Source organism: Spea bombifrons, chromosome 7, assembly GCF_027358695.1.
Source record: "Spea bombifrons isolate aSpeBom1 chromosome 7, aSpeBom1.2.pri, whole genome shotgun sequence".
Classification (NCBI taxonomy): Eukaryota; Metazoa; Chordata; class Amphibia; order Anura; family Pelobatidae; genus Spea; species Spea bombifrons.
Window position 1 is genome coordinate 45,699,403 of NC_071093.1, and position 275,525 is coordinate 45,974,927.

Sequence of the window (275,525 nt, forward strand, 5' to 3'; positions counted from 1 at the left end):
ACAGAAACCCCAACTTACCGGCCTATTGGGAAATTAATTGTGCGATTTGGTGAAATAACTAGAAACATAACCCAGAACCTGCCGGCAGATCGGCCCCATCCGGCCCCCGTCTAGTCGCCCGTTTCTCCTGCTGTAAAGACTCAAACCTTAATCAGTCGTTGGTCTCGTCTTAGATTCAGGAGCCGTATGTCTATCCCATGCATGTTTAATACCCTCGCTGTATTACCCTCTACCACCTCTGCTGTGAGGCTGCTCCACTTATCCACCACCCTCTCAGTAAAGTAAAAAGACAGTAGCCAGATTTGTGAGATTTGTTTAAAGCTCCGACACGGGAAACACCAATTAAAAAAACCCCGCGGTTCTGCCGAGTTACACAAACTTTTATCTGGATTCTGTGAGTTGTAAATAAATATTGCTTTTTATTGAGCAGAAACGTGCATTTTATGGGGAATTCCCTCGGAACGTTATGGAGGATGCCGCGTGTATAATCTTACAGCAGTCACTCAAGTCAATCAGTGGGATTTTACCCCAAATGCCCTTGATGTTGATAACTTGTTTGGAGGCAGTTTAACCCTTTGAGTGTCAGCCCCATTAAATCGTTAATGGATCCAGTTTGGGCTCTGGTTTCTGGCAGTAGCTGTAGCCGGGGGGGGGGTAGTAGATGTATCCGGGGCGGGTAACGGGACAGCCCTGTGTTACATGGCGATTGTTTAGTGTATTATCACAGTGATAGGATCCGTTCTTATATATTCTTATTTACAAAGGTCTTTATACTGATTGTCTGTTCCAGGGCCGGACTGGGGGCGACTAAGTGGCCAGAAGTTGTATTTGCATCCAGCCGGACATCGCATGACCCGATCTGCCCCCGTACAAGTAGGTATCTTGCCTGGACCGGCCACGTGGCACCCAGACCCAATGCCCGGTGGGCCTTCGGCTGACGAGAGCTCAATGTATGGTCCTCAATGGGGTTTTTCTAGGACCCAAAATAGCATTTACCCCGTGACGTTGGGTTCTGAGCTGTCTGTGGCTCTTTTGGACAGGTTGGGGATCTAATGGTCTATGTAGAGTTGGTGCTCAGAGGACCTCACGCTAAGCCACGATAAACAGGCCTTCCTTGGGACTTTGTGAAAGCTCGGTGGCTGGAAGTGACTTCAAAGACCGTGTGGACACCAGAGAGGCAGACCCACACCGGCAGGAGCAGTGTGGACAAAGGGTTAATTTATTTTTATTTCTTGTCCCTGAAGCTCCAAAGTCCTTTTGCTCAAATGGCTGAAAATCAGGAGGACACCGAAAACTGTACAGTCATCGCCAATGATGGGACTCAACCAGCGCTGCCTCAAAGAGACGCGGCCAAGTGGCCGATCCAGAGACTCACCTGTCTCTTGGGATTTCCCTCTGGCTATTAAACAGCTACGTCCTCCACGCTGCTGCCAAACCCAACTCGCCAACCCTCCCGAACAGAGACCATTGGCCGTATTCCTTGGGCTGAAAAGATTGAATTATGGTAATTTTTTTAATATATTCAAAGCATGGTGAGGGACAGCACAAGATCGTTCTATAGACAGGACTCTCCTAAAAGAAGAAGAGACTATGGCAAAAGGACGGGATGATAGAGACATGCCAGAAAGGACTCAATATATGCCGAGACAGACTGTGCAGAAGAAAGTGATGGAGAGGGAGAGAGAGAGAGAGAGAGAGCGAGAGAGAGAGAGAGAGAGCGAGAGAGAGTGAGAGCGAGAGAGAGAGAGCGAGAGAGAGAGAGGGGGACGGAGAGAGAGAGAGAGAGAGAGGGACGGAGAGAGAGAGAGAGAGGGACGGAGAGAGAGAGAGAGAGAGGGATGGAGAGAGAGAGAGAGAGAGGGATGGAGAGAGAGAGAGAGAGAGAGAGGGACGAAGAGAGAGAGAGAGAGAGAGAGGGACGGAGAGAGAGAGAGAGAGAGAGAGGGACGGAGAGAGAGAGAGAGAGAGAGAGAGGGGGACGGAGAGAGAGAGAGAGGGGGACGGAGAGAGAGAGAGAGAGGGACGGAGAGAGAGAGGGACGGAGAGAGAGAGAGAGAGGGACGGAGAGAGAGATAGCGTGGCTATATAAATAGTATATACTAGTAAATTAAAAAAATAAAAATTGGAGATAAAATGAAATTGATGACTTAGACCGGAAGCTTCCTCAATAATAATAATAATAAATTATGAAGAAAGAGAGATCCAGTGTTTTAGTTACACAGTGAGACAAAAGCCGAGACGATGAGACGGGGTTAATCAGATCGTAACGGGACCCCCGGACCATGGGTTTACTATCTCGGGAAGCAGAGAATGTAACAGAAATCACATGGCTTCTTGCATACGCTGGGCAGGGATGGATGAAGACGCGGAGCCTCCATCATCTCTCCCCGACGGAAGCTGAGATTCAAGCAGGGGCAGTTATTTACAGGCACTGGGGCAAGCCGGGAAGATGTGGGAGAGAGGAGGGACAGCTCTCTCTCTATCCAAGCAAAGGTTTGTACAAGGCATTAGCTGCCTGACGTCATTCCGGTCAATAAACCTACACCGTGTCCGCGTCTCTACCCTTCTTATGTGTCCGATGGCTACTGTATCCAACACAGCTCGACACATCTCCTTCTAGAGGTCAGGAACCCGTCAAAACCTGGATGTTCTCCAACCGGTGCTTGCTTGATGTTGCCTTCAAAACTCTACTGTCCAGTTCCTTCAGAACTTGACCCACCGCATGTGTCGAGCGAGCTGCTGGAAAACGTTCCTTCTTGTGATCCGGGAACGACTGACCTTGTTAGCAATTACAAAGGGGAAGCCACGAGTGTTAAAATGTACAAGCCACGTAGAAATCAGGTCGACAAGGATGAGATGTAAACCGTCAACCAAGGACGCAACGTGGATTTCCAGGAGCAAGGCGACTTTTCTATCCTAAGGTAGGTAAAAGAAATTTGCCAACGAGCGCGCAGATCCTTCTCCTGGACTTTCTATATACCTCGCGATCCACCAACACCTAAAGCAACCTCTTCCTCTCGCCATAGGCCTCCATAATGTACGTCAGATTCCAAAAGATCCAGGAGTACTGTGACTCTTGGACCCAACTAAAAATAATCATCTCAGGAACCAAAGTATGGAGGACCACCATGGTCATAACGGCGTCTGACACTCCAACCACGTGCTGCACGCAACCTCACGCCATAGGATTCTTCTACAGAATGCTGATGGGGGTTTCGGATGGGAGCCGGCTCTACGCGTGAGTTTCAGAACAGTCCACCACAGAGAAGACAAGAGATGATGCGTGGGAAATATACAACCCTTTTCTTCGGGACATGAAATGAGGTCTTCACAAACCGGAGTGTGAAATATCTCCCAGGATCTTGCGCTCCTTGTGTGTCAGCCAGTCAACGGCCGGTGGGGTATTGTCCCCCCCTCCATGCCAAAGTCTCCGATTGAATGGTCGGTGCTGGGAATGAGTCGGAGGAGAAGGCTTCAAAAGTCGGGGCTGTCAGCTTTCTGGTTCTTACTCGATGACCACACACCGAGGAAGGTGCTGGGAGAAATACTTAAAGAGCTCCGGAGTAGCACCAGGACAGTTGGTTAGTTCGAGTTCTTCTAGGTCCTGTAGCTGGACAATGCCTGACAGGCCGGTCGTAGTGAGCAAAGGGCAGCCTGAAACAGAACAGAGCAAAATGTTCTTATATATTTGGAACCATAAGGAAGAATTCTCGCTATACAATGTTTCCAAGAGGAAGACCTTTTGTATCAATTAATGGAACCGGTTTATGGAAACGAAGCGAATGATTTATGACGGGCGCGGGGGAAAGTAATGAATGAATTATATCTGATAACAGACTGGACTCACCAGCCAAGGATAGGAGGCGCAAACTCTTCATCACCAATAAATGCTTCAGTCCGAAATCCTGCACCTGAAACACAGAGACGTCATATTTATTTATTTATTTTTTGCCTAATTTTACTAGAATTGACCTCACCCGCCAGTGAGAGGAACAAATCCCACACCGAAGAAGCGGGTTTTGGTTTATTGCGTAAAATAAAACGTATTATTATACGTTGGTTTTGAAGAGGAACCTGTTTTTATCCTGCCCCCTAGTGGTAAATCTGTGTGCTGCTACAGTTGTGACATTGGTGAGACTCTGGCGCCCTCTAGTGGTAAATAACTCTAAAATCACCTGGAACCGGAAGTGCCGTTCAGCGCTTTTTATAACTAAAGGCGGCGTAAGAATCATCATTCCTGGTAGTGATTAATTCCCCAAATCCTTCCCAGAAACAATTCTTTAATCAGGGAGAAAAAATGATTATTCATTACTTTTACCAGGAACACTTAAATGTCATGTGACAAAAAAACAGGCACCGATAGGTCGGTTTTTTTTTCCATGTGGGTTTTTAACCGTTACTGTAAATGTTTACTAATAACTAATCATGGAATGGATGATCACCGTCTAAATTTACCCCACCCCGGGGTTATTTACTTTAAAAGATGCCCAGCCCCTTCCTAATTCCTTTACCTGGCAGCACCAGCGGAGGTACAGGCTGCGCAGCGATGTCATTGTAGACAAGTAGCTGAGTCCCGTGTCTGTGATCCGTACGCACCTGTGGGGAGAGACGTAACGGCGGCATAAGGAACGCTTGCTAAAGATATTAGAGAGCGCACGTGCATCCTTGGATGAGGGAAGCATTTCTTTGCCGCACGCAGAGACATTTCCTGCTGTGATCAGCAACATCATCCTGCTCAGGGAGTGCTCAAGGGAGAGTGCTTCGAAAAAATGGATCCCCCGATCTGGTAAAACCAGCGCATGCTACTACAGGTACCTTTTTGGGAGCGGTGAAATTTCCCTAAATGTTCTAAAATGCTCCTTAATTTGTATCCGTTGTCAGGAACATATAATTAAAATCAACTTAATTTTAAATAACTTTTCACTTAAACAAACCTAGTCACTAGATAAAGGGGTAGTCTCCCCAACTTGGCCACCATTTTCTTAGTCGCCGACCATTTTTCTTAATATAAATAAGAGCCACCTGAGAATTTCATTAATTTTTGGGGTTTTTTTGGCCAATGCTCATCACCCTCGTTTAGTCCCCACACACCTATCCAACACCAGTTCCTCCAGCTTGTGCAGGTCACACGCGATGTACTCCAGCGCCGTGTCTGTGATTCGTGGGCACCACGACAGATCGAGACCACGCAACCTCCGCAGGTTCTCTGCCACCAGTTCCACCCCGTCGTCTGTCACTTTGGAGCAGCCGGAGAGGCTGAGCACGGTGAGGTTGGGCAAGCTGTGGACCACGTTGACCACTCCGTGGTTGGTGATCTCCCAGCAGGAGTGGAGGCGCAGCGTGTGTGTGGCTCGCCCTTGCTTGGCGGTAAAGTAAGCCAGCGCGGTGTCCGTTACGTGGTAGGCCTGAAGGTTCAGCTCGCCCAAGTTGGGCAGGAGTTGCGAGATGGCAGCCACGGCGTCGTCGGCCACATTAATGCAGTCGCTGACGCTCAGGGAGGTGATTCGGCCGTGGAGGCTCGACCACAGCCCGGCCTCCGTGAAGTCGTTACAACCGGATAGCTCCAGACGGACCACTCCTTGCATCTGCTCCAACATGACCTGAAGAGGAGGAAGAGAGGAGAAGCTACAGCAGTTACCCCAGACACGGCTGCGGGGGGCAATAACCCTAACGGCAACTCAAACCTTCCAGGGCTATGAGGTCATCTAGAATGGCCACGGGGGGGCAAATGGATCTCCAGAAATGATCATCTTAAGAATGCAGATTCAATTTTTTTCCCTATTTCTTCAAATAATAATTAAAAATATGAAATAAGCAAATTCCTGCAATTATTCTAATTAATCGTGATTCACATAGCGCCACCATATACCGCAGCGCCGCGCGATGAGGAATTAAAGCTTTGAGATTGGATTTTGGTGGCCAGCGGAGACTTTAGAGTCCTCTCGGAACCATGCGCTTCGTGTACGGTAAAATATTCTGTATATAACCTTTTACGTAGCGGAACCTAATCGTTTGCACCGGCCCCCGGGGGGCCTGCCGCTCCGCGCCGCTTACCTCCAAACCGGCATCGGTGATGGTCGACCGTTTTAGGCTGACGGATTTGACGCCCTTCTTGGACAGCGGGTAGTTGTCGATGAACTCGCAGATGTCCAGGTCGGACACCCCGACGAGGCAGAAGGAGTCAAAGCCCCGGACGGCGAAGCCCTGCAGGCTGACGAACTCCTTCTCCCCCGTGGGGAGGCCGTTGTAAAGTTCCTTGGCGTGCAGCACCGGCATCAGCCCGACCCAGAACCTGGGCTGGTACAGAACCCGTCTCCACGCCTTGCACACCTGCGCCAGGACGCACTTCTCGCAAGCCGAAAAGTACGAGAAGAGCCGGTTGAGGATCTTCTCGTCCAGGGCCAGCTGGCAGTCCATCCCCGGCCCCTGGAAGCGATCCGTAGAAGGGAGGCAGGGGTTCGGCGGGGTCTCCTCCCCGGGGCTGAGCCCCAGCGGGATGCTGTGGGTGGGAGGTGGCGGCAGGACGGGTAACGCAGTGGGGCCGACATGTTCTTGGTGTTTGGGGAAGGCCTGGCTGAGGATGGAGGGGACGGAGGGCGGTTGGCATATGCGGTTCTTGACGGCGGGGGTTCCTTTGGTGATGCTGGCGGAGCCCAGGCCGTTGGTGGGGCCGGGGATCTTCACCAGTCCGTTGCGCGGTAAGCACTGGCCCTTGGTGTCTCCGGTACTCGTGGTAGACATGTTTTAATCTCACTGGGGAGGTAAAGAAGCACAAAGTGTTAAAACACCACGAAAAATACAAGATCCACCCTAAGATCACCACTGAGACAAGAGATGCCCCGGACACCAACCTCTCGGCTCTATCGCATCTACCAAGTAACTCGTTACCTCTCCCCGGCTCTCCCCAGCTCTCCCCGGCTCTCCCCAGCTCTCTCCAGCTCTCCCCGGCTCTCTCCAGCTCTCCACAGCTGATTGTCAAACTACTATTAGTCAAACTTCTAGATAATATTTACCATCAAAATGACTCAACAACAACAGTTACTCGATGGAGGTGACCCACTTCCCTGCTGCCGTAAATGCACCCACCCTCAGCAAGGGTATATCGAGTATTTGGCACCTGGGGCAGATCCTATATTTGGCCCCCACCACACTCTCTCTCAAGCATGTCGGGAGTAGATAAGTGGAACAGCCTCCCAGCAGAGGTGGTAGAGGCTAATACAGTGAGGGGAATAAACATGCATGGGATAGACATACGGCTCCCGAATCTAAGACGAGACCAACGACTGATTAAGGTTTGATTCGTTACAGCAGGAGAAGCGGGCGACCGGGGGCCAGATGGGGCCGATCTGCCGGCAGGTTCTGGTTGATGAGGCTGTCGTTCTGTGATCCCTCGCGTCCCGGAGCCGCTTTGTGCTGCTGTTAGAGGCAGATCATGGGACCCAGTGGGGGGCCCTTCGCTCGGCTCTGAGACCCCCCGCCGCTCTCTAACAATGACCCCACCTGGAACATTACTCGGTGTAGCATGGTTCCCGGCAACATGAGGATCAGCGTATGGAGGGGGCAATGAGGTGGGGGAGAATAGTGGGGCAGTAAAGACAGGCGGGGTGGGGAGGAAAAGACAATGCATTACAATGCATCATGGGATGAATCGGACACTTACATCGACAATGGCCTAATTGTTTTGTAATAGAAACTCCCAAGTGTCTAAGTGGAACAGCCTCCCAGCAGAAGTGGTAAAGTGGATCTTTATAAAGGCTGCCGGAACCAATCAGAAACAGAGGAGCAATGGGGAGGAATAATCCTGCAGATCCTGAGAACATAAAGTTAAGATGGCTGCCCCGTGGCACACACATACAGTATATATATATAGTTTTAATGCAAAGCGTAATGATTGGACAGAGGGGACGGCTACGTGACGCGCGGAATGCAATATTATTATTATTATATTATTATATTATTATTATTATTATTATTATTATTATTATTATTATTATTATTATTATTTTTATATTATTATTATATTATTATTATTATTATATTATTATTATTATTATTATTATTATTATTATTTGGTGCGGGACGGACGTCTCCCACGCGCTGTGATTTGTGAATAAAGGATCCCCGGTTACAGCGTTACCGGCCTATCGAACGCCGATCGATCGTAAAATAAAAATCCCGAGCGATGAATTCATTAAAACGGAACGATCTGCGAGGATTATGGAGAAAGATGAGACGTCCGGGACGCGGGGCGGCCGAAGTGGGCTAACCGGGGGGGGGGCAGGGAGGGGGTGAACCCCAACCAGGGGCAGACAGGGGGTGATCCCCAACCGGGGGCAGACAGGGGGTGATCCCCAACCGGGGGGCAGACAGGGGGTGATCCAGAACAGGGGGCAGAGAGGGGGTGATCCCCAACAGGGGGCAGACAGGGGGTGATCCCCAAGCGGGGGCAGACAGGGGGTGATCCACAACCTGGGGGCAGACAGGGGCTGATCCCCAACAGGGGGCAGAGAGGGGGTGATCCCCAAGCGGGGGCAGACAGGGGCTGATCCTCAACCGGGGGCAGACAGGGGGTGATGGATGGCAAGAAGTTAACTCCTCCTCTATTGCTAAGTTGCTGATTGCTGTTGATTGGTTCAGGCAGCCTTTCTAAGGGTTTTGGGGGGGGGACAGATGATGCTGGCTCTGCCACAGGCTGCCTCCGAAATCCCTGAGTAAAATAATCCTTTACATTTAAACCAAATGAAATAAATAAAATAAATTGGTTTAAAAAAAAAAAAAAAAACAACCAAAAAGTTGTAATAAAAGCTTTTCGTTCGGCTAAAAGACCCGCAGGTAACGTTTCCACTTTAAGGCTTTGTCTGGAGGCTGCTGAGAGCCGGTGAAAGGACCCGCAGCGGGCGTCCAGAACATCAAATTCACATAAAAGACAAAATAGGTGGCAGAAAACACACGTTTTGTAGAACTAATTAAGTCTGACCTATATCGCCGTCTCTTTCCCTCTTTCCTCTTTCTATCTTTTTTCGCATAATACATTTTCACAGTTTTTTTTTGTTCTGTCTGCTCGGAAAGTGTAAAAGTGACATCATTTTATGTAACAGAAGTTTCCAGACTGAATTTAAACAGCAGGGAAAAAAAAAGGTGCAATGACAAATAATTAGCCAATAAAGTTTTTAACGTTTAAAAAAACTTTTGGATGATGTGATGTCCAGACTCTCCAAAATCTGACAAAATCTATTAAACGGGCGAGCTGAGGAGTGGCTGGGTTTTTTTGTGATGTTATTTTAACATCAAACAGCTGTTTACTTCATTTTTATATACATGAGATATTTTATTTTTTTAAATATTTGGATTTTTAGAACATATTGTTTGTGTTATGAAAATAATGTTTATATTACGAATGTAGAAATAAGTAGTTAGTTAAAAAAATGTGTTACCACATTTAAAGGCTCCCCGGAATTTGTATTTTTTGCCTCCTTTCTTGTATTTTATATTTTTTTCAACCAAATTTAAAGGAACACAACAGTCCTGTTTTGAAAATACATGTTAGAGTCGATTTTGTGCGGTCTCCGATGCTTTTTACTGCATGTAAATCGGTGCAGGCATTCTTTAGTTATTGGAGTTAGAAAACAAGACCTCCGTCTCATTTAGCTCCTCCCCTGACTGCCTCAGTGCAAACAGGAAGCATTCATCAGTACACTTCCTGCACATGCTCGGTAGAACGTCCATTCTAGTCAATAGAAGCTGACCTTCCTCTGAAATCAGCAGCCAATCACATGAAAGCATCAGTAGCCAATCCCACCTATTCTATGCTGACACATGTCTTACTAGCATGCGTGTGATTGGCTGCGGCTATATGTTTATTTCAGTAAAAAAACAAACATTTTTTTGTTTAAAAAATACTGTAGAATCTAAAGCAGGACATGGTTTACGTTGCGCTTGGCTTTAAGAGCACTTCCTGGAATGGAAACCAGTATAAGACGGAACAGGAAGTGAGTGGTGCCACTGTTAAATTCTTCCCCCGTCTCTTACTTTATAGATAAAATATATTTTTCCATTCTGTAAATTGGGTTTAAATGCTAGTCGATACCTTTTAGCTGTTATTGGTCGTCGGGTTAAAGGTTACCCATTAATTGGCCCATTCACCAAACACCGATGACTTTAAGGCTCTCTGTGCGGATGAATTTTTAATGGAATATTGAACTGATTTTTTTTTTCCATAACTCGGATTCTTTTAACTTGTATTTGGCAAAAGTCGGAATTATCCGCGTTTTCTGGTGTAAATGAATGAACTCGTTTCTCCTCCGTGGAATCCCGGTAATGTGGCTTTTAGCAAAGAAAAGAATGACGTTGTAAAGGTGCATTAATGACATGAAGTTCATCTGTTTTCCCAGCCATTTTTTTTTTTTTTACTGAAGTTTTTTACTGAAGTTGAAAATTAGAGCCCTTATTTATTAACAGAGATTGTGGGGCAATGGCCCAAATATGGAGCAATCGCCATGGGAACCACGGGAATCTTCCTGCTGATTGATCCAGATTCAGAACTTTTTATGTTAATTCACTTCTAAATTCCATGATCTCCGTCCTTCCAAAAGACTACTGACTACAAGGCCCATCATGCAAACTAAACCATGTTGGTGTGATTCATTGATGTTGCTCAGCTGCATGCAGGTGCCACCAATCAGAGCTCAGCTGCATGCAGGTGCCACCAATCAGAGCTCAGCTGCATGCAGGTGCCACCAATCAGAGCTCAGCTGCATGCAGGTGCCACCAATCAGAGCTCAGCTGCATGCAGGTGTCACCAATCGGAGCTCAGCTGCATGCAGGTGTCACCAATCAGAGTTCAGCTGCATGCAGGTGCCACCAATCAGAGCTCAGCTGCATGCAGGTGCCACCAATAGGGTAGAAGGAGACCTCCGAGGTTTGTCTCCTAGGGCTGTAGCTGCGTAGTAATGGAGCGTTTCTAGTTAAAAATCCACCTCCCAGATACCGATAAGTACAAAATCGTTAAAATTGATTCCGTATCAGATGGATCGGGTGAAGCCGTTCCTTCCTTCTCCTCCTCCCCAGAGAGACCGCAAACTAAACCCGGGGAGCCCGCTGCGTAATTACTCGTTTTAAATGAGGAAGTTGTGACGGCCGTAGACTTCACGGTAATGATCCGCTTCCTGCGGAGGGCTGCGTGGAGACAGCCCATGAATGAAAGGGAAGATGGGGTCATGGCGGCCATCCCAACCCGGTGTAAGATCTGATAACCGGGTGCTCGGCTGCCGTGGCAGGACCTCCCGGGAGGAGCAGGGAGAGGGTCTATAGAGAGCGTTTTATTCCTCCCCCTGTATCCAGAGCCAAACTTTAAACAGTAAATCAACGTATATACTGGAGATAAAAATGATACAGGCGGGGAGGCTGGCGCTCCACCAACATGGATGTTCCGCCAACACAACAGATTCTTGGAGTTATTATGATTGACTACAAAATATTTCACACTCACGGGCCTTGGGGGGGCAATTAGGTCACAACGTCCGATGTGCAGTGAGATGCGGGAGGGCAACAATCCCTCGTTGCGGGTAGTACTGGGGTCTTTGTTTCTACAGCTCTGGACTGTTGGGTTGGTGGAACTGGGTGCAGTTATGTGAGGTGTCTGGGGGGGTCTCTCTGGAGCAATGAGGTCAACCTTGTCCATCGGCTGATGGTCCTCACAGTATCCTGCCAGTCCCAGGACATCTATCTGCCTGACACGGCTCATACACCGGCTCTGCCCAACACGGCTGCCTTCATGGTTTGCGAGGCTGAGGGAAGGAGAATTTTCGGGTCCCATTTGCCCTTACGAAAAGGAAAGCGAGGCTCCCGCTCTCCCGCACGCTTGTGGCCTCTGCAGGTCCGAGAAGAACACTGTGATGACATCATATCTCCGCTCTCCTCCTCACTCATCGCCTGAAAGACCACGAGCGTGAGGGAGAGCAGTAAGCAGCAGCACTTCAGGGGCCTCCTAGGTGCGGGGTCCGGGGCAGGAGCCCTGCTATCTCCTGCCAAAGGGCAGCCCTGTGGCCAGAAGGCTCAGACTCTTTGGCTTGGCTCGCCTTCAGTTTTCTCCACATCGACCCTTTATTTAAATTATTGGCCACTTTTATCATCAAGCACCAAGAGTTTAATAAACAAACCCATGTGACCGGGAACCATGGCCTCCCTTTGGTGAAGCCCTTCGGGTCTAGATAACTCTACGGGCGACATTTATCAAGAGAGAGAAAGTTACTGATTCTCCCCCGTTTCATATGGAGTAACACGTCACCAATGCACTGAGGCGATCGGCCCCCTTATCACTTATCGCATAGACTTCATAGAAGGACCCGGGATCGGCAGGACGTTCTCGGCAGAGACGCCTCGTAACTCATACGATTTATACCAAGAGTGTGACAGGTTGCTTCGTGAAGCAGATGATGCCCCAGAGGTTATTTGGGACGGTCCCGGGGGATCCGACCCCTGCCGGGTTCAGCAATCATTCCTGGGCGCTCAGGTGGTTCGGCACCGGCTAGAAGGAGGTTGAGTATGGGCCAAGTGACACTCGAATTACTTTACAAATACAAATGGTGCCGGAAAAATGAGTAACAGCTTCATGGCGTCTAAACAGAAAACAGCAGAGAAGCTCAACACCTATCACCCTTATACACGAAAGAATGAATGAAGATATATGTGATGAGGACAAGGAGAAGTTAAGAGGCACAAATGTGGTGTCTGTGTATTAGGAGGGGGCCGTGTCCCGGTGTCTGTGTATTAGGAGGGGTGAGAGGTCCCGGTGTCTGTGTATTAGGAGGGGGTCCGCGTCCCGGTGTCTGTGTATTAGGAGGGGTGAGAGGTCCCGGTGTCTGTGTATTAGGAGGGGGCGCATGTCCCGGTGTATTAGGAGGGGGTGAGAGGTCCGTGTCTCGGTGTCTGTGTATTAGGAGGGGTGAGAGGCGCGTGTCCCGGTGTCTGTGTATTAGGAGGGGGCGCGTGTCCCGGTGTCTGTGTATTAGGAGGGGGCGCGTGTCCCGGTGTCTGTGTATTAAGAGGGGGCGCGTGTCCCGGTGTCTGTGTATTAGGAGGGGTGAGAGGTGGGTGTCTGGGGGTCTCTGTGTATTAGAAGGGGGTCTGTGTCCCGGTGTCTGTGTATTAGGAGGGGGTGAGAGGCCCGTATGCCGGGTGTCTGGGGGTCTCTGTGTATTAGGAGGGGTGAGAGGCCCGTATGCTGGGGGTCTCTGTGTATTAGGAGGGGTGAGAGGTGGGTGTCTGGGGGTCTCTGTGTATTAGAAGGGGGTCTGTGTCCCGGTGTCTGTGTATTAGGAGGGGTGAGAGGCCCGTGTGCCGGGGGTCTCTGTGTATTAGGAGGGGTGAGAGGTGGGTGTCTGGGGGTCTCTGTGTATTAGGAGGGGTGAGAGGTGGGTGTCTGGGGGTCTCTGTGTATTAGAAGGGGGTCTGTGTCCCGGTGTCTGTGTATTAGGAGAGGTGAGAGGCCCGTGTGCCGGGGGTCTCTGTGTATTAGGAGGGGTGAAAGGTGGGTGTCTGGGGGTCTCTGTGTATTAGAAGGGGGTCTGTGTCCCCGTTTCTGTGTATTAGGAGGGGGTGAGAGGCCCGTATGCCGGGTGTCTGGGGGTCTCTGTGTATTAGGAGGGGTGAGAGGTGGGTGTCTGGGGGTCTCTGTGTATTAGAAGGGGGTCTGTGTCCCGGTGTCTGTGTATTAGGAGGGGGTGAGAGGCCCGTATGCCGGGGGTCTGGGGGTCTCTCTGTATTAGGAGGGGGTCCCTGTTATAATATACAGTTCAGCACCCCGTAGCCGGACAGTCCCGCAGGTCTCCTACCTTTCCGTCAGGCTCCGGGGCTCATGCCATTCCGCCTGGGGGGTGATGAAGGACGGCGCCGGTTAGATGGCAAAGTTCACCTCCTCGATTACCCCAACCGGGGCTGCCGGGGCGACGATCGCCGTATAAATCCGCCCTAAAAAAATAACCACCGCCAGCCAAAATAGGTCACGGCAGCATCTCATATCCCAGAACGCCCCACATCCACAGGGGCCGCCCGATGCCCCCCCAGATTCACCCCGGCGACGGACGGTGTGGCAGTCGGCGGCAGCGGCGGGGAGGGGGCAGCTGATGTCACTCGCAGGTGCGAAGGAGAGAAAAATGGAGGAAAACAAAAATAAATAATAAACAAATAAATAAACAAACAAGGAGCCTACGACGAGAAGCCCGCGCCGTCACATTCTACAAGGGAGAAGCCACAAGGCATCCGTTCCCCAGCGGCAGCGGCTGCTTTCGGAGGATCCCCCACCCTCGGTGACACACGCACCGTCTCGCTCGCTATTCCGCACACACACTCCGTGTCACAATGTATCCCCGGTTAAAGGGCCCTCAGCATCATTATCAATAATTCATGACTCCGGACAAGCCTCCTCCCTCCCGCTCGCTCTCTCGCTCTCCCTCTCTCCCTGCCCGCTCCACCTCCTCCCTCTCGCCTGTCTCCGTTCCCTCCTCCCCTGCAATACAGGAATTGTTTGTGGGTTTAAGGTACCCGTCACATGACTGTCGCTCGCAAACGCTTTTCCCTTGGACGAGAAGGGGTTAATCCGTGCAGCATGCGGACGCGTGATACATTGTCGCGTTGGGTTGTGTTTGTTGTAGCACACGGGGTCCGTTTGGAAGGATGCTGTCAATACGCAGGCAGATGGGGGACCCTGTGCCGAAGAGCTTACAATCTACTCTACTCATGCTAAGGAACCCACTGACCCGCTTTACATACAATTTCATATAAAAGCTATAAAAAAAGATATATTATTATAATTAAAATTCAGTTTTTGGGTTAAAAAGAACGATTTCCATAAGGGCTGGAAATCAAGTCGCTTGGCTGGGGGCGGCTCTCAGCCGGATGGTAGCGACGGGACTGGCCGTGGGGAAGCAGGGATGGCGGTTGGACCGCTTGGGCATGTGATGGTGCCCGAGACAAGTTCCTGGCACGTCCGGACCCCCGATCAGTCACTTCCTCATTCTCCTGCTTTCATCTTAAGGGGCTTTAAAAGGCGTGGAACCCCCCCCCGACCAAGGGGGCAGACAGCGAATAAATTGCCCAAAAAGGGTTAAAAAGGGAAAATGATCCACTCTGCTCACCTCGACTCAAACCTTAATCAGTCGTTGGTCTCGTCTTAGATTCAGGAGCCGTATGTCTATCCCATGCATGTTTAATACCCTCACTGTATTACCCTCTACCACTTCTGCTGGGAGGCTGTTCCACTCATCCACCACCCTCTCAGTGAAATAAAACATCCTTCCTTTCCATCTCATCCTATGACCCTCTAGTGTTAGATTCTGGCGTCTTGTTCTTACACTAATCCTCCCGCACCAGGGGCCGATAGGGCCACATACTAACTGACACTGCTGATGGACGCATGCGTGTCATTTGGTTGCCCTGGCCTTAAACTGCCAGGACTCCTCGCCCCCCAGTCCGGCCCCCGGAGTCCTGGAACGTTTATTAATTTATATTAATAAAAAATATTATATATATAATTCAAAGCCTTCCTGCCCCCAGAAGATCCCACCTCAGGGGCCGGGGTCCTCGAGGAAGGGTTCGGCAGGCACACCTGCTAGATCCGGGCAAATATTAAAGTGATGCAAGCATTTAAATACCTCTCAGCGACAGGGGTGGGGTTAATGGAGCAGTTAGGGGAGGAGCTATCAAAGAAGTTAAAGGAGGAGTTATTGGAGCAGTTGGGGGGAAGGGCTATAAGAGCAGTTAGGGAGGAGTTACAGGGAGCAGTTATTGGGGCAGTTAGGGGAGGAGTTTCAGTGTACACTGCCGTAGGAGCTTACCTGGGGTACGCTACCTTGAGCTCCTCCTCTTCTGGGGGACCGGCTTTGTGAAGGGGCAGCCAAAGGCTTTAGTGGGTGGTGTATGGGCAGGAAGTGGGCAGGGCAGTGGGTGTGTCCTGAGAGTTCCCAGGTATGCGTAAGACATGGCGGACCGGGTCGGCCTCACGGCCAGTCCCCAGAAACCCTCTAAAGTCCAATTCTATTTATACAAAATAAACTTTTTTCTGCTTTAAATATATTTTAAATAGTTCCCATAGTAACCGGAATTATAAAATCCTCCCCAAACAATGTAATTTAATGAATACGACCCTCAAAAATAACCCCAGTGATACTCGGCACTAGTTTATATTCTAGTTTATATCTCCGTTCCCCCGGATACATCGCATCCTTCCTGTAAATGTAAATAATGTTTAAAAACATGAGGTTATCGACAGTTAAATCATACAGTAAACAATTTTGAATGGATTTTTTTTAGGAATTTTTTAAGAATTTAATCTTTTTAATTTTTTTTTTTAATCGACACACATTACTTTTCTTTTAAGTATTGCTAAAAAAATAGGTTAGAATTAAAGGTAAAATTATACATTTTTTAAGTATTCCCCCCCCCCGCTGGGTATATAAACAAATATAACGATCTCCTGTCATAGGTCGCCCGGCTATAATTTGCCGATGGCAAAGCGTTAAACTCGCCAGCTGCGATTATTTCAAAGATATTTCACGCGGGTCTTAAAATGTAATAAAAACTTTAAAATCATAAAAAAAATATTTTTTTTTTAAACTCAATATCATTCGATTAATAATTAATATTATTATTAGTACGATATTGGGGTTCAGTAACCCCTGTAGTGCCTGAGGGGTGAAACAGTGAAGGGTTAAGGGCAGGAAGAAGACTTTATTCTTTTTTTTTTTTTCCTTAAAAGCCTTTTATTATCCCAGAAACCCTTTTTTTTTTGTCCCCTGCCGCCCGGCGGTCCCCGTCGCGGCCTCTGATAGGCTGTCGGGACCCCGGCAGCATCTGTTTTTCCTGCCCCAGAGACACCTTTTAACAGCAGGATGCTGCGAGCGAGCGCGTCCGCCTGCGCCTCTCTCCCCCTGCTCGATTATTTAAGAGTCTCATCAGGTTTCTTTGGTGAAGGCGATGGAAGGGGGGGTTGTGGGGGGGGGCTTTTCCTAAAATAGAAACAAACTCACACGGCATCCCTCCCTCCTCACCCGCTCTCGTTATGCATGCGCTGCTCTCCTCCCTATTGTTATTGTTGCGGTGCATGCGCGGAGCGCTTATGCATTGCGTGATGTATCAATATCAATTCGAAGCGGCTCGGAGCTAAAAAAAAATATATATATATATTTTTCTATATATCGGCCCCCAAAAAAGATCCCCCCTCCCCCGGCACGAATCCGACAAGCGAGCGTTTATTGCAGAAATAAAATCCTTTTTTTTTTGCTGATTTTGGATATTTTTGCAGGCAATGAGTGTTTTTTTTTATTTCTCCCACACGTTGTGCGTTGTCCCGTTTGTACCTCGCTGCGGTATATGTTGGTGCTGATCCTGACGAGTGATATCTCCCCCCCCTCCGTTCTCATGTATCAAAGCGTGTGAAACGCGCCTCGCTGGAGTGTAAACGTGTTGCAGGTACATCGAGCGGCGTACAGGGAGATATCGCAACGGAGCCTCAAACCCGTGTGCCTTTGCACCAAGCCGTTGAGACTGAAAGGGTGGTAGATGAGTGGAACAGCCGCCCATCAGAGGTGGTAGAGGCTAATCCAGCGAGGGAATTCAACCAAAAGATGGGCAGAGAATGGCTCGAGTACCGGGCACGGGGAGAATAATCTCGTGGTTCACCTTTAATCTGCTTCCCGGAGTCCTAATTCCTGCGCCGCTGCATTCCACGCGCACCTCCGCGCAGCCCTCGGGATAAACGGCCCGCATGGTTTCTGGCTGAAGGGAAATTTTTTACCCAAATTTAAACCAAACTAACAGGAAGTATTTCAAGAATCGGCCCAGAGCATCGGGGATGTCTTTGGTTTGGAACTTTGCTCCAGTAGGAGCGCCCCCTTTGGTGCTTTAATATGGCGCCAGCAGTGGTGATGGCGGAGCTGAGGCCTCGCTAATCGGGTTCTCCGCGTTGGTTGGGTTTTATATGAATATACAGAGCGCGGTTATAACGGTTCGGATGCTACGTTGTGTTACATGATGTTTCCCGCAGCGCTCCATTATAGGTGATCATGTGATCTTTAGGCTCCGCCTTTGATTGTCCGCCACATGCTGCGGATCGCTTTATGGCAGACCGGTCTATATTTGAAAACTGCTGAAAGTTATGGGAATCGGGTCGACGGCCGCCATCGCTGGACTCCTCCATTGGGGAAAAACGGGGCTTTTATTGGGTACAAAAACAATAAACATAGAAAGGAAGTGGAATTGCCCCCCGGTAGCTTCCGCCGTTAAGCGTTGAGTACGAGGAGCGCGGTGACCAATCAGGTCAAACTCACGGTGAAGAACGACATCCAATAGAAACAGTGCAGCATTTTGAATGTTACGGCCTGGGAGAGACCGGAACCCGGGGATAATGTTATCTGCGTCGCTACGGTAACAGTATAAGAGCATGGCGTCCTAACACGCGGTATAAGAGCATGGCGTCCTAACACGCGGTATAAGAGCATGGCGTCCTAACACGCGGTATAAGAGCATGGCGTCCTAACACGCGGTATAAGAGCATGGCGTCCTCAGCCCTTAAAGGGACAGTGCGATCCTACAAACTGCCCACGTGAGTTGCCATGGCGTTAGGTTCATTAAAGTTAGCAATGAAGTTAGCAAGTTTAGGGGGTCTAATGGAGAGGAGATAGACAGCTAATAGATAAATAATATATAGATAGATAATATATAGATAATATATAGATAGATAATATATAGATAATATATAGATAGATAATATATAGATAATATATAGATAGATAATAGATAGATAATAGATAAATAATATATAGATAGATAATAGATAAATAATATATAGATAGATGATATATATGATAGATAAATATGTTAGAAAATAGATACATAATAGATGATAGAATGACAGACAGATAGATAATTTATACATAGATAACAGATAGATAAATAACAGGTAGATAATGTATAGATAGATAATTGATACATAATAGATGATAAATAGATATAGATGGATATATAATATATACATAGATGATAGATAGATAATATATATAATAAATAATAAACATGTAGAAGAAAACCACGGGTGGAAAATGCCTTTAAGAGAAAGAGCCACCTGGGGACATCATTCTTTATTCCACCCGTAGATACACACTCGGTCCGACTGCACTGCGGATGAGTCAGGCCCCCGCTGTCGCCTAGGCAACCGCCGTCGCCTAGCAATGGCTGTCTCCCCCAGTAACGGCTGTTGCCTGGCAACGGGATATTTTTCACAGTTCCCTGGATGGAGAGAGAGAGGGTTGGGGGGGGGGAGTGTCCATCTATTTTTAGAAATTAGCAGGGGGGGCTCTCGGGGGAGGAAGCGAGCGGCGGCGGTAAATAAAATGTGTACATAACATCCCGTTAATAACAATAACGCCAATATACAGTAACACCGAGACGCGGAGGACCGGCCCCGGCGGGTAAGCGGTGCGTCGCGTGTGCCCCGTGAAACAGCTTGCGAATCTGAGCGCCGTTCCTCCGCGTGACATTAAATAAACATCACGCGTGACACAGACGTGTCCTTCCTTCGTGGCGATCCGCGGCACGCGTTGGAAACAATCCACTCGGCTTTTAATCAGTGTCATAAAACATTCACGGGAAGGGAGTTTGAACGGCTTCGCTGAACGCGCCGGAGACACTTAACAGCCGAGCCGTTTACCTGTAAGGATGGAGGACGGAAACGGCCCGGAGACCGACAGCAAATCAACACGCCGGCCACGGATCCTCTGCACGGCATACGGTTATACACGATAACAATGTATCAACGTAACAAAGCTGCCGGCATTGTGTTCCCGTAACAACGCGGTATATTTCTGGCCTCCTGCGTACTGTGCATGCGCAGCGACCTGGGCTCTCCTGATTAAATGGAGACAACTGGCAAACCATGAATATGGAGATCCATGGGTGGCTAAAGGGGAAAAATATATACCCCCAACGCTGTATACATTAATAACCTCCAGAGCCGTATACAGTAATATAACCCCCAGCGCTGTATACATTAATAACCTCCAGAGCCGTATACAGTAATATAACCCCCAGCGCTGTATACAGTAATATAACCCCCCCAGCACTGTATACAGTAATATAACCCCCCAGCGCTGTATACAGTAATATAACCCCCCAGCGCTGTATACAGTAATATAACCCCAGCGCTGTATACAGTAATATAACCCCCAGCGCTGTATACAGTAATATAACCCCCCAGCGCTGTATACAGTAATATATCCCCAGCGCTGTATACAGTAATATAACCCCCAGCGCTGTATACAGTAATATAACCCCCAGCGCCGTATACAGTAATATAACCCCCAGCGCTGTATACGGTAATATAACCCCCAGCGCTGTATACAGTAATATAACCCCCAGCGCTGTATACAGTAATATAACCCCCAGTGCTGTATACAGTAATATAACCTCCCTGCTGTATACAGTAATATAACCCCAGCGCTGTATACAGTAACCCCCAGCGCTGTATACAGTAATATAACCCCCCAGCGCTGTATACAGTAATATAACCCCCAGCACTGTATACAGTAATATAACCCCAGCACTGTATACAGTAATATAACCCCCAGCGCTGTATACAGTAATATAACCCCCAGCGCTGTATCCAGTAATATAACCCCCAGCGCTGTATACAGTAATATAACCCCCAGCGCTGTATACAGTAATATAACCCCCCAGCGCTGTATACAGTAATATAACCCTCCAGCGCTGTATACAGTAATATAACCTCCAGCGCTGTATACAGTAAAATAACCCCCAGCGCTGTATACAGTAATATAACCCCCCAGCGCTGTATACAGTAATATAACCCCCAGCGCTGTATACAGTAATATAACCCCCTGTGCTGTATACAGTAATGTAACCCCCAGCGCTGTATACAGTAATATAACCCCCAGCGCTGTATACAGTAATATAACCCCCTGTGCTGTATACAGTAATATAACCCCCAGCGCTGTATACAGTAATATAACCCCCCAGCGCTGTATACAGTAATATCGGTCGGTGACAAAAAATGGGTTTCATCTCAATTTTGTTCCAATAAACCCCGTTATCTGCAGATCTGGAGCCGCCGTTGCTGTCAGTCATGTGATATTTTGCTTTATGGTAATGCTAATGAAGTCCGTTCCTCCATAGACTTTCATTAGTCAGAGAGTCCGGACGTGTGCAATTTGTCTAACTTTGGGGTAGATGATCTAACTGCAGATACAGAAACCCCTTCTGACCCCTACGGGGGGGGGGGATACACGGACCTCCGATCTTTACTGGACGGTATCCGCCGGTAACCTCTCTCGTGGAATTGCTGCGTTTTCCTTGTAGCTGTCAAAGGTTTCCTTCCTAAGCCCTTATGACATTACAATCCAGCGGCGTATTAACTACATGCGCGGCAGACTCCTGGAAGGCACCGCTAATGGGTTTGGCTCGTCAGGCTTCCCACAAACGACTCTGTAGTTATTACATTTCGGTCTTCTGCAGAAATAACCACTTAAAGCGATCTGCAACGTAACTACCAGACGCTTTTTTTTTACACTCACCGGCCCCTTATAGGTGAGCCCTCCGCACGCCGCAGCCGGAAACCCCACCCCCCGCTATCCTTCCAAACCAGGACCCCCGTAACCACTGATCTAAGGGAACATCTACACTTAATCAACAGGATACAAAGGGTTAACGATGAATTGTGTAAGAATAGTGATGTTTCAGTTGGCTCCAGAACGGCTAATTTTGATGTCACCTGCTTGGTACGAGGTGGTATGTCGACTAAGCAGCATGCGCCATCACCCGCTTGGTTCTCAGGAGGCAACGTCTGGTCCTAGAAGAGACCCCCGACCTACATACCCCGGTATAATGATCACAACTCTAATAAGGAATGATGTCATCTCCTTTCTTTCCTTCAACCCCCAGCCCAGCATTTTCCTGCCCTTCTCTCCTTTCGGTTTTCTGTTTTTATCGGAAACGCAGTAAATATTTTCCTTTTAGAAGAGACTTTTCTGCGATTCTAGAACCTGCGCCGCTCTGGAGTAATAAACCTCCAGGTATAATAACTATTCCAGGCGCCGTCGGCTAATATCGGTATAACACGCTCAGTCTGCTCCTCAGTGCCCTGTAACTAATATCCGCTGGGTACCCCGGGGGGGGGGTCAGTAATTACCCCTAGAGAGGTCGGTCGGTCGGTCACCAGAGGAGCGGGTGATGGGCTGACCGGCCAGCCGTGTATTATTCCGCTGCTTAATCATTTATAACATTAATCCGGGGTGATTTGATGCCCGGCCCCTCGGGGCCGTGTTAATATTCCTGCCCCGTGTCGGCACAGTGTGTTCCGCAACCTCTATTATGCCGCGGCGACGGAGGCAATAGTGTCGCTTTCTAAAGGCTCGGTTCCATTATATTCCCTTTCAGCGCGAGCCCTCGGCCCCGATCTCCCGGAATCTCTGTTTAGGTAGAAAGCCTGTTTATTTTAACCAGTTAAGTGCTGGGGTGAGTGCTAGACTGTTGCCCCAATAATGCAGCACCCCCCCCCCATCCAGAACCCTCCCGTAAAATTCATACCCCCCGACGCACGGAGGCAAAGCCCGGTCCTTGTTATTTGCCAGGAGATCGTGACCTTGTAGCGCAGCCAAGGACTGAACCCCGCAGCGCATGGAGACTTCCTGACGGCCAGACTCGCCAGGCGAGACGCGTTCTGGGATCAGATTCCTTTTAATCGGAGTTACTCGATCTCACAATTTGCTGGGTAAATAACCCGATAATTACCGCAGGGCAGTTTAGGGTCTAATAATCAATGGCCCTGCAGGAGGCAAAGGGGGGGAAATATTCACATACTGTCTGCAACCTTTATAGTCCCTGTAAATAAACTCTATCCCTATATCTATCTATCTATCTATCTATCTATCTATCTATCCATCTATCTATCTATCTATCTATCTATCTATCTATCTATCTATCTCTCTATCCATCCCTCCATCTATCTATCTATATATATCCATCCATCCATCCCTCCCTCTATCTATCTATCTATCTATCTATCTATCTATCTATCTATCTATCTATCTATCTATCTATCTATCTATCTATCTATCTATCTATCTATCTATCCATCTATCCCTCCATCCCTGCTGGGTGGGGGTGGGGTACCTAGCTTGGGGCTGGAAAAGAAGCCCCTTCCTCCGCCCCCAGTCCCTGCAGCACACTATCTGACCCTGCTATGAAAAGAATAAGACCTCTGACGTCATGGTGACGCACAAAACCAGCGGGAGCGCGCGCACCTCTGAATTACAACAGCATCTGAGCAGCCTCCTCCCCGGCTCTTCCGGGTGGCGCGCGCACCGCTGCACGCCGACGGCGCGTGACATGTCGCGTGCCGGCCGATGAGCCGGCACCTCCTTCTCCTAATATGGGCAATTCCGGCAATACATCAGTGTCGGCCAATGGAAAGGGGCAACGTCACGAAGCGACTGACGCCCGGCGCAGCCATCTTTACTTCTGGCAGAACTGTACCAAAGAAAGGGAACTAGATATCCGTCCCATTCCAGAATTTATGGCGACAACTAATGTACGGTTTCAGATCTACATCACCGATTATATTAGTGACGTCATATGTGGATCTTTGGTACATTTTATATACATTTGGATAAAATGAAAGAATAGAAGACATTTTCTTGGAGGATCCAGCTCAGAACCCCATTTTTAGTTACCATGAAATGTGATGCAAAAATTACAATTATTTTAATGCATATTTTAAAATGTTATGCATGTAAACAAAATAAAGAACTAAGTAAAATAAAACCTTTAGCTATGAATTGCATAGATACCCTGCAGTGCTGTATCACAGAGAGGGTGGTGAATAAATGGAACAGCCTCCCAGCAGAAGTGGTAGAGGGTAACACAGTGAGATTATTAAACATGCATGGGATAGACATACGGCTCCTGAATCTAAGACGAGACCAACGACTGATTAAGGTTTGAGTCTTTACAGCAGGAGAAACCAGCGACTAGATGGGCCGACGGGGGCCGCTCTGCCGGCGGGTTCTGGGTTTGCATGGAACGGAGTATTTAGTTGAAGTTTTTTCTATGTTGGGCCAATGACTTTGACCAAAGACTCCATTTTTTCTCGGGCTACTACATTGTGCTGTACCGGTGAGGGAATGGCCCGGTAGTTGGCCCTGAGAATCTCGTGAGGTACCGGCCGAGCCCCAACTGCCCCGAAACCCCTTATAACATGGGGGGCAGAAGCGCCAAAGCATTTATTGGCTGTACTCTGCCGCCACCTAGTGGACTGGTGCCGGTACGTTTTGCACAGTAAGCAAATTTGAGTTCCAAACAGGGACTGACCCGCTACAGAGGGACACTTGGAAGGTATGACATAGTCTCATAGTCATTACCTTTTAACATGAAATATAACAAAACCGTGTCACGTGACCAGAAATACACAGTATTATATTATTAATTATATATATTTACATTTTTGTGGTAATATGCGATATTATATAATATTAGTTAATATACAGCTCCCGGGGTATTGCAGTGTCTGTCCTAGAATACCATCCCTTCCACCATCTGCCCGGAACCATGTAACTGCGGAACGCTTACGCACGGAAAGGATGCTGCGCCCGGAAGAGATTGAATGACGGACTATTTGGATTCTCACTATTCTCAGCGCGTTTCCGGTTTGTACTTAGAACCGGGGTGTCCTACTGGTGGGAGAGGTGAGTCTGGACTGGGAGTAAACACTACTGCCTCTAAGGGTGTCCTTCAGGGGTAAATTAGGGCAGGGAGAGAATGTACTCCGGATACCCGTCCTTATGCCCAAGGCTATTGAGATACCCCTCGATATTCACATCTCAGGGTAAAGCTGTTTGTCTCTGTGTGTCAGACCAGGAGGCTGCCTGTCTCTGCCTGCCTGTCTATCTCTGCCTGCCTGTCTGTCTCTGCCTGCCTGTCTCTGCCTGCCTGTCTGTCTCTGCCTGCCTGTCTGCCTGTCTGCCTGTCTGCCTGTCTGCCTGTCTGCCTGTCTGCCTGTCTGCCTGTCTGCCTGCCTGTCTGTCTGCCTGTCTGTCTGCCTGTCTATCTCTGCCTGGCTGCCTGCCTGTCTGTCTGTCTATCTCTGCCTGCCTGCCTGTCTGTCTGTCTGTCCATCTCTGCCTGCCTGTCTGTCTGTCCATCTCTGCCTGCCTGTCTCTCTGTGTTATGAGTGTATCCGACCAGGAGGCTGGCTGTCTGGCTGTCTGTCTGTCTGGCTGGCTGTCTGTCTGTCTGTCTGTCTGTCTGGCTGGCTGTCTGTCTGTCTGTCTGTCTGTCTGTCTGTCCGTCTGTCCGTCTGTCTGTCCGTCTGTCTGTCTGTCTGTCTGTCTGTTTCTGTTATGAGTGTACCAAGCAAGGAGTCCGTCCGTCTGTCTGTCTGTCTGGCCTGTTTCATCTCATCTAACTCCCAATGCATGTAAATCTCTGTTATTTTGAAATTTGCCCCAATATATTCAGCAGCCGGTTAGAATAGATATTCTCCGGTGCATTTATAATAAATGAAATATAATAAAATGAAATAATTTAATAATAAAATAATCATATAAATATAATAATAACCTAGGTGCTGTGGGACCGCGCAATACCCGGTGACGCTTGTGGAACGTACAGCTGTGGGGTAGTTTGGGACTGTATGATACAATTTTATATAATCACGGTTAAGTTATATATAAATGTCATTCATGGTTGTTTAGACCTTTGCCACGCTCCTGACTAATAATAATTCACTTACAACAGGGCAATAGAAACAATGAGTGCGTAAAACCATGCGCAAGCTTGGCAGGAGTGTCAGAGGGTGAGGGTTAAACTGAGCGTTTTACGTACAGGAGTACGACGTGTCGTGTCTATTTGAAGGGTATTTGGGTTACTGAGATCAAATTTATTCAAACCGCATATCTTGCATGATTTGCCATTAAAAAGACGACAACAAATAACCCTTGGATTTGTCTTTGTTTTGTCGCAGGATCTGTTATCTGTCGGGATCCGCTGCGTGTTTCCCGTCGGCATTCGTTTATCGGTCACTCCGACGGCTGTTACAGGACTGGGCGAGCGTTGGCTTTGCGGATAGAGCGATTCACCAGCATGCTGTTCTTCTTCTTCAATAAATAGCCCGAGAACCGCTCTTGTGGAGGCCCTCAGCGGAGTCTGGAAGGGGTCCAGTGGCCGGGGACTCACCATGGAGAAAATGGCCAGAGTTACCACGGCCCTGGGGGGCAACACCCTTACAGGCCGGACAATGTTCTGCCACCTGGATGCCCCCGCCAATGCCATCAGCGTGTGCCGAGACGCGGCGCAGGTGGTGGTCGCCGGACGCAACATCTTTAAGATTTACTCCATGGAGGAGGATCACTTCGCGGAAAAGTTGAATCTGAGGGTCGGCCGGAAGCCTTCGCTCAACTTCAGCTGCGCCGATGTGGTGTGGCACCAGGTGGATGAGAATCTCCTTGCCACGGCTGCCACCAATGGCGTGGTTGTGACGTGGAACTTGGGCAAGCCGTCCAGAAACAAACAGGACCAGCTCTTCACGGAGCACAAGAGAACTGTGAATAAAGTCTGTTTCCACCCCACCGAGGTCTACATGCTGCTCAGCGGCTCACAGGACGGTTACATGAAATGCTTCGACCTGCGCAAAAAGGACTCGGTCAGCACCTTCTCAGGTGATTCGAGATAGTATTAGAAGTATAAATGTTGTATGGTTAACCCCTTCACGACCTTATGACGAGTTAATGATGTTAATGATGGTGGTCGGTGTTTCCTGAGTTGCTGGATCTGATCATCGGCTTTGGGCTCAGCTGATCTCTGTGACTTAACCAATCACAGCGATCGGCAACGCTCACATGACAAAGTGACAATGTTTTCCTGAGAAACAGAGAGTGACAGGCAGTGTTTCAATCGTACAATTTATTCATTATAGATAAATTAATTTACATATTAAAAGTAACCATTTGCATCCCTTGCTGATCACAGTAATAGCCTCTGATCAGCGTTCTTTTTACTTTGAGGTGCTCAGCTATCACTCACTGAGCGTGTAGGTTATAACTTCTGCTTAATCACAGAATATTTATTTATTAGAAATGTCCTTGTTTGTGAAAGAAAAAGTTATAAAAATGAGATGAAATGGATGAGAAATCCAGCGCAGACGGGGTTAATGCTGTAAATGATTATTGTAGCTGGAAACGGCAGATTTTTAATGGAATCTCTTCATAGGCGTACAGAGACCCTTTATCACTCCCATCACTCCTGTGTTCCAATGGCCCTTTATCACTCCCATCACTCCTGTGTTCCAATGGCCCTTTATCACTCCCATCACTCCTGTGTTCCAATGGCCCTTTATCACTCCCATCACTCTATATATCATTAAACACGGGATGATGGGTTAGATGGTCCGTACATTATCGTAATAAACATCTCCGCTTCCCAGGTCAGTCGGAGAGCGTCAGAGACGTGCAGTTCAGCATCCGGGACTACTTTACTTTTGCGGCTACGTTTGAGAATGGAAATGTTCAGCTCTGGGACATTCGGAGGCCGGACAGATGCGAGCGCATGTTCACAGCCCACAACGGGCCCGTCTTTTGTTGCGACTGGCATCCCGAGGAAAGGTAAAAAAAATAAATAATCATGTCCCACAACAAGTATTGCTGATCTTACTGTTTTGTTTCTGACGGATTTTCTCTCCGCTCCTGCAGAGGGTGGTTGGCCACCGGTGGCCGGGATAAGATGGTGAAAGTCTGGGATATGAGTACGAATCGCGCCAAAGAAATCCACTGCGTTCAGACAATCGCTTCAGTCGCTCGGGTGAAATGGCGCCCTGAGCGAAAGTACCACATCGGGACCTGCTCTATGATGGTGGATCACAACATCTACGTGTGGGACGTGCGTCGGCCGTTTATCCCCTTTGCCACTTTTGAGGAACACAAGGACGTCACCACGGGCATAGTATGGCGTCACCTCCACGACCCGTACTTCCTGCTCTCCGGCTCCAAAGACAGCACCCTTTACCAACATATCTTCCGAGACGCCAGGAGGCCCATCGACCGCGCCAATCCCGAGGGCCTATGCTACGGCCTGTTCGGCGATCTGGCTTTCGCAGCCAAGGAGAGCCTCATCTCTTCGTCGTCTTCTACGCACGACTCCAACCGAAAGCCCTACGATCGCCGGCACCCCATCTTCTTCCTCAGGAAGCCGGACCCGGCCGAGCAGTTTGAAAACATCTCCAGCTGGCTCAGCGTTTTCGAGGCTAGCGGGGATGACATGGGTTGGTTCGTGGCCACGGCTGAGAGGTACGCTCTGGCAGGCCGACCTTTGGCAGAGCTCTGTGACCATAATGCCAAAGTGGCTCGGGAGCTGAATAGGTGGCAGGTGAGTCACGGGGGGGGGGGATTATTGGGTGGTCTGCGGCCAGTGGTTTTGAGTTGGGGACGTATTGCTGAAGAGGTTTGGAAGAAGGTGATGCGGTATATGGGGACAGATTGGTTTCATCGGGCAGTTTCTTGTCTCCTTTCCAGGTGGCCCAAACATGGACCATGCTTGGCATCATCTACAGCTGCCCTGGTACTGTGCCGGCCACCAATCTGAATCACAGTATGGGGAAAGGGGGCGCAGCTCTGCCGCTACTCAACAGGCGAGTGCCCGCTCATCACCCCCTTTATTGCCCGAATGAGTGCGATGTTCCCTTTAACCCTGTCCATCCCGTGTTACAGCTTCAGCATTAAAGAGATGCCGTCCGGCATGGGCAGCGAGGCTCGCCTCGAACACAGCAAAGGAGACAGCCGCGCAGACAGCATCCTGATGGATCCCGCAGTGATGAACAATGAAGGTAAAAGCGCGGCAGCCAGGATCCAGGGTGTATGCGGCAGCGCCTGGTGATCGGGGTACCGAGGGAGCTGTATATCTCTATGCTTTCTGATGCTTTCCCTTTTTACGATCTCCATCTCTGGGCAGATAACGAGGAGACAGAAGGCAGCGACGTCCCTGCTGACTACCTGCTGGGAGACGTTGAGGGAGACGAAGATGAGTTTTATATGATCGACCCCGAGCACCCGCACAGTGAGTCCCGTGGTAGAGCGCGTGGCGGTCTTCTCAGCGTTTTGCCTCCCGTTCCTTGGCGTTGTCACGTTGTTGGAAGTGACGGTTAATGTACTGGAAGCTGTCGGGGGCAAACCCTGTGCTGTATGGGAGAAATGAACCGGCCCTTTGGCTTTGACTGCTTTCAGCGTAAGCGCTTGCTGGTAGTTAGAAGCAACCGCTTTATGTTTAGTGAAATTGTAATCTTCCTCCTCCAGCGGAGGAACAGGAATACGTTCTTCCCCAAGAAGGCTTCCACCTGCGCCACGAGATCACAGACAATCCTTCGGCTCTGGACCACCTACAGGACAAGGCTGATTCCCCCCACGTGAGCGGCAACGAAGCGGAGACCGTGTCGCTGACCCCAGTGGAGTCCTTCTCTCTCATCTCCATCTCGCATGCCTTGTATGAGAACAGACTCTCCCCCGACTTCTTCAACCGCACCGTGCGCGACATGCTGCACTTCTACGCCGAGCAGGGAGACGTCCAGATGGCCGCTTCCGTCCTCATCGTGCTTGGGGACCGGATCCGAAAAGAGATTGACGAGCAAACGCAGGTAACCGCGGGGGCAGCGGACAACTTCTACATCGTTTTATGCTGTGCTGAAATGCCGTAGTTAAGTGGATAGCATCTGCTGTGTTATAAATGTGACTTTCTGGGCTCACATGATGTAAGTGTGTAAGCTTGTGTGTCCTGTTTATATCAGGAGACATCTTGGCCTCAGGCGTTGGTGCAGAATCTCCGTGGAGATGCTGATATCCTTTAAATACCAAAGAACTTTCCATGTCTTCCAGCGCGACCGTTGAGATAAAGCGATATGTGTCTCTTCTCCTCAGGAGCATTGGTTCACGTCGTACATCGACCTTCTCCAGCGTTTCAAGCTGTGGAACGTTTCCAACCAAGTGATCAAGCTGAGCACCTGCAGCGCCATCAACTGCCTGAACCAGGCGTCCACCTCTCTACACATCAACTGCAGCAACTGCAAAAGACCCATGAATAACAAGGGCTGGATCTGTGACCGGTGAGGGCTGCTCGGGGGGAGGCAGGGGACATATAGGTATCGATACGCACCAACTGCCTGCGCTTTCGTAAAGCAAGACGAAAGCAGCCCCTGTGTCGGGGAAAGGGCTCGGTAGGGGAGATTTATGTCGCATTAACTTGTTTTCGCTGATACAGTTTGTTTATCGCGGTGTACTTTCTTCTCGCGCAGGTGCCGGCAGTGCGCCAGCATGTGCGCCGTATGCCACCACGTGGTGAAGGGGCTGTTTGTCTGGTGCCAGGGCTGCGGTCACGGAGGGCACCTCCAGCACATCATGAACTGGATGCAGTCGAACTCTCATTGCCCTGCCGGCTGCGGCCACCCCTGTGAATACAGCTGAGCCGCCTGTGGACAGTCCCCCCGCGTTTTCTATAGCAGTCACCCCCACATTGTAAGCCCAAGGTTAGCGTCCTCGTAAAACGGGCCGGGGGGGAGGATTTCTTTGTAAATAGGTTTGTTTTTCTTGTATATACTTAGAGAGAGATCTTTATCCGCTGCTGCGCCCTCTGGCTTCCCTTCTTCACAGTGGCCTTGGGTAACTATGACATGAAACCATGTGTGCTCCCGTGCCCTATGGTTGATCATTCAAAGAGCCCCTGCCCCATATTTATATATATATATATATATATAAGCCCCCCTCCCCCCCTGGGGAAAATCACTGCCGGGGGGGTGCAGTGTCCGGTGCCGGCAGCCGGAACGGTGAGTAACCAGGTATCTGTCCGGCTCCTTAGCTAAGCCGCTTGTGTTCTGGTCCCCCCTGCGTTACTTGCCGCTTTAGGCAGTTGGGCCTCCTGTGCCATGAAAGGCTAGACCTTTAAAAACTGCCCTGTTGGGGTTATTAATACATGTTATCAACCCCCCCCGCGTGCCCCCTTTCCCAATCCCAGTGTAAAAGTCTGAACTCCTTATATTTTTTACCCCACGTAGAGGCAAAGTAGGGCAGCAGGCTCTGAATAAACACCCCACCTGTACCCACAGGGTTAAACGCAGCGAGGCACGGGGTACTTTGGGTTACCATTAAACCGTATGGCTGGCTGGGTTGTGCTCACCGGCTGTCGCTTACCTCACGGTAACTCAACTCCTGCCGTTCTCCGTAGGAAGCGAGGGCATTTTTATACGGGACGTATATTTATTTTGTCTGCGGCCTTGTTTGACTTAACCCTTCTGCTGCCGGGTATCATGCGTCCCGGCTATTAACGCGCTTCCCGTAAACGTCTGTGAACAGTAAAGAGCTTCGTGCGTCTCCTTTCTCATGTCTGGAATTATTATTATTATAAGGATTATGATCAAAACCTCCACGTGTCATCTGTTTTTATGGAGATATTGGTGGGTAAAATTATATTATGACAGAAGTGAAGAAAAGCCACGTATCCATCCCAAAATAAATCTGTGTGTTACTGGGGCCGAGCGGGGCCGGGGCACATGGTTTGTTTGATGTTACACCACTTGATGGTAGTAATACTCTCCTAGCATCCTGGTTTGTGCGCCGGGGCAGAGACACGCCGGAATAGATGACTTTCCCCTCAAAGCATTGTACGAAATGTCCTGGTCCTCTTCCCCGCACCGAGCCCCGACCTCAACCCCATCGCACGGCTTTGGGATGAACCGGAATGGAGATCGCGAGCCGGGCGTCTCGTCTGACATCAGCGCCTGACCTCACAAACGCTCCACTGGACGAATGGGCAAAAAATCCCGCAGAAACTCCCCAAAATCCTGTGGAAATCCTATAAGCGGAAGCCGTTGTATCCGCAAAGAGGGGAACAACTTCATAATAATGGATTTAGAGTGTGATGTCATCAGAGCCCCTGTTGGTGTAACGGTCAGGCGTCCCAATACTTTTGTCCATTGAGTGTGTATGTGAGTGCAGTCTAGAATGGCACCAATTATTGAAACGTTACAATATCACTCTATATAATATTTTTTATTTTCACGCAGTCTTCAAATTTCGACGTTTGATTGCATTTCCGACAAAATAATCCACAGATTTGTAGGGATATCAATATTGTGCCTTGTTGTTATTTAGTTTTGCTGTGCAGCTGATGTCGGGTTGCGTGCCGAGTATCTTTGCCCAACGCACATTCATACTCACACACACACACACCCTTATACATACGCATTCATACTCACTCACACACACGCACATTCATACTCACTCACACCCTTATACATATGCATTCATACTCACTCACACGCACATTCATACTCACTCACACACCCTTATACATGCACATTCATACTCACTCACACACACGCACATTCATACTCACTCACACCCTTATACATGCGCATTCATACTCACTCACACACTCACACTCAGATTCTGTCGGACGTATTAAAATAATTAGATTTCATAAGCAATATATATTGTATATATGTTTAATAAAATGTGCTTTCCATACATGATATATATGATTATAAGACAGCCCAGTCACTAATTTATTTTAAGTCATTAAAAAGAACGTTCGGAATACTTACTGTGATTAAATAATAATTATAATAATTATATTTATATTTATATTCAGACAAAATAAATTTGGCGCGTTTCTTTTGCGTACCAGATATGTCACCATATTTAATTTACTAAATCCGATCATATCTGCGTTATTAATGTTTATTTATATGGCACCATCGTGTTCTGCAGTGACGTACAATGGGATTAACCCACAATTGGTGGCCTTCGGTTACAGGACGTCGGGGGAGGGGGGGGGCAGTTTATAAAATACAGTATATAATAGTATAAATTAAAATAATTCCACAAAATAATAACATAAGTGAGGAAAATGTGCACATTAACCCCTTAAGGACAATGGGCGGTCCCTAAACCTATTGAAAACAATGCATTTTGAGCCCGTACATGTATGGGCTTTGTCATTAAGGGGCTAAATAAATCTAATCCCAGGTAAATCGCAAAGGGCGGATATTAACGGGACGTGCTGGGAGTTTCGGGAGTCATGCGGGAGTCTAATTGTTTTATGCACCAGGTAGTAAAAGATACACTTTGCTAAAGTTTTTGAGAAGGTGACACTCGGCAGGTAACCGAACAAAGTCAGAACAATATAAAGAACAAATAAGTAATTATTACGCCAGCGGGTTTCAGTCTAACGGAAGCTGTCCTCTGTATCTGTCCGTTTCTTTTTGCTTTAGTAATTAATGGCAATAGAAACATAGAATCTGCCGGCAGATCGGCCCCATCCGGCCCCCGTCTAGTCTGCCCCTTTTTCATGCTGTAAAGACTCAAACCTTAATCAGTTCTTGGGCTCGTCTCAGATTCAGGAGCAAACTGTGAAACTAAACCAGTATCTGGCTGATAGGCTTCAACGTATATAAATGTAAGGTTATGCATTTTAGGATCAAAACTCACTTAATTTCTACATCTTTCGCATTATCTTCTGTGAGACTAACCTTGAATTGCTTGATGTGTACTTGGTTGTATAAAAAACGTGATCGATCCAAACCCTTATTTTTTGAACCCCCTTAAGGACAATGGGCGGTCCCTAAACCCATTGAAAACAATGCATTTTGAGCCCATGCATGTACGGGCTTTGTCATTAAGGGGTTAATGTCTGATACGTATGCGGCTGTTGTCAAATATGTAGAACGCCGCGTAGAGAGGCTCGGTGAAGGTGGCAGTGAATGTGTGTAAATGCAGCATCTGCTCTCCCAGCTGATAGAAGGAGAGCTGACCCGCCTCGTAATCCAGGAAGACCCCGACGGTCCGCACCGGGGACCCCGAGACCACGGCTTGCTGGATGTTGTTGTGAGAGATTCCGAGATAATTCTGGAAGAATAGACCCCACGACTTGTCGTTGTATCCGATAAAGGATTTGTTTCCGGCGCCTTTCCTTTCTATGCTTTGGTAAGCGACCCCGATGATCCAACTCGCCGCCTCGCTGACGTCGACTTCGTAGTAATGCCTCCCCGACGTGAACGCCGACGTGTTGAGCACCTGGCGCGCTTTGAACCTCTCTGGTCCGTCTGGATACTTCTGCGATACGGCGGAATAAGTGGCGGACTTCAGGTCGCCGGACACGATTATTTTTTTGTGAGCTGTCTTCACGTCCAGGGAAACGTCTGAGGGCTCCAGCTCAGGAAAGTGCTGCTCGGCCTTCAGCGGGAGAAGCTGGCCGGCGAGGCTCTGAAGGCCCACGTGTAAGACGAGCGAGACTGGAACCTCATTCAGACAGCAAGTCAAGTTGGCTTCTCTATCTCTTCTACTGTTCTTCCGGGACCCGGTGGGTTTCTCCTCCACGTTAAAGCTTTTCTTCAGGGCTGCTAACGGATCTTTGATGTTCCTCAGCTCCTCCATGAGGTTCGTCTTCTTGGACAGCTCTTCTTTCCTTATTTCGAGCTGCCTGGTCAAGACGGTGACCGGAAGCGTTGACCGTTCCTCCTGTCTGGAGATCTCGCCGAAGGCTTGTTTCTCCAGCTCATCCAGACGTTCTCTGATGGCGCTGAACAGGGCAGCGACTCTCTCTGTAACCCCAGCTGCTTTTTCCTGGACTTCTCTCTTTTTTCTTTGCAGATTTTCAAGCCTTTTCTCAGATTCTTCGCCGGCGGAGTTCAGATTGTCCACCATCTCTTTAAGCGCCGCCTTCCTCTTCTCAAGAGCGTCCTTCAGGGGGTCCATTGCATGACCCCTGTGGTCTCCAATGATACAGCAAGATACGCAGATATAAGCTCCATCCTTGTTACAGTAAAACTCAATGAGTTTGTGGTGGGTAGAGCATTTCCAGTCCTGTACGGAGGCGGTGGGTTCGATTAGGACATGGTCGGTGGACTTACTGTGTATCTTCAGATGCTCCTCACACAAGGAAGCCTCGCAGTGGAGACACGTTTTAAGGGCGATCACCTCAGTTTGGACGCAGTAAGAACAGAAAACCATTTTGGGCCAAACGGCGTCCCGATAGTGTCCTAAAAAAAACCTCCAACGTCTTTGTCTCCTGGTCCTGTCTTTGTTGAGCTGGACAGGCAGAACCCGAAGAAGAAGTCGAGTTCCTCCTCCTTCTTCTTCCGCATTCGAGAGATGAAATGTATTTTATGTGGCGGCGGTTATGTTTTTACACTTATAGAATGCTGCGTGAAGGGCAGAGTCCACCTTGCACAGATAAACAAACGTTATTCCCCTAACCTGCGGAATCCTGAAAAGGAAATAACCGGCAATAGATTCCGCACGACCCCCGTATGCAAATGAGCTGTAACAACGGGGTGCGCGTGGGGTCACGTTATAACGCCACGTACGGCGCAGGGCCGTGTAACACGCACACCTCTAGAGTTTGGAGGGATTCATGTACCCCGATCCGGAATATCGCGTTGGGGATACCGTTCTGTCACTTGGGGGGGCACTTGAAGGTACATAGGCAGTCGGCTGCTGCTCGGACCCCCGTATCTCATTTTAAAACATGAGATTTTTCGTCTCTACCAAACAGGAAGGGTTTTCTTTAGGATCTTTGCTGATTGACGTCAGGTGCCGTGAGAAGCCGCTGTAAATATCTTGGTGGAATTCTCTTTCGGCGGAGTGTTTGGAGACGCGCATAGCAACCATTGTTGTGAAGTTACATTTATTGCTATGAGAATTACTCTAAAGCGCAGTTAATGTTTATAAACTTCACGCCCTCACCCAGACTTCAAGTTTTGGGTTTTTTTTGCTCCATTTTCTACTTTTTTGTTGTTTTTTTTTTTCTACATCAACAGCTGTAGGGTTTAGGATACACACTGTTGGTGAGCAGATAAAGACCCATTAAAAGCATATTATACCCCGACAAACAAATAAAAAAACTGTACCCAAAAATAAAGAGAGGCGTTTCCAGCCCCCGACCGTCTACATAATAAATAAACCGGAATATCAGGTCCACCCACGATCACACGGAGCTGACTTTCAGAAAGACACGCGGGCAGCGGCACCCATCCAGCGTATGAATAATAATTCTTTATTCCACACAATCCCCTCTTTTACTCAGCAGATCCCTTATAATGACTATTTTCGCCAAGTGCGTAACCTTATATTTGTCCGTGTTGTTGTTTTTATTTATTTATTTATTTATTTTTGTCTGTCGCTCACAACTTTTTTTGAGATCGATGCGTGGATCTTGTCTGCCCCCTAGTGGCAGGACGTGGTATCTACATGTCCGTCAATCACTCAAAAGGACCAAAAATAACCGGTCCTAATTTCTCAAACAGTAAGGGGAAAAAACAAAATCATCTTTTTGAGCTATTAATATATTTTAATGCATAAAAAATAGCAACAAAAGAATGTGGAGGTTGCGGTGCTGTAGTAGATATATTAATGCTCCCTAAAAATCTCCTGCTGGGGAGGAACGCCTTTTACCTTTATCATTTATCATCAGGGCCGGGTCAGCAGAATTTATGTAACGTACTGCGGAGACCACAGCGGTCTGGATTTTAATAACTAGAGTGGATTTATATTTTCTCACATAGAATTTAATTAAATCTGGCAAATATCACCAAAAAAAGAAAAATACGTGCATATTTTCCCCCAACAATTATATTTTTAATTTTTTTTATCGCCATATTATATCTATCTATCTCCATACATATCGTATATGGATTAAAAACGTGTATTTCACAGATATATATCGATTCCGTTAAAAAAACCCACCAAAATTATAGAATTGCATGAAAGCAAAAGTTGAGATTTTAGTATGAAACCATAAAAAAAAACAGTTTTCGCAGACTTTTTAGAGAAATCTTATTCACGGGATAATTTAATGGTCAATATCGATACTTAATCGATTTATATTCCAGAAAAGGGTTATTTACAGAAATTTGACCTCTATTGCTAGCTACAGATTCGGAGCCAGCCATCCATATAAACATGGAATGCTGCGTAAAGAGGTTCGGTGAATTTGGCCGTGAAGGTGTGTAAGTGTCTGATGGGGTCACAAAGCTGGTAAAAGGAGAGCTGGCCGGCCTCGTAATCCAGGAATATCCCGTACCTGTGCGTGGAGGGCTCCAGGTGAACGTATTTTTGTTCTGCATTGTGTCTTAAGGAAGAAAACCTATTCCACTTCCACAGGCACCACGACTTATCATTTGACCCGATTCGGTAATAAAGCCCTTGCATTTTGTCACCAATGTAAGCCACACCGATTCTCCAGTTGCCCCATTCGCTGGTCTCTAGTTCCCAGTAATGCTGTCCGGATGAAAAGCTCTTATTACTTAGAACCTGGCTCATTGCGTACTTGTCGGATTCCTCCTGGCCATGCCAATGTCTCCTGCAGGTGGTGAGAATCTTCAGGTTATCTGACACGGCTACATCAGTGACTGCCGTGTCTACATCCAACAAAATGTCCGACGCTTCTTCCACCGAAAACCCTCTCCTCGCCCGTAAAATAGGCAGATTATCAGCCAGGTTGTGAAGGCCTCTTTCCAATATGATGGAAATCAAAATCTCGTCAATGTGTTTTGGCGCAGAAGCTTCTTTATCTGCACGTCCATTGGACGAACCACCGGCCGCCTCGTGGTCACAGATCGTTGAGCTGGGTTGTTGTCCTTCTAAGACGTCTAACGGGTTTTCTGAGTTTAGCAGCTCCTCCGTCTGACGCATTTTCTTGGACAGTTCCTCGTTCCCGAGCTGCAGCTGCAGGATGAGATCTGAGATCTGGGTAAAAGCCATCTCTTTTTGCCGGGAGATCTCACTCAAGACTCGGCTCTCTAGGGTTCCCACCTGCTCCTTGATGTCCAGGATCAGGGCAGTGACTCGGTCCGTTACGCCGTCTGCCTTTTCTTGTATTTCCTTCCTGCAAACTTCCAAACTTTGAACATTTTTCTCACTTCCTTCTCTCTCGGACTTCAGATTTTCCAAAAAACCTCTCAGTTCCTCCTTCTTCTTCTCAGCGGCCATTTCAGACGTCTCCACCTGATGTCCTCTGTGCTCTCCGATCAGGCAGCAAGACACACAGACACAGACGGCATCCTGTAAGCAATAATACTCCAGGATCTTATCATGGATTAAACATTTTCTGTCCGGATAGGTGGGTGCAATCGAGACGGGTTTCCCAGGAGTGACGTTAGAACAGAGCCTCTCAGAACCTTCCGGTTCCGGGCACATAACATGGAAACGCTCCGCGATATTTCGGAGTTTTCTGTTGTTCTGCAGAGCCGGACGCTCCAGATGCTCTGCTCTGCATTCGGGGCAGCTAAAAACTCCAGATCTCTCCTGGGAATCCAGAACGTTCTCCAGACAGACCCTGCAGAAGTTATGTCCGCAGGGCAGGGTTACCGGATCCGTATAAATATTCAGACAGACGGAGCAGCTGAGCTCGTCTTGCAGATCTGAAGCTGCCATTACGGATCGCATCGACAGGAAAACGAAACTGAAACTTACTTCGTCTGCTTGTCAGGAAGACCCTGAGGCCAAAACCTCCCCCGGACGTCCCATCTTCCCAAACCTACTCCAGACATAGGAACATCTGCCGGCAGATCTGCCCCATTTCAGCCCGGCCAAGTCTTCCCGTTTTTCTCCCGTTTAGGTTATAATATATGGCCAGAGAATCGGCTTTATTCCCACACTAGTGCTTTTCGGCGTAACAGGGTAACAGTAATTGCCCCTCACGCCGTTGCATGTATGAAAATGTTGGAAAACAGTAGGTTTGGAGTGATGGGTTACAAATGGCGGGAGCTCAGGAGAACCCAGAGACGGCCTGGAGAGCTTTAGGACTTGCAGGGGGTCTCGACCATGGCTAAAAGAAATGACTAAGATGTCACTGAAAGGTGAGGTTTCCAATATGGGGGACTTTAATCCCCCCTGATGTAGACGGAAGGAACCAAAAGGTTGGGTCAGCCGGGGGGGGCAGAGACGTCATAAATCCAGGCTGTGTCTGGTGGAGGAACCAACGAGGAAGGCGGCTGCGCTGGATTTACAAATGGAGACTTGATTTGGGATGTCGCCGTAGGAGAGCGTTTGGTCTCCGGTGGTCATCAATTAAAATCAGAGGTCGCGCTGCACCTGACCTTAAACTGAGGTTTAGATTTTAGAAGATGCTTCCCCGCAGATGCCGTAGCAGACTTTCTCGACCAGTCCGTCTCAAAGGAACAGAGGATTGGAAGTTAGCAATTACAGTATTTTTTTACAATATTAGTTGAGAAATTAATAGAAACTAGAGTTGTGCTTTCGAACTTCTACAAATTTGCAATGAAATTTGCAAATTTTATTAATTTGTATGAATGTACAAAAAATGACCCCTGCAAAGAAACTAAAAGGAAGCATAGAGCTCGTAATGTTCATTTTTCAATTATTTTTTTTGTTTTTTTTCACTCTGTCTTTCGCTCTCTCACGCGTTCTCTCTCTCTCTCTCTCTCTCTCTCAGTCTCTCCCTACCTTCTCCACCAACCGCTTCCGTATCCCCGTTTCTCGTCCCTGTGGGGCGCGCCGTGACTCTGTCCTCCAAAAGGCCAGAACCATGCAGATGGAAAGAGAAGTTCAGAAGTTCTTCATGGATCCACCTGCATTATTCAGGACTATTGGACAAAAATTGGCAAATATATGAATATGAGTATTTTTTACATCAGGCAGAATAGATGGGGCCGGATGGTTCTTATCTGCCATCAAATTCTCTGTCTTGTCTTAGATTCAGGAGCCGTATGCCCATCCTAAGTGTGTTTAAATCCCCTCAACTGTATTACCCTCTACCACCTCTGCTGGGAGGCTGCTGTGTGGAAATACAAGAAGAGAGATAAAGAGAGAAAATAAAGACAAGTGAAGAAAAAAGTAAGAGGAGAGAGAATAAGGAAAAGAACAAATTACAAAAAGAAAAGAGATGGATGAAGAGCAAGAAAAAAGAGACCGCAAAGTGAAAAAGAGAGAAAGGAGAGGTGCGAAATGACAGAGAAGAGATGAGAGAGAAAGGGAGAGTAAAGGGAGAAAGGAGAGGAGAAAAAATTATAATTAAATAATTATGTATAAAAATAGGTGCCCTTCTTACTTCTGCCTGGGGCAGTAATGATGCCCTCTCTGTAATATGGTCGGAGTTATAACAGACGCTACAATCAGCATTATGTTCATTTTATATTTATTACCCAACGCCACATTTTGTTTGTTATTTTGTGACCCCCCCCATAAAACAAACATAGCGACATTTATCCACCTAGACGACATACATTTCAGATCTCCCACATAGTCAAGCAAGGCCAGTAACTGGATGTCTACAAGGCCGGGACCCCTCGAGCTTTGATGGGACCCTATTCTATAGATTGCTAGCTCCTAATCCTCACCCATCCATTCTTCCATACAATAAACGCAGCGTGAAGCGGCTCGGTGAACCTGGCCGTGAAGGTGTGTAAGTGTCTGATGGGGTCACCGAGCTGGTAAAAGGACAGCCGTCCGGCCTCGTAATCCAGGTAGACCCCCAATCTCTGCAGCGGGGACTCGGTGGTGAGCATCTCCTCCTTGGAGTGATGTATCACCGAGTAATCTCTCTTACATATGCGCAGACACCAGGATTTGCTGTTGTATCCGATGCAGGAATTGTCTCCTTTCCGTTCCATACTGGGATACGCTACACCTACTCTCCAGTTACCCAACTGGCTGGTCTCCACTTCCCAGTAATGTTGACCAGAGGAAAACGTTCTGCTACTTAGAACCTGGCAAAACGTTATGAACCTCTTGGGCGTCTTCGGCCGGTTCTGGTTCCCCTCCGACCAGGAGGCTGTTTTCAGATCACCAGAGATAACAACGCTATTAGCAGCCGTGTTTCCATCCAGGAAAAGGTCGGACGCCTCCGGCACAGGAGACCTTCTCCTCATACCCGTCACAATCTCAGCTAAGGCTGTGTGAAGAGTCATCGAGATGAGAACTTCATCCAAATCACCGACAACTGGAACCTTTTCGCCACAGGCCTTCCGATCTTCACCCGCCATGGCAGCTTCATCGCGGGTTCTGTTGGACGGCCAACCTTGTAAAAGCGTTAGAGGGTCCGTGATGTGGCACAGCTCCTCGATATGACGGATTTTCCTGGACAGCTCTTCCTTCTTTAATTCCAGCTGCTGGATTAGATCTGAGATCTGCAGAGAAATCTTCTCTTCCTCTCGGGAGACGTCACCGAGGACTCGTCTCTCCAGAACCTCCAGCTGCTCCCGGACGTCCTTAAAGAGCTTGGTGACTCGTTCTGTGACGCCTTCGGCTTTTTCTTGAACTTCTCTCCTCCGTTCTTGAAGACCCTGGACTTTTTTCTCAGTTTCTTCTTGGTTTGATGTTAGTTTCTCCAGAACTTTCCTCAGGTTCTCCTTCTTCTTCTCGAAGGCTTCGGTGACCAGCTCCACCTGGTGTCCCCTGTGCTCCCCGAACACGCAGCAGGACACGCATATGCAGGCGACGTCCTGAGTGCAGTAATACTTCAGAACCTCCCTGTGGACGGGGCACTTCGCGTTGTCCGTGAAAGACGTGGGCTCGGTTAAGACGTGTTCGGCTGACGTGCTGTGGACGTTGAGGTGGGTGTCACAGAGCGAAGCCTCACAGTGCAGGCATGTTCTGGCAGCGGGTACCGGCGCATGCACGCAGTATGTACAGAAGATTCCGGAGACCTCCTGTTGAGGGTGCGTGGATAAAAACCGCTCTGCTATGCTGCACAGCTTCATGTTTCGGTGTAGAACGGGTCGCTCACGGAATTCGGCTCTGCATTCGGGACACGTGTAAACTCCAGAGCCTTCCTGGGTGAAAAGAACCTTCCGGATGCACAGTCGGCAGAAATTGTGTCCGCAGCTCAGGGTTACGGGGTCGGCGTAGACGCTGAGGCAGATGGAGCAGTTTAACTCATCTCGCAGCTCGGCTGAAGCCATCGGGAACTCGTCCTTCGCTCCACGTCTAACGCTGACTGCTACAGAGCGCGGCACTCTCGCCGAGACGGATCCGGTGACTCCAGTGACATCCCTCGTAAGATGATATCTCGTCCCAGGACTGGGCGGGAGTTACCCCCCCCAACTCACCCGAGCTTTTATTTTTCTCGTGGGGTTGATAATTAACGTCTCTTGATAAAAAACTATATTTAAAACATTTAAAAAATAAACTATCCGATACATCAAAAGAAATGCGATTGGTTATGTGTGTGTCGGATCCATAATATTGCTAAGATCTGCCCTCTGACATTCTCCGTCTGGGGTAACGCGAGATGACTTGGCTGCTGCCGCTCCCTGCTTCGGTAACGAGATCCGGACGCTCAAACGAACCAAAATAACTTTCCCTTCTGATACAAAAATCACATTCACTGAAGCCTTTGGGGACCCCTATCATACATTTTAATGCCAGTGATGTCACAATGACATCACTTGGGTTCCAATATTTTGTTTATTTTATTTATAGTTTTTTTTATAGTTCTATCGATGCTGATCACCTTGTTTTTCCACACTGACTGGGTCACTCTTGTGCTCTAGCGACCTTCCAGTGGGTGTCCGCATTGAAACTACCGGAAGGGTATATAACGGTGCACCGGCCCCCGCGCAGAGTGAGTTATACACAGCAACGCTGGCTTCTGCCGACAAGCAGGCTGTCGATAGATCCGATCTCCCGTGTAGCAGAAAGATGTCCCTGCCGCTGCAGTCAAGATGTTCCGGTACGTCTTAAGGGGTGTCATGGCACAGCTTTTAAGGACTTACTGGTATGTCCTAAGAGGTACATTGGGGCTATTTAAGAATTTTGGGGTAAAATACCTGACTCATTTTATGGAATGCCCAACAAAGGGGCCTAAGGAAGCCAATCCTGCAGCTCTTTAGAGAACACGCTGGCCGGGCCCCATGCATTCATCATTTTTATTACAAACGGTAACAGCTATGTTTAGTTAACAGAATTAAAAAACACAACAGAGACAAATAACCATTCAATTAGAATGCAATTTATTTGACATTAATTATATCAGAAAAGCTGGATAGTCCAATGGGCCTCAGAGCTGGACATGGTGACAGCTACCGAAGCGTCATTCTTCAGCACTCAGGAGAGAAAAACACCTGAGGAGGGGAAACTCTTTGGGGACAGTGGCTTGAAGGATTGCGCTTCCTTTAGGATAACCATGTAGCTCTCCATCGTGTAGCAGCGCCTGCCTACAGCTCTCCATTTGGCACCAGTGCCTGCCCACAGCTCTCCATCATGTAGCAATGTATGAATTTTCCTGTTCTTTTATTTAATTATAGCTGGAATCCCTGCTTGAATAAAGGTGAAAAAAAATCATAAACTCTTACACCATTCTAAATCAGAGTCATCTGGCTCCTAATTCTTAACCATCCACCCACGTGGACCCGGAAGGCAGCATGAAGCGGCTTGGTGAACGTGGCCATGAAGGTGTGTAAGTGTCTGATAGGGTCACAGATTTGATAGAAGGAGAGCCGGCCGGCCTCGTAATCCAGGTACATCCCCAATCTCGTTACAGGAGAGTCGGGGTGCAAAGGTTTTTGCTTTGAATTGTGTATCACCGAGTAATCCTTATCAAACATGTACAAACACCAGGACTTCTTGTCATCACCGAGGTTGGACTGGTCATCCTCATTATCCAGATTGGGATAGGTCAACCCAATTCTCCAAATGCCCGTCTCGCTGGCCTCCACCTCCCAGTATTGTTGTCCTGATGAAACAGAGATAAGTTTCTCACCTCCTGCCACATTGCCCGATACGTCTGAGACCTCGGCCACACAAGGCCCTTTCTTCGTCTTGGTGACGATATCAACTAAAGCGGTGTGTATGGTCGCAGAGAGAAGACCTTCGTCCAGGTCACCGGCAGCACATATGTTTTGGTGGAGGCTCTCCTGATCTTCATTATCTTCTTCTTCTTCAGCCTTGAGGTAGTCGCCGCTGTAGAGTTTCCATCCTTGTAAGACAGTAAATGGGTCAGAAGATCTGCAAAGCTCCTCGATGTGCTGGATCTTCTTGACCAGCTCCTCCTTGTTTGCCTCTAGTTTCTGTAATAAGTCAAAGATTTGGAGTGAACCCTCCTTCTCCCGCATGGAGATCTCACCACGGACCTTCCTCTCAAGGTCTTCAAGTTGCTTTCTGAGGTCTTCGAACAGGTCGGAGACTCGTTGAGTTAGACGAGTTGACTTTTGTTGGAGTTTTTTCTGATGTCCCTGCAGACTCTGACATTCGTTCTCGGTCTTCTCTCTCTTGGAGGTCAGCGTCTCCAGGACAAGCCTCAGTTTATCCTTCCTCTTCGAAACGGTCTCGTTCAGCGGTTCCACCACGTGCCCCCTGTGCTCTTTGGCCAGACTACAAGACGCACAAATGGGGGTAGAATCTTCAGCACAGTAATATTTCAGAACCTCTTTGTGGGCAGAACATTTCATGTCCTTCAAGGAAGCGGTGGGTTCCACCAAGACGTGTTCCACAGACTTATTGTGTAAGTCGAGGTGGACGTCGCAGAGAGAGGTCTCGCACTGCAGGCAGGTTTTGGAGGCAGGTACAGAAGCGTGAACGCAGTAAGTACAGAAGACCGTCGCCTGTTCCCGACCCGGCCGCGTGAAGAGGAAACGTTCCGCGATGTTACCGAGCGTTCGGTTCCTCTGCAGAGCCGGCCGCTCCGGGTATTCCGTCCTGCACTCGGGGCAGCTATAAAGCCCACATCTCTCCTGGGAATCCAGCACAGTCCTGATACAGCCCCGGCAGAAGTTATGTCCGCAGGTCAGCATTACGGGATCGGTGTAAACGTCCAGGCAGACGGGGCAGTTCAGCTCGTCTCGCAGACCGGCGGACTCCATGGCGGGGAAACGAAACTAAAAGGAACTCTTTCTGAGTCGTAAGGGATGACGTCAGAGGGTGTTTTTTTAGGTTGTTAACCCTATCAGCTGCGGGGTGTATAATCTGTCCGATGCTGGTCCGTGAGCCCTTTACTGTTTGCTGATCACATGCGAGGCCACGGTAAAGCCCTGCCCCCGACGCAAGTATCCTCACACTGATAATATATATATATATATGGGAATGTAGCATCTGTAAGACAGACACGCTAAATGCATGTCTACACCTGCACAGTAATAGGGCCCATGTATGAATTCCCTCACTGTTATTAGCCTACCACATCTGCTGGGAGGCTGTTCCACCTATCTACCACCCTCTCCGTACAGTAAATATTCCTTACATTGATGTTATATGTAGTAAATGCCCCATCACATTGTACTCGCAGAGTACTTTAATATGCGTTCTTCTCCAGAAAGGGGGGCAGGGACACCCCTTAATAAAATAAAATAAAAATAGAAACATGGCCGCCACTTTAATAGTTAATGAGAAAGCCGTCTGAGTCTCCGACCCGCAAGAACGGCTCAGAGAAGAAGCCTCTCATCCAATATATTAAGAAAATCCACAAATTAGGTAGAAATAGAAGAATTCAATACCATCCGAGTCCAGGAACTTAACATCAAAATCATAATAATAATAATAATAATTATAATAATTATAATAATACTTCTGAGCGGCCGCCGCCGGCGCGTTACGGAGTTCAGGAGCGAGGAAGCTGAAATCCATTCGGGGTCCGGGACGCGCCGCGCATTCCACTCCCTCCGCCGGGCTGCCGCGTTTAACATTAAATCGCACCGTTTACATTAATTTAAAAAAAAATAAAAAAAAGAGGGGGGGTATTTTATTACTAAGCCGTACATTAACACAACCTCTATGTAACCTACGCAGCAGAGGCAGCTTTAACCCTCAATGTGGCGAGGAGTAGTGAGCAGTTCCCTTTTTAATAAACATAAAGCAGGTGTAGTGTACGGTGCAAAAAAACACCATTTTTGTATTTCCTGTAACCCTTATAGTTTATACCCCCCCCTTCTGCCTGCCATCCTCGGGGGGGGGGGGGGGTGTCGCGTATCATTGCGGGACGGGACGCAGGAGCGGGGATTTATCAGAATAAACTCCGGATTTGTATTGCTTGTCCGGGTCGGATCCGCCGCCGAGATGAAGCAAAAACTGACGAGAGCGGGCGATTTAAAGAAGGGGGGGGTGGGGGGGACTCAAGTTTGTTTGAGCCGCTGCCGGGACTTTAAATGTTACGTGCGGCTTTAATAACACAGCGGTAACGGCCGCGTCTCCGGGGGGCTGAGGGTTTAACACCGAGAACCGAGTCATACTGAATGGTATTAGGTTGCCAGAGGAATACATCGCTGGGGGGGCGCAGGGCATATGGTGGGGTGGGGTTATCGTATTACGGGACTCGGCCCCGGGGAGATACTTCGGGGGGAGAAGGTCTTCAAATCACAAAATATTTACAATTCTACGAGTTTAAAAAGTCTCTTCAGCACCAGGAGGCAACATGCTTAAAATCAGCGAGGACCTGTCCGCCGGGGGCCGCTCCGTGCCTAAAACAATCCTTTCAACGGTGACCCTTTCTGCAGCCGCTTAGATCAGGACGCTGGAGACCGGGACCTTAGTCGACCGTCCGCGTTTGGGGACAACGATCCGATCTTCATCACTGCTCTCCACCGCCAGCACACCTGAGCGAAAGCAGGCGCTGGTTAAACAAACAAGCAGCAGGGGCCGAAGTATGTTAATCCATAGAAAACCCACGTTAAGCGGCGCCCAGACCCCAGGGGAGTCCCGGTTATACGAGCGCCGGACCGGGGGGGCTCACCTTGAGAGTAAAGCTGAGCCTTCCTGCGATCTTTCTCTATGAAGAGAGCCGTCGCCAGGAAGAAGCCGCCGCCGATCACCCCAACAAACGCGCAGAGCATCAGCGCGTACCCCAAACTGCGGAACTGCAGCAGGAAGGAATCCGGCTTCCCTTTGCGGACCTGGTCAGAGATCTACGGGCGAGAGAAACGCGGCGGGAGGTAAGAAAGGGGACAGAACTGCGATATAAAGAAATAAAGCCAATGATTTCACAGAAAGCCGCGGCTCGTATGAAATCATTGAGGATGAATTAGTATATAAACCCCCCCCCACTGATAAACGTATAGCGGGCGCTTACCACCCCGATGAGGTACGGACTTCCAGCATCGCCCAGTAGATGCGACATCACGATCTGCAGCGCCTCGGCCGTGGAACGCCTCGTAGGGATGACCACGTACTAAAAAAAGAAGAAAACGGCGGATCGGTGAGGACTCGGCGGCCGCGCTCACGCAAATTTACAACCGATGGGACCGGGAAGCTAACAACAAGGTGAAATCCCGCCAACAAGAGACCGCCGAGGTCCTGAAAGCTTATGTGACAGCTTATTCTATTCCTGCTATTATTCAGGTTATAAGCTCTGTGGGCTAACCACTTCGGGGGGGGCACAGACCAGTCACTCATATGCATTCAACTATACGACTGATAACGTAAGGGGATGATAAAGTGCCAGCTCCGCAGCCCACTAATCCCACCGAATGCATTACCAGCAATATGTCGGCCACTATCGCCCAGTTCAAGGACAGCAGAGTCTCACCGATGAAGATAAAAACCTGGGGAGAGATAAACAGACGCGTTAAAGCAACAACAGCCCCCCCCCCGGCACAGACAAGGGGGGGAAAGGGCAGAGGTTGTTTAAACAGCAATAATCCCCCAAAACCCATCAACAGGTGCGGCAGTTACACCGAGACTGGATCCTGTATCCACGGGACATATTCTGTAAACATTTCCCGAAGGTTATGTAGCTTAATGGATAAATTCATATTTATACGGAACCGAACCCAAAAGTGATGATATCGGCATAGATCTCGGGTTTAGCCCCGCCGCGACCTCACGAGGACCCCCTTCACACCCCACTCACGTAGGTGGCAACGAGGCTTTTGTCAGCAAAGACAACGGACAGGAACAGGAAGGGCGACGAGCAGAGGAGGCCGGCGGCGCAGACTAACGGGTCGGCTCGAGGATTCACTTTCCGGTAACGCCTGCTGATCTCCACGCCGGCTCCGACCCCCAAGAGACCGGTCACACAGGTGATCACCCCAAAAATCATACTGGAAGGGGGCGGGGGGAAAAAGACACACAGAACAGTGAACTTGGAACATAGTATTATTACGCTCTAAATACGTGCCGTGAGGCTGGGAAGCGAGGGCCGCAGGGGCCGGGGGACGTACCTGTCATCGGAGTCACACATGGCGGTCTGACACGGCTCGTGGCTGTACAAGACCCTCCGCGAGCGAATCAAGAACGTCGGCGCCCAGAGGGCCAGGGACCCCGTGACGAACGCTACGGTGGTGAAGCCGAAGGTGGAGAGGACAAAGCTGCGGCTGCGGAGCGAGAGGCGATGATCAGAAGGGGTTACACGGCGCGGACGGACAGACGGACGGCAACGTCACCACCCGAGACCACTCACTTGCCGAGCAGAGCCTTGATATCGGCCCACCAGGAGGTGTACGGGAGCGGGCTGTCCGTCTTCCTCTCCACGGCCCCCCTGGGGGGCTCTTTAACGACCAGCAGCAGCAGAATGACAGCGAGGAGCCCCATTGCTGGAGTTACCTGCAACCCACGAGCAGCCGGTCATTCAAGGTGCCGTCCCACTAACACACAAAAAAACCCGACGCCGCGGAGACGCGCCACAAAAACCTTTTATCAGGGGGTTTCATCGCGTATAAAACGGGAAGCTTTGCCATGGCGGCTTTTGTGTCACATGACCGTTACGTGTTCCCGGCCATGATAAGAATGACGAAAAATATTACAAGAGTAAAAAAAAAGTTCTGGGAAGGATTATTAAAAAAAAAAAAAAAAAAATTCACCGAGTAGTGGAACGGCATCTTTAACACTACTTACACTCCCAATAGACGGGGTTTTATGCCCCCCCTCCCCTCGTTTCACTGGGTGGGTACGGGGGGGGTGCGTTTTTGGCTTACCCGCAAAGCCCAGTGCCAATTATCGTTGGCAGCCACGGCCACCTTGGATCCAGCGATGTACCCGAGGCCGCTGGAACAGAAAAAGGTCAGAGTAAGAGACCCCGTAACCCCCAAAAAACCTGAATTACCCCAAAATGGTTCATCTACAAGACAGCCAATCGCCGGCGACAACCAAAAAGTGTTTACTTGTCATAAAATCTATAGAGGAGAGACACAGAATCGACGCGTCGGCACTTATTTTATGAGCTCCGAGTTAATAAACGCACAGTCCGCCCTGTCGGATGTTGTGGTCTGGCTCAACATACAGCCTGTGGTGTGACTGGTGCGTAAACAGATCACTCTGGAGCGCTACTCACCGGCAGATGTAATAATCAAACGCGTACTCCGCGGAGCGAGGATACTCACCAGCCGACAGGCGTCGCTAAATAGAAGAAGGAGAGCATGCGGCTGCGCTGGTCGGCGACAAAGAGGTCAGCGATGAGCGTGGGGGCGATGGTGGAGTAACTCGCCTCCCCGACTCCCACCAGCCCCCGGGTCAGGAGGAACAGCCAGAAGTGCTGGAGAGAGGAGGAAGAATAGGAATATATTCCACGGACATTGATCCCGCGCCAAGCGAGTGGGGAGCGCGCATGTTCAGGGCCGGGAGACAAAAAGGCTAATCTCATTTCCTGTAATTTGGTGAAAATCGCCCAAAGCGGGGAATTTACCTCTTTTGGGACGAAGGAGCTGCTCAGGGTGACGACCGACCAGAAGGAGATGCCGACGCACATGATGTATTTCCTGTTGTACCGATCGCCTAGGTAACCGAACACCGGCGCCAACACCATGTAACTGCAGATAAATACTGGGTAGGGGGGGGGGGACACACGGTCAAAATGATGATTGGGGGATAAGAGGTTTAAAAAAACAGACGAAGCCCCCCCAGGGGTAATTTTCTATATATTATTTATTATTCATCTGCCAGGACGCGTGGGGCCGGTACCTGTCTGGACTAATCCCGAGTCGCTGTCCCGGATGCCGAAGTCGCTGGCGATATCAGGGAGTACACCTGAGAACAAGAAGAATGATACGCTGTCAGCCCCACCGGCTTCCTGACCCCCCCCCCCGGCAGCTGCCGAGCATGCGCCGCCACAAAGGACGTTTGTAAGATTCAGACCCCAGCTGCAGCTTCTCGCGTCTCTGGGCCGTTACCGGGGGGAGTGGGGGCCGTTACCGGGGAGCGGGGGCCGTTACCGGGGAGCGGGGGCCGTTACCTGCCACGGTGAATCGGTCCATGTAATTGAGGAGGTTGATGTAGACGAGGACGCAGACGATGAGGACGGAGTGCCGGTACGTGATCCCCGTCACCAGGTGCGTCTCCCCCCCTCCCCCCTCATCCTCGTCCTCCTCGCTCGACTCGCGCCTCTCGCTCTCCTTCACAGACTCGTCCTCCGTATTGTCCGCTTGGGTGAGGAAGGGGGCTGCATCCGGAGCGTGTCTCGCCGCCATGACGCCTTCTTAATGGAAACCGCCGCCTCTGGGGAGAAACAGAACACGATTAGAACGTGGTCGCTGTATCAGCCTCTACCGCTTCTACTGGGAGGCTGTTCCACTTATCTACCACCCTCCTGTCATTCCATCTAAACCTCTGTTCCTCTATAGAAAGGAAAACAAAAGCCCCATAACTAAAAAAAAAAGCCAAAAACGCCCCAAACCGGGAGACGACGGTTATGGCCGCTCCTTCATCTCCGAGGATCCTGGGAAAAATGTATTTTTTATTTGATTTCCACTAAATTAGAATCAGCCCCGACGCCGTATCACGCGATCACGAGACGCAGACACTGCCTCACCCCACGGAGTCACGAGAACCGAGGAACACTAAACGATCGGATCAGGTCATCACTGAAAAAAAACAAATCCTGGCTGGCATCTTGTCACATGACCCCGAACCGCGGCTTCCTATTGGGTGAAGACGCTGAGAAAGGACTTGGCTGGAAATAAATTCCAAACGCGTTTGGCAACTTCTTAAGATCTGCGGATAAGACGAGCAAACACTCGGGGGGCACTCAGGATTATAAACACGGGAACGTTTCCTCCCGGACATCGCGCAGGAATGAGCTTTACGGTTTAGATGCAATGTCAGGGCGGGAGATAAGTGGAACAGCCTCCCAGCAGAAGTGGTAGAGGGTAATACAGTGAGGGGATTAAACATGCATGGGATAGACATACGGCTCCTGACGAGATGAGACCAACGACTGATTAAGGTTTAAGTCAGCTAGAAGGGGGCCGGATGGGACCAATCTGCCGGCAGGCTCAGTGTTTCTATGGTAACGTTGCATGTTATTAGGACACGCGTGTGTTAGGCAGGGAGTACTGTATCCAAATAAGGATGGTGTTAAATAAGACCAGCGCTCCGGTATATGTGAGCGATCGCTCGGCTGCTTTCTCTCCGTCCTATGCGATCGATACGCGTCGCTGCCGAGGCTTCTTCCAAAGCCCCGAAAATGAGGACAGAGCCCCCCCCCCCCGAAGCGGAAGAAAACGAAGCAAAAAGCTCTGAGTTTACTCTCAGTCTCACTCACTCTCATTCTCACTACCTTCTCTGCCGACCACTTCCACATCTTCATCTTCCACCAAAACGCTGCCACTTAGGACACCCGGGGCGCACTATAACCCCCTCCCACGCTCACTCATACTCATACTCCCCGCGTGTCCGGCAGGCCCAGTACCGGCCCAGTACCGGCCCAGTACCGGCCCAGTACCGGCCCAGTACCGGCCCAGTACCGGCCCAGTACCGGCCCAGTACCGGCCCAGTACCGGCCCAGTACCGGCCCAGTACCGGCCCAGTACCGGCCCAGTACCGGCCCAGTACCGGCCCAGTACCGGCCCACCCTCACGCGGAGGAGCCGTCTCTTTCAGAGCTCCTCAAGCAGAATAGACTCCCAGACACCTTCACAGTATATATATATGTATATATAAACATACACACACACATATATATATATACATACATACATACATAAATACATACAGTGCACACATATATACCGGTATATTACACACACACATATATATATACATACATACATACATAAATACATAGAGTGCACACATATATACCGGTATATTACACACACATATATATATATATATATACTGTCCGGGTGAATTCACGTTCTCTCTACACCCTGCACGTAAAGCCGTCTCTGGATTGGGAAATCTCGCAGTATTCTTCCTGATAAAACACTCTAAATAATAATAATAATAATAATAACATGAAGCTCACCGACAGACTGCGTGCAGCGCTCTCCTGCGTGTTTACACGCCTGTCTCCCTGCCAGCTGCGGGGTCTCTGAGATGAGATCTCTGTGAAGTAGACGAGGATCCTCTCTGGCGCTCGCTCATTCCGGGTAGTTCTGCGGAGCACAGAAAGGTTGTTATTAATCAGAGCGGTCTCTTGGCATGATGCACTCTGTCTAGCCGTGGAGCTGTCTCTTAGCGTGTTGTGGAGCGGTCTCTTAGCGTGATGTTGAGCGGTCCCTTAGCGTGATGTGGCGCGGTCTCTTAGCGTGATGTGGCGCGGTCTCTTAGCGTGATGTGGCGCGGTCTCTTAGCGTGATGTGGCGCGGTCTCTTAGCGTGATGTGGCGCGGTCTCTTAGCGTGATGTGGCGCGGTCTCTTAGCGTGATGTGGCGCGGTCTCTTAGCGTGATGTGGCGCGGTCTCTTAGCGTGATGTGGCGCGGTCTCTTAGCGTGATGTGGCGCGGTCTCTTAGCGTGATGTCGAGCGGTCTCTTAGCGTGATGTCGAGCGGTCTCTTAGCGTGATGTCGAGCGGTCTCTTAGCGTGATGTCGAGCGGGCTCTTAGCGTGATGTGGTTTGCTTTGCCATGGAGTTGACCCTCTGCCTGGTGCAAACGGTCTCTATGTGACAGTTCCTTGCCGACACGGTCTGTCTCTTTTTAAAAGCAGTCTCTTTGGGACGCCGCTTGTCTCTATCAGTCCCTGACCCAGTCTCTCCCCGTCTGTCTCCCTACCTGCTGTCCAGCTGTCTCTCCCGATCACCCGGCTCTCCTTATTGTCTCTGCGTCTCTCACTTCCTGTTTCTCCGTTGCCATCATGCCTTGATTAGGTCATGTGACCTCCGCGTGACTCCCTGACCTGCCCGCCATTACGTCACGTACACAGCTCCACCCCCTGGCCCCATAACGGCGGCTGCCAGGCAGCAGCTGGGTGGCGGAGGATTCCCATCCCCACAACTCTGATCCACACTGATCCCTATGAGGATAGATAGGGTGTATAAATTGTATGCTTTATACATTCTGCGGGGTTTGTATGAATAATAATAATAATAATATAAGTATAATAATAATAATAGAATAATAATAATGATAATAAAATATTATACATAAAATATATAATAATAGTATTAATAGTAACAATAATAATAATATATATAAAATATAACAATAATAGTAATAATAATAATAATATGATAATAATAATCACTATTCTGACTTTTTTTCTCTGCTCGCCGTGTTTTGCGCTTGTTGCCCCCGGCAGCCGGCGGCGTAATAATCCTATCTGATCTAACAATGATGTATCGCATGCGAGTGAATGGCGGTCACATAAGTCTCTCTCTCAATGCGACACTAATACAAAGAGGGCCACGCGCGTCGCTGCGAGATACGGCTTATCACACAGACACAGCCGGTATCTCAGGACAATGGTCCAGGAGGGCCGGCGGTGGGCTGGAGGTATGGAGGCTGCTCTATAAATGCTGAGAGCTGACGGGGGTTAAAAACATTAAGACGGGATGCGCAATCGGAAGGGGAGAGCGGAAACGGGGGCCAAGAACGGACGTCCGGGATGGGACAGGTGGGAGGTAAGTGCGTGAGGTATCAGGGGAGGAAAGAGGTGTACTAGGGAAAGAAAGAGGGGCATCGAGGGAAGAAAGGGGGCACAGTGGAGGAAAGAGCAGTATCGGGAAGAAAGAGCGGCACAGGGGTATGAGGCACAGAAAGGGACTGGCTAAACTAAATAGGGAGGCTTGGGAGCTATGGCATAGGCCCTTTATTAAGGGGTATCAGGTTAGCTGACCCCGGGTGGCACGCTCGCCCCGTTCTGATTCTGCCCTCCTCTCCCCCCCCAGCTCCTGGCTCTTTGCTGCTCCGTCTTCCTGATTTTCTACATATGGATTTATTACGAGAATTTCCACTTCCGCGTCGCCCACTTCTACGCCCACCTGGGGTATCCGGGCGCCCAGCGGCTGGTGGGGCAGAGATACCTGAGAGGTGCGAGACCCCTGCATGTTATTATCGTATATATAAAGGGCACGGATAGATGCTATCACCAGGACGTATGTTACCCAAATGTACCCCAAACAGTAGGGGTGGCCTTCAGGAAGCTCTGTGACCGAGCTGGGAATGCCTTCTATATACAGAGTAACTTCTTTCATTCCATGATCTGTAACAGATAACATATATATCCTATATAATAAAGTCACTATAGAGAAGCGACATTATAAGATACATTATCTATCCGAGAGCCTAGAACTCACACATTGTGCCAACAGGAGCCTCTGTCTTCTCTTTCGATGCAGGGGTTGGAGTTCGTAGGGATGCAGAAATGGCTGCCCATTGGTTCAGGTGAGTTGGGCTCTGCTGAGTGCAGTCCACCTGAGAAGCAAAGGACCAGTGCTGGGGGGGGTTATATTACTGTATACAGCGCCGGGGGTTATTACTGTATACAGTGCTGGGGTTATATTACTGTATACAGCGCTGGGGGTTATATTACTGTATACAGAGCTGGGGGGTTATATTACTGTATACAGCGCTGGGGGTTATATTACTGTATACAGCGCTGGGGGTTATATTACTGTATACAGCGCTGGGGGTTGTATTACTGTATACAGCGCTGGGGGGTTATATTACTGTATACAGCGCTGGGGGTTATATTACTGTATACAGTGCTGGGGGTTATATTACTGTATACAGCGCTGGGGGTTATATTACTGTATACAGCGCTGGGGGTTATATTACTGTATACAGCGCTGGGGGGTTATATTACTGTATACAGCGCTGGGGGGGTATATTACTGTATACAGCGCTGGGGGTTCTCCTGTTCTGTTATTTGAATGGTTTCTCCCGTCTCCGCAGCCGCGCAGCACAGAGCTCACTATTAGTTGGCGCCAAATTCAACCGAACGGGCGAGATATAAGGTGAGTAATTAATGCTTTTTTTTAAACCTCTAAAACATTTTAGGGACAGAAATAAAACATTGAGTATATTTTTCAGGCTCATTCTTCGCATCAGGAAGAGGCTGAGATTCCCGGCTCCGAGGGCCACGATCTGCAAACCTAAAACCTGCCGGCAGATCGGCCCCATCCGGCCCCCGTCTAGTCGCCCGTTTCTCCTGCTGTAAAGACTCAAACCTTAATCAGTCGTTGGTCTCGTCTTAGATTCAGGAGCCGTATGTCTATCCCATGCATGTTTAATACCCTCACTGTATTACCCTCTACCACCTCTGCTGGGAGGCTGTTCCACTTATCTCATATATCAAGACCCTTCTGCCTTTCTTGCTTATTCTTATCTGTTGTTCAGAATGTTCCCTGTGATCTGTGTAATAAAGTTTAAACGGTTTTGTATCCAGACGCGCTCCTCAGTGATAAATTATATGAACTTTGCACAAAGGGATAAAATCCATAGTTGTGTGCGCAGGGATCAGCTTCCTAGAAGGTAAGGTGGTGGTTGGGGGGGGGTGTCTCCACATATTGGGCCCCCATCTAATTAGATTCAGGAGCCGTATGTCTATCCCATGCATGTTTAATACCCTCACTGTATTACCCTCTACCACTTCTGCTGGGAGGCTGTTCCACTTATTTACCACCATTCCATCGCAGCCTCTGACTCTCTAGTGATTCTCCTGCTGTAACTACTGAATACAGCGCTGTGGCGTATGGTGGCGCTATATAACACAGTATGTAATAATAATGTATATGGTATGTATGTTCCTCCCCGCCTTCCTGCGTCTCATGTTACAGAGTCCAGCTGGGTCACGTGACTCCTCGCTGGCTTCCTGGTTCAGGCTGGAAGGTAGGTGGCCAAAGCTGTCTGTCGGCGGATTATATCTGAACCCGAACCGCCGGCCGCTCTGTTAACCCTTTAAGGCCAGGGCAGAAGCAATGCACCTCCCCGTTAATTGCACCTTTTTAACCCTTTCAGCGATTGTTGGGCCGACTGCGGTTCTTTATTAAACTCCCAAAAGCCCTTTAACTGCAAACATTCTGGTGATTTATATATCGCCGGCAGAGTCCGTAGCGCTGTTACAATCGTGGGGGGAGAGAAAAAGTCCAATAATATCAAAACTGACACAGTGGCACATAAAGGGTCTCGATATGTCTGGGAGAGGAGAGAGAGATGGGGAGAGAAGGGAAGGGAGAGACGGGGAGAGAAGGGAAGGGAGAGACGGGGATAGAAGAGAGAGAAGGGATGGTGGAGAGACAGGGAGGGACGTGATAGGAGTGCGCATCAGGGAGAGAAGAGTGAGAAGGGATGGGAGAGAGAGACAAGGAGAGAAGGGATGGGGGAGAGAGAGAGGGAGGGACGTGATAGGAGAGCGCATCAGGGAGAGAAGAGTGAGAAGGGATGGGGGAGAGTTATGGGGAGAGAAGGGAGACATGATGAGGGAGAGACATTTCAAAATCAAGGGATCTAATAAGGCGGAGGAGGGAATTTATTTCAAAGGAGGAGAAAAGTTACAAGAAGAGAGCGGAATCCAACACTAGAGAGTCAGAGACTGAGATGGAACGGAAGGGAGTTTTACTTTACTGAGAGGGTGGTAGATAAGTGGAACAGCCTCCCAGCAGAAGTGGTAGAGGGTAATACAGTGAGGGAATTTAAAGACTAAAGGTTTTTTGGGCACCGCATAACTTTAATAGCGATAATAAAAATATTTGAACACCAATCATCTGTTTTTCTCTGTCCATTAACGACACCAGATCTACCAATCAAGTCTTTTTATCGAGAATTTTTACTCACCATCCTTGCGGCCAACAAATAACAAGAAAGAGACATCTGAGGTCTGCGAAGATTAAGTAACTTTGTATCTTTTTTTCTTTGTTGACCAAATAAAATGTATCAACTCCATCATTTTTCTCGTGGGATAATCTGTTTTCTTATCACCCAATTTTACAGAAAAAAATAAATGAAAATGATGTCAAAAGCAGGAAATTCTTAAGAGTTTTATTTTGTAGGAATGGATATAAACGCCTATCTTGAGCGGATCGGGGTTCCGGCCACCAGCCCTGCGCCGTCTCTCGCCGCCTTGCGCCAACTACATCGCCAGCACGTCCTCTCCGTCCCGTTCGAGAGCCTCAGCATCCACAGCGGGGAGAAAATCCTCCTGGACCCGGCTCTCCTCTATGAAAAGATCGTAGAGCGGCGGCGCGGGGGCTTCTGCTGCGAGAACAACGGCCTCTTCCTCTGGGTGCTTCGAGTTTTGGGGTACAAACCCCGGATCCTCTCTGCCCGGGTCCAAAACAAGACCACCGGAGCGTACGGCCCACCCTACGACCACATGGTCCTGACGGTGGAGCTGGAGGGCCGGCGGTGGCTTTGCGACGTCGGGTTTGGCGAGGGCATCAGGACGCCGTTCCCGCTGGAGTCGGGGTGGGAAGAGGAGCAGGACGGCTGTCGGCTCCGGCTGCGGGTGGAGAAGGACGAGTGGTTCTTGGAGAAGAAGGAAGGCGATGGCTGGAGGAGCCTTTATAAGTTCACCCTCCAGGAGCGCCGCTTCGAGGAGTTCCAGGGGATGTGCGATTATCATCAGACCTCACCCAGCTCCCTGTTCTTCTGCAAGTCCCTCTGCTCTTTGCAGCTGCCCCGCGGGCGGGTGACGTACCTGGGGCGCAGGCTCATCACCACCCACATCCAAGCCGACGGAAGCGCCGTCAAGACCACCCGGGAGCTGACGGACGAGGAGATCCCCGCCGTTCTCAGAGACACGTTCGGAGTCGTCCTGAGCGGAAAGCTGGTTCCGAAGGATGACGACATTCTGCCGCCGCCGCTCTCCGCGTAAATATGTTTGGGGGTATTTACAATGAATAAAAAGGCACTTATACTTAAAAAAACAGCTTCCTAAGGCTTCTGGGAATTGTAGTCACCCAGAAACCGCAATGAGACCCCCTCCAGCTCTATGGAGAACTGTCCTAATCGCCGATACGCCCGGTATCGCCCTAACCCTGAATCTGTATAGAGAAACACTCCCTCAATACAGATACTGTTCCTCCAAACACATAAAAATATATATACATGGTCTGAGCCCCGTTCCTAACGCTCCCCGGCCTTCCCATCTCGTGCTTCGCTTCGGGGACCCAAATCTACTAAAGGAACATGGACTCAGACGATGAAAAATAACCGTTTAAATGATATGTTTTGGTTTTTGCATTATTGTTGCAATCTATTAAATCCTCGCACCTTTCTTTACCCCCCTGTCTGATCTGTGGCTTGGGGTAGGTAGGCTTGGGTAGGTGTGGGGAGGGGTGCATCTCCTGTCTCTGAACAAGTCCACATGGTACATGTGAGGGCAATTAGCAATAGGGCCATAGGCCTTGGCGTCAGCCATGACAGTAGTCATTTAGCCTCAACTAAAAGGACAGACTTTTACAACCTACCAAAAATAACACGCTACCGCAAACCCCCCCAAAACATACAAACGCAACCAGACGGGAGCTGGAACAGCTCAATAGCAGCCTTTTTATTATTAATACAAAATTATACAGATTATGGAATAAGTCTGTATGGGGGGGGTTGGACTCTTATAGAGAGCAGCATGTTTAAAGCAGATAACAAAAATATAAATTTATAGAAAGTGGGTAAAACGGCAGCGCTGCGGAGTCCATGCCCGACCGGTCAATAAATAGAGCGTTATTACACGAGGCGTTATCTGCCACCGGCTCATAAACAGAAGGCGCAGAAGGCTAGCGTGTTTAGTCCTGAGGATTTTCTGAAGAGGCCCGTAGCGGTGGAAGAAGTCTCCTCACACCTGGCCTTGCATTTGCTCTGTGTATAGCCTGAGGTGGTGCCCGGGGCCGACTCTGGCCTCAGATAGACCAGCTGTCCGCCAGCAAGAGAGTCTTTGGAAACAACGTATGCTCTCATAACCAAACCTCTATGATGTCATCAGTCTCTAGCTCGAGCTCCTCGGCTGTGCTCTTCCCTTTCAGCTTCTGGCCTTCAAAGATGAAGGAGATCTTGGTTTTCTTAGGGAGACCCATGGCAGCCATGTACTGATCCATTAAGGACTGGAGGGGTTCAGTCTACAAAAAAGGATAAAATCATTCAGTAACACTGCTGACAACACAAGCATCAATCGCTGGGGTCTGCAGCCCACCAAACCAGACGGGAGCAAGCCTAACGTAACCAGATCAAGGAGGCGGTGTTAATACTTTTACTTCATATACTCTGGTTTCTCTTCAGACCGAATAAATAATAAAGGTTTTTTGGTTTTTTTTTTTCTTTTAGTCCCCCCCCCCAATGCATCTTTAAGTATCTCACCTTCTCAACAAAGACACTAAGGTGGGACTCCTTCTCCTTGCCCTGAACCTTGAGGCAGATCTTGCCATCCTGATCAGGATCTTGCCCATCAGAAGCTGAGAGCACCATGCAGTCTGGAGACAAAGAGGTCGACAGCTTCAGATTTAAGAAGTCCTGGTAAAAGCTCACAGCCTGGAGCTATGGAACGTTTAGGGAACGTCCGTCATTCTCTTACCAATGATGTCGGCCACCGTCAGGTGGAGCGATTGAGGGGTCTTGGTCGTATCAAGTTCCTCATCTCTCAGCAGGAGGAGGATCTGAGATGGCGCGACCTTCAGCTGAGAGGCCATCGCCTCCACGAGCCTCTGCAGCGGCTCTCGCTTAAATAATGAAGTTAATGCGTAAGCCTTCATGCCAAAACAAGACCCTCAATATACAATTCTTTAAAGGGGGAATAAAACCCCACATTGTCTAATCTGCGTTTATCAAGTACAAGAAATAAAAGGTAAAATCTCGGCTCCTATAGATTACTTTATGACCCATTCTAAGCCCAACCGGCCCACCAGCTCACCGTTCGCATGTTAATCCTGAAGACTTCTCCTCTCCTGCGCACTTTCAGGGTGATCTCTGGAGCGGGGCTGCTGTCCACCAGGATCACGTCCGTCTCTTCAGCCAGAGACTTGCGTGACGGAGACAGGACGGTTCCCAAGTCTTTCAGCTGGGCATCGACCTCCCTGTAGAAAATAAACCACGAGCTCCGCATCACAGAACCGAGACGCAACCATTAAAGTTACCGCGAGAGTTCGCCTTCAAATAGAGTCTGCGCGACCCCCAAACATTCACAACGTTCACCCGACAGCCACCAAGTCAAAATAAAAGAAACTAATGCCCATTGAGCAATCTGGACCACAGCTTGTAAAGGAACTCTGGATAGATATTGGGTTCTTCTATTACGAGCCGACCTTCCAGCGAAAGTATCACTAGAAGCTGTAATTATTTGAAGGCTGCTGCCACAGACAGAAGAGCCCACATCTAAAAACAGACAGAAGAGCCCACATCTAAAAACATTCAATACTTATATCCAGTATTACCGTATTTGCTCGATTATAAGACGAGGTTTTTTCCAGAGCAAATGCTCTGAAAAATACCCCTCGTCTTATAATCGGGGTCGTCTTCTCAGACCCCCCAAAAAATGTCTGCTGGCGCCATGCTGCTTACCGGTCGCGTGCAGCGTCTCTTCCGTTAGAAGCAGGAGGACAGGAAGCTTGCAGCGTCCTCACAGAGCTCTATCTCCCCCTCCCTCCTCTGGGGGCGGGGCCAGAGAAGTTGCTCTACAGCCGGTCCCCTGCAGAAGTCTTCGAGTGAGAGATCTGCAGTTCAGGTAAGGGGGTGGGGGAGGGTTTTTGGGTAAGTATGTGTGATTAATGTGTGTTTAATGTGTGAAGTATGTGTGATTAATGGAATGAATGAGTATTTAAATGTGTTTGTGTGTGATAGCATGGATGTGTAAGGGGGGTGGGGGTTGTAGCATGGCATAGGGAGGCTGTAATCCCACTACTATCATCCCCAGGTTCCAGCATGTACTGGCTGCCTTGGCTTGATAGGAGTGTGATTGCTGTTAGCAGTTTGATATATATCTATATCAAACTGCTAACAGCAATCACACTCCTATCAAGCCAAGGCAGCCAGTACATGCTGGGTTAAAAGGCATATCATGGGGCTGAGTGGCATATAGGGGGTTAAAATGCATTTCTGGACCTCCAGAAATGCATTTTAACCCCCTATATGCCACTCAGCCCCATGATATGCCTATATACCTCCAGAAATGCATTTTAACCCCCTATATGCCACTCAGCCCCATGATATGCCTTTTAACCCCCTATATGCCAGAGTGGCATATAGGGGTATAAGGCATATCATGGGGCAGAGTGGCAAATAGGGGGGTATAAAGCATTTCTGGGGGCAGAGTGGCATAACTGGGGGGGGCAGGTTGGCAAATAAAAGGAAATTTAAAAAATATATTTTTCTCAATCATAGCTTTTATTAAACATGAAAAAATAATTTACATGAATTAATATTTACTGGTAAAACTTTTTTCCTATAGGGTCGTCTTATATTCAGGCTTTTTGTTTTTTTCCTAAATTAATATTTTGATTTTGGGGGGTCGTCTTATAATCGGGGTCGTCTTATAATCGAGCAAATACGGTATATATTATATAGGCGCGACGACCTGATAAGTGGCCTGTATCAGCTTATTAGAGAATGTTCAAAAGCATAGAGATTCCCACCTACACCTTAATGCTTCCTACCCTCCTTTACTTTCATGGTGGATCTCATAGCCACCCCCTAATACCATATGCCCTGTTTCACCCCAACCCCCCAGGGGGGCAATTTGCAGAGCTGCTGTGAATAAAGGGTAGATAAGCAATACCCTTACATCTCAGTTTAAAGCAGCAGAACCACAAACATCCACAACACCTCTCTACAAGCATCCACGGCTGGGGTTTGTGGTGTTTTAATGAGAACGGGACAGGATGCAGACGTCGCCGGCCGTACCTTATCTTGTGATACGCACGACCTCGTCGGTGAGCCGCGACTTCCGGTGTGGGGGGCGGCGAGGGAGACGCATCACGGATTCTACGAAACAAACATACGGGAACTTTAATAGAGTTTTCTTTTTTTACTGCAGCCAAAACGCTATCGTAAGAAGTATTACCTTTGACATTCTAAGCCGGCTCGCTCGGTGTTAGTCTTGGCTTCATCTTCAGAGTCACTAAAACTGTAGACGGGAGACTTTTGGGCCGCGGGTTGGGGCTCGGGAATTACCTCGCTCTCCAGATCTGAAGAGATACACAAGATTGGGGGGGGGGGGCATTTAACAGGGCACAGAGAGAAAGGGGAGAGTGTGATTTCAAGTGGGAAAGAGCCGTGACCCTGCGCCATATTGTTCGGTTATCCTCACCTTCAGAGCCCTGTATCCTCTGCAGCTCTTTCTCCATGTGCGTCAAAGCGCTGGTGTCATTGGGAAGCAGCTTCAGACAGCTGATCACCTGCGGCGAGAGAGACGATCAGCTCCCAAATCCGACAGCACAGACCGCCGAACCCACCGGCCCTACGCGGCTTCAGAAGATCCCCTGAAGATCATTTAGGAAGTGCGTCCCCCGTTTTTGTAACGTTAGCGACGGTACCTTTTTGGAGTAGACAGGCACAGAGGCTGATAAGTTGCCGGGCAGTATCCGCCGGCGTTTCACGTTCCGCGGTCGCACCAGCGCTACATCACTGTCGCTGCTCTCAGGACTCTGCAAGTACAGAACGGGTTAAAGGACGGAAACTGAAGATCCTCAGAACGACCGGCACGGGCAAAAGACCAGGGTGCTTATTCACTAAAGCCGGAGTCCACATCATTGTTACCTACATTAGCGAGACCCCCCTCTCTACCATTCTGTGAGACAGCAAGAGACCCTCAGCGGACACGGCATTGTTTACTCCTCAGCAGATATTCCGAGACTCTCACAGACGGTCTATTTGCTCCCCCCCCGGAGCCCGTCTGAATGCTACATGATCTCTGTAGACTGTCTCCTGGATTACGACACCAGAGGAAAAATAACTTTGGCTTCTACCAGAGACGACAGGGGTTATTCCGACCAATAGCGTGCCAGGTACACCGTGAAGTGGACCTGTACCGCGTCACTGATCGCAGGGTCCCCTTCCGTATATGTGATCAGTCAGACAGCCAATCACACGCGCAGGTGCAGTCAGGCACCAAAGCATCACTTTTAAGTGCCGGCTCTCCTTACATTTCATGAGTCTAAACCCCCCCAACCCCCCCAACCCCCCCCGGAGCCACAAAAATACATTTTAAAAAATTTTTTTAAGTCACCATTTGTCCCAAAAAAATCATTGTGGTGTCGCTAAATACAGAGAAATGACAGTTGAAGCAACAGCAACACCTGAGGGGGCAAAAGCTGGGTGGTAAAAACCACACATTAAGGAATCAGACTGGGCAGTTATCAGGGCACTAGGGCAGGGGGCAGAGACCGAATGGGGCAGATTTGATAAGCCAGCAGGAGAAGTTAGATAGGAATGGGTTAAGTTTCAAGACAGGTGGTAAAGAAGAGGAAAGGGCAAACGGCAAACCAGGAGTTAAACAGAGAGCTGGTCAGAGGCAGAACTGGAGCGTGAGGGGCAATTATAAGCCTGAAGCCCCTGGCGCGGGTACCACTCCGCTTAATATACCCTCACTAACCTCATTTCCTCTTTCCGCCATGTTTCACATAACCCCGCCCTGTCTACGACTATTGGAGAGTCAGCTGCCCCTCACTAAGACCCCGCCCCTTTCTTGTTCTTGCCGTTACCAAGGCGGCCTCCCCTAAGCAGAGTGTCGCGGGGGCTGCTGGGAAATGTAGTTCTCGGGACAGGAAGCAGCATGTACCGGGAGCCCTGCAGTTCTGCCTGTAGGGGGTCTCAGTGTGGGGGCTGTTATTGCCCCAGGCAGTTTGGGACTTGGGTATTAAACGAACCCCATTAGTTTCTTTACATTTTATATTCACATAAACATTTAGAAGTAGATTTACGGCAATGCTAATGAAGTCCGTTCCTCCATAGACTTTCATTAGTCAGAGAGTCTGTCTGAGTGATTAAGACCGAGTCATTCTCTTGTCTCCCACAGGCAGTATGATAAGGAGTTCAGATAACAGCGCAAGAACAAATGGCTGTTATGCAGCTGCCTGAAAACATAATGGGGCAAAAACTGGGGTAGCGGAAACAGTGAAATATTTTTGGCTCTTTGTTTTTAAAATAAGCGCGCTGAAAACCAGAGGGATTAAGCCTTTGAGGGACAGGCTGCGGTTGGTCAGGATTGTCCAGCGAGAGACTCGTGTGCTGGACGGAAGCCCACCTTGGCCTCACAGGCTGGGGCCGCGAGTCTCCTGTAGAAGGCTGGTTGCTCTGCGGTTGCCGTGACGATTATGAAAGCGGAAATACGTTAAGAGCGTTAGGGCTTCGTTATCTAAACCATCGCTGGGCCGTCGCATGAGGACCCAGTAAAGAGACGGCATCTCGATTTTACAGTCAGCCCGACGGCTTAATACGTTTTCGGGACAGGTTTACCTACCGCCTCGTACCTGTGTGGGTTGCTGGACAGAACCTCCGTACCGGTGCCGGACTCGGCCAGCAGCTCGACGTCTTCTATGGGGCTCAGGGACTTGGGTCTGCACCTCACAGGCGTCTCACTCACTCCATCGACCTCTTGAGGGCCGGCCTGTGATGTAGAGGGAAGCATTACATCATCAACGATGACGTATTCCGCTTGGTCAGACTTCTTCACCGCCTCTGTGCCAGGAGGGGGCTTTCTCCTGGTTATCTGCAAGGGGGGCAAACACATTGTTAATGTAAAGTTCTATAGGGTAAGAGGATCTTGGGGCATTTAAACTTATTGAACAAACCCCTAGCCCGGACCCCTCCTTTGTAGCCTCTACCACTTCTGCTGGGATGCTGCTCCACTTGTCTCCTACCCTCTCAGTAAAGTAAAAATTCCTTCCATTACATTTTGGAATTAAATGACCCAAAGATTATATATTATTATAGCCAACTATAGGAGCAGAGTCCTGATGTTTCACAGCCAGGACTACAATTCCCATCAGGCTCAGCCTCCCCATTGAAGTCGGGCCTCTAGCAGTCTCCTGGTTAATTTCAGCAGATAAATGACTCGCCATCCGGGGAATTCAGTAGCCAAATAAACTCATGCTGGATTTATATGACAGAATTGCCTTAAAATCTTAATTTTCATTAAATGCCCCACCTGAGGCACTCACTCGGCACTCACTCGGCACTCACTCGGCACTCACTCGGCACTCACTCGGCACTCACTCGGCACTCACTCGGCACTCACCTTCCGCCTTCTCTTCGTCATCTTCCCCTCTCATCTGCCCTTTTTTTTTCCTCAATCAGCAGCCCTTATAAACGCTCAAGGATCAGGGGCAACTAATGGGCCGCACCTGTTGTGCTGGGAGTCCATCTGCCGGTGGGTTCCGGTCCGGCGGGGCCGGATGGGCGTATTTACTAAACGGCCTGTTGTAGGAGAGGCTCGTCTTGCATCGTTAGCCGTGACGTATGCAGGGTTTCTAGAGATAAAAGTCCTCCCTCTGGGATCCGTCATTTTTGGGGCCAATTTTTCAGTGGCTATGGCAACAGCCTATCAGGCCTTGGGTTTTGTGTCACATGACAATTAAGCATTCCCTGAGGAAAAAAAATATGAACGAGGCAAATTTTGGCATTGGTTACCGAAGTGGTTCTGGGAAGGGTTTGGACGTTCAGCGGGACCAGGAATTCAGGTGATGAGCATCTTATTGCCCTCTCTCAGGGGGTAAATAATATCATAGCCTTACTTTGGGTTCTGATCCAAGGCTCGGCTGGTCCTGATCCGACCTGCTTACTAGCATTCATTCTGTGTATTTACCCTCTACGAGGTCACTATACACAGAATATGTCATTTAAAGGGGCAGTTCCACCTGGACAATACATTAATTGCCCCCTCTGCCACATTACAGACCTCGGCAGATCATGCCACTGGATTCTTTCCTATGGAGGTTTAATCCCAAACAGAGAAGCTTTTTTTAGTTTCTACGGCAACAGCCTATCCATGACTGCTTTGGTGTCATGTGATAATGAAGTGCTCCCCCCCCCACCGGCAGCAAAAAATAATAATAAGACCAGATTTTACGCGATGAAAGAATTATTTCTGAGATAGTATGGGAAATAAACGCTAAATAGAAGAAAGTAAATAAAATGTTGTTTCGAGCTCGCGTTTGACCAGAAATGATGTAATTTCCGGTGTTTTGTGCAGTCGGGGGGGTAGAAGGAACCTTTTTTCAGGTGATTAATAGGATGCGCTCGGAGCTCACGCAGATCGGGGGCTTTCGGTTCCTTCTGAGGGGAGCGAGGCAGAAGTGAGATTTCTCAGCTTAGTCTTTGTTTTAAGAACCTTTTACATCCTGGAGAAGACTGCCGGTTTATCAAGATGGCTAAAGCCGCCGCCGTCGCTCTACTTGCCCTGTTGGTACACCTGTTAACAGGTAAGATAGACCCCCGGTGCCCCCCCAAGGATTGAACGTACCTATCGGGAGCTTTTAAACTGCAAATTAATTTATAAACCCAGAACCCGCCGGCAGATCGGCCCCATCCGGCCCCCCGGCTAATCGCCCGTTTCTCCGGCTGCAAAGACCTTAATCAGTCGTTGGTCTCGTCTTAGATTCAGGAGCCGTCTGTCCCATGCATGTTTAATCCCCTCACTGTATTACCCTCTACCACTTCTGCTGGGAGGCTGCTCCACTTATCTACCACCCTCTCAGTAAAGTAAAACTTCCTTCCATTCCATCTAAGCCGCCGACCCTCTAGTGTTGCCGGATCTTATATGGATCTCCACCATCTTTAAAGTTTTAAGACATATTTCTTGAGTTCCTCCGCCGGTCATCCGGAAATGTCCGCTCTTAGTCCTTGGCGTCCTCTCTGTCTCTCTCTCTCTCCCCAGGATCTCTCTCGGCCAATACGTTGGTTTGGCAAACCTCCGAAGTCACCGTGAGACGCAGAGACTCGGTTAAATTGAATTGCACCTTTTCATCGAGACTGCGCCACCTGAAACCCTTCCTCACTTGGGTGAAACAAGAGCAGAACGGCAGGGAAGCAATAATTTACCCCAAGAACGTGTCCCTGGGGCAGGTCCAGGTCTACGTGGACTCTGACGTCTTCAAAAGCCAGGGAGATGCGGGGATCTCGCTGATGAATCTGAGGGTTCAAGACTCGGGGGTCTACGTCTGCTGCATCACCCTCATGGAGAACGGGGTGTCCACGGAATACAGGGGGCCGGGAACCCGTCTCACAGTCACAGGTAACGGCCCCACGGACCCGAGGAACGTCTCGCGGATACAGTATCTCATGGCGTTCCACGTGGTGACCGCCCTACGCGTGGCCCTGAGCTTCTGGAGCTCTGTAATCAACCCCACCACACGAGGGCAATTTATAAATATTATTTTATTGCGGGGCGTTATGTGGGCATCAGTTTTATTGGTCCGGGGCACCCATATCTGCGTTTGGCGAGGCGTTACCTGTAAGAGAACAGCTAGGTCGTTATGACATCACTAGATGACATCACTAGGGGACTCTAGATTCTAGATTTCCAAACCATGCGGCCGCAGAACGGCTGATCGGCTTCCCTCGGCTTATGCAGAGTTTTGGCAACACCCAAAAAGTCAATTTTAGCAATTCTATAGCTACCGACTGTCCTGTGCTTTCAAACCTCTCACTGTGGCAAGAATAAAGGGAGTGACGGACGCCCCAACACACCCCGATTTTTATTTTAGCTTTGGTTGCCCCTGCCCAGGTGAGTCACGTACCTGGAACGTTACATTTAAATATTTGGCAGCTGCTTAGTTCACTGACATGGCCTGAGTTATGGCGGTGGCCCCCACCATCCGCCGCTGCCATCTTCACTACGGGGCAGTGGGTTGTGATGTCATACTGAGAGGCACGATAGGGCAGATATGAGGAGAGGGAGACCCCCCTCACTCTTGTCTGGCCCCATCGCAAAATTGGGAGACCACCAATTAGACGACAATTGCCTGTTTGCCCCCCCCGGCGCTGATGAATTAGTGAATATCCCAAACCAGGACAAACCAGTCAGACCAGACCGGGTTCTATGCAAAGCAGTCAAAACTCCCTGAAATCCCTGCCAGCGAGCGGCTCGCTCCTCGGGGTCAGAAGGTATTTCATTGGGAATAAACCCCTCGCGTCCGGCAAGGGAGCCAATGGGAGAGGGAATCTTTGCCCCGCTTGCTTCCCATTGGCTGTTCTAATTTAGAACGCTGAAATAATATAACGTGTAAGCAGAGATCAGATTTAACACATCAATTCCCATCATCCACGGCCCGAAGAAGGCGACAGGGTTTGTAGGATTTTAAGGGGTTTTGTTGGACTTTTTGGATGTAATTATTCAGCCATTAACCCCTTCTCTCCCCCCCCAGCCACGGTGTATGATAAGCTGATCCCGTACTGCCTCCTCGGCGTTATCACCGCCGCCCTGGTGCTTCTGCATTACCTGGTGTACCGGAAATGGAGAGAATACAAGACTCAGAGACGGCAGAACGAATGCGTCGGACGCTAAGACGCCGAGGGTTAAAGCGAGAGCCCCCGAGTACTCGCTGAACCCCCAAACAAACCCACCTGAACGGAACAATAGCCACCCCCACCCGCTGCACACCTGGCGGCCCTTATAGTTGCCCTTTTACCCCCTGTTTTACAGGACTTTTGCAAACTGCCTTCATGTTGGAAATAATCATCAGTCTCCTCCTAGCATTTGCCCCGATGATTTACCCCGTCTTCTGCGCCCCATGCGGTTATAGAGTATTCACCACCGGCCCCTCGGTGGGTCACGCGGCCCCTGGAGCAGCGCGTCCTATCTAGCCGTAGCCCAGCCAAAAATATATAGTCTGGTTAAATTGAATTATATTGAATTCCATTGAATTAAAGCACGCGTGTTCGGTTACACGTATGTTATGTGGACTCCGTGCTGTGATTTTTGGAGGCCAGACAGTGGTTAATGCCGTGAAACGCGTGTGGTCTGTAGGACGGTAATAATGTATCGAGCTGAGTGTTCAGAGTGGGAATGAAATACTGGGTAGTGTGCGACGTGCGTGCGCGACACGGGGAGAGCCGCCGACAACATAAAAGGAACTTGGAAGTATGTGTGTGCTGGGGGGTTATATTACTGTATACAGCGCTGGGGGGTTATATTACTGTATACAGCGCTGGGGGGTTATATTACTGTATACAGCGCCGGGGGTTATATTACTGTATACAGCGCTGGGGGTTATATTACTGTATACAGCGCTGGGGGTTATATTACTGTATACAGCGCTGGGGGTTATATTACTGTATACAGCGCTGGGGGGTTATATTACTGTATACAGCGCTGGGGGTTATATTACTGTATACAGCGCTGGGGGGTTATATTACTGTATACAGCGCTGGGGGGTTATATTACTGTATACAGCGCTGGGGGGTTATATTACTGTATACAGCGCTGGGGGGTTATATTACTGTATACAGCGCCGGGGGTTATATTACTGTATACAGCGCTGGGGGGTTATATTACTGTATACAGCGCTGGGGGGTTATATTACTGTATACAGCGCTGGGGGTTATATTACTGTATACAGCGCTGGGGGTTATATTACTGTATACAGCGCTGGGGGTTATATTACTGTATACAGTGCTGGGGGGGTTATATTACTGTATACAGCGCTGGGGGTTATATTACTGTATACAGCGCTGGGGGGTTATATTACTGTATACAGCGCTGGGGGGTTATATTACTGTATACAGTGCTGGGGGGTTATATTACTGTATACAGCGCTGGGGGTTATATTACTGTATACAGCGCTGGGGGTTATATTACTGTATACAGTGCTGGGGGGGTTATATTACTGTATACAGCGCTGGGGGTTATATTACTGTATACAGCGTTGGGGGTTATATTACTGTATACAGCGTTGGGGGTTATATTACTGTATACAGCGTTGGGGGTTATATTACTGTATACAGCGCTGGGGGGTTATATTACTGTATACAGCGCTGGGGGTTATATTACTGTATACAGCGCTGGGGGGTATATTACTGTATACAGTGCTGGGGGTTATATTACTGTATGCAGCGCTGGGGGGTTATATTACTGTATACAGCGCTGGGGGTATATTACTCTATACAGTGCTGGGGGTTATATTACTGTATACAGCGCTGGGGGTTATATTACTGTATACAGCGCTGGGGGTTATATTACTGTATACAGCGCTGGGGGGTTATATTACTGTATACAGCGCTGGGGGTTATATTACTGTATACAGTGCTGGGGGTTATATTACTGTATACAGCGCTGGGGGGTTATATTACTGTATACAGCGCTGGGGGTTATATTACTGTATACAGCGCTGGGGGTTATATTACTGTATACAGCGCTGGGGGTTATATTACTGTATACAGCGCTGGGGGTTATATTACTGTATACAGTGCTGGGGGGTTATATTACTGTATACAGCGCTGGGGGTTATATTACTGTATACAACGCTGGGGGGTTATATTACTGTATACAGTGCTGGGGGGTTATTACTGTATACAGCGCTGGGGGTTATATTACTGTATACAGCGCTGGGGGTTATATTACTGTATACAGCGCTGGGGGTTATATTACTGTATACAGCGCTGGGGGTTATATTACTGTATACAGTGCTGGGGGTTATATTACTGTATACAGCGCTGGGGGGTATATTACTCTATACAGTTTCCATGACACTTCTCTTTATTTATAACATTTCCATGGTTTACAGAAAATATATATTTCACTCGGTAAATAAATATATTGATTCCATGGTTTCATGGGGGGGGGACCAATTTCCCATTACCAGTCTTTGTATGAAATTCTCCCCGGGGCGGCCATCCCAGGCCCATCGGCCCCTAACGAGCAACAGCCTGATGTTCATATGCAGAGGATAAATCCTGTGACATCACTGGGGAATGGATGATGACGTTTGCCAAACAGCAGCTTGGCTCGAGGTCACCAATGGCTGAGAATGACCTTTGTTGCATTTTTGTGACGGGGAGGAGGCTCCATTCTCTAATAAACCGGTTTGATTTTTTTAGATGACTCAACCGCTGAAGACACCTCATTAATATTCTCAGAGAAAAATATGCAAATGACGCTTTTCCCCTTGTTATGTAATAATCTGCGTCTATAAATCAAAGAGCGAAAGCAAACTAATGGAGCGGTGAGACTTCTGAGGACCTTAGGAAAATCAGTGTCATCTATGACCTCTGCAGCTCTGATCCACCATCTCCTGCTCCTCATCCTCTGCTGGCACAAAACAAGTGAGTTAACCCCTGATAAACCCGGGGAGTTCAGCCGCGTCTTTGGTTTATCCTCCTCCCGGCGGAATACTAACTTATTATTTTTTAATTATCGTTCTTAAAAAGTAAGGTCCTACTGCACGCTTACGAGAGAACCTTCTTGGGTTTAGATCTCCGGCCCCTCTTGAGGTCTTTGTCTGAAGACGTCTTGGATTGGATTCCGGTAGCGATGAGAAATCCAGTAACTAAGTAACATTTACTGCTGTCGGGAATTTAAGATGAACTCCTCTAGATACATTGTTTCTCATGTAATAGAATCTAAGCCGATGTCTTCTCTGTTTCTCCAGCTGAGGAGTCATCCATGGCTTCCAGGTCTAGGACCTCTTGGTGTGACGCCACATAGACCCCTTCTACAGTTCTTATTATGTTCCAAGGGCGTAGAACGCTTTTAGTATCTGATGATACTTTATATCCGAGATAACCGGAATTTGTGACCTTCTACAGGAGGAACGCCCCGAGATGTTCTCACCATGAAGGACTCTGACGTCCTCCTCCCTCACACGTTTCACGTGGATAAACCGCCCGCGGACCCCTATTTCTTGGCCGTTTATTGGTATTTCCAGGGAAACGAGGTTTTACGCTACGATAACACGTATCACGTCTCCCGAGCTGGACTGTCCTTAGATCTGGAAGCGACGAGTAGAGGAGATGCTTCTCTGACCATCTCCAAAGTGAAGATAGGCGATAGAGGAGTCTACAGGGGTTTAGTCATCTACAGCCCAAACAGGTACCAAAAGGAGATCACGCTAGACGTGCAAGGTAAGTGACATCCGACATGCATGTTATGCACAGATTGTAAGGCCAGATAACGTGTAACACCGGGGGGGGGGTCACAGATGGGGGAGCTCTGTGGGGCATCTGTGAGGGTATAACTCCAGGGGGGAGCTCTGTGGGGTATCTGTGAAGGTGTAGGGGAAGCCCTATTGGGCATCTGTAAATAGTAAAATGGTAGGGAAGCTCTGGCAGAGATCTTAGAGGGTATAATACTAGGGAGCGATCTGTGAAGGATCTGTAAAGGGGGTAACATTAGGGGGAGCTCTGTGAGAGGACATCTTCCAAGTAAATGAAGTCTCCAAGTTACGGAGATGTCTCATCCTTGTTGTTGTTCTGTTGTTCAGCTTCCCCCGCGGTTTCCGTTAGTAAGAAATATGTTATGAAGGACGAAGAAGCCACCCTGCGCTGTTCAGCCGTTGGCTTTTACCCGGCAGACATCGCCATCACATGGCTCATGGAGTCAAAGGTCATGGATGAAAATTCTGTAACACACGAGCCTACAAAAAACACGGATGGCACATACAGCGTGATCAGCACATTGATCATAATACCCACGGAGAAACACGCAAACTACACCTTCACCTGCCGGGTCCACCACGCGTCTCTCGCAGAACCTCTCGAAGTGGACTTTCAGCTGGAATTCCATGTAGGTTTCCCCCATGTTGTGTACAGAACATACGAAAGGCCGGGGGTCTCGATACGTATTATAAGGAAAGGCCGGGGGTCTCGATACGTATTATAAGGAAAGGCCGGGGGTCTCGCTACGTATTATAAGGAAAGGCCGGGGGTCTCACTGCGTATTATAAGGAAAGGGCCGGGGGTCTCGATACGTATTATAAGGAAAGGCCTGGGGGTCTCGCTACGTATTATAAGGAAAGGCCGGGGGTCTCGATACGTATTATAAGGAAAGGCCTGGGGGTCTCGCTACGTATTATAAGGAAAGGCCGGGGGTCTCGATACGTATTATAAGGAAAGGCCATGGGGAGTGTGTGTTGGTATTATATATTGTTTTATATAGCGCCATCTAGGCGTCTCTGTATAGTTTCATTGTATAAATTTCGTCTCCGTGCTGTAGATTCGTCTCGTTAATTACACTTTAATAAGTTGCTGTGCTTTTAATTCATTCTCTTTGTTCCTGAAGCGTTGTTGGCCCTCAGCGGAAGCCACGTTTACTTACTGGTCCCGTTGGTCGTCTTGCTGTTGCTCGCGTTGGTTGGCGTGGGAGCCTTGATCCTCTGCTGCGTCAAGAAATGCGAGCGTGAGTTAAATAACAAAATATTTATACTTAATTTTTGTGAGATTTACCAATTTGAATAAAACAAAGGTCCGTGCCGACGCTTCAGGTGTAAAGATTTAAAAAAATAAAATTTTAAAAAAATAAGTCGGAAGGCCAGACACCGACACGCAGGAACCTGGTATGCGTCTACACACACTTACCCTGACCATGCGGGTTAATCTTTGTAAAGCGCATTTTTCCCCCAAAAAAACCTTACTTTTTTTTAGATCGTGACCAAAACGGACAGAATCAGAATAGCCAGCCACTGCGGAACTCAGATCAAGGTATATTTATCACAGTCCCTGTTTTTATTGTATATAGCAGGTCCAGACTGGCCATCTGGCACGCGGGGTGGATGCCCAGACGTCTGGTGGGCAACAATGCTCCATAGTTACCCCGTCCGCCTCTCCAGCGGGAGACCGGGTGCTGCAGCCAGTGGTGGATAACACTTAGCCGCATTCGGCTGCACTGAGGTCTTGTGGTAGAGAATTTGGTTTAGATTGCAAGCTTTTGAGACGACTTAGATCTCTGCAGGATATGAAAGTTCCCGGAAACCGCCTATTTTAAGGAAATGCGGCTTAAGTCATTATTAGATTATTTATTATAATATAAATATCCGAATGAAGAAAATGGGGCAGTTGTTACAATTGTTGGAAGAACCTGTGGGAAATCGACTGCCTTACTCAGAGCCTCTGGGGGAAACTCCATAACGTTCCCAGGTCTGATAACGGGATGTACGGGACGGAGGACCCGACGCGTTTTATGTGTTCCAATACCCTGTGTGTGGTCGGCAGAGACTCCCGATGACCCTGAGGAAGATGTATTACCTGTGAAAAAACGTTTACTGGAAGACGATCAACCTCAGCCTCCTACAGGTACGAGAAATATATTTACACGCATTTTTAATGCTTTTTTTTTTTTTTTTTTTAGAAAGGTTGGGCTAATTTATTTTTGTGAGATTTACAAATTTGAATAAAACAAGAGTTGAAAATAAATACTCCTTCTAGGTGTAAGGAAGTTTTACTTTACTTGGTGGCGGTGGATAAGTGGAGCAGCCTCCCGGCAGAGGTGGTAGAGGGTAATACAGTGAGGGGATTAAACATGCATGGGATAGACATACGGCTCCTGAATCCAAGCTGTAGGTGTACAGAGACGCGATACATCAAGCAGCGAGGCCTCCGCAGAGACCAAGGACTGAATTAACGTTAATATTAAGTGTATAAAAACTGCTGAATCCTGAATTTTTGTGTGTTTAGGTGAATGTCACCGCGACCCCTCGGATACAGAAACGAATAATCAAGGTATCTTTCTCACAAATAATTATTTTCCGGGGCGAGGTAAATGGGTGCTTTTAATGCTTTTAGATTTTTTTGGTGCCGGCGATGGTTAAATTTGTTTAAAGCGAGGCCGGCTGAAGCTCTTCCTCACATTGAAGTATTTTGAGTCCCAGAGGGTGGGAGAGATGACCCCAAAGAGGGCAGGTGGGGGTAAAATCCATAACGTTGGGTATAATAATGGGCTGTATGAGACGGAAGCCCCCGTCGTGTTATAACACCCTGTGTGTGGTCGGCAGAGACTCCCGATGATGTCAGGGAATGAGATAGAAACGTTTCCGGATGACCATCACCCTCAGTATCCACGTGAGTTTCTTATTGGTGAGAGAAATATCTGTACTTCCTGTCATCATCCGTCTGTTACGTTCCGTCTGTCCGGTCGGTCTGATTACCGGGATGTCACCGGACGACCCTCCGTTCCCTTCACTAATTCTCTATCCTCTTCACAGATGGATCATCGGTAAAGCACCTGTCTTTGAGACACCTGACCAAAGGTGAGTCGTCACATGGATCACCGTGGTAACAGTAACGCCTCCGTACTGGGGTTTAGGTGTGAAGGCCTCGGTTTATGAGAGGCCACCATCTGGTTGCCCTTTAGATGATTCGTCCACTTGTAGCCGCGGCCATTACAAGGCAACGATACAAGCGGTTTTGCATGTGCCTAACGTCTGCCAGTGTCTCCCTGCCCAGACCCAGTGCCCTGCTACTACTACTACTCCTGCTGCATCTCTTTGACCGTCCTTACTCTGGGGGACCTTTTTTTAAAAAAATTCTATAATAAAAGGTGAGTCCAGAAGGTGTCCGGGACGGCCCCCCGAATGTCATTCTGCATCAAAAAAGGCCTCCAAAATCCATTGCCCGGCAAAAACGAATGCGCAAAAAAAACCCTAAATTTTGTCTGAAGCCATTTTGCTCGCCGTGCGCGTAGTCAGCATAATGCAGTAACCGATGGCGGGGGGGGGGGTTTAGAATATTCCACACAAAAAAAATCCCCCATGCTTTAATGCTGTATGTGACGTGTATTAGCGGCCGGCGTGAGAATGTGGCGGTCGGAGCGCGGCTCGTTACCCAGCTCAGCGGCGCCACATTCAGGGAAACGATCACGGGACGCACGCGGTCTGAACGCGTCAATCACCGGCTAACGTTCTACCGCAATTATATGTTTTTTAGCTAAAAGCGAGTTGAATCTGAAGATCCAGCCACCCGACGGAAACAGCGGAACCTTTCACTCGATGCAGGTAACTAAACCTACTAGGGGGGGTGTTTGCACCAAAATCCCCCCCCCGGGCAATCACCAAAAATCCCCCCCCCGGGCAATCACCAAAAAAACTTTTTTTTAATTGCTGATTTTTCCTAATCGGGTGATCTGGAGCCTTTTGTTCCGTTAAAGTCTTTGCTATCGCAGCAGTAGAGGGTATGAAAGACCTGACATCGCCGGGGAACCAGCCTCACGCGGGACGTTATACGGTATTCATGTTCTTGGTTACTGTCTCTTTAAATTATATATATCGTTTGAAAATGATTTTTTCCTCCCCTGTGATGTTTTTGCAGAACTTACCTAAACCACTCGATGCCGAGGCCAAAAGAGGAGGACGACGGGAATCCTATTCATCCAATAAAACCTTCATTTCTTCAAGTTCCTTATTATACCAAAAAAGATGGAGCCCGACAATCACCGGCCATGCGCCAGAGGGAAAGGAATGATAAATGCCCGTTGGAATTATAATTATGATGACCCATTTTTATTTGTTTAGAAAACATTGCAAATGTTTTTTTATTGTTTTTGGTGGAATTAGTAAAAAAAAATATATATATACCGGTAATATTTACTAGTAAAACTTTTTTTCCTATAGGGTAGTCTTATATTCAGGCTTTTTGTTTTTTTCCTAAATTAATATTTAGATTTTGGGGGGGTCATCTTATAATCGAGCAAATACGGTGAAATATCCGATGCTCTCTACTTTTTCAAATATATACATTTACCGGTCTAACGTACCCCCAAAAATGCGCTGTATACAGTAATAACCCCAAGCGCTGTATACAGTAATATAACCCCCAGCGCTGTATACAGTAATATAACCCCAGCACTGTATACAGTAATATAACCCCCAGCGCTATATACAGTAATATAACCCCCCGCGCTGTATACAGTAATATAACCCCCAGCGCTGTATACAGTAATATAACCCCCAGCGCTGTATACAGTAATATAACCCCCAGCGCTGTATACAGTAATATAACCCCCAGCGCTGTATACAGTAATATAACCCCCAGCACTGTATACAGTAATATAACCCCCAGCACTGTATACAGTAATATAACCCCCAGCGCTGTATACAGTAATATAACCCCAGCGCTGTATACAGTAATATAACCCCAGCGCTGTATACAGTAATATAACCCCCAGCGCTGTATACAGTAATATAACTCCCAGCGCTGTATACAGTAATATAACCCCCAGCACTGTATACAGTAATATAACCCCCAGCGCTGTATATAGTAATATAACCCCCAAGCGCTGTATACAGTAATATAACCCCCAGCGCTGTACATAGTAATATAACCCCCCAGTGCTGTATACAGTAATATAACCCCCAGCGCTGTATACAGTAATATACTCCAAGCTGTATACAGTAATATAACCCCCAGCGCTGTATATAGTAATATAACCCCCCAGCGCTGTATACAGTAATATAGCCCCCCAGCGCTGTATACAGTAATATAACCCCCCAGCGCTGTATACAGTAATATAACCCCCAGCGCTGTATACAGTAATATAACCCCCCAGCGCTGTATACAGTAATATAACTCCCCAGCGCTGTATACAGTAATATACTCCCAGCGCTGTATACGGTAATATAACCCCCAGCGCTGTATATAGTAATATAACCCCCCAGCGCTGTATACAGTAATATAACCCCCCAGCGCTGTATATAGTAATATAACCCCCCAGCACTGTATACAGTAATATAACCCCAGCGCTGTATATAGTAATATAACCCCAGCGCTGTATACAGTAATATAACCCCCAGCGCTGTATACAGTAATATAACCCCCCAGCGCTGTATACAGTAATATAACCCCCAGCGCTGTATACAGTAATATAACCCCCCAGCGCTGTATACAGTAAGATAACCCCCAGCGCTGTATACAGTAATATAACCCCCAGCGCTGTATATAGTAATATAACCCCCCAGTGCTGTATACAGTAATATAACCCCCAGCGCTGTATACAGTAATATACTCCAAGCTGTATACAGTAATATAACCCCCAGCGCTGTATATAGTAATATAACCCCCCAGCGCTGTATACAGTAATATAACCCCCAGCGCTGTATACAGTAATATAACCCCCCAGCGCTGTATATAGTAATATAACCCCCCAGCGCTGTATACAGTAATATAACCCCCCAGCGCTGTATATAGTAATATAACCCCCCAGCACTGTATACAGTAATATAACCCCAGCGCTGTATATAGTAATATAACCCCCCAGCGCTGTATACAGTAATATAACCCCCAGCGCTGTATATAGTAATATAACCCCCCAGTGCTGTATACAGTAATATAACCCCCAGCGCTGTATACAGTAATATACTCCAAGCTGTATACAGTAATATAACCCCCAGCGCTGTATATAGTAATATAACCCCCCAGCGCTGTATACAGTAATATAACCCCCCAGCGCTGTATACAGTAATATAACCCCCCAGCGCTGTATACAGTAATATAACCCCCAGCGCTGTATACAGTAATATAACCCCCCAGCACTGTATACAGTAATATAACCCCAGCGCTGTATATAGTAATATAACCCCCCAGCGCTGTATACAGTAATATAACCCCCAGCGCTGTATATAGTAACATAACCCCCCAGTGCTGTATACAGTAATATAACCCCCAGCGCTGTATACAGTAATATAACCCCCAGCGCTGTATACAGTAATATAACCCCCCAGCGCTGTATATAGTAATATAACCCCCCAGCGCTGTATACAGTAATATAACCCCCCAGCGCTGTATACAGTAATATAGCCCCCCAGCGCTGTATACAGTAATATAACCCCCCAGCGCTGTATACAGTAATATAACCCCCAGCGCTGTGTACAGTAATATAACCCCCCAGCGCTGTATACAGTAATATAACTCCCCAGCGCTGTATACAGTAATATACTCCCAGCGCTGTATACAGTAATATAACCCCCAGCGCTGTATATAGTAATATAACCCCCAGCGCTGTATACAGTAATATAACCCCCCAGCGCTGTATATAGTAATATAACCCCCAGCACTGTATACAGTAATATAACCCCCAGCACTGTATACAGTAATATAACCCCCAGTGCTGTATACAGTAATATAACCCCCAGCGCTGTATACAGTAATATAACCCCAGCGCTGTATACAGTAATATAACCCCAGCGCTGTATACAGTAATATAACCCCCAGCGCTGTATACAGTAATATAACTCCCAGCGCTGTATACAGTAATATAACCCCCAGCACTGTATACAGTAATATAACCCCCAGCGCTGTATATAGTAATATAACCCCCCAGCGCTGTATACAGTAATATAACCCCAAGCGCTGTACATAGTAATATAACCCCCCAGTGCTGTATACAGTAATATAACCCCCAGCGCTGTATACAGTAATATACTCCAAGCTGTATACAGTAATATAACCCCCAGCGCTGTATATAGTAATATAACCCCCCAGCGCTGTATACAGTAATATAGCCCCCCAGCGCTGTATACAGTAATATAACCCCCCAGCGCTTTATACAGTAATATAACCCCCAGCGCTGTATACAGTAATATAACCCCCCAGCGCTGTATACAGTAATATAACTCCCCAGCGCTGTATACAGTAATATAACCCCCCAGTGCTGTATACAGTAATATAACCCCCGGTGCTGTATACAGTAATATAACTCCCAGCGCTGTATACGGTAATATAACCCCCAGCGCTGTATATAGTAATATAACCCCCCAGCGCTGTATACAGTAATATAACCCCAGCGCTGTATACAGTAATATAACCCCCAGCACTGTATACAGTAATATAACCCCAGCGCTGTATATAGTAATATAACCCCCCAGCGCTGTATACAGTAATATAACCCCCAGCGCTGTATATAGTAACATAACCCCCCAGTGCTGTATACAGTAATATAACCCCCAGCGCTGTATACAGTAATATAACCCCCAGCGCTGTATACAGTAATATAACCCCCCAGCGCTGTATATAGTAATATAACCCCCCAGCGCTGTGTACAGTAATATAGCCCCCCAGCGCTGTATACAGTAATATAGCCCCCCAGCGCTGTATACAGTAATATAACCCCCCAGCGCTGTATACAGTAATATAACCCCCAGCGCTGTGTACAGTAATATAACCCCCCAGCGCTGTATAAAGTAATATAACTCCCCAGCGCTGTATACAGTAATATACTCCCAGCGCTGTATACAGTAATATAACCCCCAGCGCTGTATATAGTAATATAACCCCCAGCGCTGTATACAGTAATATAACCCCCCAGCGCTGTATATAGTAATATAACCCCCAGCACTGTATACAGTAATATAACCCCCAGCACTGTATACAGTAATATAACCCCCAGTGCTGTATACAGTAATATAACCCCCAGCGCTGTATACAGTAATATAACCCCAGCGCTGTATACAGTAATATAACCCCAGCGCTGTATACAGTAATATAACCCCCAGCGCTGTATACAGTAATATAACTCCCAGCGCTGTATACAGTAATATAACCCCCAGCACTGTATACAGTAATATAACCCCCAGCGCTGTATATAGTAATATAACCCCCCAGCGCTGTATACAGTAATATAACCCCCAGCGCTGTACATAGTAATATAACCCCCCAGTGCTGTATACAGTAATATAACCCCCAGCGCTGTATACAGTAATATACTCCAAGCTGTATACAGTAATATAACCCCCAGCGCTGTATATAGTAATATAACCCCCCAGTGCTGTATACAGTAATATAACCCCCAGCGCTGTATACAGTAATATAACCCCCAGCGCTGTATACAGTAATATAACCCCCCAGCGCTGTATATAGTAATATAACCCCCCAGCGCTGTATACAGTAATATAACCCCCCAGCGCTGTATACAGTAATATAGCCCCCCAGCGCTGTATACAGTAATATAACCCCCCAGCGCTGTATACAGTAATATAACCCCCAGCGCTGTATACAGTAATATAACCCCCAGCGCTGTGTACAGTAATATAACCCCCCAGCGCTGTATACAGTAATATAACTCCCCAGCGCTGTATACAGTAATATAACCCCCAGCGCTGTATATAGTAATATAACCCCCAGCGCTGTATACAGTAATATAACCCCCCAGCGCTGTATATAGTAATATAACCCCCCAGCACTGTATACAGTAATATAACCCCAGCGCTGTATATAGTAATATAACCCCCCAGCGCTGTATACAGTAATATAACTCCTAGCGCTGTATATAGTAATATAACCCCCCAGTGCTGTATACAGTAATATAACCCCCAGCGCTGTATACAGTAATATACTCCAAGCTGTATACAGTAATATAACCCCCAGCGCTGTATATAGTAATATAACCCCCCAGCGCTGTATACAGTAATATAACCCCCCAGCGCTGTATACAGTAATATAACCCCCCAGCGCTGTATATAGTAATATAACCCCCCAGCGCTGTATACAGTAATATAACCCCCCAGCGCTGTATATAGTAATATAACCCCCCAGCACTGTATACAGTAACACGGGCGTAGGAACCGGGGGGGACGGGGGGGACAGATCCCCCCCAGGAAATCATAAGGGGGGGACCGATAATATAGAAATCCCCCCCAGGGCTGTACGTGAGGCGAGTACACTCGGGTGCAGCTGTGAGGGTGCTCACAGCTGCCCGATCAGCAGCTGCAGCCTGCAGGACTGGTTAGGGAAATCCGTGATCTCCCCAACCAGTCCTGCAGGCTGCAACTTCATTAAGGTCACACTCACCAGCGTGCTGTCTGTAACTGAGCGCCGGGGCGACGGGATATGACGTTTATATCCAGCCCCGGCGCTCAGCATAAACAGCTGTGCGCAGCCGCACTGCACAGACTGTGAGCGGCAAAAAGGAAAGTTGGAAGAGAAAGCAGAAAGGAGGAAGAGAAAGCAGAAAGGAGGAAGAGAAAGCAGAAAGGAGGAAGAGAAAGCAGAAAGGAGGAAGAGAAAGCAGAAAGGAGGAAGAGAAAGGTAAGAGATGTGGAAAACGAAGGTGGGTGGGTATGATGTGGAAAACGAAGGTAGGTAGGTAGGTAGGTAGGTAGGTAGGTAGGTAGGTGGGTATGATGTGGAAAACGAAGGTGGGTGGGTGGGTATGATGTGGAAAACGAAGGTAGGTAGGTAGGTAGGTAGGTGGGTATGATGTGGAAAACGAAGGTGGGTGGGTGGGGGGTCTGATGTGGAAAACGAAGGTGGGGGGGTCTGATGTGGAGAACAAAGGTTGTGGAGGGGGGTCTGATGTGGAGAACAAAGGTTGTGGAGGGGGGGTCTGATGTGGAGAACAAAGGTTTGGGGGGGTCTGATGTGGAGAACGAAGGTGGGGGGGTCTGATGGTAGATTTGTGTGTGCATATACATATGGTGAGGCATGTGTATGGGTACTTGGGCAGGCATATGTGTTTGTGTATAGGGCAGCTGTGTATATGTGCATGTATGTGCATACGTGTGTATATGTGTACGTCTGTATGGGCAGTGCATATGTGTACGTCTGTATGGGCAGTGTATATGTGTACGTCTGTATGGGCAGTGCATATGTGTACGTCTGTATGGGCATTGTATACGTGTGTATATAAGGAGTGTATTTGTCTTATAGCGTATACGTCTGTGTAAGTATGCGCAAGGGCAGTGTATATTTATGGGGAGGCGTGTGTGTGCGAGCAGTTTATGTATGTTTGGGCAGGCGTGTATAAGGGTAGTGCATATGTGTGAGTACTGGCAAGTGTGTATCTGCAGGCAATTGCAGCGTATATGTGTGTTTTTGTGGGCAGGCATCCGTAAGAGCAGTGCATATGTGTGTGTATGAGCAGGCATGTCGTACTTAAAGGAAAGAGAATGATTCCCTGTAACACATGTTTAACCCATTGTGTGTGTGTGTGTGTGTGTGCATGCGTGTGTATGTTATTCAAGTGTTTAAGCGTGTGGATATGTTCCTGTGTGCATGACGTGTTAGGAGTCTTAGATGGTTCCTTCAGTACATCATATTAGTCTCTGTGGCCGTGTCCAGTGGGGTCCATCTGTGGTTGTAAGATTTTTCTTTTTTTGTGAGTTTCTGTGGGAATTTTCTCCCATTCATCCAGTAGAACGTTTTATGAGCTGAAGGCGATAAACCAAGACATTGTGGACAACACTATGCTTCTAACTTTGTGGGAACAGTTTTGGGGAGGGTCCTTTTCTATTCCATCATGACTGCGCCCCAGTGTACAAAACAAGGTCCATAAAGGCATGGTTGCAAAAATTCCCCACAGAAACTCTCCAAAATCTTGTGGAAATCGTTCCCAGAAGAGTGGAAGCCGTTATAGCTGCAAAGGGGGACCAACGTCATATTAATCTCTATGTATTTATAATGCAATGTCATAAAAGTCCCTGTTGGTGAAATGGTCAGGTATACCCTACCAGTAAAAATGCTATCCCCCCCAGATTTTTAGGGGTTCCTACGCCCATGTACAGTAATATAACCCCAGCGCTGTATATAGTAATATAACCCCCCAGCGCTGTATACAGTAATATAACCCCCAGCGCTGTATACAGTAATATAACCCCCAGCGCTGTATACAGTAATATAACCCCCAGCGCTGTATATAGTAATATAACCCCCCAGTGCTGTATACAGTAATATAACCCCCAGCGCTGTATACAGTATTATACTCCAAGCTGTATACAGTAATATAACCCCCAGCGCTGTATATAGTAATATAACCCCCCAGCGCTGTATACAGTAATATAACCCCCCAGCGAGGTATACAGTAATATAACCCCCCCAGCGCTGTATACAGTAATATAACCCCCAGCGCTGTATACAGTAATATAACCCCCCAGCGCTGTATACAGTAATATAACCCCCCAGCGCTGTATACAGTAATATAACCCCAGCGCTGTATATAGTAATATAACCCCCCAGCACTGTATACAGTAACATAACCCCCAGCGCTGTATATAGTAATATAACCCCCCAGTGCTGTATACAGTAATATAACCCCCAGCGCTGTATACAGTAATATAACCCCCAGCGCTGTATACAGTAATATAACCCCCCAGCGCTGTATACAGTAATATAACCCCCCAGCGCTGTATACAGTAATATAACCCCCAGCGCTGTATACAGTAATATAACCCCCCAGCGCTGTATACAGTAATATAACCCCAGCGCTGTATATAGTAATATAACCCCCCAGCGCTGTATACAGTAATATAACCCCCAGCGCTGTATATAGTAATATAACCCCCCAGTGCTGTATACAGTAATATAACCCCCAGCGCTGTATACAGTAATATAACCCCCAGCGCTGTATACAGTAATATAACCCCCCAGCGCTGTATATAGTAATATAACCCCCCAGCGCTGTATACAGTAATATAACCCCCCAGCGCTGTATACAGTAATACAACCCCCAGCGCTGTATACAGTAATAACCCCCAGCGCTGTATATAGTAATATAACCCCCCAGCGCTGTATACAGTAATATAACCCCCCAGCGCTGTATACAGTAATATAACCCCCCAGCGCTGTATACAGTAATATAACCCCCAGCGCTGTATACAGTAATATAACCCCCCAGCGCTGTATATAGTAATATAACCCCCCAGCGCTGTATACAGTAATATAACCCCCCAGCGCTGTATACAGTAATACAACCCCCAGCGCTGTATACAGTAATAACCCCCAGCGCTGTATATAGTAATATAACCCCCCAGCGCTGTATACAGTAATATAACCCCCCAGCGCTGTATACAGTAATATAACCCCCCAGCGCTGTATACAGTAATATACCCCCCAGCGCTGTATATAGTAATATAACCCCCCAGCGCTGTATACAGTAATATAACCCCCCAGCGCTGTATACAGTAATACAACCCCCAGCGCTGTATACAGTAATAACCCCCAGCGCTGTATATAGTAATGTCGGTTGGTGACAAAAAACATTTTTTTTTCTCATTTTGCTCCAATAAACTCTTTATCTGCAGACCTGGAGCCGCCGTTGCTGTCAGTCATGTGATATTTTGGGTGACTTTCCCGGCTCAAACACCACACTGAGCTGATGCTTTATGGCGATGCTAATGAAGTCCCTTCCTCCATAGAATGTCAGAGTCCGACATTGTGATTGAGACTGAGCCATTCTATTGCTCCCCACAGGCAGTATGATAAGGAGTTGGGGTGTTTAGTAGATCGGGGATCAGATGCGAGAATCATACAAACGGCTGATATGCAGCTGCCTGAAAACATTATATTATGGGGCAAAAACTGAGGTAAGAAAGAAAACAGCATAATGTTTATAAAAATGTATTTTTAATCAGAGTAAAAAAAAGAGATCACCTTTAAAGTGACAGTTAAGTGAATGAATGATTATCAGTAAGGGTTTCACAGTTAGTAAAAGTTGTAGATAATGGGGTTTTGCCCCACGTGCCGGATGCCGGTCAGGGCTTGTCCTGCATTCACTACTTTATAAACCTTTTCGAGTCTCTTCACTTTCCAGGTTCACGATTACATCGCTTTGCTCCTTTTCACCATTTTGCTCCTTTTCACCGTTTTGCTCCTTTTCTTCGTTTTGCTCCTTTTCACCATTTTGCTCCTTTTCACCGTTTTGCTCCTTTTCTTCGTTTTGCTCCTTTTCTTCATTTTGCTCCTTTTCATCTTTTTGCTCCTTTTCATTTATCTCAGGCACCATTCCTGCACAAAGAAAAAAAAATGTATTCTGCATTTTAACCCCCGGTAGCGATTTCTCTGCTTTTTTTTTTTTTTTTAGTATTTTTGTAATTTGCTATTTGAATCTGTAATTTGTAAGTAATTTTTATTCTCATTATATGATGAAAGCCGTATTACTCTATACCGGGCTCTATAGGTTATCTTTTCAGCTCCGGGAATCAGACGTCTAATCCTAGAGGTGCTGGATTTTATACCCCTGCGGCAGTGGGTCTGATTAATAGGTGTCCCGATACTTTTGTCCATATAGTGTGTGTATATGTGTGTGTGTGTGTGTGATTGTATATATGTGTGTGTGTATATATGTGTATGTGTGTATATGTGTGTATATATGTATGTGTGTATATATACCGTATATCATTTTGTCTCTTTCAGTTATTCTCCCCTAAATCAGAAGCTCACCGGTGTCTGTATTTCCGGGTCCTTCGGCTGGAGGAGGCGTCTCAGGACAGTTGGCAGCTGTTGAATGCATGGCGTCTGTACGAGGCGAATGCTGATCAGTATTTATATTTGACCCCGGATACGTAACGTAATTACACTAATAAAGCCCATTAACCCCTGGAAGCCCAGCCGATAACTGTCTAAATGTTGAGTTACGTAGATCAGGAACCCACCTGCACCGGGACCCCCCGGATCTCCACGTCGGACGGCGCTCGATGGTGGAATCAGTTCAGTCCTCTCGTTGGTGCTATTATTTATTAAATAAACATGGCGGCTGCTCTCCGTGGCCCCTGCAGCGGGTTGAAAACAAGATTTAAAAAATATACAAACTAAGCAGCCAAACCGAACACAACCCCCGGAAATATCTGGGCAATTGGCTGCCATTTCTTTCATTGAGTGCGGGGGGAGCTCAGCTGTCATTAAGTTTAAAGGGCGTACTCTCAAGCAGTTGCAGGAAGTGTACTTAAGTATGCTTCCTGTTTACAGTAGAGGCAGCCGGGGAGGAGGAAAATGAGACAAAATTATTCTGATTTCAATAACCGATAAATGTGATAAAAACATCTTTGGTGAAAAGCCTCCTTCAATTACTGAGGAATATTTTTTTCATGCTTTATTTATAAAAAATTTCACTGTATGCAATAAACTATAATGGAAACATAGAACCTACAGGCAGATCGGCCCCCATCCGGCCTCCGTCTAGTCGCCCGTTTCTCCTGCTGTAACGACTCAAACCTTAATCAGTCGTTGGTCTCGTCTTAGATTCAGGAGTCGTATGTCTATCCCGCACATGTTTAATCCCCTCACTGTATTACCCTCTACCACTTCTGCTGGGAGGCTGTTCCACTTATCTACCATCCTCTTAGCCTAGCACTTTGCACGTTCTAGCTGTGGGAATGCATCCTACGGCATGGCTTTACCGTTCTCAAATAAGATGAACTTCTTCACTGGAGACCCAAGAGAACGATGTGCCACCTCAACCGTTATATGCGTATTTTTTAGGACTGACTTCCAGAAAGGTTGCTTATTTTTTACTGGCTTCGGGAGAGGAAGTTTGCTCACGAGTCGGAAGGTTCCGTCGCTGTTTTCTGACAGCTCATTGGTTATCTCGGAGTCAGGGTAATTCTCATAATTCTTGTTCTTCTTAGTCCGACTCCACGTGACTTTAATGTCTTTGGGGTAAAAACGGTCAACCTCAGCCGCCAGGTGATCTTTTAAATGTTTAATATTCACAGATTCCATTCCTGACGATACAAAAACCATGAACAAAAAGCAAGAAAAACACAAAACATGGCAGCCTAAACCCCCCCAAACCTCATATATATCATAACATATATTATCACGCGATAAACCCATTCCATACGATCCATTTAACTCTTTCATACGTGGAGAGCGCCCCCCATTAACTGGACCCACCTGTCACTCTCAGCTCCCCGGTTCTTTTCTCCAGCCGCCCCCCCACACTGGGATGCCCCACCTGGCAGACGAATTCCGTCCCGAAGTCTGTTTTTATCGAGACCTTGGCAATCAGAACGGCCGTGCAGGTAAAAGTCCGATCGCCCGTCTGGGTGACTTCCCGTATCGGAATCTTGTAGGTTTCGTTGGGAAGCAGCGGGAATAAATCTGGCTTCCCGCGCTCCTTTTTATGTGTGTGTATGTGTGTGTATATGTGTGTATACTATATATATATATATATATATGTGTGTATATCTGTATATGTATATATGTGTGTTTATATGTGTGTGTATCTGTGTGTGTATATCTGTATATGTATATATGTGTGTGTGTATATATACCGTATATAATTTTGTCTCTTTCAGTTATTCTCCCCTAAATCAGAAGCTCACCGGTGTCCGTATTTCCGGGTCCTTCGGCTGGAGGAGACGTCTCAGGACAGTTGGCGGCTGTTGAATGCATGGCGTCTGTACGAGGCGAATGCTGATTAGTATTTATATTTGACCCCGGATACGTAACGTAATTACACTAATAAAGCCCATTAACCCCTGGAACCCCAGCTGATAATTGTCTATATGTTGAGTTACATGGATCAGGAACCCACCTGCACCGGGACCCCCCGGATCTCCACGTCGGACGGCGCTCGATGGTGGAATCAGTTCAGTCCTCTCATTGGTGCTATTATTTATTAAATAAACATGGTGGCTGCTCTCCATGGCCCCTGCAGCAGGTTGAAAATAAGATTTAAAAATATAAAAAACTAAGCAACCAAACCGAACACAACCCCCCGGAAATATCATGTGACGGGGAGGTCTGTATTCTATAGATTAATGGTCGGCTTCAGCCCTATTTTCGTGTAAAATGTATATTAAAGGACGTAGTTCATGGACTCCGACGCGTTTTACTGCTTGTGATGGCTCCATGCCTTCTTCAGTTATTGAAATTGTAAAATTCTCATTTTCCTCCCCCGGCTGCCTCTGTAGAAAACAGGAAGCGTACTGACACACACTTCCTGTGCGTGTGCTTTTGCACTCCCCTTGAATCATGGATGCTCACCTAGGATACATGCGATTGGCTGCCATTTCTTTCATGGAGTCCCGGGGGAGCTCAGCTGTCATTGAGTTTAAAGGGCGTACTCTCAAGCAGTTGCAGGAAGTGTACTTAAGTATGCTTCCTGTTTACAGTAGAGGCAGGTGGGGGGAGGAGGAAAACGAGACATAATTATTCTGATTTCAATAACCGATAAATGTGATCCATGGATCAGTTTACACGCAGTTAAATATATTTTTCATGCAAAATGAATTCCAACATGCTTTGAAAATCCAACCATTTTGGGTGCTGGAGAGTGCCTTTAACAGAAAGACATTTTTAGGTGAAAAGCCTCCTCTCATTTCTGAGGAATATTTTTTTCATGTTTTATTTATAAAAATTTCACTGTATGCAATAAACAGTAATTGGAAACATAGACTATGTCGGAAGATCAGCCCCATTCCGCCCCCGTCTCGTCTTAGATTCAGGAGCCGTATGTCTATCCCATGCATGTTTAATACCCTCACTGCTGGGAGGCTGTTCCACTTATTTTTGCACTAGCTGTGGGAATGCATTCTACGGCATGGCTTTACCTTTCTCACAGACGATGAACTTCTCCACCGGGGACCCAAGGGAGCGATGTTCCACCTCAACCTTTATATGCTTTTTGTTTTGTGTTGTCTTCTGGAGAGGAAGTTTGCTCACGAGTCGGAAGGTTCCGTCGCTGTTTTCTGACAGCTCATTGGTTATCTCATCATAATTCTCATAATTCTTGTTCTTAGTCCGACTCCACGTGACTTTAATGTCTTTGGGGTAAAAACGGTCAACCTCAGCCGCCAGGTGATCTTTTAAATGTTTAATATTCACAGATTCCATTCCTGAGGATACAAAAACCATGAACAAAAAGCAAGAAAAACACAAAACATGGCAGCCTAACCCCCCCCAAACCTCATATATATCATAACATATATTATCACGCGATAAACCCATTCCATACGATCCATTTAACTCTTTCATGGGGGGAGAGCGCCCCCCATGAACTGGACCCACCTGTCACTCTCAGCTCCCCGGTTCTTTTCTCCAGCCGCCCCCCCACACTGGGATGCCCCACCTGGCAGACGAATTCCGTCCCGAAGTCTGTTTTTATCGAGACCTTGGCAATCAGAACGGCCGTGCAGGTAAAAGTCCGATCGCCTGTCTGGGTGACTTCCCGTATTGGAATCTTGTAGGTTTCGTTGGGAAGCAGCGGGAATAAATCCGGCTTCCCGCGCTCCTTCTTTAACCATTTCACATCCAGAGCGTCGGGGAAATACCCAGAGATGGTACACTGCAGTTTGGCCTCGGTGCCGTCTATAATATCCGGTACGATGATCTCTCCCATCCGCGGGTGCCAGGGAATGTCTGGAACAGGGGAGGAAAAAACAATAATCCTGAATCAGTCATCGGTAACGGTGCAAAATCATGAGAATTCCCGTTACCTGCTGCGGTCACCTCCCGGGACTCGGACTCATTCAGGGCTTCATGTTCCCAGGTTACACGGACTTTAAACCCAGGCTCTCTAAACAGATGCCCGGGGACTCGGCATTCGCTTTCCGCGTCAAACTTCAGCTGCTTGTTTCTTGTAACCGTATTTCTAACGGTGTCCAGATCCAGGTAACGTCCGGCTCCAGAGCTCCATGCGATCCGGATACTTTTTGGGTAAAAATCCTTCAGAGCAGCGGAGCAGAGGACTTCTCCGGAGTCACACAGGGACAGGCGGATCTTCTCCGGCATCCGAGGCTTTGCTGTGAAATAAAGAGTGTGTGTTAGTGTGTTAAGCTTTCTTCTAGCCCTTATAATTACCCCACTGCATCATACGGTCTCCATACCCAGTACGTAGCTCCATTGGATTTTCTTCTCTTTGCTTTTTCCATCACACGATATCTCGCAGGCTATCCGCATGTCGCTGTGCTGCTTCTCTCGCGGGGTGAAGCTTAGTATGGCGATGGCGCTGTGCAGTCCGTCGACCTCAGAACGGCAGGTTCTCACCGCATAATTATCACAGCCGAGTAACTTCTCCTCCTCGCCGTTCTCTGGATCATCTGATAATTTCAGGGCTCGCCTTTCTGTGTCGGTCACCGTCCAGGAAACCCGAACTTCCTTTGGACAATTTAAAGCCGCGCAATAAAAAGACACCGTCCTCTCTTCACTCGACACTTGCGGCTGATGTATGTCGCTGACCACGAACTTAGGGATCCCTGTGAGAAAAAAAGAAAAACCTTTTAATGTCTTATTGCCAGATAAACGCTCTGCGAAGGTCCCGGATCGGGAGATGTTTGGTTACCGGGCGCGATGCTCTTTCTCTGTTTTGGGACTCAAATTATTGTTCACTTACTTTTACTGAATAGAAATCCGATGACGAGGATCAGCAGGAGCAGAGCGGGGAATAAGCCGAAGTGATAGGACTGGCCATCTGTAACAAACACAGAACCATTCATATAAAATGCCTTATATAATAAAATAAAAATAATAAAAATATATATTCATATACACAGAAACCCAAAAAGATTGGTCCCCGTCTAGTCACCCGTTTCTACGCCATGCGCCTATCCCATGCATGTTTGAGTTCCCTCACTGCGTTACCACTTCTGCTGGGAGGCTGTTCCACTTATCTACCACCCTCTCAGTATAATATAACTTTCATTCCATCTCAGTCTCTGACCCTCTAGTGTTAGATTCGGGTTTCTTGTTGTAACTTTTCCCTCCTGTACTTTGTTAAATCACTTTATGTATTTAAATGTCTCTCTCTCTCACCCCCCGTCTCTCAGTTCTAGTGTTCTCTGCAGTCTCTTTTTGATACAGTCTTTATATGATAATGTCGGCGATCTTGTTGCCGAATGTTATGATTGAATTAACTGGGTCTCATTAATTGGGTCTTAACTGCTTAGAGCTGCGTTCATTTCCAAGGGTTTCTATGCGGTACTCACAGTCGCTTTTAATTTCCTGGGTCTTAGTAACCGGATTGAGGAGGGTCTCGTGGTCCACCTCGCAGGAGATTTCCTTTGTTTGGTTACTGGATGAATGGGGTACGTGGTAGAAACTTTTTTTATTAAATTTTCCGTCCTCGTTTCTGCTGGACGCCTCGACCCTTCTTCCATCCAGCAGCCAGTTTATTGCCACCGGCTCGGGGTAAAATCCTCTGACATCGCAGACAAAGATCTGGTCCTGGTCTGCGTCTGACTTAGCCGAGAAGACCCTGACGGTGGGAGCCGCTGGGGAGAAAGGCAGAGGTTACAGTCGAGGAGGCCAGGACTGGCTCTCTGGCGCTCCGGACACATGCCTGCTGGGCCGCTGGCTGACAGCACCCTATACAACCTAGACCAGGCGCTGCGTTGTGGCTACTGGCCGGATATGCCTGGCATGAAAACATAACCTGCAGCCTTTCATATCCAGCCGCCGGTCGCACTTACATCATTAGGTGGCCATTGGACTTAATGTGTCGGGGGCCACCACATCATCGCCGGTCCAGCCCTGGAGTCGATTCACACAATATATCTACAGACTGGTAGAACACCAGAACACGGCTCTCACCTCCATATCCCGCCATGAATTCGTCCTTAACGGGGGCCACTAGAGACGCGTGTTCCACCTGGCACTCAATGAGATGGTTCTCCTGGCTCCCATTTGGGACGATGAGCGCAGAGCTGTTGACGCTGAAGGTCCTGTCTGCGTTTATCCGGGGTTCATGCAGATTTGCATCACTTACAATCCGCCCGTTCAACAGCCAAGTCACCGTAACATCTTGCGGGTAAAAGTCGCTGACCGAACAGAGTATCCGGTTTTTCTTATTGGGCAGAAGAGCTTTTTTAGTGATTTTGACAGTTGGGGCAGCTGAAAAAAATAAATAAAAGACGTCCATTAAATAATAATAATTGCTTGTGATACCCCGATAATGTCTGTACTGCACTCCGGGACGCACAGATGCCAAACATCCACCTTAGCTTAATGTAACTTGTATTCCAACAAGCTTTACTGCGATGGGTTAAAAGACTTGACAAAATGAGTCATTCCTAATGAAAAAAAATCTAGAAAATATAATTTATGAATGAAACGGTTTAAAGCAGGGGCATCCAACATCTAGCCAAAAACGTCAATGTCTGTCTCAGTATATAGTGATTGGAGTCATGCTGTACCACTCTCAATGTCTGTCTCAGTATATAGTGATTGGAGTCAAGCTGTACCACTATCTATGTCTGGCTAACTATATAATAATAGGAGTCATGCTGTAAATTTTCTCTCAAGGAACAATGTGTGCTGCCCAGGCACGCATATATTTCTGATGAAGTGGCCCACTGCAGAAAAAAAACTCGGGACACCCCTGGTTTAAAGGCTCATGGACAGTAATTAAAAAATAGCAAAACCACCAAAAGTGTAAATTACATACTAATCAGAACATAGCAATATACAGATTCAGTGACATTATCCCAAATGAGACTATTAAAAAAAATAAAAAAACAGATCACCCGGGAAAGCGATTCAACCCGGGAACAAAAACAATACAGCTCAGTGTCAAGTACAAAGTCCGCGCATGTATCTCATAATCACTCCTGAGTCAAAGTCTAAACAACTGTCACTCTTTTAAGGTGAAAGCAGACCTCCCCGTCCCCCAATAAAGATAAAATTAAATGGCGCCAACTTAATGAACCGGCCAAAAAAATCCTCGCTAATTTAGTCTTGTGATAAAAATCTGTTGGGATCTTTTAAAAAACAGATTCCCGCTTGTTAAATCAGTAAAAACAACAATTTCATCATTGTAGCAGCACTAAAAGGGTTAAATTCAAAACCCCTTTTGACTGCATTTTGAATGGGCCATTCATAGAGTTAATAGATTGAATTTCTGGCCTTTATACCAGAAAAAAAATTATTATTGTTCAATTGAAATCACCATTTAATTATTCAATTGAACTGCCTGCTACAAATGTAACAATTCTGCCAAGACCCTTACAGTTCTTACATTTGCAAATCTAATTTAAAATTAAATACAAAGTCTTTTAATTCACAAAGGCTACGTTTTTACCATTTCCTGCGTGTTTACCCTTATTTTGATTTCACTCGAAGGGTGACCCCCCCCCCTTGTGTCTCAGGCCCCCCTTTCATTAGCTGATGACCGGCAGACAAACCCCTATGTATTCTTTGATACCTTGAACATGTAGTTGGATGGCCTTTTCCTGCTTATCCGGGCTGTAGATCACTAAGCACTCGTAGAGACCCTCGTCGGAGATGGTCACGTTGTGTACGGACAGCGAGACGTCCCCGTTCACGAACCCCTTTTCATCTATTGTCATCCTTCGGTGGGAAATCATTCCTTTGCTGTCATATTTCAGGACTTCTCTGCCATTAACTTTCCAGAATATGGCAAGAAAATTCAGGTTCACAGAGGGGTCGTCTACACGGAAGCGACAGGGGAGAAGAACACGAGAGCCAACCAACGCATTTTGAGAGGAATTGGCAACCGATACTTGGAGCCCCGAACCTGCAGAGACAAAAAAAATCATCTTTATTTACTATTCCATGGATCCCATGCATGTTTAATCCCCTTACTGTATTAGCCTCTACCATGTCTGCGTGGACGCTGTTCCACTTATCTACCACCCTTTCAGCAAAAGAAAACTACCTTCTATTCTATCTCAGCCTCTGACCCTCTAGTGTTAGATTCCGGTCTCTTATTGTAACTTTTCTCCTTCTTTGTTAAATCCCTTTATGTATTTAAATGTCTCTCTCCCCTCAAGCCTGACATATCGAGACCCCAGCCTTTCTTTATAATACGTAGCGAGACCACCGGCCTTTCCTTATAATACGTATCGAGACCCCCGGCCTTTCCTTATAATACGCAGCGAGACCCCCGGCCTTTCCTTATAATACGCAGCGAGACCCCCGGCCTTTCCTTATAATATGTAGCGAGACCACCGGCCTTTCCTTATAATACGTATCGAGACCCCCGGCCTTTCCTTATAATACGCAGCGAGACCCCCGGCCTTTCCTTATAATACGCAGCGAGACCCCCGGCCTTTCCTTATAATACGTAGCGAGACCACCGGCCTTTCCTTATAATACGTATCGAGACCCCCGGCCTTTCCTTATAATACGCAGCGAGACCACCGGCCTTTCCTTATAATACGTATCGAGACCCCCGGCCTTTCCTTATAATACGCAGCGAGACCCCCGGCCTTTCCTTATAATACGCAGCGAGACCCCCGGCCTTTCCTTATAATACGTAGCGAGACCACCGGCCTTTCCTTATAATACGTATCGAGACCCCTGGCCTTTCCTTATAATACGTATCGAGACCCCCAGCCTTTCCTTATAATACGTAGCGAGACCCCCGGCCTTTCCTTATAATACGTATCGAGACCCCCAGCCTTTCCTTATAATACGTATCGAGACCCCCGGCCTTTCCTTATAATACGCAGCGAGACCCCCGGCCTTTCCTTATAATACGTATCAGAAAGTTGTATATGGCACAGTAGCAATCGCTGTGCACATGAGCCTGAATGTCCCAAAGTCCACAAACGTCCAAATTAGTCCGGATAAAATCTTTAAAACGATCCAATCTCTTGTTCTCAACACGTTTCACATTTATGGAATTATATCGAATGATGCGCTGCTGACTAGTTACCCCGGAGGGGGCTTTCATAGCGGGGGGGGTGGGTGCTGCGTTGCCGGGGAGGCAGTGATGGGAGTTGTCAGGTTGGACACAGTCCGCTGCCGCTGACCCCCTGTCCTTGCCCCGGGGAAAAACAGGAAATTCCTCGCTTAACTCTTTCTGCGCCTCAGGACTGCGCAACGCAGACTACGAACTTGACCCTTTCATGGCTAGAGTGAGCGATAAAACGCTTAACTCTTCCAATGCTGGGAGCAACGCAATTTAGCCGTTTAGCGTGAGGGAACGTGAAAGGCGGTGGGGGGCGAGAGGGCAGCTGGGTTCAGAATCAGCCCCGCATTTACCCCCTGACAGGGTAAATATTCCAGTTACTCACATATCCGCTGCATTAACAGAATAAGACCCAAAACACGGAGATCCATGGTTATCCTCCGACCGGTTATCTCCGGAACGTTCTCTGCACGGAGTCCGCTGAGAGTGGAAGTGAAAGTGGAGGATTTGTGGTGGTGGGGGGGAGTGGAATTCCTCCGGTCGCGAAGGTCGGGAGGGACCGAGTTTCGCTCGGGGTGGAGATCCCTGAGATCCGGATTAATATATGGAGAACCGGTCTGATCAGCGGGCCGGAGATCTCCCATAGGAGCCGCGTTACAGACAGCCCTGGATAACAAGGGGTTAACGTGGACCCTTTAACGCCAATGCTAACTCCATCACATACCCCCCAACAACAGGATGCTCAGCCATATCCCTGAGTGCCACTCCCAGGATGCTCAGCCATATGCCTGAGTACCACTCCCAGGATGCTCAGCCAGCTCCCTGAGTGCCACTCCCAGGATGCTCAGCCATTCCCCTGAGTGCCACTCCCAGGATGCTCAGCCATATTCCTGAGTGCCACTCCCAGGACGCCATTAATGCAGCTGCAGGAAATATCCCGCAAAGCAGAAAGTGAAAGTAACTCGGACTTTCGGACCTCAAGATGGCCGCCTGGAGACGGGGGATCCTGCTGATCCTGCACAGCCATGCCTGTGAGTACTGAGAGTGGGGCACTGGCTGTGAGTACTGAGTGTGGGGCACTGGCTGTGAGTACTGAGTGTGGACGTTGGCTGTGAGTGATGGGCGTGGGGCACTGGCTGTGGGATGCTGTCACTTGTTAACCCTGTCAGTGCCAAGCAGTGTGTGCATCTTTTCCTCAGAAAGTGGGGAATTATCATTATTATTACTATTATCATTATATTTTCATCATTATTATTATTATTACTACTATTGCTATTAGTATTATTACCATTATTAAGCCATTAAAGAATGAAATAGTAGAATGTCAGACATTATTAAAATGACATATAATTACAGTAATCCATAATGATATCAAAACAACCACATTTTCTTTATGCCGCCCGAAATAATAATAATAATAATAATAATACAATTTGATATTAATATTTGACATTTAATGCTTAATTTTCCACCAATATTCTGAAAACTATCGATTTATTCCTTATTTTTTTTAGTGGTCTGTCTTGTGAGTGCGGGGCTGGAGCTCGCGGCTCCGACGTCCCAGGCGTTCCGCTTAGGAGACGAGGCCCGCGTGCCGTGCACGGCCAAGGTCGACAAACCTCCCATAAACCTGCTGAACTTCGTGCTGTTCTGGGCCTTCCGAGGGCAAAATATTCTGAGGTTCGACAGCAAAGGGGTGGACGACATGTCGGAGCCGCGGAGGTTTTTTAAGGCCGAGGACGCCCGGACGGGAGACGTCTCTCTGCACATCCGTAACGTAACGTTGAGCGATGCCGGGACGTACAGGTGTACGGTCATCTACACCCCCGACAGACACGACAGGGACGTCCGCGTCACCGTCTATGGTAAGTGCCTAGGTCACTGATTTATATAGCACCATCATATTCCGCGGCGCTGTACAGAAACCTGTATTTCCATTAATTTGCCAAATTGGCCACCTGAAACCTGTCAGAGTGGAACAGCCTCCTAGCAGAGGTGGTAGAGGGTAATACAGTGAGGGGATTAAACATGCATGGGATAGACATACGGCTTCTGAATCTAAGACGAGACCACCGACTGATTAAGGTTTGAGTCTTTACAACGGGAGAAACGGGCGGACTCGACAGGGGCCGGATGAGGGCCGATCTGCCAAAAGGGGCTTCTACAAACAGCCCATGTAAAACAGCTTCAAGCATTGGAGGGCTGCACTAGTACCTTGAAGGCAGCAGGGTAGAAGGGGCAATTATTGGATAATTATTCCTGCAACCTGATATAGAAGGTGTGTGACCTACGAGGGGTGGGATACGAGACACATGACAGGTCATACTTAGTACTAATATGTTTGAAGACCCCCCTCCCACAGCATTCTGACTTCTGGTAGGTAAATCGTTATGGCAGATAATTGTTACCCCTCATTGGTTAATTGCCTCGGGGTAGCGCTTGTATTCAATGCGTGTGACGCCATCATGGATCGTGTTTCTGATGCCCCGCAGCTCTTCCAACCATCAAGACGCTGCAGACCCTGGAAAAGGGCGACGACACAACCACCGTGCTCTGCGAAGTCACCGGATTTTACCCCAAAGCCATCAGCGTGACTTTACTAAGCGATGGAAATGCCCTGAACGACACTGTTCTGACCCCGTTCGCGACCAACAGCGATGGCACCTTCAACGTCAACATTACCAAGACTTTCCGGAAGGACGAGAAGCCCAGGAGCTCATCGTGCGAAGTGAGACAGGAGTTCCTCACGCTGCCACTTACTAGAGAACTTACCCTGTTATACAAAGGTAAGGAGAACGACTTCTTAAGGCCCCTTCTCCCCAAATCTTCCTTACTCAAAGGCTCCTTTGTGGTTGTCCATCTTGGTGTAAAGCTGTTGCCCAGCAGAGGTGATTCCGTGCCAATTTCTCCTGGTCCCCAGTTGGCTTAATGACCATCGCTTGGCCATAAACCATTCCCAATATCCACCAACGCACTTCTGTAAAGTCACACACATGGTCCCAAGACAAATGGCCCCCATTACCCCATTGGGACACTCAAGGTCAACTCTTGATTCTCAACTCTTCCTTCTCGGAGACCGAAGGGGTGACCATCATCCAGCTTTCTTTCCCATTGACTCATCTCACAAATACCCTCACCTCCTTTGTGCCATGGTGGTTGTGTAAGGAGTCTCATCTGAATGCCTGGCTTGGGTCCAGCTTGGCCGGTAGCTTGCCCTGAGTCCACAGACCCGGGAGGGGGTATCATTAGTCAAATGGAGCCTTTCTTGAGCTTTAATAAGCTTTAATGTCAGGGTCGGTCCTCAAATAGCACCACAGGCAAGGAGCCTCTTTGTTGCCCCACACGCCGCCATGTCGTGGCTTTTTTTTTACACATTTATAACGCCTGAGTAGACATGGGAGTCTTGCGCTTGCCCTCAACGCATTGTGAGGGCTTCTACACATTGGCGGGTGGCTTGCTGGTGCCCCCTGGTCCAGTAACCCCAGGCAGTCTAAGACCGTGTGTCTATTAGAGGGTCGGTGGGATAACTTAGACCGGATCTATGGGTTCTATAATAAACCACATGGGGCGATAACCTCTCAATTTATTTTATTACCCCCCAGAGAAGGAGAGCTACACGACGGCTCTGGCGCTCGGGGTTGTCGCTGTTCTGGTTCTACTTGGAGTCGTCGCGTTTGTCTTCTGGCACAGAAAGAAAAGAGGTAAGAAGAAGATCCAAGAGCGCCTCCAAATGTCTGTTTCATGTGACGTTCTCCGGTCTTCACAATTTCTTTATCTTAAAAAATTAAAGGGTTTGGCGCCATATTTAAAATTAAATTAATTAACTAAAATTAATAAAAAATTAAATAGTTTAATAATAATAACAAATTTAAATTTAATCTTGAGAAGTAGAGATTTTATTTAACCATTAAATTAAACAATAGCTCAATCTGCTTTTGCTCAATGGTCCATTCCGTTGGTTTCTATGGCGATAAGACCATTTTAAATACTTTGCACCAATTTATTAGAATTTTTTTTAATTTAGCAGATAATGGCACATTCAGTGTTTTTGGTGAATATTGAGAATTGTTCGCGTCTCTGTGCTTTGCAGGCGGGAAGACGTTTGCCGTCGGCGATATCCAGGGGCCACCGACGTGGACTGCTGGAGAAAAGATGTCTCTCTGGTGCTCAGTGTCTGACTGCGCTCAGGACCCCGGGGTAAAATGGATTGTGACGGGGAAAGATGGGAGGCGCTTAGCGTTGATGGAGATGCCCTCGCTGGAGGCAGAAGACAAGGAGCCCCTCCTGTCCTCGGAGTATGCGGTGACCGGCGAGAAAAAGGAGAAACGCGGGAAAAAGGGAGTCTTTGATTTTATCAGCTCTCTGAACTTCATCCCGTCCGTATCGAGGCATTTGGGGTCGACCGTGGAATGCGTCGTCACCTGCGCCGGCAAAACCGAGGAGAGGACCTTTACCTGCATATCAGTTTATGGTAAAAAAAATACATTTTTAGATCCTAGAAACACGTCACATCTTTTAAAATTTCTGCCATCTTAAAATTACCCTGCTGGTAGGTCGGCCCCATCCGGCCCCCGTCTAGTCGCCCGTTTCTCCTGCTGTAAAGACTCAAACCTTAATCAGTCCTTGGTCTCGTCTTAGATTCAGGAGCCGTATGTCTATCCCGCGCATGTTTAATACCTTCACTGTATTGCCCTCTACCACCTCTGCTGGGAGGCTGTTCCACTTATCTACCACCCTCTCAGTAATATAAACCTTCCTTACACCACGTCTAAGCCTCTGCCCCTTTGGTTTTAGACCCGAAAATTCATCTCCCGTCAGGCTGTACCTGCCTGGGGTCAAAGTCTGGGTATTAATGCATACAGTGCCCTGATATTTACCCCAGTGGTACCAAAAACCACCTTAAATACCCTTCTTAATTACAAAACCCACTCTATTGTCTTTCAGCGAAGCCGCAATTCAGTGATCCGATCAACCTCAGGGCCAGCGACGCAGGAGATGTCCAGCTCTGCCTGAACCTGCGGGGATTTTACCCCCAAGGTATCGACGTCACCTGGAGCTGCGACGGGGAGCAGTCTCAAGACAAATTCACGACCAATCACGACGGCACTTTTAACCTTAAGAGCAAACGAAAGATTCCCGCCGATCGCTTCAAAGACCCCGCTTTCAAAGCCTCTGTAACGTGGGATCACGTGTCAATGGCCGCGCCGGAAGCCAGGGAGATCTCTGCGAGAGGTAACGGTCTAAATCTTATCAGACGGGTTCTAATGTTCCGAGACTTCCTCCCCAGCGCGCTGGGCACGTTCTCCTGAGTGCTGGGCACGGTCTCCTGACTGCTGGGCACGGTCTCCTGACTGCTGGGCGCTGTCTCCTGACTGCTGGGCACGGTCTCCTGACTGCTGGGCACGGTCTCCTGACTGCTGGGCACGGTCTCCTGACTTGGGCTCTCCGTATCCTTTCAGACCTCCATTGGCGTCCGGAAATTGAAGGCGTCTCCGTCCAAAAGACTCCCGGCGGCGACCGCGTGGAACTGAGCTGTAAAATCTCCAACGTCTTCCCCGACGTCCTCGCCGTCAAGTGGTTTGAGAAGAGGAACGGCGGCCGCGAGATCCCCGTGACGGACGGCGAGAAGTTCACGTTTCTGGAGGTCACGAAGGAGAGAGGCCCCGATCGCACCTTCACCTACGGCTCGGTGGTGGTTTGCGATAAATCTCAGATTCTGGATCGGGAGTTTATCTGTCGCGTGGAACATCCCAGTCTGCAAAAGCCAATTCAGGCCAGTACAGGACCACTACAACTAACTGGTATGTAAGCTTTTACTGGTAGCTGGGGCCGGAGAGATATTGTTGAAGGTCCTGCTATCTCCGTCCTCCACAGAGCGGAGAGGTGTCCAGCTGCCTATTGGTCTTTTTACCAATTATTTTATTTTTTTCACAGATTTGATGACCTTCGTTATCAATAACATCCAGGGGCCGCCGGTTTTGTACGTTGGAGAAAAAGTCACTCTGTATTGTGCTGCTTCTTACTGCACCAAGGACGTCGTGGTGACTTGGCTCGTGGCCGAAGCCGATGGCCCAGCGCAGGAGATCTCAGAGGTTCGGTTAGGAGAGGACAACCGACGAGGTCTTCTCGCGTCCGGCGTGTACGCGGCGGTCAGGGAGAGGACGGATCCGTCGGACAAAGATGGACTCCATGATGTTACCACCTCTCTAAGCTTCACGCCGTCCATTTCCAAACACAAGAACGTATCGCTGACCTGCAGGGTGGTCTGCAGCGGGAAGTCCAAAGAAAAAACATTTCACCCTAAAATACTATATGGTACGTTTATAATGTTTGTGGAAGAATAAGCGCCCGTTACTGATGACCAATGAGGTAACAAAAACATTAATTCATTAATAAAGATTAATATTATTAATTACCAAATTTAGCCAAAACTCTTTAATCTATATTCCATGTCATGAATATATTATTTTATATTTTTATATATTTATTATTATTATATATTTATGAATAATTAATAATTACAATAGAATTAGGAATTATGTATAATAAAAAAAAATAATATTCAAAAAGGCTAATGAAGTCCGTTCCTCCATAGACTTTCATTAGTCAGAGAGTCTGTCTGGGTGATTAAGACTGAGCCATTCTATTGTTGCCCACAGGCAGTGCGATAAGGAGTCGGGGTGTTTGTCTAGTAGATCGGGGCTCAGATAACAGAGCGAGAACAAATGTTTTTAACCTGATGTTGTTGATTAAGTGGAGGGAGTTCTGATTGCTATGGCAACGGATCGTAACCGTCGATCATTATTTTTCAGCCAGACCAAAAGCCCCGGGTCCTGTGGGGTTCCGTCTTTGCGGCAGCCGGGAGGTGATCTGCTCCTTGGACATTCAAGGATTTTACCCACAAAATATCGAGGTAAAGTGGGGGGAGAATTTTGATTCAGCGGAACATTTGAGACCCAACGGGCTGACCTACGACCTCCGCAGCGAATGTAAAGTCGCCGGCGATCTCTTCACGGATCCCAATTTCAAGGTGAAGGTGTCTTGGAAGCACGATTCCATGAGCGGCTGGGAAAGCAAACAGCTGTCGGCGAGAGATGAAGGTAACGGCGGCCCGGCACCGGAATAGTTTTTTTTCTGACCTTTTTTTGTATCGGAAATGATATATTTCTCCATTTTAATTTATTTTCATTTTTAGGTTTTCCTTGGCGACCTCAAATCGAAGACATTCTCGTCCCGAACGTGTTTAATAAGCGCTCGGCCGCCCTGACGTGCGCGATTTCACGCTTTTTCCCCAGTAATCTGCAAGTGAATTGGTTGAGAAAGGAGAAAGATCACGAATTCCTTGTGACCCACGGTGAAAAATACAGAATCTCCAACGTTACCACGGAGAGGGCGGCCGATCACACCTACTCGTGCACATCGTGTTTAATGTTCACGCCGTCCGTGAAAACAGAGCAGGGGGCCGAGTTTGTCTGCGTCGTGGATCATCCGAGTTTAGAAAAGTCCGTACGTAAGAGCACCGGGGCCCTGCGCATGCAAGGTGAGTATTTCGGGGTGACATTATTAGTGAATTAATTCCATATTTACAATAAAAAGATCATAAAAATGTAACATGCGGGCTCTCCTATCCAGCTGTCGGCTGCTCTGTCGTCATGGGCTACCGTCGGTCTTAAAGTGCCATTTATTCCGTCATTTATACCCCTGGATGTTCTGCTTTTACCCCTTTTGGAGGCATCCGGTGTATCTGATAGACCCCCCCCTCTCTGTAATAGATCCCCTCCTGTGCTGTGAATGAAATCTCCGCTCAGCGGACGGCCTGTTATATCAGCCCCGCACATATTTATGCACCCATTGTACAGCGTTGTGGAATATGATGGCGCTATATGAAACAATCAATAATAATTTAGATGGCGTTACAGTATCGAGTCTTTTGGAGAACGCTGACAGTGTCGGATTATTCTGATTGGCCGTTATATAAATTCTTTTAAGGTTTCCCAGACGTGAAGAACATTCTGTATTCCGGAGACAGAGCCGCTTTGGACGTGGAGGGCTTTTACCCGCGGGAAATCGTCATTTCTTGGAAAGTGGATTCCGGAGACGAGAGCCGGGCGGTCCCCTCATCCAGTGAGTTCGAAAAAAACGAAGACGGGACTTTTAAGGTCTCGAGTACCTGCGACTTGAAGACGGTGGATCTGAGTGGAGACGGGCCACATACTCTGACAGCCACGGTGGAGCATGAAACGGTGGAGAGTCCCATCCGCAAGAGCATCAGTTTGGCGAGAAACGGTAAAGAGAAAAAACATTTGTATGATTCTCGCTCTGTTATCTGATCCCCGATCTACTAAACACCCCGACTCCTTATCATACTGCCTGTGGGGGACAATAGAATGACTTAGTCTTAATCACTGGCCAACATTACTGTATACAGCGCTGGGGGTTATATTATTGTATACAGTGCTGGGGGGTTATATTACTGTATACAGCACTGGGGGTTATTACTATATACAGCGCTGGGGGTTATATTACTGTATACAGCGCTGGGGGTTATATTACTGTATACAGCGCTGGGGGGTTATATTACTGTATACAGTGCTGGGGGGGTTATATTACTGTATACAGTGCTGGGGGTTATATTACTGTATACAGCACTGGGGGTTATTACTATATACAGCGCTGGGGGTTATATTACTGTATACAGCACTGGGGGTTATATTACTGTATACAGTGCTGGGGGGTTATATTACTGTATACAGCGCTGGGGGTTATATTACTGTATACAGCGCTGGGGGGTTATATTACTGTATACAGCCAGGTTATTATATTACTGTATACAGCGCTGTGGGTTATATTACTGTATACAGCGCTGGGGGTTATATTACTGTATACAGCGCTGGGGGGTTATATTACTGTATACAGCGCTGTGGGTTATATTACTGTATACAGCGCTGGGGGTTATATTACTGTATACAGCGCTGTGGGTTATATTACTGTATACAGCGCTGTGGGTTATATTACTGTATACAGCGCTGGGGGGGTTATATTACTGTATACAGCGCTGGGGGTTATATTACTGTATACAGCGCTGGGGGTTATATTACTGTATACAGCGCTGGGGGTTATATTACTGTATACAGCGCTGGGGGTTATATTACTGTATACAGTGCTGGGGGTTATATTACTGTATACAGCGCTGGGGGTTATATTACTGTATACATCGCTGGGGGTTATATTACTGTATACAGCGCTGGGGGTTATATTACTGTATACAGTGCTGGGGTTATTACTGTATACAGTGCTGGGGTTATTACTGTATACAGCGCTGGGGTTATATTACTGTATACAGTGCTGGGGGTTATATTACTGTATACAGCGCTGGGGGTTATATTACTGTATACAGCGCTGGGGGTTATATTACTGTATACAGGGCTGAGGGGTTTTATTACTGTATACAGTGCTGGGGGTTATATTACTGTATACAGCGCTGGGGGGTTATATTACTGTATACAGCGCTGGGGGTTATATTACTGTATACAGGGCTGAGGGGTTTTATTACTGTATACATTGTTGGGGGTTATATTACTGTATACAGTGCTGGGGGGTTATATTACTGTATACAGCGCTGGGGGGTTATATTACTGTATACAGTGCTGGGGGTTATATTACTGTATACAGCGCTGGGGGTTATATTACTGTATACAGCGCTGGGGGTTATATTACTGTATACAGCGCTGGGGGTTATATTACTGTATACAGCGCTGGGGGTTATATTACTGTATACAGTGCTGGGGGTTATATTACTGTATACAGTGCTGGGGGTTATATTACTGTATACAGCGCTGGGGGTTATATTACTGTATACAGTGCTGGGGGGTTATATTACTGTATACAGCGCTGGGGGGTTATATTACTGTATACAGCACTGGGGGTTATATTACTGTATACAGTGCTGGGGGTTATATTACTGTATACAGCGCTGGGGGGTTATATTACTGTATACAGCGCTGGGGGGTTATATTACTGTATACAGTGCTGGGGGTTATATTACTGTATACAGTGCTGGGGGGTTATATTACTGTATACAGCGCTGGGGGTTATATTACTGTATACAGTGCTGGGGGTTATATTACTGTATACAGCGCTGGGGGTTATATTACTGTATACAGCGCTGGGGGTTATATTACTGTATACAGTGCTGGGGGTTATATTACTGTATACAGTGCTGGGGGTTATATTACTGTATACAGTGCTGGGGGTTATATTACTGTATACAGCACTGGGGGTTATATTACTGTATACAGCGCTGGGGGTTATATTACTGTATACAGTGCTGGGGGTTATATTACTGTATACAGCGCTGGGGGGTTATATTACTGTATACAGTGCTGGGGGTTATATTACTGTATACAGCGCTGGGGGTTATATTACTGTATACAGCGCTGGGGGTTATATTACTGTATACAGCGCTGGGGGTTATATTACTGTACACAGCGCTGGGGGTTATATTACTGTATACAGTGCTGGGGGGTTATATTACTGTATACAGTGCTGGGGGTTATATTACTGTATACAGCGCTGGGGGTTATATTACTGTATACAGCGCTGGGGGTTATATTACTGTATACAGTGCTGGGGGTTATATTACTGTATACAGTGCTGGGGGTTATATTACTGTATACAGCGCTGGGGGGTTATATTACTGTATACAGTGCTGGGGGTTATATTACTGTATACAGCGCTGGGGGTTATATTACTGTATACAGCGCTGGGGGTTATTACTGTATACAGCGCTGGGGGTTATTACTGTATACAGCGCTGGGGGGTTATATTACTGTATACAGCGCTGGGGGTTATATTACTGTATACAGCGCTGGGGGGTTATATTACTGTATACAGTGCTGGGGGTTATATTACTGTATACAGCGCTGGGGGGTTATATTACTGTATACAGCGCTGGGGGGTTATATTACTGTATACAGCACTGGGGGTTATATTACTGTATACAGCGCTGGGGGTTATATTACTGTATATAGCGCTGGGGGGTTATATTACTGTATACAGCACTGGGGGTTATATTACTGTATACAGCGCTGGGGGTTATTACTGTATACAGCGCTGGGGTTATATTACTGTATACAGTGCTGGGGGTTATATTACTGTATACAGCGCTGGGGTTATATTACTGTATACAGCGCTGGGGGGTTATATTACTGTATACAGCGCTGGGGGGTTATATTACTGTATACAGTGCTGGGGGGTTATATTACTGTATACAGTGCTGGGGGTTATATTACTGTATACAGCGCTGGGGGTTATATTACTGTATACAGTGCTGGGGGTTATATTACTGTATACAGCGCTGGGGTTATATTACTGTATACAGCGCTGGGGGGTTATATTACTGTATACAGCGCTGGGGGGTTATATTACTGTATACAGTGCTGGGGGGTTATATTACTGTATATAGCGCTGGGGGGTTATATTACTGTATACAGCGCTGGGGGTTATATTACTGTATACAGCGCTGGGGGTTATATTACTGTATACAGCGCTGGGGGTTATATTACTGTATACAGCGCTGGGGGGTTATATTACTGTATACAGTGCTGGGGGTTATATTACTGTATACAGCGCTGGGGGTTATATTACTGTATACAGCGCTGGGGGTTATATTACTGTATACAGCGCTGGGGGGTTATATTACTGTATACAGCGCTGGGGGTTATTACTGGATTCTGGTATTTTAACTATTTTTTTGTTGTATTTTTTAAGCAGAGAAAAAGGCCGAAGCTCCGTTGTTGATTGGTCTGCAGGACGTAACAATTATTTCCGAGCTTCCAAAGGAAAATTCCGTTCTTGAGTCTCATCTTGCGAACCAACAGACAGGTTTGTCCGGTGATGAAAAAATTATTCTATTTTTCTAGGCTTTGTTTTGGGGGGGGGGATCCTGTACTCAGATGATAAACGATATTTGCTTTGCAGAACAGCACATGCGGTTTATCGTGAACGCAATTCAGGGGCCGGCTAGCTGGACGCACGGGGAAAAGGTCTTTCTATACTGCACGGCTTCCTATTGCCCCAAGGACGTCGCGGTTTCCTGGGCCATAACGGGGGGCGACGGAGGGTCTCGGAAACCGGAACCTATGCCGTCCACGGAACATACTGAGCCTTCGGACGTAGAGGGTCTCTTTAATGTAAGCAGCTCCCTGACGCTGATCCCATCTGTCCAAAAACACGCGGAGGCCGCCGTCAGCTGCCGGTTTGTGGGTGACAAAAAAACGAAGGAAAAAACATTCCGGCCAAAGTCTATTCACGGTAGGTGAAACGCAACGGGAATCATTTAAGTCTGGAGCAAACATAACGAGCGACTTTGATTGTCACCAATTATTCTCACCACTGATTGGCTGCTTAAGGCAGCCAATCAGTGGCAACAAAACTCTCCATTCAAACTCAGTGAGAGCTCTTTCTGCACATGGGCAAGGAGGTCTCTTATTAGACCCCCTATAGATGCGACCGGCGGTAAGAACCGTGTGTCGGTATTTGTGTTCGGCCAAATACATTTCTTGAATGGGTAATAGCGGTGTGGGGGGGGGCAAATGCATATATGGGGGGGCAGGTAAATCTTTAGCTTTAAGGTATATATATATATGATGGCTGGAGTGTACTTTGTACTTTGTACACTTTTTTTGCCAGGGTTTACGGTTTAATATTTGACATTTGAGACATTTGTTAAAGATGTTCATGTAACGCTATTGTAATGGGTTAAAAAGGATAGAATGTACTAATATCCCTATTTTCTTCTAGCAAAACCAACAGCGACCAAGCCGATAAACGTGAGCCTCAGTAAATCAGGAGATGTTACCTACCTGCTGGGCCTGGAGCATTTTTACCCAAAAGATATCAAGATTGGGTGGACTTGCGGAGTAGGAGAGCCGCAGGAGAACGTTATATCCCAAGAGGAATTCCACGAAAACAGCGATTCCACATACAGCGTTCAGACTAAATTAACCATTTCTGGTGACAGGTTCAGGAATTCAGAATTTAAAGTGTGTGTTTCCTGGCGCCACGACTCCATGGAGAGCTGGGAATCCATGGAAACGGACGCAAAGGATCCCGGTAAGGTTTCTAATCGTTTTCGTTCCAGACTAAAATTCCTAGTTTTAACACCCAAAACAAAATAATAATTATTATAAAAAAATTATAATAATAATTACAATAAGACCAAAAAATAATATTTTTTATTTTATAATAATAATAATAATAATAATTATTATTATTATTATGATGAAAAATCACAATTTAGAGAAAATTCTCTATCTCTTCCACCTTTTACATTTGTGGTAAAATCATTACTGAAGAACCGAACGGTTCCATTAACTTGCTTGCAAATAAACAGAATCAACAATCATTTGTCTGGAATTTAACCCTGAGGCATATTTTTGAGATTTTATTAGAAAAATGAAAAATAAAGAATGCATCATTTACGGAGATTTATTTTATTGAGATTTCATTTAAGTAAATAATGCAATTTATTTTATTAAACAGGTAACACTTACAGAATTTGTCTTTTTTTCATATAGAATTTAAATGGAGACCAGAAATCCAAGAAATCCCTGTTTCCGGCATATTTTTATTCAAAAGTGTCACTTTCCAGTACAATATCTCGAAGTATTTCCCTGATATCCTTACGGTGAACTGGTTTAAGAAGGAGAACGGAAAAGACGACTTGGTTCCTGTTACCAACCTTGATAAGTACCGGATCCCGGCGCTCAGCCCCCGGCAGCAGCCCGACGGCTCGTACAGCTGTGAGGCATGCCTGATATACACCCCATCCCTGATCTCGGAGCAAGGAATAGAATTCATCTGCAGAGTGGAACATCCCAGCCTGACTGGACCAACAGAGAAGAGGACTGGACCATTACAAGTCAGAGGTGGGTGCTTTATGGATAGGCAGGTAGACACGAGATCGGAACGGGGGGGGGGGTCAGCCAAACATCTAAAGAGGAAATTGGAAAGGGCGTCTTATGGAAAAGGTTTAAAGGCGCCCAATAAAGCTTTCCTAAAATTGGTATTAAAATGATGCGTCCAGAAGATAAAAGATCATAAATATAATAAATGATAACCCGTCGCTAACTGAATAATCCCAGAGAAGCCGCCGGTATCGAGCGTCGGGCTGAGCAGGAAGTCGCGTTACAATGTATCACATCCGCGGAATCTTTCCATGACATAGACCAACGATGATCGATAATAAAGCGTCATCTCTCCATGATGAAGAAGCTCAATAAGTGATTTAAAATAGCATTAAAACTTCTGGAACGTTCTACGGTATGCAGCCCCCACGCTGTCGTTAAACGTCACACCATGACAAATAATCCTTTTTTTTTCTTTTTCTGAGACAGAAATATTATTAGTATTAATAAATTATTATTATTATTAATATTTTAAATGTTAATTTTAACCCTATTTTTTCATTCTATCGGTTAATGCAAAGTTAGTTGTTTTTTTTTGGTGACAGAAACTTCTTATTCAGTAATGTTATCTTATTATATTTATATTTTTTTTTCAGCCGTTCCTAAAATCCAGCCATTAAAAGTCATTGTTGATGACGCGGGGGAGATCCAGTTATCCCTGGAGATGCAGAGTTTTTATCCTAAAGACGTCCAGATCGAGTGGTCTGTCCAAGCCCACCATTCTCATCACGCGCTGGAGTCGCGGGAGCAGTTTGTGGATAATTCAGATTTAACCTGCGGTCTCATAAGTCGATGTAACGTCTCCGGGGGCTTCTTCACGGACCCCGACGTTAGCGTATTGGTGAACTGGAAACGGAATTCAAGTCAGGATTCTGAAACCCACCACTTATTTTGGAAATATCCAGGTAAGGAGGAGAGTTTGAGTAACGACTCAAACCAAGCGGGTAGTTTGATAACAACCTGGAGCTGAATGGATCCAGGTGGGGGAACCGAAATATTAGAAATCTGCCAACCAATGGCTGCACAGAAGATTCTGGAGTCGCATTCCCTTTCTCCAGAAGGTCCATGGGGTCTTCATTATGAAGAAACAACCCGTCAGCTTGGCCTTCAAGGAGGTCTGAGTGGACCCAGTGGTTAACACGGGAAAGGTCTTTTTGACCGGTTTCTTGGACCCCCCCCGGAGGAGATCGCTATTTAAGACAATACTTTGCTTTTCTCCATTTCATAGATTTTCCGTGGCGCCCGCAGATAGGAGAGATCGCGGTTCCAAACCTTTGGGTCGGCCGGGAAGTGGCACTGAGCTGCACAATCTCTCGCTGTCTCCCAAGTACCGTCTCAGCCGAATGGTTCTCGAAGCCCCGGGGTCTCGATGATTTGTTTCCAGTGAGGGACGATACGATGCACGCGATTCCGGGAATGAAGATCGAGAGGGAGAGCGAGAGTTCTTTCTCCTGTACGGCGTTTCTAACTTTCCTGCCCACTTCAGACGCCACCGACGGACACGAGTTCATCTGCCGTGTCCATCACCCAGGACTTCAGAAGCCAATCGAGAGGACGACCGGAGCACTGCGGCTAATGCGTGAGTCTCCATCGGCCGAGCGCTACAGCAACCAAAATATTGCAGAGTTTGTAGCTGCATCGCTTTCAAGAACCCAGAAGTCTCTTCTTGAGACGTCACGGTGAATTTAGGTGCAGCCGGTACCTGGGATCAGGTGGATCAGCTCAAAACCTCTCTCATTTAATAATTTCATTACGAATCCGGGATCAGTGACATTATTCCCAGTATCCTTCATCGCCCGCACCCTGCCCAGGATTAAATTATTGAATCCTACAAAAATGTATCATTTTTTCAGGGAATGCTTTATTGTCATGTGACACATACGCAGTCACTGATTGGTCGGTGGCCAATCAGTTTATCCTTTAAAAGAATACAATTAACATATATTGTTCATTTAGTTCCTGATATAGAAATTTACACGAGAATTTGATGCCATTTTGTTCCGTTATCCGTGGAATTTTTGTCGTCGCACATTGTAGCAAAATTGTTTCCAAAAATGTAACTTTTTTTTAAAGGAATCCATTCATAGAATTTAATATTTTTTTACTTATAATTTTAGATAGAAAGTCTGATTTATTTTTCTCTACTGCTTGTTCCTTTTAGAAACAGAAGCAGCCAATATGGTGACCGAGACAGATGGTGTTAAGTGTCTACCAGCCGTGACCACTGAGAAGGTGGTAGATAAGTGGAACAGCGTCCCAGCAGAAGTGGCAGAGGGTAATACAGTGAGGGTATTAAACATGCATGGGATAGACATACGGCTCCTGAATCTAAGACGAGACCAACGACTGATTAAGGTTTGAGTCTTTACAGCAGGAGAAAGGGGCGACTAGACGGGGGCCGGATGGGGCCGATCTGCCGAAAGAGGCTTCCTCTTTAAACGTTCTGGCTGTTAAAAAAAGGGATATGTCAGTGTCCAGGAGGATAGATAAAGAGTAGACTGAGATGAACTTGATGGGGAACGGATTCTGATCGGGGGAGGGGGGGTTGTTGGGTTTTTTTGTTTTTTTTCTGTAAAGATCACGAAGATTCCGCCGGAAGCTGCATTAAATCAACACAATTCTCCGCAGGTATGGAGTGCGACGCGGAAACCCCTCGTTCCAAGCCTTTCCGGAAAAACGCCTCCTCCGCGCGCAGGAATTCAGGTCAGCTGCGTAATATTAATGAATAGAACATGCGCGGCGATGTATTTTCACGTATTACACAATCCGGTGACATCACCTCCCGTGCGCTAAACAGAGATTGATGAACGAAAAGTACAATCGACAGAGTGCGTTCATCAATTGGTTTAAAAGCTACGATGTAACCCTCGCTCTGCCTGCCGTCTCTGTTAAAGCAGGGAGGTTGGCGGGCGGTCGAGGGGGATCTCGGGTCGCGCCAGGAGTCAGGGGTAGAGCCAAAGGGAGAGCGGGCGACATCTGCGCAACCTGATAACTTATGTTTCATTTTCATCTTAAATAGAGCCACAAAAAGTGAAAACTGAGCGAGTTTTGCCCAAACCTCAGAAGAGGAAGAGATCAGACGAGGCGGACGCAGGTGAGAGATTTCTGCCCACGCCAGCCTCAGACACTCCAACAAGCGCCACGGGGGCAGTGGGAGGAATAACCAACAACCCATGATGGCATCGGAAGGGATCTGCGCCACCATCTACCCCCATATCCTTCAGAACGCCCAAACGTATCATTATTATTAACTGATTAAATTTTTGTGAAGGATGTATTTTGGGGGAAACTGTAGTTTTTTCGCTTCAGTGTTGGATTCTGCTGATCTGGCGCTAATGCCAGAAGTGTGAAGACAGTAAATGGGAGGAACAGGTATGCTAGGTGTAAAGCGACACGGCCGTTCAGAAGTGTGGGGTCACTGAGAAATGTTCTTGTTTTTGAAAGAAAAGCACAAATCCAGCACGGACGGGGTTAATGTTGTAAATGACTATTGTAGCTGGAAACGGCTGTTTTTTATGGAATCTCTTCATAGGCATCCAGAGGCCCTTTATCACTCCCATCACTCCTGTGTTCTAATGGCCCATTATCACTCCCATCACTCCTGTGTTCCAGTGGCCCTTTATCACTCCCATCACTCCTGCACTCCAATGGCCCTTTATCACTCCCATCACTCCTGTGTTCCAGTGGCCCTTTATCACTCCCATCACTCCTGCGCTCCAATGGCCCTTTATCACTCCCATCACTCCTGCACTCCAATGGCCCTTTATCACTCCCATCACTCCTGTGTTCCAATGGCCCTTTATCACTCCCATCACTCCTGTGCTCCGACGGCCCTTTATCACTCCCATCACTCCTGTGCTCCGACGGCCCTTTATCACTCCCATCACTCCTGTGCTCCGACGGCCCTTTATCACTCCCATCACTCCTGTGCTCCGACGGCCCTTTATCACTCCCATCACTCCTGTGTCCCAATGGCACGTTGTGTTCGCTGAGCCAAGTTTAAGTTTAAAAGGCTAATTAACCCTTTTGTAATTACGTTACAGCCAGAAATGTCCTTGTTTTCCATAAAAACAGCCGAGTGACCCCAAACTTTTAAACGGTTGCGTACGTCTAAATTTCACAGCTTTAGGGTGGGGGTGGGGGTGAAGGAGTCAGTCGTTTGGATAAGAGGTAGTGGAGACAGGTTCCCAGTGTCCCAAAAGTGGGAAGCGGTGGACGGGGTGCTTCATGGGTTGTTCCCCTGCTTGGAAAGACGGAAAAGCCACTTTTCCCTTTTTTTGTTTACGTTTTCAGAATCCTTGACTGAGAAACGGAAGAAAGACTGCGAGGAAGACTCGCCACTGAGCGACGACAACGAAGACGATCAAGCCGAAGACGATATGGACACAAACTGAGGCAGAAGCAAGAATCTACTAAATTGTGATTCTCTGAAAGGACGTTCCGTGTATAACAGCCTGAGATGACCACCTTTTTCAAACGAAATTCAGAAAAGTTCCAGCCGGAGGAGCCGGAAGAACCCTCAGTATCTCATGACGTATTTTTCATTATATTATGTATTTTTGATCACTCTGTTCCGTTGGAGATACTGAAGTCTCAATCAGAGGACCGAAAATGAGGACGCCTGGTCGTTTGAGCTCCTCGGGGGCTCGTTAACGGACGCTTGTTCATTTTATCCTCCTTCATCTCTCATTTAGTGGTTTCTATTCCCTGTAAGACGTACCCCCCCATTCCCTCCCGTTCTAATTCCCGTCCATCGGATATGTTCCACTTAATTCAAGCTTTTCACACCTGCATCATGAGTTGGGGAATGTCGGTTTATACACTGGGGGGGGGATTCGGGGAGTAACGGGGGGGACGCTGGTCACGTTTCACAGGATCACGTTCTGTACAGAAGATGATGGCGAGAAACGTATTTAATTCCTACTTTTCCACAAAAAAATAAAATATAGTAAAATAGAAGAACTGGACATTTAGTGAAAGGAACGCCTCGGTTAGAGAGACGGTGAGCTCCGCAGGGGAGGGAAGGCGGTGGAGCGCGAGCAGTCGATTGGATTTTAGTATTTAAGCCTCTGGGGTCCTCTGCTTGCTCACAGTTCTTGTTACCCATTCCTGTCCTTCCATGCCTGGTTCCTGCCCCGCTGGTCACCTTGGCTGGCTGGTCCTGGCCACGTCGGTCTCTTCAGTCCTTCCGCCTACTGACCTTGGCCAGTCCTGTCCGCACTCCGGTCCCTTTCGCTTCTGACCATAACCCCCTTGACTGACCTCAGCTTTCCCAAGCCTCCTTCCTGCTTCTTACCGCTCGTTATAAGCCTTGCGGGGCCACGGCCTCCTCGCAAAGGGTTCCAGCTCCCAGTTCTTAAAGCCGACTCCTTAACATACTGCCTGTGGGAAACAATAGAATGGCTCAGTCTTAATCACCCAAATAGAACCTGTCAAGGTCAGGACTACTTGCCAAGCCGTGACTGTGTGGAGGGCGTGGGCATGAAGGGGTTAATAGCACCAGGCCTCTGGATTTACCAGGCCTCTGGATCAACCCACCCCGGGCAACCAACATATATATATATATATCCTGTAAAACTTAATAACAATACGGTAACGTGTTATCCTCTCTTCGGGTTTGTGGATATCGATACTAGAGCCCAAAGACAGACTTGGATTATGAATATTTTAATAACAAAAAGACAAAGATTACACAGTGCCAGAATTACAAAAAACAAGACATACAAAAGAAAAATAAAACAGCAAACATTTCTTAAAAACAATGGGACTTAAACACAGGACCCTCACTCACGAGTTTCTCCAATACGCAGGACCCTCACTCACGAGTTTCTCCAATACGCAGGACCCTCACTCACGAGTTTCTCCAATACGCAGGACCCTCACTCACGAGTTTCTCCAATACGCAGGACCCTCACTCACGAGTTTCTCCAATACGCAGGAGCCTCACTCACGAGTTTCTCCAATACGCAGGACCCTCACTCACGAGTTTCTCCAATACGCAGGACCCTCACTCACGAGTTTCTCCAATACGCAGGACCCTCACTCACGAGTTTCTCCAATACGCAGGACCCTCACTCACGAGTTTCTCCAATAAGCAGGACCCTCACTCACGAGTTTCTCCAATACGCAGGACCCTCACTCACGAGTTTCTCCAATACGCAGGACCCTCACTCACGAGTTTCTCCAATAAGCAGGCCTGTGGGAACTCCTTAAGTCCAGACGGTTCTTACGATGTTGTTCCGATCAGAGTATATCATGGAGTTCTGCTTTGAGGTCGCTGCATTGTCCCTAAATCAGACTTTTGCAAGCAAACGCCCCTCTGACCACATGACTGATTATATGACACCATCCCCAAGAATCGGGTCCCATCTTTGATGTGCCAATAAGTTATGGTGGGGTAAAGGTGATGGAAACCCCCCCACTTAAGATAGGAATGGAATTCCTAAAACTAAGGGTCCTTATCTGTTAGGCCATGAATCACCACAGGGGTCCTTTGGGAAGATGACACCTCTAGCCAGAACAGATACAGAGGTCATTCACAAAGAAACACATTAAATCAACCTCAGATTAACTCATTGAGTGCTGAAACAAAGAAACTAACCACCTCTGCTGGGTTACCCTTCCATGCATCCACTACATTATATGAGTTAATCATGACAGAACCCGCCTAGTCAAAGTTATCTGAGCCCAATCTACTAGACAAACTCCCTGACTCCTTGTCCTCCTGCCTGTGGGAAACAATGGAATGTCTCAGTCTTAATCACCCAGCCGGACTCTCTGACTAATGGCAGTCTATGGATATAGAAAGTCACGTGATATATCACCCAATATATCATATGATTGACAATGTTTTTAACTTCAGGGGAAAAAACAAATAAAATGTAATATCTATGTAAAGACAAAGGTCATGTAGCCTTTTACTTTCTGTTTGAGGGAAGCCTGAAGCACGAGACAGTTGGGCAGTGTTGCTGCCCGGTCATGTGGTTTCCAGTAAAGTGATGGCGGGGTAAAGTTTACGTGTCTCAGTAATAATGGCTCATCTGCTGTCGCTGCTTCTCCTGCTGCCCCGAGCGTGTAAGTTTTATCTACTTCTTCCTCTTTAAAAGCGGAGGGTTAACGTCATTTTTGGGTTGTTTTTGGAGTAAATCTATAACTTGAGCTTTCAGCCGACCCGCGACGATTCTATAAATCAGGCCGATGGCTTCAGAACTCGGATCAGAAGATTATGTAGATTGTATTTGGGATTCCAGACAAGCAGGGAGGGGCTGATAGCTACCTCCCCCGGGTTAGCCCCCCCCATATTATTTTTTTTTACAAAAGATCATGGCATTTGTTAGATCTTTGTTAGATCAGGTTTGATCAACTGTTTTTTTCGTTAGATCTACTCTAAAATTGGCAATATTAACAATCTTTTACAGGGGGGGCTAACCCGTAGCCAGCCCCCCCTCAACAAAAATTTCAACAAAATGTTACTGATTATGATAGCTCTACGTTAGATCAGGTTTGATCAGACAAATTTTTTGTTAGATCTAGTCTAATTACTGAGATATTGCATATTTAATGAGGGGGGCTGGCCCCCCCTCAACTGAAATTTGGATTTTTTTTAATGGATCTTGGTAGATATTCGTTAGATCCGGTTAGATCAACTGTTTTTTTCGTTAGATCTACCACGCAGGAGGCGGTATTCACAATCCTATTTTGTGTGCGGGGGATGGGTACACATACGGTCTGGCCCCCCTCAACTGAAATTTTGGTTTTTTTTCATGGATCTTGGTAGATATTCGTTAGATCCGGTTAGATCAACTGTTTTTTTTTGTTAGATCTATCACACAGGAGGCGGTATTCACAATCCTATGTTGTGTGCGGGGGATGGGTACACATACGGTCTGCCCCCCCCCTCAACTGAAACTTGGATTTTTTTTTATGGATCTTGGTAGATATTCGTTAGATCAACTGTTTTTTTCGTTAGATCTACCACGCAGGAGGCGGTATTCACAATCCTATTTTGTGTGCGGGGGATGGGTACACATACGGTCTGGCCCGCCCTCAACTGAAATTTGGATTTTTTTTAATGGATCTTGGTAGATATTCGTTAGATCCGGTTAGATCAACTGTTTTTTTCGTTAGATCTACCACGCAGGAGGCGGTATTCACAATCCTATTTTGTGTGCGGGGGATGGGTATACATAGGGGCTGGCCCCCCCTCAACTGAAATTTGTTTTTTTTTTAATGGATCTTGGTAGATATTCGTTAGATCAGGTTAGATCAACTGTTTTTAAAGTATTTTAAAGTTTTTTTTGTTTTTTTTTTTCAGTTTTGGCCAAGTGAATGCTGAATTTTTAGTTTCAGTCCAGAATTTTTCATTTCGGTGCATCACTACTATATACTATGCCAGTCACTAAAGTGGTAAGCCTACACCACATCAATGTTTGGCTTAGTATATAGTGATAGGGGTTGTCAGTGTCTGGCTCAATGTATAGGCACGCATTGACGGTGGTACCGCGTAATCCCTAAGTAAATAATGATAACAGTTATGCTGTACCCCTGTCAATGTTTGCCTAACCATAGAAACTATGCAGTTTTAAAGTGTGTGTGTGTGTGGGGGGGCACATACAGGGTCTGCCACAGGTGCCAAATACTCTAGGTACGCCCCTGCATCATGCGGCTGTCAGACCCAATGGCCATGCCTCAGCTCCTCTTCCCACGTCTTAAAAGGGGTGTGATGAAGAGCTGAGGCATGCGGTGTTTGCACGCCGGCCACTTTAATTTCATTAGGCGCTGGTGGAGTGACTGCCGCAGGACGGCCACTTTCAATGTCACTCGCAGCCGCTTTGATGGTGCAATGGGCCAGTTGACTAGACTCGCCCCTCAGGCCTTAGGCTGCCAGCCCTCCCCTGCCTCTATCTGACGCATTATTTTACCTCCCAAGTGCCCTGTTTTGTTTGGTCAGTCCCGCTCCTTCCTCCTCTGTTTTCACACAGTGCCGGCCCTAGTGGGGTGCGGGGCCATAAGAGAAAACTTAAAATGTCTGCCTACCAGGGGTGTAACTAGAAACCACAGGGGCTGGGGCAAAAATTCCCCCGAGGCCTCTTAACTTTACCAACCAACATTGCCACAGTGCCACCTTTGCCCCAAACAGCTGGTATGTGCCATCATCGCCCGCAAACAACTTCTCTGTGCCTGCTTTGCCCCACTTGGACCATACGCTCCGACACGCATATGTAAACACACTTACACAAATTACACTCACTTACTCATACTCACTAACACACACGTACACATTCTGTCACGCCAACTTGTAGTGTAGTGCATACATGGAGTTGCTACCTGGTAGAGATGGTATGGTTTAGTTCAATTGCATAGTGGTGCCAAAAGGTCTTTTAACATGAATTTGTCCTTTGCTGGTTCAAAGAAGGGCCCTTTCTAAACAATTTTTAACCGTTACGAGGAGACAGAAACAAGGGGTCGTAGGGGTCGCCCACATTCTAACACCAGATACTAACACATACACATTCTAACACCTGATACTAACATATACACATTCTAACACCAGATACTAACACATACACATTCTAACACCTGATACTAACACATACACATTCTAACACCAGATACTAACATATACACATTCTAACACCTGATACTAACATATATACACATTCTAACACCTGATACTAACACATACACATTCTAACACCAGATACTAACACATACACATTCTAACACCAGATACTAACACATACACATTCTAACACCAGACACTAACACATACACATTCTAACACCAGATTCTAACACATACACATTCTAACACCTGATACTAACACATACACATTCTAACACCAGATACTAACACATACACATTCTAACACCAGATACTAACATATACACATTCTAACACCAGATACTAACATATACACATTCTAACACCACACACTAACACATACACATTCTAACACCAGATACTAACACATACACATTCTAACACCAGATACTAACATATACACATTCTAACACCAGATACTAACATATACACATTCTAACACCACACACTAACACATACACATTCTAACACCAGATACTAACACATACACATTCTAACACCTGATACTAACACATACACATTCTAACACCAGATACTAACATATACACATTCTAACACCAGATTCTAACACATACACATTCTAACACCTGATACTAACACATACACATTCTAACACCAGATACTAACATATACACATTCTAACACCAGATTCTAACACATACACATTCTAACACCTGATACTAACACATACACATTCTAACACCACACACTAACATATACACATTCTAACACCAGATACTAACACATACACATTCTAACACCACACACTAACACATACACATTCTAACACCAGATACTAACACATACACATTCTAACACCAGATACTAACATATACACATTCTAACACCTGATACTAACACATACACATTCTAACACCAGATACTAACACATACACATTCTAACACCAGATACTAACACATACACATTCTAACACCACACACTAACATATACACATTCTAACACCACACACTAACACATACACATTCTAACACCTGATACTAACACATACACATTCTAACACCAGATACTAACATATACACATTCTAACACCACACACTAACACATACACATTCTAACACCAGACACTAACACATACACATTCTAACACCTGATACTAACACATACACATTCTAACACCTGATACTAACACATACACATTCTAACACCAGACACTAACACATACACATTCTAACACCAGACACTAACACATACACATTCTAACACCTGATACTAACACATACACATTCTAACACCAGACACTAACACATACACATTCTAACACCAGACACTAACACATACACATTCTAACACCTGATACTAACACATACACATTCTAACACCAGATACTAACATATACACATTCTAACACCTGATACTAACACATACACATTCTAACACCAGATACTAACATATATACACATTCTAACACCAGATACTAACACATACACATTCTAACACCTGATACTAACACATACACATTCTAACACCAGATACTAACACATACACATTCTAACACCAGATACTAACATATACACATTCTAACACCAGATACTAACACATACACATTCTAACACCAGATACTAACACATACACATTCTAACACCAGTACTAACAAATACACATTCTAACACCACACACTAACATATACACATTCTAACACCAGATACTAACACATACACATTCTAACACCAGTACTAACAAATACACATTCTAACACCACACACTAACACATACACATTCTAACACCACACACTAACATATACACATTCTAACACCACACACTAACACATACACATTCTAACACCAGATACTAACACATACACATTCTAACACCAGATACTAACACATACACATTCTAACACCACACACTAACATATACACATTCTAACACCACACACTAACACATACACATTCTAACACCAGATACTAACACATACACATTCTAACACCAGTACTAACACATACACATTCTAACACCTGATACTAACACCAGTACTAACAAATACACATTCTAACACCACACACTAACACATACACATTCTAACACCAGATACTAACACATACACATTCTAACACCAGTACTAACAAATACACATTCTAACACCACACACTAACACATACACATTCTAACACCAGATACTAACACATACACATTCTAACACCACACACTAACATATACACATTCTAACACCACACACTAACACATACACATTCTAACACCAGATACTAACACATACACATTCTAACACCACACACTAACATATACACATTCTAACAACACATACACATTCTAACACCAGATACTAACACATACACATTCTAACACCAGATACTAACACATACACATTCTAACACCAGATACTAACACATACACATTCTAACACCTGATACTAACACATACACATTCTAACACCAGTACTAACAAATACACATTCTAACACCACACACTAACACATACACATTCTAACACCAGATACTAACACATACACATTCTAACACCACACACTAACATATACACATTCTAACACCACACACTAACACATACACATTCTAACACCAGATACTAACACATACACATTCTAACACCATATACTAACACATACACATTCTAACACCACACACTAACACATACACATTCTAACACCAGATACTAACACATACACATTCTAACACCACACACTAACATATACACATTCTAACACCGGATACTAACACATACACATTCTAACACCAGATACTAACACATACACATTCTAACACCAGATACTAACATATACACATTCTAACACCAGATACTAACACATACACATTCTAACACCAGATACTAACACATACACATTCTAACACCAGACACTAACACATACACATTCTAACACCAGATACTAACACATACACATTCTAACACCAGATACTAACACATACACATTCTAACACCAGACACTAACACATACACATTCTAACACCAGATACTAACACATACACATTCTAACACCGGATACTAACACATACACATTCTAACACCAGATACTAACACATACACATTCTAACACCAGATACTAACACATACACATTCTAACACCAGACACTAACACATACACATTCTAACACCAGATACTAACACATACACATTCTAACACCGGATACTAACACATACACATTCTAACACCAGATACTAACACATACACATTCTAACACCAGATACTAACACATACACATTCTAACACCACACACTGATACACGGACATTCACACACTCATACTCTCACACACTCATACGTCTCTTCTCCGAAGGTGCTGAACTCCAGATCTCTGCTCCGACCTCTCAAGCAGCCCTGCAAGGATCAGACGTCCTTCTAAACTGCAGCTTCTCTGTGGATGACCGCCACGTGGATCCCAAATACCTTGCCGTGTTATGGTATTTTAAAGAAAAAATTATTCTTACGTCTGATAGTAAAGGTAAAGACCTCAGCCCAAGGATTTCATTCAACGAACGAGCGGCTTTAGCTGGTGACGCTTCTATAAAACTGTCTGACGTCAACATTGAGGATGAAGGACTCTACAGGTGCGTGGTGATCTACGCCCCGGACAAAAAAGAGAAGGAGATCACTCTGAACGTATTAGGTAAGGACTGAGTTATACCATGGAGAAAAAGGGTCAGATGTCTCGATTTCAGGGGCAGTTTGTGGTGGAGTTCCACTATGATGGAATGTCCTAGACATCGGCCAACTAGTCCACCTTGCACTACATATAAATACGTCAGCCCTCTGGACTCCGACACTAAATATCGTTTCTTACAGTCCGCCCAACGATCCAGATTCATAACAAATACGTCAGCGAGAGAAGCCTAGTGTGCTCAGCCAGGGGCTTCTATCCTCCGCCGATCGGCATCACGTGGCTTAGAGATAAAGAGGTCCTTAAGAACGCGACTTTGGACAAACCATTGAGAGGTCCCGATGGCGCATACACAACAGAAAGCACGCTGACGATAGCGGACGATCGCGGTCACACAAACGACATCTTCATCTGCAAAGTCCACCACGAATCCCTCGAGGAGCCGCTTCAGGAAAGCACCCTGCTGATTTATAGAGGTAAAAAAAAAAATCATAGTTTTGGCTAATGTTATTTAATTACTCCTTTAAAGCTGTGGTTCCACTTGGACCAAATATTTATTGCTCTCACCCAATGTGAGTCAAATGGCAGTAGAAAATGGGCAAGAACAAACAAAAGTAAAAGGACCGAAAAATGTGTTTTTGCCACAATAATGATTAAACACAAACTGCAGGAAAGACATTTTCAAGACGCGTCGATACTGAACGCCGGTCACCTTCTGTCATTTTTGTAGATAAGAGGAACGCCTGGGTGACGACCGCCAGCATTCTTGTTGGGTTGGCGATGGTCGGAGCGGTGGTTGGTTTCCTTCTGTGGAAACAGAGACTCCAGAAGAAAGGTAGGGCTGATGTCACTGAAGCCATGTCTATCTTCATGGGGGGGCGGGGGGGTCTGGCCTCGTTTCGGTGGCTTCATAAGAAATGACAAATTTGCTGGATGACTCCGAACGGACAAGTTTATAGAATAGAAGAAATATACAAAATTAACAAAAACACACAAAAGACATGCTGATGAACGAGATAGAAGATGAGGGGCTGCTTAAAGAATTAGGGGGTCTCACAGAACGAGGAAGCTAGTGAGATCCTGAAGGCTGTAGAGGGGAAAAGTGACTTAAGTGGTGGAGAAATATAAGTCGTGGTGACAGCGAAGGGGGGGGTAGTTATTTTAGGTAGGGTCAGAGGTTTAGGGAGCGCAGAGCTGTTAGGGCTCTAAGTAAGTGTCAGGAGTTTCTATTCTGGGGGGTATGGCGAGCCAGACGAAGGATTTAAGTGGAACTGCAGCTAAAGAGCAATAAGTAAGGAAAACTAGTCTGGAACATCTGGACCCTAATACAGAACACACTAAAAAAAGGGAAACAATACTAAAATGATAATTTATTGCCATTTATTGTCATTTTTGGTTAATCGTCTGAACAGCATCAGGACGATTCTCGCTGAATGACATCCAGGGGCCGGAGAAACTCGTCGACGGAGAAGAAGTGGTTCTGATCTGTACGGCCACCAACTGTCCAGGAACGCCGCGGGTTACGTGGTTTGAGAAAGGAAAGGTGGGACCCTTAGAAATTCTAGAGCCTCCAGACAGCGGTCCGGGGGAGTCCGAGCAGCCGCTGACCAGAACGTACGCGATCAGGAAGAAAGCGGAGGGATTTGGGGATTATACCACCAGCCTGAGGTTTAGATTCTGCTTCCAGAAGCACAACAGGCTCTCCTTCATCTGTCGATTCACCAGCGACAAAGTATTCAAGGAGAAGACCTTCCACTGCACATCAGTTTATGGTAAGAACGGATCCGTTTATTATTATCCCACCCCAAGGAGTCTCTGACTGGGGCAAGAAGAGGATGGGGTACGAGGATGGCTTTTTATTAACCCCTCCAGTCACTCCGGTCTGTGTAATAATCAGCAATAATATTCCGATAATCCATTTCTTTTAATATTTCAGCCAAACCCCAGCTGGCCGAGCCGATAAAAGCCTCGCTCTGTATTTCCGGGGAGGTTGTCTGCTCGATCTCCTTGCAGAATTTTTACCCCCAACAAATCAAAATTGGCTGGAAATGTGAACGGGGAGACCTTCCGGCAAAATTATCATCCAAGGAGAAGTTTCAGACAAACCCTGACTTTACCGTCAACGTTTGTAGCAAAGTCAGAATCCCGGGGGATTTCTTCAGAGACCCGGAAGGCAAGCTGAGCGTGACGTGGGAGCACGAATGTCTCGCCGCGCCCGGATCCTGTGCGCTGTCTGCCAGGAGCCCAGGTACCGGGTATAATGATGGGCGGGGGTATTAAGAAGCTGCGTATTCCTAATAAAACCCCAACCATTGGGGGGGGTCGATATTTTGGGGGGGAAAGTTTTTCTCCTTTTCGGAGGGGCCACCTATCGATCCGCAGCTCGATGTAAATATAAGAAAAGTCCTGTTATATGAGCTAAATATTTGTAGCAGTATAAAATGAATTTTCGCATTAATCTGTCCTCTTTTTTTTTTAACCCTTCGGCAGGCTACCCTTGGAACCCCGTTGTAGAGGAAATAAAGACACCTTTACTTTTCCACGGAATTCCGGTAAAACTGGAGTGCAAAATCTCAAATTATTTCCCGGACGCACTGACCGCGAATTGGCTGATTAAAAATAACGGGAGCCCGGAGGAACTCCCCGTCCCCGACAAGGAGAACGTTTTAGTTACGAAATCCCAAAACAAGGAGGATTTCACCCACAGCTGCACCTCCAGCCTGACCGTCACCCCAACGCTCGGGGCTCATCAGGGAGCGGAGTACGTTTGCAGGGTCTCGCACCCCTCTCTGGAGACCCCAATTGAGAGAAGAACCGAGAAGCTCCGTATACTGGGTGAGTCCATCAGCCTCGCGTGATGCCCCCCAACACAAGCTGTCTTATACCGACAACAAAAATATACAATTTGCCCCAAATAGCAAGTGTCAATATATATAATATATAATTAGCATATATTAATAGAAACTATACTGATAAACCCAAGATTTATTTATATAATTTATTTATATTAAGACTTTATGAATAATTTGTTTAAAGGGACAAGTAAAATATTATAATTATTTCAATATTAATATTATTATATTTTTGTGGGGGTGAGGGCATGTAGGACCTCTATACGTCTGCCCCCCTTATTTAGAATTTTATTTTTATGCTTGTTTAAAAGTGGTTAAAAGTTTTAGTAGTAGTAGACTGTGATATAAAAATGTGCTTTAAATGTTAAAATGCTAAATAAATTGAAATAAATATGAATCAGTTTGTACTAATAGATTCTTAATTTTTATTTTGTTTCAATGATTTCAGGGGATTAAAGCATCTGTTCCTCTGGTGAGTTCCTCAAAGTCATCTTTGAATTACTGTCTCTTTGTTTCCTTGCAGCCAAACCCTGTAGGAAGGAGCCTATAAAGGCCACACTGATGGATTCTTCCCGAATTTACTTCTCATTATATTTACAGAATTTTTATCCCAGGGATATCAAGGTCACATGGTACAATGACAGGAAAACATGCAAATCTTTATTACCATCTAATGAAATTCTAACACAATCTGAGGATCTGACGTCTAACGTCAACAGCTGGGTCGAAACTCTTGGGACAATTTTTGAAGATCCCCAGGATAAAGTAACGGTGACGTGGAAACATGCGTCTCTGGGTGTTACTGATTCGATATCGCTTTGTGTAAGAGGTAAGGAGAGTTGTAAGGGGTTAATCTTACCGTAACACAACGTACAACAAGCCGATCGTTAACAAAACCCGCTAAACACAGAGATCAGCGAGCCCTTTTATATCCATTAGTAACACACATGGCCGCCATTAGAAACCCAAAAACATCCTTCCACCCCCCCCCCGCTCCATAGTTCTTCCAATTGCCCCATGCTTGCAATAAGGCCACCAGGGGCTAAAGCTTGCTTTAGGACCACCAAGGTCCAAAGTCTGGAAAAGGGCCACCAGTGCCTAGAAGGGGTCCATTGTGACCCCAAAGGCCACATGGGTCCAGACATGGGTAGGGGTAGAGGGTCACGAGGGACCCAGAACCGGCTAGCAAGCCACAAGAGCCGATGACCAGCACCGTACACAGGTACCGGTTGTACCCCAATGATGGTCGCTCTGGTAAATGAGTAGCACTTCTGAAATGTTGCTGTACCAATAGGAGGTTGGTGCGTGGAGGCGGGGCTAGTAGGTGGGGTAATGGTGTGGAGGCGGGGCTTGTCTAGTGCGGGGGGCCTATAAAGCCAGCACCTTGAGCATCACACACGTGAAATTAAACAGAAACGGCGATAAATAACATTTTTTGCTCCAAACTGTGCTCTTTTAATAGATTTTCCGTGGCGCCCGCAGGTAGAAGACATTCAGATCCCTAACATGGAAGCCAACAAAAAAACCGCCCTGAAGTGTAGGATTTCAGGTTATTTCCCCGACAAGCTGTCTGTGCGCTGGTTTAAGAAACAGAAAGACCAGGAGACGGCGCTTCCCGCAGAGAAGTACGAAGTTCCAGCCGTCAAGTCCAAGAAACAGGACGATAGGACGTTGAGATGTGAATCGTGTCTGAAATTTACCCCACATCTGGGGCAAGACCAGGGAGCAGAATTCATCTGCCGAGTCTCCCACCCCACCCTGGAGCAGCCGATAGAGAAAACCACGCGACCTTTAAATATAGGTGGGTAAGATTAGAGGAAGAACCTGGCAGGTCCTACGTGGCAGTTTTTCATGGGGGAAAATGGCAGATTCTCAGGGTAATAGAGTGGATTTTTTGGGGCAAAAGGGTTGGTTCTGGGGTAAAACAGGGCAGATCTTCAAGGTGAATGAATCTTTGGGGCTGATTCATTATAAAGTAGAGTTGTCGAGTTTTATTTTAAATTACGAGGAATCCTAAATCCTGCTGGAGAGCTTACAATTCTCACTAACCCATGATGATGATTGAGTTCGCAGAGGTAGTCTGCGGCCCGTTCCTTCTCCTTCTGGTGGCCAACCACTCGCACTACTCCTGAAACCTTCCCTGATACCTGGGGACAGCTGGCCTTCTGCTTGTGTCCTCGTGGGCTCCTCTAACCTGACTGTGAAAGGGCTTAAGCCACAAAGTCCAAAGTACTTTACCCCGTCTTTGTGACGTTGATGTCATTTAGAAAGAAAAGTCATAACGTAGAAGTATCCGGTTTAGGATTCCAGGTGACAATGGAGGCAGAATGCGGCCTTTCAATGCCCTCAATATGGACCTCTAATAATCTGATAGGTGGCATTATACTGAGACGCGTTTTTGTTCTTCTCACGCAGCGTACAAAGGGACACCAGATGTGTCGGATATTAAGTTCCACAATCGCTTGTTTACATTGGAAGTGGACAATTTCTACCCCCGAGACATCCAGATCACGTGGAGAGTCAAACCGGAATCTGCGGATAAATTCGACGTTCTTGGACTCCCCACTACAGACGTCATCGAAAATAAGAACGGGACGTTCAGGGCCACCAGCGCGTGCCAACCCCCAAACCACGAGAAGCAAAAGGCCAAGTCATGGGCCGTGGTCGCTGTTGTTGACCACAAATCCCTGGAGAAACCTGTACAAAGGACATTCAGCCCCAGACTAATTAGAGACCTCGCTAACGAGCTGACATTCAAAAGCACACGGGAAACACAGGGCAGTGACTTACCGCCCGATGCCGAGGAGAAGGACCACACGGATCAGCCATACATGTAATGCCTTGCGCTTATTATGGACATGCGCAGATAAAGGAATGCGGGTTAATAAAAGTAATATTCTCTTCAAGCATTAGTACTCTCTTACACCCAATAAAAACCAATAAAATAATGAAATTATTAGAAAAAATATATTGTATAAATAATCAATACATAAAAATACATAAAGGAAAACGGCTGATTTTATGTTTTATTCATTGAGAAATAAATAAACATTTTAATGAAGTCTGCAGGCCCCGGGGCCGTACGGATGTGACGACAAAGATATCGCTGGGAGCCAGGCCCCCCGCTTATCTTCCTCTGATGACCAATCGTGCGTCGGGGCCCCCCCCCCGGTAAATACAAACCGGCTGCCCATTAACCAATGGAATAACCCAAATATATCCTAAACAAAGACCAACGCCAACCAACGGATAAAAGGCCGTAGGAGATTTAATTATAACGCACAGAATGATTCTGACACGGAGTAAGATTACTAACTCCCAGTATGTCGTGGCTGATTTCCCTGCTTGAACGCAGGTGACTCAGTTAAGTGTATCTTTAAATAATGACAAGTCAAGGTTTCCACGAGGGCCGGAATTAGAGCCATTTGGGTAACGCATGTGGGGAGTCATTACATAGAGCCTTCACGGAGCAGAAACTGGTGATTTCATGACGGGTACACACATGTACATACCAGCATGCTTACACACACACACACACACATACCAGCATGCTTACACACACACATAATGTTATATACTTACAAACGATTTCGAGAATCATTTCTGGAACTCTTTATTAAACTGTTTAGTGGATTTGTAGAGGCATGCTAGTATGTACGTGTGTGTAAGTATGCTAGTATGTACATGTGTGTGTGTGTAAGTATGTTAGTGTGGGTGTGTGTTACTGTATGTGTTATGTGAGGGTGTTGCGTCTGATGGAGTGAAGTGTTATGTGTGATATGTATATGTTAGAATGTGTGCATGTATTTTAGTGTATGTAAGTGTTTTTTGTGTCTGTTTGTGTGTAATATGTTAGTGTGTGTGTGTTAGAAGAGCTTGGAGCCCCCAACCATTTGTCTTGCTGCGGAGCCCCGGGCACTGTAAGGTCCCTAATAGGGATTTTGCCCCAGAGCAGAGTCCACAATGCTGCAGCTTCACAGGTCACATATGTTCTGATCAATGCTGCCAAGCAACCCTACCCTTATCCCACCAATCAAACAGGGGCATAACTAGGAACAGAGCCCCTCAACTTTACCAAGCAACATATCCCACATTTGCCCCCAAACAGCTTGTGAGTACTACCTTTGAAACCCAATAGCTTATGAGTTCCATCCTAACCCCAAAGAGCCGGCCTGTGCCATCTTTACCCCAGCTGGTCAGTGGCCTCAAACAGCTTTTCTATGTCATTTTCGCCTCCAAACAGCTTGTCTGTGCAATCGTTGCCCCCCTCCAACAAACACTCTGGCACACATATGTCAACACACAGAAATTTACTCATGCTAACACACACGTTCTCATACTTACTAACACACGTACACCTTTATTTTAACACACACGCTCCCTCTCACACCACTCACACTGCATCTAACGTCACTTACACATCCATGCTCACATACTTCCAAACATACCCCCTCCCGCTGCACCCCCTTTACCTCTCCTGCAGTTATGGGTCCAGCTGCTCGGTTTCACCGCGGGGTCACGTGACCCGGTCCAGGACGGAAGGGCCCTTTCTGAAGTGGCACAAGGAGACAGGAACAAGTGGTTGCAGGGTTGCGGCCCCTGTAGTTACACCATTAAGAGGTGTGCGTACTGGAATACTGAAAATGGTGCCAGGTGACTAAGGTCAATCTTTTGACTTTTGCCCTTGAATGTTTTATTTATGGCTACTTATCGGGGTATCTGGTGGATTTCTTGTCTTTTTACCCTGAATTGTGTAAAAGCCTCTGTAACACACCAACCACCTTGAGCCTTTGCTTTATGGATACAGTCAGCATCTGTTGTTTTGGTGAACAGAAGACAAGTTAACCCACTGTGCTAGATGCATTGTAGTGGCGCTATATGGTATGACCAAAACACTATCTCCAGATGTACTGTGGGCTTCCAATGAACCTAAAAGGGTCCGCTCTCTCCCTCTAGCTGCTGTCAGTCAGAGTGGTTTGGTCCGCTCTCTCCCTGTAGCTGCTGTCAGTCAGAGTGGTTTGGTCCGCTCTCTCCCTCTAGCTGCTGTCAGTCAGAGTGGTTTGGTCCGCTCTCTCCTTATAGCTGCTGTCAGAGTGGTTTGGTCCGCTCTCTCCCTGTAGCTGCTGTCAGTCAGAGTGGTTTGGTCCGCTCTCTCCCTCTAGCTGCTGTCAGTCAGAGTGGTTTGGTCCGCTCTCTCCTTATAGCTGCTGTCAGAGTGGTTTGGTCCGCTCTCTCCCTCCAGCTTTACCACACAATATTAGCATTTCTTGGCTGCGCCTCCCATGATGCAGATTATTATGGGAATAGTAATTATTATGTAACTGGAAATTGGACTTTTATTCACTTCCTCTATGATATTTAGCAGCCATATTGCTATTTGAGCTTCACTGGAACCCTATAAATAACAGACTGGGGTAGTTGTGGCTGATTTTTACCACCCCAGCTATTATAAACTAGGCACATGCTGGTCTGTAGCTACTACTACCGGTCATATCATTTTTAATTAACGTTTCTATCAGGAAACCCCTCTGCTGAGCCAACAAAGGAAGGCAATGGGGGCGAGGGGATGATGTATGGGGGGGGGTATTTTGTGCAAGACCTGAGAGAAATCTGCAGCTCTGCTCAGTATTGAATGAAGAGAAACTTTATTAAATCTTTTCACAAGAACAAAATGAAGCATAAAGTCAAGGAGTCCACACAAATGGTTACGTGAGCAAGTAAATCCACGTACAGAACAAAAATGGCAATGAAAGTACAAGCGAAAACTAAACAGGGAACAATGTCAGCGTCCGCTAAGCAACCTACAAACTACTGAACAGCAAACGGAAAGTCTTAATTAAACAAAATATTTTAATCGCAACATCCTAGCAACGTGGACGGAGCCGGGTTTAGGATCTGCGTTTTCTTATCTATATATAAGCCCGATATTGTGACGACAATTAACAGACTAATGATTATGTTCTATTAAATACTCCTTTCAGGCTCCGGAGGGCATCGTTCTTGCTTAGTTTTTTCCATTCCCAGGGCAGTGCAGCCGGCTTGGCCTTATATTCAGCTGCAAACTGCTCATTAAACTTGTTAAAGATGTATTTCCAGTAATCGGAGGCCTGCATGGAGTCGTCAGGTTGGATGGCCCAGTCGGGGTAAATTTTTTTGTAATCTTTATAATCGTGCCACTCGCAGTTTGTGTCTTTATTTTTAAAGCAATTATTTGACACCACGGAGGTAGAACATATGTCTATCACTAAAGTTTCATTTGAGTCCCATCTGTATCTTCCTAATCCTTCAGGTCGGTGGAAAGATGCCTTGTGCTCCGTATGGTCTTTTCCTCCGGCCTCACAGGGCACCTTACAGAATGGACACTGCTTCCCGCATCCGATCACCTTCTCCAGCAATACATCCACAGGGTTCAAGGTGACCTTGAAGAGTGCAAATTCAACGCTCCACGACTTCGCTTCTTTCAGGATTCGTTTTTCGGTTTCCTCTACAAAAATCCTAACGTCACCCGCAAACTGGGCAACCTCTGTGTTGTTCTCGAACGTGATGGCATTTATTTCACTTTGAGAAATTACCAGCTCGCTTTTTAGTTCCTCGCAGAGGTTTTTCAAAAGCTCTGAAACGCTGTTATTCTCGAGGCATTTCTCGTTTGCTAGGAAAGCTTGTATTTTTTTAACTACCGAAGATAAAATATTTTTTTGTAGAGTTTCTAGACTCAAAGATTTTTTGTATTTTTCACAGACGTATTGGCGGATCCAGTCTTTCAAAAACCCCCGATATGATGAAATGTATCTTACATATTCCCTGAAGTCTTCTTTTTCTAACAGGCTCTCCAGCACAGAATATTGGAAAAATGATCGGCTATTGAACATGGTATCGGAGCCGTCTACCACATCGGTGACCATTTTTTCTCCGAGACATTTGTAAATATATTCAGTTAAAGCTGGCGCCAGGATGCTGTCGCAAAACGATTGAGCTTTCTGCTGGCTCATGTCTTTTTTTTGGTAAACTGCCTGAAAAGTTGATAAATATTGAGGCTTTAACCTTTCCAGAGACAGCTTTGGATCATTCTCTTGGATGAATCGATCATGCATCTCCTGAAATAATGGTGCAGCTCGGGCAAGATTTAACATTTTAATGTCCAGCTCAAATTTAGTTGTAAAAGGAATCTTTTTAGTATCCGTGTCTTGAAGTTTCTCATCGATCAAGTGCAGCAGTCCCTGGCTGTAAGAATCATCATAGTCAGATCTTGTATTCATTTTCTCTCCGACGTTTTGTTTGCACATGTCTATTAGTGTGTTAGACAGCTGAGTTATACTAAGTTTGTAGTCTTCTTTCCTGAACAGCTTATCTACCACCGGTGCATACCAAGAACGTTCAATATGAGAGTCGTTGACTTTAAGCGTGTTTTGTTTAAATTCCTGTAAACTGTTCACTTTCGATATCTCTTTATTTATTTCTGATCCTTTGTTGCTCATGTTGTTTGACAGTTGCTGTAAAATAGATTTACTGATATCTCGCTTTTTTAGGGACCCAACTTGGAACTCTGAGACTGTTTTTTTCCACATGGCATCAAATTCTTTTTCCAAGGTTTCCTTACTGAGCTGGCACTCCATTTTTCTGCATCTCTCTAAAAGTTCACTCACCTTCGTTTCGATCGACTTCTGATATTCATCCTTGATATTCTCAATCTTGACCTTACTGTTCTGGATTTGGAAAGCTTCATCGCATTTGTTGAGCGCATTTCTTTCCAGTTCCTTTCTGAGAAACTTTACACTCTTTAAAAAATCTTCCTTGTATCTTTCTATCAGCTGCACATTCTCAGTCTTATTCTCAAAATATTTCTGCACATGCTCCAGCATTTGCGCTTCTCCTTCGCAGAGCACCCTTCGTAGATCATCCTTATAACTTTGACACATTTCTTCATTTAACTGAACTGAAGTCTGATTCCTAACGGCCGTTTCTGTTTCGCTCAGCCAGCCGAGCACGGTTTTGGTGAAGTTCCATTCCCACTGAGAGAACTGAGTGGAGAGTTTGTTATAAGCTTCGGCTACCAGACTGTTTCTGAAACTGAATATAAATTTCTCATATTTCACCGCATTCCATAAACTTTTAATCCATTCAATGAAATCCTTAATGTTGGGCGGTGTGCTTTCAGCTTTACACCTTTTCATAAATTCAGTTAAATATTTCTTCAGCTCCGAAACATTTTCACTGTAACCAAAGTTTACCGGAGCCATTGGTGGGACTCCGTGCCACAAGCCAGGAATGTACCAGTTGTCTTTTTCAACATCGTAGTCCATCATATCACTAAATTTTGTGATTCCAAATTTATTTTCCATTTTTGCAGCTGCTTTGGTCATTCCATCCAAATGCTCTAGGAGTTTTCTTCTGTCCCTCATGTTTTTTTCATGAGCGGATACATCACTCACATTCTGGTGGACAAACTGGCAGTTGGGTTTCTTACCAACTTCTTTCATCCTCAGAAAAGCATGGACAACAATCTGCAAAATATCTTTCATTTCTGTCGTGTTCTCCATGGCCATGTTGACTATGGTGATATCGCTCAACCCGACCACTAGTGTCGCCAGCTCATTGTCATGTTCATAACTGCCTTCTAGAGAAGACAATTCTGGGGCTTTCAAACCTTCGGTATCTATCACCAAGATAAAGTCACACCCCAGCTCCTCCTGGAGGTTCTCCTCAACCTTAATTAGTGTCATGAATGCCCCACGTGTGCATCGCCCACTAGCCACCGGGAACTGTAAACCAAACATAGTGTTCAGGAGGGTGGACTTCCCTGTGCTCTGAACTCCCAGCACTGTGATCACTCTCAGTCGACATCGTCCTCCTGTCTTGCTGTCTAGCTCAGTCAGAACGTCAGTAATCCACTGCAGAGGGATGTTGGAAGCATCTCCATCAATCAGCTCCAAAGGGAAGCCATCCAGCAGAAGATCTGCTGCAATTCCCGGGAGGTGGACAAATTGTCTCTCATGTATATGATTTTTTTCTTCTTTGTACATGGAATATTCTGCCTCGTACAGCTGTCCCAGCTCACGCAAGAAATGTTCGATTCCCAACGAGCTGGCGGAGATTCTGTGATCCAGCTGCTTTATTTCTTCCTGATTATTTTTTGGATTGTTAATTTTTTCCTTGTATTCAGCCTGTAAGGATGACAGTTTTTTTCTAGCAACGCAATCGAGTTCAAATTTCATCCATTTTAAAAAATAATGTTTTTCTTTCCCAGACAAATGAAAAATGCCATCGATAAACATCATTATACTATTGTGAATGCTATGTCGGTGTTGCTTCTCATGAATCGAAATGCGTTGGCGCAGCAGCTCACTACGATACATTTGTGCGTCCGTCGTCCCTTGGTCTTTCATTCTGCACATTTCTTTTTCTATTTTCGACAACTGCTTCCACAGATCTCCCTGCAGGCTCATCGCTTCCTTCTTATACTGAGCCACATCTTTTATCTCTCCGGTTATTTTCAAAGCATGTTCCCGCGCATGACGGCACTCCTCCAAACTTTGGTCTACGTAGATATTGAGGCCAGCCGCCCGTTCCCCCATGTTTTCGAGCGTCGTCGTTTTGTGATGAATTAGGGAAGAATTAATAACGGATTGAATATTTTGCACCAGTACCGTATCATTATCTGTGCTTTGCTTAAATATAATATCTTCTTTCTTCAGCTTTAGCACGGTCATTAATTGTTTCAGGTTCTGCAGTGTTTCTGCATTTACATTTCTGCCAGGGCCTGGAGTGATAATAAAATACAACTTTGCTTCGGAGTTACTGCAGTTTGATAACATTCTGTATTCTCGCTCACAAATATTCTCAGTAAATATAAAAACGGCTGAAGACACTTGTGTTAAGAAGCTGAATTGCGTGACGTTGGACTCCAGCTCTCCTCGCAGGTTGGCCACCGCAATCGGCTCAGGGTAAATGTCAGAACTCCTGCTACCAGAAGGGAAATACCAGGACATTTCCACCAGTCCATCGGATATTTTTCTTTCAGCGTTCCCTCCTTGCAGGTCCTCATGAATGAAAAAGTCATGATACTGCTGGGCTGGGTTAAGAACCTGATTCAGGATTTTAGATTTGGATAATTTATTTTTTCCCATTCTCACAAAAGAGAAGGTTGGCATGGGAATATCAACCACACTTTCCTCCAAAAAGCCTTTTGCGTCTGCTAATGAATGAGGTCTCCACCTCTTCACCAGATCTCTCATCGCCCAAAGCATGAAGGTGCAGTTCACGCCATCGCCAGCAGGGAGCAGCAGAGGGACAGCAAACTGGCACATGGACATTTTCGATACTATTTCTTGCTGTAGGAAACCATCTGAACAATGGAGGAGAACGCACAGGACGTCGAGGGGGTGGACAGAATAGGATTTAACATTTTCAACGCCAATATTAAAAAACTGAAAGAGGTCATTATTTTCTATGTTATCTAGATTTTGCCCTGTACAGAGTTGACTTTTTGCACAGTCGGTGTTCCTGGCGGTCCTGTTAAGAGCCATGAGTTTCTTTAGGAAATGCCAGGGAATATCCCGTAAATCCCGGGGGTGAAAGTCTTTTACATTCACTCGTTCAATCTGTAAGACATCCTTCAGTTCGAGCTTCGAACGCAACCGAGCCTTCATCCCCAGCTGATCCAGAAGCTCATCGAATATTTTCACTTTATCTGAGAAAAGAAAAGTTAGTCTTCATTAAGCCTCATTGATCTTGTGTAGTAATTACTCTATAAATTCAAACAGGACCCTAACCCTTGTTTTGTTCTATCGGTTTATATCATAAACTAGTTTAAAGCACTCGCTAAAGCAAAATATTTCTGCCGGTCCTTGATCTATATGCTTCCTCCCCGCTATACCAAACCTTTCTCCCACTGGCTATTGACCACTCCAGTGTTATTACACTATGACTGCACTACTTTTATGATTTAGAGCCTTATGTCACGCCAGTTTGTGTTGTACATATATAGGCTCGCTGCCTGGTAGAGATGGTATGGCTAATTTCAGCATGAGTGGGGTTAATTTGATTATATATGAATGTGATGCCAAAAAGGTGTTACAACATGAATTTCTCTTTTAAAGCTGGGACTCCAATCAGGGCCCTCCGCAAGATGTGGAATTTTACAGATGAGTTGCCTTTAAGTCTAGCTTCAATGTAAATTGGCTGACTAATCCACCATGCCTGGATCCCCTCAGATGGTGGATTATTTTAAAATGCTAAGTGACCACGAGTCAGGAGACTATTCCTTCCAGGGTCATATCCGTGAGATACAATAATAACCCAGATTTATAATCCTGTCTTGTTTTTTGCATATTGGGGTGTGACAGTGACATATACCAGGACCTGTAAATTCATACCTAAAACACAATGTGTGTGGGAAAAATACACACTTTGTAAACTTTAACAAAGGCTGGTGGTAGAATTAGTGCTTTCAAAGAGTTAAAATACCAGCATTTGAAATACCCTGGGGTGTCTAGTTTTCAAAAATATAGGTTTTTATAGTGCACACTGAATTGGCCGGGCGTAAATAGAGCATGGGCACAGGACCACCAAATGTAAAAGTTTAACATTCAAAAAATATGCATGCCCCAAATGTGGCCCTTTTGCCCTCAAAAAGCAAGGTAAATCCATGCATGTGTGGTATCACTGTACTCAGGAGATGTTGCTGGCATATTGGGGTGTTGTGTGACAGTGGCATATACCAGGAGCTATAAATTTATACCTAAAGTATGTGAGTGGGAAAAATACACACAAAAAATGCTACTGGAAACTTTGACAAAGGCTGGTGGTAGAATAAATGCATGGAAGGAGTTAAAATAGCAGCAATCAAATACCCTGGAGTGTCTAGTCTTCAAAAATATATGGTTTGATGGGGTAAATTGCATTGGCCAGCTTTGAAGATACCTGAAATAGCACATGGGGGCAGAATAACCGGATTTGGAAAAAATGATTTTGAAATAGCAAAATGCTACTTGTACTTATTGCCCCATAACATGCAGAAAAAGCATTTTTTTTTTAATTACCTTTTTTTTAATTAGCTTTTATAGATGAGTAAAAGATGTTTAAAGTAAGAGTCAGAAAGTCATTTTTTTTTCTCAGTTTGTCACCATATTTTATACTTTTGGTTTTTTAGTAAATGATATGATACAATCAAAATAACGACATCAAAAATAAAATCAGCCATGTTTGAATCTAAACATACAAAGTACATTTAAAATAACAGAGGAGTATAACACGAGGTACAACATTCATAGATTCACAGATAAAATATATGGCTGCAAATATAATTGAATGTTAGTACTGCAAATATTTGTGATATGTTACAATCTCAATCCTGTATGTAACAAGTTGACATATGCACCCAGACCCCCTGAAAAAAATCCAGGGAGGCTTACGGTTATTGGATGTTGATGTACTTTATCATGTTTATACTTACCTCTGCAAACTCAATAAAATCTCTTTAAAAAAAAATAATAAAATCAGCCATTGTCACAAAGGGGTTAAATTCATATTGTGGGTTTGATCCTTCAATAATTAACAGTGCCAGAATTTTGTGTATGTGATAGAATATTGGTTTTGCCTATTTTGTCTTATTAATATCCCTAAAAGGACAGAAAACCTGTTACTTTACCCTCCAAGTGAGTAGTTGGGTTTTCTGTAAAATTCTCCTTTTATAGCGTAGACTAATTTATTGGGAATTTGAAATCACATAGATATTGCGTTAGAGCATACGTTTCGCATTTTTAGTCTAACTTGCTTAGGGAACCAAGGCACCCCGTTTATAAATTGTCTTGGTGGTGGCAGCGGTGGGATATTTAGTTATTTCATTATAATTAGATGCCATGTTATTGGGGCGGGGGGGTTATCACGCTTGGAGTACGGTGCACACCTTTTATAAATAACCTAAAGAGTTTTTGCATTTGCACAGCTTGGAAGGTCTCTTGATGAGGGCCCTCGTCCCCTTTGGCTTGTGGAAGTTTGAATATATGAGTTTGTATATGCCGTATAAATCAGTAAATAACGCAGAGATTACTTACTTTCCGGGAAGTATCCTGAAAGCCCGGATAATGCTGGAAACCGTGGAATCATGTTTTTCACGTGGCTGAGGAATTTTTCACAGGCTTCGTCACCTTTCTCTAATATGATGGTTAATAACCATTCGGTCCTCTTAACTCGGCTCTGGGTTGTGCTGCCATTTAAATATTCTTCATGGGTTATTTGGAGCAGGGAGCTGACCTCATCGAACAAGCCAACTGTGTCCTCCGCAAAGACCTCTGTCAACTTCCAACGCAAGCTGCTAATAACGCGGGCCGCTCCCAAGCCACGATCCATGGCTCCAGGATATCACAACCTAAAAAAAAAGCACAGAAACCGAGAGGACGCGGTGAAAGGAGAAAGAAATATTATGCAGTGTATCTGATTCAGCATTCTAAGCCAAGCATCCCAAACACTGTACACCAACAGCAGTATTGTAACCATGACAAGCCAGTAATGTGTCTAGCAGATTATAAATATGGCAATTAGTGAATGTTATTTACTCGCCCATCAGAGTTCACAGAAATTGAAAGTGTATGTTAGTGTATGGTGTTAGCATGAGTGTGCGTCTTAATATTTAAATGCTTTTGCCCTGTATATTGTATAGTTATATCAGGGAGCTGGCCCTGTATAATGTATAGTTATATCAAGGGATGATCAAAGAAAAGAATGGGAGATAAAAAAAAAAGATAAAGTGGAGTCGTTTATGTGTAGGGGCAAGACTGAATGTGCATGTGTTTATGGGCAGGCAATTGTAAGGGTAATGTTTGTTTGATCTATACCTTCAGTGCTGAGTTTTCTTGTGATTTATCAATTGATCTAAACCTGCAGCGTTGTGTTTCTATGTGGCGTTTACATGATCTATACATGGGGGGGTGTAGCACAGTGAAGGAAAGGACAAAGGGTGTCATCAACACGGCGGATGATGTCATGTCTATGATGACCCAAGGGCAGGGTACAAGAGGGGTGGTGCCAGGGGGCGGCAAAACAAGTTTTTTTACCTAAGGTGGGCAAACTCCTTGCACCAGCCTTGGTTTACACAGCACCTCAAAAAGTGCAGCCCAGGCATCAACCTCCTTCTGAAATATTCAGTCAGTCCCTCCACAAAGCAAATGTAATAATACAACTTTAATATATTAAACTATAGTCATCTTACCACACGCCCAGCTCAGCTCCATCACGTTACCACAACTGGTGCACAAACACTTAAACACGGACTAAAACATGCAAATTATCTCTAACATGCACACTAACACCACCATGTCCCCGTCAGCCCCTGTATTTTTCCCACCAGCCCTTGTATTGTCTCCACTAGTCCCTGCCATGTCTTCGCCTCAGCCCCTGCCATGATCCCCCTCAGCCCCTGCCATGATCCCCCTCAGCCTCTGTCATGATCCCCCTCAGCCTCTGCCATGATCCCCCTCAGCCCCTGCCATGATCCCCCTCAGCCCCTGCCATGATCCCCCTCAGCCCCTGCCATGATCCCCCTCAGCCTCTGTCATGTCCACACCAGCCCCTGTTGCATCCCACCAACCCCTACTATGCCCCCCTCGGCACTTCCATCATCGCACTCCCCCACCTCCATCATACCTTTCACATCTGCACACAGCTGGATAACTCAAACTCTTATCTTGTATGGACCCACAGCGCAAGCAGCTACAATATTACCTCGGGGGTCACTTGATGTAATGTTACGTCACCACCGTGGTAATATTGTACGCCTGCCTCTGGTCCAGGTCAGACAGTTCCGGTTTTGAACTACCTGCCCCGGGGAGTGTATTTCTGATAGCCGGGGCGACGTGCAGCAAACAGTTACCTGCGCAGTCTGATTGCAGAACCGGTTCACGGGTCTCAGTCTCTGGATGCTGAAATGAACAGAATTCCATAAATGAGCCTCTTTTATAAGGAGAGGTGGTGGTGGGGGGAATGATTTCTGGGAAACAGAATCCTTCCAGTTTCATTCTTGCTCAGAGGGCGTTCAGGTTATTTACTGCAGATGATAGTTGGGGGGGGGCGTGGAGCTTTATGTTTGGTCCTAGGGTGTAATTCCCCACTCACACGCAGGTGTATTTAAAGTGTTTGTTAAAGGCACACTCCAGCCATCATGTGCACTTTAATGAATAGCTGTTGCCCCCCCCCGTATGCATTTGCCTCTTCCAGCCCCCTCCCAACCATTTCAGCTGAGCATATCTCCTGGCGTGTGATATACTCACTACCGTAACACTTGGCGGGGTGGGCTACTTTGTTCAGATGGTCTCTTTAAACTGGTCCTCATCTGCTGTGATATATAATTACTGAGGGTACACGCAGTGTTTGTTAATCACTGGTTAAATATACTTGTATATTACATGCTCAATAACATGTTCCAAGACACAGGCGTGGACTGGCCTGGGGGAAGGGCATCAGACTGACCTTTTGTGGACAATTTTGGACCGGCCCGGGGTGGCAGGAATGCAGTGGGGTCATGTGACAATGGTACGCGACCCCGCAGTAAAATTAGAGTGTGTGTCAGCATAGGTGTGCTTGTGTAAGTGTGTGTGAAAGGGAGTGTGTGTTAGTATGAGTGTGTATGTTTGTGCAAAATGTGAGTGTGTTAAAAAAAAAGAAGTGTAGCAGTACGCATGTGTGTTACTGGGGGGGGGTTTACCTGCCTCCCGGGCCGGACCGTACCACCCCTACCAAGACACGTTCATGTGAATCAAAACAATACGAACATAGGGAAGGGCTCATCAGCACAGCTTGCATGTAAATGCCCCATCTATCTATCTAGGGTTGCTAGAAATAGGTAAAACTTTTTCACAAACAGACAAATTTGGTGAAGTTTCACAGATATATTGTAATGATTACTATCTAAAATAACCAGCGCTCCTCCCTGTTTAATAATGATAATATTGCATGCCGTGAAGGTCTGTGGAGTATAGACTCAGGTTGTCATAGTCTTGAGTAGGGCCTATTCAGGTCAATAGAGGATGCAATGCAACCTCCAAACACTGGGGGCCGCTGGTGCATGGGAGTATATATACATTTTCCTGCATATCCTACATCCATGTTCTCGTTTGCTGCCATCACTTTAGTGATTTTCCTGTGTGTATGTGTGTGTGCGCGCGAGAGCGAGTATGTATGTATGTATGTATGTATGTATGTATGTATGTATGTTATGCGGAGGGGTTACTTAGCTGTACCGGACCCCTGCCTCCCACACCAACTCCATCGAAGCCTCTGACCCTCTAGTGTGAATTCTGGTTTCTTTTTTTCATTTTCTTCTCTTCCCTGCTGTCCTCCTCCCCGTGAAACCGAAAGGAATTTCTCTCCCGAGTCCATTTCTGGGAAATCATTGCATTTCAAGTAACGCGTCTGCCTCCGTCTCCCCCAAACATGCATTAGAGTAAACAATCCCATTAACCCCCTCACTGCCGCTACGTGCGGTGCGTTTCATGTTCCAGCGGTGAGGGATTACGGGAAGTTTTTCTATTGTATTTAGGAGGATAAACGTCAGAAGAAGAGGCCGTGATATAAAACCAGAGGCTCAGAGGAAGGATGGAAGGAAGCCGCCCAACATGGCTCCGGTGCCGCCGCGTTCGGCTTCCGGCTGGATGTGCCCAACCAAACGCTACGCTACGTGAGGTGACCAGTAGACGTGTGCACCAAATTTTGCTCGCTGGGTGTTCGGTTCTGGGGAAATTCGAGGGTCTGGTTTTTACTCTGAATGACATTCAGGGGGCCGGGGGGCCGTTCCCAGTCAGGGAAGGTCCGACACCTTCTGGACTTACCTTTCATTATATAATTTTTTTTTTTTTTTTTTTAAAGGTTCCCCCAGCGTAAGGACAGTCAAAGAGGTGCAGCAGGAGTAGTAGTAGCAGAGCACTGGGCCTGGGCAGGCAGACACTGGCATATGATAGGAACATGCAGCCCAATGGAGCAGGACTGGATTTCCCCAATATTATATATGTATTTTAATGTCACCAATACTGATTTATCAATGGAGATTAATAGATGATACGATAGAAAGATAATATAAATTGGCTTATCCACAAATAACAGGTTTTGCTGGCAACATAAAAATGGCCGACTGTCTTCATCAACTCCACTCAGGAACAGGGGAAAAAATGTCTGCCGCGGTCCCTGTAATAGCCTACAGCGGTCACTACAACGTCTCCAATCCACCCGGCAACAGCTCGTTACCTGCACTAGAACGGACTACTCATTAAGCAGGTGAGCAATGACCCTCACTCACCCTCCGCTCACACTCCAACTCCCATCAGCCTGTAACTGCTGCTACTGACAATTTAAAATGGCGCCAGCGCACTTATATAACTAACGTTGTCCCCACCCCCTGTAAATGCTGATTGGCCAGAGTAAAATAAAATTAAGGAAAGACTCCCATAGGTTGTTGGACCCATCAATCACAGCCATAACCATCAATGAGACCACTCCCTGTTTTTTTTGGCTACTTCTACCTGTCAGTCATTAACATGTACACAGTTCCTCCCACTTTGCCTCATCAACGAGCGCCAAAACAGCTTGTAATGGCGTCAAAACGGCTTGTAATGGCGGCGGCTTCACATGGCGACGAATGCACGAATCATGACGAATTTTCAGTGCTTTTGCAGTTCGTTTTCGTTGAGACCGCGTTCCCAGCCGGGGGATGCAGCCTATTCCGCGAGCGTGCCGCCATATTGGGATTGAAAGAGGCAGTTTGAGGTAGGGACGAGCGTGTGCGGGCTTTTGGCCCTGACCTCAGGACTGCCCTGTGAAAATTGGGACTGTTGGAAGGTATGTGTACCAGCTAGTGACAGAGGCCGACTAGCGTTCCCTGTGTTTGGAATGCGGACCCCGTCAGTTCCTTGAGTAAAGGGGTCCCAGAGAAATCTGTGTCTGCGATTACATGGTGGCTTAACAGAGAACAGGAGCCGGGATGATACGACGTGCGACTTCCTGACACCCTCGCACACTTACACCCGACACACACACTCACACTCACACTGCTTCCTGCACACCGCCCGACACACACATCAGAACCGCTCCTCCGGTGAGTATTCTCTATGCTGTGCATTACATATCCATAGAAAGGTGCCAGTACCGGGGGTAAAGCTTTAGTGCCTCCCAATAACATCACAAATGCATCGACAGAAGAAAGGAACCCCTCTGCTCTACCCTTCCCGAACCCCTTTTAACATTTTCTACGAGAGCGCTACACACACTATGCTTTTTTGAATTCCGTTTCGGAGTTTACTTGTTCGCACGACCACTGGAGGTCCATTCCAGGTATCTACCACTCTCTCTGTCAAGCCGAATTTTTTATAAAATATTTATACCGGCCTTACCGGGAAATATCAGTTCCAGAGCCAAGAACACAAGTCTTATAACATGCAATCCCCATTTGTACAGAGCTCCAGAATCTGTTGGTGCTATATAAATAAATATTGATACTATTTACACTCCACAGCTGGTTACTTAGTTTATGAGACCGCAAATTTATGATCTCAAGGTCCGCAACATGGAGTGCAAAGTGCACTGAGGAAGCCCACTAAGGCCGACGAAGACCCTTCGGTTGAAACATCGGCACGCGATTTGAGTAAAAAGATGTTATTGTAGAACAACAACATAGCGGCAACAACGTAGCGTTAATGGGACTGTTGGGGGGGATCAGTGATCTCCTTTATAACCGGCTCAATGAACAAAGAGGGGCGATTGGCTCGGTTATGCAGCTGAGGGGCTTCTGCCCCCCGGACCTGCCGCCGAATATATCCCTATATTTAACGTATCCAGCTTGTGATCATACGCATCGTGTTACTGAGCTTACGGATATCTAACATCAGGCTGACCTCAAACACGGTCGCTGTGATAAGGAAACCCTTTACATTATAATATCACGGGGACATGGCCGGGCCGCCGCCAACCGCTGCCAACCACAGGCAGCTCTGGACTCGTATTTAGTAGATTGTAAGCTCTTAGGAGCCTGGCGGTCCTGCTCCTGTCTGCGTTAACGTGTGTTCATTTTATTGTTGGGTTGTATATTGTCATTTTCGCTGCTCGCCTTATGTGACTGCGCTACTGAATCTGCAGGCGCTATATAAATAAACTGCAGCGTGTGTATAGATATGTAGCGTTTAAGATGCTCCCTGTTTCTCGGAGAAACGTAAAGCTCGGGTCGGATGTGGCTGCATGGAACGTTCAGCTTGCAGCTGCCGAGCGATAAAATCTCTCCGGTTTCCTGTTTGGCTCCATCTCTATGAAGCCGTTCTGTAGAGGAAGCCGCGCCGTTTCCCGAGCCCTCTCTGCAAAAACAAGTGAGGGGTACTCAGTACTACTGCTTTATATGTAGAAAAACTCCCACCATCCGTGGTTAAAGAGTCACCTACACAATCAATGCACATGAAGAGACTCGGGGAGAAACTGCAGCTGCAGAGCTGCAACTTCCCACTTCCTTCGTGGTCCGATGTTTCGGCCGCTGATAGCCTGCTTAAAGTAGCCAGGTCGTGGGAATGCTTCATGTGCTTGCACAAGAGGGTCTCATAAGACCCCCCGCAGAGCGTTCCCTGAGCCAGCGCCGGAGCTGACTGCCAGGAGGTATATCATGTGCAGGGCATTTAGCTAGGGTGTAGGGAAAAGGGGCAAATGCGTACAGGGAGGGGGGTTCTGCAGAATCCCCCCAAATGCTTTTGCGAGGGGGACATTTAAAGGGACCTCAGCTATCGTATGCATTACATTGTATCTGATGGCTGGAGTGTCCCTTTAAGATGCAGCGAAGGAGTGAAGGAGCCAGATATATTCCCACGACCCATCCAAGAAACTAATCATTTATAAAGTAACCCCCAGGCCATAAAACTTTTCTGCCCCTCTCTGTCTTTCTTTCCATTTTTTTCATTGTTTTTGAGAATACCTGAAACAATAACGTTTTGCGTGTTCACTGTGAGGTCATGTGCAATCGCCTTTTTTTAACCTGATTAAGACTAAAGGACAGGATATTAAGTAATTAAAACTAAATATTTTCTCTTAATAAAAATAAAATGGATTTTACGGTCTTTTTAGGAATTATCAGGGTCTTTTTTTTTTTTTTTTTTTGTCTTATTCTAACTTTTTTATACCAAAAAAAATATATTATATGAGAGGGGATAGGATGGAAATGTTTAAATAAGTAAAGAGATCTAACAAAGAACAGGAGTTTATTACAAGAAGAGATCAGAAATGGAAGGAAGATTTACTTTACTAAGAGGGTGGTGGATAAGTGGAACAGCCTCCCAGCAGGGGTGGTAGAGGGTAACCCAGTGAGGGGATCAAACATGCATGGGATAGACATACGGCTCCTGAATCTAAGACGAGACCAACGACTGATTAAGGTTTGAGTCTTTATAGCGGGAGAGACGGGCGACTAGACGGGGGCCGAAACGTTCTGCGCTTCTATAAAATCTATTTATTGCTGCCTAAAAACAAGCAATTTACTGAATTTTTAATTGGGATTCCAGATTTTAAACTAGAATATCCAAAGATTGTGGCCTGGTTCTGGGCCTCGACAACTGGACCGGTTTAGACTTTTTTTGAAAACATTTTTTATAATAATTTCCCATAATAGGCAATTGCCGTCTGCTTCCAAAACTCACAGAAGTTAATATTTATTGTGGATCAGAATCTGATCTTAGCTGGTGCTGAAAAATGTAAATTTTTTGCAAGAAATTGTAAATCTCTATATTTTTATTATTACAGGTCACTAAAATTTCTACAAAAACTTTCTTTGAATTTGATGACAATTTATGAAAAATTCTGAATTCATTACTGGCCATTAGACTCTTATTTTTTCTGGTTTCCTCTGTAGAATACTTTTCAATTCACCTAAAAATTGACAAAATGGCTTTAATTGTTAAAGACAACCCTTTATGTAGATTCCGAATGAATGTCAAATAATACATTTGTTATAACTTTATTTAAATATAACACCAGTTATAACACAACACCTAGAAAACAAAATTGATAATAAAAGTTTTGCAGAGCTTACAGTTTGCTCTTTAGAGGAAGGTTGAGGTTTAATGTCTGTTCCGCTCCTTAATCTCGCTTTAAAGTGGCTGTATCTGCTAAAAGCCTTCAGCAGCACGGAATCCCTTTTGAGGTTTGCATTCCGACTCTTTTTATGAGAAATGGAACCCTTTTATTCTTCCTGATGGGCAACTGATGTTACAATAATTACAATCAGAACTGTTCTAATAAACTGATGCTGCTCCTCATGGAAGTCACATTAGAGCAAAAACGTGTCCTGCAGGACCTTATCTTTGCGGGTCAAGCGTCAGCTCGCAGGACCCAATCCCGGACCGGCCATCTCTCACACCGGTCAAACTTCCCGTCGTATCGTTAAAGTCCCAAGACAAGCACCTTTACTAATTAGTGTAGGGAACTTAATACTCACACCTTTCCCAATATCTCAAGATTGTAAGCTTCCGAGCCGAGCCTCTCCACCTAATGTATCGGTCTGTCTTATTCCGTCGGTTCTAGTCTCGTCATACCCCTCGAGTGCATGTATTGTATGAAGCGCTGCGTAAATTGTTGGCATATAAATAGTCATCCTCCAACAAGCCCTTCCATTATATCTGCAGAAATCCAGATATTTGGCTTTTTATATATTTTATTTGGGATTAAAAATTCTAAATTCTAAAATAATTTGTTTTAGTAAAAAAAAAAAAAAAAAATTATTTTAAGTCATTTATTATCGGAGATATCCATTTTTATTTTATTTTTTGAGAATGGGGGTGACCCAATACGGCCTTTATTAAAAAAATATTTTTGTATTCTTTAATTAATTTGCACTTCTTATATTGAATTTACCGTGCCTTAGACCGGTACCGGGAATCTAGCGCAAGGCTTGGTTGCCCCCTCTCTCCTCACCTATGGTCTGGAGCTGAATTTGGTACAAACGTCGGGTTCCTGCATTTCTGCAGAGCTTGCGCTTTGGGTTGCGAGCTGTTTCTAGTTGCAAAGCGCAACCCTCGCTGTTAGAACCGCAACATCACCCACATTTCTTTCGCTACATACCAGTGACTAATTGTATACCGCCGTGTGCCTTGTAACCAAGACAAAAGGGTCTTTGTTACAATAATGGGCCTTATTTATAAAGATTCTAGAACCTTGAAAGGATGTCTGGGTAATAACTAGGAACATTTAGTTACTGGGCCTAGAATGACTCTATACACAATTCCCCCAATGCCCCCCCCCACTCATGAAACACGTACCACCAATCAGCTCCAGTGCTGGCTCGGTAAATGCCCTGGGCGGGAGTCTGTTGAGACCTCCATCTGCATGCTTGGAAAGCAATCATATTGATTGTTTAAATTCCTTTTTGTGATCACATGGGCACTTTCTGCCGCCTGTCTGTATAGAAGGAAAATGAAGACCCCCCCCAATGCGAAAAAGTATTTAGAAACTGAATCAGGATTTATAGTGTCTGTTGGCCAAGTTCCCCTAGAGCAGCAAAGGGCTGGTGTGGACTTTAAATGAGAGAATTTACAATTATAAAATCCCCTTTCCGGTATTGCCCCCCACCCCGGGGTAAGTATCGCAGTGACAGCGATATAATTCCGCAGTTAGCGGCTGTACTCCGGCTTGTGAGGACCCCTTTAACTGCTTCGTTCTGATGCGGAAGACGAATTGTTACTGTAACAGGAAGCCGCTCTCCCGCCGATCGTTGGGTTGATGTGGTCCTCGGCGTTTGTGGCTTTCGGTGTCAGGATACAGGTGTAGAAAGCTGCAGCAGCAGATGCCAGGACGCCGGAGAAAGAAACACCCGACCCGAAACCAGATTTGCTTTAGGTTTGCCGAATCGCTCACAGACCTTATTATTTCACCGTTTGCACCACACGCAGCAGCTCGCCGAATAGAAGGTAAGAGGAGCGGGACGAGGGCCTGCCAAACATTCGGTAACATTTTACGAGTCTTTGGTGTCCTAAAAAGTCATTTTGGTCGCCACCGCTGTATGTCAGAAAAGATTCATGAGGTCTCTTTATTCTCGTATAAATAATGCTGTCTTTTTTCTTTTCCGTCAGGCCGGTGCCATGGACTCTCTCAATATACCGGCCGCGGTTTGGTCGACGGTCATTATCCTCCCCGTGATTCTCATCGCTGCCCTTTGCATCAGATGCCGGAGACGAATACCGAGTGAGTTCCTCTCTGTTACCCCATAACCTGCGAATTCTATCACAGCCCATATAACTAATCCTGTCCTTATAACCCGTTATATCCTGTATATTCCTCATATTATATATTATATACTCTCCGGCCGTATAACTAATCCCGTCCTTATAACCCGTTATATCCTGTATATTCCTCATATTATATATTATATAGTCTCCGGCCGTATAACTAATCCCGTCCTTATAACCCGTTATATCCCTGTATATTCCTCATATTATATATTATATACTCTCCGGCCGTATAACTAATCCCGTCCTTATAACCCGTTATATCCCTGTATATTCCTCATATTATATATTATATACTCTCCGGCCGTATAACTAATCCCGTCCTTATAACCCGTTATATCCCTGTATATTCCTCATATTATATATCATATACTCTCCGGCCGTATAACTAATCCGTCCTTATAACCCGTTATATCCTGTATATTCCTCATATTATATATTATATACTCTCCGGCCGTATAACTAATCCCATCCTTATAACCCGTTATATCCTGTATATTCCTCATATTATATATTATATACTCTCCGGCCCATATAACTAATCCCTTCCTTATAACCCGTTATATCCTGTATATTCCTCATATTATATATTATATACTCTCCCCCCGTATAACTAATCCCGTCCTTATAACCCGTTATATCCCTGTATATTCCTCATATTATATATTATATACTCTCCGGCCGTATAACTAATCCCGTCCTTATAACCCGTTATATCCTGTATACTCCTCATATTATATATTATATACTCTCCGGCTGTATAACTAATCCCGTCCTTATAACCCGTTATATCCTGTATACTCCTCATATTATATATTATATACTCTCCGGCTGTATAACTAATCCCGTCCTTATAACCCGTTATATCCCTGTATATTCCTCATATTATATTATATACTCTCCCCCCGTATAACTAATCCCGTCCTTATAACCCGTTATATCCTGTATATGCCTCATATTATATATTATATACTCTCCCCCCATATAACTAATCCCGTCCTTATAACCCGTTATATCCTGTATATTCCTCATATTATATATTATATACTCTCCTCCCCGTATAACTAATCCCGTCCTTATAACCCGTTATATCCCTGTATATTCCTCATATTATATATTATATACTCTCCGGCTGTATAACTAATCCCGTCCTTATAACCCGTTATATCCCTGTATATTCCTCATATTATATTATATACTCTCCCCCCGTATAACTAATCCCGTCCTTATAACCCGTTATATCCTGTATATGCCTCATATTATATATTATATACTCTCCCCCCGTATAACTAATCCCGTCCTTATAACCCGTTATATCCTGTATATTCCTCATATTATATATTATATACTCTCCTCCCCGTATAACTAATCCCGTCCTTATAACCCGTTATATCCTGTATATTCCTCATATTATATATTATGTTGACAGCGGTAGCCAAAATCTCAACCGTTTCAATGAGACTGAGGTCGGCCTCAGCGCCAGCGCCAAGCTTAGATAGGACTCTGCTCTGTTATGACCGTTTCATCCCAGGCATCATCTGGTTTCTCCTTTGTAGGAGTTTCTGAGAACTTCTGTCACTCCGGCTATTTTATCGCTTGCTGTTGGGTTCTTGGTCTTGCGCTGCTAGGCATGCTGGTTCTTTCCACCATACTTGTGACATTGGACTCCATATGCTGGGCATTGTTTTTGTGGATGTAGAACTCCCCGCTGACGCCGGTGTCGGGGGGTCCTCCCTGATGTTGATGTGTGGGGGGGTCCCCGTTGATGTCCTTTATCCTTTATCCTTCATCCTTCCAGCTCCATCACTGATCAGCACAGCCACGTCCTTCTTCGAGAGCTTATTAGACAACCACCTCCTCCCAAAGCCAGCTCTTGGCGGTTTCAATTAACGACAATGTGTGCCACGTACTCATCGACGTAAAATAACATCATGGATTAAAATATTAACGTTCTAATCCGTGTTCTTCTGTCTTCCAGCTCGTATCCCGCAGTCTGTAGATAACTACAATTCCAAGTGAGTTCCGTGGGTCCGGTGGAGACGCAAAGCCTAGGCGGGGAATTCATACGGTGTTGGCCCGTAGGCATCGCACGGCGTTTGTGTGACGTTTGGGGCTTCTTTTTCAGCCTCAAGTTCCTTAAATTCTACTCTATTGATTTAACGTTTTATCCGCTCTACCATCTTAATGGCGCGAGGTCCTTCTCGTTAAAAGTTTGTTCTCCGAGGAGACGTGGGATGGACAGAAGGCAAAGCATCCAACTTCTTGTAGAAAAGAGACCGAGGAGACCCTTCAGATAGATGTTAGACATTGTAACCGTGAAGACCAATGAATTATTAGTTCTGGGGATAATAAATGGGATTTATGCGTTTTAAGTATTTTTACCGCCATGTCTTTTACAGGCGCATGTTCACCACACCTCCCTCTTCCAGTTTCGTCGTCATCAGTGGATCTCATTGTAAGTAAATCTCCCCTCTAACCCCCTTTGTAACGTATCGACAAATCTGCTCGGTTCTACTATGTATCAAGATCAGACTTTACATAGAAATCCCCACATCAGATCGGCCCCATTCGGCCCCCGTCTAGTCGCCCGTTTCTCCAGTCGTTGGTCTCGTCTTAGATTCAGGAGCCGTATGTCTATCCCATGCATGTTTAATACCCTCACTGTATTACCCTCTACCACTTCTGCTGGGAGGCTGCTCTTCTGGCTGAAAAAGCCCAAACAGATCCAGCTCATGGCTTCTAATCAGATCTTTTGTTGCTTCATTTTTTTGGACCAGATCCCCAACGGACTTTAACGTCTCCAACCATTCCGTCCCCGCAGCAGGACTCCTTCCTTATGATACCGTAAGTACCTTCGCACCAGTCGCCGATCTTCATGTCCTGGTCTTTCGCACATCATGTAATATTCGGTATTTCACGTGTTATTGCCTCAGGAGATCCCCGGCGCCCGGCCAGAGACGGAGCAGCTCGTTCGCGCAGGGTGAGAATCTTTGGATCAGTAGAACTCCTTTCACTCCTTATAACCTCTCACTATAACCGCGTATCGTTTGTGTTCCAGACGGCGCTCCAGGGTTTAGAAACGGTTCGGATTCGGGGCTTCTGTCTGTCAGTAAGTAAAAGAGGTGAACTGGGTGTACAGCGAGGGGCAATAGTAGCAGGAGGAGGAGGGGGGGGTGGATCAGACTTCACCTAGAGTATTGGGGCTGGACTTGCGCAAATCGATCAAAAATTCTTCAGGACCAATTTTTTGTTTTTGGTCTATTTGTCACTCCCTGTCATTCACACTCATTCTTATTCCATCACACCTCATTCACTCTGTCATTCATGTTTTCTCACACTCTCATTCACTCTCTCTCATGTTCTCACACACTCACTCTCTCATCCATGTTCTCTCACACTCTCTCTGTATATATATCTCCCTACCTTCTCTTCCGACCGCTTCCGTGTACCTGTCCCTGTCACCTGAGAGGGTGGTAGATAAGTGGAACAGCCTCCCAGCAGAAGTGGTAGAGGGTAATACAGTGAGGGGATTAAACATGCATGGGATAGACATACGGCTCCTGAATCTAACACGAGACCAACGACTGATTAAGGTTTGAGTCTTTACAGCAGGAGAAACGGCGACTAGACGGGGGCCGGATGGGGCCGATCTGCCGGCACATGTAATGAGTCGCAGTGTCCACCTGGTGGCAGTATATAGATATATAGATAGATCTAAATCTATTGATATCGGGCAAACAAGCACATTTTTGTTACTATGTAACCGGTTCTGCGTCTCTGTTGCTTTCTTGCGTTTTGTGTCCCTCAGATTTAATTTATTCGAGAGAAGACAAAGCTGCCAACGACGAAGACGATTACGAGGACAATGAGAACTATAACGGCGGATACATGTAAGAATGTTGTACATTTCGGAGACCACAGGTCACAAACCGCCGCTCGCCCTCCGTTTTTTCCGTGTTCTGTCCACCTGCCTTTTTTTAATATATAAAATAAATTTTCTTGGCTTTCCGACAGACAGGTGATTCCCAACGAAAGCGACGTGAAGGTCGGCACGGTGGCCACCGCGTTCTCGAGCCAGGAGATCAGGGACAGCATGTCCTCGGGTACTAGAGCCTCCCAACATAAGCACCTTGCTGCTGGGGAAAAGTAAAAGTTCAGAGGGATTTTACAGTGAAAAGCACTTAGAATTGGAATATACGGAATACGGAAGTGGAATATACGGAATACGGAAGTGGAATATATATACGGAGTCATTTTTTGTGATCAAATATATATATATTTTTTTTTCATTCTTTTCCAGTTGCCACGGACGACAATTATGTTAATGTGGACGATCCGAGTAAAGCCAGGGCTGCAAGCAGCTGTAAGAAGCTCTGTGTTTTTGCTCGTTGTGTAGTTCTGGTCCACCTTAAGGTCAATGAAGACCACAAGGGCGCCCACCATGCGCGGCTTTTAATGCAGGGCACCCGTTATATCCAACGAAGTCTGGAGTCCTGATATCAGAGCACAAGCTGCCGGACCGCCAGCCGCCCCTATGATGTCATTGACTTAGAGTTTAAAAACATTTAGATGGAGCCGCGGGATGTGATTGGGCGATATAGATAATGATAACGGAGAGTTTATGGATCTTTTGTTTGTTGGCTGTGATTCGGGACATTTTGACGTTAAAGGGGGATTAATTAGTAATTTTTATTTACTTTTTTATTTATTTTTTAATTTTTAATGAGTAATTTTCTTTGCCTTCTCAGGTGCCAATGACGACAATTATGTAAATGTGGGGGATCAAAGTGAGTCGGAAGATACGAGGCTCAGTAAGAGTTAAATCTCTATATTTAGTAGACGTGCACAGCAACCCCCCCCAAAAAAAATGGCCAATTCTTTTTTTCGGGGGGGGGTGATTTTTGGCTTATATGTTTTTGAAAAAAAAATTCTGTTTCCCGGCTTTTAGGGGAAAATTCAAAGTTTTTTGTTTGGAAACAAAGATTTCTCTTAAAGCGAACGCGCGACGGATACTCAGAACTTTCCAATGTGTTTGTTTTCTTTTGTTGGGGGTCTCGCCGTGTTTTCAGACATTTTTGGCCACTAACTCTAGGCTCACCCAGATGCATAGAAACCTAGATTCTGATGGCAGATCGGCCCCCATCCGGCCCCCCGTCTAGTCGCCCGTTTCTCAAACCTTAATCAGTCGTTGGTCTTGTCTTAGATTCAGGAGCCGTATGTCTATCCCATGCATGTTTAATCCCCTCACTGTATTACCCTCTACCACCTCTGCTTGGAGGTGGCTCCACTTATCCACCACCCTCTCAGCGAAGTAAAACGTCTTTAGATTACAAAATGTACCGTAATGCTTTTCATCTTTGGTCCCTTGGTCACTGAAGGTGACGTCTGTCTGTTTTTGTTACAGGTGAATGTTTAGAATACGTGAACGTGGAAGATTCAGGGAAACATTCTTCCAGCGGTAATAAACCCAAATCCTAAATATTTAGCTGGAAATGTGAATTAACCGTTTGGTGACAATGCCGTGTACCCCACCCTGGTGGGTATTCGGGGAATGTGCGGCGTAGGTTGTGATGTCATATCCTCGTGCCCAGAGTGACTGCGGAGCCAAGTGAGGGGCCGGGATATATAATTCTAATAATTTACTAACCCGCATCATCTCCTCCCAACGCAGACAGCGAAGACGAACACGACTATGAAAATGTTGAAAGCAGAAAATCTTTAAGGTAACAAAATTGCAACAATTCTGACATTTGTATGAATGGGAGGAGCGGCTGAAACGCAAATTTTATCGAATTTTGTATTTTAATGGCGAATGATGGTTTTTGATAATATTTAGAAATAGATATTTAGCTATTAATTGAAATATTATTAATTGATTTATATGGCGCCATCTTATTCCGCTGCTCTGTACAACGGGAGAAATTAAAGTTATTAAATAATATATTAAATGCCAGGTTTACCATATACAACATTTTAATTTATTAATATTATACTACGGAGGATTAACCCTTATTTTAAATCATAATCTGCCTGTGATAACGATAATAAATTAAATATATGATAATATAGTAAAAAAAATAGTATTACCCTCTACCACTTCTGCTGGGAGGCTGATATATATAATATATATACTATATATATGATATAATATTTATTATATTAATGAAGATTTTTTATTGAATTTTTTAACGTTGAAGCATGTATTTATATATTGGCTGTTCTTGTGCCACATATTAAAATAACAAATGCAAGAAATATAATAATAATAATAATTAATATTAATAATTAAAAATATATTAATAATAAAAATAATAAGAATACTAATAATAATAATAATAAAAAAAATAATAATAAACATATTAATAATAATAATAATAAAAAAATAAGAATACTAGTAATGATAATAATAATAAAAAATAATAAGAATTCTAATAATATTAATAAAGTTAATGAGATTGTTCTGAAATATTATCAATAAGTTTATGTTTCAAACCCAATCTATTTCAGGTCACAAAGACATAGCAGCCGATGAGTGAACGATTTGCCGCGTGGAGCTCGGACCCCGAGTCTTATCCTGAGAGAAGCCGCAGGACCGGTGCCAATTCTGCTGTGAGGTCCGCTTTCCGTCCCCCCCCCCCGTGCCCTTTCTAAAAACATTCTCGTGCTTCGGATCTTCACCAATTCATCTTTAATACTTGTCACGAAAGTCCTTCATTTATTTTTTATCATTATTATTATTATTATTTTTAAATTCTGGAATTTTTGAAGGATTTTTAATGTCACGGAGCTGGGGAGACGATCCTCATCCTTTTAATAATAATAGGATTTTTTTTTATTTTTTTTTGGCGCCGTACTGGTGCCGAGAGGTTTTTTTGGCTACGGCACACGCTCAGCCGTTTATCGCTTTGTATTCGCTGAGCAAGAAGAGAAACCACAGCTTCCTGTGACATTTAGAGGGAACACGAGACAATCGGGGTAAAAAAAATAGAATTTTAATTTTTTATAAATTCTTTTTTCTTAAACTGTTTTTTTTTTTTTTATAATTAGCTTTTATTTATATAGCGCCAAAAACTCCCGCAGCGCTTCTTACAGTCCCTACATTCAAAGGGTCTGACGGAACTAAAGCTGACGGACTAAGAGGAACCGATGCATTGGGTAGCGGCGGCTCGGCTCGCAGGCTTACAATCTATAGGACGTTATTATATTGTATTCTTCTAGACTTTAGTATATTTGTGTATTTCCTGAGAATTGCATTTACCTTTTTATTTATAATGTTGACGAAATCCTGAGATTTTCCCCTAATTTTTTCTAACCATTCCGTTCCTTTTCTGGGCCAGTAAAGAAAATTATTTTTTTATTTAATTTTTGTAAGTTTGCTGTGATGCTTGTATGTGGCTGAGATATAGAAATAATATTAAAAAAATATATTAATAAAAAAAATCTATTGTATGAATTGGGCAGAATTTACAGAAAAAAATATTTTTAAGTTTAATGTCGGGTCTATCAGGGTAAAAAGGGGGAATTAGACCCCCCCCCGTAACCAGGAGACTCTGCCCCTTCGCCCGGCGAGGCTCCGTGTATTTTAATCCAGGATACCGGCAGCGGAGAGGTAAATACATCACTGCCTCTAGCCCACAATCTGCCTCTTTTACCCCCAAAAATCTGTCCCTGCAGTCAGAGACGTTTGTGTGCGATTCCGGGTTTTATCTGGAAGTTCCGTGGTAATTCATGGATGTATCGTTAGCGCGTTATCACCTCATCAGCAATTAATTGGCTTCAGCTTAGATGTTGTAACCCTAATCGCGTGCGATAGAGGAACCCAAACCACTTCCTGTGCGCTCGGCGCTCATTATCTGTATCTCATCCCGGCTCGTTATCACAGGAACGCCAGATAATGGCCGTCAACACCATGACCGCAAGGGAAACACGACGGCCCGCTAATAGAAAACACGCGGTATTTGGGCATAAAGATTAATAATAAAGAAATGATTGGATAATAATTTCCTAAAGTGCGCTTTTCATTAAAAAAAAAAAAGGAGAACCGCACTTTTAAAGAGGTCTATGCCCTGCATCCAGAAAACTAATTTCTTCTGACCGGGCCACTAGCTTGAATACTCACTCATACTCTGGAACATCACTCATACTCATACTCTGGAACCTCTCCGGGTTTCGCCCCGAGGCTCCGGGTGAAGCGCCGTTTCTCTGGGTCTCCGGGTCACCATTGATTAATTCCGGGTTGTGGGAGTGGCGTTGTGACGCACACACCCCACTCCACCACCCACTTCCCCTCCAACAACATTTCTCCTGGGCGTGGGACCGCCCAGCCAGATCCCACCAATAGGAGGGCTCCGGGTAGCCAAAGCCTGTAAGAGAGAGTAAAAAAAAATGTATATCTTGTGGCCCCGCCTATCCAGCCAGCGGCCGCACCTATGTCATTGAGCGGCCGTTGGCCTTAAAGTGCCAGAACCGCTTAGTTATTATTAGCCTGACCGTTATAGGCAGCAATAAGGGGTATTTGGGAGCGTATTAAAAATCCAATTACTTTTAGAAATAATTTAGAAATGTCTGTGGCCCCCGAAAGGACTCATTGGCCAAGTCTACAATAATAAATGGTTACCGATATACAATGTGCTATCCGATGGGTTATAAAATATCCCGTTACCTGTTACACGGGGCACCTGGCATCGTATTTGCCCTTTTAGTGCCACATTTCAGCAAATAAAAGATGTGAACGTATTTGCAGTTAAGATCTGTCGAGAAGAAACGCGTTTTACTGAATGCTATAAAGAACCCTAAGATGGGGCAGGAAGTGAAATCAGGACTCATCTCGGTGGTCAGCTAACATCCTGTGCGGTTTGGAGAGGATACAACGACTTTGATAAAAAAAAAATCAGACAGACGGCGATCAGTAAGAGACGACAGCAGAGAACGTGAGAAGAGTGTAGGGTTAGAGGGAAGAAGAGAGGGAGGAGTGCGAGAAAAGTGATGAAGAAATTAGAGTTGGGGATAGAGAGAGTGAGGGCAAGACGATGAGACGGAGAGAGGGGTAAGGAGGGTATAAGGGAAATCAAAGACGAAAGGTAAGGTTAGGAAAGGACAGCAAGAAAAAAGATTAAAGGAATTGGCCCAGAAGCACGGGGAGGAATAAACAGGGAGAGAAGAGGAACGGAGAGGAGAAGACAACAAGGCTCATGAGGCTGGGATGAGAAGTGGAGGAAAGACGGCGAGAATGTCTAAAATGTCTCTGGAGCAGAAGATGGCTCTCAGTGGAGTTGGTTATACGATCCTGGCCTTGGGTGGACTTTCCTTCGTCGCGTTCCTTCTGTACTGCGTCAGCTGCTGTCACCGTGAGTACCCCCCCCCGCTTCTACCGCATGGGGCATTACAGATTGACACTAATACCCCACGAAAACATTGGCATTCAGGGGGCTCCGTAACCCAGAACCTGCTTGATCCTCCTGGGTTGACCAAATGGACGTAAACCTTCAGGCTGGGTGAAGAAGGTCATCTGGAGGCAGATCCAGGGCGTGTGGCCCCAAGGAGCTGTCCCTTCACCATGACAGTCTACCCATAGCCGTTATGATAGATTTCTCCGGAGATTGGGTCACGCCAGGCCCCATTTCTCGGGTAGTTTGGAGGGAAACTTCCCTCCCCATGACCTGAATGTCATTCTAAATCCTCGTTTTCCAGGAAAGGCAGCGCTCTCCGTAACCCACCGACCCGCTCCTCGGTGAGTAGCACATTTTCCTTAGAAACTTATTTTTATTGGAAACGGGAATATTTATTCTCAGCGCTTGGTAATTTTTTTGCCTTTCGTTTGGATGCAGGAGTCCAGAGACCTCCCCGCGCTATGAGAGTGGTGAGTATCCGGCGTGTAACCGTCAGACAGACGGACAGACAGACGGACAAACAGAGCAAGGCAGACGGAGACAGACACGAACCCGGTTCTTATTTTGTTTTAGGTCCGTTTCCATCCGCCGCCAACCAGCAGATACCAGAAAGTAAGAAATTATTTAATATCCGGTATATCTGTGACGCTAAAACTGCCTAATGTGTGCGCGCCCTTTCATTTAACTATTTATTGCAATATGTTTTTTTTCCTAGAGCATCTCCTTTTACGCATATAATACCCCTATAACTCCTCCTATACCCTAAAACCCTCCCGATAACTCCACCTATTACACCCTATAACCCCTCCTATAACTCCATATTCCCCTTCCTATAACCACTCCTATTACTCCTACCGTGTTTCCCCGAAAGTAAGACAGTGTCTTACTTTCTTTTTATCCCTAAAAGCCCCACTATGTCTTACTTTCGGGGTATGTCTTATATTGGGAAAAAATTGAGAGTGATGGGAGTTATGATGTACTTTTAGAGCATAATTAGATCATGAAAAAGACATTGGAAATGGTAGATCATAACACCCATCACTCTCACACACTTACCAATCAACACACCTACCAATCCACACGTATACCAATCCACACACATATACACCAATCCACACGTATACACAAATCCACACACATATACACCAATCCACACACATATACACCAATCCACACACATATACACCAATCCACACACATATACACCAATCCACACACATATACACCAATCCACACACACATACACCAATCCACACACACATATACACCAATCCACACACACATATACACCAATCCACACACACATATACACCAATCCACACACACATATACACCAATCCACACACACATACACCAATCCACACACATACACCAATCCACACACACATATACACCAATCCACACACACATACACCAATCCACACACACATATACACCAATCCACACACACATATACACCAATCCACACACATATACACCAATCCACTCTCACTTAATGCTTTCCTACCTTTCCTTTCTTCTTTCAGCTTCTTTTCCTCCTCTTCGCTCCTCTTCTTCAGTTCTTGTCTCCTTCCGGGTCAGAGGGCACGGACAGCGGTGGGCGCGGCTTCAGTGTTGTGCGCCGGGATCTAACAAGAAACCCCGGCGCACAACAGCTGTTGCCGCGCAGATCACAAGGGAGCGGTATCGGAGGTCATTAACAGACCTCCGGCTCCCTTGAGTGATTTTAAGCCGGGTTGAACCCGGCTTAAAATCACTCAAGGGAGCCGGAGGTCTGTTAAAGACCTCCGATACCGCTCCCTTGCGAGCCTGCTCCTCCAGCGGCGGACATTACTGTCCGTCTCTGGAGGGGTGCCGGGTGCCGCAGGTTGGCACCCCCTGGAGTGTGGCGCCCTGTGCGGTCGCACACCCCAAAGGTCGGCCCTGCTCTAAGGGGCCGGCCTTAGGGGTCTGCGGCCGCACAGGGTTTAAATAAAAACATCGGGGTTTTTTTTCAACTTTATTTAACATCCTCCATGTTAAATAAAGTTAAAAAAACTTTATTTAACATCCTCCATGTTAAATAAAGTTTTTTTTAACTTTATTTAACATGGAGGATGTTAAATAAAGTTAAAAAAAAACCCCAATGTTTTAATTTAAATCCTGTGCGGCCGCAGACACGTAAGGCCGGCCTTGGTGGGGACTTCCCGGCCCCTTAGAGTGGCGGACCCGGCAAATCCCCCGTGTTTCCCCGAAAGTAAGACATATGTCTTACTTTCGGGGTACGGCTTATATTAGCCGACCCCTCTGAAACTCCCGATACGTCTTACAATCGGGGGTGTCTTACTATCGGGGAAACACGGTATAACTCCACCTATTTTACCCTAAAACCCTCCCTGTAACCACTCCTATTATACCCTAAAACCTTCCCTGTAACCACTCCTATTACATCCTATAACCCTCCTATTACACTCTATAACCCATACAATAATACCCATGAAATCCTCCATATTACCTTTCCTATCACCCCTCGTATTCACCCTATAACTCCCCCTATAACTACTATTATACACGAAACCTTCCCTATACACTGTAACCCCTCTTATTACACTCTATAACCCCTCCTATAACCCATCCATTAATACCTTCTATTGCAGCCTATAACCCTCTCTATAAAGCCTCCTATAAACCCTATAACTCCTCCCTATAACCCCTCCTATAAACCCTATAACTCCTCCCCATAACCCCTCCTATTACTCATAAAACGTATAAACTCATTCTAACTAATTTCACTTTTCCTTGAGTAGCAGGACATGATGAAGAGTCCGACGAAGATTTCGAAGACGGTCAGTTTATTGTTGGGAGTTTTTAGAGGAAATTCTCTTTTTTTAGGGTATTTATTAATCTTCCCATTTAACAAAATTCTTTTTCTTATAGTTTTCCCCCAATTTCACGGAGCCGCGTCGGCCGCAAGAACACAAAACCCCTCGTCCGCGTGAGTTACAATCGCTTTATTTTTGGGATTGCAAGTAGGGGCGGCTATAGGATAAAAATGTACATTGAATAAAAAATAATGGGGCCTTTTCCATAATTTCCTTCCAGGTGCGGGCGAAATTCTACAAAACAAGACATTTCCATGCCGGGTAATTAAAGAAATGACATTAAAAACAAGGGGAGGATATTAAATTCATAAAATTATTATTATGATTATTATTATATTTTTTGTAGATACCAATAGCCAAGACACGTACATTAATCTAAGTAAGTATTATTATTATTATTATTATTATTACTTTTATTAAAATTTGATTTGTGTGAGAATATCAATGAAGCAAAAATATAAGAATGAAGCACGTTCTTTATTGCCACGGAGTCCAACAAAAACAAAAGTCTAGGGAGAGGGGCAGATGGATAAATATGGTGGTTGTTGATGATATTTGGGTAAGGGGCAAATGGATAAATAATGTAGATGTTAATGATCCTTGGGGGAGGGGGGTATGGATGAATACCTGAAAAGTGATGATCCTTGGGGGAGGGGCAGATGGATAAATAATAGAGATGTTGATCCTTGGGGGAGGGACAGATGGATAAATAATAGAGATGTTGATCCTTGGGGGAGGGACAGATGGATAAATAATAGAGATGTTGATGATCCTTGGGGGAGGGGGGTATGGATGAATACCTGAAAAGTGATGATCCTTGGGGGAGGGGCAGATGGATACATAATAGAGATGTTGATCCTTGGGGAGGGACAGATGGATAAATAATAGAGATGTTGATGATCCTTGGGGGAGGGACAGATGGATAAAGAATGGAGATGCTGATCCTTGGGGGAGGGACAGATGGATAGATAATAGAGATGTTGATGATCCTTGGGGATTCTGAATCCTGTTTGATTTGCTGCCTACACCCAAACTCTTCCCTGCCTCCTTAATTAAACACGTCCGCTATATCCTCCGCTAGATGCCTCTCAGTCCTCAGCTCATAGACTGAACATATAATGGGATATTGGTAAATACCGTACCCTTAACATGTCTTGGTGGGATTCACCCTGAAAGCCTCTGATGCAATCAGTTCTTTCTTTTTCAAGGCCAGGACTACGTGAACGTCAACGTCTCTACAAACGGTAAGCGGGATCGTTACGGCTACAGGGAATCCATAACGACTTAACGGGTGGGTCCTTCCAGATCGAACTCATTTGCATAACCAGATTATTTCATACACTGATATACCAATGGAATATTATATCGTGACATTTGATTGAATTCACAATGTTTTGTTGTTTTTGCAGCCCCGGCAAGAAAGGAGCACACATACCTGTGAGAGACGCATTATATATTATATATTATATATATACTCTACCTGCGTGAGCTTTTGGAGCTTTACCTTTGTTAGGTAGCTTTGACTGGGATAAAAAATGTAATTCTTAAATTATTATTAAAATTTGTGAAAATATTCTGTAAGCTGCTTTTACTTTATTCGCGGAGAGAGTATTATTCAGATCTCACGGTGTTACACGCTGGGATTTAACGAGATCTCGTCTATTTCACGTGTTGCTGCAGAGAAGTTATTCCATCGGAAGATGATGTGAATGAGACTGAGGTGACCACGGCGGGCGATGCTCCAGGGGAGGGTAAGTTGTTGGCTTCATTAGCATCGCCATAAAGCATCAGCTCAGTGCGGTGATTGAGCTGGGAAAATAACCCAAAATATCACATGACTGACAGCAACGGCGGCTCCAGGACTGCAGGTAAAGTGGGTTCATTGGAACAAAATGAGATAAAACCAGGGGGTTATATTACTGTATACAGCGCTGGGGGGTTATATTACTGTATACAGCGCTGGGGGTTATATTACTGTATACAGCGCTGGGGGGTTATATTACTGTATACAGTGCTGGGGGTTATATTTCTGTATACAGCGCTGGGGGTTATATTACTGTATACAGCGCTGGGGGTTATATTTCTGTATACAGCGCTGGGGGGTTATATTACTGTATACAGCGCTGGGGGGTTATATTACTATATACAGTGCTGGGGGTTATATTATTGTATACAGTGCTGGGAGTTATATTACTGTATACCGCGCTGGGGGTTATATTACTGTATACAGCGCTGGGGGTTATATTACTGTATACAGCGCTGGGGGTTATATTACTGTATACAGCGCTGGGGGTTATATTACTGTATACAGCGCTGGGGTTATATTACTGTATACAGCGCTGGGAGTTATATTACTGTATACAGTGCTGGGGGTTATGTTACTGTATACAGCGCTGGGGGTTATATTACTGAATACAGTGCTGGGGGTTATATTACTGTATACAGTGCTGGGGGTTATATTACTGTATACAGCGCTGGGGGGTTATATTACTGTATACAGCGCTGGGGGTTATATTACTGTATACAGCGCGGGGGGTTATATTACTGTATACAGCGCTGGGGGTTATATTACTGTATACAGCGCGGGGGGTTATATTACTGTATACAGCGCTGGGGGGTTATATTACTGTATACAGCGCTGGGGGGTTATATTACTGTATACAGCGCTGGGGGTTATATTACTGTATACAGCACAGGGGGGGTTATTTCTGTCTGTGTGGTTACAGTAGCCGCGGGTGATGGGTATGTATGTGGCGCCACCATGTGGCCACTAAGAACATGCAGCTGGGATCTCGCGCTCTAGAACAGTGATCGTTGCTGATGACTTCGCTCGTTCTAAGTTCTGTAGTTTAATCACAGTGTCGCGCTCCGAGCCGCTTGTTACCGTCCTTGTTTTCCTTCGCAGCGCCGCGGGGAAGCCTGGATAGCTGTGCGGAGAAATCGCTGCCGTTCAGCCACTGCTCGTCATACGAGAATATCACCACGTGCAGGTCCCCTCCGTGTGAGTGCCTCTCCTGTGTACTGCAAGGGGTTAATATGTGGGACCCTTTACCCCCAACACCATGGCAACGCCTCATATTATTCACACCTACATTTGGGGTCCGACCGCTGGTTGCCCCACCCTTAGGGACGACCCCAAGAGGTTTAGCCCCCCCACATAACATCAACGGCCAACAGAATCACCGAGAGCGGCCATCTTGCCTGATTTTTCTAAATTTTGGGTTAGAAAATGGTCGTTGTGACAGTTTTGTGGAGTTTCGTCTCATTAATCCCCATCTCTGCTTCTTCCAGTCGGCGACTCGAATCCCGACTACGTGAACGTTATCACATGAGCAGCGTTATCACACAGGAGGAGCGTGAGCTCTGCGGCACGCGGACAGGACGGCACACGCGGACACACGTGGCCAAGAATTCCAGTGTTTTACGGGCTCAAAAATAACAATTTAACCCATTAGACTGTTTGGGACAAAGTTACATTTTTTTTGTTTTGAAATCCATTTGTTTTTAGATATCGTTTTTTTACCCAATGAGCTTCACCACACAACGTCACGCACGCTGCCGGACACGCAACGTCATGCACGCTGCCGGACACGCAACGTCATGCACGCTGCCGGACACGCAACGTCATGCACGCTGCCGGACACGCAACGTCATGCACGCTGCCGAGCGACACACGTACTGTTACACACGCTGCCGGACACGCAACGTCACGCACACTGCCGGACACACAACGTCACGCACACCGCCGAGCGACACACATGTAGCGAGACACGTTTTTGATTAAAAGTCAGAATGTCGAATATTTAATTATATTTCTAAACACTTTCTCCAAAACCAATCGATTTTTAACAAGTCTCGATTTATGCCCCATATTCTCACCCCCGTGTGGCAGGTGTCACGCGGCTCGCGGGGCAATAAATGGGGGCAAAAATGAATGGATGAGATGGATGGATGGATGGATGGATGGAGGGAGGGAGGGAGGGAGAGATGGATGGATGGAGGGAGGGAGGGAGAGATGGATGGATGGAGGGAGAGATGGATAGAGCGGACCACCCACCAGGCCCTGGGATTGGAGCTTCCGTTCACGTCACCGGCAGGGTCACCGTGATAAAATACCGGTTTCTATAACGTCAAGAGCCATTGGTCCCCCGGAGTCTTGCGTTGGCGAGATGCCCACGGCTGCCAAGCATGGCGGGAAGAGACATTATGCCGCGTAGCAGAAGTATAGGATTGCAGCCAGGCAGGCACCCGAAACCGTCACGCCGGCCACCATGGCAATCTTTAGGACTCTGTGTTCTTCGGTCCATGTTCTAGACCTTAGAAAGCCAGTGCGGGTCGGTGCTAGAGGGCGGAAAACAACAAAAGGGTTAATGACCTGGACACTCGGGTTCTAGTGGGTTCCGGGTAACCCAAGGGGCTCTTGGTGTTCTTGGGCTACAAATCCCAATAGTGAGCGTTGGAGACCACCATGTTTATTCGTCTCAAACGACCCCTGCCACATGACCTCTGGTGGCCCTGGCCCATCTTTCTTCTCATTGGCCCCTGAGTCTCAGGGTCTTTGCCCCAATCTCAGGGGCGGATTCTCAGGGTCACATAGTCTGGCTCCCAGTTGGTGCTTTTGCTCCCAGTATGTTATGGCTGATATCCCTGCTTGAATGCAGGTGACTCAATTAAGTGTATCTTTAAATCAAGGTTTCCATGACGACCGGTATTAGAGCCATTAATTATGAAATTGTTATTTTTTTTCCAAAGAAAAAAGTGATTATAAATAATTAGAAATGGAAAATCTGGTTCCTTGGCTAAATCCTATCATTCCATCTGAAGAAGAGACCTCTGAGGTGAAAGCTATGGCACCAGACACCGCACCACGTACCTTTTACCTCCAGAGTAACATTGCTGCTGGTTTCCTCGGACTCGTGCTTTATATAACAGTTATACGTCCCAGAATCCTCTGGGGTGACGTTGACCAATCGTAACGGTGCCATTTGCCGCCGGAGATCCGATTCGTCGATCTGCGAGTACTGATTCCCGCAGCACGTGGCGTTCAGGAAGGCTTTCAGCGCATGGCCGTCTTTGGTCCACCTGATGGTCACCCCTCCCAGGTGCACGGAGGGCGCCAGGTTCACGTGACACGGCAGCGTCACGTTACTTCCCAGACTGGCGGCAATGACCGGGGGCCGGGGGCCACCCATGGAGCCTGTACCCCCCCCAGGACGCTCTTCAGAGAAAGCCGGGCTTAGGACTGAAACATGGGGGGGAAAAAGAGAAAGAAATTCACTTAAAGCGGCCGTTCCACTTACTCTGCAAAAGTTAGCATTTTTTATGAGGATTATAAACTTCATTATTCACCCAAAACCCTTCCCGGAAATCATTCTTTAATTCAGCATTTTTCAGGGAAAGCGTAATTGTCATGTGACCCAGAAACAGGCAGGGGAAGCAAAATTACGATGCGCAAATAGATACAACTGGATACAAAGTATCGACGTCAATAAACATGCATCGTAACACGCGGTAGAATAGGCTACGCTATCACATGGGGTCGGCTTACCGGCAGCCGCCGACAGCAGGGCGTGGAACAGAGATATCAGCGGCATGCCAGCGTTTCTCCTTCCCGTGAGTTTTAATGAGGAGCCGGTCCGAGGCGGGCCGGTTTATAACGGAGTCTTATCGCATGTAACATGTGACTGGGTGACATATCACTTCATATGCCAAGATTAAAAACGTTTTACCCCGACGGGGAGCGTTCCTGGGTCTCGCCACGTCTCCTGCACCCCCAGAAGGCAGATAGTGGGGGGGTTTGCAGTTTTAGACCACCTGGGATGGCCAATCAGGAGGTCCAGAGCCCCCGGGCCACTTGGGACTGACCAAGCGCCACCTCCCAGCCCCTTCAGTCCCCATCCTTGTTAAGATACTTGGCTTTCTAGCTGACATGTTCCTGGTGCCCCGAGCAGCCTTTCCGCCCCGCCGGGGGGCAGTTTGCTGGGTATAATACCCCCCCCTTCCCGCTTCTGTTAGTAAATAAGAAACGCGGCTCTTACCAAACTGCTTCCGGCTGCGAGACTTTATGTGGTGGACCTTGATTTTATTTTCTAGACGGAAAAAGAAAGACAGAAGTCATCGTTGTAGCAAAAGAAAAAAAAAACTCTCAGGATCGCAAGTATGGATCCCTGCATGAACACAGGTGGGTTGAACACATGGCTCACGGTTTACCAGACAAGACCCTACGTGATGTACGGCATTTCGGCTTCGTAGGGTTTATTATTAAGGTCTCCTCACAGGAGGCTATGGGGTTGTCTTGGCCGGATGACTACCTGAACATGCGCGGCGGACGGCCATGGACATCATTCCGTACCTTTAACCTCCACCATGTACTGAAAGAGCACCCTGAGGCCGGCGTACTGCACTGTGCAGTTGTAGGTGCCGCTGTCCGTCACGGTGAGGTTGCTCAGGGTTACCGGCGCCTTTCCCTTTCCCAGTTCATCCATCGACATCGAGACCCGAGGATCAGAAACGACGATCCTCCCGTCAGACACCTCGACCAGCGTCCGGTTCTCGCGGTCCCACCGCACCCTGACGTTCCCGACGTCCACCGACAACTCCTTCTCCTCGAACGGGCAACGCAAGACCACGTCGGGGAAGACTCTCCCCGGCACGGAGCATCCCCCCGGAACGTAAGAGCCGGACCCTGCGTATAAAACACCAAGGAAGTCTTCATTCATTTTTATATATTTTTTTAAGGTTTTTCTTTGGTATTTTTGGCTCATTTTTAATGTTATGAATGAGGTCAGACTCCTCGTCTCCGGCCAGTTTGAGGACAACTCAAATTAAATTTATTAAAATTATTATTATTATTATTATTTTTTATTATTATTATTTATTTTTTTAATTTAAAAAAAATATATATTTTTTATTTGATTTCAGTTTATTTTTTCAGAAAAAGAAAAAAATTATTAATTTATTAAAATGTAATTAATTTTGCAGAACAGAATTTATGACTTATTTTAAGAAATTTATTTAAGAAATTCACCACCGGTGTTGTGCAAAAAAAAAAAAGTTTAACAAATGGTTAAATATTTTAGTGATGTCATCACGTTTCCTCGAGAATCATGATAACATTTTCACTGCTGGTTCTGAGAGATTACATGCAAAAAAAACAAAACAAAACAAAAAAACGACGTTAAAAAGTGGCATAAATTTAAAAAAAACTTGGTTTGTGGTTGTATTTTGTCTCGGGTTTTTTTTTTTAACGTAATATCCCTAATACTGCAAACAAAAAACTTTAAACTCTGATTTTTAAACAAATTGGGAGAAACCGAATTTTACTAAATGATATTTCAGCCAAAATTTCACTGAATTCATTACTTCTTAGCGATCACCATGACACAGAAATGAGATAAATGTTAAGCTTTTAGGACAACGGCCTCCATTCCCCCCACGACTTTCTCTCTGTAGCCCCTTATCTTTAACCCCCACCCCCAAAAAATGTTTTAATAATAATTGTAAAAAACTAATATTAATAATAAAAAAATAATATAAATAATAATAATGAAAATAATGTAAGTAATATTAATAATAAAAATGATAATAATATAAAAAATAAATAATAATAATAATAAAAGAAGAAGAAATAATAATTAGGACAGGTCAGTCTCTCTATATCTCATTCACAACAGAAAATTAACCAAAAATACCAATGAAAAACCACGTAAATGCTCTTATTAAATGTCGTCTCGGTCCTTTCAGTGCTTTAAAGTAACTTCATTTTGGAACAGACCCCCCCCACACACACACACACATATGAAAGGGTTAATGGAAGAATAAGATCTAGAGGGGGGGGGACAATGAAATTGTCAAAATTCATGGAATTGAGAAAAGTCTTGATCTGGTCTCGCGTTATCCCGAATCTGTGGGGTCCCTGGAATAATAAGATTTGGATGCGGGGGCTCGGGGCGCACCGGGACGTATAGATTATATAGGGTATGAGGGCAGATGCCTCCACAGGGTATATAGAATGAGCGCCGGTTCTACGTCTCTGCCCCAATTATCATGCGATGAACTACTTGTTAAGTCCTGTTTACCCATTGTACTGCGCTACGGAATATGATGGTGCTATATAACTATAAATAATCTCTGAGTGCGGATACTCGGAAGGAGACCGGGGTTGGGGGTCTCTGAGTGACAGCACGTGAATGTCTGAGTGTCTATGTGCAATGGCAATGAGTGAGCGTGCGTCTATACTCACACAGGGTACACAGAAGGAGGGCGCATGATCCCACGCTCAGGGCCATGTGCCGAGTGTCCGCTCTCCCGAGTCGTGGCCTGCTAGTCCCTGGCTAACGGCAGTGCAATGCCTGATAATAACCCCTGGGGAGGGCAGATTCTGGGTAGGGCTACAAAGTAATCTCCGCCTCCAACTGGGGCTGAACGACCAATAACACATGGGTTATCGGGCAAATAATCCACCCCGGGTGATTGCCCCCCAAACATACACCACGACCCCAAATATATGGATAACACACAGGGTAATTCCCACACCAGGGGGACCCCTAATGTTTTAGCAAGGGGGGTCTATTCAGAGTGATTCTGGAGCAGGAACAATCCATTGGTTGCTATGGTAACTGCACCCCTTTCCAGCAGATTGGCTTTGTATCCATAACAGCGCCGCACAGAGCTTTTATGTTTTATTGGACAGCATTAAGTCTTTCCTCCCCAGATGCCCCTCTCTCCTCCCCTGATGCCCCTCTCTCCTCCCCTGATGCCCCTCTCTCCTCCCCTGGTGCCCCTCTCTCCTCCCCGATGCCCCTCTCTCCTCCCCTGATGCCCCTCTTTCCTCCCCTGGTGCCCCTCTCTCCTCCCCAATGCCCCTCTCTCCTCCCCTGATGCCCCTCTTTCCTCCCCTGATGCCCCTCTCTCCTCCCCTGATGCCCCCTCTTTCCTCCCCTGCTGCCCCTCAGAAATAACAGAAAATAAATCAGATCGGCAGCGTCGGGTAGAGATATTTTAATTGTAAATAAATCAACATTTTTTTATATTTCTGATGGCAAATAATTGCAACAGAAATGCAGAAAACGGTTAAATACATAAGAGTATAAACTGCACTCTGATTTGCTGAGACCAATGGAGATCTGCATTCTGATTGGTCAGATATCTTAGCATTAGAATTAGAATAAAAGGTTCTATTTCCTTAATAACCAACCAAACCCCAAAATTTACTTTTATCTCAGAAAAAAAATCCATTATAATTTTTAGGAAGATTCTGATAAAATATATTGTTTTAAATGAAAACATAAACAGCACTTTTTAAGCAAAAATCCTAAAAATGTAATTAAAAAAGACAAAAATAGTGCAAATAAATTGTATTTATGGAGCTTTGGGAGCGTTTTTCTCTTGCAGACACTTTTTGGAGGTTCCCCGTTGGTATTAAAGGGTTAACGCTCAGGCTTTGGGATTATTTTAATGAGGTGGAAGCTGATTATTGGATATTAAGCGCGGGAATACTTTTTTAGGAAGGGCAGTAAACAGCGTGCCCCCTAATGAGCGCGAGCCGGCTTGGTCTGAGGGGCGCATTTCTTGGTCTCGCCGAGCAATTCCTCCATCTTTGCATCAAATTTGCCAAACCACTCGATGACCTTGTCCATCTTCCGGGAGAGTAAGACGTCGGACATAAGGAGGGGTTCCTCTTCCTCTTTCTTCGGCTTGTTGGGGTCTGGAGAAGATCACAGGGAGACACACGCGGTTATGACATCATTATTATCTTTGGCATGCCTTCTACTCAAAGCCCAAAGTTGGGATAGAGGGAGACCTGGCCAGAGCTCCTCACCACCCCACCTCTTGGGGCTACATTTACCTCCCTATCCTGTGGGTAAAACCGTACGGAGTGGGTATTGGGCTTCTTCTCGTCTTTGGTTTAAAGATTTGAGGGCCGCGTAGCATCCTTGGGGAGAAATCTAACATCCCGATATATTTTGGTGGAGGACTCTAGGATGGACGACCTCTCATTTCTGCCTTTATATTTATGAACTTAGAAGGTTCCGTATTTGTATATCGGTGATCCATAAAGATCTGTGTTCAGCCAATGGGAGATGAGAAGGACAGAACCTCCCATTGGTTGTAAACTGTCCATTACTCTTATTACCAGGACGGGTCACCCATGATGGGTTATTTTTTTAGATGAAATGCCCCAAAGATCCCACTTACCCTCAACCTTCAGAACGATCTGCTTCATGCGAACGTCTGACTTGTAGGACACGTAGCACCGGTAGTTCCCCGAGTCGTCTTCCTTGGCAGACGTGATGGTCAAGGTGGCGTCCCCTTTCTTCAGAGCCTCCTCAGACAGCGTCACGCCCGGCTTATCGATGGTGATCTTGTTGTCAAACTCTGCGATTTGCGTCCCGCGGGTGAACCATTGAATCATATATTCCTTCATGTCCAGCGGCTCTCTCCCCAGATTCAGGATGCATTTCAGGTGGATGGTGTCCCCGGGTTTAGCAGTCACCGGAGAGACGTCCGTGAGGACGTCGAGCTTGGCCTCTGGATGAAAGACAGAAAGAAGTCTAAGGTCAAAAAAATAAGTCCTAACCTATTTCACCAAGACGGTGGTAGATAAGTGGAACAGCCTCCCAGCAGAGGTGGTAGAGGGTAATACAGTGAGGGTATAAACATGCATGGGATAGACATACGGCTCCTGAATCTAAGACGAGACCAACGACTGATTAAGGTTTGAGTCTTTACAGCAAAAACCTTAAAAAAAAAACCTCCTTAATTCATGAATTTGTGCCAAAAATCCTCAATTTCCATTTAATTTCCCGAATTCCTTTTGGGTCGAAGCGTTTCTGTATCTGAGACTTACGCGACAGCTCGTAGGCCAGGAAGAGGGACAGGAAGATAAAGACTTGATGAGCCATCGTTTCTGTGCCTGGGTTTCTTCCCCGAAAGTCCTTGTTTTGGAGTGCGGGCTCCAGACGGCTCGCGCCCGCAGATATTACCTCCGAAGAATCACATGAGGACCTTATCTGCCCCAGTGCGGGGGGGGGGGGGGTGAGCTGCGGTCTGCGCGCGTCAGATAAGCCATGTTTACTGGTTCATGCATCTGGACCTCTGGGGAGGAAAAACATTTTGTCCAGCCAGGGAGGAAAATAACGTTAAATATGTCATTTTATGTATAGCCTCATTAATCTTTATGGAATCTTTTAACCCGTTCCTAATAAATAAATATTTAATATGAAATTATATAGAATTAATATTCAGATATAATATTAATATTAAATAAATAAAAGCCATACTAAACATGAATATGTTATGGAATCTGTTAAGACGGTATAAATAAGTAACATTAATAAAGTATATAATAATATTAAGTATAATTAATATTTATATCTAATATTAATATTATAAATAATAACAGCTTTATATGTTATGGAATCTGTTAACCTGGCAGAAATAATATTAATGAATATATATTTAATATAGAAATATATATAATATATATAATATATATCCTCCCTTCCCTTCCATATATGAATATGATGTCATATCTGGGCTCAGTGACATCACATGCTGGTTATTAGTATTTTCCCTTCGCCGGGCGGTAGTTCCATGCATACAGATCCCTGTTCAGTAAATTAACACTATAATGCCCCTGCGCTTAGAATACAAATACTGAACGGCATAAGACTATGAGCTACAGGAGTGAAGTGTGCCAGAAGAGCTTGCAATCTACTGATGCCTCACGCTAGGATGTAACGTGATGTCAGGGCTAGAGAAGGATTAACTCTTTAAATGCCTGACTGTTAATTTATGACCTGATAGCTACATTTACCCTTCTCACCCCCAGAAGTCATTCTCTCCGTTCTGCCTCCCTGTTAACTGCGTTAAATCCCAGATCAGATCGGATCAGAGATCTAATCCGGGGTTAATCCCTGATCTCCCTTCAATCAATTACTCCTGCCCAGCGAGGGTGTTGAGGACGGGGGTGCCCAGGGTGCCGTGTCTGTCATGTGGTTTAACCCCTACAGAACCAGAGAGGCGAGAAAGGACCCGTGTATTGATCTGGGACTTTGGTTGTTTCACCCTAAATTTTTACTGGTAACAGTAACGTTGACGCCGGTGACGCCAAAAAGGGACCTCACTGCCCTATTGACAAAAATACAAAAAAAAAATGTAAGAACCTACCGGGCTGTATTATATTAACAGCTCTTTCCCTATGTTTGGCTGTAACGTAAAGTTTTACTTTGCTGGGAGGGTGGTAGATACGTGGAACAGCCTCCCAGCAGAAGCGGTAGAGGCTAATACAGTGTTTTATGCTTCAATGTTTGATAAAAAAAATAAAACCACATCCAGCAGTCACCCGCGCATCACATTACAGTCAGCCAAAGACCCCTGTGAAGCGCGTTGGTTGATTAACCCCGATGCGCTGGATCACAGATCGTTAAAAGGGCGTGTGCTAGGCTCCCAGGCTGCGTGCATGGTCAAGAAGGGGTTAAACCCACCCTGATGTCGCACTAAGCCTTTTACACGCACATATGTGAGCGGAGATTAAACGCAGACCGTCTGCAATTTCCGCGATATCGCTGGGTGCGGCTACCGAAGAACAATCTTTATTTTCTAAAAAAAAAAGATCACCCCCCGCAAAAAAAAATAAATAACATACAGAACAGGAAAAAATTACATTACATGTGAGTCTGTGGAAGACAATGGGTTAAAATTGGCTTCTTCTGCCTGTGCCCCCCCCTCCCCTGAATTGTTTTTGGAGGGGTTGCTATTTGCCCCCATAGCAATCACAGCTATAACTAATGAACTCGCCCCTTCCGTGCTTTTTAATTGAATCAGTATTTGTCATACAGAAATAAAAATATTTGAATTAAATTAAAAACAAAATGAAATAGAAATTAAAATGAAAAAATAAATAAAATTAAAAAATTAAAATAAATGTACAATAAAATAATTGAATCAAAATAAAATAGAAATTAAAATGAAAAAAGAAATAAAATGAGATAAAATTTAATAAAAAAATGGAATCAAATTGAAATAGTAAGTAAAATGAAAAAGGAAATAAAAATTAAATTAAAATAAAAATAAAAAAATTGAATCAAAATGAAATATAAATTAAAATGTAAAAAGAAATAAAATAAAATTAAAATAAAAACTTGATTTAAAATTAAATAGAAATTGAAAATAAAAGAAAAACTTGATTCAAAATGAAATTGAAATTTTAATTAAACCACATCGTAAAGCACAGGAAACCATTTCTTCTCCCACCGTTCGGCGGATGTTGCGAGAACCTACAGTTTGTAGATAGAGTTATGCAGATGTTACTTTGTAACAGGGGTGGGAAAAAAAATTCTCCCCTAACGGAAGTAAATCGGAAACGCGACACAAATACAATCGACTTGCAGACAGAAATTCTCTTATTCAAAAGGTTTTGCAAAAAATTAAATTTTAGCAGCCGCAGGAAGTCTGCATCGCAGGACGGCCGCGCGGGAAACGTAACCACAGCGCTGCGGGGGTCGACTTGGGGGTCAGACAGGAGAGGTTTCTTTAACTAAAACCTTAGGATTTTGCCTCAAATTTACAGCTTGGAGGAGAGAGATCTGGGTCTCACATATAGGATTCTGGCATCTGGGGGGTCTGGCCTCCCCAATCTGTCATGGGCCCCGTCATTGGCCTACGTGCTCCCTCGCCGCTGCTGAATGGCCCTCACCATAGCTGGGAACTCCCCACGCCGACTCCCATACCAATTTTAAGCCCTGCCCTTAGATAGATGGCAAGACCCGCCTCTCATGCCGCCAGCCCCACCCATGTATGCGCCTAGTCCCTAGTCCTCGGTAAGCCACTCCCCTCAAGATAGCTTGAGCTGAGAAGTTCCCAGCCATGGCCCTCGCGGCCTGCTACCCAGAACTTGGCCCTTGGGTCCGGGCCCTTGCACACTTTATTGGCCCTTTTTTCCAGACTGTGGCCCCAATTGCAAACCTGAGACAGGACAGCGGGAGGAGTATAGGTTGTGAAGGGGTTTTTTTTTTAAATGTGGCCCCTAAACATGTATCATTGAAGAGCCCCCAGCAGCTGTCATCACACTTTATCCGACGTGGCTATGGGGTTCAAAGCTGCGACGTCTCCTCTAATAAACGTAGCGTCTCCGGAACTTCTTTCCGCCCTTTTGGAACGCGGTGGAATTCTCGTTAGAAGTCATTAATCTGCGCTTTATCTCGGCTCCGTCTGTCACGGAAATAGGGAAGCGTTTGTACGACGAGAGCCGCCCCGTCGCTTTCTCACCGGGTCCTTATCAAAGAGAGATAACCCTGGAAACGGGATCTTGGAATCAACCGTCACACAATCTCACAAATTTTTTTTTTTTTTTTTTTTTTTAATTTCATAGAATTTTTACAAAATTAAAAAAAAATAATTCCGAGGCCAAATTTTTTGCCCAGTACGAGAGATTTTTATTATTAACAGTCGCGTAACGTTTCATCGTAAAGCATCCGTATCCGGCAATTCATGCAGATAATTATCGGTAAATATTTTTCTTACGATAACAGTATTTTTCACTGTCTAAAAAGTATAAGCGGAAAAAAAAAATGATAGAAATTTTAAGAAATCACATTCAAATTTTTTTTCCCCCACCCCGTTAACCTCAAAACGCATCATCGAGCGGCCGGGCGTCCCCTTGGCCACCTGAGTGCGCTCATCTATAGGTGGACAGGTAACCAATCACTGCTCTCCGTTCCTTCCCACATTGCCCGCCAGCCATTTATTAGACACGTTGTTCATGCGGGAAGTTGGCGCCGGTCTCCGCGTGTGTCTGGCACATCAATCCATCCCTGTTTGCCGGTGGGTGGGGGGTATTTAGACCGGCTCAGCGGGACGGGGTACATACAGAGCTCCGAGGGGCACGCCGTTCCCGCAACTTTCCAAAAGGTAAAAGCAGCAGTTTCTCGGAGGCCGTTCCGTTATGTCTTCTCCTCCTTCCCCTTCCTTCTCGCGGGGAGAGGACCTCAGTCCGTTGATGAACTTCACCATATAGAAAACCAGGAGGAGAGAAAGGGAGGAAGCCAGGGCAGAGGTCACCACGTCGAAGGCCATATTCTCCTTGGATTCTGGAAGATGATAAAAGGCAGCATCAACGCATACATTTCACGTCCATTATTTACCCCAAATGCCCTAAAGACCTCTAAAGACCCCCAGAGGAACCCCTTTTGTTATGTAGAGCCTGGCCTTCAAAAACATTTTGGAGGTTCTAATGAGACCTTTTATAAGCCCTCTGAGAACCTCAAGTTGACCTCATTCAAACCTCCTTTGTCGTGTAGAACCTGGGCCTTCAAAACCATTTTGGGGGTTCTAGGTGAGGACCCTCTGAGAACCTCCAGTTGGCCTCTTTTAAACCTCTTTTGTTACTTAGAGCCTGGCCTTCAAAACATTTTGGGGGTTCTAGATGGGTTTTTTTCGTTAGACCTCTCAAAACAAAGAGGGCTGAGATAAGACTTCGTTTCAGGATTCTTGGAATAACATTTTAAATATTTTTTTTTTTACTCTTCTTGCTATCAATAGGGTCACAAAGTCCAATAAAAAGTCCGGAACCTCAGTTCCAAAAAAAAAACATCTCTTCAAGATCATTCAAGGTGCGGGAAGGACTTCGATCTCCAAAATTCCTCAAAAATAGTGGAATTTAGTCCTTAAAATTACTGCCTATTCAAATTTTTTTTGCCAAACCCCACATAAAAGGGGTTAACAGAGGGCAGATTTTTGGTCATCTTTCCCCCTTGTGTCTTTACAAACGATTTATTGAATAAACAAAAAGCGTCAATTGCTAAATAACGTCGTTTTTGTTAATTGGATAGAATTTCGAAATTTATTTTCTATATTTTAAATCTAATTTCATGAAGGAAATTCAAGTAAAGAAGAACGCGGAGCTCAATCTAATCATCGTTTTCGAATCAGAAAGGGAAACTGAAGCGGACCGGTCATCCACACGGATTTATTTTAGTGCTTTTTTTTATTAAAATTACTTAGTTGTTTTTTGGGGGGGTTTACGTTGTTAACGCTTTGTGTTCTTACCACAAAAATTGTTAAATTTCCTCTGCGATTGCCGTGATTTCCTCTGATCTTTAATAAGCAAACGTAACTAAATACCCCCGGATATTTTCAGTCACTATGACGGAGGTTTAATAATCCAGAAAAAATGTTAAATATCAAGAAAAAAAAATGATTTTTTTTTTTTTTTTACAATTTTGATCAACTTTTCATAGGTAACAAACAGCACATTCTGAAAACAGGAAGTTATAAAATTTTATTTTCTATGAAAGGATTTCTTGGATCTACAAGAATCTGAAAAAGTTTCCCATAAAATTTTAAAGTTCTTTGTCAACTAAAATTGCAAGTGGAGAAAATATTAAAATTCCGAATTTCAAAACTCCAAATTCCTTTTATTTGTACTGGGAGATGGATGGAGAACGAGGCCTCAACGTGGGGGGCGAGTTCTTGGTCTCCTGTTGACCACAATTCTTGAATTTGATCTACCCCCCCCCACACACCCCCACACACCCCCACCACACACACGATGACCAATCTTCAAAGTAAGAGCAAATGGGAATAAGGGGGTTATATTACTGTATACAGCGCTGGGGGTTATATTACTGTATACAGCGCTGGGGGGGTTATATTACTGTATACAGCACTGGGGTTATATTACTGTATACAGTGCTGGGGGTTATATTACTGTATACAGCGCTGGGGGTTATATTACTGTATACAGCGCTGGGGGTTATATTACTGTATTCATCGCTGGGGGTTATATTACTGTATACAGTGCTGGGGGGTTATATTACTGTATACAGTGCTGGGGGTTATATTACTGTATACAGCGCTGGGGGGTTATATTACTGTATACAGTGCTGGGGGTTATATTACTGTATACAGTGCTGGGGGTTATATTACTGTATACAGCGCTGGGGGTTATATTACTGTATACAGCGCTGGGGGTTATATTACTGTATACAGCGCTGGGGGGTTATATTACTGTATACAGCGCTGGGGGGTTATATTACTGTATACAGCGCTGGGGGTTATATTACTGTATACAGCGCTGGGGGGTTATATTACTGTATACAGCGCTGGGGGTTATATTACTGTATTCATCGCTGGGGGTTATATTACTGTATACAGCGCTGGGGGTTATATTACTGTATACAGCGCGGGGGGTTATATTACTGTATACAGCGCTGGGGGTTATATTACTGTATACAGCGCTGGGGGTTATATTACTGTATACAGCGCTGGGGGTTATATTACTGTATACAGCGCGGGGGGTTATATTACTGTATACAGCGCTGGGGGGTTATATTACTGTATACAGCGCTGGGGGTTATATTACTGTATACAGCGCTGGGGGTTATATTACTGTATACAGCGCTGGGGGTTATATTACTGTATACAGCGCTGGGGGGTTATATTACTGTATACAGCGCTGGGGGGTTATATTACTGTATACAGCGCTGTCACGTTTTATACATAGAGAGCGGACACATAATCCATAGCGTTGTACATAAATATATATGAATAGCGAGCGGTTGTCCTCCTTACCGGCAGCTCCGATCCGGCGTCCGGCGCTAACCAATAAGTTTTTGTTTTTCAAAAATAAATAAACAATAGAAGTTTCCAGGAGAGGAGAGGAGAGGAGAGGAGAGGTAAAAGAGCTCGGAGCATCCAGGAGACGGCGGCTGCGATAGAGGAAGTGATGACGTTTAAAGGGCTCTGAATACGGAACCCGACTCAGCCGGTCCCTTTAATTTAAATGCCATTTAAAGGGACGGGAACCCGCCCCACCACCCCCCAAGCCCCCCCCCTGATTTCTATCAGTGTGTTTGGTGGATCCCGGGGGCCAACGGGGCTCGGGCCGCCCGACAGCACTTTAAGGGTTAACGGTTTAGTTGCAGGCAGATTGCAGGTTATAAGAAACAGGACAGGTTTGGGCTTCACAGATACCCCGGGAAAAATGTCTGGGAGTAGTTGGCGGGATCCAGCGCTCAGCAGCTCTCAGGTGTGGCTTGGTTGTCATACCCCATGGCCACCTACCCTGGATCACTACTCATTCACTAAAACTCACCTCCAAATCTACCCAATGCCCCGTAACATGCATTTAAAAGTCCAGAGGCCACTGAACCCACCCCACCCCACGCTGAGTGAGAGTTTTAGGCTTGAAAACTGTTTTCTTCGCCCCAAAACCCAGAACTCACCCTGCGGCATCCAGCGGATCACACGTCTCATCATGCGCACCCTGTACACGAGCACTGTGTAAATAATTAAATAAAACCCTCCGAAACGGAGTCATGTGACCAGCAAAGCAAATTAACCCTTTCATACAAAGATAACAAATCATACAAAAGTTACAGGCTCACATTATCAGGACTGGTCAGGCAGCGGCGGGGCTGTATGTAATGTAGGGGATGTGACTGCGTTATCAGGACTGGTCAGACAGCGGCGGGTCTGTATGTAATGTAGGGGATGAGGCTGCGTTATCAGGACTGGTCAGACAGCGGCGGGGATGTATGTAATGTAGGGGATGTGACCGCCTTATCAGGACTGGTCAGACAGCGGCGGGTCTGTATGTAATGTGGGGCATGTGACTGCGTTATCAGGACTGGTCAGACAGCGGCGGGGCTGTATGTAATGTAGGGGATGTGACTGCGTTATCAGGACTGGTCAGACAGCGGCGGGTCTGTATGTAATGTAGGGGATGTGACTGCGTTATCAGGACTGGTCAGACAGCGGCGGGTCTGTATGTAATGTAGGGGATGTGACCGCGTTATCAGGACTGGTCAGACAGCGCCGGGTCTGTATGTAATGTAGGGGATGTGACCGCGTTATCAGGACTGGTCAGACAGCGGCGGGTCTGTATGTAATGTAGGGGATGTGACTGCGTTATCAGGACTGGTCAGACAGATGTTATTCAGTATGACGGACGCTCGCCCTGTACCCTGTATATGGTATAGGATATAATATAACGTTTCTCTAATCATCAACCACCCTTTACCTGCAGTTTGTTAAACATTTCACAGCACGAAGTGATAATTAACACAAATATAAACCCAAAGTGAACCTTTCTGAACCCTTTTTAAGTGAGCCCAGACTCTTACAGTCTGCTGTTATTTTTACTGAGAGGGTGGTAGATAAGTGGAGCAGCCTCCCAGCAGAGGTGGTAGAGGGTAATACAGTGAGGGGATTAAACATGCATGGGATAGACATACGGCTCCTGAATCTAAGACGAGACCAACGACTGATTAAGGTTTGAGTCTTTACAGCAGGAGAAACGGGCGACTAGACGGGGGCCGGCGGGGGCCGATCCACCGGAAAATTGCGTGTTTCCGGGTTTGTCTGACGGGAGCCGCGTCCAACCGGTATTGAAAACTAGTCTTGGATAATGGACACGATCAGGGGCAGGGGGCTTTTGTTGGGCACCGGTATGACTGGGAAGTAATACCCAGACGGTAAGGGAACTGGAATCAGACAGGATGGACGGGGATCGATCGCTAAGACCGGAGTGTTTGTAGAAATGCTTTATTTTTAGAAACATTGACTAATATTCTGATATTTATGGAAGAAGGAACTGGAGCCGCTTCACAGGTGGCTTCCAACGCAGCCGGAGATGTTCCTCGTTCTACAGGGAGTTGAGTGTTCCCACCAAGACCCGGACTCACCAAGCAGACAAACCCCACTCCATCGGGGGCAGCAAACGAGACCCCAGCCGTCAATGTTTTCCACCCGGTGAATGGCAACTAAGCGGTTGGCCAAGAATGAGGTCTTCTGATGGACCACAAAGTGTGGCCGACCATCCTTGGAAATATCCCCTTCTTGCGAGCTATTATTTGGTTACAATGTGTCTTGATTATAACTTCATGATCTTCAGGAGACGCCCCCCCCCAGAGATATATTTTATTGGGGGTCGTTACCATTTGATCATTTCTTGATAATATCGGGCATTTCCGAGGTGACCCAGTTTGCCGGAATGATAAAAGGCGGGGGGGGGGGCGCAGGAACGTGGTTTGAGTTTAATGAGGTCTCTCGATGGGAATATAGGTTAATTCTTCAGGAACAGAGGCAGCAATTACACGGCAGGCGTCCGGATTTACCGGCAGACGTCTGCCGGGTGCAGGAGCCGGGGGGGGCGAGGGGTACAGAGCAAGAAAATAACCCTTTCCCTATCCATCGTCTTCCCAATTATTAACCACATGGAGGAGATTAATAGGTTTTCGTGGTGAGAATGCGTCTGGACCCCCGGAATTCTCCAACGCGTACCGATCCCACCCCGCGAACACTGATACAAAATTAAAACTCGACGACCCCAACGCATGCAATGCCCCCAGCCTCCTGCACCAGCGCACCTCACTCACGGCTGTCTCACACACACAACGCTCTCCGAGACGGTTCCACCACAAGAGAGAATTATAAAAAGGAGTTCGATTTATTCTTATATTCTATATGAGGGAGGAGAGCCCGGCTGATGTTGGGATTATATATGTAACACCTCAGGGTTCTAGTTAGTGCTGGTCCTTCAGAGGGCTTGATGTGGTCTGAAAGGAGACGATAGGGTGGTCTCGTGGGTGGAAAGCAGACAGGACCTCCTCTCGTTTCACCAAGGAGGACTTGGAGAGGTCAGCGGGACATCATCCGGACAAACTCTGCCGTGTGAGACACGAAACCCAAGTTAATAGTGAGCTGCGTAGGGAAACCATGTGACCAACCAAGAAAGCTGGTGGAGCTGAGATCAGATGGAGGCTCCAAGATGTAACCCGCAGCCACGTACCTTCAAAATCCACTGTCCCGTCACCATTTAAATCTGCCTCCCTCACCACATCGGCAATCTCGCTGTTCGTTAACTTTTCTCCGAGAAGCCTTTGCATGGCTTGCTGAAGCTCATCCAACGTTATCTCCCCATCTCCGTTGGCATCGAACTGCGGGGCCAGGAGAAAGCATTACCCATGAACCTTCCACCCTTCATTCCACGAGTATTTCTATCAAACTCTCTCACCTCCTTAAAAGCATCCCTCAGTTCCTTCACTCCGATCATTCCGGCCGTCTCTTCCAACAGCTTCGGGGTCATCAGGTCAACAAAATCCTGGAAGTCCACTCGACCCCCAACTGGAGGACAAGAGACACTGGATGAAGAGTCAGAAGAGCAAAGAGGTGGAGAGAACGGAGCAATACAGGAGCAAAAATAAGCGAGGGTGAGGATTAGAGGATGGAGTAGGATGGAATCTGCATTAGTAGAAGGAGAAAGGAGATAAGCCACCATGTGATTAGATGGAGCAGGGAAGCTGATATTGATTAGAATTCAGATGTGACCATTAGGAGGTCCAACTCAATCTACCAGAGAAGAATGCAGAGATTATTTTGAGGGTTAAATCTGACTTATTTGATATATTCTAACGAAGGCGTTGTTTGAGGGACCCACTATCTCTCCATGTCCATCGCCATGATCTTCGGCTGATACAAGCTGTCAAGAGAATGAAGAGGACCCATCGACGTGCATCATACCTCTGTGTCCGCGGGATATCGGTGACATCATACACCTTGTAGGAGAACCCATCAGCCGGGGGGACAGAAGTGACCAAAACGCCAGCCGTGACTTAGAGGACCTTACCCGGCGTTTAGTAAATTACCACCGTTGAGAACGTACGGTTCATGTTGATCTGCTGAGACAACTCGATGAGTTCCATCTCCGTGGGCATGTATCCCATGATCCGCATTAGGTTCCCCAAATCCTTGCAGGTTATAAACCCATCCTTGTCCTTGTCAAACTCCACGAAGGCATCACGGAGCTCTGCAGAAACCGGCGGAGGAAGAATAACATATTATACCGAGAATTCGTTACATAACAAGACACACGAGTCTACAGGCTGAGGAAGCTCTCCCTCTAAGCTTACAATCTAGAACCGATGTTGACATGTAGAGGACCAGGTTCTAGACGTATTCTAGGTCAGGAAGGATGTCATAGAACCAGTGTCGTTTTTTAGGAAGGATCAAGACCTATAGGCTGGCCGGACATCAACGATGCACATGGCAGACTCAATCTACAAGGTTCTGCAAAAAAGGTCCCAACACCAACACGTGGGGTATTCAGGGAGAGACCGGATGCGTGAATAGACGACAACGGCCAGGAGAAGGAATAATTAGGTGGCGGGAGGTGCTAGGTATTTATTTGCCACAACCCCAGCTCCACAGACATTCAATAAACCGAGAATATTCACCTTCAATCTCATCGGTCCCCAGCTCCCGGTACTGAGGGGCAGAAAGCGACAGAGAGAGAGAGTCAGTCTCAGCAGGCAGCTGTCTCGGCAATAGTCTGTCTAACGGACGTTTGTCTCCGGTGCCCCGACACACTCCATCGTCATTTTAATCATTGATGTTCACAAAATTTCCGAGAGGGGTCGATCCACGATATTACCCACGTATACACCTTCACGCCCCAGTCACTCGCCTTCCCCCGATCTACATGCCTTCTCAGATCTCCAGCGCCCCCCTTCCCATCTATACTCACACCGTGATCTCTTCACACCCCCGACAAGTCTTCTCCTTCACAGCGAGGTGGACTTCCATGCGCACGTACCCTGCTCTCATTCGCACACAGCATGCAGCAAAATCATACCCTTTTTTTTGGATCTGGTGACCCCAACGCACCCAAACTTACCCCTTGCTTTTCGGCAATGCCCTTTCGTAGGAAAATACAGGCCGGTCCCACGCCCTGCATACTTTGGCCGAGGTTGAGAACCGGTAAGGCCACTTCCGAGTCGGTAACTGCCAACCTACGGCGGAACCTCGACACCGCTCCCACCGCCTGCGTTAACGGACAGAGAAAGACGGTCACTCACGGGGAACGCGCTTTACCTGACATACCGTACCGGAAAACAGACATGGAGGCCGGAAAGTTCATTGATGGTCATCTCAAGGTCATCAATGTGGCCCCATCGATGGGTCCTATGCCGGTGACGGAGGCCAACATCAAGGGTTAAACTGGAGGGCACCCACCTTTCTGTAGAAACGTGACAATTCTTCCCTGAACCAGACCACCAAGTAGACTTGGAAAGGGAAATTAGTAAAGAGGTGGTCAGGCCGAGAGAGAGAGAGAGAGAGAGAGAGAGAGAGAGAGAGAGAGAGAGGGAGAGAGAGAGACGCCACCAAGGAGGAGATTCCAACGGGATTGTGGGGCAACTTAAAGTGTCAGCAACATGAAGAAGAGAATGCTGCGGGGAGCGGGGCTTTTGGGGGCAAGAAGGAGAAATAATAATAATAATAATAAAAAAAAAAGAGCATGAAAAATCCCGCAAGGAGAAGTCAGCCGGACGGGAGAACCGAGCAGCCAACCGGACGGCTGACCGACGGGGAGGACTATGTGCTGGTATCGGAGGACCGGGGGATGAAGCAGATTATATCACATGCCTCAGCTCATCTCCAGACATCTGCCAAATTAATGACCCCCCCTGCCCGTCCGCCCCCCAAAACATCTGCTGAAGCAAACTCATCAGCGGAGGTGCCAGCTGTCCCTCATAGCTCAAATCCGCGGGGCAAAGTGTCAGAGAACATACGTCTGAGTAAGAGACTTCTGAGGCTTGAATAACCCCTGAATACCAAAACACGGACCTCCCGGGAGGATTCTGCCCCCTTTGTTGACTTTTTGATACTTTGTCACCGTGCTTTCTGGACCTCAGAGGTCTCTTCCTCAGATGGAATGTTATCTACATCTTTTTATAAGTTGGCCCCATAAAAAAGGCAGCAGGGATGTCTTCTGTGGACTTTAATCAGTCGTTGGTCTCGTCTTAGATTCAGGAGCCGGATGTCTATCCCATGCATGTTTAATCCCCTCACTGTATTACCCTCTACCACCTCTGCTGGGATGTTGTTCCACGTATCTACCACCCTCTTATAAAGTAAAAGTTAGCAGGTTCTCCAACCAGGGATGGAAAGCCAGGATTAAGGAGAAGAATCCACCTGTCCATGAAGACAATCTCAGGGTTACAGCACTTACCCTCTGAGGATCCTGCGCATGGTCGTATAGATTGTGGGCCCCTAGGTTGCCCTTCCTGCCAAGTTCACTGGGGGCCCCGTGGGCCGTTGGCGGTGAAGTATGGCATGGCGATGCTGAGTGTCTGCTCCATGGAAAGTGTCTGCGGAGACGTACAAGAAACAGCGAGCTGGGTGAATGTCTGCCGCACAGCAGGGACGGGGCGCCCTTCTCGGGGCATGGAGGATAACCCAGGTGGAGGTAGACGGGGCAAATCGACTCCGGGGCAAAGAGTCCGAGGGTGGCGGCTTCTGGGCTACAGAGCGAGTAGGTCGCCCGGGGCAGAAAGAGACAGCCGAGAGTGAAAGTGACAGATGGGGAAGCCGGACGGACACAGAAACTCCGGATAATAAAGAGATAATCACCTGACACGGCCAAAGACCGCCATTTAATTGGCTCCGGCGCTGACTCCCCGCCGCCGCCGCTCAGGTTAATGTGATCCCTGCCCGGGGAGCACTAAGTGATGATAAATTCTAAGCGGCTTGAGGGATGTCTAACCGCATCAAGCAAAGGATGATCTCCGGCTTAAGAGACCGCCGGCGACTCACGAGACGGAACGTCAGGTCCCCCCCGTCACTCCTTCTACCTAAAACCCCCTTTATCACGCGGGGGCCGCAGGGGCCGCTCACATACATTAACGGTTTCATATAGTGAGCAATCCTTCTGCAATCACCATAGCAACCAATTGACTGATCCTGACGTTCGCGCCAATCAGCACCATAACTAATTAGGGGAGAAAATGGAAAATCCTACATTATTAAAGCAGCAAATTCACCATAAAAAAAACATACATTTGGATTATTCCATTATTATTATTATAATTAATCAGGAGCCGTATGTCTATCCCATGCATGTTTAAATCCCTTCACTGTATTACCCCCTACCACTTCTGCTGGGAGGCTGTTCCACTTATCTACCACTCCCTCAGTAAGCTCATCTCAGCCGCTGACCCTTTAGTTGGCGTTTACATGCCTCGAAGGCATTAAATATATTGGAAAGCTAACAAACTATAAAAATGCCCCCCCCCCTCCTCTGTAATAGAATGTAAAATAGTATGGAAATGTCCATGTGCCAGTTTGCTGTCCCTCTGCTGCTCCCTGCTGGCGATGGCGTGAACTGCACCTCCATGCTTCGGGGGATGAGAGAGATAGTGAAGGGGTGGAGAGCCCGGAGGCGTAACTTCCGTCCTTGTTGCTAGGAGACGTCTGGACGCTGTAACGGAGAGGTCGGAGCGGAACCGGGTGCGATAACAGTTTATATCGGGGGCAAGTGAGGGCTATCGGAACCAGCGAATTACCCCACACCTGCCCTGCTCGGACTATCTGCCTCTAACTGGTGTGTTATTACCCCCGGCAACTGCAAACTTACCCGAATAACGGAGGAGCCCCGGGGGTTAGGGGTATTACACAGAGGAGCCCCAGGGGTTAGGGGTATTACACAGAGGAGCCCCAGGGGTTAGGGGTATTACACAGAGGAGCCCCAGGGGTTAGGGGTATTACACAGAGGAGCCCCCAGGGGTTAGGGGTATTACACAGAGGAGCCCCAGGGGTTAGGGGTATTACACAGAGGAGCCCCCAGGGGTTAGGGGTATTACACAGAGGAGCCCCAGGGGTTAGGGGTATTACACAGAGGAGCCCCAGGGGTTAGGGGTATTACACAGAGGAGCCCCAGGGGTTAGGGGTATTACACAGAGGAGCCCCAGGGGTTAGGGGTATTACACAGAGGAGCCCCAGGGGTTAGGGGTATTACACAGAGGAGCCCCAGGGGTTAGGGGTATTACACAGAGGAGCCCCAGGGGTTAGGGGTATTACACAGAGGAGCCCCAGGGGTTAGGGGTATTACACAGAGGAGCCCCAGGGGTTAGGGGTATTACACAGAGGAGCCCCCAGGGGTTAGGGGTATTACACAGAGGAGCCCCAGGGGTTAGGGGTATTACACAGAGGAGCCCCCAGGGGTTAGGGGTATTACACAGAGGAGCCCCCAGGGGTTAGGGGTATTACACAGAGGAGGCCCAGGGGTTAGGGGTATTACACAGAGGAGGCCCAGGGGTTAGGGGTATTACACAGAGGAGCCCCCAGGGGTTAGGGGTATTACACAGAGGAGGCCCAGGGGTTAGGGGTATTACACAGAGGAGCCCCCAGGGGTTAGGGGTATTACACAGAGGAGCCCCCAGGGGTTAGGGGTATTACACAGAGGAGCCCCCAGGGGTTAGGGGTATTACACAGAGGAGCCCCTATGGGGTAGACGTGTAACACATAAGAGCCCCCAGCGTGGGGCCGCTGCCTGTCAAAACCCAAATCTGATGCATTTTGTGAATCCGTTCCGTCTCAGTCTCTGATCTCTGGCGTTGGATTCCGCTCTCTTTTCTCCTCCTTCCAAATAAATTCCCTCCTGTACTTTGTTAAATCCAGTTATGTGTTTAAATGTCTCTCTCTCCCCCCCGTCTCTCTCTTCTCCCCCCGTCTCTCTCTGTCCCCGTCTCTCGTCTCCCCCCTGTCTCTCTCTCTTCTCCCCCTGGTCTCTCTCTTCTCCCCCCGTCTCTCTCTCTGTCCCCGTCTCTCTTCTCCCCCCGTCTCTCTCTCTGTCCCCGTCTCTCTTCTCCCCCCCGTCTCTCTCTCTGTCCCCGTCTCTCCCCCCGTCTCTCCCCCCGTCTCGCTCAGTATGCGTAGCTGTCGGTGTACGTTGTGCGCGGTGTAAGTCTGGTTGTTTTTCAGGGTGTCTCGCGGTATCTCTCGGTATGTCCGGTCTGCTGGTGACTCCGCGGTGGAAAGGGTTTCCCCGTCGCAGCTCTACCAATCTCTCATTCTCAGATGGGGGGGCAGACTCCCAGGAGCCCCCCCCACTGCCGAGCGCCGACGGCGAGCTCCAGATCGAGGGGGTCATGTGAGTTTGAGTTCTGTCTCCGACTGATGCCTAACACTCTGTCTCTCCCAGACCTCTCTCCCTGCTCTCCTGATTCACCTCTCTCCCAGCTCTCCCTTCCCGATTCACCTCTCCCCGTTCCACTCTCCCTGCTCTCCTGATTCACCTCTCCCGTCTCCCCGTTCTCAGTGACTGCGGTAAGGAGGTGATGAGCTGTCGCTTTAACCCTTCAGGGACCCTGCTGGCTGCGGGACTTGTTGATGGCACCATAAAGGTAACACTAGGGAGCAGCCTACGGGCCCCGGCAGGAGTAACAATACAGATAATCTCAGTGACCTGCAGGTATACTCAGTGCCAGACCTCGGCTGTGTATATATATATATAACATGAAGTCTGTCTGCAGGTATACTCAGTGCCAGACCTCGGCTGTGTATATATACGGTATATATATAACATGAAGTCTGTCTGCAGGTATACTCGGTGTCAGACTGGAGCTGCGTTCACACACTGAAGGACGATCAGACAGCCGCACATCATCTCCCTGTCACCGCTGTCAGATTTGTCCCCGGCAGACAGGCGTCTCAGGGAGATCTGCTCCTGGCCACATGTGAGATCTCTGCGCGTTTTCCCTGTTATTACGTCTGTCTCTCTCTCTCTCTGTCTGTCTCTCTCATCTCAGCGTGCGCTCTCTCTCTCTCTCTCTCTCTCGTCCGGCGGTGCCGTGACTCTCCCTCCCCGTCACTCTAACCCTCGCTCGGCTTCTCTCCACGCTCTCAGACGCCGGCGGGCAGGTGAAGTTCTGGCACGTCTCCACCCAGAGCTGCGTGCGGTCTCTCCAGGAGGACAGACAGACCCTCGCCGTGACCTTCAGCCCGTCGGGGAGTCATTTCCTAACCGCAGGTTCCAGCGACGATATTAACGTCTACGACACGGAGACCGCGGCGCGCATGAACGTCTGCCAGCCCAGGTCTGTCTCTCCTAAACCTTCATTCCCCAGAACGCTCTCATTTATCATCCTCCCGGTAACGACGTCTCTCATCTCCTTCAGCCCCTCCGTGTCCGTGATGGACGGCCATCGCTCGCGGATCTTCGGCCTGGCTTTCCACCCGTCGGGCGAGGAGGACTTTGTGTCCGGGGGTTGGGACGACACGGTGCAGGTGATTCCCGAAATCTTTTCCAAGTGACGTTAAAGAGCGTTTTCCGCAAACCGGTCTCTGATCCTCACGGAACTTTCTCTCCCCTTTCAGTTCTGGAACATCCGTCAGAAGCATTCGTTACGGTACCGACCTCGCTTTACATCGGGGGGGGGGGTCAGAACCTCCCGGCCAATCATTAATAACAAACTGATCTTCCAGGAGGATTTCGGGGCCTCACGTCTGCGGGGACTCGCTGGACATCGACCCAGAGACCAACGAGATCCTCGTAGGATCGTGGAGGAAGCAGGAGAGCCTGGAGGTGAGGAGGTGGATGTAGAACACGCGGAGGGCAGCAGAAGACTCAGAGGTCCCTTTTTGGGGGGCTGCTCTTCTGGATGCTGGGGGGGGGGCTTCCCTGGGTGACCTGGCCGGGGTAGTAGTGGAGACGCCAGATTTTTCCAGGTGGAGCTGGCCGGGGGGGGTAGGGGTACGTATGCCATGCATCTCTTACTTTAACCCCTTTCTTTCTGTATTGCCCCAGATTTGGGATTCTCAGACCGGACAGAAACGGCAGACGGTGCCCGATGACTACAGGGGCCAGTCCAGGGTGAGTGGGAGATGTGTTGGGGACTTCTAACCGATGCCTCACTTTACGGCACCGCTGCAAACCCCCGCGGGCGTACGGCTGCCGCTGCACTCTGTGTGCCCTCTGCCTCGGGCACCCTTGGCACTCTCCATTGCTGTGTCTGTCTTTCAGGTGTACAGCTGCCGTTGGCTGGGCCCAGATCACATGATGGTGGCAGGAAGTGACATCAACATGTGCCGCGTTATTGACCGCGGCTCGCTGATGGTACGTGGCGGTTGGCCGGTGTTACACCCGACATGCGCAACCGTTCTCCCCTCACTGTCTCTTTTTGTTTCCCGTTCCCCAGACCCGCGGATGTCTGATCGACCTCCCCGCCGGTGTCTATAGCACGGACGTCTCTTCCTCCGCTCCCCCTCTCCTCGCCGTGACCTCCGGCCACAGCCTTTACCTATTGCGCTTTCAGCAATCTAATGAGCTCCACTGAGAAGACCCCCGAGGGTCTTTCACCCGTAGGGGGGGTAACAAGGCGGTGTGTGAAGGCTGTATACCCCCTGCCGTGGAGTGTCTGTCACCAGGACCTCGTATGACCTGAAAACATTTATTTATTTCTGTAAATATTATGTACCCAATTTTAGGGCTTTCGTGGTTAGATCTGGGTCACGTGGGGAGGTATCGGGGTACGGATGTCACGGACGGGTGCCCACCGGTGTCATTTATCTCATTAGCAAAGGGGAGATTGGCAGAGGGGGCAATAAGTCTACCTGCCCTTCTGAATTTTTATTTGTTGCCCAAATATTTGTTTGATATGAAAGAGAGTAAACAGAGAGATTATTCAATGTTTGTTTCCACAGCAACCAATAAAAAACACTTCGAGAAATTTCCGGCCAAAACTGTTCATTTACTAAAAAGCAGCCGTTTTTTTTTAAATTATTGCAGGATTTCAGTTCGCGGAAAACGTCACAACAAACTGGGGCAAATCCAGGAGGATCTCCATGGTAACAAGAGGCCATAATCTAAAATTAGAGAGTCGGAAGCTGAGATGTAATGTAAGGAAGTTTTACTTTACTGGGAGGGTGGTAGATAAGTGGAGCAGCCTCCCAGCAGAAGTGGTAGAGGGTAATAAAGTGAGGGTATTAAACATGCATGGGATAGACATACGGCTCCTGAATCTAAGACGAGACCAACGACTGATTAAGGTTTGAGTCTTTACAGCAGGAGAAACGGGCGACTAGACGGGGGCCGCATGGGGCCGATCTCCTGACATGTTCTGGGTTTATATAACAAAGGTCCAAATTACTATGTAAAATGTTTAAATGGTGGCTCCAGAGATTGCGTCTGAGAGAGCCAAAGGCACCAGAGCTTCAAACACCCTTCTTAAAGGGTTTCGTCTACAAGGAGAGTGGAGACAGAGCACCTGAGAGCGGCAGAGACGGTCCCCGTCCTCCTCGGCCAGCTAGCAGAAGCTTCACGGAGAGGAAGATGAAACCGCGAACGTTACGGTGCCCCCCAGGCCAACGTATATAAGGAATCGGCCACGTTCTCCAGCCGCTGCCTGTACTCCAGCTCGGCGTAGTTCCCTTTAGGGACCCCCGAGAGGCCGTGACGAGCCCCCCAGCAGCAACCGGCAATCACTCCTGTGGAGTCGCTGTCACCTGCCAGACAGGAAAACATCATTTACCGGGAGATAAGAGACGCGTCCATCAGCCGGGGGGCCTGGCATAGCGATACCCCCCAGAGGGGCAGTGTTTATACATCTCAGGGTAACGCCATGCTGTTATTATACCCGCCCCGTGATATTACTGCCTGTTATTTGCCCCAGCAGGAGCACACAAGATACAGTCAATTACCATAAATACCGGCGCTGCCGCCAGAGGTGACATCACAAATGACATCATAAGTGACAACAAAATGTCAGTTTAACAAAATTAATGAAATTGTCCTGATTTGATGTTTTCCCGTGTAGCTGCTCTGCGTCTAATGGGTGCGCTAATCAGCAGAGACCTAACGCTGGGCTCTGAACCGCTAAATACAGACCAGTGAGCTAGAGAAAGGAGTCTGGCGCTGATACCCCACGGGTCGCACCTCCTCAGCCCCACCTAACGCCCCACGTACAGGGAGGGTAAACGGGATCATCGGGGGCAGCAACGGGGAGACCCAAAGAGCGAGGAGCGCCCCTCACCCCCGTGGAACGCGGCACGGTTACACAGCTCTTCCCAGGAGTCTCCGGCAGACAGGAGCGCATCGTAGGCAATCATGGGCGCGTCGTGCCCGCTCCTCCCGGCCCAGCCATCCAGGCTCCACCGCGCGTACTCCACGTCCCTCTCCGCAGCCCCATAACTCGACGTGAAGACCGGGGGACCGGACCCCCGGAGGAGACCCCTCTCTGACAGGTACCTGCGGGGTAAAACGCTGCATGTGAAGCACTCGCTACTCTTTTTACCCTGCTGATGGGGCAGTTCTAACTCGAATGGGGTAAATGTTTTGGGGGGCAGCGCCTCTCACCTCTCCCAGCTTTGTTGGAGGTAACCCCACGAGTCCAGGTGAGGCTGTACATCGGTCTCGGTGTCGCGCACGTATCGGAGGGCCAACGGGAGAGTCTCCAACAAGCGGGACCCCCAAAGCTCCAGGGGGACCCCCTGCACAGAAAGGGAGGTGAAGAGAGCCGAGGCGAGCGAGCCCAGGTACCCTGAGAGACGGCGGAGACATGGGCCGTTAGAGCGCTACATCCACAAGATAGACAGGTGGGGGCCGATAAGGACAGGTGCTGGCCACCGAGGGGCCCCTACTGACCCGTGGGATGATTGTGGGTCATCTTTCCACTTTCCACACTGACAGCCACCAGGAGCGGCAACTCGGAGGGACGAGGAAACCTGCGGAGAGAAAGTACCCCGGGCGATAATAGTCCCCTCCTGCCCCGAGTTTCGACCCGACTCCTGCCAAAACCCTTTCCCAAAACAACCTACCTGAGCCCAATGCACATGGCTCTCATTGCTGCCCCGCAGCCAGTCCCGGAGGGGTTAAATGGGATCCTGTAGCCCCCGGGCTCCCCGGGGCGCAGCTGGGAAGTCCCTGCACAGGGGGCAGAAATAGTAGTGAGATGGCAACAAAGCCCGTTGGAGTTGCATTAATTCATGTTTTGTTCCGATCTAGTTGCCCAGGGGAGGTATCCTCTCCGGGGTATTTGGGGTGAAGCATTGGGGGCACCAACACGTTAACCCTCGGTATTAAATAAAGATGGCGCTGGAGTATTATGACAGGGGGGATAGCAAGTAGTCAGGGAATTGGTGAAAAATCCCAATTCACCCCCAAAAAAGGTAGATAAAGTGACCACCGTTACCCAGAATGCTGGTGGGTCCGGGCTTCCTCCCTTCCATATCGGACATGGCGGCCACGTATCTCCTGGCCAGCTCGTGGTACAGCTCGTCCTGCAGCTTCCCTGCCCCGGAGAACACAGGGAGACCCCCACAATTAACGACTGCCCCCGAAAGATGGACGAGAGACCCCCAAACAGCACTCACCGGTGGCCAGACCCTCGCCGGTGGCCAGGTGGAGCACGGTGTCGTCACTCACGGGCCAGTCGGGGAGAGACGCCCTGATGCTCTTCAGCCCCCCGAGTTCCTGGAGCTCGCGGTGGATTTGGGGTCCGGACGGGCAGTACTCCCAGCGCTGGTTTCTGTACCCCAGGGCATCACCGGCAGCGCTCAGCAACATGGCAGACAGGTAGCGGTCCCGGGGTGGGGGGCTGCAATGTCCGGTGTAAGAGGGTTAATGTATTGGGGGGCAGGGTACGGGGTATGAGTTAAGGATTTTGCTGCGTGTCAATCAACATGCGACACACCTCTGCTAAAGCAGGACCGTAACCTGTGAGACGACCCTGTTCATGGGGAAAGAACTGTAAGGAAGGGCATTTACCCCAAAACCTGCCCCGGAAAATCACCATCCTTCCAGATCCCACCCAAAACACGGTGTGTTTCAGCACGTCGTCGTGTATAGGAGGCACCTCAGGAGTTATACTACCACAGACACTGGTAGGAGAGGCAGCCCTGGGGCAGATAGGGAAGGCACCTCGCAAGTTACTCTGTCACGGGGCAGACCTGGAATGGGGTTCCTTACTTGGTGTCCATGACGACGTTCGTTCACTCTAGTTTTTGTAAGCGTAAAGCAGCGAGTGTGCAAGCGAGTGTGCGAGGGTCCGTGTCAACCTCGGCCTGCCCTCCTCTCTCACGCCTCGGCCTCCTCTTTGTTTTCAGTCAGCTTTCCCCTCCTGTCTGGGAATGGCCCCTCTTGTCCCCCCTCTCCTTGGGAGCTCTCCGGATCCCTGGCCCTCCCTGTCTGGCCCTGCGGCGGCCCTCCACTCCCCGGAGTCTCTGTCAGCAGATTCTGTTACTATATCAGGACACGGAGCGGGCGTCACGCCACACGGACCAGGAGTTCCAGCAGCCTGAAAACACAAATAACGCGGATTCAAAACCTTACGATCCAAACCCAATACCAGCGTATTTCAACCCAAAGTAACTCAATCAGGATAGAATACAATGTAATAGATCGCAAGCTCCTAAGGCCAGGATCCTCTTCTCCATCTGCACCAGTATACTGTATACAGTAATAATCCCCGGCGCTGTATACAGTAATAACCCCCGGCGCTGTATACAGTAATATAACCCCCAGCGCTGTATACAGTAATATAACCCCCGGCGCTGTATACAGTAATATAACCCCCCAGCGCTGTATACAGTAATATAACCCCCCAGCGCTGTATACAGTAATAACCCCCAGCGCTGTATACAGTAATATAACCCCCCAGCGCTGTATACAGTAATAACCCCCAGCGCTGTATACAGTAATATAACCCCCCAGCGCTGTATACAGTAATATAACCCCCCAGCGCTGTATACAGTAATATAACCCCCAGCGCTGTATACAGTAATATAACCCCCAGCGCTGTATACAGTAATATAACCCCCAGCGCTGTATACAGTAATATAACCCCCAGCACTGTATACAGTAATATAACCCCCCAGCGCTGTATACAATAATATAACCCCCAGCGCTGTATACAGTAATATAACCCCCCAGTGCTGTATACAGTAATATAACCCCCAGCGCTGTATACAGTAATATAACCCCCAGCACTGTATACAGTAATATAACCCCCAGCGCTGTATACAGTAATATAACTCCCAGTGCTGTATACAGTAATATAACCCCCAGCGCTGTATACAGTAATATAACCCCCAGCACTGTATACAGTAATATAACCCCCAGCGCTGTATACAGTAATATAACTCCCAGCGCTGTATACAGTAATATAACCCCCAGCGCCGTATACAGTAATATAACCCCCCAGTGTATTATTTCATGCTAATGAAGTCCGTTCCTCCATAGACTTTCCTTAGTCAGAGTCTGGCTGGGTGATTAGGCATTCCATTGTTCCCCACAGGCAGTATGCTAAGGAGTCGCGGTGTTTAGTAGATCGGGGATCAGATAACAGAGCGAGAATCATACAAATGGCTGATATGCAGCTGCCTAAAAACATTATATTATGGGGCAAAAACTACAACTGGGGTAAAAAAGAAAACAGAGCGATATTTTTGAAAAATTATTTTTAATCTGATACCAGGAATAAAAAATGATGAGAGTCTCTTTCTAATGTCTTCTGTCTCCCTGCCGCCTTCCCCTGCTTTTACATGCAGACTGGAGATTGTCCTAATTCCGGCAAAGTAATCTCCTCCAAAGTTCTCGGCGTAGGAGATCCCTCTCTTTCCTGATCCCCTGTAGGACGCTTTGGTTTTCCTGGGCCCTACGGACCAAATAGGGCAGAACCGAGCCGACAGAACCGTAAGGAATTGACTTATAAACCAGGTACCCGGCCTGACCTGGAACAGAGACAAGCGAAGAACATGGTGGCAAAATGTAGATACAAAGTTACGATGTTACCAAGTGAATCACAGAAGGAGGGGAACACGTGAGAACCTTCTGGAGGACATACCGAGGGTGAGGGACACGTGATCGCACATGCCCAGCAGCTGCCCAAAACACACGGCCCCGCTCTGCTTGTCGATGCCAAGTTCTGCCACCCTGCAAAGAGAAGAACTCTCGATACTCAACGACGTCCGAAGACTCCAAGTATCTACTCAGCTGAGTATGAAACCCCGGAGCGCGGCTTCACGTTCTATTTTATCACCGAGAACATCGTAGCCACGCAGAACTCACCGGCTGACGGCGTGGAGGACAGATTCCTCGTTGTGACTCGCTATGATGATGTTATACCGCTTCCCGTCTTGTCCAATCAGATCCAGCATTTTATCCAGAGATTGCTGGTAACTAGGATGATCAGAGATAAGACGAACTTTGGTAAAGGGGGCTGTTTGGACCTCCTTGGTGTCCCTCAGCCTGGAATAGGCTGGAATGTTCTCAACTGACGCCAGACTCTACCTTCTATTGGTGGCCTCCCAGTCAGGTTGGACGGGGTCGCCGTAACCCTTCTCTCTCGCCAGCTTGCGCTCTTTGTCCATATAAGCGCCGCGCACAAGCTTGACCCCGAAACACAGACCCAGATCCCCCGCCGTATTCCGATCCCGGGAGAGATTTGAGAAGGTCTCCTGAATCAATCATGGAAAGGGTGGAAACAAAACGGGTAATCAGGGCTGAAACGAGGGCCGACCGACTGCAGTAACTGCCACCATTTTGACTGGCACATCGTACGTATCGTAACCCAGTCTTAACTGTTGCCCAGGGGCAGTTGTTTGGTGCACAGCTGGGCCTGCTCCAGGGAATATTTTGTGAGACTGAAGCATTAGGACAGATGGTTGGTACCGCTGAGCGGATGAAATGGAGAACCTACCTGTAGGTAACATTGGTAAGTATTCCAAATCCAGGGCTCTGATTGGTTGCACTGGGCCATCATCACCATAGTAACCAAACCAAGTGCTGGGTTCATGTATGTGTATTCGGCATCCACCAGAACACGCACACGGCTGGCGCGGGCATGCTGGGGGAGAGATAAATGTATTCAGGTAAACCAGTAACAATGTAAATATATCCCAGTAACCCAGTGGCCCTCTGGCCATTTCTATTATTTATTTATATAGAGCCAACATACTATGCAGCGCTGTACACAACGGGCATCGACTTCCCGGGATAACCATGTGCCTTAACCGGGTGTAACTCGAGATATAACCCATTACCGGTGTTATTTTATGTCCCACAAACCGCCTTTACCTTCCCGATCCGGCTCAGCCGCCGCACCGAGTTCTCCAAGTGCAGGTTCTGCTCCTCGCTCAGGAAGGGGAACGTAGAGTCCTGCAAAGAATGTCACACGAGTCGGGCCGAGGGGGCAAACAGGTACAGACTGGGGGGCGGGGGTACTGGGGGGGCAGGGGGTACTGGGGGGGTTTAGGGGTACAGACCATGCTTACGGGGAAGGAACCCATCAGTGTAAATCCCGGCCCCCAGGTTAATATTGCCGCCGTGTCCCGCACTCACCTCCCCTTCCATGACCGCCACAAGCCTTTGGAGGCTGAGCTGCTTTCCCAGCGACGGGTCGGCCAGGCAAAGAGACAAACGCTTCTAACGGCCGCAACCGAGGAGAATGGGTGACAAATCGCATATAAGTTATACGTATAAAATCTAATTTGACTCATTCATACATTTTTTTTGTCAGGAACGCTTAATTGCCAAGTGACACAAAAGCAGGCACTGATAGGTTGTTGCCATAGAAACTCAAAACCTTTATACAGATCTACTAAGGTTCATTTTCTTAACATAATATGGAGTGCAATTAATGTTTTGTCCAAGTGGAACAGCCCCTTTAATTAGAATAATGTGCCCAATGGGGGTTTCAATGGGCGGGGCCATATTTTTTTGGGAGGAGTCAGATGGTATAAAAATCATGCTGTGGGACCTGTGGGTGTTGTAGGACAGGGCATGGTAAATAATATCTCTCATGGACCATACCATTATGCCCCTGTTTGGACAGCCCCTGATGTGTTTGTGGTCAGAGGATCGCGCCATGTCTCACTCACACACAGGTCAGCGCTCATCAGAGCTGTGATCTTCAGCTGCATCATGGGCCGGTCTCCGCCGCTAGAGGAGAGGTCCACGCATTCCATCATGACCTTCTCGTTCTGCTCGTACCAGCGTTCGCTGCAAGAGGAGACAGAGAGGGGTCACAATTTAAGGGTCAACGAACAGACACTGGGGTACAGCAGGGGAGGCTATTAAGGAATCCAGAATGACCGGTCAAGTATTTGATACCTGTGAAATACCACATGCAACGACCTGAGGGCAGTCAGGCTATGGATGCGGACATTACGCCAACGTCTCACCCGCTTTTGCTTTCTCCGAGATCCTCCTCAATGGGCACTGCCAACATGGGCCGGATGCCCAGCTTTCTGAGTCTCCCGACACACTCTTGGATCTCAGGAAGAGTCTCTCCAGCAACGAACTGACCGTAAACCGAGCCTCTCATCCCCCATTCAAAGAGACGGCGGCCCAGCAGTCTTCGAGACACAGACATCAGCTGGTGGGGAGGGGGGGGACAGAGCAAAAAGATGGACATCTGATGAAAAAAGATCTGAGACGTGATGAAAATGAACGGAGATGAACGGATTACAGAGCTCAGAAAATTAGAGGCTCAGAAGCCCCAGATCTTCTGATGAAGGTCACAGTGAAGATCGAAACATTGACCATTAACAAAACTTGAACATTCTCGTAACTCATGCAAGTTCACCAGCGATCACCAAAGAGTCTCCCAAAAATGGGCCATACGTTGAAACGTGAAGAAGTCTCAGCGGATTAGCTTCATCCGTTGGTGCATCTCGCAGAAGAACCTGGCCAAGGAGCGTCTTCAAATACGGACAGGACACCAAAATCAACGAAGCAGGAGATACGAGGCTACAGGAGTTCGTTTAAAACCATCTAAGTCTTTCAAAACCAACTCTCACCATGGCAACCAGGAAAAAAATATTCCTCTTTTTGATGTCTAAGTGGAAAAAATTATTCTAGAATTTTGAATTTTTTTAATTCTAATGGATCAACAGACGAAAAAAGACCTTTTGGATACATCGGAGGCTTATAAAGGAATGATAAGCTTGTTAAAATCACACGGCCCCCCTGGACTCACCTTCTCGGAGTTCCTCACCAGACTCGGCACGGAACACATCCTAAATATGAGGAGACCCCGTACCACCTCCCATCCGCTCTTCAGCCTGAACGCCTTCCCATCAGAAAAGCTGAGGGCGCCTTTCGGCTCCTGGTCTGATGCCGTCCGAGCCGCGGCCCGTCTATGGGACAGTCCCGGGGCCCAGGCTCTGGAGGGAGGACGGGGGCATCCGAAACGCGCGCACCTGTACAGGAGCCACATGTCACGCTGCCACCGCCGTCTGACAACAATGTCAGATAACATTCCACGAACAACAGGTAGAGAAGGAGGGCAGCCGGGGGCCAATAGGAGCGGCGGGAAGTGACCAGCTGTTTGGACTCTATCTAGATCACTAACCCCCTAACCTTTAAGCCAAAGGGATAAGCAGGGAGGACCTGCAGAGAAGGGGTTAATGGACCATTGATCTGTAGTCCACACACAGAGGGTGCTCGGCAAAAGTTAATAGTCTACGGGACGAGCGCTCTGTGTGGACTCATCAACGATGGTCTTTTATTAACCAGGATCTGTTAACTCGTCCTGGGATGTGAGACACGGGACATTGGTGGCGGAATGTCAGAAGGCGGTAGATAAGTGGAACAGCCTCCCAGCAGAAGTGGTAGAGGGTAATACAGTGAGGGTATTAAACATGCATGGGATAGACATACGGCTCCTGAATCTAAGACGAGACCGACGACTGATTAAGACAGAGAAGCAGTACCAAAGGTCCATCTTTCAGGATATAGACGTGGCTCTCGGCACCTACACTCCTCACATTATGAGTCACTATTTGGGCCCCTGGCGGTGTATTTCTGTGACAGCCCCGTCCGTGGGAATTGCCCCAGCTGAGGGCAAACCTGAGGCAGATGGAGTGAGTCTCAGGTGTGATGAACCTTCACCTCCAGATACTGAGTGATTTAGGAACTCCACTTTTTATTCCATTTTATTCCTCCCCAGACTCTCCCGGGGGCGAAGCCTCTGTCCCCCTCCTGGACTGGTCTGTCTTATCTTATTGTCGATGTTCCTGTCATTGTGAAATACTTTCACTGCCCCCCCATTATCACAGCTGTGTGTAGATATGCTGTATATACGGTATATATGCTGTATATATGCTGTGTGTATAAATATATATATATGCTGTATATATGCTGTGTGTGTATATATATATATATACTGTGTGTGTATAAATATATAAATGCTGTATAGGTGTAATCAGGGATTAAACTCCTTTTATTGCGTCACACCGGATGGCACTCGCACCGGCAGCTCTTTGCCACGCAGGACGCCGGGAGTTCTGCCCAATAAAACTAAAGGTAAACATTTTGCTGGAGTATCGATGGCAGACGCCCAACCCTTTGCCGCAGGGTAACCCTTGTTGGAACTTGAGGCCTTTCTTCATTTTATAGAAAGTGGCTTCTGAAGTTATAAATGGGAATATTAAACTGGACTTATTGTTTTTCTACTTTTGTGCCCCAGTTGCAGTTTTTTGCCCCATAATATAAAGTTTTCAGGCAGCTGCATATCAGCCGTTTGTATGATTCTCGCTCTGTTATCTGATCCCCGATCTACTAAACACAGCGACTCCTTATCATACTGCCTGTGGGAAACAATAGAATGGCTCGGTCTTAATGACCCAGTTTGACTCTCTGACTAATGAAAGTCATGGAGGAACGGACTTCATTAGCATTGCCATAAAGCATCAGCTCAGTGTGGTGTTTGAGCAGGGTAAAATAACCCAACATATCACATGCAGACAACAACGGCGCCTCCGGGTCTGCAGATAAAGGGAGTTTATTGGAACCAAATGAGAAATTTTGCGCATTTAAAGCCAATCATAAGTGTCCCTAAAACAAAGCTTAGTGGGATCTCCTGCTTGGCCACAGGTATCTCGGTCAATAGCCCTGAAGGCTCTTTTGGGAAGACTGAGAAACTGATATCTTGAACTTCAAAGTAAAGAGATCCTGAAACCCACAATGTTGGTGGCCATGAGGACTAAGTTTACATCTGCTGCCCCCCCTGACTCCTGTCCATAAGTCTATTTAGATGATGAGGTATCAAGCAGAAACGTCTTTGGTCCAGACTATTCTACCATTACTGGTGTGGAGCTTTACGGAGCTCGTTTTATGGGTAGATTTGGTTTGGTTGCATCCATGTGTTCTGCTCAGTTGGACACCACTTTGTCCTTTGGTTGAGTTAGCTGTCTTTGGCTTCATTGGGTCACTTGATGCATCTTCTCGAAAGGTCTTTCAGAGATCGCTTTATGTTTATTTGGGTGAAAGGGATAGGAAACCTCCATGATCACAGAGGCCACATTCCAGAAACACCAACCTGGATCATGCAAGGTCCGTCTCAGCCATTGGGCGCGTTGTCGGCCTAAATGATGGAATGGCCCTCAATGCTCTAGCAGTGGGACAGACACTTTAAATACTGAATCGGAATTTAAGGTCCGTCCCTGTCATCTTCTTCTCATATTCAGCATCAAATTTCTCCGACTGAGATACAGTAAAGTGATTCATCCAATCGCCAACTTCTCCTGCAAGAGAAAAAAAAATGTTGGGCAAAATTAACGGCAGGAAGAGGAGGACAACCTGGGCCGTATTCAGACGTGGACCTGGAGGTCTGCTTTTCTTACCTTTTCTCATGAAAGGGGAGCAGGAATGGTCTAGCAGAGAAGAAGGCAGGGAGGTGTAGTTGGCCATAGGGTTCTCTTTCATGGACTGGAACGAGGTGTGCTGAACTATCTTCTCCAGAACATCCTCCGGAAGATCCCTTCCAATGAACTTCATGATTTTCCTGATCTCACGTTTTGGGTCCTGTCCAGAAAAGATGGGGCTGTGAAATGCCACGGAGCGAGACGTCTCCCTCACCACTTCTTCCTTTGTCTTACCTCCTTCATATCCTCGTAGAACAAGTACAGGATCTGATGCTTCTCCTTAGCTTTCCACCAGCCGATGACATGGTCAAACCAGTTGCCCCAGCCCACTGCGGAGGGAAAGGACCATTAAGGGTCAGCGGAGCCTAAAGCTAAAAAGCACTTTCCCATGTGATATAATCTGTCGGCCCCCAAGGCGCCAACAAAAGCAAGGAATAGTTTATAGTCTCAAGGAACCGTATAGCTCGGTGGGACACTCACCGTTTCCTTCCAGAAATTTCTCTGCGTACGTCCCCCATAGGCCAGGATCGGGCTGGGTTTTGTTCATTCGGTCGAAGTGATAGTAGGATACGGCGTTGTCTTTGGCATTCCGAGCGATGTAGATCACCTAGAAGAAGCAGCAATCTGTGACTGAGCTTCTAATGATCAAGCCCCCCCCCCTTCAACCATCGACCGGCCAATTTAAAAAACGTGTGGGGACGAGGCCATCTTTCACAGTTAAGGTTCCTGCCGACGCCTCTTACCTTGCAGTTTTGATCCCAGAAGGATTTTGGGACCAGTTCGTACGGCAGGTGGGTTTTGATCATGCGCGGAGGAGGTGTCACTTCCAATATATCCACCCCTGTCAGAAGAAGAAGTGATACCGCCCATTAACACTCTAAATATCAAGTACTGGGACATTGGAGCGCGGACACTCACTCACCCGATGGGATGGGAGGAGGGGAGCAGATCTCCAGGAAGGGGAAGCGGACGTGAGTCGGGGCACGTTTAGCTTTTTCCACATCTCCTTCGTTCACAATTAAGTCCACTATCTCCTGTGTCCACGTGGTGCCTACGAGATGGGGGGGGGCAGGTATAAAACCAGAAATTAGCCAATAAAACGATACCAATAACTGGAGAGAAAACAACTAAAGGGGGGAACATCATCGATATATCTTGAGGAATGCAAATGCCCCGCATCTAAGGTGTCCAGAGCTGCACACCTGTGGAGGGCCCAAGAAGGAATAGCTAGCTTCATTGGGGGACACATTTGGGGATTGGGGCCACCTGTCCACACATCAAGTCCATACACGAAAAGAGACGTCCCAGTTACAGAGTGTGGCAGGGGGGCCATGTAGAGACCTCCATTCATTTTGCAGATCCCTGGGCCGGTCACAGATCTCCTCAGTGAAGATGTCTCCGTGGGGTCCGGAGCCGACCTCTCACCTGCTTTGGGATACGTCGATATTAGGAGGTCATCTGGAAGGGCCTGGAAATTCTCAATCCTCTCCCAACTACTAGCAATGGGCTTCATGAGGGGGACCCCGTGGACCAGGCGTAAGGGGAAGCGGTAGAAGACCCCATCGGGGATGTTCAGCAGCATCTCGTTATAATCCTTGTCCATCTGTGAAAGGCACACACGTTAAACGTACCCCCTGGAACCCCTCCAGTGATGGCCAGGGGGCTTTTAAACCAATGACGCCCCCTTCTGATATAACGGCCTGGGGCGGTGAGGTCAGCGAAGTTTTATTATTATTAGAATTCAAGGAATTCAAACAATTGAACATTATCTGCTCCTCCTTACACAAACAGACCTTTTGGCTGCACTTCTGGCTTTTCCTGCTCCCCTGAATAGCAAGTGCTGTCAATCCCAGAGCAAACATAGAAAGCCAGAACCCGCCGGCGGATCGGCCCCATCCGGTCCCCGTCTAGTCGCCCGTTTCTCCTGCTGTAAAGACTCAAACCTTAATCAGTCGTTGGTCTCGTCTTAGATTCAGGAGCCGTTTGTCTATCCCATGCATGTTTAATCCCCTCACTGTAATACCACATCCGCTGGGAGGCTGCTCCACTTATCTACCACCCTCTCAGTAAAGTAAAACTCCCTTTCGGTCTCTTATTGTAACTCCTCCTATGACATAAACTTCTCTCCCGTCCTTTATTAAATCCCTTTATGGATGTAAATGTCTCTCTCCCTCTTCTCTCCCCCAAGCCGGACATAGCGAGACCCCTCAGTCTTTCCTCACCATGTTAGTCGTCTCCTATGACCTTCTGTAGATGGGTTCTCCAGAACTGTACCCACTACTCTAGGCGAGGTCTGACCTTCTGCGGCACTGATAAGCTCTGCACCCACTGACTGATACCCCATGCCCCGGTACCCCTGATCTTCCTGTTCAAGCACTGACAGCAGAGGCGTTATAAAGACCCCCCCCCTCTCCCCACGACTCACCTTCTCGGACGGTGCGCTTTCTGGTCTCCTCTCTCCACCCTTTGGCCCAAATAAAACATATACGTCCTGATAACGCGCGTCAGAGGAGGGGTCCCCTGGGGAGACTGAGGGAGAGGTTAACAACGCACCAGAATCCAGGGGCCGGATCGTGGGGAGGAATAAATGGCTCTCCTCCCATAAACATCAACAAAAGTATCCGGTGACATTACAGGCGGGGATATTTCACGTTTTATTAAAGTGCGACCGGTGGAAGATTTTGATCCCTTTTGCGAGGCTGTTTGTCGAGAGTCCAAGAGCTCTGGAGTTTTATCTTTCTTTGCACAATACGGTGCATGATGTCAGCAAAACCTTTCCCCCGGTTATCAGATCACGGAGGGGTTAACTAGTTGTTCCCCAGAGGCAGTAATACTCCACACCCCAGGGTACTACACTGCTCCCCTGTGGCTGTCGTTGGCCGTAGCGAGGTACAGAAGCATCCATAGAACTCCTCGGCACGGAGGCAGCTTTTACTGCGTGGCAAGACTTTCCTGGGATTTAAGGACCCGGTCATGTGGGGTAGGGGTGGTAACAGGACTGGGTTCAGGAGCACAGGAGAGTTTGCAAACTTAAGGGGTAAGTACGCTATAGAGGGCAGTTAGGGGCAGGTCAGAGAATGAATGCCCCTTCTCGGGGGTCCTCGTTAGTTTAACGTCCGGTGAATTGTAACCGAATAAAGCAGCTTCTGGCGCCTGCAGACATCGCACGTTTCCCATCATCCGCGGCCTCAAAAGTCAGATATTCAGGGTTAAAAATAGGAAAGGGAAGCGGAGTGAGAGCCGCCCGGGGGTAGGGGGTATTAGGACAGGCGAGGAACTGGAAGGGAAGTAAGGACACGGCGGAGAAAAGGAGCGCGGCCAAAGGTCACACAGGAGGGCGTTTTATTTGGAAAAGCAGTTGTCATAGAGAGTGGGGAGCGAGGCCACAAGTAGGAGAGAAAACGGGAGAGAGGAGCTGAATAGCAGCCGACGTGCCACACGTGAGAACGCCTTTAACGCCGTCCACCAGCCGAGACGTCTCGGTGCCGTCCAGACCTAAAGCGGCCGCTCCTGACTCAACTCCTAGAACCCTCAGCCAGTCACATCTACCAATACGAACGCAAGCAAGTCCATTATACCCTCAAACCGGATAGGAGGGTCCAGAAACGCTGCCCACGCCCCAGCTCTCCACCAATGGAGAGACAGATGTACGTCCACGCGATAAAAACACCCCGATTCATACACACCGGCTCGGAGAAGTCACACACCGGCTGCTACACGTAGAAGAATCGTTTAGAGGCGGCGAGAGTTTCTTTAAACGGACAAAACCAAGAAACGCACAGAAAGTTCTGGAAGTCGCTGGGATAGAAGTTTATTAATTAAGAGATTTTCTGGAACAAACGGCTGCAAATTGTGAAGAACAGTCCAGGAGCGGCGCTCAGTAGTTGCTCTGGTTCTGCTGGTCGCGTCGGTACCCTCGCCTCATGTACCCGCCGCCGCCGCCACCTTCTTTCCTCTGGTACGAGTCTTTTTGATCTGGGGAACAAGACATGAGCTTACTAATCACCTCATTACCACCCTGGCAGAGAGGCAGATGCTCTTCCACACCAATAGCCCAATGGCCCAATGGGCAGGCGCAGGAAGCTTCGGCTCGAGCCCCTCCCAACAGCAGGACACCCGAGTCTCACGTTGGCCTGCCATACGCGCAGCAGGTTAAAGGACCCCCTGCAGCCCTTCTCACCTCGGTTAAAGTATCCGCCATAGCTGCCTTGCTTATGGTCGAATATCCTCTCGTTGTTCTCCACCAGATTTCCCAGCTTCTCGGCCAACTGCAGCGCGGTATTCTGAAGGGAGCTGGGCTCGGTGCCGTGCATCACCACCGTCTGGGTCGGCTGATCCAGGGACGCCTGCAAAGGGAACGGTGCGGATAAGACAACTGAGACGGGGACCGATGTGGCCTGCCGATTAACGAGAGCCAAACCGGGGCTTTCGAGACGGATTTCAGAAGCTAAAACCGTGTACCGGGGCCCAACTCACCCTGAGTTCCTCGCTAATAATCATCTTGCTGATGATGCTGTGCACCATGGGAATATCCAGCTGGAACATGTCGGCCAAAATACCCATCCTGCAAAACAAATACAAAACGTAACCCGAGCCCATGAAACATCCTCACGCGGGGAGACGATCAGCACAAAGGCCTCACCTGATGGAGTCGTAGACGCTGCTGTATGTGAACAGGTACGTGCGCAGAGACTCCTCCTGGAACAGACACTGGGGTACAGCAGGGGAGGCTATTAAGGAATCCAGAATGACCGGTCAAGGGTTTGATACCTGTGAAATACCACATGCAACGACCTGAGGGCAGTCAGGCTATGGATGCGGACATTACGCCAACGTCTCACCCGCTTTTGCTTTCTCCGAGATCCTCCTCAATGGGCACTGCCAACATGGGCCGGATGCCCAGCTTTCTGAGTCTCCCGACACACTCTTGGATCTCAGGAAGAGTCTCTCCAGCAACGAACTGCCCGTAAACCGAGCCTCTCATCCTTCATTCAAAGAGACGGCGGCCCAGCAGTCTTCGAGACACAGACATCAGCTGGTGGGGGGGGGGAGCAAAAAGATGGACATCTGATGAAAAAAGATCTGAGATGTGATGAAAATGAACGGAGATGAACGGATTACAGAGCTCAGAAAATTAGAGGCTCAGAAGCCCCAGATCTTCTGATGAAGGTCACAGTGAAGATCGAAACATTGACCATTAACAAAACTTGTGCATTCTCTTAACTCATGCAAGTTCACCAGCGATCACCAAAGAGTCTCCCAAAAATGGGCCATACGTTGAAACGTCTCAGCGGATTAGCTTCATCCGTTGGTGCATCTCGCAGAAGAACCTGGCCAAGGAGCGTCTTCAAATACAGACAGGACACCAAAATCAACGAAACAGGAGTTACGAGGCTACAGGAGTTCGTTTAAAACCATCTCAGTCTTTCAAAACCAACTCTCACCATGGCAAGCAGGACGCCGGGAGTTCTGCCCAATAAAACTAAAGGTAAACATTTTGCTGGAGTATCGATGGCAGACGCCCAACCCTTTGCCGTAGGGTAACCCTTGTTGGAACTTGAGGCCTTTCTTCATTTTATAGACAGTGGCTTCTGAAGTTATAAATGGGAATATTAAACAGGACTTATTATTTTTCTACTTTTGTGCCCCAGAGATATTTTGCGCATTCAAAGCCAATCATAAGTGTCCCTAAAACAAAGCTTTGTGGGATCTCCTGCTTGGCCACAGGTATCTCGGTCAATAGCCCTGAAGGCTCTTTTGGGATGACTGAGAAACCGACATCTTGAACTTTGAAGTAAGGAGATCCTGAAACCCACAATGTTGGTGGCCATGAGGACTAAGTTTACATCTGCTGCCCCCCTGACTCCTGTCCATAAGTCTATTTAGATGGTCAGGTATCAAACAGAAACATCTTTGGTCCAGTCTATTCTACCATTACTGGTGTGGAGCTTTACGGAGCTCGTTTTACAGGTGGATTTGGTTTGGTTGCATCCATCTGTTCTGCTCAGTTGGACATCATTTCTCCCTTTGGTTGAGTTAGCTGTCTTTGGCTTCATTGGGTCACTTGATGCATCTTCTCGAGAGGTCTTTCAGAGATCGCTTTATGTTTATTTGGGTGAAAGGGATAGGAAACCTCCATGATCACAGAGGCCATATTCCAGAAACACCAATCTGGATCATGCAAGGTCCGTCTCAGCCATTGGGCACGTTGTCGGCCTAAATGATGGAATGGCCCTCAATGCTCTAGCAGTGGGACAGAGGCTTTAAATACTGAATCAGAATTTAAGGTCCGTCCCTGTCATCTTCTTCTCATATTCAGCATCAAATTTCTCCGACTGAGATACAGTAAAGTGATTCATCCAATCGCCAACTTCTCCTGCAAGAGAAAAAAAAATGTTGGGCAAAATTAACGGCAGGAAGGGGAGGACAACCTGGGCCGTATTCAGACGTGGACTTGGAGGTCTGCTTTTCTTACCTTTTCTCATGAAAGATGAGCAGGAATGGTCTAGCAGAGAAGAAGGCAGGGAGGTGTAGTTGGCCATTGGGTTGTCTTTCATGGACTGGAACGAGGTGTGCTGAACTATCTTCTCCAGAACATCCTCCGGAAGATCCCTTCCAATGAACCTCATGATTTTCCTGATCTCACGTTTTGGGTCCTGTCCAGAAAAGATGGGGCTGTGAAATGCCACGGAGCAAGACGTCTCCCTCACCACGTCTTCCTTTGTCTTACCTCCTTCATATCCTCGTAGAACAAGTACAGGATCTGATGCTTCTCCTTAGCTTTCCACCAGCCGATGACATGGTCAAACCAGTTGCCCCAGCCCACTGTGGAGGGAAAGGACCATTAAAGGTCAGCGGAGCCTAAAGCTAAAAAGCACTTTCCCATGTGATATAATCTGTCGGCCCCCAAGGCGCCAACAAAAACAAGGAATAGTTTATAGTCTCAAGGAACGGATCTGGAAATTTACCCAAACCCTCCAGACACAGGGAATATAGGAACATAGAACGCTTGGACCATTCCGTTGCTGTGTAGGCCTCCTTTCCTGTATAGCTCGGTGGGACACTCACCGTTTCCTGACTGTTGTAGCTTCGATTCTCCGGGCTAGGCTTAACTCCCCATTAAAAACCCCCCAATAAAGACACCACACCATAAATATGGATGAGAAAAGGCCACAGCCAATTTTATTTATTAGAGTCATTGTCACGCCAAAACCTGAAACAATAAACATAGGTGCGTTAACAAGGACAACGACTCAAACACCAACATGTAAATATATACAATAAACACCCAAGCTTGCCAAGCAATCCAGGTACCAGAACCAAATGCCACTTAAGGAAGGGACATAGCGAGATGCCCCCACCCTGACCTGAGGTTCCAGCACTGACAGCCAAGAACCTCCCACCAGATGTTACCAACCATTCACTTACCACCACATTAACCCCCTGGATACCTGGCAAGCTGCCGCCCCACAGACTGTGACAACCGACACAAACCTACAAACAAAAGAAAAAGGGAGGGTGGGACGCGCAACCAGGTAAGCTAACCACAAAAAAATGGTTCCTGAGCCCGGGAAAGCAGCCACTTATATAATCTTCCCCCAACTCCACCCCCGAAATTCCCGCCAAAAAGCCTACCCCTCCTCCGCACAACAGTCAATTTAGATTGTCAGGTATCAAACAGAAACGTCTTTGGTCCAGTCTATTCTACCATTACTGGTGTGGAAGGAGAGCTTTACGGAGCTCGTTTTACGGGTAGATTTGGTTTGGTTGCATCCATGTGTTCTGCTCAGTTGGACATCATTTCTCCCTTTGGTTGAGTAAGCTGTCTTTGGCTTCATTGGGTCACTTGATGCATCTTATCGAGAGGTCTCTCAGAGATCGCTTTATGTTTATTTGGGTGAAAGGGATAGGAAACCTCCATGATCACAGAGGCCATATTCCAGAAACACCAATCTGAATCATGCAAGGTCCGTCTCAGCCATTGGGCGCGTTGTCGGCCTAAATGATGGAATGGCCCTCAATGCTCTAGCAGTGGGACAGAGGCTTTAAATACTGAATCGGAATTTAAGGTTCGTCCCTGTCATCTTCTTCTCATATTCAGCATCAAATTTCTCCGACTGAGATACAGTAAAGTGATTCATCCAATCGCCAACTTCTCCTGCAAGAGAAAAAAAAATGTTGGGCAAAATTAACGGCAGGAAGAGGAGGACAACCTGGGCCGTATTCAGACGTGGACTTGGAGGTCTGCTTTTCTTACCTTTTCTCATGAAAGGGGAGCAGGAATGGTCTAGCAGAGAAGCAGGCAGGGAGGTGTAGTTGGCCATAGGGTTGTCTTTCATGGCCTGGAACGAGGTGTGCTGAACTATCTTCTCCAGAACATCCTCCGGAAGATCCCTTCCAATGAACCTCATGATTTTCCTGATCTCACGTTTTGGGTCCTGTCCAGAAAAGATGGGGCTGTGAAATGCCACGGAGCGAGACGTCTCCCTCACCACGTCTTCCTTTGTCTTACCTCCTTCATATCCTCGTAGAACAAGTACAGGATCTGATGCTTCTCCTTAGCTTTCCACCAGCCGATGACATGGTCAAACCAGTTGCCCCAGCCCACTATGGAGGGAAAGGACCATTAAGGGTCAGCGGAGCCTAAAGCTAAAAAGCACTTTCCCATGTGATATAATCTGTCGGCCCCCAAGGCGCCAACAAAAACAAGGAATAGTTTATAGTCTCAAGGAACGGATCTGGAAATTCACCCAAACCCTCCAGACATAGGGAATATAGAACGCTTGGACCATTCCGTTGCTGTGTAGGCCTCCTTTCCAGTATAGCTCGGTGGGACACTCACCGTTTCCTTCCAGAAATTTCTCTGCGTACGTCTCCCATAGGCCAGGATCGGGCTGGGTTTTGTTCATTCGGTCGAAGTGATAGTAGGATACGGCGTTGTCCTTGGCATTCCGAGCGATGTAGATCACCTAGAAGAAGCAGCAATCTGTGACTGAGCTTCTAATGATCAAGCTCCCCCCCCCGTCAACCATTGACCGGCCAATTTAAAAAACGTGTGGGGACGAGGCCATCTTTCACAATTAAGGTTCCTGCCGACGCCTCTTACCTTGCAGTTTTGATCCCAGAAGGATTTTGGGACCAGTTCGTACGGCAGGTGGGTTTTGATCATGCGCGGAGGAGGTGTCACTTCCAATATATCCACCCCTGTCAGAAGAAGAAGAGATACCGCCCCATTAACACTCTAAATATCGAGTACTGGGACATTGGAGCGCGGACACTCACTCACCCGATGGGATGGGAGGAGGGGGGCAGATCTCCAGGAAGGGGAAGCGGACGTGAATCGGGGCACGTTTAGCTTTTTCCACATCTCCTTCGTTCACAATTAAGTCCACTATCTCCTGTGTCCACGTGGTGCCTACGAGATGGGGGGGGGCAGGTATAAAACCAGAAATTAGCCAATAAAACGATACCAATAACTGAAGAGAAAACAACTAAGGGGGGGAACGTCATCGATATATCTCGAGGAATGCAAATGCCCCGCATCTAAGGTGTCCAGAGCTGCACACCTGTGGAGGGCCCAGGAAGGAATAGCTAGCTTCATTGGGGGGCACATTTGGGGATTGGGGCCACCTGTCCACACATCAAGTCCATACACGAAAAAAACGTCGCAGTTACAGAGTGAGGCAGGGTGGCCATGTAGAGACCTCCATTCATTTTGCAGATCCCTGGGCCGGTCACAGATCTCCTCAGTGAAGATGTCTCCGTGGGGTCCGGAGCCGACCTCTCACCTGCTTTGGGATACGTCGATATTAGGAGGTCATCTGGAAGGGCCTGGAAATTCTCAATCCTCTCCCAACTACTAGCAATGGGCTTCATGAGGGGGACCCCATGGACCAGGCGTAAGGGGAAGCGGTAGAAGACCCCATCAAGGATCTTCAGCAGTATCTTGTTAAAATCCTTGTCCATCTGTGAACAGGACAGACGTTAAACGTACCCCCTGGAACCCCTCCCGTGGTGGCCAGGGGGCTTTTAAACCAATGACGCCCCCTTCTGATATAACGGCCTGGGGCGGTGAGGTCAGCGAAGTTTTATTATTACAATTGAACATCATCCGCAACACCCTCTGCCACTCCTTACACAGACAGACCTTTTGGCTGCACTTCTGGCTTTTCCTGCTCCCCTGAAACCCAGAACCCGCCGGCGGATCGCCCCCATCCGGCCCCCGTCTAGTTGCCCGTTTCCTCTGCTGTAAAGACTCAAGCCTTAATCAGTCGTTGGTCTCGTCTTAGATTCAGGAGCCGTATGTCTATCCCATGCATGTTTAATACCCCCACTGAATTACCCTCTACCACTTCTGCTGGGAGGCTGCTCCACTTATCTACCACCCTCTCAGTAAAGTAAAACTCCCTTTCGGTCTCTTATTGTAACTTTTCTCCTCCTATGACATAAACTTCCCTCCCGTCCTTTATTAAATCCCTTTCTGTATGTAAATGTCTCTCCCTCTTCTCTCCCCCAAGCCGGACATAGCGATACCCCTCAGTCTTTCCTCACCATGTTAGTCGTCTCCTATGAGCTCTCTCCAATGTGTCAATATCCTTCTGTAGATGGGTTCTCCAGAACTGTACCCACTACTCTAGACGAGGTCTGACCTTCTGTGGCACCGATAAGCTCCGCACCCACTGACTGATACCCCATGCCCCGGTACCCCTGATCTTCCTGTTCAAGCACGATACCCCAGAGACATTATAAAGACCCCCCCCCCTCTCCCCACGACTCACCTTCTCGGACGGTGCGCTTTCTGGTCTCCTCTCTCCACCCTTTGGCCCAAATAAAATTTATACGTCCTGATAACGCGCGTCAGAGGAGGGGTCCCCTGGGGAGACTGAGGGAGAGGTTAACAACGCACCAGAATCCAGGGGCCGGATCGTGGGGAGGAATAAATGGCTCTCCTCCCATAAACATCAACAAAAGTATCCGGTGACATTACAGGCGGGGATATTTCACGTTTTATTAAAGTGCGACCGGTGGAAGATTTTGATCCCTTTGGCGAGGCTGTTTGTCGAGAGTCCAAGAGCTCTGGAGTTTTATCTTTCTTTGCACAATACGGTGCATGATGTCAGCAAAACCTTTCCCCCGGTTATCAGATCACAGAGGGGTTAACTAGTTGTTCCCCAGGGGCAGAAAAACTCCACCCGGGGTACTAGGAGGCTGCTCCCCTGTGGCTGTCGTTGGCCGTAGCGAGGTACAGAAGCATCCATAGAACTCCTCGGGACGGAGGCAGCTTTTACTGCGTGGCAAGACTTTCCTGGTATTTAAGGACCCGATCATGTGGGGTAGGGGTGGTAACAGGACTGGGTTCAGGAGCACAGGAGAGTTTGCAAACTTAAGGGATAAGTACACTATAGAGGGCAGTTAGGGGCAGGTCAGAGAATGAATGCCCCTTCTCGGGGGTCCTCGTTAGTTTAACGTCCGGTGAATTGTAACCGAATAAAGCAGCTTCTGGCGCCTGCAGACATCGCACGTTTCCCATCATCCGCGGCCTCAAAAGTCAGATATTCAGGGTTAAAAATAGGAAAGGGAAGCGGAGGGAGAGCCGCCCGGGGGTAGGGGGTATTAGGACAGGCGAGGAACTGGAAGGGAAGTAAGGACACGGCGGAGAAAAGGAGCGCAGCCAAAGGTCACACAGGAGGGCGTTTTATTTGGAAAAGCAGTTGTCATAGAGAGTGGGGAGCGAGGCCACAAGTAGGAGAGAAAACGGGAGAGAGGAGCTGAATAGCAGCCGACGTGCCACACGTGAGAACGCCTTTAACGCCGTCCACCAGCCGAGACGCCTCGGTGCCGTCCAGACCAAAAGCGGCCGCTCCTGACTCAACTCCTAGAACCCTCAGCCAGTCACATCTACCAATACGAACGCAAGCAAGTCCATGATATCCTCAAACCGGATAGGAGGGTCCAGAAACGCTGCCCACGCCCCAGCTCTCCACCAATGGAGAGACAGATGTACGTCCACGCGATAAAAACACCCCGATTCATACACACCGGCTCGGAGAAGTCACACACCGGCTGCTACACATAGAAGAATCGTTTAGAGGCGGCGAGAGTTTCTTTAAACGGACAAAACCAACAAACGCACAGAAAGTTCTGGAAGTCGCTGGGATAGAAGTTTATTAATTAAAAGATTTTCCGGAACAAATGGCTGCAAATTGTGTCTGAGAAGTAACAGGACAGGAGCGGCGCTCAGTAGTTGCTCTGGTTCTGCTGGTCGCGTCGGTACCCTCGCCTCATGTACCCGCCGCCGCCGCCACCTTCTTTCCTCTGGTACGAGTCTTTTTGATCTGGGGAACAAGACATGAGCTTACTAATCACCTCATTACCACCCTGGCAGAGAGGCAGATGCTCTTCCACACCAACAGCCCAATGGCCCGGCGCAGGAAGCTTAGGCTCAAGCCCCTGCCAACAGCAGGACACCCGAGTCTCATGTTGGCCGCCATACGCACAGCAGGTTAAAGGACCCCCTGCAGCCCTTCTCACCTCGGTTAAAGTATCCGCCATAGCTGCCTTGCTTATGGTCGAATATCCTCTCGTTGTTTTCCACCAGATTTCCCAGCTTCTCGGCCAACTGCAGCGCGGTATTCTGAAGGGAGCTGGGCTCGGTGCCGTGCATCACCACCGTCTGGGTCGGCTGATCCAGGGACGCCTGCAAAGGGAACGGTGCAGATAAGACAACTGAGACGGGGACCGATGTGGCCTGCCGATTAACGAGAGCCAAACCGGGCTTTCGAGACGGATTTCAGAAGCTAAAACCGTGTACCGGGGCCCAACTCACCATGAGCTCCTCGCTAATAATCATCTTGCTGATGATGCTGTGCACCATGGGAATATCCAGCTGGAACATGTCGGCCAAAATACCCATCCTGCAAAACAAATACAAAACGTAACCCGAGCCCATGAAACATCCTCACGCGGGGAGACGAGCAGCACAAAGGCCTCACCTGATGGAGTCGTAGACGCTGCTGTATGTGAACAGGTACGTGCGCAGAGACTCCTCCTGGATCTTCCTGCGGAGGGAATTACGGGCATAACGTGAGACTCTCCACGGGGCAACAGCGAGTAAACCATGAACGTCCGGGGCTGCTGACCCAACGGACACCCCGGGGTAATTCTCACACCCGGCCGGCGTGGCGTCACCCACCTGATGAGCATGTTACGCACTCGGTCGGCCTCCGGGAACAGGTCCCACACTTTCCCGTTCATCTTCTCGTTGATGATGAAGTTCTTGCACGTCTTCCAGTCGCCCATCTTCATGGCCTTCGAGGCGGCCACCACGTGCTCCCTCATGCTCTCCGGGGGACCTGCGGGTCACAAGCTTTACGGTGAGACCAAGTCGCATCGTACGTAACCTTACTCGGTCCTTGACGTTGTATCGATTGTATTAACCTTTAACGCTTATGCTTGGAGGCTGCTCCACGTACCTACCACCCTCTAAGCCTGGTAAAACTTACACGCATCTATCTTTAAAATAACCTGGCTTTAAACCCCACTCCACGACACTCCGCTCACCTAGCAATGGCTGCCTTTCTCCTACGCGGAGCTGGTGGTGGAACTGCTTGCTGATCATCCTCCTGCGGGCATCGAATTCATGCGCAGCCATGTACGGGATCTCCAGCAGCATGGCGGACACGAGGTACACGCATTCGAGCAGCTCCAGGTTGATGTGCATGTGGAATGGGATCTGTCGCCGCTTCTCTATCTTCTCCTGCTCCTGGTTCCTCTCCTGCATGGTCCTCATTAATAACCCCTGGCCCAGAAGCTCCTTGGCTCGGCCGCTGGACTGGATGTCGAGCAGCGCGTTGTGGGCATCGCGGATCATGCCCTGGCGGAAAGCGCAGATGCCCAGCTGCACCATGGTTCTGTTATACAAAATCTAAAAAAAAAAAAACTACATATAAATAGCAATTCCTAGAAATCACGTGCGTGACGCCATCGACGTCCGAGGCTGTCCCGTCTCTATGCCCTGCAGCCCAGTGAGTGTCCCCTCCCCCCTTTACCTGTACTGGGGGGTCCGCGTGTTGGATGTTGTCCTGCAGGTGGGACATGAGCATGAGGTCCCGGGCTTGGAACCAGCGGTTGTGAAGAGCGTGGTGGTAGATGTGGCAGAGGATCGCGCAGGTGCGAATGCGGTCCGTTCGGTCCTTGGCGTAGATATATTTGCACAATCTGTCCATCAAAACAGCGCTGTCTTCTGCTTCGTTCTCCGCCTGGTCCTGCTCCGACTGAAATAAAGTATAAATACATTAAATAAAAAAATGTATACAAAGCTACGGAAAAGATAAATTTAACCATTTCCCTTCTATTGACGTTTTGGACAAATAAGCCTTTTCAAGGCGGTGTCGGCCATCTTTAGGACGTACGGACACAAATCAACCATTTAAGAGTTAATTTGTGAACCCGGAGCACTACGGGAGACAGATTACCTTGGACTCCTGCTCTGTGCTGAGCTGCCGTTGGTGGGCTTTGTAATCGAACTTGTAGTAGGTGTGCATGATCCTGCGCAGGTACACCCTGCAGATCTCCTCCGTGCTGCCTTTCTCCTGTAGGTACTTCTGCAGGCGCTCGATCACCTCGCACACGCGAGCCTCGTCCTTCAGGTTATCCACGTACTCTGCGGGAGACAGGCGGTTAGAGGGGGTTTGGGACGGGGGGGCCCGCGGCAGACGCAGACGGGAGCAGCAGGTCGGTGCCCACCTTGGGAGTGCGGGTCTGTGTTCTGCATGATTTTGGTGAACTCCTCGTCCATTCTTTCGACCAGCGTGAGGATGCAGCCGCGCACGCGGATGGGCTGGGGGGGGGCGAGAGGGAAAGGCACGATTAACACAATGCAGAGAAACGGCCGCTGACTGCATCAGAAACCGGATCTACAACAAGCGAAATGCGTCGGCTGCCATCTATGACAACGACCTGAACACTGGATACAGTCCTAGAGGTAATAAACCAACGCATTTCGCATGATGACATCAGAGCAGCGGATGGGTATCGGTACCTGGTCCGAGTTCACAAGGTTTTCAGAGTCCTCGGCAATATTCTCCCCGATGAACATGTTGGGATTGGCAAACAGGATGTCCAGGAGATCGTGGATACAATCCAAGCATTTCTTCCACATATCCGCCTGACAACGACAAATAACATTATGAGGGGGGCGCGCGGGGCGAGACACGGCGGGGCGAGACAGCGGGTATACAGCCCCCGCACGGACCCCACGCCAGCACCGCCATTACCTTCATGTACGCGGCCAGGTTGGGATTATAATCGTACAGAGACGCCACGATGTTGAACTTTATCTTGACGCTTATGCCCTGTCCGAGGTTGTGCTCCTCTGCGATTCCAACCAACAGGTGAAGAAGATCGATTTGGGCCGCCCTGCAGGAAGAGAGAAGGGTCAGATAAGAGAGAAGGGTCAGATAAGAGAGAAGGGTCAGAAAGCGGGGGGGGGGCGACAGTGATTCGCACGGATCTAAGCGAGTATCAGGCCGCACTCACCTGTCTGTGCCCTTCTTTCCTCTGGCCTGGAGGATTTCGTTGAGTTTCTTGACGACGATGGCCGGGGTGATCTCCGTGCCTTTAGCGAACATCTTGGGTTTTTCCTGTACAGGTGGGACGGGGAAGATGTGAGGATAACGAGCAGAGCCGAGGCAGTTGGTGAGTCTGAGTGACCCTCCAGCCCCTTACTAACCTTAACCATGGGAGCGCCTCCCTTAACCTTCTCCCACTCTCCGGCGCCATCGTTCTCGTCTTCCTCTCCTTCTCCCTCGTCGTCTCTCTTCTTTTCTTTCCGATGCTGCTTCTTCTTGGCTTTCTCGTCGCTCTTCTTCTCGGTGGTCTGGACTCCGTCGGGGGCCGCCCTGATAGAATAAAATGTTACCTTAAAATGGAAGCCACTCCAACCAGCAAAGCCTAATCCACTCATCTGACTGCAACTCACAGACACTTGGGGGCCGAATGGGGCCGATTCACGGCACCAGCTGTAAGTTACTCAGATGTCGGCAGCAAGCTGAGGTGCGACCGGAACCCCCGATTCCCCGAGCGCCGCTCTCCTCCGCCCCGTACCCCTTTACTTACTTTTTAAGGAACTTGTAGGCCAGGGAGGTGTGCTTTCCCTCGTTATCATCAGACTCGGAGTCGGAGTCTTCAGAGTCTGAGCCCCAATCTTCATCATCAGAGGATTCCTCGTCATCATCATCCAACTCCTGCAGGAAACAGAACCGGGTTAAACCTCTCGGCACACCGGGGGCCGCTTCCACGGAGGGGCAAAAGAACAGTAATCACAAGTATTTTAACAGATCAGAACATCCGCCTGCCACCCATAATCCTCCTCACCTCTGCTTTCTTCAGGAACTTGTTCCGGGAGTCCGCCGGGGCCGACTCGACCTTCTTCAGGAACTTGCTGGCGCTCATGCCTTCATCCTTTTCGTCGTCGCTGGAAGACGAAGCTGGAAACAGGAATTGGGCAAATTAGGGATTTATTTAAAAAAATAATTAATAATGCGAAGCACTGAATGACATCCGGCTCACGAGGACATCGGTTCCCGTCTGACCCCCACAGCGAGAAACCGCCGACTGCCTCTGGTAAAGTCTAACTCTCACCGTCCGAGTCGTCGTCGTCCCTCTCTCGGTCTTCATCGGCCGACTCTTCCGGATTCTGGCGGGGAAAACAGAGCCTTTACTGAGCGGACGCCACAAACGATTCCCATTTCAGAGTAAAGCCACCGCAGCGATATCCGAACACCCACAGAGCGGAAATAAGTAAAACGAGGTAATAAAACCCAAAACGTGATGAGCGCACGAGACAGAGCGCCGTCCCGGAGTAGCCGAGGCTCCCACCTGCTTGTACGCGCTGATCGCCCCTTCGAAGTCGCGGTTGTACTTGCGCAGCTTCTGCCGGAGGGTACTCAGTGCTTTGGCGTTATTCTTGTTCATCTTCTTCTTGCCCTCTTTGTCCTCCCAGAGCTGCAGAACAAAAAAAACAACATTCTCATTCCTTGCCCCGTAACCGACGGTAACAAAAACCCCTTAAACGGCACAGAATAGCAGGAGAAGAACTGCGCGAGACAGAGGAAGTCTGCAGCCAACCTGCTGCGCCCCCCCCCACCGCAGCCCCCCAAACCTGCCGCGCCCCACACCGGCCGTCAGGTCTGCCCGGCCCCCCCCCAATGCCAGGGACTCGCCTCATTCAAGTAGTCCTCCAGGTCGGACAGGAGGCGGATGTAGAATCGGGGAACCCCCTCCTTGTCCACGATGTTCTTGGCCTTGACGTAGGCTTTGCCCAGCTGCTCGAACTCCTCCAGGCATTTGGTGACGTCTCGGATCTTCATGGCGTTCCGGATGGTCTTAATGAAGTTGGTCAGCTCCTCGAATCTGTGAACGGTGGGTCACGGGTATCAAAAGGGGGGGCAAAAACACACAAAATGAGTTAAAATAAACACTGGGATCATTAGAGCCACCGGCGATCTCCAACAGCCAATCAGATTTCAGAAAGCCTGGTAAATGCCCCCCAAAGTCTCACCTTTTATCCTTGGCACTGCGGACCACGCGCTTGGTGTCCTCCTCATCGTCACTGAGAAGCATCGGCCTGCGGAGAGAAGGATCCAGAGTGGGACGCTGTGCGGACATCACAAGCAGCCCCCCTAACGGAGCCGCCATCTTTATACATTTTAACCCTTAAAACACATTTTCCTACACAATCAGGGGGACCCTCAGCCGCCGGAGCCGCCTTTTATTAGCGGGTGGACGCATCTAACTTTTCCATTGGGGACCCCCCACCCAACAGTATCCCCCCCAAGGGACATAAAGCCGGAGGAGTCACTCACTGCTTGCCATAGGTGCCTCCGACTGGCTTAGGGAGGATCTCATCTCCAGAAACCGATGATTCCGACTCGCTGTCTGAGCCGGTGGCGAAGAAACGCGACATCTTGTCGTCTTTTGCGTGTCACACGATCCTGTCCAACAGGCAGAGAAACAAAGAAATTAACGCCAGATCCTAAAAAACACACTTATAAAAATAACAGCATAACCAAGAGAGGGTGGTAGATAAGTGGAACAGCCTCCCAGCAGAGGGTAATACAGCGAGGGGATTAAACATGCATGGGATAGACATACGGCTCCTGAATCTAAGACGAGACCAACGACTGATTAAGGAGGTTTGCGTCGTTACAGCAGGAGAAACAGGGAGACCAGATGGGGGCCAGATGGGGGCCGATCTGCCGGCAGGTTCTGGTTTCCTTAGTTTACAAAGTCTTGGCTCTCCAGCAACTCTCATCACTCACAGAAGGGATAAAACATGCGCTGCGCTCTATTCATATTCACAAATAAAAAAATAATTAAAGAAGGGACCCCGGCCCCGGCAGAGCGGACACGTAGTGGTCGGGCAGACGGGGGCCGGATGTTACCCAGTTACTATTTTATTGAGACCACCTCTGGAAACCGGTCACTGGGGAGCTGCAGTAACAGGACACGGATTGCAAGCTCTGCGGGTCAGGGCGCTAAAGGGCTTTGCTTATATTGGTTCAGGTATTTTGGGTTAACCCTTTCAGGTGCTGCATCAACCCCTCTCATTGCTGTTACACAGAACCCACCAATCACCATGGCCGGAAAGACACAGAAATGAAAAATACCCCACGAGCGGGGCAGTATGGGAGATCTCAGACACAGCCGGGCCGGCCCATCAGCCTCTAGAGTGCCAGCTCTCGGGCCCATTCTCTGTGTGTTTAATGCTGACAGATACCCCCCTTCCTGCCACTCGGGCTACACAGAAGCTCCAGGGAAGATCTATCCCGAGCCCTGATCACTATCTGGCTCCTCCATATTGGCTGCTTTCCCTCCATGATGCTGCCACACAGCGCCTCTCCTCCCTGTTGGATCCGAGGCCTTCTCCTTCTAGCCCCGCAGGCCCCCCGGGCACTGTACGGCTACGCTCAGACCCCAGCGCCCCCGGAATGGAGCTCCCCTCCTAACCGCGTTCCTTGTCTCACCTCTGGCAACACACACACGCGGCAGGCCCGGCTGGAAAAGGCGCAGAAAAGAATGGCCACCGGGTCAATGCGCATGCGCTGCGCCGGCACAGTCACCCAAACCGGAAGCTCGCCTCGCTTCCGCTATTTAATGCTCACCGGACTACATTACCCAAAATGCCCCGCGTACCATGATTATTGATCCGCATGGCAAGACGGGATACGTAGGCTAGGCACTCACGGCGGCGGCAATGGACTACATTATCCGAAATGCACCGCGCCCAAACCTTTTTCATTGCTACTGCGGCAAGTCAGCGGTTTCAGGGCACGTGACAGCGGCTACACACGCTACCCAGTATCCTTTGCGGCGAGGTCACCTGATCATTTTCTCCTCACGGCCCTTGCTCGGCGTACAGACGTACTCTCTCGCTGCAGAACGGAGGCCGCGGGAGTTTAACCCCGAGTATTACGTTTTGGGGCCTGAACATCGTTGTATCGGACTGCGTCTCCTCAGCTCGCTCAGAGACTGCGGAATTTTTGTCCGGTGAGACGCGCACTGAAAGCAACAGTAACCCCAAAGCGTGTAAAGTGTTAAAAATAAACAAAAACAAGTACCGGGGAGGAAAAAAAAAGCAATGATTCATCATGGAAACTATGGCTTTGTACCAGTATTTTATTCAGCTACCCCTGGCCTCTGCCGCCTGGGCTCCAGTTTTACAACCAGACAATTTTTATGCTGGAACGATGAATAAAACCTAAGAATCATTCAGTGATTTAAAAAAGTTATTTTTAAAGCATACAAATATTTCGAATAATTTATCAGTCTCGACACAGCAACTAAAAAAATAAAAAATGGCGTCCTTATGATTTTCTCAATCGGAATCCAGAAATGGGAGGAGGAGGGCAGGTTTAGCAATTCTAAAACTTTGCCAAACGCGGTAATGCCTAGCGGTCTATTCGGACCTGAAAGTGCGTGGTGGAGTTTTGCCCGCGGTTTTGCCCCAGAGGGTCATCCCAGGCTGCAGAAGTAGTTGTGGACTGGAATCGCGATCGCCCCGGATATAGAGATCCCCAGGGTGTCCGACACGCAGGCGGCTCCCATGGCAAACTCCTTGTGCTCCGGCTTACTCTGCGGCAAAAAGGGGTTAAAGCACCAAATTAGTCATATTTATTTAGAAGATGGGGATTTTCCCCTAAAATATATTTTTTTTAACCACTTTTTATAAATTTTATTTTACAAAGCGCAACATACGAGAAGCACTAAATATGTCTTTGCCTGAATTTTTTATTTTTTTAAATAAAAAGGTTCCGCAGGAGAGTTATCGCTTATGGCCGAACAAGGCCACAGACGCCGACCGCTCACCTCCTCGGCGATGTTGTTGAAGGTGTTCACGTAGGCCGCTCCGCCGAGCAAACCCTCAAACACGATTATCAGGAAAATAACCGGAATTCCGAGATGAGGGAGGAAGAGGCGATAAATCCCGACGAGAAGGAACGTGGCGACGATGCACTAGGATAGAGATGGAGAAAAGTGACGAGGGAGAAAAGCCTGGATTTATGTGATAAAAAGAGAGACGGAAGAGCGCGAGCGGCCGCACCTGGAGCACGGAGAGGACCCAAATCCTCCGGATTCTTACACAGCGAAGGGAGGACCGGGACACGAATACCCCCGCCTGGTACAGCATCTGGTACCTGAGAAGGGAGAGGGGAAAAACGTAGAACAAAAACGATAGGGAGACGGAAGCGAAGGGCAAAGAGGACTTAAAGGGCTAGGACTTCAGGATGGAGGCACGTAATGTGTTAATTGTGGGCAATTACAGAAGCTGTTGGGGTGAAGGAATAGCTTTACCATCGGTACTGCTCCGAGTGGCCCATGGAGATGTTTGGAAAATAGATTAATTCATACTGAAAAAAAAGAAAAGAATATTATTACCCCTCACGTAGCAGAACTACCCCTCCGTCTCCGTAACAAGACCCCAGCTGTCCAACGCAGAGCCATCGTGCCTTTGAAAGACGACTTCAGTGGCCGTATTGATGCATAGCGCCGACAGCTCAATCGTCACCAACCCCCAAGACTCTCAGCACCACAAGCATGCGTCACTCACACCACTTCCATACTCACGTGTACCACAATTACACGCTTCCCGTGCTCACGCACCGCCGTTCCTGTGTTCACCTGAATTAGTCCCATCCCGAAACTCATAGCACCACCAACCCCATGCCCACCTCCATTGGACCCATCCCAGCACCCAAAGCACCACCATTTCTACCACCGCGTCCAGCCTTGAGCCCTCATCACCTCCGTTCAACCACAACTAGATTCTTACCAGGCCCTGGTTAATAAAATACTCCGCAAAGTAGACCGTGGACAGCGGGATCATGTATTTAAGCAGAGTCTGTGGTGAGGAGAGAGAGAAACAATCGTCAAAAATACCGGCAATAAACCTGGAGAGAAGTGGAGAAGACGTAATGGAAATAAAGCTACGTGAGAGAGCAGCGAGACAGCATGAGACAGCCGCAGTGAACAGGGGCAAGTGAGACAGCCGCAGTGAGGGAGGGCGAGCGAGACAGCATGAGACAGCCGCAGTGAACGGGGGCAAGTGAGACAGCCGCAGTGAGGGAGGGCGAGCGAGACAGCATGAGACAGCCGCAGTGAACAGGGGCAAGTGAGACAGCCGCAGTGAGGGAGGGCGAGCGAGACAGCATGAGACAGCCGCAGTGAACAGGGGCAAGTGAGACAGCCGCAGTGAGGGAGGGCGAGCGAGACAGCATGAGACAGCCGCAGTGAACGGGGCAAGCGAGACAGCATGAGACAGCCGCAGTGAGGGAGGGCGAGCGAGACAGCATGAGACAGCCGCAGTGAACGGGGGCGAGCGAGACAAGGCGATACAGACAGACAATAAGACAACAACAGAGTTTCCCTGTCTGACCTTGATAATCTTCCACTTCTGCGAGAGCGTTAGATGAGATCTTATATCTGAGCGAGAGAATATAAATATGAAGACGTTGGTTCACGTGAATCGGAGAAAAAAAAATATTTATAATGATTAGTTTTTTTTTTTTAATAGTTTATATTAAAATATTTAAATTTATATTTTTAAAAAAAAAAAAAAAAAAAAAACACCCTTACTGGGACAGAAGAAAAGGAAGGAAAAATAATCCAAACACTATACTAAAATTCAGAATAATTTTTTTTTATTTTTTTTTTTTTTTTTTTTACATAAAAAATAAGTTCTCAGTCGGCGAGGTCAGCACAGGGCCTACCTGTCTCTCGGGACCCGGAGTCCTGTATTAGGGGCTGTTGGTCACTCAAACAGGTATCCAGGGTTTTTGGAAACACCCATCGAGGGAGCGACGCGGGGGGCTTCAGCAGGAAAAAATAACTGGGAGGGGGAAAAAAAGAAAGATGGGGGCAGAGGAAATGCCTTCCATTACTAACACGAGACAAACAATTGTACTTTTTTCCTCCCGATTCACCACCTGACAGTTTTAAAGGTGCTTGGGGGAGGCTTGTGGGTGTGGCTTTGTCGAAGCCTCTCCATTTGCCCAGATGGTTGGTGGGTGCTGTTGTGTTTGGGTTTATGGGCACCAGGGGTATAAATCCCCTTTCCCTTCAAGCTTTCGCCACTGAATCCCCCCCCCCCCACCGGCTCACCTTAAGAGAAGAAGAACTGGGATGACCAGCATGACGAGGAGGGAGTTCCGCGGGGAGAGCCCGACCTCCGTCAGTCCCAAATACGACAGGGAACCCAGGATTCCGGCTCCTCCTGTTCCAGAGGACCAATAAGAAACCACGTCGCTGGGTGAAGAGGGGTATTAAAAGAGGGCATTGAAGAGCAGGATGCAGACGCGAGGGGAACACAAGATCCGAGTGAGAAAGACACAGAAACCGGTCGTTAGAATTTTACTTATTAAGCCGGAGCCTTTATTCGCCCCGACGAGACGCCTTATCTGACATCGAGCGCCTACAGCGCTACTAACAAAGGCAACAGGGTAAAAAACGAGTGGAATTGGCAGAACCTTTCTAAATATAATGGTACCCTCATAGTTGCCAACCGTCCAGAACCGTCTGGCACAGTCCTGCATCCTGGCTCGTTTCCTGTGCGCACAGTACGCGCGTCACGGCGATAGGGGAGTGAGCGGTACCGGCACCGGATGGAGGATATCATGGCGGATCTGTGTCCTCTCCCCATGAAGATCATGAGAACGTCTATATGAAGGTTACCCGGAACAGCCCCCCCCGGGCATGGTCAGATTCTAGAAGTACCTTTGGAAGAAAGCGGTGAGGCTGAGGAACGTTACTTCTCCGAGTCCCGACGAGATGCTGGCAAACACCACACCTGGGGGCATCAACAGGTATTGTTAACGATACAGGTGGCCAGATGGACACGCCGTGCACGTGCACCCAACCGGCAATCACACTCACCGAGCAGACTCACCGCCACCTCGGCGGAATACGACACGATCAAAAAGCTGGCAGCCGCCGTGAGGATGCAGAGAGACACCCTGTAACTGAGAGAGACAGAAAGGACAGCCCGTGACTGAAAGAGCGAGAGACGCCCCGTTACTACACAACACGAGGAGCCCTGGTCACTGACACAGATACCCCGACAGGGAGGAATTACACATGGCGGCCGGTCGTCTCTCACTTGTAGGGGATCAGGTGGATGTAGAAAGGAGCCGTGAACTTGATAACCAGCGTGGGGAGGATGTCTGCGAGGAGCACGGCCTGAAATACAGCACAAAGAGCGATCAGAGACACCGAGACGTCACCAGAAAGGGGCGAGACCGAACAAGAGACGGGTCAGGAACCTGAAACTAAGAGACAGATGGAGGAGAGATCAGATATGGGTGTCTTTAGTCAAGAATCAAACCATTTTTTCAGAAAAAAAGGGGTTCTCGCTCGGCTCAGACCCCCCCCCGGAATAAACGTATAAAACAACCCAGAGACAGAGAGGCGAGGAGCGGGAGTCACGGGACGGGTCAGAGAGACGGCGCCACGTACCGCGGTGGAGATCCGGTTACAATCATAGCGGCTGTTATTGGGGCTGGAGACGTTGAGCTGAGAGAAGAGAGAAAGAAACTCGTCAGCCACCAAACTCATTAACCACAGCCACGGAACGCGTGTCACATGGTGCGCAACGACTACCCAGCCCTGCCACGGAACGCGTGTCACATGGTGCGCAACAACACGACTGTACCCAGCCCTGCCACGGAACGCGTGTCACATGGTGCGCAACGACACGACTACCCAGCCCTGCCACGGAACGCGTGTCACATGGTGCGCAACGACACGACTACCCAGCCCTGTCACGGAACGCGTGTCACATGGTGCGCAACGATACTGTTGGTTGAATTAATGGTCGAATTCTCCTCAGAAAGAGTTTCCTTTATTTAGATCATGCGCAGAATCGAGACAAGGCACACAACAAACAAAAGTTGAAGCGTTGTCTGATTACACATTTTTATTACATGGTTTATATAACCTCTTATCTACTTCTAATAGCATGCATCATTCTGATTGGTTACTTTCCAAGCAGGTTACGCCTATTAAGCTGCATAAATAAGAATGGCCCAGACTTGACCCTTTGCACACATATATATATATATAGAATAACATAGAGTAGGCGTGTTGGCGGGAACTCGTGCATATATCCTAGACTAGACATTTTCTACTTTCTTATATCTTTGTCAGCAATAATATTTACGATAACGCAAGCATTTTTCTAACAGACACGACTACCAAGCCCTGCCACGGAACGCGTGTCACATGGTGCACAACGACACGCCTGTACCCAGCCCTGCCACGGAACGCGTGTCACCCACTGATACCGCAAAAAGAACTCACCGTGGAGGTCTCATTAGTCTCTGTCCTGAGGATGTCGTGAGCTGCGCTGAGCATCACAACGTACGCAAAATTATTACACAGGCCCAGTAACCTGAGAGAGAGAGAGAGAGAGAGATGAACACAGAGATACCCTTTACACCCAGTCACACCCTCCGCCATCCCACGGGGGTAGTTTTATGGGTCTCCCCAGCCACATTATGTGTGATCTCTCAATTACCAAAACGCTGATAAATTCCTCCAGTGGGAGCGCTCGTCCTTCCGAGGCGGTGGGACGGGGAGGACTTCTTCCTCCTCATCTGTAATAAAGGGGAGCAGAATGCGTTATCTATTAAATAAAGTAAAATATATCACCCCGAGAACAGCTGGGGGGCAGAGTCGGATAAAGCGAGGTGGGGGGGTGGGATGGAGTGAGGCTGGGGGGGGCAGAGGCGGATGGAGCGAGGATGGGGGGGTAGAGGCAGATGGAGCGAGGCTGGGGGGGCAGAGGCGGATGGAGCGAGGCTGGGGGGGCAGAGGCGGATGGAGCGAGGCTGGGGGGGGCAGAGGCGGATGGAGCCAGGCTGGGGGGGCAGAGGCGGATGGAGCCAGGCTGGGGGGTAGAGGCAGATGGAGCGAGGCTGGAGAGCTAACAGGACGCTCTCCCTGATCCATCAATAATCAGATGCCCTGTAACCGGGATTATTTACAATCTGATATAAATGGATTGGCTAAATCGTCCTGCTGAATGCGTCACTAGGTGGCACTGATCTACTATACGGGTCAGTCAGATTCTCCTCTCCATCCCCAGGAACTAATATAATTTACCCCCAAATACAGCCTTCCGGCCCCCAGAGCAGGCAGGGAGCTGGGTTACCTTCCCAGTCGGAGCCATAGCTGCCCCCGGTGTTGTCGCTCGGTCTATTCTCCATCTGCGATCATCACTCGGTGTATCCGATCAGCGGTACGGCATGCAGCTTCCTGAATAAACTTCCTGGTTCTCCCAGACCACGCCCCCTCCATAGCTACTGTTACCAAGGATGTGAACTCTTAAAGTGGTGGTGTGCCTCGCCGCGTCATCCAATCGCTTGGCTGTGCCGGTTCATTTATAAAATAATAAAGCTAATTAAAAATACATCGTGATATTACACGCAATATAACCCCCCAGCGCTGTATACAGTAATATAACCCCCAGCGCTGTATACAGTAATATAACCCCCCAGGGCTGTATACAGTAATATAACCCCCAGCGCTGTATACAGTAATATAACCCACAGCGCTGTATACAGTAATATAACCCCCAGCGCTGTATACAGTAATATAACCCCCAGCGCTGTATACAGTAATATAACACCCAGCGCTGTATACAGTAATATAACCCCCCAGCGCTGTATACAGTAATATAACCCCCCAGCGCTGTATACAGTAATATAACACCCAGCGCTGTATACAGTAATATAACCCCCCAGCGCTGTATACAGTAATATAACTCCCCAGCGCTGTATACAGTGATATAACCCCCCAGCGCTGTATACAGTAATATAACCCCCAGCGCTGTATACAGTAATATAACCCCCCAGCGCTGTATACAGTGATATAACCCCCAGCGCTGTATACAGTAATATAACCCCCAGCGCTGTATACAGTAATATAACCCCCAGCGCTGTATACAGTAATATAACCCCCAGCGCTGTATACAGTAATATAACCCCCAGCGCTGTATACAGTAATATAACCCCCCAGCGCTGTATACAGTAATATAACCCCCAGCGCTGTATACAGTAATATAACCCCCAGCGCTGTATACAGTAATATAACCCCCCAGCGCTGTATACAGTAATATAACCCCCAGCGCTGTATACAGTAATATAACCCCCAGCGCTGTATACAGTAATATAACTCCCCAGTGTATATATATATATATATTGTTTTACGTCGATGCTAATGAAGTCCGTTCCTCCATAGACTTTCATTAGTCAGAGTCTCCAGCTGGGTGATTAAGACCAAGGCATTCTATTGTTCCCCACAGACAGTATGATAAGGAGTCGGGGTGTTTAGTAGATTCACTAACAGAGCGAGAATCATACAAACGGCTGATAAGATAATATTTATAAGAGGGTATTTTAATCTGCGGAATCAAACATTTGGATTATTAAACAATAAATGTTTAATCCTCGGTGATGTTTGTTGATCCGGAGTCTCTCGTTGCCGCGTTATATTATATATTTATTTACACGATGTGTGCGATGTTGCACTGAGCCTGGCAGCCACCGGAGGGCAGCGCTGTTGCTGTGTCTCAGAGGCATCCTGTGAATTCACCAAAATTCTTATTTGTTGCCTTTTCTGAATCCAGATTCTCCCGTCTTCGATTTAATGAATGGACGGCCAATGGGGAAGAGCGACCCCTGAGAATCCTTCTAACTAAGCAGATAAAGCCCAAATAAAACCACTGATCCCATCTCGTCTTAGATTCAGGAGCCGTATGTCTATCCCGAGCATATTTAAATTCCCTCACTGTATTACCCTCTACCACTTCTGCTGGGAGGCTGTTCCACTTCTCTACCACCTTCTCAGTAAAGTAAAACTTCCTTACATTCCATCTCAGCCTCTGATCCTCTAATTCTTTCCTTCTTTAAAATAAAGTTCCCCTCTGTACTTTAGCACGTAACGTGTTTGGAGCCTCTACCGCTTCTGCTAGGAGGCTGTTCCACTTATCTACCACCCTCTCAGACCACCTACTGCTTCACTTACAGGCGTGGCTCAGAAGGCTGTATTCTGTCGGATGCACGCATCTGTTCAGTTTTCCGAGAGCCGAGAAAATATTTAGCAAAATATTAATTGATTTTATGCGGATTTGCAGAAATAAAGCGCCCCGAATGTAGCGTGGGCTTCCAGCAGTGAGAGGGTTACACAGCAGAAGAGGAAGCTGGGAGGTTTCGCGCAGGACGATACTCGGTACCGATCTATCGCTTCTCACCGATGGCGGTTTTATTGCCACTTCCCACTGAGAGGATCTGAAATAAAAGCAGAAGCGGCGAGACAATCAGCGCTGGACGACTGCTGAGAGACAGCCCCGAGACCATCGCATCGGGACGGCAGCATGGAGTTCCTGCAGAGACATCTCCCCCGAGTCTACCAGGCCGTGCAGAACGCTCTGGTGAGACCTCCGAGTACCCGACTCGGTGGGGGTGGGTGACGGGGGGGATAGAGGGGGTCGGGATCAGGATGTGAGGGGTTAATAGCGGAGAGCCCTGGGGCGAGCAGAGGAGGCGACGCATGGGAGGAAAACAGAGCTTCAGCCGGATCATTGTACAGCGCCGCGGAATATGATGGCGCTATATAAAACAATAAATAATAGTCATCCATACGGGGTTTTGCTGCCCAGCCGTGCGGGATGTCTGAATAAATAAACTCTGATCCTCTGGTGCCCGCTGACCCCCGTTCTCTCTGTGTCCCAGGAATACCTGAGCACCGTCACAGCACAGATTTTCGGCCCCCCACCGAATGCCCCTCATCCTTCGCACCCCAGGAGTAACGTTGCCCTTGGAGTCGAAGCAAGTGAGAGCCCAGAGATCTCGGAGTCTTCCCGGTCTGCGACCGTCGGCACTCAGGTATTGGACTCATCATTGTAAAGAGGGGAGGGCTGGCACCTTCTTGCCCGGGGGGGGGGGCAGGTAAGGCCAAGTGGCCCCATCAGCCCCTTGTTCCCCAGGTAATTAACAAATGCACTGGAGCACATATTTACACACATTCATGCTACACACAGGTATACACACATTAACACATACACACTCGTACTAACACATAATCATGCTAACACGCTCACACATATTCATTCATGCTAACACATACACTCTGTAACACACATACACACTCACTCCATCCTAATCACCTTACCCCCTCTCTCTCTCGCTCTTTCACTCCCCTCACCCCTTTTCCTTCCCAGAGCCTTTCTTTTTAGCTTTTACTAAAATTATTTTTCAAAAATATCGCTCTGTTTTCTTTTTTACCCCAGTTGCAGTTTTTGCCCCATAATATTACGTTTTCAGGCAGCCGCATATCAGCCGTTTGTATGATTCTCGCTCTGTTATCTGATCCCCGATCTACTAAACACCCCCCCGACTCCTTATCATACTGCCTGTGGGGAGAAATAGAATGGCTCGGTCTTAATCACCCAGCCGGACTCTCTGATAAGAATATAAAATATAAATGTATAACCTCCCCCGGCCGCAGGATTTATGTTGTAATTAAAGTGAAAAAAGGGGAAGTTTCACAAAGTAACCGGATTAGAGAGGCATCTGGGAAGATACGGGCGACACTTTAATTACCTATAAAAAGTAAAGCTTCTTCATCATAAAATAACTGATAAAGTGCAAATAAACGTCGATCGATCAGAATCTTTATATGCGTTTTATCAGCGTTATCTCGCAGGCTTCGCAGGTCCGCTCGTTATAATAAGTCGAAGCCGCTTCTTGCAACATCGGAAGTCGTGGTTAAAAAGAAATGACAGATCAGGAAACCAAAAACACAACAGATCCGTCACGGTCACCTTTAGAACCAGCGCCAGTTAAAGGGACCCTCTATGCAGGCAACAAAATGTTACATTCTGACTACGAAAGGGGCAATTATTGAGTTAATTGCTGCATGGAATCAAAATAATGATATAAATATTTTGCTGGAGATAAGAATTAACGAGTCATTTCTGAAAATTAAATGGATTAGGGTTTAATGTTGATAAATGTAAAATAACGCACTTGGGAGGTAAAAATCCAAACGCGGAATATGTCATTGGGGGCAGCAGACGAGAGGGGCTTGGGGGTAATTATTATTTCTGAGGACTTAAAGGTAAGCAGGCAAAGCAGCAGGCTGGTGGTTGTCATGTCCGGTGTACCCATTGTACAGCGCTGTGGCATATGACGGTGCTATGTAAATCAATAAATAATAATAATATAAATGTATATACTTTGCCTTTATGAAAACTGTATATATATTAGTATTATTTGTATTAATTATTATTATTATTTATTCATTATTAGTTATTTTGCCCAATTATTAAAATGTACTGGATTAATATTAAAGGGTTAATGTCAGAGCAGATCTCCAAATCACGTCTTCTGTTCCAGGGAGATGGACGCCCGATCCTATCCGAGGAGGCTGTGGAGGCCACAGAGGGGAGTCTGGGGCCGGACGAGGCGTCACCTGCTGGGGATCACCCAATGAAATGCGGAGGACCGACGGGTAAGTAGGACTCTCCTTTCTGGGACCTCTATCAAGAGTAACGTTTTTGATCAAAGTCCCTATTTAGCCTAAATTCAGAATTAGTTTGACATTAGGTCATTATTAGTTATAATTGTGCACAGGTGTTAAAACCCACCTGTGCTAAAGAATCTATATATTTTTTTTTACTTTTTTGCATGTCATAAATTGTACTTGAACTCCGTGGGGAAGCAGAAACCTCACGTTTTAACTAACCTGCCGCTAGGAGACTAATGTGTTTATTACATGTCACACGGGCTGGGTAGAGGAAGTCCAGAAGAGGATTTACGGTAATTTGCAACGTCAGCATCCCTTTGTAATGTTTTTTGTTTGTTTTTTTGTTTGTTTTCTTTTAATAGACCGGGTATTTTGTATTACAGGAAAACCACAGCACGAAAATCAAGAGACAGATCTTAGAAACAGAAAGAGCAAAGACAGGACTAGAAGTGATCTAGAATATCCTGTCATTAACGAGGATGAAATGCTGCTGAATATTCTAACAGAAAAGGATAGAGCGGCAGGGGCTCTAGAACATCCTGATCCATCAAAACATCTCTCGGCATGTGAAGAAGGTCTTATAGGTGACCTAGAACATGTATGCATAGAAGAGTCAAATATTATAATAGAAAAATCAGGTGCTCAAGAGTCCACAACCGAGACATTCACATATGGCATGATGGATGATCTAGAACATCCTGATAAATCAAACCATCAAGAGAACTCAGCCCATGAAGGTCTCATGGATGATATAGAACATGTATGTAAAAAAGAGTCAACTATTATAATAGAGAACTCAGGTGATCAAGAAACCAGAACTGAAGAATGCAAATATAGCATGATAGGTGCTCTAGAACATCCTGATACATCAGCACATCAAGATAACTCAGCATGTGAAGAAGGTCTTATGGGTGATCTAGAACATGTATGCATAGAAGATTGGAGCATTCTAAAGGAAAATTCAGGGGATCACGAGACCTCAGCTCAGAAATGTCAATATGAAACGATGGCTGATCTAGAACATCCTGACATATCAAACCATCAAGAAAACTCAGCACATGAAGGACTTATGGATAATATAGAAAATGTATGTAAAGAAGATTTCAATATTATAATGGAAAACTCAGGTGATCAAGAAACCAAAGCTGAAGAATGCAAATATAGCATGATAGGTGCTCTAGAACATCCTGATACATCAGGACATCAAGATAACACGGCTTGTGAAGAAAGTCCTAAAGGTGAGGAACATGTATGTATAGAAGATGCAAGAGTTCTAAAGGAAGATTCAGGGGATGACGAGACCTCAACTCAGAAATGTCAATATGAAGCGATGGGTGATCTAGAACAGACTGATACCGAAAAGAGCAACGTATCTTGTAATCAACCGTTCAACAGTAAAGAGGAAAACGAAGCATGGTTGGGTTACGAGGGGCACGAACATAGTGTGTGTGAGGGCAAAACCCTCAGTTGGGAATGTATAACAACAGAGGAGAGAGTGCTGCATCCAAGTGATGTGCAGTCCAGAACGGTGACTGACGAGGAACTCACCAAGAAGACGATATCAGAAAACCAACTACAGGAAAATGTATTGACGCCAGAAAGTTGCGCGAACACGAGCCTTTCAGAAAGTTATACAGAGGTCACACTGCGACCTGAAGATAACCCCGACCCGGAAGTAACTAATTTGGGTGCGCAATCAGGTTCAGAAGAATTGGCATCCAAAGTTATCATACTCGATGACGATGTTGAGGAAGGTTGGAATCTAATGGACATTTCTAGAGTGGACAAGCGTATAGCCCAGAATGAAGGTGGCCATTATCTGGCAGGTCATTCAGAAGACAGGGAAGACATCAGTCAACCAGACATTAACCAGTGCGAAATACTCCCTGTGGTGCAATCTACTCAAATTCAAGAAGACATTGAGAAGAATGAATGGTCATTTAGCTTGGAAGAGAATCCAACCAGACCCCAAGAGGGACTAATAGATATCCCACCAGTTGACGTAGGAAAAGCCTTCAGTGAAGTAGACGAGCCAATAGGGGATATATCATTGGAAGGGGACCTGATTCATTCTGGTTCAAGATCACCAATTCTGTCTACTTTGGAATCAGAATCTTCCAGGGAGTCAGTTCTCTTGACTGAAGACAATCAGTCTTTCATCATATTAGATAAACTAGAAGAAAGTCAGTGTTTAGAAATGGATGCCCAGGGTTCCAAAGAAGGAGCGGAGGAGCTTTTGATAAAAGGTGGTCAACCACAAAGCCACATCTTTGAAAAAGATAAAACACTAGAAATAATGGCGCATGGTGATGAGAAACACGAGGATTGTCACGACGAGTCCGATTCTAGTTCTCGACGTGATGATCTGGAGAGAGGACCGTGTGTCCCAATGAGTCCTGAAGGATCCATGAGAAAAACAGATCTCCCACCTGTTTTATCATCAACAACAGAAACGGATCAAGATAAATATGAGGCGTTATTACCGGCTGAAGAATTTGCACATTGCTGGACCTATACTGAAAGTCTAATGCCACCACCAGATCAGCCACCTAACAAGACAGAAGAGGAGGACCATGAGGCGTCACCAAGACATGAACCACTGATAATGCAAGATGAGAGAGGATACGGCGGGTTTGAGAGAACAGTGTGGTATGACGAATGTGAAAGAATAGATACTAAGTTAGAGGAGCTATGTGAGAGTGATCTGCCATGTCAGGTTGGGGTTTCAGATGGGATCCAGAAAGAAGCTGAAACGTTAAATGCCCGTGAGAGATCCGCTATAGAACTTTCTCTCGAAAGTGGTGAAGGTAGTCATGAAGGTGAAACCTTGAATAACCAAGATCGCAAAACGGAGGATAAGGTAGAGAGCGAGGAAGGGACAAATAATGAGAGGAGCTTTGTTATAATTCCTGAAAAAGTGAGTCTCTCTGAGGAAATTGAAAGTGTATCAAAGATGGACGTTAACCTAGCATTGGAAAGGTTACCCTTAGCTGAGGACATGTGCCTGGAAACATCAGATTCAACAGAAGATCGATGGACCCAATCTAGAACAGATGACTTTTCAGCGGAAGAAATCAGATATTTGAGCGAATCAGGCTTCGCACTAGATGTGAATGGAGAATCACAGAAAGTAGAAGACCATCATTCCACCCCTTCAGAACTCGAAGTCCCAGATGACGGAGAAAAGGGGACCCTGGACGAAACTGGTGTCTTAGTTGGCCATGTAGAAAGAAATGGAGGTAAAACCCTGGAAGAAGCGAAAGGAGATTGTAGGGAATCGTTAACGGAAGAGGTGGAAAGGGAACATCACCTGATTGACACATTAACCACTGATGCAGATACAGAGAGAACTGAGGGTTACTCATACAATGAAGAACACGTTATAGAAACCCATGATTTTAACACATATGGGGATAGTTCTAAGATGCAGAATGATGCCGGTGCTACTAAAAGATTGGGATGTGAAAATGTCCTTCCACCACAAAGCGAAGCTGCAGAAGAAATTGAATCTTTGGAGCAAGCTACTGACCAGGATACAGATAACAATAAAGAAGAATTATCCGGAGAAATTAATTGGGGTGAAAAAGTGGAGACATCGAACAATACATCAATACTTGAGAAACCTACAAGAACCCCCAGCCCGGGAGAAACACATGAAACGTTCCGAGATACAGACATGTTTCACCACGATAATAACGCCAGGTTGAAGTTAGAAAGTGAATGTGTAGGAGACCAAGATCCAACAGATAGAAGAGACGAGGGCTGTGGAGAAGGAGATGGTTTCTTGGCTGAGAAAGTATTAACAGAATCTTGTTTAATCCAAGACGTTCTGGAGATTCCAGCTCGCGATTCTGTGGCCATAAATGATGATCTGTTGGATGTTGACATAAATGGAACAGAAGAGCGCAAGGATGTTTCTTCCGATGAGCCAGATCTTCCTGATCATGATATATTTCAGTCAAAGGAGGACTCATGCGAATTATCAGATCCATCACTCCAAACTCAAAAGCAAAACTACCAGCAAGAGGAACAGTCTCAAGAGCGGAGCAGCCATTTTCCAACTGAAGAAGACAAGATGTCGCAAGCAAGCAATCAAGGAGATGGTTTGGAGGAAGCAGATATCTCAGCGGAACAAGTGGTGGAAAGAGAGGTAAAGATTGTAACGGACACAAAATCTGTTTTACCCGATCACACGGTCATGGTTGATGTAAGTCTGGAAGCTTTGAATGTTTCACTAGAAGATGCATCTGTTATTGAACCAAATCACAGCATGGTAGAAATCTGCGACTCTAACAAAGAAGTAGACCTGATTCCAGAGATTGACTCCCTAAGTACTTTTGAGATTCCCAAACGATACGTTTTTGGAAATATAGAGGAAGCGGATTTCCAAAGGGAAGTTCAGTCTATAACCCAACCGGACAGTCCGACTGCAGACCCACTGGGAAAGGTAACTGATTTCTCATCCATGGTTGCACCTACACCCGATGAGGTTTCTCCAGGAACCGATAGTAATATCAGAGCATCTCCAGAAATTGTTACAATGTCTGAGGATTATGGATCAGAAATCAGACCAGCATCACAAACTATTCACAATCCAGAGGAAATTATTGAGGAACTGGATTTTCTAGGAGAAATTCAGTCTCCTGCCCATCCAGATGGGTCGGATGAAGTCAGTCCTCCAGCAGAAGACAGTCCGACTCCAGACCAGCTGGAAAAGGTAACTGAGTCCTCATCCATGGTTGAATCTACACCTGAAGAAGTATCTCCAGGAACCGATAGTAATATCAGAACATCTGCAGAAATTGTTACAATGTCTGATAATGATGGATCTGAAATCAGACCAGCATCACAAACCATTCATAACCTAGGAGAGGCTAAAGAAGAAAATGAACAAGAAAAACATAACGAGGAATCTCCTGATAAGCAAGTTACTTCAGGATTGGGTGGTTTTGAGCTCAAGGTGACGCAAGCAAATGAAGAGCTTTTACAAAGCTCGCCTTTAACATCTCAGGGTGATACAAGCGAAGCTCAGAAAGAAGACCCACGATCGCCAGAGGATCAGTTATACCCCAAGGTGTATGAAGATCTGACGCCATTGGAGGACGAGGATGAGGCCGACGTAAATCTGGTGAGACTTTGCGTTTCTTTGATGATGGGTGACCTTTATATGAAACCATAGATAGTATAGAGAGGTATAACATGGCAAAGGTGCGATAATGAGTGGGTAATGGATACAAAATGGTGTAAAACAATATCCATGCATCACTGCTCTCCTTCTAGTTCCCTCACAGCGCCCTGGATCTGAGTGCACAGAAGAGCCGGGTCCAGCTACGCCGGAAAACCTCCATCCGCAGGCGGCAGGGCTTGCGCCAGTCCCTTCCTGACCCCCCGGGTGATGTGCAGCCGGCAGCTGCCCCCAGGCCCTTTTCAGTGGGGCTACCAGGGATTTTGGGAAAACCACCAATGATGGCACCCCTTCCACACCAGGTGGTGCCAACTCATACGGATGAACCCAAAGAGGAGAGAGGAGCCGTGGAGGAACTCGCGGTGAAACCAAAGAAGGTGATCCCAAAGCATGCTGGGTACGGATGATCTTAAGACCTCAAATCATATTTATTGAGGGGAAATTAGAGAAAATATGGGGTAAATTGATGCATTTGTAGAAATCCAGAAGCTTTCTGTTGGGCTTGCGCCAAAATCACGATGCTGTTTAACCAAAGACGTCATGAAGTGCCCCCCCCCAATTTGCATGTAGCCTATTGTGATTTATTTAAGCTTCGTGATCCAATCTGCCAATTTTAATAAGATGACCTTTTAACCCCTTTAAGTTTAGAAGCGTTACAGTTTTGGGACCGGAAGCCCTGTCTTTCATTACGTTGACACTTACGCCGTATTCCTACTTTGCGATTACAGATTTGGGATCCCTCACCCCCAGATGATGCAGGAGCTCCAGGCGCGTCTCCACAAGAAGAAACCAAAAGAATGAACGGAAAGCCTTGCTTTACGCGCGGAATAAAGACTCCAATAATTAATCAATTACTGTCACCACGCGGTTCATTGCAGCTGTCAGCGCGGTGATCTGGGCCGAGGACCACGTGTCCCAATGAGTCCCAAGGCTTACGCCAGAAAAACTTCGAACCAGGGTCCCCCCCCCCGGCGCTTGCAGCTTCACCCATAATTCACAATGTACGGGGGCCACAGTGAGTATTCGCCCTAATAAAGCTTGACGCGGACAGTACCAACAACTCATTGGGAGGAGTCTTCCCACCGACGTAGTATATTCCGGAAACGTGGTCAGTAATGCGTGTCACGGTCAAGAGACGCAGATATATGACGAGACGCAGCTAAATAACACTTATGTCTGTAGAGTAGGTATGGGGGAAGCATGCTGGGCTTCTGACAAATAAATAAGGAGTTCCCCCCATTCTTCTCTGACTCAAAAACATTAGCAGCAAAACAATGGAGGGACCTTCCAAGTCATTCTTCTCCTTTTAAGAAGACGTTGGAAGAGGTTGGGGGTCGACTGCAGCCAGGCGATGGGAGGCAGGCGACGAGTTTAGGGGTTTTTAGAGCTAAACGGGCTCTTTCCACCCCTTCATTTAATAATGGATCGAAAGGCAATCCAAAAACAATTAAAGAAAAATGTACAAAATATTCTAAATCTAAAAAAAAAGGAAAAAAATACATTATTGCCGATAAGTATGAGTCACGGTGCATTTCACGATGCTTTATTGTAAATTAAACACCCAAAAAAAAAAAAATTCCGGCGATTTCATTTCACTTTCATTGATTGTAATTTAAAAATAAAACGTGCCTTTCGAGGGTTAAGGAGTGTTTCCAGAAACACGCGCCGGCCACGTGAAAATTCGAGGGGGTGGATTAAACCTTCCTCTTATCCGTCTGCAGTGCGGGTCATATCATGTTACTTCAGTTACAAGGTCTCCAGGTGGGCTTCCAGGGTCTCCTTGGACGTTCTCAGGATCTCCTCGTTGGCCTCGGTGTTGATGGGGTCCTCACAACCTATCGGGGAGAAACGAGATGTTTTGAGGCCGTCAGGACACGATGTATAAGTCATTTGTTGTCTATTCCCTGCCCGTTACATTATTCCCAGTTCTGGCTTGCCTGGCGGGCAGTGCATTGAGTGGTGGCATCACGCCTGGTGGACTCTCATCACACCTAGGCTCTACTTAAAACTGGTGGTAGAGCTGCTTATTTTGGGGACTCCATCGCTTGCATCATAAAGCTTGATTTTGTTGTCTGTGTACAGACCTCGCTTCTATTACTAATGTCAAGTCAGGATTCCATACTTGAACACAGGTGGTGTAATTGATTTGACAGAGCCTGTGTTCCTTGAAGGACATTGATATGTTCTTGGATTGCATCAAGATGTGAAGGACTGTAAAATGGCGTTTGGTGGGGCATGTCCTGGAAAGACAGAGGGGTCTCCATACGTATTATAAAGAAAGGCCGGGGGTCTCCATACATATTATAAGGAGAGGCCGGGGGTCTCGATACGTATTATAAGGAGAGGCCGGGGGTCTCGCTGCGTATTATAAGGAGAGGCAGGGGGTCTCGATACGTATTATAAGGAAAGGCCGGGGGTCTCGATACGTATTATAAGGAAAGGCCGGTGGGTCTCGATACTTATTATAAGGAAAGGCCGGGGGTCTCGATACGTATTATAAGGAAAGGCCGGGGGTCTCTCTACGTATTATAAGGAAAGGCCGGGGGGTCTCGCTGCGTATTATAAAGAAAGGCCGGGGGTTAGGACTGATTAAGGTCTGAGTCTATACAGCAGAACAGATCGGAACGAATGCGGCTGATCTGATGGGAAATTCTATGATGTCATGACCTATGAGCTTGATTTTTTTCAGGAAATTTGCTTTTTTTTATATTTTGCATCCTATTAAATAATAATGAACGTTACCCGAGAAAACATACTTCGAATAAATCATTTTGGAACTTGGAAATTTTGGAAATTGTATTTATTTTTATTCGGTTTCATATAAAATAAAAAGTTTAAAAATCTGCCCGGAATCCCAGAATTCAGTGCGGCAGCCAAATAAATAACATTAAATACATTAAAATTGTCAAAATAAATAATAGAAAATATATATTTTTTTAAACGGATGAGGCAACGAGGTATATGCTGTGAGAAATGGTTATTCCCCGGGCGGAAGGACGGATTCTGTGTGCGCCCCCCCCCCGGACTTCCTGCGCGAGTTTTTGGCATTTTGGGCACTCCAATTGCAAGAAATGGGTAAAAAAAAACATATTTATGGGTCGCAGAGCTCAGGTAGCAAATCTTGGTTATCTTTTTTCATCACATTTGAGAGCGTCTTTGTCAGGAGTTTTTTTGGAGGGGGGGTTCGGATCGGGTCATGTGACCATTAGCCCAACCACCCCTCCTTTAAACAGTAGCGAGGCACAAAGCCGTATACTCTCTAACCACGCGGTACACGGTTTTCTCCATGCCTCTTAGGGCCTGGTACATCAGCAGTCTCTTGTGCCATTCACTGCCGGTTTCCGGGAGGTTTTGGGGGGTCACAGGCTGAGGGACGTTCATTCCCAAAGAGGACATCTGGAACAGAGGAGACGGTACGTTAGAATACGTTGCCTTTATCGCGCAGGCTTTAGTCGAAGGTGTTGGGCCAGCATAGAAAATCGTGTAGGGTCACGACCAGAAGAAGAGCCTTCTGTCACCGCTGGTTGTGATCACTGACCTGGAATTGAACGTGCTGGAGAAGGTCCCTGAGGTCCAAGCGCGCTCGGTTGATCTTATGAGAGAAATGGGATTGTTTGCCCCCGGCTTGGTTGGTCTTCAAAGAAGCCTCCTGTGTCTCCCACTTCTCCAGCTCCTCCAGAAACCCGGGGTAGACCTGCAGAGCCTCGTTCATAAGCCGGAGACGGTCTTCCGCCTGAAAAATGGGCGAGAAGAGGTTGGTGGACACCAGAGGAAGGTGTGGACAAAATGGAAACAAAAAAGAGTAAGCAGAGTGAGAAGACCTCACCTGGAGCCTCAGCCAGTCGCTGCTACCGATACTGAGAGAGGGGAAGGTGTTGTCCGCCAGGGCCAAATCCAGGTGGGTTCCGGGCAATTTTGTCATCTGCTGAAAGGAGGAAGAACAAGGGGGTGAACACCAGGAAAAGATTGAAGCGTAGAATTTGGTGGCAGATAAGAACCATTCGGCCCGTCGAGTCTGCCCGTTTCCCCAATCGGAAATTCGGCAGGGTTTGGGTAAAAGCGGGCAAAGAACATCTGGAAGGCTACATTCTAAATCTAAGATTCCCTACAGAATTAACATGGCAACCGGGGAAGAACCAGCAGAGAGCCCTCCACCGGATCTTCTCCGGCACGCAGGCAGACAGGGCCTACCGAGAGTGATGGACGCGGCGGGACAGGGAGAGCCCCCAAAACTTACATAGCAGCGGGCGATGGCCCTGCTCTCACGCAGAAGTTTCTGGGACAGCTTCAGGCTGTTAGCGAACTCTTTTTTAAGGTCGGCATCTTCCGCTTTTGCTCCTCTCGAGTCATCCGAAGACCCTTCCACCGAGTCGACTCCTCCGCAGACGACCACCAGGACACACAAAGCACCTGGAAAACCAGCCGACAGATTAGGTACAGAGCACCGGCAGCGCTACGTGCATCAGCTTATGTAGGGAAGCCAGATCGACTCTCCCCACGAGAGCGACGATACAGCCAAATGGCGTAGACTCTCTATTCCTTCCCCAAATGCTCCGCTGGGGAATTGTGACCCAGTCTTTCTATGGTTTTGGCCTTGATCTCTCTAACAGAGTAAAACCCAAATTAATGGACACTCACCTCGCAGCCGCACGCGCATGAACTAACACCGCTTCGAAGGCTGAATATGTTATATATATGGAAAAGGCTAAGACATCGTGTCAAAAGCTTCCTACCTGAGTTCCTACTCCCTCTCTATGTTTCGGTGCTGAGTGTCCACTCTCTCATTCTGTGTATCGTGATGAGTGTCTTCTCTCTCTCTCTCTCTCTCTCTCTGTTTCGGTGCTGAGTGTCTTCTCACTCTCTCTCTCTCTCGCTCTCTTGTGTCTTCTCCTTCCGTGTGTTTTGCGCTCTCGTTCCCCTGCTTGCGCTCTCGTTCCCCTGCTTGCGCTCTTACCCCTCTCTCCCCGCTATGATGTAATCTCAGGCTTCACTTCCTATAGTCTTAATCTCAGAAACATTTGAATTTCCTTCCTGTGACCGTGGAGTCGTTTTACTGTCAGGCTCCTCGTGCCAGGACTGGAAGCGCGATGTCCTCATCATCGAGACGCTCGCCATAAACAAACCGCAAAGTGTTTCACTGAATTACACAACAGGGGACTCACCAGAGGGTAGTAGAGCAACAAAACAGCTTCCCAGCAGAAGCGGTTCAGACTAATACAGTGAGGGAATCTGAACACATATACTTATATGTTATCCTTACACATAGCCACGGACATAGCCACGGACATCCCGTCACCCTACAGGCTAAACGCTGATCATTGCTTCATGGCTAAGACCCTCTGCTCATCGACCCCGTGCCGTGGACAACAGACAGCGGTGACCGCGAGGGCATCCAGCCAGAGGAACATGGGTTCCCCGACGAAAGACCTCAATGGGTGTCATCAGACCACAAATGGTGGTTGACTTCTGGCACGTCAACCCTCACCACAACCCACAAAACCACCTTCTGAAAGATGACACCGGCCGACCCCATTCCCCACCGGCATGTGACCCGTCGGCCCGTCCATGACCCTCGCTCACGGAATCTGGTGTGGCTTCCACTACGGGTTGTGACGTGGCAGCCGTGGGCTCTTACCTGGAATGAGAGTGTTCATTGCGCTCGGTGGGTGTCCTGCGCTCCACTCGCTGTATGTCCTGAGTGCAGCCTGCGCGGGATTTTATAGACCGCCCGAGAGCTTTCATTTTCTATCCGCCTGGTCGCACGGCGTGTCCTTGATCCGTGGGATGGGGTGTCGGGGGAATCCCTTTGCATTCGGTCTCTTGGGGTTTCCTCAACTTCCTTTTTTATGTCATAAAGGGAGACCTCGGGCTGAGAAATTAGTTTCAAAGAAACTAGAAACGAAATACTCCACGCGGGGGCGCTACAGCGGTACGCGGCGTCCGCCATCTATACACATCGCGTCCCACGCTCACTCACACTCTCACTCACACTCACACTCCCTCAATGTCTCTCTACCTTCTCGGCCAACCCCGTCTCCTTTCCTGCAGCTCAGCTTCTTTTCTTGCCTCTTTTTTTCTTGTGTCTTCTTTCTTCTTTCTCTGCTCGCTTTTCCGTGAACCCGGCCTCCCTGTGCGCTTCCACAAAAAAGGCGTGGCTTCCGGGCAAACCCTCTCACCCGATTGGAGGATCGGGAGTGCGGAACGTATTATAAGGAAAGGCCGGGGGTCTCGCTACGTATTATAAGGAAAGGCCGGGGGTCTCGCTGCGTATTATAAGGAAAGGCCGGGGGTCTCGCTACGTATTATAAGGAAAGGCCGGGGGTCTCGCTACGTATTATAAGGAAAGGCCGGGGGTCTCGCTACGTATTATAAGGAAAGGCCGGGGGTCTCACTGCGTATTATAAGGAAAGGCCGGGGGTCTCGCTACGTATTATAAGGAAAGGCCGGGGGTCTCACTGCGTATTATAAGGAAAGGCCGGGGGTCTCGCTACGTATTATAAGGAAAGGCCGGGGGTCTCACTGCGTATTATAAGGAAAGGCCGGGGGTCTCGCTGCGTATTATAAGGAAAGGCCGGGGGTCTCGCTACGTATTATAAGGAAAGGCCGGGGGTCTCACTGCGTATTATAAGGAAAGGCCGGGGGTCTCGCTACGTATTATAAGGAAAGGCCGGGGGTCTCACTGCGTATTATAAGGAAAGGCCGGGGGTCTCGCTGCGTATTATAAGGAAAGGCTGGGGGTCTCGCTACGTATTATAAGGAAAGGCCGGGGGTCTCGCTACGTATTATAAGGAAAGGCCGGGGGTCTCGCTACGTATTATAAGGAAAGGCCGGGGGTCTCGCTACGTATTATAAGGAAAGGCCGGGGGTCTCGATACATATTAAGGAACGGTAAAGAGCGATAAACACATAAAGGGATTGAGCAGCGTTCGGGGGGGGAAGTGACTTCGGGGACATCAGTGAAACAAAAGAAATTAGTCACCAAAAATAAATACCATGAATTAAAAAAAAAAAACCTTGAAAAATGATTTTCCTTTAAAACCAAGCGTTTCCCCTCTTTGGATGCGGTTTTATGGTTTCGGTTTTTATCCTGCATGGCAGTTTGTGGATTTTTCGTGGTTTTATCCCCCTAGAAAGCTGGTGGCCGCTCACCGAATCCACGAGCCGCCGCACTCACCTCTTTGGTGGCCAGTTTTTCCTCATGGCGTTTGTGGGTGGACCTTCTGGCTCCTGCTTCCCCTCGAAGCCTTCAGTGATCTCATAATATTATCATTATTATTATTATTATTATTGTTATTATTATTATTATCATTATTATTATTATTATTATTATTATCATTATTATTATCATTATTATTATTATCATTATTATTATTATTATTATTATCATTATTATTATTATCATTATTATTATCATTATTATTATTATTATTATTATTATCATTATTATTATCATTATTATTATTATTATTATTATTATTATTATTATCATTATTATTATCATTATTATTATTATTATTATTATTATCATTATTATTATCATTATTATTATTATTATTATTATTATTATTATTATTATTATCATTATTATTATTATTATCATTATTATTATCATTATTATTATCATTATTATTATTATCATTATTATTATTATTATTATCATTATTATCATTATCATTATTATTATCATTATTATTATTATCATTATTATTATCATTATTATTATTATTATTATTATTATCATTATTATTATCATTATTATTATTATTATTATTATTATTATCATTATTATTATTATTATCATTATTATTATCATTATTATTATCATTATTATTATTATCATTATTATTATTATTATTATTATTATCATTATTATCATTATCATTATTATTATCATTATTATTATTATCATTATTATTATCATTATTATTACTATTATTATTATCATTATTATTATTATTATTATTATTATTATTATTATTATGTATTGTTTTGTATGGCGCCATCACATTCCGTAGCGCTGTACAGGTGAGGAGCGCCCTGCTTCCAGGAGCTTACAATCTAGAAATCTCTTACATGTCTCTTCTAGGGCCCCAGAAGAAGCAGACTGGGGCCACCTGCTCCCTCAGGCTTCTACGTGAAATCTCATTGGCTGTCACCGGTATTTTAATGGGTGTTCACTAAAGCTCCAGCCAATAGTAACTGGACTCAGATCCATTTGCGTAACTACAGGAAGAAGAGCTCGCAGAGGTTGCCGGGACCCCTGGAGGGACCCCCATTTGTTACCCTGGCAACCACTTGTTCCTGCCTCCTCGTGCCGGTCCAGGTCGGAAGGGCCCTTTCTATACAAATTTAACCCTGGATTCCACGCAATGAACCAAAACTGTTTCCCAAAAAGTGCACTTTTTGCTTTTTCCAATCTTTTTGAGAAGTGAACGAAATCAGTTTAACCCCTAAATAAAAACCTGTAGCCCAGGAGTCCCTCGCTTATTTCCGGGACGACCCCCCGCGTAGTTTTAGCGTCCGTTTCAGAAGCCCCCGTTTTCTTTAAATTAACAGATCTCCCCTGAATGAGAAATTCTTGCTCCAGGCGCTCGCTTAGCGGACGCTTTAATAGCCGTTTTTTATCGCATGTTTGTGCAATTTATTTACTGCTTAAAAAAATTACAAAATGTAACAAATGTTAAAAATGATTGTTCTTTTTCATTTAAAAAATAAAATAATAATGTGTGGGTATATGAGAATATCTGTAACAAAAAAAAAGGATTATTCTTAATAATAAACAATGATTAAAATATCTATATAATAATAATAATGATGTTTATTTGAGAAAAAATAATTATTTTAATAATAATAATGTTTATTTCAGTAATAATAATAATAATTATTCTTATTATTAATCTTGGAATATACACCGTATTAAGTTATTTAGTTTTCTGAGTGGGTGGTAGCTACTTGGAACTGCCTCCCAGTAAAGTGGTAGCGGCCGGATGTATGAATTGTCAGTTTATTCTTTCTGATTTTTCTCTTAAAAGGCAGAATTGTGGACTCAGCGAGCGGCGCTTCCTCTTTCTCCTGACGGCACGCGGGGCGCTTCTAGGCCTTCACCTCCTCCTCCGCACGCTTAATGCCACGTCAGCCCCCCCCACCCCCACCGGCCACGCATGCTGCACGTGGCTGTCGGGAAGCGTAACAATGTATCACCAGAAAGACCCCAAAGAGAGCAACGGACGAGTCCGCCACGTGACGTCTCCAATGAGACATCCTCCACCACCATGGAGACGTCACGGTAACGGCCGGCGTCACGCGACAGAGAGACCGATGTTTATTATCGTTACCCGGATGAGGCGTTGCTTTTGGGTCGTTTTGTGACGATTTTGTGATTGGTTCACTTTATTATAGAAATCGGGGTAAATGCTAAGAAGAAGGTATTAATGTACGCAGGCCTCCCAACTGTCCCGCTTTACATGGGACAGTCCTGATTTTGCCATTGGCTGCCTACAGTTCGGCCAAAGGCAGCGACCTTCATCAGGGCTTCACCAGGAAATAAAAGGGCCGCCCGATTCAGAGCGCGGATTTTGTTCTCCGGCCCGCTGACGATTTGTGAACTTCTGCCTCTTATTCAAAAAAAAAAAAAAAAGCCGCATCCCGTTCAGCAAATTCAAGAAAAAAACCAAAACCTGAGATATTTTGGCTTCCCCGTCCTAAACGCAGTGAAGTCATCCGCGCAGTGACTCACCGCCCCAAATGTCACCCGTTCTCCATGAAAAAGGGCCTGTTGAGGTTTTTTTTTAATACCTCCATTAAGCTATCAGAGATCGAAGCTTCCGATCACCCGCCAGCAGATCGGCCCCCGCCGGCCCCCTCTAGTCGCCCGCTTCTCCTGCTGTAACGACTCAAACCTTAATCAGTCGTTGGTCTCGTCTTAGATTCAGGAGCCGTATGTCTATCCCATGCATGTTTAATACCCTCACTGTATTACCCTCTACCACTTCTGCTGGGAGGCTGCACCACTTATCTACCACCCTCTGAACCTTTCTTGTTAAATATATGTGAGCAAAGGCAGGGACAAACCTGACCCGATCATGTGACCAGTGCTGGTTATTTTGGGGGTCTTAATGCACTTTTGGGAGCAGGGAGCAGTGTGTTTCTGCCACATATGTAGCATTTTACCCCAGGGTGACTATAGAAAGTCAGGTCACGGGGGGGGGCCCTGCTGCCCCTGTCCTTATGGGGCCCCTCCCCACGAGGGGCTTCCGTCAGGGCCGCGTACCTCAACATCAACTAATTCCCTTCTCCCTATCGGCTTTTCTCTCCTCATCCTGCCCTCTATCTGCCCTTCTCTCCTCATTCTGCCCTCTATCTGCCCTTCTCTCCTCATGCTGGTCTGTCTCTCGTTCTCTCTTCCCATCTTGCCCCTATCTGCCCTTCATCCCGACCCCTATCGGCTTTTCTCTCCTCATCCTGCCCCCTACCTGCCCTTCTTTCCTCATCCTACCCTCTATCTGCCCTTCTCTCCCCATTATCCCCAGTTCAGCTCTTTGTTTTATCCCCCCCGCCCCTAGACGTATAGAGGGAGCCTGCAATGGAGGCTGATCCTCTATAAAATTTCTGTATTGCAGCCTGAGTAATCTCCCCCCGGTGTCAGCGGAATGCCTCCGCCCCCCCCGGATACATTATCTGCCCCAAGGTGTCCTCCCCCCGCCTCCGCCTCGGCCCCTGGCTGCCCCGGACGGGCCGGCATTGTGTGTGTCACACGGTGTGTGTTTATACTTGTGTTGTATTGTACACACCGCCCCCCCCCCCGCCGCTTCACACCGTCTGTGATTGGCCGGCGTGGTTGGGAGTCAGGACACCTTTGTGATGTGTAAACAGCGTGTCGGGGTGTCTGAGCCACACGTCACCACACATGCAACACGAGCGCAGCACACGCCACACGCGACAAGCGCTCCCCATGGGCCGGCTGCGCAGAGCGTGGCTGCTGAGCTCAGCCCTGGCGGAGACCCTCTTATTCTCGGGGGGCCTCCTCGGCTGGAGCTCTTTGGGGCCCCTGCTGGCGGAGCTCGGGGTTCTTTCCGACAGCTGCGAGCCAGGTACGTGAGTAATTACCCCGGCGCTGTACCGGAATATCCGGGGGGGGCATTAACCTGATTAAAAGGGGTCGGAGCCGCTCGCCCCGAGAGCTTACAATCTAAAGAGCTGGGGGGGTCGTGGAGAACGGGTTCCTTGGAATAATATGAGCTTCTGGGTGAAATAAACATACAAACCCAGAACCCGCCGGCAGATCGGCCCCCGGCGGCCCCCGTCTAGTCTCCCGTTTTTCAAACCTTAATCAGTCGTTGGTCTCGTCTTAGATTCAGGAGCCGTATGTCTGTCCCATGCATGTTTAACCCCCTCACTGTATTACCCTCTACCACCTCTGCTGGGAGGCTGCTCCGCATACACAGTTTAATGCCCACCCTGCCGGTACTGGGAATACCCCGGTGACCTCATTATCCAGCAAGGAAGCGGCAGAAACCTTTTCTCCTTCCTGCTTCAAATTCCCCACAAGGGGCTCAACACGAGACTCAAATGGGGATTATTCACTAAAGCGAGTGCTGGTGGAGAGCTCAGGACTCAGCCGACCCCGTGTCATGTATAGATAAACCAGTGACCGCCGACCGACACTAACTCCCTCCTCTCTCACTATCTCTAGACTCACCACTGACACTCACTCACACACCATACACTGACACACACACTCACACTTACACCATACACTGACGCACACACTCACACACCATACACTGACGCACACACTCACACTTACACCACACACTGACGCACACACTCACACTTACACCATACACTGACGCACACACTCACTTACACCATACACTGACGCACACACTCACAGTTGTCACGCCGCTCACACAGTTCTCTCTCCTGCGCTCCTCCAGAAATTGATTTGTTGCCTCCAGGGGGGCAGATACTTCTTGTAGTACCCACTCCGCTGAGGTTGAGTGCTGGGTTTAATTCTTTGGGTTTATTGTGAGATTTTGGTAAATGAGTTTTAGTGGCTTCTGAAGGTTTGTTAATCAGAATTTAATCTGCGAGCTGCCCCGGCACCTGGAAACTCTGCCCCGGCACCTGGAAACTCTGCCCCGGCACCTGGAAAATCTGCCCCGGCACCTGGAAAATCTGCCCCGGCACCTGGAAAATCTGCCCCGGCACCTGGAAAATCTGCCCCAGCACCTGGAAAATCTGCCCCTTCACCCTCCCCTCCCCCACTGCTATAAACCCCGACTCTGATGGTTCTACCCCTGTGTTTCAGATCCCAGAGCGGCGCATGCATGGAGTAACTATAGTACCGCCGAGTACCCCGGAGCGGGGAGCGTGGGTGAGTACGAGACGGGTGATACCGCCAAGCGCACCGTGATATAACACCCGCCGTGGGGCAGATTATCGGCGTGAAGTCCCGGCATGTGGGGTATTTTGTTGCAGGTGGGGGGCAGAGTCCATGAACCCCCCCCCGTCCTGAATCCGCCTCTCTCATTCACTCTCTTTTTTCTCCCCCCTCGCCCAGGTCCAGCCGACTCCCCACCATCCACATTTTGCCCGTCTCAGGAGCAAAGCCTGAGTCTGGGGTTCTCGGTGGGCTCTCTGTTCCTGGGGGGTACATTTCTACCCCTGCAGCTTCTCCTCGGATATGTCCAGCTGCGCTCTCTGCGCCAGGTCGGGGGGTAAGTGATGTCTCTGCCCCTAAATACCCCGTCCTCCTACCCCGATACACCGTCTGTCTCTCATCCACGTCTCTCCCCCCGCAGCGCTCTCGTGGCTGTCTCTCTACTGACGCTGACATATTCCTGCACCAACCCTCACAGTAAGTACCGGGTATTACCCCCCCCCCGACAACAGCATAGAAGCCCCCCGACCCCCTCCACTGGGGGCCACCGTCTGACTTGCCCCCCTCTCTGTTTTTTTGCACAGCTCTCTCTTTGCTCCTGCCCTTTGCCCTGGTGGGTCTAGGAGTCGGGGGCAGTTGCGTGGTGTTCACCTCTCTCATGGTAAGTCGGGACCCCCACTAGACTTCGGTCGTCTCCTCGTCCTCATCGAGGGCGACTTTAATGAGTTTCTGCCCCGGGGCGGGCCGTGTGTCCACTCACAACACTCCGTGTTTATACAACAATTCAGCTGGAAAGCGATCCGTTCACTCCGAGCGATAAACACAGCGAGCGATAAACACCATAAAAACTCTTATCAGCCCATCCCGTGCATGTTTAATACCCTCTACCACACCTGCTGGGAGGCTGCTCCACGTATCTACCCCCCCTCTCAGTAAAGTAAAACTCTTTACCCTCCATTCCATCTCAGCCTCCTTTGACAAAGAACGTCACACAACGAAGTACCCCCTCAAATTGCCCCGGTTGCCCTAATCCCAGGGGCCCCTGCAGCTCACCCACGGCATTTTACTCGCCCTCAGCTCCCGTTCTTCCTGGGGAACACGGATACCGTCTACACCCCTCTGGTCATCGCGTGTTACACGGCATCGGCAACCATGTTCACCCTGATAAAGGTAAGGGGGAGAACATGGACGGTGTGAGGGCAGGGTGAGTGGGGATGGGGAGAGCGAGGAGAAGGAGCGGAGGAAGATGGGATGGAGGTGAGGAGGAGGGAGAGGCGGCCGACATTAATATGAACGATAAAGATGAAAGGGAAGCGAGAGAAGACATCGTCAACCAGCACCGTCCGCTCCGTCCGTGTGGCCGGCGGCTGTCCGTGTGGCCGGCGGCTGTCCGTGTGGCCGGCGGCTGTCCGTGTGGCCGGCGGCTGTCCGTGTGGCCGGTGGGCTGTCGGTGGTCTCGGGGGTCTCCGTCGGTTGGTGAGAAGACCTCAACTTCTCTGCCGGGTGTCCCCGCAGGTGATTTATTATTCCGGGACCCCCTTTGTGCCTCTGATCTTGGGATTTGGAGCGCTGTCCTGCCTCATGTTCCTCAACAGCTTCTTCTGCTGGGATCTGGAGCAGAGCGGAGAACGACACAAGTACAGGTGATACAGAGGATCTCGCGGGGAGCGCGGGGGACGGGCGGGGAGTGCGGGGGCCGGGCGGGGAGCGCGGGGGGAGGGGCTGGGATATCTTCCACTCACTCTCGCTCTCTCGCAGCGTCCGCCTGCGGCTGGACTGTTACGCGGCCGCGCGTCGGGAGCCGGAGGAGGCCGATTGGTGTCAGAAGTCCCTGAAATACAAATTCCAGAAATCTCTGAGGGACAAAGAGAGGATCCTGAGCAGCCGGAGAAACATGGATTTCAGGAAACCAGAGGGTGAGAAGAGCCCGTTGGGCGTGCCGGTAACCGGAGGTGCACAGGAGCCCGGTAACGGTAACCGGAGGTGCACAGGCGCCCAGTAACGGAAACCCTCGGTGCATGCACTGTAATGCCAAATACAGCCACTAGGGGTAACTCAAAGCAAACCAACAAGGCAGGTGCCTTTATTTAGGTGTGAGAGCTCGTGGCATATGGCCCCCCCTGATCTCGGGGGCCGGCTGGCAGCTCTGAGTCCAGGGAGCCGACCCAGTCTTGGAATATCTCATCCAAAAAGCTTTTACACATAAAGAGCCATCCTGCCGCAAAGTGGTACATTTGGTGCAATCGCCATAGCAACTAGTGGAACATTCTTGTTGATTGCTCTGCGATGTCCCCTGGAAGTCACCCCGTGTCTCTGTCCCCTGCAGACGGCGTCTCCTCTGGGCCCCCTCTGCACCGGAGCCTCCTGAGTCCTCTCTTCGTGCTGCACCTCGTCTCCGACGCGCTCCTCCTCACCTGGCTTCACTTCTACATCTCATCGCTCAGCCTGCATCTCCGCGGGGTCGCCGGGGATCAGCGCACGGCAGGTACGTTCCACGGGGGTCGGCGGGTACGTTCCCGGGGGATCAGCGCACGGCGGGTACGTTCAGCGGGAGTCGGCACACGGTGGGTTTGTTCCGTGGGGGTCGGCGGGCGGGCGGCAGATACGTTCCGCGGGGGTCGGCGCATGGCGGGTACGTTCCACAGGGGGCAGCGGGTACGTTCCGTTGGGGGGGGGGCGACGGGCACATTCCGTGAAGGTCGGTGGGCAGGTTCCGCGGTGCGGGTGGGATGTCGGCGCAGGGCAGGTACGTTCCACGGGGGTCGGCACACGGCCGGTTCGTTCCGTGGGGGGCGGCGGGCGGGCGGCGGATACGTTCCGCGGCGGGGGGGGGGTTTGGCGGCACATGGCGGGTACGTTCCCCGGGGGTCTCCGCCGAGCCCGCCGGAAAGGATTTTATTAACGTTTCTGGTTTGTTTTGCGCAGATCTGTTCTCCTCGCTGTTCGGGGCCCTGCAGATGCTCGCGCTCTTCACGGGGCCCCTCGCCTCGCTGCTGCTGCACAGAGAGAGAGCCATAAAGAGGGCAGGGAAAGCGGGGTAAAAACCTAACAACCCCAACATTTAACTGGACACGGGGGCACTTTTGGTTTTAGGAGGTGTGGGTAGGATGTGGCTGTGGGCGGAGTTATTTGTGTAACTGAGTGGGGCATTTATTAGAAGAATAATGGGGTTTATTCACCCCATTTAGTTTATAAAGCGGTTTCCTGCTGTTTCTATACACATTATCGGGGCTTTTAGGGCTGTAGAACCCTGCGATCCCCTCATACCCAGCAAACATTCTGACCTCCTGGAAATGAGCGGCATCAGGGGAGGAGAGAGGGGCATCAGGGGGGGTTAAACATGCGCTAATATTTCTACCCCACAGGTGTGCGAAGCAGGGGTTTATTAGGAGACTGTCGTTGGCCTTCGCTGTGAGGACTCTCGCGGTTGTCGGGTTCGGAATCAGCTGTCTCGTCCCCTCTCTAGGGGTGCAGGTACCGCTTCATACTGTTTGACACGCGTGTCTGTTTTAGCACCACCTTCCGCTCCCGTGTCACAGCACCCCCAATAACACGATAAAACGATGAGCCCTCTGGCACACGTGGCCCTCATGCGGCCCTCCCAGCAGGACCCGTGTAAACGTTTTCTTGTTGCTCTCAGATCCTGGGCTTCGTGCTCCACGTGACGGTGAGAAGCTCCGCGTTCCTCTTCAGTTCCTCGTTGTTCGGTTCCATGTGAGTATCGCCTGACGTGTGCGGCACACGCGTGTTCGTATGGCGTGTAGGAGTAACGCGGTCATCTCTCCCGGTTAGGTTTCCCGCCAGTCACTTCGGGGCCCTCCTCGGAATCCACATTTTTGTCTCGTCGGCCCTGACGCTCTTCCAGCATCCGCTGTTCCTGCTGCTGACGAGCGCTCTAGGAGGAGACCCCTTCTGGGTGAGTGAAGCCGTCTCATCCTCTCGCACCACGACCGGCCATCTCACACCGGTCTACCACCCCCCTCTTATTCCCAGCCTCCATCCCCTCTACCCTCCAGTCCCCCCCCCCATCACCTCCACCCCCTCTAACCCGTCTCGCTCTCTTTCAGATCCACGCCGCGTTTCTCGGACTCTCTCTGATCTCCACCTCCGTCCCTCTTTCTTTGTGCATCAAGAGAGGCCAAGAGCCACATCGGCCCCCGTCTCACCCCACGGCCATCCGCAGGGCGGGCAGCTCCGAGCAGACGTCGGTGTGAAAGTGCCGCTGCCAGCTGCAGCTTCGCGGTGCCACAGACCACGCCGAGACGCGCGCATTTCTTATCGTTTTATTTCCATAAATGTGATCAAGTTACCCATTAAGAAAAAAAATAGAAAAAAAGACTAATTGCCTCTCCCTCTCAGGCATAATTACAGCCCTCCCCAGCCCCAAGTGACTCCCCTCCTGGTCCCTCTTTTATATAGTGATTCCTAGCCGCTCCTGGACCCTCACAAATGGCACTCTGAGCGCAACCGCAGAGCATCTCCCCCGCCGGGCTGATCGTACGCTGCGGACAGGGGCCGGTGTAACGTCATTCCGCAGAGGTCGCAATAAATCCCATTAACCGTAATTCTACGTTTCCGCTGCGTTGTGTCCCCCCCAAAAAAATGTACAGTTTCCCTTTTCCAGCAGGGAAAGGGTTAAGTGGTTGTATACCGTCCGTCTCACTAACATGCGCGGGTGGCTGCGGGGATCCGCCAACCAGACGCCGCCCGTTAGCAGAGAAAAGAGACCAAAAGAAAAAAAACAATGAAGGCGAAGATGGAGAGGGCGAGCGAAGAGGTTGCGAGCTCTTCGTCTTCTTTCCGTGAGACCCCCCGTGAAGCACTCGGGTACGATCCAGCAGCTGAGCGTTAGGAAGATCTTTCAGGCTCCACCTGAGGGGAATCTGGCAGGAAAGAGACGAAATTCAAATATCACACGAGAAAGGGATCACAAAGCGGGTATTCCCGACCGGTAAGTCTGACTAGTGTGATTACCTAACACGCGACGGCCAATGCCATCACGTTAAAACTTCAAGGAGCTCTGCAGAGGATTTGGAACTACAACTCCCATGATGCCCCCTGCTCAGCAGTACAGCTTTATAAATGTTTATGGACGCCGGGGATTCTGCAGAAATGCTGCCACCTTGTGGTCAGTGGGAGTACTGCAGGATGTGTCACGTGACCAGCGGACCCCTCACCTGTTATATCAGGGGACCCAGGAACTCTATTCATCCTTTGCGCTCATTCCTCTGACAGTTCCTTTCTGCCGCATCTGTAAACGAAACCAAGTAGGGGGGTATTAGGCAGTCATTAGATGCAGCTCGGGGGGGGGGCGATCGATCACAAAGCACCCCTCCTCACCTCGTCAAGCTCTTTCTGCGTCTCCTCCTCCATCCGACGGATGTCTTCCATGTTCAGGTCCACCCACCGGTCCAACGAGCAGAAGAGCTGCCGGTGGAAGTTGGTGAAAAGACGTTTCTCTTGCTGTGGGGGGGTTAAGAGGGGCAGATTTAATCAATTATCTGTTTCGCCCCACGTCTGCAGGGCCACGCTGGCCGATTAAAGCTTGAGAGATGGGAATCCCAACCCAGCTACCCTACGTTCTCACCTCTGGGTACATACGGTACTGCATATCGGGAGGGGGGGGCAGAACTGGAGCAAAGCAGACCTGTGACAATGACTGAACTGCAGCAGTACATGGGGGGGGCTGAAGACCCTTTAGGGTGATTGGGGGGGGACGTACTTTCAAAGACATCACTGAAGCAGATTGAAAGCCATTGTACCACACCATGGTACAGGAGGGCTTCATAACCTCTTCAATTCTCACCTTGTGGATAAATTTCTCCACCCGACCCTGGAGACCCCACCACCGGAACTTGACGGTCACCAGTTTGTAGGCACACATGTGAGGCGACGAGGGGTTATTGGCCAACTCTTTCTGCAAGCAGACGGAGGACAGAATGCGTGAGATACCTGAACGACGAGGCTCGGCGCAGCCACGGCCGGACGAAGCCCCCTCACCTTCCAATTCTGGTTTAGCGGCCCCCGTCCCGTCTTCTCTGATCTGAAGGTCGCGGGGTCCTCGTTGGGTTTATAATCCTGGAGAGACAGGACGAGGATTAAACGCATGAATGAATCCCTCTAAACACTACGAGCAGACGCGGCGCTCACCTCCTCGGAGATCTCAGAGCGGTCGGCAATATCGATGGGCACGACTTCCACGTCTTTCCACGTCTCGGCGTCCAAACCGTGAACCTGAGCCAGAGAGAGAAGAAAAGGCGGGAAAGTGACGGAGAAGAAAAGGATCAAACCAGAGGGGCGAGGAAGGACAGATAGAGAGACGTTACTTACGTTCTCATTCTCCCCAAAGTCGGGTTTGTGCCACGTTTCAATTTTAATAAAGAAATCGTCTTTCATGTATTCATTCTGAAACCGAGAGAGAAGCGTCAGATACATCCCCCTAAAAACAGAGACCCCGACAAAGCGCCACGGAATCCGGGAAACATCTGGAATCTTCTACTTAGCCCAGTGACAAGATCTTTAAATAAAGTTACGAGAAATACACTCACTGCGTATTATAAGGAAAGGCCGGGGGTCTCGCTGCGTATTATAAGGAAAGGCTGGGGGTCTCGCTGCGTATTATAAGGAAAGGCTGGGGGTCTCGTTACGTATTATAAGGAAAGGCCGGGGGGTCTCACTGCGTATTATAAGGAAAGGCCGGGGGTCTCGCTGCGTATTATAAGGAAAGGCCGGGGGTCTCGCTGCGTATTATAAGGAAAGGCCGGGGGTCTCGCTACGTATTATAAGGAAAGGCCGGGGGTCTCGCTGCGTATTATAAGGAAAGGCCGGGGGTCTCGCTACGTATTATAAGGAAAGGCTGGGGGTCTCGCTACGTATTATAAGGAAAGGCCGGGGGTCTCGCTACGTATTATAAGGAAAGGCCGGGGGTCTCGCTACATATTATAAGGAAAGGCTGGGGGTCTCGCTACGTATTATAAGGAAAGGCCGGGGGTCTCGATCCGTATTATAAGGAAAGGCCGGGGGTCTCGATCCGTATTATAAGGAAAGGCCGGGGGTCTCGATACGTATTATAAGGAAAGGCCGGGGGTCTTGATACGTATTATAAGGAAAGGCCGGGGGTCTCGATACGTATTATAAGGAAAGGCCGGGGGGTCTCGATACGTATTATAAGGAAAGGCCGGGGGTCTCGCTATGTATTATAAGGAAAGGCCGGGGGTCTCGATACGTATTATAAGGAAAGGCCGGGGGTCTCGATACGTATTATGAGGAAAGGCCGGGGGGTCTCGATACGTATTATAAGGAAAGGCCGGGGGTCTCGATACGTATTATAAGGAAAGGCCGGGGGTCTCGATGCGTATTATAAGAAGAGGCCGGGGGTCTCGATGTGTATTATAAGGAAAGGCTGGGGGTCTCGATACGTATTATAAGGAAAGGCCGGGGGTCTCACTGCGTATTATAAGGAGAGGCCGGGGGGGGGGTTACTCACCGTCACAACTGGAGATCCCGAGAGGTTGCGGACGGAAAGAGGAAAGAAGAGAAAGAGAGAGATGTTAACAAACGATCCCGTTTCATTAGAGCGCAGTGCGTACGCCGCGTATCCCTCACTTACTTGTGCGACAATACGGATACGCATTCCAGGCCTTCTCGTGGAAAACAAGTGAACCTTCAGGGGCCAACATCTTAACGAAACTGGGGACTTTACTGCAAAACACGGAGCGGGGGGGGGGCAGCGAGAGCGTAGAGAGATGAAAAAGGGGAAATGAGAAAAAGATGGAGGGAAATGGGGAAGGAAGAGAGACGGTGAGTTTGTGAGGGGGGAGAAATAAAAAAATAAAAAAACACAAACAGGCTCCTGAGCAGGATTCCTCGGCTGAATATCATGGATGTGTGAGAAATATTACAAGCTATCTTGGGGGAAGACATTGACCTTCGCACATCTCACATTCAGCTTCCTGCCAGGTAATAAAGCAGAAGAACTAAACTCCTTGGGTCGGTCCGTGGATCGTGAGAACGTCAGAGTCAGCCCTTCTCTAGAAGCCGACCGTTTCTAGGGCCCGCTCAGCACTCGGACTCGGACTCACCTCTGCAGGTGGTAGATCTTGTGAGTGTACTGGCCTTTCTCTCCATCCCTCTCGTACGGCTCGTTCTTAAGGACCTCGATCCCTTCACCGCCTCCTGTGTTCTCCTTACTGGCTTCAGCAACACAGAAGAGCTGGCCGACCTGGTACTGGGGACACCACGAGACGCGCGCATGTGAAACGTGTCAGGGTTAAGTCGCTCGCACCAGCACACCACGCGCATTGCACGCAGACACACACACGCGCATCGCATGCAGACACACACACACGCATCGCATGCAGTCACACACACGCATCGCACGCAGTCGCACGCATCGCACGCAGTCACACACACACACACACACGCTTACCTCTTCCACAGAGATGGGAAGGCAGACACGGCTGTAGGGAGAGAGACACAACGTTACAAACAGAAGCCGGTGTCGCGCACGCAGAATCTTACAATCTATCCTCCTAATACCCTCAGCCAGCATCCAAAAACGAACCACCTGTCCTCCCCACGTCTCCCCCAAACACCTGATAGATTGTAAGCTCCAAGGAGCAGGACTCTCCCCCTCTCGATGCCTTAACATGGGCGTTAATGTTATCGGCAGTTTTAAACTTTATTTTCATTGTAACAGCGCTACGGAACCTGCTGGCGCTATATAAATGAATGAAATGTAACCGACCCAAGTAAATCGTAACCAATCATCTTTTACTAAACGTAACCGTCCCCACAAACAGCGGCCTCCCTGTCACCGTGTCAGCCAATCCCTGCGATCCGGTATCACAGCCAGCCAATAGCGTCCCCCGGTAACCGTGTATTCCTGCTGCCGATTCCCACAAATTTATCCCACTTCCTGCCGACAAACTATAGATTTCCCTCAAACTCCTACAGACTGTGGCTCCCATCACACCCAGCCGGCTTTGGCATGCTGTTCAGGCACTGCAGCTGTTGGGCAGGGGTAACTGTGCCTGTCCTGTCAGCTGTGTGTGGAGTCACTCCCAGCACACTCAGCCAGCCTGGGTGAACAGTGTGACAGTGCTTCTGTTGAGTGTTGCTTTAGTACAGGGTACTTACACAGGTAATTACCCCTGCCAGGATCTCTGCTCCCTTGGTAGAAATAACTGCCCCACCGACCACCTCACACCCATCCCCCCGCCGGCTTCTCCTGACAGCAGTAGCGCTTCAGCCCTTCCACACTTACCCCTCCCCTCCTGCCCCAGCTCATCATTTGCCCCCCTGCTTCCCACCCCAGGCTGCCCCCTCCCGGGTTACTCACAATTCCTTAATCAGGACCATCCTTCCCTCCCTCTGCTTGTCAGCCCCTGCAACACAGGCCGGAAACCGGAAACCAGGCCGCCCTGCCTGAAGGAGGAGGGACGCATGCTTCTGCCGATTCCTGGAGGCACCCGGTGACGTCAGAACCCTGCGACGCGCATTACGGACGGACTCTATCTCGGGGGCGGGAGCGACTCGGGGTTGGTTTCTGACAGGCTGGGTTTGGGACGCCGGGTGATTTGTCTGAGCTCCGCGGGGATCTACTACCTATGCTCTATAACTAATACCAATGTATCCTAGTGATCTATTAGGGATCAGGATCCGCTGGGATCTGCCTGTGGCCTGTCAGCACGAGGGATCCGCTGGGATCTGTAACGTTCTAGGATTCAGTGATCTGCCTGTGGTCGGGATGCCTGCTGACCTCTCAGGGTCTCCCCGGGATCCAGTGCAGTCTCTCTAAGGAATACAGTGCTTGGGATCCATTGGGATCTGGCCGTGTCATTCTGCGGTTACTGTTATTATTATTGTTATTATATATATATAGCGCCAGCAGATGGTGTGGCGTGGCTCATATCCTGGCAACCTGTGCTGGGTATCAGATCCGAAGATGGACTCTGACACTTTAGATCCTGCCAGCCGGGCGTTCTAATACCTGGCCCTCCTCACCTATTGCATCTGTAAATCATCTTGTTATGTTACATGCTACTTATGTCCTGTCTACCCATTGTACAGCGCTACGGAATATGATGGTGCTATATAACATGATAATAATATACTGGGATAGCAGCTAATACCCCCCAGTAACGATATACAGGGGGGCGCTGTTAATACCCCCCAGTAACGATATACAGGGGGGCGCAGTTAATACCCCCCAGTAAGGATATACAGGGGGGCGCTGTTAATACCCCCCAGTAACGATATACAGGGGGGCGCAGTTAATACCCCCCAGTAACGATATACAGGGGGCCGCAGTTATTACCCCCGGTAACGATATACAGGGGGCCGCAGTTAATACCCCCCCAGTAACGATATACAGGGGGGCGCTGTTAATACCCCAGGTAAGAGGCAGCTGGCGGTGATGGAATGTAGGAATGTAAATAGTCCAAAGTTAAGGAGAAGGTGGAAAATGATGACATCATACAATCCCGTCACCTACATATCCTTACACCTTACCTGTCAAGGTAAACGAGTGCTTTGTTCGCGGAATGCGCCGGCACATTGTGTTCTCCCCGTCACCTGTATCAGCCTCCGGCAATCGCCTCTGACCCAGAGGACTTTAACCCTTTCAGATATGCCGTGCGACGGGTTTTAAAGGGCCGCTCCAGCCGTGTGATGGAACGCTTTAAATTATCATTTTTTTATTCCTTGAAAATGTGTGCAGGATGCCGAAGACCCCTAACCCCCCAACTCCCCCCCCCACGCATGATTTCAGTGGGAAAGCTTTCCTGCCACCGATTGGTCCAGATTTTTAAGGAACTCGGCTGGCCGTCGCGGTTCTTCTCTGGATTCCGGGGCTTCAGTTGCCTCTCTCTATTCCTGTAATCCCAGACGGACTCGATGTTGAGTTCAGGGCTCCGTGGGGGCCGCACCATCCCTCCCAGGGCTCCTTGTTTTTGGTCCCGAATTCATTCTGCAGTGTGGCTCCCCCTGCTGGCTGATCACTGTGATGTGCGCTGAGAAGAAAGACCATGGTTCTTCTCACAAGTGGGAAAAACAACAAAATAATTTAGGAAACAATACACTGAGCTTGGTGATGTCATTGTGACATCACCGGTATATATAACATGTTCGAGAGATTCCTTAAGGCCAATCTTTCCATATTGCACAGATAATATTAATGACATCCCATTGCCTTAGCGCTACATGTAAAAAGTAACCCCCCCTGCCCCCGCTCATTACCCCCCCAAACCCCTTAAGCCATAAGTATTAAAAAGAAACTACCCTACAGGGTACGATGTAAGTGATGGATGCGCCCCCCCCTTTAACAAAAGGATGGATGCGGGGTGCGTCTGTAATCGGGATGTCGCCGGACAACGCAAAAAAATGTTTTAAGTCTTTTTTTTTTACGAACAAAACAGAACAAATTCTGGGGATACAGCTTTAAAAATACTCTGTAAAAAGAATAAAAACCACAAATGGTGCAAAAAACGTTTAAAAGGTTTGAAACAGCCCCCACTAGTCGTGCCAAACTCACAAGATTGTAGTAGGAACTGCGCCTTAAAGATAGCCGGGATCTGAGGAATCCTGAAGATTTACTGGAACTTTTTAAAACCACCTCAAAGTTTTAAAAACCGGTCATCTGCTGGATACAAACGGATGATAGGCAGGCAGGGAATCTTCCAGAAGCTCTTTATTTAAAATAGCCCATTAAAAATGCTTAATGTTTTAAGAAACTGAGTCCAACGCGTTTCGTCATATGCTGACTTCATCAGGGACTCGTTATAATACATCAAGAAACTCATCTTGTGAGTTTGGCACGACTAGTGGGGGCTGTTTTAAACCTTTTAAACGTTATTGCACCATTTGTGGTTTTTATTCTTTTTACAGAGTATTTTTAAAGCTGTATCCCCAGAATTTGTTCTGTTTTATCCATATACCTGTTATAAGGGGCTTTTTGAAGGAAGAGTCCTTGGGGAAGCTACCACATATGTGTTCCAAGGAATGAATAGAGGGTTAAAAAGCTAAGTACCCTGTTTTTATATTTTTTCATTCTTGTAGAACACAGTTACAACTATATTGTTTTTTTTTTTACGCAATTATTTTATTTCTTTTTTTGCACCCTTTTCTGAAAAAAAAAAAGATGTCAAATTTGGGTGGTTTTATCAAACTGAATGATAATGAAACCCGCATATGATAAATAAATTACGAAGTGCAGAAAAAGCCCTGGAGCTGAAGGGGTTAAATGATAAAAAAAACCGAACGTCTCTCTTTTCGAAAGCGTTCTTTTTTTTTTTTTCACATCTGCCTAAAACTTTTGCACAGCAGCGGAGAACGCAAAAAAATAACCCGAAATCCCGGCAAATATTGCTCCCGGTGCGATGGTATTCTGCGATGTTAACCGTTTAATGACAGGTGGCTGTGCAGTTACAACCGTGACAATTAAAGGGTTAAAGAATGGGAGATGGCAGATGGGGGAGGGGCAGGGTGCACTGAGGATCTGGTGTCGGGAGGATTTGGGGGGCTCAGGAGCAGAGGAGTTGGGGGGCCCTCCGCTCCGTTCTGTCTCCGGTTCCCTCGGTTTAGGAGATCCCCTGGGTTAGGGTTGGATAGACGAGAGGGAGGGCTGAGTGGGGTAACCGGTGTCTGGAGGGGGGAGGAGATCCTGATGGAGGGGGAGGAGTTGGAAGTAAGTATTAAAGAGCAAAGGTCTGGAGCGAGGCTGGAACCCGGAGGACCGGAGAAGATAGACGAGAAGAGCCAGCAGGGGCCGTCAGGTACAGAGCCGCCGACATCCCACAGGTGAGACCGAGACACCTCGCTGCCCGCTAGACACATTATTACCGATTTACACAGCGCCGTGTATCAACGTGCGTCCGTTGGTCATCCAGTGAGCCCAGCTAGCCTGACTGGCACAGATAAAAGAATGCAAGGGAGGTTTACTTTACTGAGAGGGTGGTGGATAAGTGGAACAGCCTCCCAGCAGAAGTGGTAGAGGGTAATACAGTGAGGGTATTAAACATGCATGGGATAGACATACGGCTCCTGAATCTAAGAAGAGACCAACGACTGATTAAGGTCGGTCCTCCCACCACGGGCTGAGGGGGCAAAGTACCCTTCTTGAAAAGTGTAAGCATCCAGTATTCCGCCCCGTTCCCAAGGAGTGCAGGTTCTCGGCGTTTGATGGATTTGCACTCATCGTGTGGTTTTCTCGCCTCGGTTGCTACAATCGCAGCACAGGAGACTCTTCGTTATGGGGGGGTGGGGGGGTATACTGAAGGCTCTCGGGGTCCGCCAGCGTAGAATCCCATCCGTCCGTGTGTTCAGGGGGTCGGCGTGACCCAGCGTAGGGCGGCTGCATCCACTCAGCCAATAGGCGCAAGGCTGGGGTTCCGTGGTGGTAAATCCAGCTCAACCACCCCAGAGACAAACTCTGATCACCCGTCGGCGACACTAAGAGTCACGAGAGTTCATGAGAACAACGTCGCTTATTACAGGTCGTGCGGGGGGCTGGGCGGAAAACATTCAGGGGGTCCATCACGTATCCCCTCATTAAAGGGGAATTCCCACGCGTTACTTATTCCCTCTATCAGAATAAAAATACCTTTTTTTTAAGAAATATCTCTTTTTCTTTGTTACCCCAGTTGTAGTTTTTGCCCCATAATATAAAGTTTTCAGGCAGCTGCATATCAGCCGTTTGTATGATTCTCTCCTTATCATACTGCCTGTGGGGAACAATAGAATGGCTCAGTCTCAATCACCCAGTCTGACTCTCTGCCCAATGTAAGTCTATGGAGGACGGACTTCATTAGCATCGCCGTAAAGCGTCAGCTCAGTGTGGGGTTTGAGCCGGGAAAGTCCCCTGAAATGTCACATGCCGGATATCTTCGCTCGGTTTTCAGACCTTTTCTCCTTTTCTGATAATTTTTTATGTGTTGACTTTTATTTCGGGTAAAATTCGGTTTTTAATTCAGTTCTGAGGCTCGATGTCTGTTAAATACGTTAACCCCCGCAGCCCCTTATTCCGTTATTTACGTTTGGATCATGCGCTCTCACCGTGAAACTTTTGGGGTCACCTGGAGCTTTGTGGACCCTCTACAGAGCCACACGGACCAAACGTCGTGAGCATGGCTTAACCGTGTGGCCCCTGGGTGCGCGCATGCATGCTATAAACGCGCGTGTTTGCGACCGGGGATAAACGGCTAGTATTCTCACCCTTGTGGAAGGTTTGGGGTAAGAGGTGGGATGCGGTGGATGGTTTGGGCTTCGCGTGATGTGGGGGGAGTGGGCTTCGCGTGACGTGGGGGGAGTGGGCTTCGCGTGACGTGCGGGGAGTGGGCTTCGCGTGACGAGCGGGGAGCGGGCTTCGCGTGACGTGCGGGGAGCGGGCTTTGCGTGACGTGGGGGGAGCGGGCTTCGCGTGACGTGGGGAGAGCGGGCTTCGCGTGACGTGGGGGGAGCGGGCTTCGCGTGACGTGGGGGGAGCGGGCCTCACGTGATGTGCGGGGAGTGGGCTTTGCGTGACATGCTGGTTATTGTGTGGATTCCGTGTGAATTTCTTACATTTTTGAGAGTTTTTGTGCGTGCGCGCCGGTGTCGTGTTGCGGGGGGGGGTTGTAGACGTCCCCAGCCGGTGGGAAAGAAGCTCAGGCAGCGAGGAGCGAGCGCCGGGTTCTTACGGGGCGTTGGAAGCGGTTCGCGTCGCTCTGCAGCGTTAGAAATGTATATTTTTTTACTTTTTGTTTTTTTTTCTGATAATCCAGAATGGATCCGGAGTCGCTGGAATCGCTGGCCAATCACATGGAGAAGATCCAGTTCGCTATGGGTCAGGTTAAAGGCGTTCCCCTCCCGCAGGACACGTGTGACGTCTGGGACACCATATACGGCTTCCAGGCCCGGGAGGACGACATTCTGGTGGCCACCTACCCCAAAGCGGGTGAGACGGGGCGCAGGGGGAGACGGGGCGCGGGGGAGACGGGGCGCAGGGGGAGACGGGGCGTGGGGGAGACGGGGCGCGGGGGAGACGGGGCGCGGGTAGACATTAGAAGTCACCGTAACGTGTGTTTCACGTGTCCTCCTGACATGATACCCTGAAAACCTGCGCTGCCGGGTCCCTCGTCGTCTTGTTACCTGAGACAGGTATTTAAATTCCCAGGTAGATTAAAGGTAATCTGATGACTTTTTCAGAAAAGTATGGGGAGGAAATAGATTTAAATCCCAACCACCTGTGGACACTTAATGCGTATTTTAAATGCCCCGCCTGTCACTCGAAACCTTCACCCTTTGTCTTCCTCCACACTGGGCTTATTAACCCTTCATTAGAAAACTTCCCAGAGGAGCGGAAGCCGTTACAGCTGCAAATGGGGGAGGGGCGGCTTTATATTAATGTCTCTGTATTTAGAGTGTGATGTCATCAAAGTCCCTGTTGGTGTAATGGGCAGGCGTCCCAATACTTTTGGCCATATAGCGTAACTTGCGCGCCTGCTGAAGCCGGCTAATTTGCATATGGGGTAGTAAGGGTTCCAGACTCAGGAGCTTCTGCTTTCAGTAACGCCGGCGGATCCCGCGTTTCATCCTTCTGTCTTTACAAATAAACGTTTTTTATGCTTTTATCTGAGTCAAAACATACGCGGCATGACGTGAGCTTCTTGCAGGGACCACGTGGACGCAGGAGATCGTGGACCTGATACTCCAAGAGGGGGATGCGGAGAAAGCTTCTCGGGCCCCCTGCTTTGTCAAAGTGCCGTTTATCGACCTGATTCTACCAAAGCCCATGAAGTCAGGTAACAGAGCAACTCATACAACTCATACAAACAGATCGGCCCCCGGCGGCCCCCCATCTAGTCTCCCCCGTTTCTCCTGCTGTAAAGACTCAAATCTTAATCAGTCGTTGGTTTCGTCTTAGATTCAGGAGCCGTATGTCTATCCCATGCATGTTTAATACCCTCACTGTATTACCCTCTACCACCTCTGCTGGGAAGCTGTTCTAAATCTGTTGGACCCAGATGTGGATGGATGTTTTCCAGCAGAGGGCGTGCGAGGGGTTTAGGCTGCTCCGTGACAGTGAATGCGTGTGCGGTCTCACCAAGAGACACAATACTGACCAGCACCTATAGTGCCCCCTGCAGTATGTGGGCTGTATGTGCGCTCAGAAGAATATATGTTACATACGGTATATATCTATATATTGTAAGCGTGGTCTCTTTGCCGTGTTTTGTAGGCCTAGAGCTTGCAGAAGAGCTAAAATCCCCGCGTTTACTGAAAACGCACCTTCCGATAGAGCTGCTGCCGCCTTCATTCTGGGAGAAGAATGTAAAGGTGGGTGAGGAGAAAGAGGAAACAGACAAGATAGGGTTAATTCTTTAATTCAAATTACAGAGGTTCCTATAACCCTCCCTGTAACTCCTCCTATTACTCATATAACCCCCCTATAACCCTCCCTGTAACCCTCCCTGTAACCCCTCCTATTACCCCTATAACCCTCCCTGTAACCCCTCCTATTACTCCCCTATAACCCTCCCTGTAACCCCTCCTATTACCCCTATAACCCTCCCTGTAACCCCTCCGACTACCCCTATAACCCTCCCTGTAACTCCTCCTATTACTCATATAACCCCCTATAACCCTCCCTGTAACCCCTCCTATTACCCCTATAACCCTCCCTGTAACCCCTCCTATTACCCCTATAACCCTCCCTGTAACTCCTCCTATTACTCATATAACCCCCCCTATAACCCTCCCTGTAACTCCTCCTATAACCCTCCCTGTAACCCCTCCTATTACTCCCCTATAACCTTCCCCGTAACCCCTCCTATTACTCCCCTATAACCCTCCCTGTAACCCCTCCTATTACTCCATAGGTTGTATACGTTGCAAGGAATGCCAAGGACTGCATGGTCTCCTACTTCCACTTCCAGAGGATGAATCAAGGTCTACCGGACCCCGGGAGCTGGAATGATTATTTCTCAACATTTCTTGCTGGACAAGGTGAGTCAGAGAGGAGTCAGGGGGGAGTCAGGCAGGAGTCAGGGCTTGAGGAATTCCACCTTCTGTGAGGTCTCTAGACAACAAGCTGATGGCCTTCAATCCACAACTAAAGTGTTCAGACCGATGTAATGATCGAGTCGCGTGGGAAGCTCCATTGGATCGCTTTCACCACGTGGGCCAATCTGCATTCATGTGATGCATGTTCCTTCCCGCAGTGCCGTGGGGGAGCTGGTTCGACCACGTCATCGGCTGGTGGAAAGCGAGAGACAAACATCAGATACTGTTCATGTTCTACGAGGACATGATCGAGGTGAGGAGGGTACCGGTAACACGGAGGTCGGGTGGGTGATACATTACCGTAACGCTTCTTCATTCTCTGGAAAGGACCCCATGCGCGAGATTCGGAAGCTGGTGAAGTTTCTCGGCAGAGACCTCTCAGAAGAGGCTCTAGAGAAGGTAAAACATCACAGCTCCTTCCAGGAGATGAAGGCGAACCCGATGACCAATTTCAGCACGCTCCCTTCGGTTGTGTTTGACCAATCCGTCTCGCCCTTTTTGAGGAAAGGTGAGCATGACGAGGCGCTGGAGACGTCAAAGACGTTTTTTTCCAGATTTGATTAAAGTCAAAGTGTTGAAGCGCTCCGGTAACCCCAGCTTCTCCATTCCAGGCACGGTGGGCGATTGGAAGAATCACTTCTCGGTGGCCCAGAACATCTTATTTGACGAGGAATACAAGAAGAGGATGGAGGGCGTGGATCTAACTTTCCGCACCGAGCTCTGAGAAGCCCGATCAACCGGTCTAGATTTTGTTGTTTATTAAAATACAATCGCTTTTTTTTTTTTTTATCCATTTTTTTATACAAATGAGTTGAATTTGAGAACTTTAAACTCCCCGTTGTTACATTATATTTCCAATAAACTTTAACTGGTTCTTAAAAGGGCGTTTGGATATTTCACCCCTGCTATAGCTGTAGGTGCTGCCAATATGTGTTCAGAAGCAATGTGTTTATCTCCTGGGCACAGTGATGCCCCCCATCCATGGGTTTGTCGAGTTGTTTGGGGCTAAAAGGTCACATTTGGGAAGTGCGATTTTTCTTCTCATTTTGACATCTGGTCATTCTGCGCCAATGCCTTATTTGGGACATCTTTGAACCGGCCACTCCAATTTACTCCATCAAATCATACCCCTTGTGTATTTCAACGCTAGTATTTTAACTCTTTAGATGTCATGGTTTTTGCCACACCTCCTAAGCTTTTTTTAAAACAGGCGTTCACCGCCATACAGCGTACGGCAGATGTTGATGCCCCGTGGAGGGGCCACACAGGGCGGGAAGCAATAGAAGGGATGGTGAGCCGGTGCAGAGTCGGGCAGGTGAACACGTAAGGGGTGATTTACCATTTTCACCCAAATTATAAAAAAAAAAAAAAAAAAACCTAAAACCACATTCACAGCTTTGCACCTGAACAGCACAGAGTATCAGATCAGGATGCGGCTACCGGAGCACCGTGTGGGGTGGTGGCTGATGATGCAGAGAAAAGGGCGCATGGCTGAGGGTCGGGGGCTGCTTTGCATTCGTCATATTACACCCCAAAATAAATGCTGTTTATTTACCTCTGTTTGTCTGCCTGGCACCGTTCTCGTTCCAAAATCTCATGAAATTATTTTAAGGTTTTCTGTTCCTCGTAACGCGGAGATTTTATTGCCGTGGCTCGGATTTCTGGTTATTCGACAATTTACAATCCAATAAAAACGAATCCTCTGCAGAAATTACAGCAGGTTCCTGAGGCTTTACTGTAGGCTGGGGGGCCAGTGGCGTAACTTCGGGGGTCGCAGCATCTGGAGGGAGCCCGGAGCGACCCCCTTGCTCCTGTCTCCTGGTACCGGTGGGGCGCCTGCTTCTTATTTACAAAGTGGCACGGATTTAAAGGAGGCCAAACCCACAGCGGGTGCAATACGGAGAAGGTTCACGGTAAAAGGGTGGGGGAGGTTCTGCTTCGCACCGAGGTTGTTTGTCGCTCTTTGCCCCGCTTTGTCCCCAGATCACCTGTGCTGCACCGAGAGAGGCCGTAGCTGTCAATCACCCATCCAGCATTGTATGAACGGAGGAGGGCAGACAATGGCGGGGAGGGGGGGGGTAGCCCCCTGTGCTGGCCTGATTTCAAGATTTTGGACCACTTCTTAGTGAATGTCTTCTAGAAGTCGAGAGACTTTAAAGTGACATTTCCCTGAAGACTGGATCCTTTTCTGCTCCTTTTATATACATTCTATATCTGTAAATGGGTTTTGCACAGGGCTGGATGCTGTAAATCGGGGGCCAGACTGGGGAGGAAAAAAGAGTGGCCCTTTGACTTTCAGGCCAGCAGACATTTGGCCGGCTCACGTTGGATCTGTCTCGGGGCGCTGCTGGGGAGATGGAGCCGGGGAAATCTACGCCCGGGGTGGGTTCCTGCCAGCGGCCGTGGTGTCCGCAGCAGATTCCTTCCGGATATCTGCGGGTTGCGCGGTATTTTAATGATGGAATAAAGGAGAGGGAAGGAGATCAGTGGGAGGGACGTGGAATATCAGACAGAGATTTAAGCAGGAAGTGGAACCTCGCAGAGACGGACTGCGGAGCCACCCAGGTAACGGGAAATCACGCGAATCTGCAGGTTTCAGTCAAATCTCTTTAATGATCTCAATATTTTGTTTCAAGTTTTTAAAACGAATCCAATTACTGGCATTATTAATCTCTGCTTAAGCACTGTGGTCTGCCTGCTTATACACAGGTTACCTGTCTGACAACTATGGGGGTACAGACTGTTACACTGTATCAGGAGGGGGGTACAGACTGTTACACTGTATGGGGAGGGGGGTACAGACTGTTACACTGTATCAGGAGGGGGTACAGACTGTTACACTGTATCAGGAGGGGGGTACAGACTGTTACACTGTATCAGGAGGGGGGTACAGACTGTTACACTGTATGGGTAGGGGGTAGTTAGACTGTTACATTGTATGGGGATGCGGGACAGACCATTAGACTGTTTACATGGGGGGGGTCAGACTGTTAGACTGCTTGAGGAGCAACATCAAACCTGTTTATACAAATCGTGATCACTGCGCGGATTTCTGCTGTACTTTGGGTGTTAAATGGAGGAAGAGACATTAAAATAAAACATTAGAACGCATGGAGTGTGAAGCCGGATATGGCGCGAATGTTGACTTTTTGTTGCATTTTCTTTTAGATTTTCTACACGTTTGAGACTCCAGAATGGATCGGGAATCGCTTGAAGAAATGGCCAAAGGAATGGAGAACTTCACCTATTCCTCGGGTCTCATCGAAGGCGTCCCCTTTCCCAAAGCCCTCTGTGATTCTTGGGACACCATATACAACTTCGGGGCGAGAGAGGACGACGTCCTGATTGCCACCTACCCCAAAGCAGGTGAGAAGCAGCTGAGGCTGTCGGCGGGGCTGTCGGCGGGGCTGCCCGTCGGGGGGCGTCTGCGTGATAAACAAATAAAGCCTCGTATGTATCACGGCGATCTGCCACGTGAAGGGCGTTGGCGGGCGTGGAAATGCCTCATTTGCCCAACCGAGATCTGACTGAGAAGAGCAAAGGTCCTCTGTTGGCTTCTCGTTTGATACACAATTAACCCTTTACGTTTGCCATTATCGCAATCATTTGATTGCAGTTGTTGCGGCCATGGGTGCCACAACCGGTTATTAGGTTAGGGGGGTCGGGGGGGAGGGGCAATTACTTTTTCAATAAATTTTAAAGCTGCGTTCTGTGTTCCTCGGGACGTCTCTCTCTCTCTCTCTCTCTCTCTCTCTCTCTCTCTCTCTCTCTCTCTCTCTCTGTCTCTCTCTGTCTCTCTCTCTCTCTCTCTCTCTCTCTCTCTCTCTCTCTCTCTTATATTAAAATTAGTTGATTAAATGTGACAAATAAGCAAAAATGGAAGGAACCAGGAAGGAGGCGGATGCCTTTTTCACAGCCCGTGTAGCTTATACATCGAGGGAGGCATTCAGTTTCACGGCTTGGTGTCCCCCCGCGCAGGAACCACCTGTACTCAGGAAATTGTGGACCTCATGCTCCAGGACGGGGACGTGGCGAAGGCCATGCGGGCCCCGACTTTTGTCAAAGTGCCTTTTATTGAGCTGGTTCTCCCAAAACCCGTAAAGACAGGTACGGTACGACGCGTGTGTCTGAACCGGTGACATCGAATAGCCGTATATAGAGTCAAAATATCCATTGGGTTTCGTAACTGCAGGGGTGGAGATGGCGAACGACCTGGAGTCTCCACGTTTACTTAAAACGCACCTTCCGATAGAGCTGCTGCCACCTTCATTCTGGGAGAAGAATGTAAAGGTGGGTGAGAGAAGACCCCAGAATCTGGGGTGTGATTTACTCCATAGCTCTCTCTTTATGTAAGTCTAGATCGGTGGGAGCCATGGGGTTTCCCTCTCTCATGTGGCGTCCGGCCGCCATGTTTCCTCCGTGGTGTAGAAATCCTCCGTGGTTCTTCTCCTCCAGGTTATCTACGTGGCTAGGAACGCCAAGGACTGCATGGTCTCCTACTTTTACTTCCAGAAGATGAGTAAGATTTTACCAGATCCTGGGAGCTGGAATGATCACTTCTCAACGTTCCTGGCCGGAGAAGGTGAAGATCTCCGTAGGGCTGTTGATAGAAAGAATCGGAGTTCCCTGTAGGGCAGAGTATTAAATGGTATTATCTTTCCCTTCCCATAGTGCCCTGGGGAAGCTGGTTTGACCACGTGATTGGCTGGTGGAATGCGAGAGACAAGCATCGGATACTCTACATTTTCTACGAGGACATGATCGAGGTGCTGATGGTAACAGTAACATGCAGGACGGTTGCCTATTAACTCATTAACTCTTCTCCCATTTCCCGGAAGGACCCAAAGCGTGAGATGCGGAACATGACGAAGTTCCTGAACATTAATCTTTCAGAAGACGTTTTGGAGAAGATCAAGGATCATACCTCCTTTCAGGCGATGAAGAAGAACCCAATGACCAACTCAAGTGCAATCCCTTCTTCACTGATGGACCGGTCTGTCTCACAGTTCATGAGGAAAGGTGCATGAGATTAGATATCTTAGGGAAAAAACATTTAGTCCTCCCCTTTTAACAACGGGTAAAACAAGTAATAGCTCGTGGTGGTTCGTCTTTTTTATATCCCATTCTTTCTTCATACAGCCCAGTAAATTGCTTTCAGAGTACAGAACAAAACAGAAGAAAAAAGGTAAAAAAGTGGATTTTGACATCTTTCCTGTGTTGTAGGGATTGTGGGGGATTGGAAGAACCACTTCACGGTGGCCCAGAACGTTGCATTCGATGAGGAATACGAGAAGAAGATGAAGGGCATCGACCTGACGTTCCGTACGGAACTCTAGAAGACGCCACAATCAACCGTGGAATCTTGGATTATCTTCATTTTTTATGTAATTAATAAAGAATTTCTGAAATTAACAAAATGCATGAATCCGTAGGCTGTCAGACACTTGACGGCTGTCACTCTGTCCATTTTTCCTTCTTATAAAGTATCTTCGGCCACGAAGCTGTCATGTGGACCATCGTCCACCGCCGTGTCCAACATGGAGCTCTCAGCTTTGCTCTAGAACAATCGTTAACGCTCATTCCAAGGGAATTCAGAATCTTAAGAGCAGCCTGGAAACCAAATTTAGGTAAATTCAACTCAACTAATTTACAAGGCATTTATTCACTAAACGGTAATCGTTGGTAGGTCGCAGAGAGACCAACATTTGGTAACGATGGCCCGGCTCCGGGGGGGAACGGAGTAAAGAGAAACGTAAGGTACGGGGAACGGGAGAGACGGTGCCGCAGATGTATCTGGGAGCAGAGAGAAAGGAGTAGGGGGGCAGAATTAAGAGAGATGCCCCCAGAAGTAGAGGAAAGAGAGGTGAGGAAAAGATAGAATGGATTGAGCGTCGTAGGGAGTGAAGGGATGCAAAAGGACTGCGCCTTGTACTGGATTAGCGATGATGGAGTAAATAAATCCGGTGAAATGCGGTCTCTACATAACAAGACAGGTTAGGGGCAGGTGGAAGGGTGGGGGGGCAGGTGGATGGGTGGGGGGGGCAGGTGGAAGGGGAGGGCAGGTGGAAGGGGAGGGCAGGTGGAAGAGGGGAAGAGCGGGAGGGCAGACTTGTAGGAAGATGGAGGAACGCCTTGCGAACTTTAAGAAGGCTGTAAAAGAGAGTGTTAAATATACTGTAAGAGTGGACACGGGGCAAAAAGAGGGCAAATATTGGTGATAAGAGGTTAGTGGAGCAGAAAAATAGAAACTAAAATAAAACAGACAGAAGAGAAGACAGACGTGACATAAATTCCACCAAAAATCCCTGACGATGGAGGAATGCGTTAAACGCTAAATGTGCATGAATGAGATTCTTTGTCCTTATTAGTGAAATTTCCCGGTAGATAATCAAATCATACAAAAAACACCAAAATAAATCTGCTTCACGGCGGGGGGGCTAAGCGGCAAACGGAAGAATTCTTCTTGGGAAAATTGGTTTTCCTCCCCGGACGTTCCCGAGGGTCCGTTACTTCCCTGTGGGCTGCAACGAGGATCTTTCATTTCCGGTCTCCGAAAAAAACAAAAGAGCTGGATCCTAAAATTTCCGGATTATTAACTCTGCGTCGTCCTGCCTGCTCGGCGGGCGTGGAGGCCGCTCCTCGGGAGTCCCATTATCCCGGAGATTGGATATGTTGCTTCTCGACTGCGTATCGCGACGCGTTTGCTTGTAATGAGAGCATTCTTTTAATTTCGGATGTGAGACCTCTCCATAGAAACCATCTCGAGAGGCTTTGGTTGGACTTCCACTTCGCTCAGTCGACTCCCCGCGGCTGCCTCTAATCGTCACCCTCTTATTTACCCCTCTTTGCCGTTGGCCGGCTTTCTTCTCTGCGTCATTCTGTTACCCAACGTGTATCCACTACTCCTCTTGTATTTCTTCACCCTCCTGTCCTAATCCCCCTCCTTTCTCTCTTAGTTCCTTCAGTAATTTGCCCTCCTCTCTCTTTCTGACTTCCGCAGCCTCCGCTCGGTCCCCCTCCCCGACTCTTTCTCTCTGCCGATCATGGCCTTTGAACGGAACGCGCGGTATTTCGGCTCCTATGTCATGCAGAGACCCGCTATGGGGCGTATCACGGGCGTTCCCTTGGACCAGAAAACATGTGAGACCTGGCCAGACATTTGGGGCTTCCAGGCGCACCCTGGAGATGTTCTGGTGGCCGCCTATCCCAAAGCAGGTGCGGAAGGTTTTTTGTGTCCGTCGCACCCTTCCTCTTATCTAGAAAGTAAAACTTCCACGTTAAGAAGACCAATTCAGAAGAAGGCAAGAGGCATGGGTGTCTTTTATAATTATTTTGTTAGCTGCGACGCTTTCATAGGCACCATAAACCTGTAGGACTCAAACTGTGGACCACCAGCCACCGGTGGCCATCAAGGTGGTCCTGAAGATGGACAAGAAGAGAGAGCAGTCATGATAAAATTCAGTGTCTGTATAAGAGTGAACGTGGGCACCGGGAGGAACAGTTCCTTAAAACATTTTGGGGTTTTATTAAATGTGGTCCTTGGTGTCCAATATCTTGGCCCCCAAAAGCATATTGTTGGACGACCACCAAGATAACGGATGGGCGCTCAGCGACAAGAGGATGGAAGGGTTTGTTTTGGTTCAGAAATGTATCCAGTTGTGAAATATAATCTGCGGGAAATGCTAGATTCTTAACGTTACTGAACCCCCCCTAATTTCACGAATGCCAATTGTCGAAGGGTTAAAACCCACCATAAGCAACAGACCCCCAAATACCGCTTGAGAAGTAAAATATGCAGCCGATGCTCATGATCCGTTTAGTGCCCCAATCCTCTCCGTCTGTCCCTCTCCCTCCCAGGAACCACATGGATGCAGGAGGTGGTGGACATGATACACGAAGACGGAGACGTGGCGAGGTGCCGGCGCGCCCCCACATACGACCGGCACCCATTTCTAGAGGTTGTGGCCCCCAAGCCCGTGCCATCAGGTGAGGATCCTGCTCTTCGTAACTAACGTAACGGATATCCGGTTAAATCTCGCCCTCGGCCCCATTCAGTGGAACGCGTCAGCCATTCACAAAATTACCCACTCATGCGTGGAAAGAGCTTCTTATTCACCACGCGGGGTAAATGAATTTATTAAATAAATATTTGTCATCCGCCGCAGGGCTGCAGTTAGCAGAAGCCATGGAGCCGCCCCGTATCCTAAAGACTCATCTTCCGGTCCAGTTGTTGCCTCCGTCGTTTTGGGAGAAGAAGAGTAAGGTAAGAATGAAAACGCGGACGCGGAACGCTTAGCAAGCAAACGTACAAAGTAAGGGCCGCCCGGGCCGGTCCTGATAACGCTCGGTCCAGAGGTGTAACGTGGGAAACAATGTCATATCATAGAAGCATTATCGTCACGTGACGTAACATTTACGCGAGCGGATATTCACGCTACCACCACATGCATCAATGTCCATGCTGGAGGTTCTGCAGGGAATTAGAAACTTAACCCCTTAAGAACAGTGGGCGGTCCCTAACCCCATTGAAAACAATGCATTTTGAGCCCGTACATGTACGGGCTTTGTCATTAAGGGGTTAAGATTTTAGAGATTTAAAGAAAATCTAACTTTTTGGACCAATTCCAAACAAAGCTGATTTTTCTTGTTCCTCTGCCCTCTGCTTGTCTTCTTCTGCAGGTCATTTACGTCGCTAGAAATGCCAAGGACTGCCTGGTCTCCTACTTCCATTTCCAGAGGATGAATAAGGGTCTGCCGGACCCCGGGAGCTGGGAAAATTACTTCTCAACGTTCCTGTCTGGAGAGGGTCAGAGACGATGCTTCGTATTCTTCAAATTAAAATCAATTTTTTTTTTTTTTTTTAGGGGAGAAATAGCGGTTTTAGGTAAAGATTACGGAATGTTTTACAGGATGTCCTACTAAATTCCTTATTGCAGTTCCCTGGGGCAGCTGGTTTGAGCACGTCACCGGCTGGTGGAACGCAAAAGACCGACATCAAATACTTTACATTTTCTACGAAGACATGGTCGAGGTGAGAATAAATCCTCAACGTGAATGGATGTCCTATACCAGGGGTGTCCAACCTGCGGCCCTCCAGCTGCTGCAGGACTACATCTCCCATGTTCCTGAGCCAGTCCCTTAGCTGAAAGAGCATTGTGGGAGATGTAGTCCTGCAGCAGCTGGTGGGCCGCAGGTTGGACACCCCTGTCCTAAACGTTCAGATACATCACCAAACGCTTCGCTCTTTATAGGATCTGAGGCGCGAGGCGCAGAAAGTGGCCAGGTTCCTTGAGAAAGATCTGTCTGAGGATGTTCTGGAGAAGATCTGCCAGCACACCTCCTTCCAGGCCATGAAGGACAACCCCATGGCTAATTACAGCACCATTCCTACGTTCGTAATGGACCATTCCATCTCCCCGTTCATGAGAAAAGGTAGAACTTAATGACTTGTGAGCTAAGACACCATCACTTGGGTGAAAGAGGGACATTTTTGTCCTCCTGTCCCAATGGCGGCCTTGACATCTGTCCCGGTTTGTCACTGCTGGATCGCAGGGTTACTGCATCTCAGCGCCGCTACCTCTTGGTCTTCCTGCTTTCTCCGATGACTCT

The 275,525-nt window shown here is 47.6% G+C and overlaps 32 protein-coding genes across 34 annotated transcripts in view; 11 read left to right on the top strand and 21 right to left on the bottom strand.

The window, feature by feature from the left end:
- Positions 1 to 2,670: 2,670 nt before the first annotated feature.
- Positions 2,671 to 14,032, bottom strand: FBXL16 (F-box and leucine rich repeat protein 16). The gene is made up of 6 exons (XM_053470867.1): positions 13,833 to 14,032; positions 6,055 to 6,753; positions 5,092 to 5,600; positions 4,512 to 4,596; positions 3,848 to 3,911; positions 2,671 to 3,654 (listed from the first exon to the last, which is right to left on the bottom strand). Exons 2-6 carry the CDS (start codon positions 6,739 to 6,741, stop codon positions 3,506 to 3,508), a joined length of 1,494 nt encoding a protein of 497 aa, XP_053326842.1. The 5' UTR covers positions 6,742 to 6,753; positions 13,833 to 14,032; the 3' UTR covers positions 2,671 to 3,505.
- Positions 14,033 to 24,720: 10,688 nt separating this feature from the next.
- WDR24 (WD repeat domain 24) lies at positions 24,721 to 30,592 on the top strand. The gene is made up of 10 exons (XM_053470854.1): positions 24,721 to 24,749; positions 26,027 to 26,720; positions 27,485 to 27,662; positions 27,750 to 28,422; positions 28,569 to 28,684; positions 28,764 to 28,879; positions 29,005 to 29,109; positions 29,346 to 29,683; positions 29,964 to 30,148; positions 30,338 to 30,592. The coding sequence occupies exons 2-10, from the start codon at positions 26,240 to 26,242 to the stop codon at positions 30,504 to 30,506; spliced, it is 2,361 nt and encodes a 786-aa protein (XP_053326829.1). The 5' UTR covers positions 24,721 to 24,749; positions 26,027 to 26,239; the 3' UTR covers positions 30,507 to 30,592.
- Positions 30,593 to 33,305: 2,713 nt separating this feature from the next.
- Positions 33,306 to 35,181, bottom strand: LOC128501415 (E3 ubiquitin-protein ligase TRIM39-like). The gene has a single exon (XM_053470869.1). The coding sequence runs from the start codon at positions 35,046 to 35,048 to the stop codon at positions 33,723 to 33,725; it is 1,326 nt and encodes a 441-aa protein (XP_053326844.1). The 5' UTR covers positions 35,049 to 35,181; the 3' UTR covers positions 33,306 to 33,722.
- Positions 35,182 to 36,361: 1,180 nt separating this feature from the next.
- On the bottom strand, positions 36,362 to 38,474 carry LOC128501419 (nuclear factor 7, ovary-like). Its single transcript, XM_053470874.1, has one exon. The coding sequence runs from the start codon at positions 38,469 to 38,471 to the stop codon at positions 36,963 to 36,965; it is 1,509 nt and encodes a 502-aa protein (XP_053326849.1). The 5' UTR covers positions 38,472 to 38,474; the 3' UTR covers positions 36,362 to 36,962.
- A 1,714-nt stretch (positions 38,475 to 40,188) lies between these two features.
- Positions 40,189 to 42,088, bottom strand: LOC128501409 (E3 ubiquitin/ISG15 ligase TRIM25-like). The gene has a single exon (XM_053470861.1). It carries the CDS (start codon positions 41,957 to 41,959, stop codon positions 40,379 to 40,381), a length of 1,581 nt encoding a protein of 526 aa, XP_053326836.1. The 5' UTR covers positions 41,960 to 42,088; the 3' UTR covers positions 40,189 to 40,378.
- An 820-nt stretch (positions 42,089 to 42,908) lies between these two features.
- Positions 42,909 to 44,857, bottom strand: LOC128501413 (E3 ubiquitin/ISG15 ligase TRIM25-like). The gene has a single exon (XM_053470866.1). It carries the CDS (start codon positions 44,855 to 44,857, stop codon positions 43,358 to 43,360), a length of 1,500 nt encoding a protein of 499 aa, XP_053326841.1. The 3' UTR covers positions 42,909 to 43,357.
- Positions 44,858 to 46,465: 1,608 nt separating this feature from the next.
- On the bottom strand, positions 46,466 to 53,024 carry SPNS1 (SPNS lysolipid transporter 1, lysophospholipid). Its single transcript, XM_053470862.1, has 14 exons — positions 52,913 to 53,024; positions 52,164 to 52,293; positions 50,152 to 50,414; positions 49,881 to 49,946; positions 49,606 to 49,742; positions 49,304 to 49,455; positions 48,899 to 48,968; positions 48,385 to 48,527; positions 48,146 to 48,298; positions 47,836 to 48,025; positions 47,462 to 47,527; positions 47,056 to 47,154; positions 46,720 to 46,891; positions 46,466 to 46,582 (listed from the first exon to the last, which is right to left on the bottom strand). Exons 3-14 carry the CDS (start codon positions 50,384 to 50,386, stop codon positions 46,488 to 46,490), a joined length of 1,578 nt encoding a protein of 525 aa, XP_053326837.1. The 5' UTR covers positions 50,387 to 50,414; positions 52,164 to 52,293; positions 52,913 to 53,024; the 3' UTR covers positions 46,466 to 46,487.
- A 1,035-nt stretch (positions 53,025 to 54,059) lies between these two features.
- Positions 54,060 to 58,005, top strand: LOC128501424 (arylamine N-acetyltransferase 2-like). Of its 2 annotated transcripts, XM_053470878.1 has the most exons (5): positions 54,060 to 54,169; positions 54,478 to 54,523; positions 55,034 to 55,095; positions 55,172 to 55,612; positions 57,130 to 58,005. In XM_053470878.1, exon 5 carries the CDS (start codon positions 57,132 to 57,134, stop codon positions 57,951 to 57,953), a length of 822 nt encoding a protein of 273 aa, XP_053326853.1. In that variant the 5' UTR covers positions 54,060 to 54,169; positions 54,478 to 54,523; positions 55,034 to 55,095; positions 55,172 to 55,612; positions 57,130 to 57,131; the 3' UTR covers positions 57,954 to 58,005. The 2 variants fall into 2 exon arrangements, with proteins under 2 accessions (XP_053326853.1, XP_053326854.1); XM_053470879.1 differs by lacking the exons at positions 54,060 to 54,169; positions 54,478 to 54,523; positions 55,034 to 55,095; positions 55,172 to 55,612 and adding an exon at positions 55,927 to 55,969.
- Positions 58,006 to 58,602: 597 nt separating this feature from the next.
- On the bottom strand, positions 58,603 to 63,698 carry LOC128501416 (NFATC2-interacting protein-like). Its single transcript, XM_053470870.1, has 9 exons — positions 63,657 to 63,698; positions 62,599 to 62,709; positions 62,373 to 62,460; positions 62,127 to 62,250; positions 61,967 to 62,047; positions 59,982 to 60,144; positions 59,646 to 59,790; positions 59,432 to 59,544; positions 58,603 to 59,193 (listed from the first exon to the last, which is right to left on the bottom strand). The coding sequence occupies exons 1-9, from the start codon at positions 63,675 to 63,677 to the stop codon at positions 59,032 to 59,034; spliced, it is 1,008 nt and encodes a 335-aa protein (XP_053326845.1). The 5' UTR covers positions 63,678 to 63,698; the 3' UTR covers positions 58,603 to 59,031.
- A 21,610-nt stretch (positions 63,699 to 85,308) lies between these two features.
- On the bottom strand, positions 85,309 to 95,754 carry LOC128502277 (uncharacterized). Its single transcript, XM_053472037.1, has 17 exons — positions 95,671 to 95,754; positions 93,834 to 94,166; positions 92,225 to 92,524; positions 91,621 to 91,905; positions 91,029 to 91,106; positions 90,523 to 90,891; positions 90,133 to 90,438; positions 89,705 to 90,055; positions 89,248 to 89,532; positions 88,682 to 88,799; positions 88,313 to 88,346; positions 88,018 to 88,092; positions 87,587 to 87,809; positions 87,091 to 87,414; positions 86,347 to 86,463; positions 86,135 to 86,209; positions 85,309 to 85,699 (listed from the first exon to the last, which is right to left on the bottom strand). The coding sequence occupies exons 1-17, from the start codon at positions 95,714 to 95,716 to the stop codon at positions 85,473 to 85,475; spliced, it is 3,546 nt and encodes a 1,181-aa protein (XP_053328012.1). The 5' UTR covers positions 95,717 to 95,754; the 3' UTR covers positions 85,309 to 85,472.
- A 312-nt stretch (positions 95,755 to 96,066) lies between these two features.
- On the top strand, positions 96,067 to 114,214 carry LOC128501401 (uncharacterized). 2 transcript variants are annotated; one of them, XM_053470851.1, is made up of 21 exons: positions 96,067 to 96,316; positions 96,800 to 97,150; positions 97,778 to 98,071; positions 98,888 to 98,986; positions 99,376 to 99,756; positions 100,230 to 100,517; positions 100,745 to 101,086; positions 101,220 to 101,600; positions 102,098 to 102,385; positions 102,481 to 102,825; positions 103,275 to 103,571; positions 107,055 to 107,168; positions 107,265 to 107,597; positions 108,087 to 108,398; positions 108,863 to 109,213; positions 109,849 to 110,157; positions 110,481 to 110,831; positions 111,414 to 111,527; positions 111,881 to 111,955; positions 112,272 to 112,346; positions 113,546 to 114,214. In XM_053470851.1, the coding sequence occupies exons 1-21, from the start codon at positions 96,268 to 96,270 to the stop codon at positions 113,644 to 113,646; spliced, it is 5,250 nt and encodes a 1,749-aa protein (XP_053326826.1). In that variant the 5' UTR covers positions 96,067 to 96,267; the 3' UTR covers positions 113,647 to 114,214. The 2 variants fall into 2 exon arrangements, with proteins under 2 accessions (XP_053326826.1, XP_053326827.1); XM_053470852.1 differs by having other exon boundaries at positions 107,058 to 107,168.
- A 1,953-nt stretch (positions 114,215 to 116,167) lies between these two features.
- Positions 116,168 to 126,937, top strand: LOC128501405 (uncharacterized). Its single transcript, XM_053470855.1, has 9 exons — positions 116,168 to 116,326; positions 122,147 to 122,476; positions 122,653 to 122,943; positions 123,198 to 123,302; positions 123,880 to 124,239; positions 124,404 to 124,715; positions 124,958 to 125,302; positions 125,843 to 126,148; positions 126,802 to 126,937. Exons 1-9 carry the CDS (start codon positions 116,284 to 116,286, stop codon positions 126,822 to 126,824), a joined length of 2,115 nt encoding a protein of 704 aa, XP_053326830.1. The 5' UTR covers positions 116,168 to 116,283; the 3' UTR covers positions 126,825 to 126,937.
- A 4,004-nt stretch (positions 126,938 to 130,941) lies between these two features.
- Positions 130,942 to 140,244, bottom strand: URGCP (upregulator of cell proliferation). Its single transcript, XM_053470853.1, has 3 exons — positions 140,186 to 140,244; positions 138,372 to 138,685; positions 130,942 to 136,006 (listed from the first exon to the last, which is right to left on the bottom strand). Exons 2-3 carry the CDS (start codon positions 138,664 to 138,666, stop codon positions 131,274 to 131,276), a joined length of 5,028 nt encoding a protein of 1,675 aa, XP_053326828.1. The 5' UTR covers positions 138,667 to 138,685; positions 140,186 to 140,244; the 3' UTR covers positions 130,942 to 131,273.
- An 11,184-nt stretch (positions 140,245 to 151,428) lies between these two features.
- On the top strand, positions 151,429 to 155,543 carry LOC128502278 (linker for activation of T-cells family member 1-like). Its single transcript, XM_053472038.1, has 9 exons — positions 151,429 to 151,462; positions 151,612 to 151,662; positions 152,362 to 152,443; positions 152,568 to 152,656; positions 152,854 to 152,916; positions 153,302 to 153,364; positions 153,958 to 154,011; positions 154,225 to 154,276; positions 155,061 to 155,543. Exons 1-9 carry the CDS (start codon positions 151,429 to 151,431, stop codon positions 155,083 to 155,085), a joined length of 513 nt encoding a protein of 170 aa, XP_053328013.1. The 3' UTR covers positions 155,086 to 155,543.
- Positions 155,544 to 157,452: 1,909 nt separating this feature from the next.
- On the top strand, positions 157,453 to 164,663 carry LOC128501425 (uncharacterized). Its single transcript, XM_053470881.1, has 13 exons — positions 157,453 to 157,900; positions 158,244 to 158,283; positions 158,381 to 158,412; positions 158,516 to 158,554; positions 160,732 to 160,767; positions 160,859 to 160,916; positions 161,024 to 161,064; positions 161,150 to 161,182; positions 162,012 to 162,047; positions 162,213 to 162,240; positions 162,484 to 162,554; positions 163,709 to 163,804; positions 164,095 to 164,663. Exons 1-13 carry the CDS (start codon positions 157,756 to 157,758, stop codon positions 164,133 to 164,135), a joined length of 696 nt encoding a protein of 231 aa, XP_053326856.1. The 5' UTR covers positions 157,453 to 157,755; the 3' UTR covers positions 164,136 to 164,663.
- Positions 164,594 to 169,144, bottom strand: LOC128501418 (uncharacterized). The gene is made up of 5 exons (XM_053470873.1): positions 169,046 to 169,144; positions 167,156 to 167,488; positions 166,842 to 166,892; positions 165,677 to 166,045; positions 164,594 to 165,144 (listed from the first exon to the last, which is right to left on the bottom strand). Exons 1-5 carry the CDS (start codon positions 169,089 to 169,091, stop codon positions 165,008 to 165,010), a joined length of 936 nt encoding a protein of 311 aa, XP_053326848.1. The 5' UTR covers positions 169,092 to 169,144; the 3' UTR covers positions 164,594 to 165,007.
- Positions 169,145 to 181,265: 12,121 nt separating this feature from the next.
- Positions 181,266 to 185,446, bottom strand: LOC128501859 (calcium-binding protein 5-like). Its single transcript, XM_053471500.1, has 8 exons — positions 185,218 to 185,446; positions 184,817 to 184,955; positions 183,482 to 183,628; positions 183,042 to 183,072; positions 182,471 to 182,614; positions 181,823 to 181,932; positions 181,598 to 181,745; positions 181,266 to 181,472 (listed from the first exon to the last, which is right to left on the bottom strand). The coding sequence occupies exons 1-8, from the start codon at positions 185,238 to 185,240 to the stop codon at positions 181,447 to 181,449; spliced, it is 768 nt and encodes a 255-aa protein (XP_053327475.1). The 5' UTR covers positions 185,241 to 185,446; the 3' UTR covers positions 181,266 to 181,446.
- Positions 185,447 to 186,058: 612 nt separating this feature from the next.
- On the top strand, positions 186,059 to 189,929 carry LOC128501550 (uncharacterized WD repeat-containing protein alr3466-like). Its single transcript, XM_053471073.1, has 11 exons — positions 186,059 to 186,093; positions 187,567 to 187,735; positions 187,904 to 187,988; positions 188,186 to 188,321; positions 188,492 to 188,681; positions 188,763 to 188,871; positions 188,962 to 188,993; positions 189,070 to 189,169; positions 189,392 to 189,457; positions 189,608 to 189,700; positions 189,783 to 189,929. The coding sequence occupies exons 2-11, from the start codon at positions 187,590 to 187,592 to the stop codon at positions 189,918 to 189,920; spliced, it is 1,095 nt and encodes a 364-aa protein (XP_053327048.1). The 5' UTR covers positions 186,059 to 186,093; positions 187,567 to 187,589; the 3' UTR covers positions 189,921 to 189,929.
- A 384-nt stretch (positions 189,930 to 190,313) lies between these two features.
- LOC128501551 (ADP-ribosylhydrolase ARH1-like) lies at positions 190,314 to 193,734 on the bottom strand. Its single transcript, XM_053471074.1, has 8 exons — positions 193,550 to 193,734; positions 192,955 to 193,178; positions 192,774 to 192,872; positions 192,400 to 192,505; positions 192,227 to 192,306; positions 191,939 to 192,122; positions 191,616 to 191,830; positions 190,314 to 191,088 (listed from the first exon to the last, which is right to left on the bottom strand). Exons 1-8 carry the CDS (start codon positions 193,558 to 193,560, stop codon positions 190,931 to 190,933), a joined length of 1,077 nt encoding a protein of 358 aa, XP_053327049.1. The 5' UTR covers positions 193,561 to 193,734; the 3' UTR covers positions 190,314 to 190,930.
- Positions 193,735 to 195,024: 1,290 nt separating this feature from the next.
- Positions 195,025 to 198,844, bottom strand: PRODH2 (proline dehydrogenase 2). The gene is made up of 10 exons (XM_053471155.1): positions 198,561 to 198,844; positions 197,764 to 197,957; positions 197,461 to 197,581; positions 196,922 to 197,005; positions 196,658 to 196,738; positions 196,281 to 196,427; positions 195,872 to 196,038; positions 195,650 to 195,760; positions 195,426 to 195,514; positions 195,025 to 195,312 (listed from the first exon to the last, which is right to left on the bottom strand). The coding sequence occupies exons 1-10, from the start codon at positions 198,840 to 198,842 to the stop codon at positions 195,143 to 195,145; spliced, it is 1,446 nt and encodes a 481-aa protein (XP_053327130.1). The 5' UTR covers positions 198,843 to 198,844; the 3' UTR covers positions 195,025 to 195,142.
- A 1,501-nt stretch (positions 198,845 to 200,345) lies between these two features.
- LOC128502279 (sulfotransferase 1B1-like) lies at positions 200,346 to 203,124 on the bottom strand. Its single transcript, XM_053472039.1, has 8 exons — positions 203,022 to 203,124; positions 202,654 to 202,839; positions 202,151 to 202,279; positions 201,972 to 202,069; positions 201,709 to 201,835; positions 201,463 to 201,557; positions 201,208 to 201,388; positions 200,346 to 201,108 (listed from the first exon to the last, which is right to left on the bottom strand). Exons 1-8 carry the CDS (start codon positions 203,122 to 203,124, stop codon positions 200,996 to 200,998), a joined length of 1,032 nt encoding a protein of 343 aa, XP_053328014.1. The 3' UTR covers positions 200,346 to 200,995.
- A 1,945-nt stretch (positions 203,125 to 205,069) lies between these two features.
- LOC128502280 (eukaryotic translation initiation factor 3 subunit C-like) lies at positions 205,070 to 207,382 on the bottom strand. The gene is made up of 6 exons (XM_053472040.1): positions 207,293 to 207,382; positions 206,505 to 206,573; positions 205,871 to 205,938; positions 205,705 to 205,792; positions 205,409 to 205,574; positions 205,070 to 205,203 (listed from the first exon to the last, which is right to left on the bottom strand). The coding sequence occupies exons 1-6, from the start codon at positions 207,380 to 207,382 to the stop codon at positions 205,106 to 205,108; spliced, it is 579 nt and encodes a 192-aa protein (XP_053328015.1). The 3' UTR covers positions 205,070 to 205,105.
- LOC128502281 (sulfotransferase 1C1-like) lies at positions 207,254 to 209,066 on the bottom strand. Its single transcript, XM_053472041.1, has 4 exons — positions 208,943 to 209,066; positions 207,959 to 208,053; positions 207,704 to 207,884; positions 207,254 to 207,604 (listed from the first exon to the last, which is right to left on the bottom strand). Exons 1-4 carry the CDS (start codon positions 209,064 to 209,066, stop codon positions 207,504 to 207,506), a joined length of 501 nt encoding a protein of 166 aa, XP_053328016.1. The 3' UTR covers positions 207,254 to 207,503.
- On the bottom strand, positions 209,057 to 211,923 carry LOC128502282 (sulfotransferase 1B1-like). Its single transcript, XM_053472042.1, has 8 exons — positions 211,858 to 211,923; positions 211,017 to 211,194; positions 210,515 to 210,643; positions 210,335 to 210,432; positions 210,071 to 210,197; positions 209,741 to 209,835; positions 209,486 to 209,666; positions 209,057 to 209,386 (listed from the first exon to the last, which is right to left on the bottom strand). Exons 1-8 carry the CDS (start codon positions 211,921 to 211,923, stop codon positions 209,274 to 209,276), a joined length of 987 nt encoding a protein of 328 aa, XP_053328017.1. The 3' UTR covers positions 209,057 to 209,273.
- Positions 211,924 to 213,367: 1,444 nt separating this feature from the next.
- On the bottom strand, positions 213,368 to 220,366 carry EIF3CL (eukaryotic translation initiation factor 3 subunit C like). Its single transcript, XM_053470445.1, has 21 exons — positions 220,254 to 220,366; positions 219,093 to 219,221; positions 218,789 to 218,854; positions 218,451 to 218,640; positions 218,107 to 218,232; positions 217,870 to 217,924; positions 217,603 to 217,715; positions 217,345 to 217,472; positions 216,959 to 217,127; positions 216,766 to 216,869; positions 216,504 to 216,645; positions 216,269 to 216,394; positions 215,974 to 216,067; positions 215,703 to 215,890; positions 215,277 to 215,501; positions 214,789 to 215,152; positions 214,421 to 214,580; positions 214,221 to 214,286; positions 214,055 to 214,142; positions 213,760 to 213,925; positions 213,368 to 213,563 (listed from the first exon to the last, which is right to left on the bottom strand). The coding sequence occupies exons 2-21, from the start codon at positions 219,191 to 219,193 to the stop codon at positions 213,466 to 213,468; spliced, it is 2,769 nt and encodes a 922-aa protein (XP_053326420.1). The 5' UTR covers positions 219,194 to 219,221; positions 220,254 to 220,366; the 3' UTR covers positions 213,368 to 213,465.
- Positions 220,367 to 220,880: 514 nt separating this feature from the next.
- On the bottom strand, positions 220,881 to 227,060 carry CLN3 (CLN3 lysosomal/endosomal transmembrane protein, battenin). The gene is made up of 16 exons (XM_053471208.1): positions 226,934 to 227,060; positions 226,298 to 226,376; positions 226,081 to 226,171; positions 225,238 to 225,294; positions 224,882 to 224,961; positions 224,659 to 224,744; positions 224,500 to 224,572; positions 223,888 to 224,031; positions 223,497 to 223,615; positions 223,163 to 223,209; positions 222,560 to 222,628; positions 222,082 to 222,137; positions 221,831 to 221,924; positions 221,596 to 221,742; positions 221,196 to 221,361; positions 220,881 to 220,987 (listed from the first exon to the last, which is right to left on the bottom strand). Exons 1-15 carry the CDS (start codon positions 226,986 to 226,988, stop codon positions 221,242 to 221,244), a joined length of 1,317 nt encoding a protein of 438 aa, XP_053327183.1. The 5' UTR covers positions 226,989 to 227,060; the 3' UTR covers positions 220,881 to 220,987; positions 221,196 to 221,241.
- A 12,555-nt stretch (positions 227,061 to 239,615) lies between these two features.
- Positions 239,616 to 249,958, bottom strand: IL27 (interleukin 27). The gene is made up of 5 exons (XM_053471634.1): positions 249,934 to 249,958; positions 240,732 to 240,904; positions 240,321 to 240,419; positions 240,033 to 240,227; positions 239,616 to 239,890 (listed from the first exon to the last, which is right to left on the bottom strand). The coding sequence occupies exons 3-5, from the start codon at positions 240,414 to 240,416 to the stop codon at positions 239,720 to 239,722; spliced, it is 462 nt and encodes a 153-aa protein (XP_053327609.1). The 5' UTR covers positions 240,417 to 240,419; positions 240,732 to 240,904; positions 249,934 to 249,958; the 3' UTR covers positions 239,616 to 239,719.
- Positions 247,373 to 253,601, top strand: LOC128501967 (large neutral amino acids transporter small subunit 4-like). Its single transcript, XM_053471633.1, has 14 exons — positions 247,373 to 247,584; positions 248,805 to 248,870; positions 249,057 to 249,213; positions 249,298 to 249,353; positions 249,461 to 249,537; positions 249,954 to 250,046; positions 250,392 to 250,519; positions 250,635 to 250,792; positions 251,203 to 251,361; positions 251,802 to 251,913; positions 252,242 to 252,350; positions 252,517 to 252,590; positions 252,669 to 252,792; positions 252,944 to 253,601. The coding sequence occupies exons 1-14, from the start codon at positions 247,401 to 247,403 to the stop codon at positions 253,088 to 253,090; spliced, it is 1,644 nt and encodes a 547-aa protein (XP_053327608.1). The 5' UTR covers positions 247,373 to 247,400; the 3' UTR covers positions 253,091 to 253,601.
- Positions 253,146 to 258,333, bottom strand: LOC128501969 (phosphatidylinositol transfer protein beta isoform-like). The gene is made up of 12 exons (XM_053471635.1): positions 258,217 to 258,333; positions 257,305 to 257,335; positions 256,958 to 257,103; positions 256,486 to 256,577; positions 256,363 to 256,370; positions 255,207 to 255,281; positions 255,027 to 255,110; positions 254,877 to 254,954; positions 254,683 to 254,793; positions 254,217 to 254,339; positions 254,054 to 254,127; positions 253,146 to 253,759 (listed from the first exon to the last, which is right to left on the bottom strand). The coding sequence occupies exons 1-11, from the start codon at positions 258,234 to 258,236 to the stop codon at positions 254,080 to 254,082; spliced, it is 816 nt and encodes a 271-aa protein (XP_053327610.1). The 5' UTR covers positions 258,237 to 258,333; the 3' UTR covers positions 253,146 to 253,759; positions 254,054 to 254,079.
- A 5,302-nt stretch (positions 258,334 to 263,635) lies between these two features.
- On the top strand, positions 263,636 to 266,797 carry LOC128501486 (sulfotransferase 1C1-like). Its single transcript, XM_053470961.1, has 7 exons — positions 263,636 to 263,808; positions 264,527 to 264,655; positions 265,093 to 265,190; positions 265,733 to 265,859; positions 266,075 to 266,169; positions 266,244 to 266,424; positions 266,528 to 266,797. The coding sequence occupies exons 1-7, from the start codon at positions 263,637 to 263,639 to the stop codon at positions 266,638 to 266,640; spliced, it is 915 nt and encodes a 304-aa protein (XP_053326936.1). The 5' UTR covers position 263,636; the 3' UTR covers positions 266,641 to 266,797.
- A 1,583-nt stretch (positions 266,798 to 268,380) lies between these two features.
- LOC128501487 (sulfotransferase 1C1-like) lies at positions 268,381 to 271,333 on the top strand. Its single transcript, XM_053470962.1, has 8 exons — positions 268,381 to 268,481; positions 269,085 to 269,282; positions 269,895 to 270,023; positions 270,109 to 270,206; positions 270,372 to 270,498; positions 270,588 to 270,682; positions 270,755 to 270,935; positions 271,140 to 271,333. Exons 2-8 carry the CDS (start codon positions 269,111 to 269,113, stop codon positions 271,250 to 271,252), a joined length of 915 nt encoding a protein of 304 aa, XP_053326937.1. The 5' UTR covers positions 268,381 to 268,481; positions 269,085 to 269,110; the 3' UTR covers positions 271,253 to 271,333.
- Positions 271,334 to 272,638: 1,305 nt separating this feature from the next.
- The window catches only part of LOC128501488 (sulfotransferase 1C1-like), a 3,121-nt gene continuing 234 nt past the window's right edge, over positions 272,639 to 275,525 (top strand). Inside the window, exons 1-6 of the mRNA XM_053470963.1 lie at positions 272,639 to 273,131; positions 273,774 to 273,902; positions 274,082 to 274,179; positions 274,596 to 274,722; positions 274,853 to 274,947; positions 275,168 to 275,348. Coding sequence (XP_053326938.1) covers positions 272,960 to 273,131; positions 273,774 to 273,902; positions 274,082 to 274,179; positions 274,596 to 274,722; positions 274,853 to 274,947; positions 275,168 to 275,348 — 802 coding nt within the window. The 5' untranslated portion in view covers positions 272,639 to 272,959. The remainder of the gene's footprint in view (positions 273,132 to 273,773; positions 273,903 to 274,081; positions 274,180 to 274,595; positions 274,723 to 274,852; positions 274,948 to 275,167; positions 275,349 to 275,525) is intronic.

Coding starts and splice junctions, on each gene's coding strand:
- FBXL16 (XM_053470867.1), bottom strand. CDS start 6,741: ATGTCTACCACGAGTACCGGAGACACCAAGGGCCAGTGCTTACCGCGC. Junction 4,597..5,091: donor GAGGAACTGGTGTTGGATAG/GTGTGTGGGGAC, acceptor CTCTCCCCACAG/GTGCGTACGGATCACAGACA. Junction 3,655..3,847: donor GCGCCTCCTATCCTTGGCTG/GTGAGTCCAGTC, acceptor GTTCTGTTTCAG/GCTGCCCTTTGCTCACTACG.
- WDR24 (XM_053470854.1), top strand. CDS start 26,240: ATGGAGAAAATGGCCAGAGTTACCACGGCCCTGGGGGGCAACACCCTT. Junction 29,110..29,345: donor CGACCCCGAGCACCCGCACA/GTGAGTCCCGTG, acceptor TTCCTCCTCCAG/CGGAGGAACAGGAATACGTT. Junction 29,684..29,963: donor AGATTGACGAGCAAACGCAG/GTAACCGCGGGG, acceptor TCTTCTCCTCAG/GAGCATTGGTTCACGTCGTA.
- LOC128501415 (XM_053470869.1), bottom strand. CDS start 35,048: ATGGTTTTCTGTTCTTACTGCGTCCAAACTGAGGTGATCGCCCTTAAA.
- LOC128501419 (XM_053470874.1), bottom strand. CDS start 38,471: ATGGCAGCTTCAGATCTGCAAGACGAGCTCAGCTGCTCCGTCTGTCTG.
- LOC128501409 (XM_053470861.1), bottom strand. CDS start 41,959: ATGGCTTCAGCCGAGCTGCGAGATGAGTTAAACTGCTCCATCTGCCTC.
- LOC128501413 (XM_053470866.1), bottom strand. CDS start 44,857: ATGGAGTCCGCCGGTCTGCGAGACGAGCTGAACTGCCCCGTCTGCCTG.
- SPNS1 (XM_053470862.1), bottom strand. CDS start 50,386: ATGGCGGCGAGACACGCTCCGGATGCAGCCCCCTTCCTCACCCAAGCG. Junction 48,026..48,145: donor ATGTGTGACTCCGATGACAG/GTACGTCCCCCG, acceptor GCCCCCTTCCAG/TATGATTTTTGGGGTGATCA. Junction 46,583..46,719: donor GGCTCAGCTTTACTCTCAAG/GTGAGCCCCCCC, acceptor GCTTTCGCTCAG/GTGTGCTGGCGGTGGAGAGC.
- LOC128501424 (XM_053470878.1), top strand. CDS start 57,132: ATGGATATAAACGCCTATCTTGAGCGGATCGGGGTTCCGGCCACCAGC.
- LOC128501416 (XM_053470870.1), bottom strand. CDS start 63,677: ATGGCGGAAAGAGGAAATGAG. Junction 62,461..62,598: donor TGCCTGTCTACTCCAAAAAG/GTACCGTCGCTA, acceptor CTCTCGCCGCAG/GTGATCAGCTGTCTGAAGCT. Junction 62,048..62,126: donor GCCGGCTTAGAATGTCAAAG/GTAATACTTCTT, acceptor TTTGTTTCGTAG/AATCCGTGATGCGTCTCCCT.
- LOC128502277 (XM_053472037.1), bottom strand. CDS start 95,716: ATGGATCTCCGTGTTTTGGGTCTTATTCTGTTAATGCAGCGGATAT. Junction 94,167..95,670: donor TCTGTTAATGCAGCGGATAT/GTGAGTAACTGG, acceptor TTGTCTCTGCAG/GTTCGGGGCTCCAAGTATCG. Junction 92,525..93,833: donor CATCCAACTACATGTTCAAG/GTATCAAAGAAT, acceptor TATTTTTTTCAG/CTGCCCCAACTGTCAAAATC.
- LOC128501401 (XM_053470851.1), top strand. CDS start 96,268: ATGGCCGCCTGGAGACGGGGGATCCTGCTGATCCTGCACAGCCATGCC. Junction 98,987..99,375: donor CTGGCACAGAAAGAAAAGAG/GTAAGAAGAAGA, acceptor TGTGCTTTGCAG/GCGGGAAGACGTTTGCCGTC. Junction 103,572..107,054: donor CATCAGTTTGGCGAGAAACG/GTAAAGAGAAAA, acceptor GTATTTTTTAAG/CAGAGAAAAAGGCCGAAGCT.
- LOC128501405 (XM_053470855.1), top strand. CDS start 116,284: ATGGCTCATCTGCTGTCGCTGCTTCTCCTGCTGCCCCGAGCGT. Junction 122,944..123,197: donor CACCCTGCTGATTTATAGAG/GTAAAAAAAAAA, acceptor TCATTTTTGTAG/ATAAGAGGAACGCCTGGGTG. Junction 124,716..124,957: donor GCTGTCTGCCAGGAGCCCAG/GTACCGGGTATA, acceptor ACCCTTCGGCAG/GCTACCCTTGGAACCCCGTT.
- URGCP (XM_053470853.1), bottom strand. CDS start 138,666: ATGGATCGTGGCTTGGGAGCGGCCCGCGTTATTAGCAGCTTGCGTTGG. Junction 136,007..138,371: donor TTCAGGATACTTCCCGGAAA/GTAAGTAATCTC, acceptor TTCTTTTCTCAG/ATAAAGTGAAAATATTCGAT.
- LOC128502278 (XM_053472038.1), top strand. CDS start 151,429: ATGTCCTGGTCTTTCGCACATCATGTAATATTCG. Junction 151,663..152,361: donor TTCGGGGCTTCTGTCTGTCA/GTAAGTAAAAGA, acceptor TGTGTCCCTCAG/ATTTAATTTATTCGAGAGAA. Junction 152,657..152,853: donor CAGGGACAGCATGTCCTCGG/GTACTAGAGCCT, acceptor ATTCTTTTCCAG/TTGCCACGGACGACAATTAT.
- LOC128501425 (XM_053470881.1), top strand. CDS start 157,756: ATGAGAAGTGGAGGAAAGACGGCGAGAATGTCTAAAATGTCTCTGGAG. Junction 157,901..158,243: donor CTGCGTCAGCTGCTGTCACC/GTGAGTACCCCC, acceptor CTCGTTTTCCAG/GAAAGGCAGCGCTCTCCGTA. Junction 161,065..161,149: donor ACAAGACATTTCCATGCCGG/GTAATTAAAGAA, acceptor TATTTTTTGTAG/ATACCAATAGCCAAGACACG.
- LOC128501418 (XM_053470873.1), bottom strand. CDS start 169,091: ATGGCCCTGAGCGTGGGATCATGCGCCCTCCTTCTGTGTACCCTGT. Junction 167,489..169,045: donor CCTCCTTCTGTGTACCCTGT/GTGAGTATAGAC, acceptor TTTTATACGCAG/GGTCCGGCTCTTACGTTCCG. Junction 166,046..166,841: donor TCGCAGCCGGAAGCAGTTTG/GTAAGAGCCGCG, acceptor CCCATGTTTCAG/TCCTAAGCCCGGCTTTCTCT.
- LOC128501859 (XM_053471500.1), bottom strand. CDS start 185,240: ATGGCGGTCTTTGGCCGTGTCAG. Junction 182,615..183,041: donor GGGGACCGATGAGATTGAAG/GTGAATATTCTC, acceptor CGGTTTCTGCAG/AGCTCCGTGATGCCTTCGTG. Junction 181,933..182,470: donor TCAGCAGATCAACATGAACC/GTACGTTCTCAA, acceptor CTTGTCCTCCAG/TTGGGGGTCGAGTGGACTTC.
- LOC128501550 (XM_053471073.1), top strand. CDS start 187,590: ATGTCCGGTCTGCTGGTGACTCCGCGGTGGAAAGGGTTTCCCCGTCGC. Junction 188,994..189,069: donor CGTCAGAAGCATTCGTTACG/GTACCGACCTCG, acceptor CTGATCTTCCAG/GAGGATTTCGGGGCCTCACG. Junction 189,170..189,391: donor GGAAGCAGGAGAGCCTGGAG/GTGAGGAGGTGG, acceptor GTATTGCCCCAG/ATTTGGGATTCTCAGACCGG.
- LOC128501551 (XM_053471074.1), bottom strand. Junction 192,506..192,773: donor CGGACCCACCAGCATTCTGG/GTAACGGTGGTC, acceptor CCCCCTGTGCAG/GGACTTCCCAGCTGCGCCCC. Junction 191,831..191,938: donor CTCCAACAAAGCTGGGAGAG/GTGAGAGGCGCT, acceptor TTTACCCCGCAG/GTACCTGTCAGAGAGGGGTC.
- PRODH2 (XM_053471155.1), bottom strand. CDS start 198,842: ATGTTATCTGACATTGTTGTCAGACGGCGGTGGCAGCGTGACATGTGG. Junction 197,006..197,460: donor TGATGAGCGCTGACCTGTGT/GTGAGTGAGACA, acceptor TGCGGCCGTTAG/AAGCGTTTGTCTCTTTGCCT. Junction 195,515..195,649: donor GTCCTCCACGCCGTCAGCCG/GTGAGTTCTGCG, acceptor TTCTCTTTGCAG/GGTGGCAGAACTTGGCATCG.
- LOC128502279 (XM_053472039.1), bottom strand. CDS start 203,124: ATGGGGCCGATCCGCCGGCGGGTTCTGGCTTTCTATGTTTGCTCTGGG. Junction 201,558..201,708: donor GAAATTTCTGGAAGGAAACG/GTGAGTGTCCCA, acceptor TTCCCTCCGCAG/TGGGCTGGGGCAACTGGTTT. Junction 201,109..201,207: donor CTCCCCTTTCATGAGAAAAG/GTAAGAAAAGCA, acceptor TTTCTCTTGCAG/GAGAAGTTGGCGATTGGATG.
- LOC128502280 (XM_053472040.1), bottom strand. CDS start 207,382: ATGGCCTCTGTGATCATGGAGGTTTCCTATCCCTTTCACCCAAATAAA. Junction 206,574..207,292: donor CTCTCGAGAAGATGCATCAA/GTGACCCAATGA, acceptor CTGTATTTGAAG/ACGCTCCTTGGCCAGGTTCT. Junction 205,575..205,704: donor TTATTAGCGAGGAACTCAGG/GTGAGTTGGGCC, acceptor TTCCCTTTGCAG/GCGTCCCTGGATCAGCCGAC.
- LOC128502281 (XM_053472041.1), bottom strand. CDS start 209,066: ATGAAGCCAAAGACAGCTTACTCAACCAAAGGGAGAAATGATGTCCAA. Junction 208,054..208,942: donor AAAGCTCTCCTTCCACACCA/GTAATGGTAGAA, acceptor TTCCCTCCACAG/TGGGCTGGGGCAACTGGTTT. Junction 207,885..207,958: donor TCTACGAGGATATGAAGGAG/GTAAGACAAAGG, acceptor TTTTCTGGACAG/GACCCAAAACGTGAGATCAG.
- LOC128502282 (XM_053472042.1), bottom strand. CDS start 211,923: ATGGGGTATCAGTCAGTGGGTGCGGAGCTTATCGGTGCCACAGAAGGT. Junction 209,667..209,740: donor TCTACGAGGATATGAAGGAG/GTAAGACAAAGG, acceptor TTTTCTGGACAG/GACCCAAAACGTGAGATCAG. Junction 209,387..209,485: donor CTCCCCTTTCATGAGAAAAG/GTAAGAAAAGCA, acceptor TTTCTCTTGCAG/GAGAAGTTGGCGATTGGATG.
- EIF3CL (XM_053470445.1), bottom strand. CDS start 219,193: ATGTCGCGTTTCTTCGCCACCGGCTCAGACAGCGAGTCGGAATCATCG. Junction 218,233..218,450: donor TGGAGGACTACTTGAATGAG/GCGAGTCCCTGG, acceptor TTTGTTCTGCAG/CTCTGGGAGGACAAAGAGGG. Junction 217,128..217,344: donor GCCTACAAGTTCCTTAAAAA/GTAAGTAAAGGG, acceptor TTATTCTATCAG/GGCGGCCCCCGACGGAGTCC.
- CLN3 (XM_053471208.1), bottom strand. CDS start 226,988: ATGGAGAATAGACCGAGCGACAACACCGGGGGCAGCTATGGCTCCGAC. Junction 225,295..226,080: donor AGACTAATGAGACCTCCACG/GTGAGTTCTTTT, acceptor CTCTTCTCTCAG/CTCAACGTCTCCAGCCCCAA. Junction 224,573..224,658: donor GGTGGCGGTGAGTCTGCTCG/GTGAGTGTGATT, acceptor TGATGCCCCCAG/GTGTGGTGTTTGCCAGCATC.
- IL27 (XM_053471634.1), bottom strand. CDS start 240,416: ATGACAAAATTGCCCGGAACCCACCTGGATTTGGCCCTGGCGGACAAC. Junction 240,228..240,320: donor GCGACTGGCTGAGGCTCCAG/GTGAGGTCTTCT, acceptor CCCATTTTTCAG/GCGGAAGACCGTCTCCGGCT. Junction 239,891..240,032: donor TCCAGCACGTTCAATTCCAG/GTCAGTGATCAC, acceptor CCTCTGTTCCAG/ATGTCCTCTTTGGGAATGAA.
- LOC128501967 (XM_053471633.1), top strand. CDS start 247,401: ATGCAACACGAGCGCAGCACACGCCACACGCGACAAGCGCTCCCCATG. Junction 250,520..250,634: donor GGAGAACGACACAAGTACAG/GTGATACAGAGG, acceptor GCTCTCTCGCAG/CGTCCGCCTGCGGCTGGACT. Junction 250,793..251,202: donor GGATTTCAGGAAACCAGAGG/GTGAGAAGAGCC, acceptor TGTCCCCTGCAG/ACGGCGTCTCCTCTGGGCCC.
- LOC128501969 (XM_053471635.1), bottom strand. CDS start 258,236: ATGGTCCTGATTAAGGAATT. Junction 254,794..254,876: donor CGCTAAACCAGAATTGGAAG/GTGAGGGGGCTT, acceptor GTCTGCTTGCAG/AAAGAGTTGGCCAATAACCC. Junction 254,340..254,682: donor TGGAGAAATTTATCCACAAG/GTGAGAATTGAA, acceptor ACCCCCCCACAG/CAAGAGAAACGTCTTTTCAC.
- LOC128501486 (XM_053470961.1), top strand. CDS start 263,637: ATGGATCCGGAGTCGCTGGAATCGCTGGCCAATCACATGGAGAAGATC. Junction 263,809..264,526: donor GGCCACCTACCCCAAAGCGG/GTGAGACGGGGC, acceptor AGCTTCTTGCAG/GGACCACGTGGACGCAGGAG. Junction 266,425..266,527: donor CTCGCCCTTTTTGAGGAAAG/GTGAGCATGACG, acceptor TCTCCATTCCAG/GCACGGTGGGCGATTGGAAG.
- LOC128501487 (XM_053470962.1), top strand. CDS start 269,111: ATGGATCGGGAATCGCTTGAAGAAATGGCCAAAGGAATGGAGAACTTC. Junction 270,207..270,371: donor TCTGGGAGAAGAATGTAAAG/GTGGGTGAGAGA, acceptor CTTCTCCTCCAG/GTTATCTACGTGGCTAGGAA. Junction 270,499..270,587: donor AACGTTCCTGGCCGGAGAAG/GTGAAGATCTCC, acceptor CCCTTCCCATAG/TGCCCTGGGGAAGCTGGTTT.